General features: G+C 54.4%; 13 protein-coding genes and 2 long non-coding RNA genes across 60 annotated transcripts; 7 read left to right on the forward strand and 8 right to left on the reverse strand.

The window, feature by feature from the left end:
- Window positions 1-9365: 9365 nt before the first annotated feature.
- On the reverse strand, window positions 9366-29356 carry LOC138062337 (uncharacterized). Its single transcript, XR_011136389.1, has 3 exons — window positions 28982-29356; window positions 25800-25850; window positions 9366-9915 (listed from the first exon to the last, which is right to left on the reverse strand). It is a non-coding gene; the product is annotated as an uncharacterized lncRNA (long non-coding RNA).
- Window positions 29357-33459: 4103 nt separating this feature from the next.
- On the reverse strand, window positions 33460-45641 carry MEF2B (myocyte enhancer factor 2B). 6 transcript variants are annotated; one of them, XM_068919924.1, is made up of 9 exons: window positions 45430-45641; window positions 38147-38227; window positions 37642-37845; window positions 37444-37572; window positions 37153-37333; window positions 35855-35988; window positions 35320-35431; window positions 35136-35229; window positions 33460-34395 (listed from the first exon to the last, which is right to left on the reverse strand). In XM_068919924.1, exons 2-9 carry the CDS (start codon window positions 38198-38200, stop codon window positions 34083-34085), a joined length of 1221 nt encoding a protein of 406 aa, XP_068776025.1. In that variant the 5' UTR covers window positions 38201-38227; window positions 45430-45641; the 3' UTR covers window positions 33460-34082. The 6 variants fall into 6 exon arrangements, with proteins under 6 accessions (XP_068776025.1, XP_068776024.1, XP_068776023.1 ...); XM_068919923.1 differs by having other exon boundaries at window positions 35136-35232; XM_068919922.1 differs by having other exon boundaries at window positions 35843-35988.
- A 5531-nt stretch (window positions 45642-51172) lies between these two features.
- TMEM221 (transmembrane protein 221) lies at window positions 51173-57386 on the forward strand. The gene is made up of 3 exons (XM_068919617.1): window positions 51173-51572; window positions 55028-55113; window positions 55896-57386. The coding sequence occupies exons 1-3, from the start codon at window positions 51271-51273 to the stop codon at window positions 56411-56413; spliced, it is 906 nt and encodes a 301-aa protein (XP_068775718.1). The 5' UTR covers window positions 51173-51270; the 3' UTR covers window positions 56414-57386.
- Window positions 57387-57466: 80 nt separating this feature from the next.
- Window positions 57467-66869, reverse strand: BORCS8 (BLOC-1 related complex subunit 8). 4 transcript variants are annotated; one of them, XM_068919619.1, is made up of 6 exons: window positions 66748-66836; window positions 65716-65777; window positions 64324-64436; window positions 59599-59663; window positions 59062-59169; window positions 57467-58032 (listed from the first exon to the last, which is right to left on the reverse strand). In XM_068919619.1, exons 3-6 carry the CDS (start codon window positions 64411-64413, stop codon window positions 57990-57992), a joined length of 306 nt encoding a protein of 101 aa, XP_068775720.1. In that variant the 5' UTR covers window positions 64414-64436; window positions 65716-65777; window positions 66748-66836; the 3' UTR covers window positions 57467-57989. The 4 variants fall into 4 exon arrangements, with proteins under 4 accessions (XP_068775720.1, XP_068775721.1, XP_068775719.1 ...); XM_068919620.1 differs by having other exon boundaries at window positions 66705-66836; XM_068919618.1 differs by lacking the exon at window positions 65716-65777 and having other exon boundaries at window positions 66748-66869.
- A 147-nt stretch (window positions 66870-67016) lies between these two features.
- RFXANK (regulatory factor X associated ankyrin containing protein) lies at window positions 67017-72782 on the forward strand. Of its 2 annotated transcripts, none has more exons than XM_068919903.1 (9): window positions 67017-67403; window positions 67985-68056; window positions 68777-68857; window positions 69224-69289; window positions 69601-69701; window positions 70846-70971; window positions 71651-71717; window positions 71947-72027; window positions 72400-72782. In XM_068919903.1, exons 1-9 carry the CDS (start codon window positions 67250-67252, stop codon window positions 72456-72458), a joined length of 807 nt encoding a protein of 268 aa, XP_068776004.1. In that variant the 5' UTR covers window positions 67017-67249; the 3' UTR covers window positions 72459-72782. The 2 variants fall into 2 exon arrangements, with proteins under 2 accessions (XP_068776004.1, XP_068776005.1); XM_068919904.1 differs by having other exon boundaries at window positions 67018-67403; window positions 67988-68056.
- A 527-nt stretch (window positions 72783-73309) lies between these two features.
- Window positions 73310-75336, reverse strand: NR2C2AP (nuclear receptor 2C2 associated protein). The gene is made up of 6 exons (XM_068919906.1): window positions 75274-75336; window positions 75046-75107; window positions 74824-74914; window positions 74566-74671; window positions 73909-73977; window positions 73310-73739 (listed from the first exon to the last, which is right to left on the reverse strand). The coding sequence occupies exons 2-6, from the start codon at window positions 75084-75086 to the stop codon at window positions 73624-73626; spliced, it is 423 nt and encodes a 140-aa protein (XP_068776007.1). The 5' UTR covers window positions 75087-75107; window positions 75274-75336; the 3' UTR covers window positions 73310-73623.
- Window positions 75337-82811: 7475 nt separating this feature from the next.
- NCAN (neurocan) lies at window positions 82812-97726 on the forward strand. Its single transcript, XM_068919531.1, has 15 exons — window positions 82812-82968; window positions 88415-88491; window positions 89477-89878; window positions 90382-90556; window positions 90636-90763; window positions 91006-91299; window positions 91552-92214; window positions 92291-93211; window positions 93824-93940; window positions 94284-94397; window positions 94583-94741; window positions 95198-95280; window positions 95376-95520; window positions 96708-96890; window positions 97027-97726. Exons 2-15 carry the CDS (start codon window positions 88422-88424, stop codon window positions 97173-97175), a joined length of 3603 nt encoding a protein of 1200 aa, XP_068775632.1. The 5' UTR covers window positions 82812-82968; window positions 88415-88421; the 3' UTR covers window positions 97176-97726.
- Window positions 97727-98043: 317 nt separating this feature from the next.
- HAPLN4 (hyaluronan and proteoglycan link protein 4) lies at window positions 98044-103909 on the reverse strand. 2 transcript variants are annotated; one of them, XM_068919956.1, is made up of 5 exons: window positions 103831-103909; window positions 101915-102017; window positions 101178-101540; window positions 100192-100494; window positions 98044-99351 (listed from the first exon to the last, which is right to left on the reverse strand). In XM_068919956.1, the coding sequence occupies exons 2-5, from the start codon at window positions 102015-102017 to the stop codon at window positions 99014-99016; spliced, it is 1107 nt and encodes a 368-aa protein (XP_068776057.1). In that variant the 5' UTR covers window positions 103831-103909; the 3' UTR covers window positions 98044-99013. The 2 variants fall into 2 exon arrangements, with proteins under 2 accessions (XP_068776057.1, XP_068776058.1); XM_068919957.1 differs by lacking the exon at window positions 103831-103909 and adding an exon at window positions 102374-102502.
- A 974-nt stretch (window positions 103910-104883) lies between these two features.
- Window positions 104884-111569, reverse strand: TM6SF2 (transmembrane 6 superfamily member 2). 8 transcript variants are annotated; one of them, XR_011136391.1, is made up of 11 exons: window positions 111403-111568; window positions 108327-108430; window positions 108088-108185; window positions 107711-107814; window positions 107303-107385; window positions 106856-106980; window positions 106589-106690; window positions 106367-106459; window positions 105927-106046; window positions 105192-105507; window positions 104884-105061 (listed from the first exon to the last, which is right to left on the reverse strand). XR_011136391.1 is itself a non-coding variant. In XM_068919949.1 (11 exons), the coding sequence occupies exons 1-11, from the start codon at window positions 111492-111494 to the stop codon at window positions 105301-105303; spliced, it is 1293 nt and encodes a 430-aa protein (XP_068776050.1). In that variant the 5' UTR covers window positions 111495-111569; the 3' UTR covers window positions 104884-105300. The 8 variants fall into 8 exon arrangements, 6 of the variants coding, with proteins under 6 accessions (XP_068776050.1, XP_068776052.1, XP_068776051.1 ...); XR_011136390.1 differs by having other exon boundaries at window positions 108327-108433; window positions 111403-111567; XM_068919949.1 differs by adding an exon at window positions 110064-110225 and having other exon boundaries at window positions 104884-105507; window positions 108327-108433; window positions 111403-111569.
- A 2900-nt stretch (window positions 111570-114469) lies between these two features.
- On the reverse strand, window positions 114470-134313 carry SUGP1 (SURP and G-patch domain containing 1). 4 transcript variants are annotated; one of them, XM_068920345.1, is made up of 14 exons: window positions 134158-134313; window positions 133794-133965; window positions 133056-133159; window positions 132391-132618; window positions 130328-130439; window positions 129600-129703; window positions 127748-127859; window positions 124710-125128; window positions 119785-119891; window positions 118939-119116; window positions 118569-118675; window positions 117567-117712; window positions 115908-116037; window positions 114470-115390 (listed from the first exon to the last, which is right to left on the reverse strand). In XM_068920345.1, the coding sequence occupies exons 1-14, from the start codon at window positions 134180-134182 to the stop codon at window positions 115364-115366; spliced, it is 1971 nt and encodes a 656-aa protein (XP_068776446.1). In that variant the 5' UTR covers window positions 134183-134313; the 3' UTR covers window positions 114470-115363. The 4 variants fall into 4 exon arrangements, with proteins under 4 accessions (XP_068776446.1, XP_068776445.1, XP_068776444.1 ...); XM_068920344.1 differs by having other exon boundaries at window positions 127748-127871; XM_068920343.1 differs by having other exon boundaries at window positions 130328-130451.
- Window positions 134314-134741: 428 nt separating this feature from the next.
- Window positions 134742-153175, forward strand: MAU2 (MAU2 sister chromatid cohesion factor). Its single transcript, XM_009687622.2, has 19 exons — window positions 134742-135230; window positions 135338-135355; window positions 135611-135676; window positions 136400-136495; window positions 137540-137634; window positions 138173-138200; window positions 138700-138855; window positions 139417-139563; window positions 140036-140126; window positions 140702-140805; window positions 141829-141906; window positions 142469-142534; window positions 143356-143439; window positions 144343-144392; window positions 144651-144728; window positions 145201-145312; window positions 145912-146002; window positions 147937-148064; window positions 149612-153175. The coding sequence occupies exons 1-19, from the start codon at window positions 134742-134744 to the stop codon at window positions 149684-149686; spliced, it is 2052 nt and encodes a 683-aa protein (XP_009685917.2). The 3' UTR covers window positions 149687-153175.
- Window positions 145381-156630, reverse strand: LOC138062380 (uncharacterized). The gene is made up of 4 exons (XR_011136433.1): window positions 156496-156630; window positions 156053-156213; window positions 146104-146465; window positions 145381-145992 (listed from the first exon to the last, which is right to left on the reverse strand). It is a non-coding gene; the product is annotated as an uncharacterized lncRNA (long non-coding RNA).
- Window positions 156631-157039: 409 nt separating this feature from the next.
- On the forward strand, window positions 157040-227076 carry GATAD2A (GATA zinc finger domain containing 2A). 26 transcript variants are annotated; one of them, XM_068920346.1, is made up of 13 exons: window positions 157040-157215; window positions 193336-193410; window positions 198826-198969; window positions 204009-204280; window positions 215415-215544; window positions 216104-216235; window positions 217793-217882; window positions 220129-220260; window positions 221372-221560; window positions 222458-222737; window positions 223269-223558; window positions 224443-224629; window positions 225584-227076. In XM_068920346.1, the coding sequence occupies exons 3-13, from the start codon at window positions 198937-198939 to the stop codon at window positions 225712-225714; spliced, it is 1866 nt and encodes a 621-aa protein (XP_068776447.1). In that variant the 5' UTR covers window positions 157040-157215; window positions 193336-193410; window positions 198826-198936; the 3' UTR covers window positions 225715-227076. The 26 variants fall into 26 exon arrangements, with proteins under 26 accessions (XP_068776447.1, XP_068776452.1, XP_068776460.1 ...); XM_068920351.1 differs by having other exon boundaries at window positions 221393-221560; XM_068920359.1 differs by having other exon boundaries at window positions 224443-224560; window positions 225584-226281.
- An 11341-nt stretch (window positions 227077-238417) lies between these two features.
- NDUFA13 (NADH:ubiquinone oxidoreductase subunit A13) lies at window positions 238418-240520 on the forward strand. Its single transcript, XM_068920215.1, has 5 exons — window positions 238418-238596; window positions 238773-238851; window positions 238978-239049; window positions 239558-239627; window positions 240278-240520. The coding sequence occupies exons 1-5, from the start codon at window positions 238503-238505 to the stop codon at window positions 240395-240397; spliced, it is 435 nt and encodes a 144-aa protein (XP_068776316.1). The 5' UTR covers window positions 238418-238502; the 3' UTR covers window positions 240398-240520.
- A 4763-nt stretch (window positions 240521-245283) lies between these two features.
- Window positions 245284-253430, forward strand: CILP2 (cartilage intermediate layer protein 2). The gene is made up of 9 exons (XM_068920214.1): window positions 245284-245382; window positions 246570-246668; window positions 246795-247067; window positions 247336-247521; window positions 247811-247969; window positions 248060-248320; window positions 249793-249901; window positions 250091-250248; window positions 250474-253430. Exons 1-9 carry the CDS (start codon window positions 245322-245324, stop codon window positions 252855-252857), a joined length of 3690 nt encoding a protein of 1229 aa, XP_068776315.1. The 5' UTR covers window positions 245284-245321; the 3' UTR covers window positions 252858-253430.
- Window positions 253431-254451: the final 1021 nt, after the last annotated feature.

Raw genomic sequence — 254451 nt, forward strand, 5'->3', positions numbered from 1 at the left:
TGGGTGCTGCCAGCCGCCCCCTGCCTGGTCCAGCCCGGAGGCGTTGCCATGGATATCGCTCTCCCGGGTGACAGGATGCTTCCCGCTAGATGTCGCTTCTGCCTGTGCCCCGGTGGGCCGGGATGCCCGGGGCCGGGGGGCCACGGTGTCACCCCCAGGGTGCTGTGCCCCGCGAGCAAGCTCATCCACGGCCCGTCACCTCCTCTCGGGGGATCCCGCTGCCTCGTGCCCCCGGGCTTTAATTCGGTGCTGCCCGAGCTCCAGGTCCTGCCATCCGCCCAGGTGGAGGGTGACGTTTGAGCCTTGCTTCGCCCCAGCACGGAGCAAACCCTCACCCAGCACCAGAGCTTCTCATTCCTCTGGATGGGGCCCAAATCCACCCGACTCCTCCAAATTCCCCAGTCCCAAGTGCCTGCTGGCACCAGCCGCGAGAGCCTGGATCCCGGCAGAGCCCCAGCTCCACTGGCCCGGCACGGCCAAGCCGCGTGCTCCGAGGGCTGTGGGACGTGGGCGCTTTGGGCCATGCCACGGAGGGGACATCGCAGAATAGGGCTGCGGAGCCACGTGCCCCCGAGCTCAGGGGCTGCTTTGGGCCAGGCGCTGTCCCCGGCGCCGGTGGCTTTTGGGGAGCGAGCTGAGGTTTTGGCGAAGGCAGCAGGTTGCAGCGGGGACACCCTGACCCTATTCCTGCCTCCGCCGGGGCCTCGAGGGAGCCGGGTGCCTGGAGTGGGGCACGGCACGGCTCCGGGACGGCGGGGGCTCCGGGACCGCCAGCCCTCGGACGCAGCCTGGAGGTTCTGGCAAGGGGTTCCCCGGCGTCGGAGCAGCCCTAGGGGCTCCCTCAGGATGCTGGAGCCAGGGCCGGTGCCCCCAGCCCTTTTTCTGGGGCCGGCCCAAAAGGGTGGCTGAGCACCCGTGGAAGGAAGGCGAGGGCCTGGGGAGCCTCGCAGCTCCCGATGGGGTTGGGTTTCAGCTCCGCCGAGACAAAAAAAAAGAGGAAAAGAAGTAAGATGGATGCTCGGAGCATCCTCAACCTGGCTGCCCTCCCCTGGGACACAAAAGCCCCTTTGAGGATTGATTTTATACCGCCCCCCTCCTCCTCCTGCCACCCTTCCCAAATTAGCATCAGCAAAGGGAGCTGCCACAACGGGCTGCTGCCCTGGCAGCTCCCCAGGTACCCGGCAGCCCCGGACACCTTGGGCCCAGCAGCGCAGCGTGCCAAGGCCGTGCCGAGCTCGCCGCGGGCGGCGGAGGGCCGGCGAGCTTCGCCCTCGCCCCGCACATCCGCGCCGGCTGCAGCTGGCGGGCCGGGAGCCCGCCGCCCCCGGAGAAGTTTTTCCATGTTGCACAAAGGCGGCGGGGCTGCGCCTGGCATTGTCCGGGCTGCATTGCATTACCCAGGGCCGCCGGAGAAATCGCTCGTATTTCACACCCCATTGAGCAGCTGCCTGTATATATTTTCTGCGTTGCACTTTTAGCATGACAAAGGGAGAGGGCCTGTGAACTCCTTGCTCTTCAGACCTCTCCGACATGTCCCCTGAATGCAGCCCCCCTCGGTTAGCATAACAAACTGCCACGCTCCCTCCGGCGTGCTCCTGCTCCCTCCCGGCCCTGCGTCGCGGCGCTTTAACATGTAGCTCAATGTTTGGGCGTCTGGGCCGCGGTCGCCGCCGCCGGCCGTGGCTGGGACGGGCGAGCGCGGGGCGGGAGGGTTCGGGTGCCACGCACCCATCTCGGCCTCGGCGTCGGAGGGGCTGTTGCCCACGTGTGGTGCGGACAGGAGGGTTCAGCCCCCACCTGCAAAAGGGATCCCGAAAAACCCTCCCCGGGTCCCGCGGGGCGAGGACGCCTGGTGCACCTGGGGGAAGCGCCTGCTGCGGGAGACCTGGGAAACGCCAAATATGTTGGGAGACTTTAGGTTTCATCCGTGCCTGAGGGGTGCCCGGAGGCACCCTAAAGTCTCCTGACACATTTGGCTATTCCCGTTGGGAGTCAAAACCAGGGATGCAAACCCTGCTGGTGGGTGCCACCGTGGGGAGAGCAGCACCCAGCAGCAAAGCGACTGCGGGGAGAGCAGCACCCAGCAGCAAAGCTGCCGGGGAGAGCAGCACCCAGCAGCAAAGCCACAGGGAGAGCAGCACCCAGCAGGAAAGCCACAGGGAGAGCAGCACCCAGCAGCAAAGCCGCCGGGGCAGCAGGTGCTCAGAGAAGCCCGGGGCCAGGCGTGAGTGGGACAGACAGACGGACGGACCCGCAGAAGCCAGCACGGCAGAGCCAGCCTGGATGGGGGCACCGAGCTCGAGGGACTGGAGGAGAGGTTTGTCCCAACACCCAGAGCAGGCAGAAATACCCCCAGGAGGGACAGACGGCGAGACCCGCATCCATCGGGGCCCGGAGCACTTGCACGGGATTTAACTGCTCATCACAAAGTTTGGAGGCTGCAAGCTTGAAACTTTATTTAAAGGCAGAAAAATGGGGGCTGCGGTGGCACCAAGCCGAGCCACCGTCCCAGCTGGGGGGGGTCCCTCCCGGCAGGGGCGATCCCGCGGGCCGGCCAAGCGGGACTGACCTCGCCTCCGGGTCCGGGCCGGCCAAGGGAAGCGGAGAGCGAGGGAGCCACAGGCCGCCAGGCAAAGGAGACCAGGCTGCGACGCTGCCGGAGGCTTCGAACACCTTTAATACCTTTTGCTTTTCCCATTCGTCCCGTGGCGCCGCAGAGCTCGTCCCCGCCGCGGGGTGAGACCCCCCCTCCGCTTCGACTGTCCCGCGCTGGCTTCGGTGGGAAGGGGCCGAGCGAGCGCCTGCCGCCTGCCCGCGGCCGGCCGGGGCGTCCGCGCCTCCGCCCCCCGCCGCCAAAACCTGCCTGCTTAGTGGAGGCCGTTTATCTGCTACTTACCGCAAGTTTGGGCCTCCTTCGAACCCTTCTGTGCCCGTCGCGGTGCCGGTACCTCCGGAGGGACATTTTAATGGGATGTGGCTGCAGCCAGTGCTAGAAACGGCGCGTTGGCTGGGGCAGGCGGGAGTTTGGCGTGAGCGTGCCTGGCGCTTGCCCCGAAAACCTTGGGAAAACCTTGGGAGCAAGCGAGCGAGCGGCCACAGCGGAGCATGAAACCGCGTCGCTGCCAGCGCCTGAGGGCCGGGGGGGCGGCAGCAGAAGGGGACGCGCGGCCAAACGTGGGCAAAGTTTCCAAAAGCAGCGAGCGCTTTGCCGGCAGGATGCTTCTTTTTTCCCTTAAGCTGCTCCGGAAAATCCTCACCTGGAGCTGCGCCCCGCGGCGGAGCGCGTGCCGAGAGCCGCGCGGGGAGCGCGGGCGCGCTGGCGTGTCTTCGCTCGCGGCCACTTCGGGGGCTCCCTGCTGGCCGTCCGCCGGGCTCAGCCGGGAAAATCCCGCGGGACGCGGCCTCCTGCAGCGGGACGCACACCGCACGTCAGCGGGCTGCCAGCGCTCGCGTCCGCTTGCTGCCGGCGGAAACATCCCCTCTCCCAATCCCGCTTTTCCTGCTGGGCTCCCCCCCTCCTGCCCAGTGCCTGCTGCTGTGTCCCTCCTCCCCACGCTCGCTCCCTGCCTGGCCCGACGAGCAGGCATCTTGCTGCTCAGCCTCCGCTGTCACCTCCAGGGCTGCTAAACCCGCGCTGACGCCCCTGCACGGCACAAATCCCCCCAAAGTGCGAGTCCGGCAGCAGATTCTGGCTCATCCAGCCCCTGGGCACTTCAGCATGAACGTTGCGCCCGGAAAAGCTGCTCCCCGAGGCTTTTTTTGCTCCATTTTTGGTGGCAGAGCCCGGCTGGGCTCTCCGTCCGGATGCAGCAAAGCCGCCGGGGTGCGAGCGGGGCCGGGCCGTGCATCCCTGCAAGCCCAGGCTCTTTGCAAACCCAACCTTTTCCGCCACCATCGTGCTTAAGTCCGGGCGTCTTTCCGGGTCCCCGGGGCCCGCTGCCCGTGCTGGCAACACCTCTGCGCCCGATCTCGGCGGAGCCTTGTCCCGAGCAGACGGTGACGGAGGCAGAGGCTGGAGATGCTGGCCCCCTTTCCGGGGCGGCCGCACCGCCACCGCTCACGTACAGCATCGGGGCCCGGTGATCTCCCCGCGCGGAGAAAAAACCCCTCGCGTGGGGCGTCTATCAAGCAGGCCGTGCTGGGCTCTGCCTCCGCGCGGCCAAGCCGGACCGCCGAACGGGGGTCAAAGTCCGCCCCGGCGAGACGCCCCTTCCCTCGCCCCCTCCCTTCCCTGAGCCGGGGGTGCTCAGCGCCGCGGTCTGGCGGACAGGCGACCTCGGCGGCGGCTCGGACAGCTTCGAATACTAACGAAACCACAAACGCCAGCTCTGCCAGGCCCGCAGCAATGCAGACGTCGGGGTTTTCAGCCGGCTCCCGGGTGCAAAACCGGGACCCTGGGCAATTCCTCAGCACTCGGAGCAGAAGTGTCCCCCAAGATGCTCCAGCCCTGGGAACCTGCCGTCGCTCCAGAGTGACATGTTTTCCATCTAGCTTTGATGTATCGGAATTAAACCCTTTTCCTTCAAAATGCCGACATTGAAACAGGGTGTTGCTGGGATTTTTTGAGAATTAAAAAAATAGCCTTAAATTCAGGCTACCTGCAGGGATCTTGGTTTCAATTAAAACAGATTTCCCTTTGGGAATTAGCACGAGAAAGTTTTTGATCATTTGCAGCACAAACGTGCTGGAAGGATAGTTGTTGAGGGGCAAGGCAGTCCCTTCTTCCTCCCGCTTATTCCTGCTCTAAAGCACTTGGCCTCCTCGCTGTGTGTACAGCACCTGCCACCGCGGTGCTCAGTCACCGGCCGTTAGGTGCAACTTTAGTAGAAATCTTAATAAATGACTAACTCAAGTTGGTCTTGCTAGATGATATACTCAGAGAAAGTCCTCTTGCTTTTGGCACGGAGCATCTCTTGCCTCTCTTGGGCCGGGGGGGGGAGAGGGGAGGGTATTGCCAGCCTGAGTGCATTTGCTAACTGCAGCTCCTGGGCCAAATCCTGACCATGCCAATGTGCACCCCTGGCAGTCCTCCCTTGGTGCTCCTCAGGGCAAATTTGGATGCCTTGTGCTTTGCCTGGGATTCACCGCAGCTGGGGCACGGCCCTGCCTTTAAATCCCGAGAAACCCGGACTGCACCCTGCAGCTGAGCTTGGTGGAGGTGGAGAGCAGCTCCCTGGGGGTGCAAAACTGCCCCCCTGTGTGGGATGCAGCCTGCTGCTCACCTCCTGCCCCGGCGAGCGGCTTTGGCTTTGCAGGCCTGCTGCGAGCCAGCGTGTCTGCAGGCTGGTCTGGGCAGGGGCAGGCACCGTGGTGCCCCTTGGGCAGCGCTTGTGGGTGTCTGGGGCTGGCCCACGGGGCAGCGGCAGGAGCAAAAGCAGCAGAATTGCAGCTTAAAGCAAAGCTGCGCGGCAGCGCCGCGGCCCTCTGCTCTTTGCCATGGAAACGAGTGTTGCTAAGGGATTGCCTAATAGGTAGTAAAATATTCTAAAATACAAGTTTGCATGGCACCGGGGTTAAACCTGTGCTCCTGGGGGGTGGGAGTGCTCCCGCCTGAGCCCTTGTGTAGCACCCCGTGCCTCAGTTTCCCTGCAGCATGGGCACCCGCTTCCTGGCAGCTGGTGGGCATGTTTGCTGGGTGATACTGAGTTAACCCTCTTCTTACAGGCAAGAGGAAAGGGGCTGGGGGACTAATCCGTGCGGGGACCCCCCTCTCACCTTGGACCTGGTGCTCGGTCTGCACCCCAGCCCTGTGCACCGCTGCCGTGCGATATTTATGGAGGCTGCAGTCACCTTCTCCCCTCAAAGCTGCTGCGTCTCAGCCAGCCCCCGTCTCTGCTCCTGGCTTCAGATAAAAAGCCCGGCTTGCCCCATGCCGCTTGCCAGGCTGGGAGAAGTTGGGATTTATTGCCGGGAGAGCGGCCGAGTGGCGGGCATGTTCTTGCTTTTCCCAGCTCTCGCAACGGGGAATACGGCTGGTGCGAGTTAGACACAAGGCGATCAGGAGCACGGCACGGAGGCTCGCTCCCTTCGGGGCGAGGGCATCCACTAACCCCCCCAAAGGGATGCTCCAGCCCGGGACTGGCTTTAGCTGCTTCTCCAAAAGAAAAACGCATCTTCAGCTGCCCTAAATCGCTGCAGAAGCTACGTTTCGCAGCTGCTTCGCTGGACTTTGTGGAGCCTTTTGGGAAACGCCGTAGGGAGCGATTCTGCGCAGGACGTGGGATGGATGAGCCGGGCGGGTCCTTTTCCAGCTTTGAGATCTTCCACTAACTCGGCGAGCTTGGAGCCCGTTAGACACCAGCCGATCTCGTGCGGCGAGCAGAGGGACCCACCAGCACCAGGCGCTTCTGTGCTGCTTTGGCACTTCCAGTTAATCAAACTGGAAGACGACGGGTGGAAATGCACCTGGGATGCTGCATATGTGAGCAAAGCTGCATGGAAAAACCTCCTTTTGGGCCATTTAACCCCCATCTTGAGGTGGCCAGGTGGGAAAGCAGCGGATTTAGCTGCTCTCGCCGCCCCTCTTGCAACCCGCTGCCTTTCCTACGTCGTCAGCTGCGGCGCGCAGAGCGGTGCTATCCGCCTGCAGAAACCCTGGGTGCTTGGTTACAGTTACGGGGGGCTCATTTTGTCCGGCGCCTCGTAGGCGCGTGGGCCCCCGCCTGCGGCAGTGGGTTTGCTTCTCCCCGGCCCGTAGCCCCGGGCCAGGCGCGCGGTGCCTGCGCCCCGTTGCTCTCTCCAGGCGCGATGCTGATTTTAACTTGCAATTGCCCTAAATTACGTTCAAGGGGGAAAAAATATAAGGGTTTATCCCTGTTCTTTCCGCCTGGGGATGGGAAGAAAGCTGTGAACGGCGGGAGGAGGCCGCGGCAGGGAGAGGCACGTGCAGGCGGCCGAGACAAAAGAAAGCATCTCCGCTCGGTGCTTTGTGTTATCTTTCCCTAGTGCTGACTTATTCCCCCCCCCCCCGCCGCCTTCCCCTGCTCTTTCCCTCCCTCTCTATCACCTTTTCTCTCTTTTTCTCCTCCTCGCTTGTCCTTTCTGGCTTATTCCCTCTTTCTTCTGCCACGTCGGGGGGCTGCAGGGACGAGGACCGCCGCCGCGGGCAGGACGTCCCCGAGAGCCGGGTGCTCTGCGCCTCCGGCACGGGCAGCGCTCGCGGGCCGGCGAGGCCAGCGGCTCCGAGGGGACACCAGCGGCAGCCGGCCCGACTCTCGTCCTCGGTCGCCGCCCCGAAACGCCGCCCCGCTTCTCGTTAGGGGCCGCGTCCCCGCCGCGGGTGCCTGCAGCCGCCGCTCGGGTGGCCGTAGCGGGAGCCCGGCTATGTAGGTCACTCGGTGGCTCGGAGGGAGCGTGGGGGCCTCCGACCCCGCCAGCGCGCCGGCACGGCCCCCTCCCTCCCCTGGGCACGCGTGCCAGGTTGCATTAAATGGCCGATGCCTTTTCCAGGCGCGGGAGCCCTTGGGGCAGAGCGGGGCCTCGCGCCCATCCCCGCCTCGTCGGGGCCCGCAGAGCCGCTGGGCGGCCGCGGCGAAGAATTGAAAAAAATCCCAAAATATTGCATAAAATACCCAGCGCCTGGGAACGGATTGGGGGGGGGGGGGCAACCCGTGCTCGGCAGCGGGGGCCAGGATGCGCCGGCTGCAGCGCGGTCCCGCGGGGCCGGGCGGCCCCTGCCCGGGGAGTTGGGCAGCCCGGCTGCAAGCCCTGCCGGGCCGCTGGCTGGGAGCGCCCGTCTCCTGCAGCCTGAGCCAACGGCGCTGAGCAGCAGCGGCGCTGGGCGCCGGTCCAGGCTGTTCGCTTGTTATTCCCAGGGTGCAGCCGAAACCCGGCTCGAGGCAACGCCGGGGCACGCCGGCGGGCAGAGGTCTTCCCCGCGTCCAGCCCCAAAACTGCCCCCGTCGCTTCCCCTCCTCCTGCCCGACGTATATAGGTGTCTAGTAGATAAGTGTGTGTGTACACATGTGCACACACTATATATATTTATATTTATAAAATCTAGGGTTTTTTTCTTTTTTGAAATGGAAAGCAGCCTGCCTGTACAATTAAAAGCTCTACCCTAAAAACGGCCCTATCGCAAACGTGAGGCTCTTTAACAGAAACTCATCTGAGTTTTCATCAGCCCCTTCTGAAAGTCCCTGGGGACTTTTCTGATGGACCCTCCCGGGTATTTCATGTTTCTTTCTTTTGCTTTAACTGAAAAAAGGGAAATATTTTCGTAAGAAAAATATATATGTATGTGTGTATATATATATATATTCCAGGGAATATTTTTTCCAGCTCAGTTCCCAATTTACAGGAATTTTCCAGCCTCTACAGCCATAATCCGGCTAGTGTGAACAAAGACCGAGCAGTTACAGGTTGGGATGACGGCACTGCAAAGCGCCGGGAAGCGGTCGAAGGGGAAAGGGGGGGACCCCGTGCGCGCCGCGGGGCTCGGCGCCGCCGCCGGCATCGCCGGGCAGCGGGGAGCCGCCGGCATCGCCGCGCCGAGCGTTTCATTAGGATGCGGGAGCGGCGCGCGGGGCGCAGCGGCCGGCGGCGGAGCGGGGCGAGAAGAAAGCCCGAAGAAAAGAGCCAACCTAACAGCGGCGGGCGAGGGCTTCATTACCATATTCAAATCTAATTAATTCGCCTTTTGCATAAAAAGGCCAGGCCGGGCGTGGGACCGGCCTCGCAGCTGGCGTCTCATGCTCAGCACCATTTTGGGGCCGCCGGCCATCTTAGCGCGCGGCGCCGAGCCGGCTCCGCCAGCGGCGCCGAGCATCTGCCGGGGGCGCGGGGCAGCGCCGGGCGCCCGGCCCCCTCCGTAATTCATATTGCATCGGGCGGGGAAGGGGGGGGGACGAGGGGGCGTTGCAAAGAGCCGAGGCCAAAGGGAGCGATGCAGCCGCGCCGCGGCGAGGGGGGCAGAGCAACGGGGCCGAGGGGGCAACTCGGCGGCCCCCGGGGGGGGGCCCGCTGCCACCTCCGAGAGCGTCGGCTCGCGGGGGGAGCGGGGCTGGGAGAGGTGAAAGCTGTTTCCCTCGTGTTTTGGACAGCTCCGCCGCGGCGGGAAGAGCCCCTCGGCTCCCCTCGACCGACTGCCCGGCACGCGCCCTCGGGCACAGAGCATCTCCCGAGCCCGTCCCTCTTCCCTGCTGCAGCCGCCCGCTGCGATGAAAACGTTACCCCCTGCAAAATGGGCTGCCTGGAGCTGCTGACAGTCACCTGGGGCCTAAATCCCATGTTTCCCACCCGGAAAAATATACCTGGGGGCTGGGAAAGGCGGTGGGTCTCGGGGGAGAGCTGCAATCCCAGCTGGGCTGAGGAGCGAGGACGTGGCAGACGCGGTTTAGCCATAGAAAAGGAGGTTTTGACTCCTATAAGCAGGATTTCGACTTTGATTTCAAAGAAACCAGGGTAAATAAGTTAGCTAAACAAAAGCTGTTATCCAATACGCCAATCTTTCCCTTTTGGGCAGAAATCTAAACATTTTCAAAGAGAAATAATAAAATGGGGATAAAAGCTTCTTGGCCCGAAACAATTAAGGAGAAAAAAGGGGTAAACGGTATCGGCGCGCCGCAGCCTGGCCCTCGCGGCCCCGGAGCCGAGGGCGCCCAAACTTACCGCGGCGGAGCGAGGCGGCGGGGCGGCGAGCGTCCCGGCGGCGGCAAAGCTGCGGTCCCGTCCTCGGCGGGCAGGGCTGCCGCGGGGCCGGCCATCCCAGCGCGGCGGCACGGCTCTGCCCCGGCGGCTCTCACGTCCCCGCTCCTCCGCTTGCTGCCGGCGGGGGGGCGGCGGGTCTCATCCCCCTTGCACCCGGGGGCTGCGCGCCGGGGTCTTGCCGTGCCCCGTCCCGGGCCGTGGCGGCCGCCGAGCCCCACGATCGGAGCAGGGTCGGGGTGGGGAGGGGGGGTTGCCCTCTGCAAAAGACTGAAGAGAGACTAAAATAAGGAGGTTGCAGAGCAACATGCTGCAAAGGCGAAGATGAAGCGGTGCACGGGTGCCGGGCAGGACGGCTGCCCGCGTTCGCACAGGGACCCGAAGCCCCATTTTCCCCAAGTGCTTTCCGCACAAGCAAAAGGCGAGCGATCCTGGAAAGAGGGGCTGCATCGCCGCCGTGCCCACGGGCAGGCGGGAAACGAGGCGCTGCCCTCGGATCCGGGCGCGGGGCCGCCCACCGGCGAGCCGTGCCCACAGCCCCGGATGCACGACGTGCCCGCGGGGCCAAGGGCAGGACGGAGGCCGCCCGGCGCCGCGCTCGGGCCCCGCTGCCGCCCGGCTCGCCCTGCCGGTGCCGCGCTCTTCCCGCCGCGCGAAGCCGCCTCCTCTCCAGCTAGCGGGGAAATCGCTGCTAATCAGCCTCACGCTGGACCCTGGTTTTTGCCCATCAAAACGTTTCCCTTTGTGAGATTAGATCGGAGGGGCGGAGGGAACGGGAAGGCGGCTTCAAAGGCTCCCTCATTACCCGGCGAGATGCAAGAGGTCTGGCGGGTCCCCCGCTCCCGCGGGCGGCCGAACGCCAGCCCTGCCGTCTTCCTGCCGCCTCCGGCCCTCCTCTCCCGGCTGCACGGCGGCTGACGCGGAAACGCTGCGCCGGGGCGGGCTGCGGGGAAAAGCACGATGAACGGGGGGCACGGGGCGAGAATGGGCCTTTATTTCCCAGGACGGCACAGCTTAGACGAGGAAAAGCTATTTGGAAATAGCTGTTTTGGAAAGCCACTGGTCACACCGCTGCTATTCAGCCCGATGGTTTTCCCGAGTCCAAAATGCTCCGTCTCCCCGGAGCCCCGGGCAGGAGCAAGGCCCAAGGGGCGGCCGGCCGGCTCTGGGCTCGGCCCCGTCTGAAACCCGCCCGTGTCCCCGCTCGGGCACAGGTGCCCTTCGGCCCGCTGGCTGGCGCCTGGGGACAAGCGGGAACGAGTCTCGCCGCCCGTTTTGCAGGTGGGGACCCGGTGGCAAGAGCAGGGAAAGCGGGGCAAAGCTTCGCAGGAGCCAGGGACGCGGGGACCGGCTATTCGCCGTTCCTCGCAGGGCACCAACGCGCACTTGCAATCACCTTAAATCCCAGAAAGGAGGATTTTCTCCCTTGCACACAAGTAAACTCTGGCGCTCGTTCCCGCAGGATGCTGGGGCTGGCAAACGACAAGGGGCCAAACCGCTCCCGAATGGCCCCTTCGCTCAGCCCCCGCCTGCCCGCGGCCGGGGCCGGGATGCCGCCCGAGGAGAAGCCTTGTCCTCCCCCTTCAGCCGCCTTTACCCTCCTAAAACCTGGGGGGGGGGGGGCCAGTCCGGTTTGGGGGTCCGGCGAGGGCTTTGCAGCGCCGTGCCCAGCGGGACCCGCTGCCCGGGGCCGGCACAGGCTCCAGCTCCATCCTTCGCATCCCTTCACTCCCTAAAACCGAAACTCGGCGCCTGCAACCCGCCTTGGCCACGGCGGGCAGAGGTTGCAGGGGGGGCTCTGCAGGGAGGGCAGCGCGGCGGCGGCAGCCCGGGGCCGGCGAGGGCAGGTCGGGCACCGCCGCCGCAGACGGGCTGCGGGCGCGGGGAGCCGGCTGGGGGCGGGGGGGGGGGAGAGAGCCCGGACGCCCACGGAGCCGGGGGGCTCGGGCACAATGTGCCCATTCACGGGGCCGCGCCGAGGGTCCCGGCCCTTCCTGCCCAGACACAATAGGGGCGGCCCCGGGCGCCGCCGGCGCGCATTGTCGCCGGCAGCCAGCCCCCCGCCCCTCCTTTCTGTCCCCCATCGGATAATGGAGCCGCTTTGTGCGCTCGCCCGGACGGCGACTTTGTTTGGGAGAAAGAAACCGTGTTGCTCTGTCAGGAGAGATCGGCCGAGAAAGAAGCGGGGAGGAGCGGCGGCCGGGCCGGGGCCGGGGCCGCCGAGCGCCGCCGGGCACCTCTGCCGCGCGGGCTGCGCGTGCCCTGCGTGCAGGCCTCGGCGCCCCGCCGGCCACACCGCGTTGGACCGGCCGGCCAAACCGCACCCCCCCCTCCAAAACCCCGCTTCCCCCTCTCCAGCCTGGTGCAAATCTGGGCTCGAAGGGAGCAGCAGGCAGGAGCGGCCGGGTCCCCTGCCCAGCCCAGCCACCCCGCGCCATGCCGTGCCGCGCCGGGCCCCGGTGCGCGCAGCCCCACGAAGCATCCGCGCCCCGCGAGCACCCTGGCCCTGCCGTTTCCCCGCTGGAGGCCGCCGGCGGCTGCTTTTCCTGCAGATCCCAGCGGCAAAAAAACCACGGGGAGACGGATTTATCCCATCGCATCGCTCTCCCCGTACGCAGGAAGCGAGCGGCGGCCGGGCTGCTGCCAGAGCCGCGAGCAGCAGGATTAATGGGGACTAAGCTTCAATTTAGACATCCCTAAGTGGATCGCGGTTCAGCCCAATTCCAGCGCGTCAGGAGGAAGGGGAACCCCGCGGCCGCCGGCGGGGCGACCGTCACAGCAGCGCCAGCTTCAGCCCCCTCCGCCGCCGGCGACTTTGGCCCGTGCAGTAATTATCCCATTGGGCAAGTAATACCCGGCAGGAGGCTTTCTTTTTTTTTTTTTTTTTTTTTTGCCCTCCCAGCAGCATGATGCCAACCGCTTCCCAGCCGCCTCCGGGTGTCCCAGCCGCCCGCATCCAGCCGCGTCTCCCCACTCCCCCGGCTTTGGCTTTATTTTTGGCGGCGTTAATGCTAAATCAGGCGCGCGGCCGGCGGCAGCACCAGGTTAGCGACGGAGCCGGGGGCCGTCCCCACCTGGCCCTGGCGTCCGAGGGGTGATTAAACACGGGGCTCCCAGCTGCCATACATTTTTAAATAAATGAATAATACATAGCGGGGGTGATAAATAAATAACGGCCGCACATTTGAACTTCGCCTCTGAGAAAAATCCTTTTAGTTCAAAAGGAGCGGGGCGCGGGGAACGGGGAGCCCATGCATTTTGAATGGGCTGCCACCGAGCGCCAGGGCTGGAAAAGGAGACGGGGGGAGGATGAAACCGGCCCGGGGGGGGGACGGACGAGGGTCCTCGGCGGGAGCAGGTGGGTGACAGCCGCAGCCGGAGCTGGTGCGAAGTCACACAAATTGTGACATAACGGGATGGGATGGGACGGGACGGGACAGGACGGGTGCACCAAGGGCAGGCAGCAGCTTCGGCACAGCCCATCCCGGGCACAGAGCGCTCAGCACCCCCTTTTCCCAGCTCCCCGGCCCCGCTGGCAGCCCCGCTCCCGGGGCGAGGAGGAGGAGGAGGAGGACGGTGGGAGCCGTGCCCGGAGGCCAAGCGCAGCCCAGAGAGGAAGGTGAGCGGCCCATGGGGCAGCCCAGGGCCCGGCCTCGCGCGCGTCCCTGCCGTGTGCGGCCGTGCACACGCGTGTGCCGGGGCGCTGGCGGCCCCGCCGGGCGTTTCATCCCTTCGCCGGGCCCAAGCGCCGCGGAGGCAACTTGAATTCTTTGAGCAAACTGCTCCCGCTCGCTTGCATGGCTAAGTGGGTATTGATTTATTAGGCTGTTAATTTAAGGCCGAATGCTTTAAAATGAACTCGCACACTGAGCCCAGGCACCAGAATAAACACTGCCTGATTTATTTGTTGCCTGGCCCTCGGCGGATGCCCGTCCTGGCTGCCGGGCCAGCAGCACGCGAGGCAGCTCGGGCGGCCTCGGTGGCCACGGGGCAGGTTTTCCAGCCGGAAACCTTGGCTCCGAGAGCCCCCGGCTTGGGAAAGGCCAGGAGAGGAGCATCGTCCTCACCCCCTGCCCCAGCTCTCCCAGCACGTCAATGCAGGGCCACAAGCCTCGAACACCTCCCTGCTCCGTGCCTCAGTTTCCCCACTTGCAACTGTCCCGTTTGGGGGAGCCCGTTCGGCAGCTTGCAACGGTTTGAGCCACCTCGTCCCGCACCACATTCAGGCTCTGCAAACTGCAGGTTTGCACCGGGGCTTTAATTTGGCTCCATAACGAGCCGGGTTTAGCCCCCAACGACTGACTGAACCTCGGCGGCCCTGCAAACGCAGCCGGACCAGAGCTCTGCCGGTGTAAATCAGGACGGCTCATAGGCATGGAGGAGATCTGGGGTGGGGGGGGAACATTCCCACCTGCCGGAGCTGGGCATCACCCCACTCGAAGCCAGCCTGCCGTCGGGTGCCGGGGGGACCCCACGGCCGCCCCCGGGGTGCAGGGAGGGCTGGGGATGGCCGGGCCCATAATGGGGCCGGTGGGGCAGACGGGGTGGCGGGGGGGGGGTGAAGGCAAGGGGACATTAGTGTCAGTGTGCGCGCCTTAAGCAAACCTGCGCCGGGGTGACGTGAATGAGGGCACAGCCTGTGTATATATTAGTGATGGGATGTGACCTCGCTGGGAGGGCTCCTTCCCTCGCTCTGCTCCTCTGGGCGTGGGAAAAAGGCCCGGGCTCTTTTCACAGCTGTTCTCGCGGCTGCACTGAGCTAATGGAGGGGCTGCCGGCTCCCCTCCTCCCCCTCCTTTGCCCTTTCAGCTCGGCAGCAAAACCCCCCCTTTCACACTCCCTTAAAAACACACCTCATTGTTCCCGCCTGGTTTGCATTGAAATGCCGCTCGCCCCCGTCTCCCGGAGCAGCCGGCCCCGCTCCCGGCCGCGCCGCGCGGGCACCGAAGCCGCCGCCGGCCCCGCGCGGGGCGGGCCGGGTGCGGGCACGCGTGTGCACGCGTGTGCGTGTGCCCGTGCATGCCCGTCCACAGCTTTACGCATCGCGGCTGAGCAGGATTTCTTCCCCCAAGGCCCACGCCGAGGGAAGGGGGCTGGCGGCGATGGGACGCTTGCAGGGGCCGAGGGCCCTTTCTGCTCCGCTCCCCCCCGGGAAACCAAACCCAGGTTCAGGCCCCCCCCCACCCTCCCAGTCTCTCCCTTTACCTAACAGCAAACCTGTGGGTTTCCAGCAAACTGTCTTCTAACTCAGTGGAAATCTGAGATTTATAGACAGCAATAAACAGCCTCGCTAGGAGCAGCCCTTGCCTGGTTTCCCGGAGAATTAGGGCAGAGAAAGTCCATGCTCCAGCTCCGGACGGGGCGGCCGGGGGCCGTGGAGCTGCTCGAAACGCAGCCGCGGGGGGAGCAGGGCTCGGCCTCGAGCCCCCTCGCAGCCGCCCGCGCAGCCCCGGCCGGCCAGCTTTGCCGCGAGCCTCGCCAAGGCCCGGCCCCAGAACGGCGCCAGCAGCGTGCTTTGCCTTAAAAAAATATATAAATACATTTGTTATGGTTGTGGGGAGAGGTATAAAGATTGCCCCCTCCGCAAAGGCTCCAAAACCGGAAGGCAAATGGAGAGAAACCTGCAGGTAGTGTTTTTGGATTTGATTTTTTTTCAAGCTACTAGCCTGCTATTTCGGGGGGGGAGAGAGGCCTGGGCGGCCTGCGGGCCGGGAGAGGACGCGCTGCCCTCGCCCCGCCGGCCGCGCGCGTCTCCCGCTGACCTTTCCCCACCGCGCTGACAGATCCTTTCCGACAAACGCGGGGCTCCCGCGCACCTTCAGTCCGCCGCGCTGTGCCTAGCGCGGGGACACCGCCGCGAGCAAGAGCCTGTCGCTGGGCATTAGCGGGAGAAGGTCTCCGCTCCTTCCGCATGAGCGCCAGCGCCCGGCTCCTCCCGGGGCTCCCGCGGTCCCCGTGCCGCCCGGCCGCCGCTGTCCCGGGAACGCCGGGAAAAGGGCGATGGAGCCGCCGGTGCTCGATGCAAACCTGCTCAGCAGCCGCGCGCCCCTCCGTTATCCTCCGCCAGGATGAGCCGACGCGCTTCGAAGTCAACATACGCGCGTGGGCGCGTGACCTACAGTCGGGGCGCTGCGGCGGCGCTGCCAGCGGGCTGGGACTCGGCCTTCCCCACCACCGCCGTCTCCCGGGCGTCCGTCGCTAGCGCTCCGCGGGACGGTTTGCCACGCGGGGCTCCTGCGTCGGGGGGATCTGGGGGCGCGGGGAAGGGGGAAAGTTTTTGGCGAATGCTGCCCCGGTGGCTGGGGACCGGTGCCGGGGCCGGGCGCGCGCCCCGCTCTGCTCGCCGCCTCTCTCGCTTCCCGATATTGCCCTTTCCCCAGGTGGTTTCGGCTTCTCCGCCCAGCGCAGCCATGGAGTTTCCATAGAAACATGAAGATATTAAACTGTAAATAATAATTTCTCCATAAAAAAAAAAAAAAACCACACGCGGCTTCGGCGCGTCGCATCGGGCTGTCAGCCCGGCGCACCGTCAACCCGCTCCCCGGCGGCGAGTCCTCCCTCCGCCGGCTCGGCCTCCGGCGCCGCAGCGGGGACGGGTGGGAAGCCGCTGCCTTCGGCCGTTCCTCCAGGGCTGGGCGGCCGGCGGGGCTGGGCGACGGGCCCAGGCGTCCGGGTGCCCCGGTCCGGTCCCCCCCCCCCAACCACACCGAGGACGCAGCGGCTGAGTGATACTCGTATCGCTCCCGCCACCTCCAGCGCCCGGTTCCTCCAAGTTGGAGGCTTCAGCCTGACATCGATAGAGATGAGCAGCGGCAGAGCAGGCTGGGCCTCCTCGGCCGGCTCGGGTGAATAAACGGGAGCTCTGCAGCGGCAGCGACACGCACCTGATTGGAAGGAATTGTTATTTACTGTTGCCTGTTCAATGGTTATTTTTAAATGGCCGAAAGTTAAACACATCAGCGTTTTTCATTTTCTCTTGCTCGGGGATATGTTTTTGTCTGGAGCTTTTACCCTTTCTATCTGTTTAAGTGATACTTTTTATCATAAACGACTTCTCTTCCTCCCTGCTATCAAGTACAAAGCCGAGTTGGAAAATCATCTACTTTTGCTCTCCGGCTGGCGAGCGGGAGGAGGGAGCAGCGCCGGGATCCGAGCGGCGAGAGGCCGCCGCAGCAGGGACCCCCTTCTCCAGGGGACGGAGGAGCCGGGCGTAACAGCGAAGCAGCCCCTGCCCCGGCGCCGGGGACGCGGGGCCGACGGCCGTGGCCGGGACCAGCCCGCCGAGCCCTGCCGGGGCCGAGCGCCGTCCCGCTGCCCCCAAACTAGCCGGGACGGGCGCCCGGCGAGCCGGCAGGATTATCCTCAGCGTAACATCCCCAGGGAACGAGATTGCAGCTTAAGGCCTAATGGAAAAGAGGCAAGAGATGGGATTAAAAAGGAAAATAATGACTGTTTCTTTAGGCAGGCTGGGGAAATGAGACGGGGATTAATGTCCTCTTTACTCCCAGACCCCAATCCCGCTGGGCGGTCCCGGACACACGGACGTCCGGGGCAGCCGGAGACTCCCGCTCACGGCATCGCTTCTCACCGCCGGGACCTGAAGGCTTTTACCCCAGGATGGACCGGGCTGACCTGTCTCGAGTCTAAATTGCTCCCATCCTGCCGACCGCCAGCCGGGCAGAGGGGCTCCCGGGCGCCGCGCGGCCCCGGGCTCGCACCCCGGCGCAGGACGAGCCCGCGCGCCGCCGCGACCGTCTCCACCTGCCTCTGCCCCGACGCGGCAACGCGAGAAACGAAAGAGATTTTGAAAATATTTTCCATCGCCGTTATTTCCCTCGCCCTGCACATTTGCCAGGAGAAATGATAAAATATTCTGAATGGAATAAAACACTGGAAATTAAAACTTCACTTGCAGAGGCACAAGCCCGAGAATAAACCCGAAAGGCTCCTTTCTCTCGCCTTGGGTTGCACACAGCGCGCTTTCCGATTGGCTGATTTCCTGGAATAGATTCAGTTGCTATGATACCAAGTTTGCTTTTAACGAACCCCAGAAAATTAATGGCATTCAGAAGATAAGTCCTTAAAGTGGAACCTATTTTAAGAAATTCTTTCTGAATGGTTTACAAGCAGTCGGCGGGGAAGAGAAAGCTTCCCGAACGCGGCAGCCCCCGAGCTCTGCCCCGGCTCTTCCTCTCCTGAAAGCCGGGGCATCAGGGGCCGTGAGATTATTATTTTTTTTTAATTTCGGGACAGACTCCTCAGTCCGGGACCGCGAGCAAAGAGGGCAGGATCCGAGCTGGGGCATCGGCTACCTGCACCCGTGCTTTGTGCCGTGCCGCAACGCACGTCCATCGCGCAGGTTGTCGCCGGAGCAGATGGCGTGGACGCTGCCCGTGTTCCCCGTCTTTCCCCTCCTTCCCGTGGGCCGGCCTCACTCCGGGAGCGCCCGGTGCCGAAACGCTTCTTCCACGAAAGAGCAGCTTCCACAGCCAAAGCCACGGAAAGTCATGCCCCAGCCCTCGCCGAAGTCGCAGGCCTGCTTGCCCAGCACCCAGGGCTGCAGGATTTACAAAGGCTGAGACTTTCCAAGGGATGGGAAAGGGTTCGGCATGGAAATCCTATTAATATTGAGCCCTGCTGCCCCCTTGGAGAAGTTCAGGGCAGCTGAGGCGGCAAGGGAAGACTTTCTTCTACCAAAAGGCTCCAAGTCCAACCCGGGGAAACGGATAAAGAAACCGGGAGCTTTAGCGGAGGCGGGAAGGTTGTGCCTGCAGAGCGAAGCGCAGCACCGCTCTCCCGCGCGCCCGTCGGGCTCGCCCCGCCGGAGGCCCTCGCAGCCCCGTGTCCTCGGCAGGGGCTAATTCGGGCAGCCGCGGGGCAAAGGCCGTGCCGGGGTGGGGGGCCGAGTACCCGTGCATGAAAGGCCGGCTAACGACACAGCTGGCCGCTTCCACTCCAGCTCGCGCCCGACAAAGGGGTCCCGGCCGCAGCGGCAGCCCCGCGGCCGCCGCGCGAGGCTCCAGACGGAAGGCTTTCACCCCGTCTCGGCTGCTCGTTCCCGCTAAAGCACATCCTCTCCCGTCCCAATCGCCGCCAGCCCCCTCGTGAACGGGGGCGGCGCGCGGGGGCTGCGGGGGAAGCGGCCGCCGGACGCCCGCGCGACGCTGCGGTGCACCTACGGCACCGACGGAGCCGGCGGCCGTCCCTGACGCCCTCGTGCGTTTCAGGAGAAAGCATCAAAAAGTTGAAGCCCCCGGAGCACATCCAGAGACGCGTAGGTCAGGCTGCCAGCCGCCTCCAGCCCAGCGATCGGCCGAGCCGAGGGCTGAACGCCGCGCCGCGCTGCCGCTGCCGGCACCCCGCCATGCCTGGATCCTGCATGGATGCACCCGGTGCAAGTCCTGCCTGCCCAGCGGGAGGTCCAAACCGGGCAGGCCCAGGGGTGAAGGATCAGTGCCAGGGCTCACGGGCTCCTGGGACGAGGCATCTGCCAGTCTCGCTGCCCGAAGAAATCAGGGAGTCGTAGTGAGTGAGAAAGGTGCAGCCTTTCCTCTCCCACCCCAAAACATGCCTCGCTCCTCCAGCTCCGCGAGCTCCAGCAGCCAGTTGCAATAGGAGGAGCAGCCGCATGCAGAGCTAAACTCTGGCCAGGCTGCGCAGGGCAGGGGGGGCTCACGGGGTGCGAGATCGGGGCGGGCTGGTTATCTACCTCACGTTTGGAGCGGCTGCTTTTTGCCTTCTCTCCACTTGGCAACAAACCAGCTAGGAAATAGATGCATCAAATAACCGAGCAGCGAACGGGGAGAGTGAAAGTGCCTGAATGCAACCGCTCTGCAAGGGCGGCCGAGCACGAGGGAGGGTGCTGAGCCCCCTGCCTGCCTCCCCGGCGAGAGGGGTGGATATTTCTGCGCGGTTGGGGCCGACCTCAAACGCTTCAAGCACATGCAGGACCCGGCATGCCAACCAGCCTGACACTGGGGGCCGTGGGGCTCGGCAGAGCCTTCCCCCCTTCCCTGCTGCCAGCAGCCTCGCTCAAAGCCAGCCCCCTCACCGCTCCCAAGCGGAGCACGGGCCAAAACCACGCGCCTGAATATTCCTATACCCCTTCTCACCTCCCGCAAACTTGCCAGAAATAGCTAGCTAATGCTCAGCATTTGCTGTCACCGCTCGCAGCCTTCCCCTCACTTCCATCCTCGGTCCTCTGGGGCTGATGGAGCGCGGCCCTGCACGCCGAGCTGCCGCAGCGCCAAGGGCAGCGTGGCCCGGCCACGGCCCGGCCCCAGGAAACCCCCTCGCCGGGGCCGGGGCCGTCGCGCAGCAGGGCGAGAACAAGCTCGCCGCGCCGACGCGCGCCGTGCACAAAGCACCCCAGCCGGCGTGCAACGCCAGCAAGGGCGAAGCAGGACAAACCGCAACGTCCGTCGTGCGGGAGAGAGAGCGGGGAAGGAACGGCGCAGCTGGAGCTGGGCTCCCAAATCCACCTCTCCTAAGACCAACGCTGCAACGTCTCTGCAGATGCAGAATAACTGACTGGCCACAGTGATTTATTCCTCTTCCCTAGTAGATAAACCAGCCCCAGAAATGGGTTTGCGCTAAATTATAATTTGCATGTGGTAATATATTTAAGCAACTTTCCTTCTACTTTGTTATAAACAGTGTTTCTGGGGGTTATTTTTAAGCTGGCCCCGTTTCATTTATCCCTAGCACAGCCAGCAGAGCCACGCTTCATTGGCAATGTGAAAATTAAAACCACTGCAGAAAAATAAAAAATTAAGAAAATAAAAGGTGCTGGGTTTGTAGCTAGCCTGAGGAGCCCCGGGTTTGAATAGAAATAATCACCTAAGCACAGACACTAGCTCTGGGCCTCAATAAAAATGATTAAATACAAAACCCCACTGAAATTTCCACTCAACAGACACGGCGCGTTTCGCTTTCAATCGCTCTCCCTTTGTAAAGGTGCATGCACCTCTGCTAGAAAGCGGCCAGCAATTTTGGGGAGGCCAGTGGCTGCTGAGCCCCCTCTCCCCGCCGGGAGGGCAGAGCTCTCTGATGGTGGAAAGTCCCGGAGAATAGCGAGTCGGTTTTTACATTCGGTTCTCTAGCTTTATGATATCACATACACTCATACAGCTAGATAACCAAAGAGAAAAACCAACCCAGTTCTTTAAAAACGGGCCTTGGTCACCCCACGCACAGCACGCCCGGGGGGCATCGCTCTCTGTGTGTACCCAGCCCAGCGCAAACCAAGCACCGACCGCTCGAGCCCCGCCGAGGGACGGCCGCCTTTCGCCTCTCCTCGCCGCGTCACAGATAATAATTAAGAAGCCCCCAACATTTTCAGCGGGAGAGCAGGAATCGGCGCTTCCTGACCCGGCGCGTTGGGATGCCGGTAGCGCACCGGCCCGGCGCTCGCGCACCGAACGCACGCCGCACCCCAGCACCTAAGGCAACACCTTCGCAGCCCTGCGCCGGGGCAGGATGCTCCACCAGGAGCCGTCCCTGCGGCTGGTCCCTGCTTCCCAGCCACCTGCCTCCTTCCCAGCCCCAAATTCACCCCCAGACCCTCGCCAGGCCCTGCTCCCACTTTTGTAATTACTGTAAATTACTGGCACGGAAATGCTGACTCATGAGACTCGCTGATGAAGGGAAGAGCTCAGCGGAAAGGGCCCTGCGGGGTTTCCAAGGCGCCTCCGCTCTGCCCTCCTCTTCCTCCTCTTCCTCCCACAGCCCGGCTCTGCAGAGCCTGGAGAACCGGGCCCTGCTCGCTACCTCCAGCCCCACAACCCCGGTGGGTGGGGTGGGGGGGGAATCCCTAAACCCAGGGGGACCCTGACCCTGCATCATCTTGGGACCCGCTAGACCCAAGAGGGACCCGCACCCCCGGGGCGGGGGGGGAACCCCAATACCCAGGGAAACCTGCACCTCCAGCGGGGAACCCCATAGCCGGGGGGAACCTGCACCGCCGGGGGGGGCCAGGACCCCTCACCCAGGGCACCCCATCGCCTCCTGCACTCGCAGCAGCAGCCCGGCCAGGGGTGCCCCAAGCCTGGGCTGCGCCAGGGGGACAGTCCCGGGCTCGGGGGCAGCTCCCCAGGCCGGGGGGCGGGGGGGGAGTCTCCAGCCGTGCGGGGAGCATCGCGGCGCACCTGCCCCCGGTGGGGCAAAGCTCCCCCCGGGGCCCAAAAGGGGAGCAGGGAGAGGAAGGGGGGGGTACCGGGGAGAGGGGCCGGGCAGGGGTCCGGGCGGTACCTGCTCGCTCCGCTGCGGCCAGTAGCTGCCCGCAATCGCCGTCGGCTGCGGGTCGCCGCGTCCTTCCGAGCCTGGCCGGGTGGGGAAGGGGCTGGGCCGGGGCGGCGGGGGGAAGCCCCAGCCCCGCTCCCCGGCGCCGCCGGGACCCGCCGCTAAAGTTAAAGCAGAGGCGGCGGCGGAGGGCGGGCGGCGAAGGCGGGGGCAGGGCCGGGGCGGCCGGCGGGGACAAAGCCCGAGCCGCGACACTGGGACAGCCCGGGCCGGGCGGTGGGGCCGGGGCAGGGGTCACCCCCAACCCCCCCTCCGCCCCCCCTCGCCGAGGGCAGTGCCATTCGCCACGGCCGCCGCCGCCCCCGGGGGCCGGCCCGGCCAAGGCCCCTTTCCCAGGGTCGCAGCCTCCCGGCTGGCCAGCCCCGCCGGCCCCCCCGCCCCAGCCCGGCTACGGCCGGCCCGCCCCGTCGGGGAGGTGGCGGTGGCCCGGGGCTAACCCCGGCGGGCAGGGCTATGGCGGAACCATCCGCCCCCCCGCCCCCTCCCCCGGCCCCGGATCTGCCCCGGGGAGGCTGGAGCTTAAACCCGACGTGCTTGAAGCAGGGAAGGGCTGGGCCGAGGCGCTAGGCTCGGCGGGGTCGGGGGGAAAGGCCGGCCCGGCTGGGGCGGGGGGAATGGGGAGGCGGGGGCGGCCGGACCCTCCCGTCGAGGCTGCCCGGTTGCCGCCCCCGTTGGCGGGCTCCGTTTGCAAAAGGAAAAATTTGCACCAGATCATAAGTAAAAGCAGGCACGACCCTCACCTCCGGCAGAAGCAGGGCCGGGGCTGGAGGGCGCAGGACCCCCCCGACGGGTCCGGCCTCGTCTCTGCCCTCCGGCCGGGGAGAGACGCCTGGGGCTCGGCAGAGCCCGGGGTAGAGGGGGACCTGGGCTCGGGGGGTGCCGAGGGCCGCCCCGGGGCGCAGCGCCGAGGTGCCCGGCTCCACGTCCCCCCCGTGCGGCCGGCCCTGCCCGGCGCTCCGGGACCCGCTCCCCGCTCCCCGCTCCCGGCGCGGCGGGGCAGCCCCGGCCGCCCGCCCCGGTGGCACCGACCTGGGGCCGAAAAGGACTTGCAGGAGGGGAAGCGACCTTTCCCCGGCCCCCCGAAACGCCGTACGCTGGAAACGGTGCGGGATGGAAATGCAACGCGGAGCACAGCGGTGACCCGCCGTGTGCACACGCACTGTGGTGCACACACGCTCTGGTGCACAGGGGCCACGCAGGCACACACTCAGAGGTGTGCACGCTCTGGTGCGCTCCTGCTGGTGTGCACACACCCCCCGAGGCAGGCACAGGACCTGGTGTGCGCGTACGGGAGCCCGTACCCTGAGGCGTGCACGGCGGTGCACACACGCTCTGGTGTGCGCGCACTGGGGCGTGCAAACACACACACACACATCCTGGTACACGCACAGCGCCGCACAGGCACCAGTGCACACCCGCCCGTGTACACACACACACGCATGCACACACACACACACGGCAGGACAATTTGGCTCTCCCCAGCCTCCTGCATCCTCCCGGCTCCGCAGCTCTGCCCCCTCGCCGGCCCCACTAGGCCGGCGGGGGCCCCCCGGTGACCGCCGAGTCGCACCTCGCTCCAGAGAAACCACGGGAAACGAAACCAACAAGCGGTCCGGGCACCGCACCGGCCCCGGCCGCCCTCACGGTCACCGACAGCCGCCGGGGCCGGCTCCGACCTCCTCCTTCCCTGGGCTCGCCCCACTCCGGGGAGGAGGAGCCTCCTGCCCACGGCCCCCGGGCTCCCCCGGCCCCGGGACCCCGGGGCAGACCATCACCCTTGTACCCTGGCTGTGGGCACCCACTCAGTGTGCAAGCACCCACCCATCGCCCCAGACGGTCGGGCAGCGCTGGGAGCAGGTCGCAGCGGGCGGCGGGGCCCAGCTCCCGCTTAGAGCGCTCGGTATTTTGGGGAAGGACGGGAGAGCCAACGGCGCACGGCACCGTCCCAGCCACCTCTGCCCCCACTCGCCTTTATAAATACAAATATCATGTTTGGAGGGGGGAGCGGAAGCCATGCGGGGCCAACCCGTAAGTACCGGAGACCCCCGGGGGCAGCGGGGACCCCCGGGGGGGGAGGCGACGGGAAGAGCCGCCGCCCCGGCCGGGCCCGGCGCTCTCCGTGGTGCTGAACCGGGAGCGGCCGCCGCGCCCCGGCCCGGCCCGGCCCTGGCCCGGCCCCGACGGTCGCACCGGGCCGGGCCGACCGGGCTTGTGCCTCCTTGTCCCTTCCCTTTGCAAGCCGCCAGCCATTATTATTATTATTATCATTATCATCATTATTATTATTATTGCGATTCTTGTCGCCCAGGTGTAGGGCAAACAGTTCTGAACGTGGAGATTTTGGTGTCAAGGTAGCGGTTTATCTAATTAGCAGATTGTCCCCCCACGAACGCCTTCTCCTCCCCCCCCCCTCACCCCAGAGAGCCGCTGCCGCCGCGGGGTGCCCCGGGGGTCGAGGACGGCCTGTGCACACGGACACCCCGAGCCGCCACCGTTACCTCCGCAGTCAACGCCGGGCTCCGAAATGTCCCTGCTGAAAACGGCTGGGGACGTGGCCGTATGTGGCCCTGGGAGGCCGGGGGCGAATGAGAAGGGGCGGCGACAGGGACACCCCCTCGGCCGTGCCTCGCGGCCCCGGGCCGGGCGGGCCGGGCTCGGCCCCGCTCGTGTCCACACTGCCCGGCGGCGGCGAGGCCGGGCGGGCCCGGGGGGCCGCCGCCTCCCGCTGCCTTTCACCGTCCCGCCGAGTTTCGTTTGCGAAACGCTCCTTTCCACGGAGGGCTCGGCGCGGTCCTTCCCGAAATGCTAAAACCCCCAACAACGACCTTCGCCCCAGAGCTGCGCCGGAGCAACGAAAGGGACCCACGGAGCGGCTCTGCCACCCGGGAGTGCCCTGGGGACCCGCAGGAAGGGTCCCCGGAGCAGCGCTTGGGGGAGCCGGCGGGGACAGGGCGCAGCATCCGCGCTGGTCTCGCTCCTTCCCCGGGAGCCGGCCCGGGAGCCGCCGCGCAGGGCCCGGGCGGGCCGCTGCGGCCCGGTTCGGCCCCGCCGGGTCCCCCGCCACCTCGGCCCCGGCAGCCGGAGGGCAGCCCAGCCCCGCTGCCCTCGGCGAACGGCTCCTTGAGCCCGAGGAGCCCCGCGGTGGCCCCGAGGCCGGGAGGAGAAGCTCGGCAATGCTGGCACGGAGAGGGAGGCCGCCCCACGCGTGTCCGCGGCGGGGGCCTCACGGGGCCCGGCCGGCCCCGCTCTTCCCCGGCACTTACCCGAGTCGTCGCCCGCCTCCATCCCTCGCTCGGAGGCAGCGCTCCGGCCCCGGCGCCTCTCTCCCCAGCTCTTTCCCTCGCCTACACCCTCGTGTGAATCAAATACCTTCACTACAGCAGCCATGTTGGGCTCCGGTGCGAGCACGGCGCTCGCCGCAGGAGCCGCCGGCCGCCTCGGCGGGGGCGGCAGCGCCGGGAGCCGGCGCCTCGGGTCGGGGCTGCGGGTGCCCGGCGGGGGGAGCCGGGTCCCCGGGCCCCGCTCGGTGCCGCCGCAGTGGCCCCCGCCCAGCCTGCCCTCCCCGCAGCCCATCCCGGCACACTTGGCACGTCGCGCCGGGGCGATCTGAAGGCGCGGGGGGCTCCTGTGCTCCCGGTGCGAGCTGCCAGCCCGGCTCCCCGCCACCCCGGCAACTTCCCACCGTTCCCGCTAATGCCAGAAATTGCAGCTGCGGGCAGGTTTCGCAGCCCGGCACCTGCACCGCGGCCGGCGCAGCGTCCTTCCTCGCCGCTGTAAATAACACACACCGGGTAACCGGGACCGGGCACGTCTCAGGGCTGCATTGGACAAGAGCAATGAAATTCCGCAATTACCTTCTCGTCAGACCTGCAAATCCCTCGGAAGCGCTCCTCACCCGAGCTCACCTGCGGAGGAAAAGAGAGAGAGAAAAATCTCTGTAACGCGAAGCAGCCAACACGACGGCAATCGCTCCAACTTGGAGCAACTTTCACGGCGAGGCTGGCAGCGCTGTAAGGGGGCGGGCGGTGCCGGTGCCCCGGCCGCGGGCAGTGCCCGGGGAAGGGCTGCAGCCGCTTCCCGGCCATCCGCGGCCGTTACCGCCTGCCTGCACCGGGCAGGGCATCCGCTCCCCGGACCAGCCCCCACCCAGCCGAGCGGGCAGAGCCGGGCCTCGACCCTTCCCAGAGGGCAAACCGGGGACACGGCCGGAGAAATAGAGGCAGCCCCGGCAATCCTGGCGTAGGGGCAACCCCACATCCAGGGGTATTTTCGTATGTGTGTGTGTGTGTGCCGGGGCGGGGGGGATGCGAGCGGCGGCAGCGCGGGGCCTGCAGCCCCCGGGGTGACCGGACTCCCCGCTCTCGCCCGGCTCCGGGGCGGCGGGGAGCCGGGGCCCGGCACCGAGTCGCCCTCCCACCGCCGCTCCGGGCCACCCCGCTTCCGCCCTCCCCGGTGCCCCGGGAACCGGAGCTGCCCCGGCCGCGGCCCCGGAGCGAGCCGGCAGCCGCCGCCTCCCCGAGCCGCGGAGCTGCGCGCCCGCCGGGGCTCCCCGCCCGGCCACCTACCCCTCGGAAGCTGATTTTCAACATGCTTTTTTTCCAGGAGAGATTTATCTATTTTTTTCCTTTCTTTTTCTTTTTTCTATCTATCTTCTTCTTTTTTTTTTCCCGCCCCATTTTTGCGGTTTGATTCCAATGTTGTCGCCGGGAATTATTTGCATTTAAAATGCAACGACTCGTTCCTTGCACATCGCTTCGCAGATCAATTGAATCAGTACCAGCGGATTGAGAGAGCAGCGGGAAGGGGGGCTAGATCCCGAGGAAAAGGGGGTGCAAAGCCCGAGCAGAATTTGCCCAAACTGCTACCAGCTTGGAAATATCGATGTGTACGAAAACTAAAGGTTTAACAGACCTTCGAATTTGTTTTATTTCCGTAGTTGTTGTCACCCAAAGATGTTGTGGCAACAAAGACTGGGAGGGTATTTGACGTTCATATTTTTGGCCTGTTCCCGTGCAGAAATATTCTTCCTAAATCCTGCACACGCTTTGTAAAGATTGATCTCTCTAAAGGCAATAATAGCCTGCCTTGGAAAGTGCTTAGAAAGAAAATCTGATTTTATATTTATCCGCCTAGGATATCGCTCCTAAGCCCGTCGAAGGGCACGCACAGCACTTCCTGCAACTAATACCGAGGAGGGTGACTGGAAATCAGACAACAAAACCACTCCAACCCGAACTGGGGGCCAAATGCTTTCCTCGACGCACGGCAGATATTTTTCTGTGCGGTAAAACAACGGTGCGGAAATCCCCGCCGTGCTCGCTCGGGCAGAGGCAGGCGCTTTAGCACAAGAACAACCCGTGTTACTTTTTTAGAAAATTTTTTTTTTCCAGAGTAACCGAAATCAGCCCTTTTGTGACGGGGAAAATATCCTAGATTTCCGCGGCTAGGAACACAGCCTCGGAGCACGGATGGCATTTCCTCGAGGGTCAGAAGGGGCTAGAAAAGACGCGCACACAAAATAACGAACCGGCGACCCCCTCATCCCCGTGCAGCTTCAAATCCCCTCGCCTCCAGGTTCCTAAGCCCCTTTCCCCCCAAAATAAAAACATATCTGCACAACAGCAACTTCGCTCCAAAGCCGGCTCCGCGGTGGTGCGCCTCGGGAGCCCCTTACCTCCGGCAGCGGCACCGGGCAGGGCCGTCCGTCCCGGGAACCCCGGGCTATAAACCCCGGGTCGCTTTTGTAAGTTTGCCAGAGTTTCCCCCGGCTCTCCCCTTTTGTGTCCCATTGCCATCTAGAGGCCCTGATTAATTAATTTCACACTGTAGCCCCGGAGAAAATTTTCCCACAAACAAGTGGCCGGGAAGACATGTAGCCCCAAAGAAAAGGAGTCAACATCAAGTTCAACAGCATGCGGGAAGGCGATTTCCATAACAATCGCGTCTGAGCGAGCAGAAGTGCTCCCGGCGAGGGGGCCGGCGGCAGCCCCTGCGCACACAGCCGCCCGCGCTTTCCCAGGCTCCCTAACAATCACACACTGTTTGTCTTACAGATGCCAACGTTTGGGCATGGAGGTTGCCTTATGATAACAGAAATAATGAACAGGGCTGGGGAAGGGGGGCTAGGAAGAGCTGAGGAGAGGGGGGAAATGAAGCACTTGGGGCAGGAGCGGCGGGGGGTGGGGGAGAAACAGGGGGAAAAAGGGAGAGATACAAAGCGGCCCCGGCGCACCGGGACACGCCGGGCTGCGCGGCCCCGCCGCCGCCCCGGCACCGACCTGTTGAGCCCCAACGGGAGCCCCCGGGCCGGGCAGGGCCCGCGGCGGAGGCGGCCGGGACGCCGCAGCGCCCAGCCCGGCGGAGCTGCCCGGGCTCGGCTTTACCCCCGAAGCGGGGACTTTCTGCGGGGCAAGGCGCGGCGGGGAAGCAGGGGACGGAGCCGGGCTAGGGGGGGACGGAGCCGGGCTAGGGGGGGACTTTGCCCAAGTTTGGTGCGACACCCTCCCCCCCCGCCCCGGCGCCACGCGTTTTCCCACAGCCCCCGGGGAGCGGGGGGTCCCTGGGCCGGGCAGCGGGGGCCGGAGCCCGGGGTGGCCGAGGCGGTGGTGGACGTGTCCTGCAACCCAAGCAGCTGGGCTCCGCCGGGCATTGTCCCCACGGAGCCCGTGGCCATTGTTCCCGGCGCTGCGGGAGCCGGAGGAAGGGCAGCTTTCCACGCCTCGGGCCCCTCCTCGCCCCCACCCCGACACTCGCACCGGGCTGGCCGAACTGCAGCCTTTAATCCCGGAAAAAAATGAAATAAAATGACAAAATAACCACCACCCCCGAAAAGCCCAGGTGAGGGGAGGCTCGGCCTCCCCCCTTCCTCCCCCCCCGCGGACTTCCTCCAACTTGGGAGAACTGGCCGGGGGGAGCGGCCGGGCCGCCGGGGAGGGGGCGGCTGCCGGTGCCCGGCTCCCGGCGCCCCCGGCCGGGGAGTTCATTGCAGGGCAGGGAGAGGGAAGCGGAGACGAAAGGGGAGTTGGGGGGTATTTACCTCCCTCCGCACATCTGCATCCTTACTGATTTAGCGACAGCGTGCGCCGAGAGCCGCCGGGCACCGGCACCGGCACCCTCCCGGGGCGGGGGCTGGGGCAAGCGGCACCGGGCAGGAGGCGGAACCGAGAGAAATCCACCCGGGGAGCCGATGCGGAGCGGGAGAGCCGGGCTGCGGCTCCCGGAGAGCGCTGCCAGGAGCAGGGCTGTGGGAAGCGGAGCCCCCGCGATCACGTTGCCTTTACGTGGGGTTAAATAGATACGTCTGCTCGGGGCTTTAACGGGAGGCACCTCCGGCCCGGGGAGCCGGGCAGCCCCGACCCCCGCGGCGGCGGCGGCCGGGCCCCCTGGGGGCGGCGATACTGCCCAAACATCCATTTTGTCCCTTTTGGAAATGGAGATGGGAGAGAGGAGGGAAAACGCTCTTTTTTTTTTTTTTTTCCTTTCTCCATATTTTACTACGTAAGGCATGACGTCCTCGCGTCGGGAGCAGGATAGGTTAGCCCTGCGCTGGTGGTAATGCATGGGGTTTGGGGGGGGCGAGGGAGGCGGTGGCGACTCTGGGAGAAAACCTAAAAATAACGGGGATTTTATTAAAAAAAAATAACCGTGACCCCGCTGGGTGCAGTCCCGCAGGGGCAGCGGGAGGCAGGGCCGGGGGGGCCGGATCCGGATCCGCCAAGCGGCTCCGCCGGGCTCCGAGCGGTGCGGGACCGTCAGGGCTCGGGCACCCGCCGGGACCGGGGGGGCCAGATCCGGAGCGGGCTGGGGCTGGCGCAGCCGCTGCGGCAGGAGGACGCTGGCAGCGCTGCGACGAGGCTCCGCCGTGCCAGCTTCACCCCGGTGCACCGGGAGCGCCGTGCCGCAGGCGTGCCCGGGCCCAGAGCTGCTCCCGAGCCTGTGCCGGATTTTTCCTCTATCTGTGCAAATTCAGCAGAAATTGACTATTTTGCAACTAAAAAAAAGAGACATTTTAAGCGACCGCAAAATCCTGTGCTGCTAATACCTCTCAGCTCCGAAGTGGCCGGGAGCAGAGAGCGACCGCTCCCTTTGGCGCACCGGGATTTTCGTAGCGCTCTAAAAATTGGTGTCCGCAAATGCGACGTTGCCCCCACCCCGAGGAGGGGGTCTGCTCCCGAAATCCGGCCTGCGGGTCAACGGGACTAGAAAAACCTTGCCGCAAAACGAGCCGGGGAGCGGTGCTGGCGTCGGCCGCGCTCCGGAGCGAGGAAGCGCGGGGGGCTGCGCACCCACCTTCCGAGCCGGCACCGAGCCCGGGCCGCCGGGGCGCAGCTCCCCTCCCGGTGCAGGCGGAGCGGCGCCCCCAGCTCTGCCGCCCCAGGGCCCGGCGCTGCCGGAGAGCTTTGCCGGGCTCCGTGCTTTCCTCTAATGAGCTCCGCTTATGCATTTCCCCCTCAACGAATATTTCTCCCGGCGGGGCTGGGGGCCGGCGGGGTGCGCTACTCCGGTCTCCCGCCGCCCGCCCCGTCTAACCGGGTCTTCGCATGGAGCCGGCCGGGCGGCTCCCCGCACTGCCCCGTGTCTGACCGCCCAGCACCCCCGCGGCCGGATCCCGAACCCCACGCGTGTCCGCGGTCCCCTCCGCCGGGGCCTTGTCCTGAAACCGCCTCGCTCACCGGCTCCTCCAGCCCCGCGGTACCGAGCACACCTCGGGCCCGGTCCCTCCCGGCGAGGGAAGCAGCGTATTTTGGCTTCCTGATAACGTTTTGATCAAAAATTCATTAAGAGGAGCGCTCCACGCAGCGCTATGAATATTTTAGTGCTTTTGCAAAACAACAAAGTGGGTGTTCGTGGGGGGAGAGGGGCCCGGGAGCCGCCGGGGCCGGCACGGCCCCCTTTCTGTACCGGAGAGGCGGGAAGAAGAGCTGCGAGACGAGCCGGGTCGCCCAGGACACCCCTGTCCCCTGGGGGCCGGACTCGCACCCCGCCCCGAGCCTCGCCGCCAGCCCTAATCCCCCGTAATCCACCGCCAGCCCGAGGCTCATTTCCTTTTCGTTAGAGATCATTAAACAGCTCCACAAAACCCTGGGGCTGGGACCGGTTCCGGCATCAGGAGGGGGCCGGTCCACCCCGTCGGGTCAGGGCCGGGCAGTCCGGAGCCACCCCTCCGTGGAATCAGGCAGTGCCCGGTGCGGAGCACCCCTGTCGGGTCCCGGTCCCCTCCCGGCCCCGGCAGGACCGCCTGGCCCTGGATCCCATCCCATCCCCACCCAGGGCATTCCCCCAGTAGTGCCACGGCCCCCAGGGACAGGGGGCATCAGCCCAAAACAGCCTTTTCCAGCACCCGTCCAGCTGGGATCCGATGCTGCGGGGCTGCTCTCCCTTGGTTCCAGGGAGGGGATGGTCCCCCCCCAAACTAGATCCATCCCCATTTCCCCCAGCGAGGGAGCACTGAGATTGCAATGCCCACACAGAGCCCCAACGGCACGTTCTCTCCCCAGCAGCTGCTGCCAAAGCGCCCCGGAAAGGATCCGGCACCAAGGGGAGGATGAGACACCTCCAGCTCTGCAGCCCAGAGCACCGGAGCCCAGCATCCGGCCTTCCCTGCAGCGGCACAGCCCCTGCCATGCTGGGCCTGCAGGTAACGGGACTTTACTGGCGCAGCTCACGGGCCAGCTGGGAATGGGGCACTTCGGGCCGCAGAGCGGGAAGCGACAGAGGTGAGAAGATGCCCCGGCCACGCCACCGTGCAGCATGATGATGCTGGCAGGTGGGGGATATGGAGTGAGCTCAGGTGCCCATCTCTTCCCAGCATCATCCCGAGCCCTATCCCCCCAACCTGGGGCGATCTAGAGCTGCATGGAGCTGAGGGTCCCTCACTGCAGCTTTTGGGTCTTGCTCGATGGCGTGTCCCACCAGCAGGTCCATGCCGTGCCTGGGGGACACTCAACTGTGGGGAAAAGAGATGGGCAGGGGTGCGAGACCACCTCAGTGCAAGTCTGAAGGTGGCCTGGGGGCTCCCTCCACCCATCCCACTGGGATTTAGAGCCGGGACCTGTCGCAGCGGGGCATTACTGGACCTGCAGGCAGCCAGGGTGATGCGTGGCTCCAGTCCAACTCCGGGTCTCCCGTCGCTGCCCTCCGCGTCCCAACAGACGCTCCCGGGTCCCCGTGGCAGGATGTGGCGAGGCTCCCCGGCAGCCCCAGCCCCTCCCCGGGGCTCACCTCGCCCTGACATTTCCTGGCGTTCATTCCATGCCAGTGGGTTGCCATAGCAAATCTAAATCTTACAAACAAAATGAGGAGAAAAGCCTTATTAGCATATATTCAAATGAACCATGCAATAATGCAAACCATAAATCATGCAGTCATTGCTATTCAATCAGTGTCTAACCCCAGCCCCCACACTTTCCCTGGGTGTCTCTGTTCCTCTTTGCACTCAGAAACCCGTTCCCAGCTGGAAAGCCATCCTAGGGCAGCCCGCAGATCCCTCCGGCAGCCAAATAGCCCGGGGTTGGGAGCTGTTGGCCAGGTGAGACCCCATCCCCTTTCACTGCCCAGGAGGACCTGGGCCATAGTCACCCACCAGGCAGCCTGAGCCTCCACCGCCCTGGGCCTCCCTCTTCCGCCTGGGACATAGAGGCCTTGCAGCTGTGCCTGCAGGCTCCCAGGGCTGGGGGTGCCCTGATTCCCCCCTCCTGCCCTGCTGAGGGCAGAGCCCCAGAGCAGTGACTGCACAGGGTCCCCAGCAGAGGATTTCCTCAAGGCAGGCCCCAGAGCTGGGCTGTGGCAGGCTCCTCACAAGCAAGGAGACAGGCCCTAATCCGGGCTGGGTATTTATGTCCCCCTCCAGGCTCTGTTAAACCGGACAAACTCTTCCCAGGACTAATCTCCCTCCCGTGTTTTAATCTTGAAGCTCTGCTGCAGGTAATCTCCCTGGAGCTGCCTGGCTGCGAGGCAGCCACGTTCGCCACGGCAGAGGGGCTCCATCCCACCCGGGGGCTGCCACAGGGCCAGAGAGGGATCATGCCTGGGAGACAGCCCCCCGTGAAGCCAGCCCCAGCAGGCAATGCCAAACTCCAGTCTCCAGGAGCCCCCCCCCCGCCCCGCTCTCCTTCCCCTCCCTTACCTGCACCCACGAGGCCAGGAGCACAGGGGGCACATTGCAGGGGGCACATTGCAGGGCCCACAAGGCATTGCCCACCCTTGGGAGCACCAAAAAACCTGGCCCTGGCCCAGCCCTGGGCTATAAGAGAGGCAGCGCAGGTGGTGGGCAGGTACCTCCAGCCCCGTTAACCCCACGCCTGCCCCCACTGATGCAGATCTTAAGGGTACAGGAGAGAGTTTTCTTCCCACTCTTCTTCACCAGCTGGGAGCGCTCTGCCTTGCCAGCTCCCAGCCCTGCTCCTGCAGCAGGCTGCAAAGCTGAGACCTGACACATGTTTCCTGGGGTCTCCCAGGGAGCCGAACAGCCCAGGTCAAACCACAGGGACCTGAAAAGAGTTACTCAGCCCTGCAAGAAGCTCACACCACAAGCCTGGACACCCCCAGATCTTTATTGGTGAGAACGTAATAAATAGAAAAGAGTCCCTGGGCTGGCGGAGTGGCGTACACTGGCCTGGGCCGGCTCTGCGCAGACCCTCTGCCCTCCCGCGCTGGGCTGGGGGCCGCAGGGCAGCCCACTGCCGCCGCGTGCAAGGTTAGGCTGGCTGCTGTACGGTGCCGGCGCGCTCAGTCCTGCTGCCACCCCGTGGCATTTCGCAGCCATTCCCGCTCGGTGGGGACACACTCGTGCGGGGATGGCTGGACGGACGGGGTTACATGCTGCAGCCCGGCGCCATCCAGGCCGCGCGGACCCTGCAGCCGGGCACAGAGAACCACGGGGAAGCGCTGCAAAGAGGGGGACGGGCTGCTTGTGCGGGGACACTGGGGCAGGGGACAGGGTCTGCTGTGAGTTACGGCCCTGGCATCTGGGACAGAGCCCCGAGGGAAACCCTGCCGTGCCACGTGCCCCGCTGCAGCATTGCAAAGGGCGCGGGGGCTTCCCAGGGACTCGGCTGCTGGCCCAGGATGGGCTAAAAGCAGGGGGCTGCTCCCCCAGTATGTACACGTAGCCAGGCCCCTGCACCCCCGTAGCCTTGCTATCTCTGCCAAGTGTCCATGGCCTGCACGCGCCGCACGGGGACCGCAGCCCGCTGCTCCTCTGCCAGCGGCCGGGACAGGCCCAGGGGGTAGGGGTAGCCCTTTGTGTAGTCCTCCCGCGGCTGGAGGTCCCCAGGGCCTCGGGGGGCTTCACTCAGGGAGGACAGGCTGCCCAGGGGAGGTTGGGGGGGCCCCGAGGGGCAGCTGAGCCCCGGAGAAACCCGCTCCGACTTGATGCTGATGGCTTGGTGCTGCAGGGGGCTGCTGGGAGCCGGGGATGGCTCTTCGGTGGGGATGATCCTGCTACTGACCCTGGGGAAAGAAGGGAGACAGGGTGAGGCTGGGTATCCCTGTGCAGCATCCCTCGCAGAGGAGCACAAGGTGGGGACAGGCAGGATCTCGTGCCGCCTTTCCTCCCGAGCCGTGTTGAGACCCACCAAACTCACCACGCGTACCAGCTCCAGCCAATTGCTCGTTCCTGACCTGCTCTAGACCAAAGCCCGGGACCCAGCAGGGCTGCGACGTTGCCGACCCAGCCAAGCACCCGCTTCCCAGGCAGCCTCCCACCCACACGCCTGGCACGGCTGCTGGGAGCCTGGTACGTGCTGGTGGGGGGAGATGGGGGCCAGGTCCCCTGGGGCAAATCCAGTTTTAAATAGTCTCTGCCAGCAGCGGGCTGAGCTGGGACCCGGTGGGTGGGAGGGTTCCCAGGGGCAGCGGGGCCCCGGCGCTGGGACCGCAGTCCCACGCGTGGGGGGAAATGTGCTCCTCCTGAGCACCCCGGCTCCCTTTTTGGGGCAGAAACCGGGCAGAGGCCAGTGTGGGACTGCTCCGACTTCCCTGTGCCAGGGCTGGGCTTTGGGTGCTGGGGTCCCGGCGGTGCCCAGGAGCAGTGCTGGAAGGTGGCATCCACAGGGGCAGCAGCTCCCCAAGGACAGGCTCAGACCCTCACGCCGGTTCCCCCGTCCGCAGCCCCCACCCCAGGGCTGGACCCTGCACTGCGGGCGGCCGTTCCCTGTGCCCGCCGGCGCGCTGCCCGCAGCGGTCCTCACCCCAGCGCTGCCATGTCCCGCGGATGCTGCCAGGAAGCGGCGGTGCCGGGCTGCAGGAAGCCGGGGGGGGCCGGGGCCTCGCCAGCCCCATACTCTGCTGAGCGGGAGGCCGAGAGTGAGCAGGAGCCCCCGGCCAGGGCTGGGGGCCGGGGCTGGCCCGGAGCAGGGGGGGGTCAGGGCTTACCCGCTTGGGCCGAGGCGAGGAAGGGGAAGCCAGTGAGGCCGTGGTTCGCAACGCTGGCGCTGCCCGGGGCGAGCACGGGGCTCAGGGTCTGCAGGCTGGGGTAGAGTGGTCGCTGCGGGGACACGGCGGTGCCTTCTCGTCAGGTGGCATCTCCCTCCCAGGGGCCTTCCCACCCCTGCGCCCCCCCCAGCAGAGTCGTGGGATGGGGATGGAGACGGGGATGGGGACGGGGCTTTTCGGGCGGCAGGAGAGAAGCGCTGGAAATCCTCACCGGGGCACGGTGGGGAGGGGGGTGGAAATGCCCGCATGGCCCCCAGGGAGCCTGGGCAGGGACCTGGGGGGCTTTGGGATGCAACCCCTGGGGGACTGGGGTGCAAGCAGCCGGGGGGCTGGGTGAAACGGGGTGGGGGGAAGCGCTGCATCCACCAGCCCGGCTCCTGGGGCAGCGCGTCCCCCCTGTGTCGGCCAGGGCAGCGGGTACCGCAGGGACCGGGTGCCCTGCCGGGACCCCCGCGGCACTCACCGCCGCACTCACACCACTCCTGCCGCTCGCCAGGCTGCCGTGGGCTTCTCCGCGGCGCCCCTCGGCCCCCAGGTAAAGAGGGGGAGGCGTCTTGGTAGCCAGGGCTCGGCTGAGGTTGCCGGGAGAGAAGAGGGGGTAGCCGACACCTGGAAGGAGAGAGGGAGGGGGGATGCGCAGGGCGGCCCCGGAGAGCAGCCGCGGCAGAGGGACGGGGCTGCCGGGGGCTCCAGTCCTCGTGGCCGCCGTGCCCAGGCGTCACAGGGGCCGGATGCGAGGCCGCGGCCGGGGCCGCGCGGTGCTTGCACGGGGCCGTGCGTCGCCCTGCGCCGCTGCGCCTGCAAACCCACTTCCTGCACCGGGCCGGCCCGGGGGGGCCCCGGGCTGCCGCCTCGCACCTGGGCTGCGGCCACCGCCCCCGGCCGGCTGCGGCCGCGCTACGGCGGCGCTGCACCAGCAGCGGAAGCGACGCACCAAGGCGGCCGCCCGGCCTGGACCGCGCGGCGTGCACGCCACCCCGGGCGGGCTGTGGGGCGACCACCGCCAGCCCCGGCCCCGGCTCAGAGCCAGTGGCCGGGACCCATCGTCGCCGGCCGAGGGGGGTGGCAGCTGCAAAATCCGCACGCCGGCCCGGGAGCATCGCGGTGCAGGCGGGCACGGTGCAAGGCGAAACCGCTCCTTACCCGGCCGCCCCCGTGCCACCTCGGGGGTTTCCACTGGTCAAGCCCCAGCGTCACTTTTTCCAGCCGCTTTTGCACCGAGCGGCACCGGGGGTGGATGAGGGCCCCCCCCTGCGCCCCGGCCGCCCGGCCCCGAGGGCAGCGGATGCTCGGGGTGCCCTGGGGCCACCTGGGCGCGTGGCGGTGGCCGTGACTCAGCGCGGTGCAGGAAGCAGCTGGAGGGCGGCCGGGGCCGGCGATGCCGCAGCTGCCGCCCGGCGCTACCTGCCCTCGCCCACGTGCCGGCCCCGGCCCCGTTGCCGGCACGGCCCGGTAAGTCCCCAGGAGATGCTGCCGGAGGAGCTTTGCATGCAGCGGCCGGGGAAAACCCCCGCGGGACGCGGGATGCGCCACTGGGCCGGCGCGCGGTGCACGCAAGCAGGCGAGGCTGGGAAGCCGCGGCGGCCGGGGAGCCCCGCCGTGCACCTTGCCGGCCGTCCCCAGGGCTCGCGCGGCTTCTGCTGGCTGCAACGAGACCCGGAGCCCCAGCGCCGAAACCCTTCACCGCTCCGGGCTGCTCGCCGTGCGGAGGGGAAACTGAGGCACGAAGGGCAGCCAGCAGCCGAGGATGCCCGGCGGCGGCGCTGAGCCTACCTGGCGGCAGCGGCCCCGGCGAGCGTCCCGACGGCTGCCCGTGCTTTGGCGCGGCCGGCTTGAAGGCGGGCGGGCGGCCCTGGCTCTGCGGGGAGCCGCCGGCGCTGCCGAGGGTCCCGTCGGCGCCGGCCGGCGAGGAGCTGCCATAGGCTGCCTCGTGGCCGGGCAGCGGTGCCGGGGGCTGTGGGGCAAAGCGGGGGGGCCGGGGTCAGAGCCGAGGAGCTGCCGGCACAGCCGGGGTACGGGTGACCGGCCGGGGAGCCCCTCCACCCCGGCCTCGCCACCACTCACGTAAAAGCGGGGCCGCGCCACCGTCAGGTCCATGCCCTCGTTCGGCCGCCGCATCTTCTCCCCGGCGTCCAGCCCCTCGTCCAGCTCCAGCTCCTGGCTCTCCAGCCCCAGCCCCTTGCGCTTCAGCGTCTGCCAGGCGGCGGGGCGGTGAGCGGGGGTCCCGCCGGCCCCCGCCGCCGGCCCCGGCTCGCCGCCTACCTCGAGGATGTCGGAGTTGGTGCGGCTCTCGTGCGGCTCGCTGTACTCCGTGTACTTGAGCAGCACCTTGTCCATGTCGGTGCTGGCGTACTGGAAGAGGCGGTTGGTGCTGTTGAAGATGATGAGGGCGATCTCGCAGTCGCACAGCACGCTCAGCTCATAGGCCTTCTTCATCAGCCCGAACTTCCGCTTGGTGAAGGTCACCTGCAGAGCAGGGAGGGGGGACGCGGCGCTGCCCCCAGGCCCGCGGACCAGGCACCGGCACAGCCCCCCCCCCCCACTTTCCTCCCAAGCGGCGCCAACCTCCCCCCAAACCCCGAGCTGCCACCCAAGCGCCCTGCAGGCTCTGGAAGACCGAGCACCCGCAGGCTCAGGCGTGAGAAGAGCTGCTTTGCCTTTCTCACGGCCTTTTCGCAGCCCTAGCGGCACCCGCCAGGCTGCCGGCCGGGTCCCCGGCCTCCCCATCGCCGCCGTGCCCGCCTCGTCCCTCCGCGGTGGCTCTCACCTGCCGGTTCCGCTGATCCAGTATTCGACTGATCTGTATTTTTTTCCGGCCCATTTTGGCCTCCTATGCCCGCAGGGGAGGCTGGAAGAGAGCGAAATGCCGCTGAGCGCCTCCAGCCCGCGGCGGCGCGGAGCCGGCCCGAGGAGGCGTCCCCTCCGCCAGCCCGGCCGCGCAGCACGTGCTTCCTCACCCCTCCGCAGGCGGCAACTGGGAGCCAAAAATAAGTTTTGCCGAAAGATAAGTTTTCAGAGGAAGTTTCGTTTTCAGTGGCATTTCCCAGCTTTTCAGCAAAGGTTGGTTGAAAAGCAACAAAGCAAAAAAAAAAAAAAAAAAAAAGATTGGGAAATTCTGCTTGGGAGGGGCAGGAAAAAATCCCCTCGGCTCTGCTCAGCCAGTTGCATCGCCCCGGCCCCGCGCCGGCTCCGTCCCCACCGTGCCCCCCGGCAGCCCCCCGGCGAGGGAGCACCCCGGCCCCCGGCCCGGCTGCCTCGCTGCGAGCGCCGGCTCCGTCTTGGCACCTCGCAGCGCCGGCGCGGGGCCGCTCCGAGGCCGCCCCACGCGCTCGCGCCGGTCCCCTCGCCGCCGGCTCTCGCTGACCCGGGAGAGGCCGGGCTGGCAGCACGGAGAGTTCTCCGTAACATAAAGGGGCCGTTTTTAGGTTTGAGGGTATTTTTTTAATGCAATTTTTTCTTCCTTTCTTTCTTTTTTTTTCGCATCATGAATAGACTAAATTTGACCTCAGACATGCGCACGTCAGGAAGTGGCTCTCCGAGAAGACAGTAAAGCGAAACCGCCCACCTCTGCACGCTACGCGCGCCGGGGGTGGGACGGACGAGGGGGCCGGGGACCCCCGCGTCCTACCCCCCCGCCCGCCGCTGCTCCCCAAAACCTCCCCTCGCCCTCCCGGCCGGTGCCATCGGCCGCAGCCGGCGGGGATGGACGCCGGGCACCAGCACCGCTCCGCGGCCAGCTCTGCCCCGGTGGCCCGAGGTGCCACCTCGCAGGGGGACAACCCGCCGCTGGCATCTTCCCCTGGCCACGTCCTCGCTCCAGGAGCCGACCCGGGAAGCGCGCGGGGCCGGGACCTCGTGCTCCCCGGAGCCAGTGCTCCTCGCCGCGGCCCCCAGTCGGGCCGGCGGCCTCTGGGTGCGGGTCGGGCTCGCTGCGAACCGCTGGCCCTCCGGTCCCCCTGATGCCACAGCGTCTCCCGCTTCCTTCTCTCAAGCACGTTGCCATTTACCATCTTGCTCAGCTGCTATATTTAGCAGATCAAAACTAATTTTAATTTATGGAAGGAAATTGTGCTGCGGTTCCCACGGCCCCGCTGCCACCCTCTGTCCCGGGCCCACGCACGGCACCAAGGTACGGCGGGCTGCCGAGGCTCCCCGGGCCGCCCGAGCCCCGCTGCGAGGGCACTTTCCGGAAAAAACCAGCTATTCCCTGGTGAAAATGAAGAGGTTTTCCCAACTATTCCCTGTGCCTGTGCACAGGCAGGGCTGGGGGTGCCCCGCGGCGCGGGGGCAGGCGGCCGGGGCGCTTGCAGGCAGGTGGCCCCGGGCCGGAGGGGCTCAGGTCTCGCCTCCCCACCCCGATCCCACGGCCTTTCGTTCAGGGTGCGGAAATGTGAGTTTTTTTCCCCTGGTGGACGCTGGCTCTGAGCCCGGTTTGGCCCTCGCAGGCCAGATGCTGTTGCGCGGCGCAGTGGGGGGGGACGGTGCCTCCGGCTGCCCGAGGCCGCGGGGGGCCGCGGCGTGCCGAGCCCTCGCGCGCTCCCCCCGCGCAGGACACGCTCACCTCAAAAGGTTATTTTTAAAGGCTCGCAAACCTCAGGCGGGAGGGGAGCGCGCGCTCAGCGGGGTGCTGGGACCGGCAGCCCTCCCGCGAGCAGGGCCCCCTCGGCCGCCCCGGCGCCCCGCTCCAGCATCCCGGCTTGCAGCACGGAGCGGGACGGTCCTGGCCCCGCGCGATGCCGCCGCCCTGGAGCATCCCCGGTGGCCGCCAGCCCCGAGCCCTGCGCGGCTCTGCCCCTCGGCATGTCCCCATCCGTCCCCCGCGAAGCGCGGCAGGGTCCGGCGGGAGCTGGGTGCCGCGCGCCGAACCGGCTGGAGGGAGGAGAGGCCGCAGACGGGGAAGAGCCGAGCGGCCGCAACTCCTGGGACCCCCGCGGAGCCGAGGGACCGAGGGCGCCCAGGTGAGCTGCTCCCCGGAGGCAGCCGCCGGGCTCGGCCCCGCGCTCCCAGCCCAGAATAGCAGGCGGAGGAAGGAGGTGCGAAACGAGAGAAGGGGAAGTGGCAGACAGCGCCGGCAGGACGGGCCCCGCGGCTCCGCGGCACGGGCGCTGGGCTGGGAGCCGGCCGGCGAGGCCTCGTGCAACGCGCGGGGCGCTTTCATCATCTGCCTCCCCGAGCAGCTCATTACCAGAGCCGGCGAGCGGGGCCGCGCGTTGCACGCCGCTCTGCTCCCCCGGGGCCTCGCCGGGGTCCGGCCTCGGCTGCCAGCTCCCCAACGGGGCTGGCCTGCCCCCGCGCCGTGACCCCGTGCCTGGGGTATGTTGCCAGGGCTTTGCCCGGCCGCGGTGCTGCGGGGGCAGCCAGGGGCACCGCACGCAGGGACAGACGCTCTCGGGACCGTGGCGGAGGGCGTCGCAGCTCGGGGGCCGTGCGCCCCGAGTTTGCCGGGGCTCAGGCGCCGCAGTGCGGCAGGGGTGCCGAGGGACGCGGCTGGATCCCTGCTGGCTCCCCCGGCAGGTATTAAGGGTCTGGGAGGGGAGGGGAGGTTTTCACTCTGGATTTTAATTGCTTCGCCCGTGCAATAAGGCGATAAGCAGCATTACCACTGCAGGCGATTAGCGCAGCCTGCGGCGAAGGGCGCAACGGGGCGGCTCTGCCCGGCTCGGGGGACAGACCCCGGCCTGCCCGGGCAGGCGGCATCCCTGCAGCCTCGTCCCCACGGCCCGGGACGGTGCAAGGAGCTGGCCCCCAGCGAGGGCTCGCGGACCAAATCCCATCCTCTGCCAGGCAGGGATGTGACAGCACAGTCATTATGCACAAGCCCAGCAAAACCCCGTTCCAGCGCAAGCAGAGCCTTCAATTCCTCCGAAACAGCTTCGATGGCTCCTATCCCTTGTCAGGCCCAGGATAAAAGCCCGCTCGTCTCTCCCCTGCTTTGCCGGCTGGTTGAAGGGAGGAGATGCTTGGCTCTGCCTCGGCCGGCCAGAGGTGCCCGCGATGCCTGGCGTCCCGCTGGCCTCCGCGCCCTCCCACGCACGTGTATCTTTAGCCCGGGCTCGCTGCTCTTTCGCACGCACCGGGCTGGTTTCCACCCAGACGCGCAGCGGCTTTTACGAGCTGTCGCTTTGCCGGGACGTGCTTCCCCACCGGGCCCGCGAAGCGCGGCGAGGTGTCGCTCCAGACCCCCGGCTGCAGCCTGGGTTATAATTAACTGCACGGATCCTGCGTGTCTTTAGGGGTCATTTGCATCGCAGCAGCGTGTGTAAACTTCCTACCTAAACTCCTAATTAGCGCTCCGAGATGAAGCCACCCCCCCCGAGAGCAGCGTGTTTTTCTGTGTGCCACGGCACAGCCCCAGGGCAGCAGTGAGGTCGGACCACGAGGACCCGCGTTGCCCTGCGCCGTGCATGGTCCCGGACGGTGGTTTTGGTGTGCCGGGCCAGCAGCACGGGGGACCGGTCCCCAGCGCCGGCTTTTACAGCCATGCAACTTTCTCAGTCTCTGTAATGCAGCTGAAGTGGCCAAATTTGACAAATTCACCCTAAATCCATCCTGCAACCAGAGCGGGCAGTCACTAGGGGAGCGACGTGGCGATGGCAGCTGGAGCACGCGCAGGGTCCGAGCCGGGTCCGGTGCCCAGACCCCCGGCCGGCAGGACCCCGGGACGTGAGCGAAGGGGGCTCCCTCCTTCCCTTCGTCTCCTGGAGGAGGAAGAGGAAAGTTTTCCCCGGTCCCAGCAAGCACAGCCGAGGGCTCGGGAAGGCGCAGGGCTGGACTCGCCCGATCCTCACCCTCCCCACGTGCTCAGGGCTAAAACATTAAGAGCAGGCGTTGCTTCTCGCCGAGGCTGGGTACGGTCTCTCTTGGAGCTCGTTGCACCTTCCCACCTCCCGCTTCCCCTCCCCAACACGGCATTTTGGGGAAAAAAAAATGGGGAAAAAGTCCATTTTTGCCAAGCAATTGGGAATTTGGTTGCAAACCTGAAGCCAAACACACAAGAACGCCTGGGCAGAAACTGCGGGGAAGAGAGCGGCCAGCAAGTCCCTGCTGTCTGCGTTCGGTGCCTCCAGCGTTTTGTTGGAGCGAAACAGCAACCGAGTAGGGGCGCGCGGGGCCGGGCCCCTCCGGCTGCGGGCTGGGGACGCGGCCCCTGCCCTCGGCGCTCCCCGGGGAGCCCGACGCAAACGGCGTCCCGCGGCCAGCGCAGGGAAAAGGCCGAGTTTACCCGCACGGCTGCAGGGGCTCGACAGGCCCTTCTGCTTTTTCTAGCTTGTTTAGACAAGCGACCAGTATAAACCAGAGTCTGGCCGGCAGCGCAGTGCCGCGTGCGGGAGGGCGAGCGGGAAAGCCGGGAGGAGCCGCTGGGAAGCGGGGCAGCGAGGGCAGCCCTCGGCCGAGCCCGCGACCCGGCCTCGCGCCGGCTCCGGCCCCGCGCGATGTGACGCAGACCGAAAGTCCCTTCCCCTCCAGGCATCGCCGCTGCCCAGTGCGCTGCTGGCAAAACTGCTGCGATGGGTGGAGGCTTTTCGGTTCCAAAATGACTGTGCGGAAGGAGGAAGGATTGTCATGTCCCCACAAAACAAGGCGGCTATTTCCCCCCTCCCTTAGAAATACAGGCGCATGCACCAACCTCACCAGCCGTAGCGCTTCGGGGCTGGACTGCCGGTTTCGGCCGGTGCTTGCAGCCCTGCAGGGACCCACTTGCACTGCTAGCAGCGGCCCAGGTAGGAAACAGGCTGCTCCTGCCTGGGCTGGGCTGTCCCACGCTAGAGCAGGCTGTTAATTTGGAAAATGCAGCATGTTTGCTAACAGAGAGTTTGCCGGGGGCAGCCCTGAGTTGCTGCCCACTGGCCTGAGCCCACTGGCGGGGAGTTTGGGCTGCGTGAGCCCAGTTCCCGAGAATCCTGCCATAATTAGTCTTGTTAAGAGGAGGGAAATCCAAAGGTCTTAAATACTGTAATTTCCTGCGCCCCCCCCTCCCCCTTCCGGGTGTAAATCACACCCAAACACAATTCAGCATCTCAGCAGCGCTCCAGCTCACAGCCCCACGCATCTCCTCGCTGCTGCCCCGTCCTGCCGTGCACGGACGCTTCTCCTGGGCTCCCAGGAACGATCCCTGCTCCCCTTGCACCCTGGGACGGTTTCTAAACCCTGCTTTGCTTCCACGCTGCGGTGCCAGACCATCCTCAGCTCCCCAGCCGAGCACCGCGGCCTGCCCTCGGCCAACAGCATCAGTGCTCGGAGATGAGCAGGAACGTTTGAAAGCTTAAATCAAACCCGGGGCCTGCATCTCCACCCCGAATTCACTCCCCACGCTGCACGAGTCTCCCCCACGTGGGAGCCATGTGCGATTTGTCCTGCTGACAGCCAGGAAGATGGGAATCAGCCGGGATCCGGCTCCGTGGCTGGGTCACCCGGGCTCCGTTTCCAACAGCGACCGGTACCAGCTGCCCCGAAGGACGTTCACGGACCAAGGGGAGCACAGCCCATCACCTCCCCCATTTAAGCCCTGAAGCAGGTCCCCGTCTGCCAGGTAACCGCACAGAGCTCACCTGCCAGCTGCAAACTTAATTCATTACCCGTAAAACCCCATCTCCAAAGCCAGCAGCTCTGGGAAACTTTCTCTCATTAGAAGAGTAAAGCCCTGGGGACAGGGACTTGCTGGCAGTCGGTTGCAGTGGGCAGGAGGATCCGGCAGAGGATCCACCTCGCTCTCCCCGGAGGGACGTGCAACGCAGTGAGACTCGCATGCACTGGGACAGTTTGGAAATGTCACATGCTGGGAAGAAAGAGCCATGGACGGGTCAAATCCCCACTTGGGAGCATCAGGGTACCGAGCTGGGTCTCTCAGCAAGTCAGCGCGTGCTATAAACTACCGGACAAGTGCAACAGCCCAGCAAAGCTAACGTGAAATTAGGCCCTGGGGCTGCATCGGGTCCTACTGAATTCAGTGGGGCTGCAGAGGCGCTCGGGGCCCCGATGCGGGCCCAGGGCTGGGGACCTGCCCTCCCACCACCACTCTGGGCGGTCCCCAGGCTCCCCATCTTCCTCGCCTCGGGGAAGAGGTGGGGAGGGGATGTCTGGGAAAGACCGAGGACGGGACACGGTTGCACTGGGTGACGGTTTTTGTGTTCCCAGCAAGCACTTCAGCTTCTGCTGGAAGCGTCCTCTGCGGTGGATAGAAATCACATCAAAACCCAATCAATAAACAACATCCTGAATGTTTTCCAGGGCGCTGGGCCACAGTGTGGCCTGCCAGCCCAGGGGCACGGTGTCACACTGTGTTGTGACACTGGGGCACCGGAGGTGGACACGGACCAAGGAGCCGGCTGGCCCCGGCCACGCACGGCAGAGGCCCTCAGAGCAGGACGGCCGAGCCCGGGGCCGGGTGTGCGGCAGCCTTAGCGCTGCCGCTGAGCAAACAGCCCTGCTGCCCCGTGCCTCAGCTTCCCCTGACGTGCGGCGGGCCGGGCAGGTCTCAGCCCTGGCGCCCAAAGGCCTCGCTGGGGCCCAGGAGCCTGGGGGAGGCCGATGCCAGGGCCAGGCCTCGCGTCCACCCGGCAACCTGCACTTTTGGGTTAAACTCAGGCGTTCCTCCCTGCGCAGACACGAGTAAAAATAACCGCCCCGAGCACAGCGCAAACCACAGGCTTTTTATAGCGCGCCATCCCTAGACGGCGGGGCGCGGGGACAGGGCTTTGCTGTGCCCAGCGCAGCCGCAGGGCGCCAGCCCCGCCGCACCGGCACCCCCGACGGGCCGGGCCCGAACCGCTTCCCCAGCCCGTGCGCCCCGACGGGGCAGCCGGGCGGCGGCGTGCGGGGCCGCGGGTAGGGGGGCTCCGTCGGGCCGGGGGAGCCCGGACCCCGCCGGTATCGGCACCCCGCGGTGGAGCGCGGCCGCGCCTCGACGGCGCCCGCAGGACGCCGCCCCGGGGCAAGTCGCCGGCGCACGGGCAGGTCCTGCCGGCAGTGCCCTGTCCCTCCTCCCCGGGGCTGGGGCGGCTCCGCGTCCCGGTGCACCCGGGACCCCCCCCCCCGGTCTGGGACACACACCTGGACACCGGCTCTTCTTCCTTGGCAAGTCCCCGCCGGCACGGCCGTGGGTGTCCGGCGCTGCAGCAGAGCCGGCCCGGCCCCAGTCCGGCCCCGGTCGGGTCGGGTTCCCGTCCGGGTCCCCGTCCAGGTCCCGGTCCCGGTCCCGGTGCAAGTCCTGGGAGCAGCCCGCCGCCGCCGCCACCGCCGCCTGCCCGAGCCGCGCCGGCAGCATTTGCATAGCCCCGCCTCCCTCGGGGAGATATTTGCATAGCGCTGCCGGGCTAGCTCGCCATTGGCGGCCGCGCAGGGCTGGTTTGCATAGCTCCGCCCCTCCCGGGAAGAGAGGCGGGGTGGGGTGTTCGGAGGACTCGGGGGGATAGGGGAGCTGGGCTCTGGGCTAGAGGGAGGTTGGGGGGCTGGGGGAAGGTTGGAGCAGATTTGGGGGGTCTGGGCTAGAGGGAGGTTGGGGGGCTGGGGGAAGGTTGGAGCAGATTTGGGGGGTCTGGGCTAGAGGGAGGTTGGGGGGCTGGGGGAAGGTTGGGGCAGATTTGGGGGGTCTGGGCTAGAGGGAGGTTGGGGGGCTGGGGGAAGGTTGGGGGCAGATTTGGGGGGTCTGGGCTAGAGGGAGGTTGGGGGGCTGGGGGAAGGTTGGAGCAGATGTGGGGGGTCTGGGCTAGAGGGAGGTTGGGGGGCTGGGGGAAGGTTGGGGGCAGATTTGGGGGATCTGGGCTAGCGGGAGGTTGGGGGACTGGGGGGCAGATGTGGGGGGTCTAGACTAGGGGGAGGTTGGGGGCTAGCGGGCAGGTTTGGGGGGGCTCTGGCCTGGGGGGAGGTTGGGGGGCTGGGAGGGCTAGGGGGCAGGGCAGATTTGAGGGGAGTCTTGGCTAAGGGTGAGCTTTGAGGGGTCTAAGGGCATCTGGGCTGTGGGTGAGGTTTGGGGGTCTGGGGCGGTGGGTTGGGGAGGCTGCAGCCTGAAATGTGGGTGAGAACTGGGGGGTTGGAGGGGGCTGAGATGGGGGTGACATTTGGGGGGCTAGCATAAGAGGCTGCAGCCAGGGATGGGGGTGAGGGTTGGAGGATTTGGGGGGGGACTGGGATGGGGGGGACGGTTGGGGGATTTGGGAGGCTGGGAGTGAGATTTAGGGGGTGCCAGGGCCCAGGGCCTGTGCCCTCACCAGGGGGCTCAGGCCCAGGCTGTGGGGAGGGAGCCTGGGCACAGGTTCAGGCTCTGGATCTGGACCACACCACATCCCCTGGACCCATCCCTAGGCTTTTGGGGGGGGTTCCTACCCCCCGGCACTGCTAGCTCCCTGCGCACCCATCAGTGAGCCCAGCAGCAGCTTGGGGGTGCATGGACCCCCATATTGCAGGTTGTTTGGTGGGGGGGGGGCTCAGCTAGGCCATGGCGAAAGAGTACTGCCCATTTGCTCAAAATCCAGCCACGGACTTACACCTCAGGAAGGGAACGGTTATTTCACTCGCTCTTTTTTTTTTTTTTTTTAATCTTTTATTTTTACAAATGAAGTGATTTACCCTGTGAGGTCAGCTCTGGGCTCCTTCTCCAAGCCCAACCCTGCGCCGGGGGCCGACGTGCCCCGCGGCAGGCCTGGGGACACGGGTTTGCCTGCGGCAGCGTGGCCGCGCTCCTGGGTCCGGGCTGGGCCAGTGCACGCCGTGCTTGGCCTCGGGTCCCTAATGCACTTACAGCCCGAGCCCCGGCTTCTAGGTATTTCCCTAAAAACCAGCACTACCTTAGATCGATGGGGAGCCCATGAAGGAAAGCCAGCCACGGGGCTCTCAGCCGTGGAGAAAGGCACGACGGTCCCCGTGCAGGACAGCGCGTGCCGCCGGTCCTCCGCCCGGCTGGCCCCTTGCCGACGGCAAACGCACCCGCAGCAGCCGTGGGAGCAGCGAGCGGGCCCGGGAAACCTGAGCGGGGGCAAACGAACCACAATGACAGAATACGAGGGAGTCTGCGAGGAAGCGCTGAGGGTGCTGAGCGAAACCCTGCGAGGCACCTACCCTGCTACGGGGGATCCGTTTCAATAAAAGCAACCAGACTGGTGCTAACTGCAACCCCCAACACCCCCGTTGCCAGCGTAGAGCGGCACCGGGCCCTGGGGATGTGTGGGACAATCCAGCGCTGTGATTTCCTGGCACCGTCGCACCCTTCCAGGCTGGGGCCGTGGCAGAAACCCGCTGCTGCGCGGGCTCTGCGCGGCTCGAGGCCAAGCCCAGGGTGCCAGCTGCAGGCGCTGGCAAAAGCTGGACCCCCATTTAGCTGCTTGGGGCGAGGGCTGGGGGTCCCGGATGCCTGGGTTCGTTCCTGGGCCAGGGAGAGAGCGCAGCTCCCATGTGCATCTGCGGCTCGTCCAGCTCGAAACCAGTGCAGAAGAACCGGGGCAGCCTCTGCCTGGGCTGCCGGTGCAGAGCCGTGGCCACCACGGGTGGTTTAGGCTGGCAGGGGTGAAAACCGGGCTACTGGAAAGGTGCATTTCCTGCAGGAAAGCACAACCAGCGCTCCGAGGCCGCTGATGCACCACACTTTTTTTGTCCAGGACCAAACTGGGGTCCCAAATCAGCTGCAAGGCAGCCACTGGCCAGTTCGCACCTCCGTTGGCCTCCTGTCCTTGCGCGACCGCTGCCCCTGCTGGGCTCAGGGCACCGATGGGGGTGAGCCCGGCGGTGCCACCAGCCCACCCGGCCCCTGCAGAGGCTCTGGTCCCCCCCGGAGCAGCGCTGGGTGTCGAGGAAGGGCTGGGTGGGCTCGGGGGCTTTTGGCAGAGCAGGAGGGGGGACGCCGCGGGGCAGCCGCAGGGATGGCTGCGAGCCCCGCGAGCCCATGGGGCCGACGTGCCGGACGTGCGCCGTGCGCCCCCAGGCTGGCCGAGCCAGGGGGGCCTTTGCCCTGTGCTGGTGCAGGGAGGCGAAGGGCAGCCCCGGAGCCGCCGGGCGCCGGGAGAGCGCCGGCTCCCGCGGGGCACGCACGTGTTTACCGCCGCGAGGTGCAACTGATGCAACTCCTGGGCTCTCGTTACGTGAGAGGCGCTGCCGGGGCAGCAGCTGGGAAGGGCGATCGGAAAAGGCTTGCTCGGCTCCCCCCCGCCGGGACCCTCGGGGCAGCGGCGAAGCAGGAGGGTCCCTGTCCTGCCCCTGCCGAGGCTGCGGGGGGCTGAGCCCTGATCACTGCTGCCGCAGATGGGCCACCTGGCTGCACTGGGGCATGAAGCGCTCAGGATTCATTGCGGGGCCGCGTCCGTCCTTCCAGCCCGGCCGTGCCAAGGGACGCAGCTGGGCCTGGCCCCTGGGTGTTAGGACAGAGGGGGACGCCGTGGACGAGGCTTCCTTGCAGGCTACACTGGCAGAAAGGACACAACATCTTCCCTAGAGCTGCTTTTAAATCTCACGATTTATAGAGGGCTTCAGAGTGCAATTAGCAGGCTGTTAATTAGTCCTGCTCATAATCTTAATTGATCCTGAGGAGGAGGTAGGAGGGGGCTGCAGGAGCAGTGGGTGCTCTGGGATGCCCAGCCAGCCCCGCTCCAGGGTGCTGGACACGCTGGGTGGCCCCTCGCCAGCCCTGTCCCATGCTACCCGCAGGGCCACCCGCTGCCATGGCCACCAGCTACTGGCCACCGGCTTCATCTCTGGCCTGGCTAAGAGCTGCCTCCAGCTGTGCTGGACGGACCCGCTCTCGGGGGCTGCCGGCCCCTCGCCCCGGGACCAGGGGATGCTCCGGCTGCGGCTCAGCCCAGCTGCTCCCTGCAAGCTCCAGGCCGACAGCTCAAAAGCTTTGAGCTCCCTCTTGAGGCCCTTCCAGCCCCGAAATCCCCCAGGGTTTGGGGAGCGGGAGCTGTGCACAGGCCCCAGGCCTTGGGCTGACACCGGCTCTGGCCTCGCTCCCCCAGCTGGAGCAGGGCAGCCCCAGCAGCGCATGAAGCCCCTGCGCTCCCGGGCCGGACCGGTGCTGTCGGGCTCCCCGCTGGCCTCCCTGCCGGCCCGGTCCTGCTCAGCCGGCATCAACTGCTGGTGGCAGGGAGGGGACTGAGACACCAGTGCTGGGTCTGTCACCCTGGGCCAAATGCCAGCGACAGGGGGCTGAAAAATCCCCCACAACCAAAAAAATGTGAGCGAGGCTGGAAACGAGCGGGAGCCAAACCAGAGCCGCCTGCCAAGGCCAACACACCAGCTTTCAAAATAGCCCGTGGCCGGTTTTGCTCCGGCTGGAGCGGAGGGTGCCAGCGGGAACCACCCACGCGGGACGGGACAGGACGGGACGGGCAGGCAGACAGCGACGCAGCGCAGCTCCGCCAGACTCAAAGGTCACCCGGCCAGATCCCAGCCCGGCAGTTTGGCACGGCCCCAGCCCTGATGATCCCAGGCAGGAGGAGTTGGCGTTGCCCCCGGTCCCCGGCCGCCTGCCCCTGGCGCGCTGCCCGGGACGTGCGCGGAAAGGCCCAGCCCCGATGCCCCCTTTTCTCAAACCCGGGGGTGGAGGGGGGAAGGATTGCTGCTCTGGGGCTGGAGAGTTTGAGCTCTTCCCTGTACAAAGCTGGTGTTTGAGCAGGTCAGTCTGCTAGTATCTAGCCCCGGCTCTAACTCTGCCTCAGTTTCCCCACGGCTCCCAAGGTGCAGTGTCTTTCCCGAGACAGCAGGGGAGTCACAGGCTGCGTTTTCCCAAGTTAACAGCCAATGTTCCCAGCGGAGGGCACACGGGCTGGGTGGGGGCTGCGTGCCCCGCGTCTCGCCGCAGCGAGAGCCCTGCAAGGAAGAGCGCTGCGGAGGGTGACCCTCCGGCAGGGCCATTCCCAAGCGAAAAGGCATTTCTGCTTCCCAGTGGTATTTTTAAGATATGGCAAAGTTGTGTCGGCTCCATGGGCCTCCGGCTAAAAGCAAACCAGTGCCTCGCTGGTTGTTTCTCAGCTTCACAGGGGTGTATTTTGGGTGGTGATGCCAGCCCGGATGAGGATGTCCAGCAGCAGGTGGAGGCTGGAGGCGTCCGTCCCAGGGGAAGGAGATTAGGCCATTGCAGAGTCCCTGGCCTGGCCCCGAGGGTCCCCCTGTGCCCCGCTCACCCTGCTCGCGGCTGTCTGTCCCCAGGCAGAAACGTCATGCCCAGACCGGGGTTATGGTAACGGGGCCGATCCCAGCTCCCGGCCAACTCGGAGCATTTTCCCACCGAGCAGGAAGTCTGGGCTGGCGTGGGAAAAGGACAAGGACGAGGGGACAGCCCAGAGGGAAGCGGAGAGGGCCGGAAAGAGGCTCAGGCTGTGGCTGCGAGCGGAGGGGAGCTGGCGGGGTACGCTGCTCGGAGCGGCCGTCGCAGCGGCGATACCCACCTGTCTGTCCGTGCATCCACGCATCCATCCATGCATCCACGCATCCCTCCACCCACTCAGCCCCAGGAGGGTGCAGAGCCCCAGCCGGGGGCTCCTCGGAGCTCCCCCCAGCCCTGCCGCTTTGCTGTAGCCCCAGACCCCGAGCAGCGCCGCAGCCCCTGCAGCACAGCCGAGAGGCTCCCAGGGCCGGGGACCCCGTCGGGGCAGGCGCAACCCTTGCGTGGGGGGGTGGAAATTAGGCCGGGGGGGCCGCTCAGCTCTAGCTCCCCGCGGCCAGGGCCAGGACCGGGAGGCAGGACCGGCTCCGAGGGGGCAGGACGGGCTCCGAGGGGGCAGGACCGGCTCCGAGGGGGCAGGACGGGCTCCGAGGGGGGCAGGACCGGCCCGCCCCGGCCGGGCAGCGGGGCGCGGAGGGAGGCGCCCGCCGAGCGGGGCGCAACTTTCGCCGCTCGCAGCGGGTTTCCCGGTCTCGGTGCCACCCGGTAGCGGGGCGCCCGGTGCCCGCCGGGGCGGCCCCGCCATGCCCGCCGGCTACCCGCAGCGGACCCTGACGGTGCTCCTGCTCTTCGGCACGCTGGCCGCTGCCATGGCCCTGCTCGCCTCCAGCCTCATCTTCCAGCTGCCGGCGGGCCGGGCCGGCCCCGGGAGCGGCAGCGGCCCCGGGAGCGGGGCGCTGCCGCCGGCGGCGGCCGCCGTGCTGCTGCCGGTCTCGGCCGTGCTGGCCGCGCTCTGCCTGGTGCTCAACGTGAGCTGCCTCCTGCTCTGCCTCCTCCACGGCTACTTCAGCACCGAGCTGTGCCGGGGACAGCCCGGGCCCGAGCGGTGAGAGCCGGGGGGCACCGGGGGGCTGTGGTGATGCAGAGGGGCTGGGGGGGGCAGTGGGGCCCGAGGGTCAGAGGATATGGGGACACTGGGTCCATCTGGGGCACCGGGGGTGCTGAGGGTGCAGGAGAGGCAGGAGCTGGGGTGCAGGGGCCACCCGGGGCTCTGGGGCCGCTGGAGGGGAAGGTGCAGGGGAGGGAGGGTGTCGGGGGCCTGCAGGGGTGCAGAAGGGCTTGGGAAAACGAGGGGTGCAAGGAGGGCTTGGAGGGTGCAGGGGGACTGCAGGGCTTCAGAGGGCTGCAGCTCCTGCAGGGCCAGGCTGCCCTCGCAGGGTGCCATCCTCGCCCCGGGGGCTCACGCGCAGCCCTGCCGGCCCCGCACGCTCTCCTGCAAGGGGCCCCGAGCTCCAGCCTGTGCCACAGGCTCCCCCGCTCGCTGCGTCCCCCTGCAAAGGGGAGCAGCAGCTTGCGGGAGTTGCGAGGAACTTAACCACGACCGCGGCGGGGATCAGGGCGCTCTTGCTGCAGCGATCCAGGCCTCGAGGAGACATTCGCTGTGGGCATGGCCCCTTGCTAGTAAACTTTCTAGAAAGCATGAGAAAATCCCAGCAAGGTATCACAGTGCCCAGGAGCCACCCTGACACCTCGCTGTTAGCAGCGGGAGAGCCGGGCGCTTCGGGTCGCCGCTGGGGTGATTTCAAAGGCGACTCGCACAGCACGAGAATGACTCTAGGCCTGAAATCATTAACCGTAAGACATGTGTTGACTTAATCATTACTAGCACATTTACACTTGCAGAAATGTTTCTGAAACAGTCCCTCTCTCCCTCCTCTGTTGAGAGCTGGACTGGGTTGGTGGCTTCTCTGCCAGGGCTGGCCCGGGCCCAGCGCCAGCTCCTCACCTGCGTTGAAAGAGAAAAGCAACTTGCAAATGAACAGATTTAAATGTGGAAACCGCTCTGTACGTGGAGGCCCCTCGCTGTAACTCATGTGACGGCCCCCACAGGACTGTTTTGGGACCACTCTGACTTCAGCAAGTCAGAGCTCGTTTAGAGGAAATTACAGTGTTTCAACATTTGGTTTTGCCCCTAATCAGACAAAACCTTTAATGTATAATGCTCCGTATGGAGTACAACATCTGGAGGCACTCCAGCAAATGAGAAATGTCTCATCTCAGCATCTTCCAAGCAAAGATGATGCTTAGTGCGCTCATTAACAAAGGAGAGCAAAATATTTTTGCAAAACCAAAAATTCCCATACTAAATTTTGCTTTTTGTGGAAGCTCAGCTTCTGCTGGAAGACTAGGATAGCAGAAAATTCCCAATCAGCTGTAAACTTGTCCTAGATCTGGCATTGATTTGGGCTGTAAAAGGCTCGTTTTCAAAGTTGTGAGGTTCATCTTTGAAATCCCTAAGTGCGAAACAGGACGAGCAACTAATTAGGCAGCCGAATGCAAAGTCACATGCGTAGAGACCACGCGTGCCGGCCGCAGGACGGGGCCGCACTTCGGAGAGCGGCGACTCGCTCAAGGACTCGCAGGTCAGCGCAGCCCTCGCACAGCGACGAAGCCCCGCGAGCGCCTCTCGCCGAGCAGGAAAAGCGTTCCCAAGCAATCTGATTTTAGACGATACTTCTGTGCGCCCCTGCAAAGCGAGAGGCTGCTTGTGGGCTGGCTTTGGTAGGCGGGAGCCCTGGGTTCCCGACCCGGTGTAACGCTCTTGCTGGTCTCAGGCAGATCACCAAGTTTTGCCGTGCCTCAGTTTCCCCATCTGCGACCCAAGGGTTATACTCGTGTTTGGCCGGAAAAGGACAGGCTCTTGGAAGAGGAGAGATCTCGCTTGCACCCTGCACTCAGCACCTCGGACAGGAGGTGCCGGTAGGACATATAGCCCCACCGAGGGGGCTGCCCCAGCCCTTCTCCCCCCGCGGCTGAGCTGGCCCGGCCCCACCGGGCACCGGTTTCATTAGGGGACCCGCTCACGTCCCCGGGCCCTTTCCCACGTTGGCCTTGTCGCACTGAATTAGCGCTCCGCTTCTCAGCACCGCGCTCGATAGCGTGAGCCAGCTCCGAACAAAGTCCTCCCCCCTCCTCCCGCCCCAGCTCAGGTAATTAATGAAACAAAGTGGCTGCTCTTCACCGCGAGCCAGCGAGGAACGGGAGCGGGGCCAGGGTCTGTTAACGGCTCCCGGCCGCAGGCAGCCGCAACGAGCCTGGGAGGCAGGGGTGGAGGCCGGGGGAGACAGCATCGCTCAGCCGCTTGATCCATCCCACGGGATGGAGGGAGCCGGCCACTGCAGAGGAGCAAGGCAAGGGCCGGTCCTGCCGGGAGGACTGGCTGTGCGGCTGCCTGGGCCGTTGTTTCCAAACATTCCCCCCTTCCATGTTACTGTCTGGGGCCTTTGGAGGTGCCCGGCAGGATCAGCAAAGCTACGTGCATCCCCAGCCTCCCTGCGGGCAGTCGTTCCCAGGGACAGCTTGCAGCTTCCCAGCGTCACAGTCCCGCCAGCATCTCTCAGGGCGCTCGTTTGCAACCTGCGGTCCCCTGGCATCGCTCCTGCGACCTTCACCCCGTCCCCACTGCGTCGCATCCCCTAATGACCACATCCTGCTCTCCCAATTAGCAAAGGCAGCCTTCAGTGACAACAGCCTCCGAAGCCCAGCGAGGCGAGCACTGGGGTTTGCCAGGTCAATTTGGCTCTGAAGACAGGAATGCGCTCAAGCAGCTGGATGAGCGGAGCCATCGGGCGCTTTCCAGTCTCTGCGCAGAGACGGTGCCCGCAGAAAGAGCATGGCATCGCGAGCCAGGCCCAGGCGCTGCGGTGCTGCAAACAAGACAAAGGCCCTGCTGGAAAGGGACTGGTCTTTTGATGTGTTTTATGCACAATTCAAACACAAAAACACGTCTGAACAAAAGACTTGGAATCTGAGCTGAGCAAAGAAATCCAATCCCAAAGCTGAAAAGACAACCTGACCTTGCTTAATCCAGCGCACCAGCACTTTACTTTCCACTCTTTTCTTAAAAGGGGAGAGAGCCTGATTGCCTCTGATTTGTTCCTTGCTTGCTCTTCAGCCCCTGCAATAATCACCTGCAAAAAGCCCTAAGCCACTGCTCCCTCTCTCCAGCCCCTGCCCCCATCTGGTTTCCAAAACACAGCTAGAACCAGGCAGGAAAGGTTTCAAAATTCAAGTGATCTTAAAGCCTGCTCCTATTCCAGAGCGGGACAGAAAGTCAACTGCCCCAGAGGTGTGCAAACCAGCAGCTGGGGGGATCCCCCATTGAGCAGAGATCCTTGGGCTTGTGAACTCCCTAGCAATGCAGAGCTGAGGGGTTTTGGTTCCTCAGCAGGAACCAGGGCATCACACTTCTGAGCGCTGAGACCAGGGCCAGGAGGCCACCCCGAGCTGTCTCGCCCACCAGAGCCAGCCAGCAAAATATGTTTCTCACCTGTTTTGCAGAGCAGACTGGTTCCTCCTGGACAGCCGGATGGTTCGCCACACTGCCATCGGCTTGTTCTGCTGTGGGGTCTCGGTCTATCTAACAGGCAAGTGCCCATTTCCTGCCAGCCCAGCCCACGCTTGGCCCAACAGGGACTGTGCGTTGTCAGTCCGGGACACACATCCCACACTCATTGCCAAGTGTTTGGGAGCTGCTGAGTTTCTACTTGTGATCAGGTTTGTTTTGCAAAGGGTGTCACCAGCTCACTCCAGCTCTGCTAATGCCCCTCGCTTGGCTGGGCTGCAAGGTGCAAGTCTATCAGCCACGAGGCAGACAGAGCCCTGTCCCGCAAGGTCGAGCGAGGCACAGGGGCTCAGCAGCAGCCCCATAGGAGCCTGGCTTGGTTCTGGTCTCACCCCAGCTCCTGCTCACCTGTGGATAAATAATACCAATGCTAATGGCCCAATGGGCACTACTACTCAGGGCCCAAGCGCGAAGCGTGAGTGCCTGGCTGCTGACAGAGGTGGCTGGGCTGGAGAAAGGCCCGAGTCACTCAGCTTGACCATGGTATCGCTGTAAGGCTGAGGGCCCTGGCACCAGCTGGCATTCGCAAAGGTGAAGGTGGCAAGGGGGACAAAGCAAACCTGCGAGGTGGTTTGGGAGTTGCCTTTATTGACGTGAACGTCCTGTGGGCTGCGGGGAGGGAGTTTCAAGGCACAAGAGCTCCCCAGCACAAGCCTTCACACTGAGAACAGCCCACATCTTCTCTTTCTGTTCCTCATGACCAGCCCTTGCTAGGCAATTTCTCTGGCCTGAATTTTGCAGGACAGATGCGTCACTTTAGTCCTAGTTTCCCTAAGCTATATTACCCCTCTCCCTTCCTTCCAGCTCTTGCCATCTACATGCTGCTGCTGTTTGAACTCAAGGCTGGCATTGCCAGTGCCTGCATTCTCTCCTCTGGCATCATTGTCCTGTTGATCACAGTGACGCATGCACTGGTAAGGGCCTCCCAAGTTTCACGTCGCAGCCACTCTGAGGTCTCTCATACTCTCTATGAGAATGACTCTGCCCGATGTGGTGAAGCATGTGTCAATGACCCGAACAATAAGAATGTGGTTGCACCCCGGCCCCGGCCTGAGATCCACCGAGAATTTTCCTTCCCTCCTTTTCTGGAGCGCAAGTCCCAGATGGACTCTGCAGCCAGCAGCAACCTCACCTCCTCAGGGAGCCCAGGGCCCCACTCCGAGAAGGAGAGCTACAACCTGCCCCGAACACACAGGACGCTCTCAGCTGAGTCAGGCCTGCTGCAGGCACAGGGCAAGCCCTGGAACAGCGTCACCCAGGAGATGAGGAATATACTGTCACGGAAACCTGGAGCTGCGGGGAAGGATTCAACTCTGGTGTGAGTGGAAGCAGGACCATTTTGCCCCAGCTTATCACAGGGCAGCTGTAGGCAGCAGGGCCAAGATCTGCATTTCTATTTAGAGCTTAACATAGGTCATGCCAGAACCCACACGTTAAGGAGCATCATCAGACAGGGTGGATGACTGCTTTTCCATCCTCTGTCCTCCTGCATGGAGGAAGAGGCTTTGGTTCTCTCCCCAAAGTCTGGCTACATTAACCTGCCTGGTGAGCTCAGAGTGGGCAGAGCCACGGAGGACAAGTTTGTGCAGCTGCAGCCTGATGCTCTTCACTCCTTTTACTGAGAGGATACCATCTCCACTGAAACCCAAAAGTGCTCAGCCCTCTGCCCTGAGCCCCCAGTCCCTCCTGCCAGAAAGCACAAGTACTAAAGGCAGTGCTTGTTTTTGTGAAACACAAGCAGGTTTAACTCACTCTGTTACTGCAGGCCTGCTCTGAGGTGACACTGCTGGTGACTCACAATCCCAGTCTGGCAACAGTTCCTGGTCATTCAGCAATCTGTAAGCATTTCAGGGAGTGAAGGGAGGCCGCTGATCCAAACAGATCCCCTCTAACCTCCTAAGTTACTACATCTGTAACCCTGAACACAATCCATGGTTACAAAACAGTACTTTCGGGGGAACTGGGTCTAATACCGCTTTGTTTCATTTACTGAGCTTTGGAGAGCCCAGACTAAGCATCTTTCTATGATTTCAAGGTCTCTTCTGCACTTTCCTCCACAGCCCAAGGAAATCGCATCCTTAAATTCTTCAGCAGAGCAGAGTTGTTGGTTCCAAGGAAAGATTAACATTGAAGTTACATCCCTTTTAAAGTGATCTCCAAAGCTATGTGTAGAGCTTTGCTTCCACTGCTTGACAGGGGATGAAGAAAGTCCACCTTTTTTTTTTTCCCCCCCCTTCTCGGAAGAGCAGGACAGTTTCTTTTTCTCTTGAAAAGCTCTAATATGCATGTCTTTGTTTTGCTCCCTGCCCTTTGAAACATGCAGAATCCCCCCCACCCAGCCCAAGCGAGTAAGAGGGGAAAGCTTTAGACAGGACTTTGTTTTTTCTTTTTATTATTGTTCTCACTAAAACCAAACTCAGCAACTCTCTGGCAAACACATGAAAAACTCTTCTTGCAGAATGCCTCCTGAACAAGGCTGGAGTGTGCCTACTTCAAGTCTTTTTTTTTTTTCTTACATAGTCCTCTACAAAATACTGAAAGCAAGACCTAGTTTTTCTGAGATGTTTCTGTAACCAAGAGGTAGACAGAAAAATGCCTCATAACAGACCACCATCAAAAAAGAACAGGAAAGGACAAATGCAGAACAATCCCATCTCCCTTTTGCAAAGGGCTCCAGAGAAGGACGGAGCTGCTCCCTAAAGCATCCCCAAAGGCAGGCCTGATCCCAGCGGCAGGATTTGCCTGCTCAGGTACAGCACCTTGGTATTTGAAATGGAGAGGCAGGCAGAGGCATCTGTGCAGTTTCACAGATTGAGCAGGTTTCTCCCTCCTCCAAGTGGTCGGAGGACACACAGCTGGGCTGAGGACAAGGCAGAGGATGGCCAGTCTTGTCTGAAATCAGGAGCTGGCTGGAGGATTCTTGGCTTGCTGGGCAACAGTACTGTAAAGAGAAAGAGACAGTCACGTCCAGCAGGCAGCAAGGACACCAGCAGCCATGGGAACGTGAAGAACCAGGGGCTCCCTCAAATAAAATCTCACTGCTTGCAGCATGAGAGCAGCTTAGACAAGCATGGCTTATGGACAGCCATGGGTGTGCAGACGGCAAAGCAGCATATGCCAGCCTCCGTGGGTGTCAAGAGAGCAGTCTTCACAGCCACACCACATGCAAGCACAACTAGGAATTCTCTGCTGGGCTGAACTGAGCGTGACCCTGCCACATGGGGAGTTAGAAAAACATGGAACTTGTACCATGAGTGTCTAAAACAAAGTCATTCTGCAGAGAGAGAGAGAGAGAGAGAGACAGACAGACAGACACCCCATTTTCCATGGTGGTTTTTCAGGGATGGACATTCAAAACTGCTAGCGAGGAGCACGGGCATTTGGAATTTTCTCACTCCCACACAGTCAGACTCCAATACCAAGAAAGCTCTCAGGAGAGACAAATACACTAGACTCAGACCATCTGCTAGAAGATGTTTTAGTAGCTGTAGCTCCACTGCAAACATATGAAAATGCATCATCTTTCTGCTACATCTGTCAGCACCACTTCTCTCTCCAGATCTTTCTGGGACTCTTCCCACAAAGAGCCACATACATAACAGAACAGCACCAAATGCAGCCTCTGACCTGCTCCATCTCAGTGACATCATCACACTCCAAATGCCTTTGACATGACAAACATCTAACGTATTACAGGAAAAAAATCCCTTTTTAAATAAAGACATAAATTATTTTGCACTTATCTCTTTGTAAACAGTATTATTTGCTTCCCAAGGTAAACAAAACCAGAGAATCACTAAGGCAAACAGCATACTCTTTAAATAGCAGCGTGGAATCACATTACTGAGGTAACTGTTTGGCTTATTTGTACTGGGCTGCATTACATCACCAAAGCCTGTCAGCCAGAACGGTCATTCAGATAAACAGGTAGGGCAGTAACGGAAAGTCAGTGTCGCACATCCCTTGCTACCTGCGGCCCTGAGCAGAGTTCAGCTGATCCTTCATGGCTATGGCGTGTTTGAGCAGACTGTCAATGCTCTTGAAATACACGCTGCTGTCGGTCATGTTCTTTATGGCACTGAAACAGAGAGAGGGGGATGGAGGGAGAAGGAGGACTGGTTAATACTTTCCTGGGCATCGCTCTTTTAGTGCGCACACACACGCTGACAGGAGGGTACTGTTAATAAGAAGCCTCAGCTTTATACAGTGTTTTGCATCTTCAGACCCCAGCTAGTGGGTTGATTTATTGCAGGAGACTGGCAGCTCTGCACTGGACACAAAAGCAGGGAAGAGCTGGCTTGCTAATCAAAGCGAAGCAGCCAAGTTTCATGGTAACAGTTCAGAGAACTGCCTCACACTGAGGCACTTCCACCCTGACCACGCTCCCTGCTGCCTGCCTGGTGTTGGCCAGGGAGAGAAACAGAAGCACAGCAGAAGCTGTTCACATCACACTTGCAAAGCCTGTGCCCACAAGCACAACCCTCTTCCTTGGAAAGGTCTCCTGTACCTGCAGGCGTACTCCACAGTGTAGATCGCTCCTTGACTTTGCTCCTCCCAGCTCTGCATGTCGGACTGAAAGCAGATCACAGAACAGGGAATGAGAACAAGGCATTGTTAGGGGCACACTAGACAGATGCTGTCCTCAGCAGTGCAGCCCTTGAGATACGCTTTGCCAGGCCTGCCCAAACAAGGGCTGTGACTGCTTTTCACTCGAAATTGCATTTAGACTGTTTTGCACTTGACGGCTTTGACACACTCTGGGTCTGAGCACCATGCGCTAGTATTTAAAAGAAACATTCATTGTGCATATTTCTGAAAGCGCTACTGCTTCGGGCCAATGCTTTGGATGCTCTAGCAAAATTCCCCTTGGTTGTAGATGTGCCCATGAGCCAGCTGAGAGCCAAGGTACGACAGGCTCCTAGCAACCAGCAGCTAAACTGAGTGTAAGGAACCAGCTGGAAATTTCAAAGCTTTCAGCTCGCCTAGCATGCCTGGTCTGGCAAGGCAGCTAGGATCAGAACTAACGCAGCTGCTGGCAAGTCCAGTCCTCAGTCTCACGCAAAACCAGGCAGAACAGCTTCTTTTGCAGCGCTGAAAGTTCTTTCTCTTTCTCAAGCATTTTCACAGTCACAGGTTTCCCCGTCCTCCAGTCTGCTCTGAAACTCTGGCTGTCTGAACCCAAGTAATAGTCAGTATTCAATAATGAGAACATTCAGAATGCCTTTTCTTTCAAGGGATTAGAAGGAGCCCTGTAAACTTCACACAGACTCAAGCAGAACTACAAGCAGCTAATTCTGGCTTGGGAGATAATTGTACACAGCAGCTCCATGGAAAGGGAACACCAAACAAATGCACAAGTCGCAACGAAAATGTAGTTGAACTCAGAGGTGTAGCTCAATAGATGACTTTTTCAAAAGTCCTCAAGTAGCTCAGGCACTCTAAAATATGTTCTCATGGGAGCTAATTCTCAAGTCTATTCTGCTGACTCTAGTTACAGGCCAGAGGAAATCCAAGGGCCTCTTTTTATGACTGAAGGAGGTCGGGTAGGAGCTTGGGCTGCATCCAAAATCCTTTCTGCTGTTCAAAGCCTGTCCTACATCAGGACACTTGACCACATAGCTCTAAACTACAAAAAAAAAAAAAAAACCAAGTCTCTGCATGCAATGCTCTGGACAGTTCTCTGCAGGAGAGGGTCCTTTGACCCAGGACTCACAGCTCCACACACTGTCCTCCATGGTCCACACTCATCCCAGAGTCCAGTCACATTTTACAGCACTGTATCTGCTGCTGAAAACATACTTTGCTGGCAGAGGTAGCTGCAAAAGAAGTAAGGATCTTCCTGCAGCTACTCAGCCTGTTCTCTCCAAGAGGTGCTAGCAGATCTCTAGTGATGTTTAAGAGCCCAGCATCACACTGACTCAGTCATGTGCGTCACTAGTGCAGCACTCTCCTACCACTCTGGTGAAAGGAGAATCCGACCCACAAAGGGAAGGAGACCCCAGCTAATGGATTATCAGCACCATTTCCGCCAGCAGCAAGGCAGTCTCTGGACAATTCAAAGCATCAATTGTCAGCTTGCAAAGCCCAGTACAGGATGAGAGCACAGAGACAGAGCTGGAAAGCTGGAAACAGATGGCTGCAAAGTTCCTGTGAAAAAGTGGTGGAGATGATAAAGCCAGTCTGGTACAACAGTGTTTTTTCTTTGGTCCTGGAGTTTCTGAGCACCAGTAGATTTTAATCATCATCCTGTATCAGAGCCAGTGATGTCCATTCCCAGCATTTCCACCACTTCCTGGGATTTTCATGTCCTTAATTAGGAACAAGAGTCTTTCCCTAGAGCTCCTGACTTCTTAATCTCTTTGTGATGGCCTTTCTTTAAATTCCCAGGACGTGTCCTTGGATGTCATTTAATAGCTAAAGCCAGCTATTAATATACAATAGCATTAATGATGTATCACTGTTGCTTGCAGTAAATTAATGGGGAGGTATAAGTTCTCAAAAGAACAGGGGAAATACAAAAAGGCTGCTTTGTGCAGAGTGGGAGCAGGGCTTAGCAGCACCGCTAAGGCGCACGGAGGCAGCCAGGGCCTTGCATCACGCTGTATCTTATCAGTGATGTGGTAAATCTGCCTAGAGAGTTTGAGATGGCAAGGAAGGTATTAAGATTATTTTTAATCAAATGAAAGAAAGTTGCTTGTTGTAAAGGCATGGAGGTGACCTTCTCCTTGCATAAACTTTTTCTCCCTCTCCCTCCCAGTTTTTCCTAGGTTTAAGCCCTCTGGGAATTTCAAAGACTGCATCACAGTAGAACTCTGCCAGCCAGAGATGGAGTTGCTGCATGGGCCAAAGAAAGCTGGAAACCACCAATAAATCTTGTTTCCTTTTATACATCACCTTCATCTTGGGACTAAATTACATGAGGGGGAATCCACACAGAACATTCCTGTTTCTTCTTTTCCGTTCTGAAGAATTAAAGCCACCTCTGTTTAATGCCTTTGTTCTGATCTAGATAAAATCTGACAGCACTTTCACGGTGCACAGCCCCGCTGACACCCTCCTGTTCCAGTGTCTTGCCACAAAGCCGATGGGCTCTGGCAGAGCAACCCAAAATATCCATCCCCATCTAATTGAACACTCTGCAGCGACGATGGCTTTGGCAGGGCCCCAGGGAACATCCCTCTCTCCCAGGGGTTTGGCTGCCTGGGTGCAAGAGCTTGACAAGCCCAGCCTGTTCATCGCAAACAGCAATGCATGAAGCTGATAGAATGAGAGCGGAATCGAGGACAACAGAGATAACCCGACCACAAGCTCTCGTTATCAGCAGCCTGGCAGTGCAGTCAGGACGCTCACCTAGCTGAGTTATGTTTAAGTCTCACAATTACCACCAGGGCCCGGCAGGGAGGAGAGCATGCTCCCAAACACGATGCTGCAGCCTTGAAAGAGCCGAATCGAACTTTGGAGATGATGAAGCTGGGAGAAAAGTCACTAGCAGCAGCTCTGGATCCACTGTTTCAGCTGCAACTAATAGTTTTCTTTCCATTTTCTCCCAGCTCTTGCCATATCAGGGCACCGTTAAACAGACAGGAACCAAAAAACAGTTTAAGAAACTGAAAGTGCCAACGGTTTGGGCAAAAAGAAACAGACTTAAACAGCAGCAGGTACGGAAACTCAGAGCAAGCGTTGGGAAATGCTTCCTAACGCTAGAGGAGCGAACAGCCAGCGGAGCAGCGCTGGGGCAGTGCCCTGCTGGCTGCGGCCCTGGGGCAGAGAGCACCGCACAGCTAGTTCACCTTCACCTTGACACCTGCTGCCTCTGCAGGGAGAGCTCGCTCTTGTGTTTGAAGGCAATCACCGCCCCAGTGGGGGCTGGCTTGAACAGGAAGGCAATCTGATGCTCGTGATGGCTGCAGGCACACAGGGATGCCCAGGGCCCTTTCACTTGCTGCGGGAATCCACAGGAAGACATGACCTCCTTTCTCACAGGAGGAAAGCGAAAAGCAGCAGCAATTTTGGCTAAAAAAGAGGATTCTCTGGAATGGCAGCAGCCAGGAAATGAACTTAGCTGACTCAGAGAGGTCACAAAGCACTGCAAATAACTGAAAAGACAAGCCTGCCTAGCAGGAAAAAGGAGAAAAATCAGATTTTTTGAGAGCTCTTGCCCAGCACACACCTCACTGCCTAGCAACACGCTCTGTGTCCAGCGCATTCACTGCACTGTCGTTTCCATTAGCGCTTCTGTGCTGCCCCTCGCCCCCATCCCTGTTACAAATTGTTCCGTGATGGAAACGGATCTCTTCCCTCTGCATGACTTGTCATACAACTTGCTCAATTTCCTTTTGTTCTGGACACGTTCCCTGAAATTGGGACTATTCTGATTAAATCAAAGCAAGTGACAGCTCAGGAATAACTTTACAACCTCACTCCCGTATCCCAGTGATGCGATCGTATCGGCACGTGCTATACATACACATACTTCTCCATGTACCTACCATTGCACACAGACACATATATAAAATGTTAATAAATAATTGAATAATAAAGTGTCACGATCCAGGTTAATTTGGAAACTAGGGCTGTAAAGCAAAGGTGAAAAATGGGGCCTGACAGTGCATTAGCATAGACATGAAGCAGTAATCTATTCATGGGACATCACTCCTAATGAATCACGACTGGCAGGAAAGGGAGAAGGACAACAAGGCTGGCATTAAAGTGCCTGTGCTCCGAGCTCTGGAGGAAAGCAGGAACACAGCTGTGAGATGCGATTCATTATCCTGCTTTGCCTCTTGTGGGCTCTTTTCACTTGTTTCTTCACACTCCCCATCTCACCCTCCTCCTCATTTTATGTAGGAAATAAAAACCTTGCAGCATAACTAGGGGTAATAAGATTTAACATCTCCCTCCTTCCCTCCTCCCTCCATACGAGACAGACTACTCATTTCTCTTTGTCTCTATGCTCAAGTCCAGCGGCAAAAGCATGGAGGATCAGTCACACTCTCCAGTTCTTTGCAAATTCACCAGCTGATCTGAGAAAAGTTATCTCATTCCTCCAGCTCAGGTGGATCGTGGGACCCACAGCACACCTCGCTTCCCTGCCCACGGCGCCTGTGCCCTGATGGGCGATTTCCTCCCTCCCACCAGAGGCGGGCGAAACCAGCACGACCTGCCAGGTCAAGAAAGCAGCCCGTGCCCGACTCTCTCCCAGCTCCCGAGCCCAAACCAAAGCAGGACTCACCTTGTGCTGTGCAAGCTCTGGAAGGGATCTCCTCACGTGCTCCTGGAGCCGGTACAGCGCCACGGATGGCTCATTGGCCAGGACATACATGCTCTCTGTGAATTTGTCTGTAACTGCAACAAGAAGAACAACCAAGTTGTAGAAAGCGGGGAGAAACAGGGAGGAACACAGGATTGCAAAGGCTCCCTTCAAGCACTGGTGTCATCCCCCATGCAGTCTCTGAAACCTGCCATAAGCTGGAAAGGCTCAGAGACCACCCACTGCACACCGCTCATGCCACAACCGCCTCAGCGCCCTGCAGGGCCTTTGTGACAGAAGGCTCAAAGTTTCAAAGGCTACAACGTGCCAGAGAAAAAGAGAGATCAGAGCAAAACCTCAATTATTTTGGATAACTAGTCTGTTAACAGGGTTTTGCTTTCACATTAAACAGGCAGTTTGCATTCCAGCCTCCCCAAAATGGGATCTACAGCCAGCAATGAGCTCAGCACCAGCTGGAGACAAATCACACCGGGACATCACTGATTCCAGCAGGCCCATTGAAGCTCCGGCTGTGCTGGTAGCATGGACCACTTGACCTGGCCTGTCGCTGGGCCCCCCTTGACCCATCTAGAGGCTGTCAGCAGATGGAAAGAGCCTAACAGCACTCGGGGGGGGGGGGGGGCCCTCCATAAGAGGACAGCAGAGCTCTAGGTTTCAACTCAGTCTTCGCAGGCTGAGAGTTACACTGCAGCTCTGATGTCTCTTTCTCCACGAGTTTGCAAGGCATAAACTCAAGGCTCATAATACCTAATAATTACAAGACACACACAGATTGTTTCATTTTTTGTAGTGGGTGTGAGTTTCCTTCAATCACAACAAAAAATGAGGGGCATTTTCAACACACTGAAGTGGAATACCTTCTGGCTTCCGCATAATTGTCTATTTTAAGGAAAATGATTCTCTTCTCCTTCCACAGCTTTTGTTTCAGTGACAACTGTTCAGATATTTGCAGTTTTGTTATGATGGCAGACATGCCACACCTTTTGAATGCAAAAGGCAAGACTTTAAGAGAATAGTTATGTCCACCTGCCAAGCTCACATTCCTGATACAGCTGATATCCACCTCCCTTCTAGATACGGAGTGGTACCTACTGCAAGAATTCATACAGCTGGGCAGGTAAACAAGGGAGGAGTCGGGAGAGGAGGAAGCCACACACCTGGTTATCTGGCAGACAAGAACACTCTCCTGAACGTTCCTCTCTAGCATGTGAGACCACATGAGCAAGGAAAGCACCCACAACAGTAACATTTAGCATTAAACCACCTTCCCAAGAGTCCTGATGCTCAAGGACACAAAGCAGCCCCTGACTATTTGGGATCAGCATAAACTGAGCACAGGGGACAGCTATTTACCATCTGCTACTGCCGATTCTTTGTTTCTTTCTCAGTTCAACCAACACAGGACTCTGCGCAATCTGCAGCTTGGCACAAAAAAAAGCAGTTCTTAGAAGATCGTTTTACTTCCAAATCCACACCCTTGGAACGCTTTTCGCTTGGAATGTTTTTTGCTAGCAAAGTTATTACCCGTTTCTACTGGCCTTTAAAGTTCTCAAGCACCTCCCCGAGGCCAGCCGCCGCCGCAGCGGGCTGCTGAGCCCGTGATGGGGACGGGGATGGCCCCGGCCTTGGCCACACACGCAGCGCTGGTGCGTTTTTCCCAGTTTCCAGACACGCTGGTTTAACCCAAACTGCAGACCCTCACTTCTTCAGCACGATGCTGCAGATGACTGAGCGCAGCCCCGCAGGGAGAGGCGGGAACCGAGACGGCCAAAAAGGAGCAAAAGAAGGTAAAAACTGGGTGCGTCTGCCCCAGGCACGGGGCAAGGCCCGGGCAAGGGGGAGCCCCAAAACCCTGCCGAGAGCAGGGCACCGGGGAAGGGGAGCTCCAGGGATCCCAGCGTGGGGGCCCCGTCGGGACTAGCCGTATCGCAGCCTGCCATCCCTTATCGTGACCTGCAGTGCCCTGTCGCGACCACCCCCCCCCAGCGCTCGTTCATGCCCTACCTTGGGCCGGCACTGCAACACCCTGCCGTGCCTCAGCCTGTCGCGATCTGCAGGGCCGTGTCGTGCTGGGGCTGTCGCTGCAGTGCCCGGCCGTGTCACGACCCGCAGGGCCCTGTCGCGACTAGCCCTGCCGCTACAGCATCCTGCCCGGTGACGACTTGGCCTTGTCGGCGCGCAGAGCTCTGTCGCGACTCGCCCTGTCGCTGCAGCTCCCTGTCGCGACTAACCCGGCACGGCCCCTAGTGCCCTGTCGCGACTCGCCCTGCCCCGTCACGGCCCGCAGAGCTCTGTCGCGACTCATCCCACGGTGAGTCACTCCGGGAGTCACGGAGACTCACCCCGGCTGGCCCCGACCCCGGGCGGCGCCGGCTCCGCTCTCACCTTTCTTCACCTTCAGCTGCATCTCGGGCTCCTCCATCCCGCCGCCCGCCCGCCCCGCCGCTACTTCCGCTTCCGCCGGCGCCCGCTTCAAACCGCCCCGGCCGGAAACCGCGGCGAGGCCCCGCCCCGCCCCTCTCCTCCCCTGCCCTGCCCACCGCCCGGCGGCCCCCGCGGCGCCCTCTCCAAACCGCTCCGGCCGGAAACCGCCTCCCCCAGCCCCGCCGTTCCGCCGCCCGGCCCCGCCGCGGGGGCACCGGGGTTGGGGGGGGGGGGCGCCCCCAGCACCCCCCCCGCCGGGGCCCGGCCCGCACGGGCGGCCTCCCCCGCGGCGGAGGCTCGAGGGCCGGAGGAAGGGGAAGCGCTGAGGCCCGGCAGCTCCTGGTTGGGGAGCCCAGGCCCGTCGCCGGGGCGGCCCGCGGCCTGCCCCGAGTCCCGGCCCGGCCCGGGACGTGTCGCCGTTTCTGTCCCTTTCCTAAGGCCTCTGTCGTGCAGCCGCTGCCCCATGGAAGGCGGAGGAGCCGCCCCCGCCGTCCGCGGCGACGCCCGGCAGCTGCCGGCTCAGGGAGGGGACGGCGCGGAGGGAGAAGCGTCTCCCGAGGAGCCGGCGGGCACCGGGGGCGGCGGCGCCCCCCGGGGGGGCTCGGGCCGCGCGGAGGGTGAGTGCTGGGGGGGTCCGGGCAGCGAAGCGGGGTGGGGGGAGCACGGAGCTGGGCCTCTGCAAAGCCCCTGGAAGAAACCCCCCCGATAACAACCCCTCCTGGATAACAACCCCCCTTCCCCCCAAAACAATCCTCTCCTGGATAGCCCCCCCCCGAATAACAACCCCCTCCCTGGATAACAGCCCCTCCTGGATAACACCCTCCCCCCCCAGATAACAACCCCCTCCTGGATAACAGCCCCCTCCTTGGATAATACCCTCCCCCCCAATAACAGCCCCCCCCCGAATAACAACCCCCCCAGCTAACAACCCCTCCTAGATAACATCCCCCCAAAAATACAACCCCGTCCCTGGATAACAACCCCCTCCTGGATAATACCCTCCCCCCCAGATAACAACCCCCTCCTGGATAACAGCCCCCTCATAAATAACAGCCTCCCCCAGATAACAACCCCCAGTAACACACCCCCACCCCAGGTCGCCTCAGAGAGCAGGCCGGGGCAGGGCTCGCCGCACGTGAGCGGGTTCGGATCCCCTGGGGTTCGGCCCCTAACCGCTGGCCTTGTTTTGCACGTGAAGCAGGCGCCCCCCCGAAGCCCTCGGCCACCTCGACCGACAGGCAGCGGAGCACCGAGGTCTCGGCCCTCGACAGTGAGTATGGCGGAGCCCGGCGCTCGCAGACCCTCGCGTGCAGCCCTGGGGCAGGACAGGCATGGGAGAGCTCATCTGCCAGCCATGGGGGGTCTTTGGTCCCACAAAGGCAGCTGGAAGAAAAGCCTTTTACTGCCGCCAGTCTGTCCCATAACGTGGCAAGGCCGAGTCCAAAGCTAGACCTTGCTGATGACTCGTGTCAGCAGTGAGAGGTCGCTGCAGCTCCACGCAGTGGAATTGGAGATTACACACTCATGTGCTTTCCTAACTAAACTATAACATGCTTGTTGAAAACACATTAAGATTTTCAAGTGGAGTTCTTCAAGGGTAGGAAATACAAGGATGAACCTCAGCATGTCCCCTGCGGTATGATATCACGTGCAATTATGCCATTAATACAAGAGCTCTGCCTCCCACCGTGCCCTGATGGGCTGTGCCCCTCCATGGGTAGCCATCCAGGCTGTGTTTTATCCTCTCTGTTCAGCTGTTGGTCCCTGCCCACTGGTCAAACCTGGCTCTCCAGCCTCTTTGCTTGCAAGGGAATAATTCCATTTTTGCAGGACTCAGGTTTTACCAAGGATAGGAGGAAACAGTTCAGATAAGGCACATTAGGCTGACATGAGTGCTTGGCCACCTTTGAAGCTCTCAGCTTTAAGACAGTCTAGTTCCTACCCATGTACTGAGAAGATGTGCCCTGACTTTCCCCTCTCTCTGGAACAGGCTTCCCCCTGCGGCACTCGAACACGCTGACGAACAGGCAGCGGGGCAACGAGGTCTCGGCCCTTCCCGCCACACTGGACAGTGAGTTATCGCGGGCTTCACGTCTCCAACCACAGGCACATGGGGTGGAAGCAGTTGGGGAGAGTGGGACTGGAGCCTCCCCCCCATCTCCTGACACCCTGGCATTTCGCAGCTCCCACAGGACGGGACGGTCTCTTGCCATGGCTGGCTGGTTCCTCCAGTGAATGGTGGAGGGGTGCTAGTTACCCACTGGGCTTTTGGGGTCTCGGCCTGGGGCTCTGCATTTACCTCTGCCCCGGACTCGGAGAGACTTGCAGGTGCCCTGAGTCCTACCGGGTGCAGGGAAAGTCTGACCGTGGCGGGATGGAGCAGGGAGGCTGCCCACAGACGCTTTGTCCTGATGGTTTAATTCCTTCCATCCCCCAGCGTTGTCCATTCACCAATTAGCTGCCCAAGGTGAGCTCAGCCAGCTGAAGGAGCATCTTCGGAAAGGTACGTGTCTCCTTCGGCCTTGCCTAGGCTTTTTCCGGTGTTCAAGAAGTTTTGCTCTTGGGCTACCCTGAGTCTCCCCATGCAGGCAACCATGGTGCACATGTTGTCTCTGCTGCAGCAAAAGAGGATGTGGAAAAGCAGCAATGGGTTGGGTTTTCACCCCAGAACATGTAGAGTCCTGCCATAATGCAGTCTTTGATAAACCCTTGGTTTAGTCTTACAGCCTTTGCTGGGTTTCCCTGGGGGGGGGGATAAGGAGCAGAGGGGTCTTTGCTCTACCTATGTAAGATGCTTCGCCTGTGTTTGTGCAGGCGAGAACTTGGTAAATAAACCTGATGAGAGAGGCTTCACCCCCCTGATCTGGGCTGCTGCCTTTGGAGAGATTGAAACAGTCCGTCACCTGCTGGAATGGGTAAGGGCACGTGCTAGCGCAGCATTGGGTTAACAGGAGACTTCCCAGCCCCCAGCTCCTGCCCAAGAAGCCCAGTAATGTCCTGGCACCATCTCAGCTGACTTCTTCCCATGGCACTGAACAGGAGGATGCATTTGCAGAGCTAATGGCTCAGACAGTCGCTGTCAGATGCAACTCCCCTTTGGGCCTTGGACTAAGTCAGGAGCGTGAAGAGCTTTATCTCATAGCTAGCAATAACTGTTTGTAATTAAATATCTGCTTATTGGTAATTTGAGTTCAGGCTTATCACTTGGGCCCTGTAATCTGCCAGCAAATGTGTTTGCTGAGGTCTTGTTGCAGTTAACGAACTCACTGCTGCATCGTCCTCGAGTGCTAGGCTTGAAGCTGGAGGCTGTCCCAGGGCCAGGCAGGAACCAGATCCCCGCGCATCCTCGATCCAGCCGCTTCCCAAAGCTCAGTCCCATGTCCATCCACGTGTCTGCGGATCAGCGAGCGCTCAGGCCACATAAGCTCTGGCCAAACACTGACTCCACTGCTGCGTTAGCAGCAAGACTGCAATTCATCACCAAAGCGACAGATAGAAACCAAAATAAATGAGGTGATACATTGATAAAGGGTATAACAAAGTCCAGGAGAGGGCCGTGGCTAGCAGGGCTCAGAGAGCAGGGTGGGTTTTCTAAGTAAATCAGTAACAGAAAGACCTGGCCATTGCAGAAGCCTCTAATTAGACAGGGCTGCTAATGCTGTTACTGGTGAAGGGGAAAGGGGCTCCGTAACAGGAACCATCAGGCTTAATTCACTGACACTGGAGAAAGGCTCTTAAGTCTTCACCTGAGATGTCTGATGATTAAAACGTACCTTGTAAAGACAGTAGTAGGGAAGGTGCCTGCGCAGGAGAGGTCAGTGGGGCTGCGTGAGCTGTCTCCTCCCCACTGAGCTCTGTGGATGGGGTGAAGCTCACAACAGTGCTGGCAGTGGAAGAGCACTGCCTGGACATGGAGCATCACAGGCTGCAAGGCCGGCCAGGCCCAGCTCTGTGATCAGCGCTCCTGGGGCTACCAGGAAGACAGGTCCTGCGCTGAGCACCCCCTGTCTCAGCAGAGCTCCTTCACCCTTCGGGGGCTAACGCCTGTGCCATCCCCAGGGCGCTGACCCCAACGCGCTGGCGAAGGAGCGGGAGAGCGCCCTGTCCCTGGCCAGCATGGGTGGCTACACGGACATTGTCATCATGCTGCTGGAAAGGAACGTGGACATCAACATCTACGACTGGGTGAGTGCCACTGGGCCCAGGCTGCCACAGGGACCGTGCCAGTGCTGGGAGTGTCACCGAGCCCTGCATGGAGCTCTGCAGAGCTCATTTTAAAAAACAGCAATGAGTTCACATCGCTGCTACTCCGTCTCCCACTCTGGGACAAGTTAGTGCCAATGCCTCTCTCCTAGCTGCTGCCCAGGCTTGCAGTGCACATTTGCATGCTCACGTGGTTATTTAAAGAAATTAATCTGGATAATAATTTTAAATAGTTTCCTCAGTTGCTCCTGATGGTGATTTTACCAGGTGCAAGGAAACTGCTCAGAATTCAGGTTATCCTTAAAGTAATACAAAGTTATTGTATTACATACAGAGAACCAAGGAATAAAACGTGCACAGAGCCGCTCTGTGAGAAAACACCCGGCCTGGAGCTGAGAGAGGGGGGGAAAAGGGGAGCCAGCAGCTCTGGGACCTACCGCTCTGGGAGAAACAGGGCCAGCCTGGCTGAGGCTGCACAGCAGGGTCCTCAGTCCTGAGCAGCATGGCAGCACGACACAGCACGGGACAGGATAGCAGTGAGGGCTGGCTGAGCTGAGTTCAATGGATACGTGGCTCCTGCACACGTGCCCTGCAAATTCGAGGGCTGGGTGAGCATGGCCCCACGAGGCCAGCACTGACGGCACCTTCCCTTTCCCTGCAGAACGGCGGCACCCCTCTGCTCTATGCCGTGCGCGGCAACCACGTGAAGTGTGTCGAGGCCCTACTAGGTAATGGGGAAGATCCGTGCTTAGTCCTTCACCTTGAATCGCTGCTTGTCGGTAACCACCTTGGGGAGAGAGCGTGACCTGCCTGGGGGGAGAAATCAAGCAATCTGGGGATGTCACGGGGTGGGGTGCCCACCCAGGACAGGCACCAGCCCCCTTCGGGGGTCCTCTTGCCTTGCTGTGTGCCTACCACGTCGGCAGGGGAGCCCTGATCTCCACTGCCTGCTTGCAGCTCGCGGTGCCGACCTGACAACAGAGGCGGATTCTGGCTACACCCCCATGGATCTGGCCGTGGCCCTGGGACACAAGAAAGGCAAGTGTCTGCTGCATGCCTGGCAAGGAGCCTGGTTTTCCCTCCCTGGAAAAGGCTCCAGGCAATTCCCAGCTCCCAGCCCTGCCTGGGGCTTTCCCTGACCTTCCACCACAGCTCCCTGCTCTGCCACACAGAGAAACAGCAATCAGCGTGCATCCTGTTCCCCCTCCCAAACCAGAGGTACACTGCAGATGGGGCTGGGGTAGGGGAGCTGGGGACAGGCCCCTGGAGAAAGCAGTTCCCCTGCCTCCCACTGGAAAACAGGAGCAAAACAGTGACCAACCAGGGGATGTCCTGCCTGCAGTAGTACTGGCTTCTTTAAGGCTTGGCTTCCCTGGGTTTCATTTCTCTCCTTTCTCTTCCTTGCCATAGTCCAACAGGTTATCGAAAATCACATCCTCAAGCTATTTCAGAACAAGGAGCTGGAGTGACGCAGTTTGCGCTGCATCGCTGCAACGCCAGCACTTCTGTTGGCCTATGCAAAAGCTCTCCTCTATGACCAAAGGGGCCTGACCCACCACTCCCAAAAGGGACAGCCGAGTGATGCTTCTAGCAAGGAGCGTGTGGAGGAAGCAGGGAACCGCCTGCCTGGGCAGATTTACACCTCTCCTAGAGGGCAGCACGGCCTCAGCGCCTCGCACCCAGAGGCACGAGTTCCTCAGGGCAGCTGCGCTTCTGCTCCATCCAGGCTCAGCTGCTTTGTGCACGCAGGTATTCAGGTATTGCATTTTTGGAAGTAAACTCTAAAGCAGCCATGTGGAGCCCTGTCTATTGCCTTGGTGGCGTCACAGCAGCTGGTCCCTGATCCCAGCACCAGCTACCAGAGAACGAGTGAAACTGGGCCAACCAACCTCTTCAAGGGCTAGGCCCTCCTGGTGCCCAGTGTTCCTCTCCAGAGCTGTCTCTTTGAAGAGCAAAGCTCCATCTTTCGCCCACGAGCTTGCCAAGCTCTCCCTGCACGCAGCCCTGCTAGTGAGCTGCGGAAAAATCCATAGGCAAGAGCTAAACCAGGGAAGCATCGCCCTGCCAGCCACAAACAAAGCTGCAACCCAAGGCTGAGCCCTGTCAAGCTGGCAAACAGCTGCTCCAAGAAGGGATTTGGGGGTTATTAGAGTAGGCGAGAGACAGCCAGAGCCCTGCAGCACACGGCAGGAAGCAGTTTCTCCTCCTTTTCCCTGCTCCAGCCACACAATTGCATCGTGAAGCAGCAGAACCAAGCCAGGGCTGGGCATGGAGGGCACCAATCCACGGGTACCACTTGCCCAAGAAGCAGTCAGGAGGGCACGGGGGGCCACAACCGTTTATTCAGCCAGTTATATGGGCTCTATCCCACACGAGAGGCCCCAGGCTGGCTTGCAAGTCCAGGCACACGGGTTTCTGCACTAGTGTCCCTCTGCCACAGCTAGCTGGCCATCCTGCAGGGCAGCAGGGTCCCCCCTCTACCAGCACCTTGGGGCACACACAGGGCCAGCATGTTCCTGCTGGCAGGACTTGCTGTCCCACACCCCTTTCACATGGCAGAGCCCCCAGAAACAGCTGGCCATGGGGACCCCAGTCATCAGGGAGCGACCCACCCCGTGGTCCCTCACTGCTGCCCTAGAGCCTCTCCCCCAGCACCCTGAGGTGGTACACCACGATCCTCCCGAAGAAGTCGGTGCTGTTCTCAAAGGTGATCCTCAGCTTATCCAGAGCCGTCTCTTCCACCCGGAAGCTGTGCAGAGCGCGTCAAGGAGGAAACAGGCAGAGGGACGCAGTGACATGCGAGGCAGCTGCAGGACAAACTCCAAACCGCGACTCAGGTGCCAGACCCCCTCCCTCTGCGGGTGGCTTTGAGCCCCTCTGCCAAGCCATTCGACCCAGCTCGCAGTGAACCAAAGGATATCTGCAGGGCGTTGACATCCTCGGGGTATAAGTCAGATATTTTCACCAGTTCCTCGCCCGTTCTGCAGCCTGAGGAGGGCAAGGGTGGAAGGAGCCGTGCGGTGGGCTCACGTGCCGGGGGAGCCTCTGCTGGCTGCCACGGCCACGTTGGGGCTCAGCTGCTCTGTCTCAGCCACCCTGACGAGCCTCCCCACATGGGCTTTGCTGCAGGGAGCCGGGTGGGAGCAGCACCAGCACCCGCTCACTTGCCTCCTGTCTCCCTTCACCTGGCTCTTGGGTGCACCGTGGGAGCAAAATGACCTGTCCTAACACAAGGATCTGCTGGATCCAGCCTAGGACCTGATGCAGGCCCCGTTGTCTAGCCCAGCACCTGCATCCTGAATTTGGGGCTGCAGAAACCCACAGGTGTTGTAGGGGGTTTGTTATCTAATGGATTGGGATTAGCAGATGGCAAGGCATTTTCTAGCCTGCAAACGAGGGGTCCTGGAGGACCACAGGGCCTGCACTATTGACCCCTTTCTGCTCCAGCCTCAGCCCCCCCACCAGAGCTTCAGGAACAGTTCCCAAAGACCTCTGGGCTCTGCAGTAAAAAGTTGCGGGATCCCAGTGTGGGTGAAGAGAGGGAAAGGCACCGCACATCCCCAGGCAGCTCCTCACCTTCCAGCGTGCACAGCCGGCTGGAGAATCCCCCCTGGAACTGGATGTGGAGCCGCGAGACCTTGACGGTGCGGGGGAACTCCAGGGTGACCCACTGGGACGTGCCCTAAAGGCAGGAACGACACCGGGGCTCAGTCACCAGGTCCCCGCAGGGCTGGGAGCCCACAGCTCCCTTGGCACAGCCTGGCCTGGGGCGTAACGCCCGCACGGCCATGAGTGCGGGGCACCCTCCAGCTTGCCCCGTCCTCGTCGCCCAACCTGGTCCGAGTTCCAGCACGTCTCCTCGCTCGCGTCGAACATGTGCTTCTTCCCGAACTGCTTCACGTCCCGGTTGAGCACGGAGCTCACCCTGCAGGGACAGGCGCCGCCGGCCCGGGGACGCGACGGCGGACGGTGTCAGCCGGGCAGCGAGGCGGCGTCGGGGCGCACCGGGGGCAGGGAACCGGGGACAGCGTGGGGCGCCCCGTCCCCTCGACTCACCGCGCGGCAGTGTCAGCGCAGATCAAGGGCACCTCGGGCATCGCGGCGTGCGGCCCCGCTGCCTGCGGAGAGACGGGGCTCAGGGACGGGGCCACGGAGCGCGGCGGGGACACCCGGGCAGGGTGAGGGTACCCCGGCTGGGCTGAGGCACCCGGGAGTCGCGGTTCTGAGTCCCGCGCCCATCCCCGCGGCCTCGGACCGCAGCAGCCGCCACCGCCGCGTACTCACCGCCCGGCGCCGCGCAGGAAGAGGCGGAACTGCTTCCTCGGGGCCCAGGCGTTCGGGAACGCCCCCCCCTCGCACAGTGCTCCGCCTCTTCCCCCCCCTCACCCCCGCTCCGGGGACCCAGGCGTCCCGGAGCGCCCTGCCCCCCTCCCCCAGCCCGGGGTGGTGGCTCCGAGCTGCACAGTTGGGGCAGCACGGGGGGCAGCACCGGCCCGCCCCCCCCCCCCCCACTCGGTTCCCCCCCTCGGCCCGGCCCCCCCCCGCCCTCCCGCCGCGACGCTCCAGGTGGCGCTGCCGGAGCGCGGCTCGCCCGGCTCGGGGGCACCGTGCGGGGGGGGGGGGGGCACATCTGGGCCCCTCGGCACATCTGGGTGTCACCAGACACACGGGCGTCCCCGCACCTCTGGGCATCTCCAGACACACAGGGTCCCTGCACATCTGGGCATCCCTGCACCTCTGGGTGTCCCTAGACACACAGGGTCCCTGCACATCTGGGCATCCCCGCACCTCTGGGTGTCCCTAGACACACAGGGTCTCTGCACATCTGGGCATCCCCGCACCTCTGGGCATCCGCACACATCTGGGCATCCCCGCACCTCTGGGCATCCCGGCACACCTGCACCGGGGCGAGACACCGGCCTGAAGCGCGGGGTAGTCCAACAAATCGCCTCTTCCCCCTCCGAGGCGCAGGCAGCAGCGGGGAGCTGAACGGCTGCACGCGGAGGGACAGGCACACGGACACGCACACACGTGTGCGCACGCGGTGGCTGCTTACAATTAACCTTCCCGGGCAGGTGGTGCCTTTGCGCTTGCCTGCAGTCCCCACGTTTTTGGGGCCCTGGCCCCCCCCCCGGTGCTCGGCAGCTCAGTCCTACCCTGGGCCCGTGTCTCCGGACCCCCCCCCAGCGCAGCCTTCCTGGGGGAGGCAACAGCAGCGAACCCCGAAGGCACCGTCTGCAGCGTGCGCGAACCTCCCCGGGCGCTGCCTGGGCGCATGAGTCACGCCGAGCGCGCCGGGCTGCCTTCGCTCAGGCAACAGCAAAAATAAAACCAGCCGAGCGCCGCAAAGCCTTCACCTCCCCCTCGCAGTGCGGCCACCCGCAGCGGCGGCGGCTCGCGGGCCGCGGGGCTCGCGCCGGCACGGCCTCCGAGCCCCTTCGCTGGGGCTGCACCCACGCGTGCACGCAACGACCCGCGGCGCGTCCAGCGGCACGCACGCCGCTGCACACGTGTGGCCCGCGGGTCACGCTCGGCCCGGCGCCCCAGCGGCCTCGCCGCCCGCAGAGCAAGGGGGCAATTAGCAGCCCCAGCCCACCAAGGGCGCAGAGCCGCAGCTGCAGCCACGTTGCTAAAACACCCCCCCCCCCCAACCACCCCGGCTGCCCCACAACCATCACCTGGTGCGGGGGGACCCGGACACGGGCCTGCAGCCGCCGCGGGTGCCCGGGGCGTCGCGCCCCGTCGCCGCAGGCCAGCGCTTTGCAGCCGCACCGCTGCTCCTGCCTCGCTCCGCGCCGGTGCCGGGGGTCTTGGGGCCAGGCGTGCGCTGCCGCGGGCACCTCTCCTCCCAGCCATTTCTGCTGGCGGAGCCTCCCCCCGCGCGCCCCCGGCACCTCGCCGCCTTTCTCAGCCGCCTGAGCCTCGCTGGAGCTGCCGAGCGGTGGGTCAACACCCCTCCCCAGGCAAAACCCCCCTCCTCTCGCCTCCCACCACCCCGCTTTCCTCTCCGGAGCTGCAAGCCGGCGAGGGGGGGGCTGCAGCCATTCAGGGCCCCCTCGTTCCCCGGCGCTGCTTTGCCCGTGCAAAGGCTGCTCCAGGCGCCCGGCTCAGCGCTCTTCGGCCTCCGCGTCTTCCTCGGCCCGCGCGGGGCTCCTCTCCCCTCCGTGCTCTCGAGGAAAGACGTGGGCCGTAAATGCAGATGTTCAGCGTCGGCCCCCGCCAGGAGCTGCTCGGTCGCGGCAGCCGAGGCTCCAGGCTGCCTTCCAGCCCGGCACTTAGCAGCTCGCCGGGGGGGTAGTTTGCATGTTATCCAAGAGCTAATAGAAAGGCTGGTGCTTACCCAGGAGCCGGCGAGAGGCCAAGGCCCCCGCTCCGCTCCCGCGTTGCAGTGCCTGGGGCCGAGCTGCCGGCGGGGGCGCGCAGGGAGCAGGCGCCGGCGCCTTTTGTGCCCCGGGGTCCCGGCGCGGGAGCTTGGGCTGAGCAGCCCCGGCTGGCTCGGCGAGCCGTTTCCGACCCGGCAGCGGGTGTCGTGCCCCTCGCAGTTAATTCCTGGCAGCGACTGATTCCCGCCTCCGTGCGAGCGCTGGAGAGCGGCGGCGATGCCGCGCGGGTGCTGCTCAGCGCCGCGGCCCCGCTCCCGGCGCAGGACCCTGCCTGCTCTCCCAGCAGCCCGGCCAGAGGCAGCTGGGCCTCTTCGCCTGCCGCCGTGCAGGGGACCCAGGGGACCCAGCCCCGGCAGGGCGCGCGGGGAAGGGCCAGGGCGCTGGCACGGCCCCGCCACCTCCCCGGCTGGGGGGATGCTCCAGCCCGCCGGCCAGGCGCTGCCGGGGACCCGGCGCTGTAATTAATGCTCTTGGCTGAATGATAACGTGGCAGCACCTCGCGAGCAGCTCTCCGCCCTGGGAAGGAGCTGGGCAGCTCAGGGGCTAATTTCTCCCTCTGGAAAGAGATGGATTAAGGGATATAATTATTATTATCTTATCACGAGCACGCCGTTAAGGCCGATGCGGGTGGGAGAGGCCAGGCTGCGAGGGCAGCGTGCCCCGGGGCCGGCGGACGGGCTGGCTCCCCGGGCGGCGGGTGCCGAGCTCGGCGGCAGGGAACGGGGCTGCCGGCGGCGTTCCCGGCCGGGCCCCTCTCGCCCCAGCGCCAGGCCGGCCGCCAGGCGCCCAGCTCGGGCAGACCCAGTCCCAGCGCGGGCGGGCGGCAGGATTCGGGGCACTGCTGGAAAAGCGGCGCCTCCGCCGTGAGCAGGTGTCAGGGAACGACGTGCCGCTAATGAGCGCTTGCTCTGCTAACGGGCGATGCTGCTGGGCTTTCCCGCGCCGGCGGGGCAATTACGCAGCCGGCAATGGCTAATAAAGCAGCTCCGGCCCTGCAGCTAATTATCCCCGGTGTCAGCAGAGCCGCGTCCCGCCACGGCCGCAGCTGCGAGCCGGGCGGCTGCGCGGCATGGGGCTGGCACCCTGGGGACCCCGGGGCCACGGAGCTGCTCCGGCTGCGTCCCCTGCCCGCGCTCCAGCCTCCCGGCTGATGCTCGCTTTGACCTTCCCGGGGCCCGCGGGGGTAGGGATGCCGTGGGAAAGGGGCTGAGCCGGGGGCCGGCGTCGCCCTGGGCGCCCGGGTCCTGCCGCCGAGGGTGCCACCGAGCCCGTGGCCTCGCGCCCCGGTGACCTCCCTGCAGGAGGGGAGGGCGCTGGCGTGTCCCGCGTCCCCGCCAGGGCTGGGGCGCTGGCGGAGGGCGAGGGAGCCGGTCCGGGCTGCCGGGAAGCGGAAGGGGGAAGGGAGGGAGGCAGTTGCCATGGAAACAGAAAATAAAATCGATGCATCCTGCCGGCGGGTTTGCGCAGAAGTTGTGCCTGGCGAGGGCAGGGCACCGGCCGCCCCGGGGCTGCGCGAGCCGGCGCCCCGCGAGCTCCCCTCGGCCCTGTCCCCGCGGGCGCAGGCAGGACGGACGGACGGACGGACCCTGCAGATCCAGCAGGGCACGAAGGGGGAACAATACCAGCAGCAGCCGTCCGAGGGCCAGGCGGATCCTGCAGCGCTTCGGCGGCGGGATGCGCGGGGCGGCGTGCACGTGGCAATGCCCGGCCCCGGCCGCCCGCTCCCGTGGAGCCGTCCGTCCGTCCGTCTGTCCGTCCTGCCGCCCGGCTGCCTCTGCCCGCGCCGGCGCCCCGAGCGCTGGCCCCAGCTGTGCTGGCAGAGGCCTCATTAACGAGCCGGGCTCCGGATGAATGTGGCAGCTCTCCTGGAACGGGCTTCGTTAGCCGGCGGGAGACCTGAGCGGAATAACAAGCGCCGGCGCGGGACGGGGTCCCCACGCGCGCCGCGGCCGCCACCGGCCCACGCTCCTTGCCCTGGCACCGATGCTCCGGGCAGCCTCCCGGGCTCGGCACCCGGAAATCTCACCCGCTCGGAGCCGGGATCCCCGTGAGCCTGCGGTGTCCCCGCAGCTTTGCCCATTCACCGGTGTCCGGCCGCTTTCCTCGGCTCGGGCTCTTGTGGCCCTCTGCGGGAGGGAAGCCTGACGGAGACCTAGCAAACTCGTGTCACGTGTGGCTCCTGGCTGCAGGGCCCAGGACCCTCTGCCTTCCTCGCACCTGCCTGGGGTGCCACAAGCTCTGTCCCTGCACGGGACCCAGTGCCCCGCGGCCGGAGCCGGCCCCGTCGGGGCTCCCCGCGCCGCGGACGGTCCCGGCCCCTCCGCGGCAGGCGCCCTCAGCCGCTGCGAGCACCCCGAGGAGCCCAGCCACCGCCGGCCCCACTCGTCCCCGTCACAACAAAGGAAAACATCTTCGGAGGGAAACTGCGGGAGGGTCGTCACGGCAACACTGCAGCAGGATTTCGCCGGAAAGCCATCGCTCGGGCTCCAAAGGATGCACCGAGCGCCGTGCCGGGGGACACCCGGGGCGAAGCCACCGAGCTCCCAGCGCTGCTGCTGGCTCCGGGGGCCGGGGCAGGGCCGGGTCCTCCCGTGCCATCCTGGACGCGTGCCGCTTCCTGGGAGCATGCAGGGCAGAGCGGGGAGCACGTGGGATTTGGGATCCCGACAGGGCTCGGCGGTGTCCGGCCAGGGCTGTCCTACAGCCAGCGGTAAAACTGGCGGCCCGAGGGAGCCAGGGGTGCAGAAAGGACCCCGAGCCCAGCAGGACAAGGATGGGGAAGCGGGGGTGCCGGTCGGGGCTGGGCGCCGCGGGGCTGGCGTGGAGCCGGGGCCGGCGCGGGCTGCGGGCAGCTCCGGCAGCAGCCGTTTGCAGCCGAACCCACAAACGCAGCTCCGAGCCCGAGGGTCGCGGCTGCAGCCCCCCAGAGCTGGCCCCAACACCCGTCCCGCCGCGGCGGCTCCCGGCCGCCTCCTGGTCCCCGCCGCGGGAGCAGCTGCCAGCGCGGGGACGAGCGGCGGGGGGAGAGGTGTCTATTAAATCCTCATCCATAAGCCGCGCTGGCTGGTGTCTGTTATGACATTTATCTGCACTCGAGAGGAGAGCTCCGATAACTCACTGCCGGCACCTTCACTCAGCAAGACAAATGGCCGGGAGCAGCTTAGCCGCCACGCTGCCGCCGCGCTCCCCTCCCGTGGGGCCGGGGCTGCTGGGGAGGGGACAGCGGGTGACCCCCGAGCCGGGGCCGAGCCGCTGGAGCAGCGCGGTTGGATGTCCCCAGCACCAGCCGCCGTCTCCGCTCCCGCGGGGCCGGGGGGCTGGCTGGGAAGGGTCCTTGGAGCGGTGCAGGGAGCGGCGGGTGCAGCCCCCCGCACGGGCCCTGCTCCGCGCCGGGGCCCCGAGCGCCGCTCCGGCGCACGGCTGCAACCCCGGGGTGATGGCCGCATGGGCACAGACCCGCCGCGCCGAGCGCGCACGGACACGCGCGATGCCCAGGCAGCGGGAAGGAGCCGGGCTGGGACATCCACTAATCTAATCCTCCGCTCGTGTCCGATTCGTCGTGCGGATCAGAGCCTGGATCAGCGCCGCCAGCTTTTCAGCTTAGGAAAACGAAGAGAAGGGAAGAGGGGTTGAGCAGGGGCTGCGAGCAGGGAGCGCGGGACCTGGCGGCTGCCCGGCCTTGGGACCGCTGGGCTCGCCGCGGGCATCGGACTGTGCTGGCCGTGGGGTCGTGGGGCTCGCCGGGCCCCGCTGGTTCGCGCCTCCAGGAGCAGCCGTGCCCGGGGCCCGTCCCCACGCGGGGCGCCCCGTCCGGGAGCCACCGGACAGTCCAGCGCGGTGCTCAGCGCATGAGCCGGGTGGCTAGGGCTGGCGCGCCGTCGCGGCCTGGTCCGGTGGCTGAAGCGGGATGCTGAGCATTACAGGGGACCGGAGTCCCGCAGGGCAGCGACGCCAGACACCTGGGTGTGCTCGGGTGGGAAGCGGCTGGGGCAGGACGCCTGGGCCCCTCTCCCCGCTCTCGCTTGGCAGCGGGTGCTGGGCTGTTAACCCCTGCCGCTCTCCCCGGCGCCTGGGCACCTATGGGGGAGGCCAGCTGCAGGCGCACAAAGGAGGGGAACAGAAGGGCTCTGTGCGGGGACAGCGCAGGCCTGTGGCAGGCACTCACAAAAGGCAGGAAGCGGCGCCTGTATGGCAAAGTCCTATACAATAGAATAGGAAATGAGAACTTTTCTATCGGGTTTCCGTGGGCCCATCCTATAGAAGTGAAAGGGGCGACGTCTCCGCCGCGGCGCTCTGCCAGCCGGTGCCAAATCGCAGGAGACAGGCTGGCATTCTCCGTTCAGGCCGGCAGGTTCAGCGGGGTTCCCGCGCCCGGCTGGGGTACGAGCACCGCTTTCGCCCACGTTGGGTAACGCTCCCGGCATCGCCACTCCCTGCCATGTCTCAGCCCTTTTGTCGAGGTTGATCAGGCCTTGACTCATCCCCAGCATCTTCCTCCGCGCCTCCCTGCAGCCCCAGGGACTGGAAGATGCTGCTGCATGTGCTCTGCCCGCCTGAAAGCCCTGCTGGGGCAAGGGGCATCCTCGGGGCTGGCTTGTCACAGCCCCTCGCTAGCAAGCTGCATCCCCGGGGCAGCACGGCCCAGGGAGAGAGGCAGGAGCCAAGAGCAGCCTGGTGCCCCCTCTCTCTGGAGACTGATTCCTATTTTGGGAAATCTTTTGGGCACTGATTTGTGGGAGAGCAAGGGGGAAGCACTGGAAAATGTCCCACTTTTTGGACCCCCCCTAAAAGCGTAGGTGCCCCCAGGCGGGAGCCAGGGCAGGGATGCGGATGGGATGCTGTGTGTGTGTGTGTGTGTGTGTGCGCGTGAGCGCGTCCAGGCTCAGGGCTGATTTAGCAGGGCGCAGAGGGGCTGGAAGATGCTCTCTCTTTTGGTGACCCCCCCTAAAGCCCCGCTTGGCTGCGCTGGTGCCCGGGCAGGGCTGCGGGATGCGGTGCATGCGCGGGGGGAGGCGCGTGTGTGTGCTGCGCTCTGCACTGATGTACAGGAGTGCCGAGGGGCTGCAAATGCCCCCTTTTCTTGGAATCCCCCCCAAAAGCATACCGGGGGGGGGGAAGGAGGGCGGGCTGCCTGCTGGCTGGGAGGGCGCAGCAGGGACTGGAAGACGCCCCCCTTTTTGGAAACCCCCCGAAAAACCGTGCCGGGCCCCAACCGGTGCATGGTGGTGGTGGGGGGGAACGGGGCGGCCCCGGGGCCGGGGGGGGGGGGGGGGGGAGGCGGCGCATGCGCGGCCGCCCCTCGCCCTGCGCCGGGCAGCGCGGAGCGGCGCGGAGCGGAGCGGGCGCGGGTTCGCCGCCGGCTGCGGGCAGGTGGCACCGGCGGGGGGGCCGCGCCTGCCGCGATTGGCCCGGCCCGGCCCGGCTCGGCTCGGCCCCCTCCGGGGGGGGGGCCCGGCCAGCTGCCTTCCCCCCCTCCCCAACACTCTCCTTCCCCAGCCTCCGCGCCCCGCTTTTAAGCCCCCGGTGCTGGCGGGGCGCTCGGTGCGCGGCTCCATCGGCGGCGATGACCCCCTGCGCGCTCTGAGCCCGGCTCCAGGTACGTGCACCGGCACCGGCACCGGTACCGGCCCCGGCTGCGCCCGCGCCGCCCCGCCCGCGCCGCGCCCCCGCCGCGCCCCCGCTGCGGTGCCGGGGCCGGTACCGGGGCCGGGCCGGGCGGTGGGAGCGCGCGGGGAGGGGGCGGCACCGCTACGGCAGGTAGCGGGACGGATCGGGGCTGGGGGCGCGCGGGGGGACAGCGGGGCTGGGGCAGCCGGGGGGCCGCGGCTGTCGGATCGCGGGGGCGCTGGGACCGGGAGGGGACACTGGGGCTGGGGAACCGCCACTGGCGCTTGGTGCTACCAGGACTGCAGCTAGGGGACAGCGGGCCTTGGGGACACCGGGACGGGGCCTGGGGGACGCCGGGGGAACCGGTATCGCTAGGGCTGGGGGGACACCAGTGCGGGGGCCAGCTGCACAGGCAGGGGCTGGGGACACTGGGGACAGCAGGGTTAGGACAGCAGAGCTGGCAGAGCTGCTGCAATGCTGCCCAGGCAGCCGGGGCGGCGCAGGCGGAGGTGGCAGCGGCCGGCGGCCGTGTCCCCACCGCGGCTTTCCGGCTCGCCTCGGCCCCTTCGCTGGCGCTGCCGCCCGCTTCTCCGGCGGCGCCGACGGGATCGCTGTCACCCTGGCAGGGACGAAGCCAGAAAGTTTTTGCAGCCCGGAGCTGGGTCGCGGGCGGGCAGCCCACCCGACGGGCTGGCATCGCGGCGGGGGCTGCGAGGGCTCGCCCCCCCCGGGCAGGATGAGTCCTTGCCCATATCCTCGTGGTGAGGATGCTGAGCACGGCGAGGCCGGGACGGATGGACAGAGCGGTGCCGTGGGTCGGAGCTGCCTCCCGGCGCGGGTACCAGTGATGAGTTGGCTGGGGCTCAGCGAAGTTCCCCAGAGCGTTTCCCGGTGAGAAGCGTGCAGCAGGGCCCGGTGCTGCACGCGGCTCCGCGCCAGGCTGGCCAGCCGGAGGCCGCTCGCCCCGCCGGCCTCCTCCCGCGGTTTTGGGCGGGTGCTGGCGCGGCGCTGGGAGACGTTTGCCGGCGTGCCGGCAGCACGATCCGCCCGCCGAGGGGGCCGAGCAAGCCTCCAGCCTGGAGCAGGGCTCGCCGTGATGCTGCGATGGCTTTTGGGCTCCTGCAACGTGCTTTCAGCCTCCCTGGGAGAGACAGAAAGCAAAAAAAAAAAAAAAAAAGAAAAAAAGAAAAAAAAAGAGAGAATTCTAAAATAAAGGCTGCAGACTGTCTGCCTAATAAAAATCACACCCAGCAAAGGGCCCATATTGGCCAGGATCACAGTTTCCCGAGGTGCTAATTTATTCTCGCAGGCTGGGGGGGCGCGGGAAGCGTCACGTTGCCTGCGAGCTGTGACGGCAGCGAGGTTTGCAGAATTCCTTTGTTGTGGGCAGAGAGGAGGCGAAGCGGAGCCAGACCTGCAGCCGGGCTGCCGGCTCCCGCCGCGGCCGCCGCAGCCCCGCGGGGTGCCCGGGGTGGGGGGGGGCGCCGCCACCCCCGCCCCGCGCCGGCCCCGGGGGCGGCAGAGGTGCGGCCGCTCCGCCAGGGCAGGTGGGTGCCGCCGGGCGCGCGATGCTCGCCGGGCCCCGCTGGCGCGGCCGGCCGCGGCGCGTGGGTCCTGCCGAGGGTGGTGGTGGTGGTGGTGGGGGGGGGACTGTGCACCACCTGCCAGGGCAGGATCGGCCCCGTGGGGTGCCCCTGGTGGGGGCCAGGCTCCGAAACGCCCCTGCTTCTCCTCTCGCCTCCGCGCGTCCCGCCCTGGGGACTGCAGTGACCCATGGGGACCGCAGAGGTCACAGTCCTCCGCGCCGGGGCTGGGGGCACCCCAGGACACAGACCCCCCAGCCCGCCGTGGCCAGCCTGCCCGGGGGGAGCCGCAGGGACCCCCCCCCCGGTGCCTCCCGCAGCCCTGTGGCCAGCTCACGTCCCCCCGCGCCGCCTGTCCGTCCACCCTCCTCCCACCCCTCCCCGCTGCCCCCCAAAACTCCCCGGGTCGTCCCAGCACCCGATGGCCTGGGAGGAATTAAGCTATGTTTCATCTGAAGCTAATCACCAGCCCCGGCTTTACATATTCATGAGGCCGATGAATTATTCATGATGTGACAGCTAGTGACAGATGTGAAAATTTTCGCCCTGGCTTTTGGGGGGGGGGGGGCAGCTTTGCACCAGCGTTATTTTAAATTTCTCTCGCCTGCCATCGCTCTGCCTCTCCCTCGGCTCGCGGCTGGGGCCCGGGCCGGGCGCGCGCTCCTCGCCGCCGCCAGCAGCGGAGAGCGTCGCTTCCCGCGCCGCTGGGGTCCGGCCGGGCGGTCGAGGCCGGAGCGGAGCGAGAGGCCGCGTGCCCGGCTCTGGGCAGCACCCGCTGCCGCTCGAAGGGCGCTCGGCTCCGCGCACGGCCGGGCACCCACGGCCGGGCCCCGGCACGGCGCCTCCCCCAGCCCCAGCCGAGCCCCTCATCCGGCTCCGGGCCGAGCACCCGTCCCGCCGCCCCCGGGTTTGGGGACCCGTGCAGCCGGCGGCGGGAGCCTCGCCGGTGCTGCCCGAGCCGGATAGTGGGTTAGTGGATCAAGAGGAGGTGGGAGGGAGCCGGTCTCGATAATTAACGAGGCGCCGAGGCTCGGAGGATGCTGCCTGGCTCCTGACTGCTGCATCTTTGGTGGCCCCTTGCCGGGGGACCGCACCGATGGGGGGCGGGAAGAGGGGCCGCGGCCCCGGCGCTGCCCTGCCCTGCGGCACCGTGCGCGCCGCTTCCCCCTGACCTTGGGGTAAACTTTTGCGGGCTGCAGCCGGCCGGGCGCGGGGCCGGGCCGGCCGCCTTCGGTGGCGGCTGGCGGGGGCAGCGCGCCGCTCCGGCCCTTCTTTGTCTCCGGGGCTCGAAGCAGAGCCCCCCTGGTGCTTGCAGGTGAGGGGGGGGCCAGCAAAACAGCCCTCTCCCCGGGAGAGCCGCGGGATGGGGTGGGGGGTGCACACCGGGGCAGGGGAGCAGCTGGGGGTCCCTGGCACCGCAGCCCCTCCGCCGGCTGCGGGGCCCCCCCCCCCACCTCCCACCGCCGCTGCGCCTTCCTGCTGCGAAAGCAAAACCTGCAGAAACGCTGATGTCAGGGAAGGCGAGCGGCCGCGCAGCAGGAGCCGCGCTGCTCTGCAGCCCCTCGCTCCCCCTTCGCCCCCAGCCCGGCCCCCCCGGGCTGCCCCCGCACTGTCATCCCCAGCGGGGGCCACCCATCCGCCCGCCTGGCCCGGGCCCGGCGGCTGCTCCGCAGCCCGCTCAGATACCGGTTACTAATCCAAAGAGCAACTTTTGTGTTTAACATTTAAATAAAATATTGAATGTTTACCCAGCGGCGCTGGCCGGCGTTTGCTCAGCCAGGACCCGTCTGCAGCACGGCGGCTCTGGGCAAAGAGCGCAGAGCTGAGCGCGGGGTTCCCACGCTGGCACGTCAAAGCTGCTCTTCGGGGTCCCCGGCCGGCTCCCTTCGGCTCTGCTGCGCCCGGCCGCCCCAGCCGCGGCACAGGGCCGGGGTGGTTTGGGATGGGGCAGCCCTCGGCCGCTGCGAACGGGGAGCCTGGGAGGGTGTCGGAGCCGCGTGCCGGGAGAGGAGGAGGACGGAGAAGGGGAAGGTCTCGGCAGCGCGGGTGTCGGGGTGGGACCCGGCACCGCGTGGGAGCGGGAGCCGTCCGCGCTGCTCCGTCCGCCGCCTTCCCGCGCGGGCAAACGCCTCGTTTGCACTTCAGAAGCAAAAAAAGTCGCCTGAAAGCTGCAAGGGGGAAGTGTTGGAGAGATGCAAAAAGGGAAAACGTGGGTGAAAAGGGGAAAAAAAAAAAAAAAGGAAAAATAAAACAGGGAAACGTGGGTGATTTCAAGCTCTGCCCCAGGAGAGGCGCGAGCGTGGCGCTGAGCCCCACGCGGCGCCCGGGGCCCCCGTCTCCTCCGGCTGCTCACCCTGCGCACCCCGATCCTGCACCCGCCGCCCCGGTGCGGGCCGGAGGGTCCGGCGAAAGCCGCGGCGGGCGGGAGGGAGGGTGCGGGGGCCGCCCGGGAGATGCCCCTTCCCGCACCTGGGCGCTGGCGGTTCCTGCTGGAAGCGCTTTCTTCTCCCCTGGCGCCCTGGCAGAAAGTCAAAATTAGCATTTCAATGGGGAGGAGCTGGAAGCTCCAGCGCTCCAGAGCTCCATAACGTCAAGTGTTTTTTGCTGGTTTGTTTGTTGTACGGAGCGGGAAGGCAGGAAAAAGTTTAGCCTTGCTTTTCGTCTTGGCCGGAGAAGCGGCAGCCGGGGGCTCTGCGTCCTCGCCGCGAGCTGGGCACGAGGAGGGGGAAGGCGGCGCGGCGTCCGCGCAGGCGTCGAGCCGCAGCCCGGCCCCGTGCCCGGGAATCTCCCCCCGAGGTCGTACCTGGGGATCGAGTCGTCTCGGGATCTTCTCTTGGGGGCAGCAGGTGCCGCAGAGCTGATGAGAGCGCGAAGCGGGAGCCAGCAACGTCTCAAACGCTTTCTTCTTTAGAGAGAGAGAGAGAATAAAGTCCGTGTTTGCTCTCCTCCCAAAAAGGCCGTTTTCCAGCGCCGAGCTCCGGGGTCTCTCTTCTCCTCACCGTTTCCCTCTTTGTTCCTATTTTTGTTCCATAAAAGCACAAGAGACAAAGTGAGAAATCAAGGGCTGGAAATTGGAGCACCAGGGAGAGGGCAGCTCAGGGCGCGAGCCCATCGCGGGGCCTCAGGGCTGCCAGGACCTGGCTCCGGGCTCTCCTTCGAGCTCACAGCTGCGTGGTGCCAAGCCCCGGCACAGCCCCCACTGGGATTCGGGGGGCTGGGGGTGCTGGTCGGCACGGCCGGTCCCCTGCTCGGTGGGGCAGGGGGGTGCCAAGGGGGTCCCAGGCTCAGAGCGGGGAGGGGACGCGGGGCCGGTGCCCAGCTAAAATCACAGCGCTTTGAATCCCCAACGCAGCGCAACGGGGCCGTAAAGCCCAGCAGCTCTCGTGCTCGCGCCCCGAGGCCGGTTTGTGCCACTTCCCTCCTAGAGTGGAGCCCCCACGATGCAGAAAAAATAATAACTGGGGGCCGGCCGCAGCAAGACAGATGAATGGGAGGTTTCCGGCGAGCGGCGTTGCGCTCGCTCTGCACGCCCGTCTCCAGCGCCCGCTGCACGTTAGTGCCGGGGGGAGAGCGAGCGCTGCCGCTGGCCCGTGGAGGGATGCCCCGGGGGGCACGACGGGCTGCTCGTCCTTCCTCGCGCTGAGCCGGAGGCGGCTTCACCCCAGGAGCGATACCCAGCTCTCACCAGGCTAATGCCGTCGCGCTAAGTGGAGCTAATCCAGCTCTCCCCGCTGTCTCCTCCCTGCGGCTCCCAGGAGGCAGGGAGGCTGCGGAGGGTGATTTATGGGCCGCCGCCGAGCAAACAGGGATCAGGTGAGCGTTAGCCTTCAGCGCCCCGCTCTCTCGTTGCAGGTCAAGGATGGTCCATGTGATGGGGGATGCCGGCTGCTGGCTCCTGCTCGGGCTCTCGCTGCTCCCCGCCGTGCTGGGTAAGTGCCGCCCCCGGGCACGGCGGGAGCCCCGGCTCCTTTCCAGCCGCCCCTGCGCGGGGCGGAGGGTCGCTGCGGCCCCCGGCACCGCGGGGATGCTTGCTCGCAGCCGGCCGCCCCGCGGCTCCCAAGGGTGGGAGGCGGAGGGGAGCTGGGGCAGCAGCTCGTGGGCGACGAGCACAGAGTCATCGCAGCCGCCAGCGCTAAAGAGCTGGGGATAATTAGCCAATAACAGTGAGCAGCAGCAAATAACGAACTATCAGCCACAATAAATAGTGAGGGTGAATAAGAAGCAGCCTGAGCGGAGGGTTCAGCCTGCAAGCTGTGCTGTGCCGGGGAGAAGCTGCCGGGCTGGGCTGCCGTGCACGCGATGCCCCGGTGTCCCTGGGGCTCCCAGCCCTGCGGGGGGCAAAACGCAGCGGCCGGAGCTGGGGGGATGCGGAGGGCGCCGGGCGGGAGCAGGGGGGGCGGCTGGGATCGCGGCCTCGGCCTGCTGGGCAATTAGCAAGGGAGAAGCCCCCCGGCCGGCTGCGTGGCTGGGATCCGCCGCGGGCGAGACCTTAAATCCTTCACCGCCATCGTGGGATGCCTGCGAGCTCCGGCGCGGGGCCGTCCTGCGCCCTCGGCGAGACCAGCGCCGGGGCACGTGCGTTCGCCAGCGCCGCCCCGCGCGGAGGGCAGGCACCGGGGTTTGCTCCGCAGAGCCGGGAGCACGCTGGCTGGTGCCAGGATTAGTGGAGGAGGAGGAGGAGGAAGCCTTTATCGCTGCCAGGCGTTAGCCCAGGTTGAGGGTGCTTTTCCTGCCTGGTGCATTTGGTGCCACCAAATCACTGGTACGGCGTCCTGCTTCACACTCCTCCTCGGGGGAATTGGTGGCACCTGATGCAGAGCCGGCATCCTTCCCCTCCCCGCGGCGCCCCCCAAGAGCCCCGCAGCCTCTCGCTGCCTGCCCGTCCCCCCAGTATCTGGGCGCCTCTGCCCGCAGGCTCGCAGGACGGCGGGAAGGTGATCCGCATCCGCAAGGTGCAGCACGAGGCGGTGCGCGCGGGGCTGGGGGAGCCCGTGGCCCTGCCCTGCCTCTTCCTGCTCCAGCCCTCCGCCGCGCTGGGGCCCAACGAGCCCCCCGACCCGCCGCGCGTCAAATGGAGCAAGGTGCGCTCGGCCGCCGGCCGCCGGGAGGACGTGCCCATCCTGGTGGCCAAGGACAACGCGGTGAAGGTGGTGAAAGCCTACGAGGGCCGGGTGTCGCTGCCCGGCTACCCCCGCGACCGCTACAACGCCACGCTGCTGTTGAGCGCCGCGCGGGCCAGCGACGCCGGGCTCTACCGCTGCGAGGTGGTGGCTGGCATCGACGATGAGCAGGACCTGCTGCCCGTGGAGGTGACGGGTGAGAGGGCCGGGTGCTGCGCCACTGCGGGGTGGCATCGCTGCGCGAGTCCAGCGCGAGTCGCGGGTGCTGTGCAAGCTGCCCGTGCGAGCCAAGCCCCCGGTGCGAGCCAGGCTCCCCGTGCAAGCTGTGCAACCCGTGGACCCCTTGCACCCCCGCCCATGCAACCCGTTCATCCCATGCAACCAATGCACCCCATGCTGCCTACAGAAGCCACCTGTGCAACCCGTGCACCCCATGCAAACTGTGCACCCTGTGCACCCTCTGCCACCAATGCACCCCATGCACCCCCCATGCGCCCCATGCACCCCATGCTGCCTATGCAAGCCGCCCATGCAAGCCGTGCCACCCGTGCAAGCCACCTGCGCAACCCGTGCACCCCATGCAAACTGTGCACCCTGTGCACCCCATGCCACCAACGCAAGCCAAGCACCCCGTGCATGCCTTGCGCCCCATGCGAGCCGCCTGCCCCGTGCAAGCCGTGCCCTCCGCTCCCCCTCCAGGCGTTGTCTTCCACTACCGGCCCGCCGGCGAGCGCTACGCGCTGACCTTCGCCGCCGCCCGGCGCGCCTGCCTGGACAACTCGGCCGTCATCGCCTCGCCCCGGCACCTGCAAGCCGCCTTCGAGGACGGCTACGACAACTGCGACGCCGGCTGGCTGGCCGACCGGACCGTGCGGTGAGCGCGCAGCGCCGGTGCAGCCCGCCGCGGCGCATGGCCGCGGGAGCTGAGCGCCCGCCGGGCCCCTCTCCCGCAGGTACCCCATCACGCTGTCCCGGCCGGGCTGCTACGGAGACCGCGACAGCCTCCCCGGCGTGCGCAGCTACGGGCAGAGGGAGCCCGGCGAGGAGTACGACGTCTACTGCTACGCCAGCGAGCTGCAAGGCAGGCGGCGGCTGCGGTGGCGGGGGGGACTGCCGTGCCGGCAGCGTCGGGGTCTCCGTGCAGCCCTTACCCATCCCGGTCCCCCACTGCGGGGAAAGGCGCCGAGCCCCGGGCTCCGGCCGCGTGGCGGAGCGGTGGGAATGGTGGCTCGCTCGTCCCCGCGTCCTTGCGGGGGGGCCGCCGCCGGGCTCTGCCTCCCCGCTGCCCCCGGCGCCTCCGACGGGCTCCGCTCTGCCCCGCAGGGACGGTGTTTCACGCCACGGCGCCGGGGCGGTTCACGTGGCAGGGGGCCCGGCGGCACTGCCAGAGCCGCGGGGCTTCGCTGGCCACCTCGGGCCAGCTCTACCTGGCCTGGCGGGCCGGCCTGGACCGCTGCGACCCGGGCTGGCTGGCCGACGGCAGCGTCCGCTACCCCATCCGCGAGCCGCGGCGGAAGTGCGGCGGCGAGGCCGCCGGCGTGCGCACCGTCTACCAGTTCCCCAACCGCACCGGCTTCCCCCAGCCCGCCTCCAAGTTCGACGCCTACTGCTACAAAGGTAACGGGGACCCTAGCGGGGACCCCCCACCCTGCGCCCCCACCCCGGCCGCTGCGCTGGGAAACGGCCGGGGAAATGGCTGTGGATGGATATTCAGTCGGGGACCGAATCGGATAAACGCGGGGAGGGAGCGCGGCGCGGACGGCTCCGTGCAGAAGGCGCCGAGAGACCCGGGGGGGAGGGTGGGAGGGGGCGCCCCGGGGTGGCCGCCGGCCCCTCGGCGTCCCCGCGGTGCCACGGGTCTCGCCGCAGCGCGCCCGGCCGCGGGGCAGCCGACGTCGGAGGAGCCGCAGCGCCGGGTGCCCGACGGCGACAACCTGCTGCTGGAGCAAGCGGAGGAGCGCGAGGAGCTGGGCGCCTCGGGTGAGGCCCCCCGCCACCGCCCCGGCCCCCCGGCCCAGCCGGCGGCCCCGGGGCCCGGCGAGGACGAGCAGCTGCAGCCGGCGGCGCGGCCCCGCCAGCACCAAACCCTCAACGTGGTCGAGCAGGGGCCGGCGAGCAGCTCGCCGCCGGGCTCCCGCCGGGATGCACCCAGCCCGGCGCCCTCGGTGCAAGCAGGAGACCCCGCGGCCGCCGCGCCGCCGCGCCGCCTGCCCGACCTGCGGAGCCCGGAGCAGGTGAGCGGCGCCGCGGAGGACCCCGGCGTGCCACCGGCTGGACCCCGCGCCCCGCCGACGAGCAGCTCGGCCGGCCTGAACGGACGCTACTTCCAGCTGCGGCGCCCGGGCCGGGAGCCGGCGGGGGCCGGGGAGGCACCGGGGACGGTCACCCCGGCCCCCGCGCTGGCCCCGCAGGGGAAGGGGGCTGCGGACAACGCCGTGGAGGTGCGGAGCGTCCCGCCGGCCGGCGCCGAGAGCCTCCGCGGCGAAGGCACCTACCCGCTCTCCAACGAGGTGGAGGAAGAGATGGGCTACAGTGAGTGACGCCGGGATGCGCCGGGGGCGAGCGCACGCCGAGCCGGAGCCGACGGGCTCTGCCATCTCTCTTGCAGAGCCACTGGGACGCCAGGGCCCCGCGGGGACGGCGACGGCCCCAGCGCCCCCCTCATCGCCGCAGCTGCTCGCCCATGGGGGTTCGCCGCGGTGGAGCCCCCGGACGGCCCCGCGTGGCCCCGGGGCGCCGGCACCGTCCCCGGCACCGTCCCTGTCCCCAGCTGCCTCCGCCGGTGCCCGCGGAGACTCCCCCCCGCCGCCCGCCGCCGCCGAGGACTTCTCCGGGGACGCCGCGGCCAAGGAGGACGGTGGCTCCGTGCCGCCCCCGGCCCCGCTGCTGGCCGAGGACCCGGGGACCGACGGCACCGACGGCGCGCCCGAGAGGCAGAGGAAAGCGGTGCCCGTCCTGCACCCGCCCGTCCCCTCCGCGGGGCTCCCCACGGCGGCGGCCGCCCCGGCTGCCCAGGAGGCGCCGAGCCCGGGGCCCGAAGCAGCCGGCAGCTCCCCGGCGCGGGACGTCCCCTCGCCTGCACCTCCCCACCGGGACCCGCGCGGGGACGGGGCGACCGGCAGCACCCCGGCCCCGCGGCACGAGGCCGAGCGCCCGGCGGGTGACGCTGAGGACGGACCCGCCGGCTCGGTCCCCACCGCCCCACGGGCCACCGAGCGCAGCATCTGCGAGCCCGGGGCCGCGGCGGAGCCCACGGCCACGCAGCCCCCCGCCAGCCCCGGCCCCCCGGTGTCCCCGAGCTCCGCCGGCGGCCGCCCGCCCCTGGCCGCGGCACCCACCGCCCCGCAGCCCTGGGTGCCCGGGGAGGAGCCGCGGGCGCCGAGCGCGGCGCCGCTCTCGGAGCCCTCCACGGCCGCGGCGCCGCGGGGCTCCCCGCTGACGGAGGCCGGCAGCGGCAGCGGAGAGGAGCCCCCGCCGGAGGAGACGGGGCTGGTGGCCTGGACGGGCGAGAGCAACGGCAGCCTGCCCGGTGAGTGCAGCCGCCCCGGGAGGGACGGGGACGGGGACCCGGCCCGCTCGCAGCCCGCCCTCGTGCCCATCACCTTCCCTCCCGGCCGCCCTGGTCCAGCAGGTACATACAGACAGATGGATTCGATCGTAAGGCGGAGGTTTGGGGGCCTCTCTGTTTTATCCAAACCCGCGGGCTCGTGGCGGCGTTTGCCCAGCCCTCTGCTCCCGACCGCCATGGGCTCGGAGCGCATCCTGGGTTTGTCAAAGCGAGCCGTGCTGTTAAGGTGAACTGGGAAACCATCCCCTTAAATATTTAATATTTGCAGTTGCTAATAATAATAGCTAGAGAGGCAGCTGCTGGCAGCGGATGTTTAGCATACAGAGCCTGTAAGTGTCTGGGAAAAAGGCAACAAATACATTTAAAGTTTAGAGGCACCGAGAGGCAGAAAAGTCAACACGGTTAATACGCAGCGGCTTGAAGCGCCTGCCCGGCTGCGAGCGGAGCTGCCGAAACCTGGGAGCGGAGCCGGGGCCAGCCGCGTCCCCGCGGCGCCTGCGCCCTCTCCGGGAGCCGGTGGCGGCAGCGGGCACGGCCGCGCGGGCAGCTCACGGCGCCGCTCCTGCCTTGCAGCCCCGGCCGAGCCCTGCGAGAACAACCCCTGCCTGCACGGCGGGACCTGCCGGGCCAACGGCACCGTCTGCAGCTGCAGCTGCGCCCCGGGCTTCACCGGCGAGAACTGCGAGATCGGTGAGTGGCCGGAGCAGCCGTGCAGGCGGGGACGTCGGGGCCGCGCTTGCGAGACCTCCCCGAGCTTTTCCCTGCGGCACCGCGTCCAGGAGCAGGAGCTTTGGTCCAGCTTGCTGCCTCTCCCCGGCACGGCACAGAGGGTGGCCGCGCCGGCCGCGCTCACCGCTTGCGCATCGCCTTGGGAGCGGGAAGGGGAAAGCAGGTTGCAGCTGTAATTCCCGCTCAGTCGGCCTCGTCCTCGGGGCCGGCGCCGGAGCTCGCTCGCCGCGGCATCGCGTGCATCCCCGCGGGCGCGTGCTCGGGGCCGCCGCACGCCCGCAGCTCCCGGCGCCTCTCCCCGCAGACATCGACGACTGCCTGTCGAGCCCCTGCCAGAACGGGGGCACCTGCATCGACGAGATCAACTCCTTCATCTGCCTCTGCCTGCCCAGCTACGGCGGCAGCCGCTGCGAGAAAGGTGGGGACCGAGGAGGGGACCGGCTCGCCGTGGGGGTGCACGTGGCAAGAGGACCCAGGAGTCCTGCTCCTGCGCTGCACGCCGCGGCGCCCTCCCAAGCGGGACGGGGACCTCCTCCGCGCACCCGTTCCCAGGGCGTCCCGGGCACCCGGCACCCTCCCATCGGCATCGCCGTCTCCCGGCAGACACGGAGGGCTGCGACCACAACTGGCACAAGTTCCAGGGCCACTGCTACCGCTACTTCGCCCACCGGCGCTCCTGGGAGGACGCCGAGCGGGACTGCCGCCGCCGCGCCGGCCACTTGACCAGCATCCACTCCCGCGAGGAGCACGGCTTCATCAACAGTACGCAGGCGGCGGGGCAGGCGCGCGGGGACGCCGGCCCGGCGCTGCCAGGAGCAGCCCTTCCCTCTCCAGCCCCGGCTCTTCCAGCTTGGAAGCCGGGCGCCGGCTGCCAAGGCGCAGCGAGCAGCTCAAGGGCCGGTCCCGGGAGCCTGGGAAATGCCCCGTGCTGACTTGGGCCATTTCGTGACAGGGAGCTGCCAAGCCGGGAAATGCAGCCTGGCCTTGTTTCGCTCCTTTTGCATGTGCATGCAAGCTGGTGCAGAGGGCACATGCGCTCGCTGCACCCGCCGGCTTTGCAACAGCCCTGTCATCCCACTTGGAGGGAGCACAGGAGGGTTTGGCACCTTGTTCTGGTGCCTTTCGAGCATCCAGCACCTCTGGGTGCTCTTCGTATTCGCGCCGTGTGAGATGGAGGTGTCCTGGAGAGGGAGACAAGCCTCACGCGTTTCTCTGTAGGCTTCGGGCATGAAAACACCTGGATCGGGCTCAATGACCGGATCGTGGAGCAGGACTTCCAGTGGACAGACAACACCGGCTTGGTGAGGCCAGCCGTGCTGGGGGCGAAGGCGTGGGGTGTACGGGGTGCGTGGGGTGCCAGGCGCCGGGGCACTCATCCTCTCTCCTTTTCCCCCAGCAATATGAGAACTGGCGGGAGAACCAGCCTGACAACTTCTTTGCGGGCGGTGAGGACTGCGTGGTGCTGGTGTCCCACGAGATTGGCAAATGGAACGACGTGCCCTGCAATTACAATCTGCCCTACATCTGCAAGAAAGGCACAGGTACCGCCTGGCCCCAGCCCCAGCATCCCTCCGGGTACCATCCCTGTCCTACAGCTCTGGCATCCCTCCCCAGGCACCATCCCCATCCCACGGCCCCATCATCTCACCAGGCACCATCCACATCCTGTGGCCCCGGCATCCATCACAGGTACCATCCCCATCCCACAGCCCAGCATCCCTCCCCAGGCACCATCTCCATCCCATGGCCCCATCATCTCACCAGGTACCATCCCCATCCCATGGCCCTGGCATCCCTCCGGGTACCATCCCCATCACATGGTCCTGGCATCCCTCCTGGGTACCATCCCCATCCCACAGCCTCATCATCTCACCAGGTACCATCCCCATCCCGTGGCCCTGGCATCCCTCCAGGTACCATCCCCATCGCATGGCCCTGGCATCCCTCCCCGGGTACCACCCCCATCCCACAGCCCCATCATCTCACCAGGTACCATCCCCATCCCATGGCCCTGGCATCCCTCCCTGGGTACCATCCCCATCCCACAGCCTCGTCATCTCACCAGGTACCATCCCCATCCCATGGCCCCGGCATCCCTCCCCACATACCATCCCCATCCTGTGGTCCCAGCATTCATCACAGGTACCATCCCCATCCCGTGGCCCTGGCATCCCTCCGGGCATCTTCCCCCTCCCACAGCCCCGTCATGTCACCAGGTACCATCCCCATCCCATGGCCCCAGCATCCCTCCCCACCGCTCCTGGGCACCTCCTCGTCCTCAGAAAACCTCTCCCCTCTGCTGCCGTCACAGCCCTTCGACAAGGAAAACTCAAGCAGCTTCCCTTAATCTCCATTTTTTTCCCCCCACAGCTTAATTCTTCCCTCTCCACTTTAATTTGCTTAATTTGCCGCCATTAAAACTATTAAGTTCTCATTCCTTATCTTGAAAGTTATATTAACCTCCAGCTGTTCGTGCCGAGCCGGAGGAGTACGCCTCCCGCTCCCGCCGGCCACGTGTAATGATATATCTGTCCCGATAAGGCCATTAATTAAATATGTAAATCCTCGGCGAACACCTTGGTGCAAAACTGTCGGAGGAGCCTCTTGACGGACGGGATTTATAGCCAAGCCGTCCGCGGGCGTCGGAGCCGGCGGTGGGGCGTTAGGCAGGGCTGGGCCGGCCCCGCGGCCGGCGGGGGCGCGGGCTGAGCGCCGCTCGTCCCCGCAGTGCTGTGCGGGCCCCCGCCGGAGGTGGAGAACGCCTTCGCCGTGGGGAAGAAGAAGGAGAAGTACAGCATCCACGCCAGCGTGCGCTACCAGTGCGAGGAGGGCTTCACCCAGCGGCACGTGCCCACCATCAAGTGCCACAGCAACGGGAAGTGGGACCGACCCAAAATCCTCTGCACAAAACGTTAGTGGCGCCCGGGGAAGGGGGGGGGGACGCGGAGCCCGGCGGGACGGGGAGAGGGGGGTGCAGGGGCGGTCGGTGCCCCCCCAACCTCACCACCCCGCGTGTGTCCCCCCCCCCCCGCCCTTGCCTCCGTTAGCCAGGCGGTCCCACCGGGCCCGGCGCCACCACCGCCACCGCCACAGCCACCCCCACCACCAGCACCACCACCACAAACCCCGCAAGGAGCGCAGAAAACACCGCAAGCACCTCCGGCTGGACTGGATGGAGGAAGGCCACTACTTCTAGAGCCGGGCGGCGAGGAAGCACAAGGGCCCCCGCGGGCGCCCGCCCCCCTCCCCGCGCCTCCGCGCCGGGATGCCGTGACTTTTCCCGAGCCCCTTCCTCCCCCTTCGCTCCCATCCCTCTTTTATAAACCCCCCCTTTTGCTTTAGCTCCTAGGATGCCCGGCCCCGTAGGGATGAGGACTGGGAGGGGGGCGGCTGCCCGTGCATCCCCCCCCCCCAGGCTCCCCCCCCTGCCCCGCACGCCCCGCGCGCGGCCAGCGGCAGCCCCCGAGCCCCCGGCGTAACGCCCCTTGTCCCTGCCGCCGGCTCCGCGCGGCGCCCCGTGTTCGGGTGGGTTTCGCGGGGGGGAGAGGTTTTCCCCCTTCCCGTTGGTGGCCGGTTGCCCCTCGGAGCTGGCGTGTGCGTGTGCGTGTATGGCGCTTCCTGAGCTGTGCTGTCGGCGACGTGACGGCCGTGTCCCGCGTGCCCCCTCCCCGGCCCCCTCCTCCGTGCCGTTTCTGACTCTCTGCGTTTCTGTACTGCTGGACATTTTAATAAATTTTTTTAACAGTTGCTCGGCCCTGGCGGTGTGCTTTCCGCAGCGCGGGGAGCGCGGAGTCCCGGGGAGGGCGACGCGGGACGGGACCCCCGAGCCGTCCCCGCGGGGCGGCAAAGCGGTTCGTTCCCCGCTGCTAAATCGATGTCAAGCCACCGCAGCGCTCCTCGGAGCGCCCGTGCATCGCCGTCGCCGTCAGCCCGGCGGCAGCTCGGGCCCCGCCGCGCGGGAGGAGCAGCCGGTCCGGCAGCCCGGCCCGGCGCAGGGCTTTGCCCCCGGCCCCTCCAGCCGCGGCGGCCGGCAGCCCAAGGAGACGCACGAGCCCGGCTCGGTTCTCAAAAGCTGCCAAAGCTTTTATTTCATCCAGGAGCAGCTCGCTACCACCGCAAACGCCCCGGAGCCGGGGCTCGGCCTCGGCGGCTCGGGCGTCCGGCGGCCCCTGCGCCGAGCGAGGAGGCTGCCGGCGCTCGCGGGGTGTCCGAGCCTGCCCGTCCCCCCGGCTGGATTTTGGGGGCAGGTGAAAGCAGGCGGCGAGCGCGGGCTCCCCGCCGCGACGCCCCTCTCCGAGGCGGACGGGCCCTGCCCGGCCCGGGGCAGCGCGGAGCGGGGCAGCCGGCCCGAGCACGAGGACCGCGGAGGCTCGGACCTGCTTTGCGCCAGCAGAGCCTTTTGCACATGCAATACGCTGATTTAGAGAGCAATAACTGCAGCTGCAGCGGGCTGGGGAGCCAGCAGCCCGCACTGGGTCCCGGCGCAGGCTTTGTGGCTGGGCTACGGTGTTATTTCTCCTGCTCCATGCCTCAGTTTCCCCAAGCGTTACTTGTCTTGCTCCACGGCACGCGGTGGAGCAGGCGCCCCGGCACGGCGCAGCCCTTCCAGCTCAACGTCCCGGCCTCGAGGCCACGTCCTGGCGCCGCGCCGGGCAGCGCCGCCCTCCGCCAGCGCCTGGAGGCTCCAAGCAGCAACGCTGGGGAGGCGCTGCCCCCCCAGAGTAAAGGCGAAAAAGGAGGGGGGGGTCCTGTCTGCAACGGGGCAACCGGGGGCTGCTCGTGATGCAGGGCAGAGCAGCCCCCCCCCCGCAAGGACCCCCAACAGCCCCGCCGGGGAGCCCCAGCCCCGAACCGGAGCCCCCCGACGTCGCTCCGCCTCCGCGGCCACGGGGAAGCAGGGACGGGTGCCCCTCCATCCCCATCCAGAGCCCAGCGCCGGTCGGCCGGGCACGGGCAGGCTCGGGGGTCCCGGCAGAGCCCGGGGGATGCTCTGCAGCCGCTGCCGGACGGCGCCGGGGGAGCCCCGGGGCCGCGTCACACGCGGTTGGGGTGTCCCGGGCTCGGCGCCTTCTCGGCAGCAGCCTCGCCGGCTTTCTTGAAGCAGTAGACGCCGAAGAGCTTGTACTTCTTGTCCGGGAAGCCCAGGTTGCGCACGCCGGGCTCCCGGCCGCCGCAGCGGGCCCGCGGGTTGACGATGGGGTAGCGGATGCTGCCGTCCTCCAGCCAGCCGGCCTCGCAGCGGTCCAGCAGCTGGATCTTCCAGGCGGCGTAAAGCTGGCCCACCTTGGCCACGGCCGCCCCGTTGTCCTTGCAGGCCTGCACCGCCTCGGCGTAGCTCAGCTTGCGGTAGGTCTTGAGGAAGTAGACTTTGCCTGGGGGCAGAGCGGGGCCGTCAGCGCCCGGCTCCCGCGGCACCGTCCCGGCACCCCGCCGGGGAACCGTCTCCGTCCGACGGGGCCGGAGGATGGACAGGCGGCGGCACGGGCGCGCGCCGGGGCTCCCGGGAGCCGCCGCCTCGGCGCAGGCAGATTTATAGGGGCTTGCGAGCGGCGGCCGGCGGCGACGCCACTCGCTATTTATGCTGCCTGCCACCGTTAAACAAACATCCGCGGAGCCCCCCTGCGCCCCCGGCACGGCCCTGCCAGCCGCCAGGAATTTACAGGACGGCAGAACCCTCCTGGCTCCGATCCGTCTCGCCTGGCCCCGGCCTCATCCATCACCCGGGCCGTTTTCTGCTGCGATTACCTCCGTCTCCGGCTTCTGCCGGGCAAATGCAAGAGCCCCGCTAAGGCCGGGGTGCCGCAGCCCCTCCGGCGATGGGCTGGCGCGGACGGACCCCGCTGCCTGCCAGGGCTCCCGGCACCGAACCTGCCTCGAGGAGCCGGGGAGCCGAGGCAGCTACGGTCGGCCGCCTCCTGCTCTGGCCCTTGGCAGCCCCGGCCTCGCTCCGCAGGCCCCTGGCACCTCAGCCGAGGAAGGAAAGAGAGGAGCGGGCTGGAGATTTGGCCTCCCGCCCCTTCTCTCTGCAGGAAACCCTTGCTAAGGCGCTTGCAGGGCCGGCGCGGGAGAGGCTCCCCGAGCCCAGCCGCGAAAGGAGGAGCGACGCTCCGAGCTGCTGCTGGGCCTCGGTTGCCATCGCAAGGAGCTGCTCCAGCAGCATCCCCGCGGAGACCCCAGCCCGGCCCCCCCTCCCCGCCGCCCCCCGCCGTTACCGTCGAGGTTGGAGGTGAAGCAGAAGGCGTCGTAGTGCTCGCTGTCCTTGTGCCGGTAGCCGTAGTTGCGCACCCCCACGGGGGTGTCCTTGCGGCCGCACTCCTCCCGCGGCCGCGAGATGGGGTACTGCACGGAGCCGTCCTCCAGCCAGCCCGCGTTGCACCAGTCCATGCCCTCCAGCCAGGCCTGGTGCAGCTGGTCGTGGGAGGCCAGGATGCCGTCCTGCTGCAGGCACGCCTGCTGCGCCTCGTGGAAGTTGAGGGTGTAGCGGCCCAGGCGCGGGTGGTAGGGGAAGATCACCCCTGGGGGCCGGAGAGGAGCGCTGGGGCGGCAGCCGGGCTTTGCCCCCCTCGCCTCCCGCCTGCGCCCCGGCCGCTGGCTCGTCAGAGCAGCGCGAGGCGCCCGGCACCTCCTGGTGCTGAGCCGGGAAAGGCGGCGCTGGCTGCAAAGCGGCTTCGCTCTGCTCTCCTCGGGGAGCTGGAGGCCTTCGGGGCCGCGGCCGAGGCTTTGCTGCCCCGCGGCGGCCCCGGGCTGCGGCAGTGCCCGGCGGCCCCGGCGAGCGCGCCCCGGCCGCCCCGCGGGCCCTGCCTTGGGGCAGCTTGGAGGCGGTTGTCACCCTAAAAATGTGGTTTTTCCCCCCTTTTCCCCGCACCCCAGCCATCGCCACGGCAGGGGGGGATCTCGCCTCCCCGGGAGGCCAGGATTCGGCAGCGGCATCGCTGCCGACGCCTCCCCCCCGGCCCTTTACGAGGCCGTACCGCTATCCGTCTCTGGCGTTTATTAGCTGCCAGCCTGTAAACCTGCAGCAACCATAAAAGCCAATAACAGATGCAATAAAACACGGCACACACCAGGAAAACCAGCCAGCCGCAAAGCAGGGCGCAGGCGAGCTCCGGCCCGCGGCGCTGGCCAACGCGCGGAGCCTTCGCCCGGCCGTCCCGCGTGGGATGCGGGGACGCCCCCCGGCCCACCCCGGCGCCGCTACCTTCGAGGTCCAGCTTGACCATGCCGGTGTCGTCCTCGAGCTCGTTGGTGACCTCGCACTCGTAGCGGCCGTAGTCCTGCAGGGTGACGTTGCGGATGATGAGCGAGGCGTCGCCGAAGCCGTCCTCCTGCAGGGCCGTGCGCCCGCGGTAGCTGCCGAACGCCCGCCGCGCCTTGCCCAGGGCCACGAAGACGTCCACGAAGGCCATGGGCTCCGTCACTTTGGTCCACTTGAGGCGGATCTCGTCAGGGTCGTGGGCCGACACGTCGTAGTGGTAGCGGCAGGGCAGGATGATGGTGCCGCCGCGGTGCGTCACCACCTTGCCCGGGGCCGTCTGCACCACCACGGCCCCGCTGTCACCCTCTGCAAAGGGACGCCGAGGTCAGGGCCCCCCGTCCCCGACCCTGCCTCCCTCCCGCTTTTCCGAGCGGCTGCAAAACGCAAACGCCACGAGGCCGCCCGCGACCCTGGGAGCCGTCTAAACCGCAGCCGGGAAGGGGCGGGCTGGTGGCGCAGGGGCCGGTTGCCCTCCTTTGGGGGCTTTGCAAACCGCGAGGCAGCTCGGGCAGAGCTGATGGCAGCTCGGGGAGGGGATGGCAGTGCCGATGGCCCAGCAAGCCTGATTTTCGGTGCTTTAACGAACCGTACGCCTCGCAAGCGGCCGGAAGGGCTCCCGGCGCAGCCCCCGGGGTGGGCAACCAGCCCCGCGCTCCTGTCGGGCCGCCATCGCCACTCACCCAAGACATGGACCACCTTCTTGCGTCCCCTGCTGCTGGGCAGCGCGGCGGAGGAGAGGACGCCGGCGAGGACGAGCAGAGCGGCGGGGCCCCCGGGGTGCATCTGCAGAGGGGACGCAGAGCCCGTTAAACGCCCGCCGGCACGTCGCCCCGGAGGGCACGTCCCTGCCCGGGGACGGCACCGGGCTGAGCCGGAGCGAGGCGGCAGCGCGGAGCAGACGGCCCCGAGCTCGCCTCTCGCCCCGCGCTCGAGGATGAGCCCCGGCGACGGGGAGCTGCCGCGGAGGCCGCGTCTCTGCCCGGCGTCCCGCGGCGCGGCGAGGCCGCCCCAAGCCCGGCTCCCACCCGCACCCCGTTGCCTGCGCGGATGAGAGCAAACGGACCCAAGCGCAGGCGAGGGAACTGGCTGCAGCGCGGCCCTTGCTGGCCCTGCTGCGCGGGGGGCTCCTCCGCGCTCACCAAGGACGTTGTTTCCGGAGTTGGTGGCGCTTTTGCAGGCGAGGGAGGGCAGAGGCGGCGCGCCGAGCGGCCCCCAGCCGCCCCTCGGGGGGGAGCGGGGCCCCGTAACCCGGTCCGGCTCCGGGCTCCCGCGGGGACCCCTGCGGCGTCTGCCCTCCCGCCCTGGCCTGCGCGCCCCCCGGCAGGAAGACGGCGCTGAACTCCGATTCACCCGCTCAGTTACAGCCGGGATGAATATTTCATGGCACAAGCTCCAGGCAGGATCTGTTTAGTTATTTATGTCGGCGCTGGCACATCTGTAAACTGAACTGATGGCGCTGGAGGAGGCTGCGGCTGCCCGGAGCCCCGTGGTGCCCCGCGCCGGCCGCAGCCCCCCTTCCCCAGTGCCTCCTGCGCGCTGGACCCCCCGGACGCCCTGTCCGGCACCCCAGGGTGCCATCCGCCGCTGTGCGCTGCCCGGTGACCTCGGAGCTGCCCCAGATCCGGGCCAGGGGCTGCTCTGCAGGAACGAGCTGCCCCGAGCGCCGGGGGCTCAGGGAAGGAGTGGGGATGGGGGCTGGACTGCCCCCCCCGGGGGTCTCGGTGACCGGCTGCAGGGCTGGGGGACTGGGCTGCGCCCCCCCGGGGTCCCGATGCACGGCTGGGGAACAAGGGGACCAGGCTGCCCCCCCGGGGTCCTGGTGACCGGCTGGGGGACTGGGCTGCCTCCCCGGGGGTCCCGGTGACTGGCTGGGGGACAAGGGGCCCGGGCTGTGCCCCTCTGGGGGGTCTCGGTGCCCAGCTGAGGGACAAGGAGCCAGGCTGCCCCCCTGGGGGTCCCGGTGCCCAGTTGGGGACCTGGGGGACCGGGCTGCCCCTCCGCGGGTCCTGGTGCCCAACTGGGGACAAGGGGACCGGGCTGCTCCCCCCGGGGGCCCCGGTGACCGGCTGGGGGACTGGGGAGCCAGGCTGCCCCCCCCCCGGGGGTCCCGGTGCCCGGCTGGGGACAAGGGGACCGGGCTGCTCCCCCCGGGGGTCCTGGTGCGCGGTTGGGGACAAGATGACTGGGCTGCTCCCCCCGGGGGTCCCGATGCCCGGCTGGGGGGCTGGGGGACCGGGCTGCGCCCCCCCGGGGTGCCGGTGCCCGGCTGGGGGGCAGAGGGGCCGGGCTGCCCCCCACCCCGGGGTCCCGGTGCCGGTGGGGACAGGGGGCCCGCAGCTGCCCCCGCGGAGGTGCCGGTGCCGGTGCGGGGGGGCCGGGCCGGTGCAGTGTTGCAGTGCGGGGCACTGCGGCGGCAGCCCCGGGGCTGCGGGACGCCGGCGCCCGAGAGCGGACGGACGGGCTGGAGGGGGCTGGGGAGAGGGGTGGGGGGCCCGGTGCCAGCAGCAGCAGCCCCTGCCCGGGACCCCCGGGACCCCCGGCGCGACCCCCCGCGGGCTCCGCTGCAGCGAGCGGAGCCGCAGCGCCGCGCACTCACCGCGTCCGCTGCGCGGCCGGTGCCGCCGCCGCCGCCGCCGCCGGGAGGGGCCGCGGGCGCTGCCCGCAGGAGCCGCCGCTCCGCGCAGGGGGCGGCACCGGCACCGGCTCCGGCTCCGGCTCCGGCAGCGGCGCTGCGCAGAGCCGCCGGCTCGCCAAGGTCACCGGCCCCCGCCGCACCGGCAGCTCTGCGGGATAACGGCCAAGCACCACCCCCCCCACCCCCCAAAAAGGATGCTCCGGGCAGGGCAGGGGGGGGAAGGTGCGTGTGCACGGAGCGGCCCACCCGTGTGCACCCACCTGCTTGCACCCACCGCCACGCTGCACCCACCCGCCTGCGCCCACCGCCACGCTGCACCCACCACCCCGCTGCACCCACTGCCACACTGCACCCACCCGCCTGCACCCACCCTGTTGCACCCACCACCCCGCTGCACCCACCCGCTTGCGCCCACCCACCTGCGCCCACCGCCCCGCTGCACCCACCACCTCGCTGTACCTACCCGCCTGCACCCACGGCCAACCCTCTGCACCCACCGCCATGCTGCACCCACTGCCCCACTGCACCCACCCCGCTGCACCCACCGCCTCACTGCACCCACCACCACGCTGCAACCGCCACCCCGCTGCACCCACCACCACGCTGCAACCGCCACCCCGCTGCACCCACCCGCCTGTGCCCACTGCCATGCTGCACCCACCCGCCCGTGCCTGCCACGTGCCCTCGTGCACCGCTGCACCCGCTGGCAGCCCCGCGCCCAGCACCGAGGGCCCGGCCAGGGCAGCGCGCTGGCACAGGCGGGACGGGGGCAAAGTCCTGGCCCCGAGGTGGCGGAGCGCGGCCAGCTGCTCCCCGCCGCCGGCGCAGGTCACCGCGGCCTCCCTCGCCGCCCGTCGGCGCAGCCCGGCCGCCCCAGACGAGCCGGCCTGTCCCGCTTTGCCTGGGGGCCCGGCAGCCCCCGCAGAGGGTGGGAGCGGGCGGAGCGCGGGCGAACGACGTGGGCACCCGGCGCGGCGGGGGGCGGTCCCCAGCAGGAGTCGAGGGGCACACGGGTTAAAAAGCCATACCTTCCGTCGTTTATTTTGTAAACAGCAGTCCCTGGTCCCCACAGCGGAGCATCACAGGGCGCCGGGGGTACCGGGGCTGGCCGGGACGGCGTCCTCCGGGTGCCGCGGCGCCTCCGTCCTGCCACCGCGGCGGCCGGCTGGGCGTCCCGGGCACCGGCCGAGACCTCGGGTGCACAGAGCACCGGCACCTCGGTGCTGCAACACCCGGGACCAGCAGCGCCCGGGGCTGTTAGGGGACGCCGGGGGCAGCACGCGGTCCCCGGGGACGCCTGGGTGGGCTCGGCCGGCCGGGACGCCCTCCCTCCTCTCCCGGGCTCGGCCCGGCCCTGCAGCGGGGACGGGCCAGGACGGGCCAGCAGCACCTCTGCCCGCAGGCGCCGGGGTTCGGGGCGGCCGGCACTCGTCACTGGTGCTTTTTGCCCTTGTCGAGGCTGGCGGGAGCGGCGGGCAGGAAGAACTCGGGGCGGCGGAGGCAGCGGTAGGCCAGGAGCTGCGGGCCCAGCGCGTAGAGGACGTTGGCGAGGAGGAAGCTCCACCAGACGTCTTCGGGGGTCTGGTAGGGGAAGGGGGTGCGGGCGTGCAGCGAGGAGCCCAGGTGGGAGAACTGCGCCTGCAGAGCACAGGGCAGCTCGTGACGCGCGCGCCCCAAGGGGCAGAGGGCCAGGCCAGGCCAGCCGGGGCTCTAGCGGGTACGTCCGCATCTGCCAGCCTCGCGCACGTGTCCCGCGGACCCCGTGTGTCCTATCTACAGATCTGTGGGCCGCTCGCTCCAGTCTATTTCTGTCAAACTAATCCCGGGCTCCATTCAGATCCACTGAGAAAAAAGTAATTATCAGGCTCTGGCAGTTGCCATGGAAACTGCTCCGCAGGCAACCGCGGGGACCGGGGGGGGGGCAGATCGGCGCGGGCCGGCCCCACCGCCCGGGACACGCGCGTGAAGCCCGGAGCGGAGCAACGGGGGCTCCGTCCAGCCTCCCCTGGCCCGCGGCGCTCCGCCAGGGCGGCCCCTGCCTCCCCGGCACCCCTTACCTGGGCCACGGCTCCGGCAAACACCAGGCTCCAGTCCGGCATCCAGGTGCAACCGGGCCGCACCAGCCCGTAAATGCAGAGGCAGAAGAAGGGGAGGAGGTAGAACAGGTAGACCAGCATCTGGGGGCACACGGAGAGCGGTCACACCAGCCCCCGATGGGCCACGGCCACCGCCGGCAAGGGCGGTGGGATGAACGAGCGAGGGGGCAGCCAGTGAAGGACCCTGCACCCCGAGGGGCTGGGAAAGGGGGTCCTGCCCGGGACAGGTCCCAGCACCACCCGCCCCGGGCCCTGGGGACAAACGCCCCGAGCCTGCAGCGGGGCGCCCGGCGATGCTGCCGGCAGCTCCCTTGGGCAGTTGCCTGGGGCCGGGCTCCATCGCCGTGGGGTCCAGCGGGGTAACCCTCCCCTCCGCCGGGGGCAGCCCCGTCTGCGCTCACCTGCACTTTGGGGTAGGCAACGGGGTCACGCAGGTATGGCTCGTGCTGGTAGATGTACTCGAAGCACGAATCGGCGGGACAGTCCAAAACCACCTGGGGACACAGAGCACGACGATGGAGGTGGGACGGACGCACCCTCCCGAGCCCCGAGCACCCGCCCGGGATCCCAGCACCCCACCGTTGCCCGAGCATCCGGTGCTGGTGCCGGGCCCCAGCACTCACCAACCCTCTGAAGAAGGTGAAAGCTGCAGCTAGGATCAAGAACAGGACGAGGCCCAAGTCCTGGGGCCGCTGATGCAGACCCTTGTGCTGTTCCTCGGCAATCTGGGAGATGGAAAAGGCCACGTTTGCTGCTGCTTTCCCCGTGACCGAAGCTGCCAGGCCCAGCCCCACGAAGGGGACTGCTGAAGGCTCCCCGGTTGCTCCCCGCTCAGCTCCTGCTCGATGTTCCTGCCCCAACCAAGGCGCCCAGCCCACGGCCTTGCTCACCTTATCAGCAGTGAGGCCCGGCAGAGCCTTGGGCTGGTGGAAGAGCCTCACCCCAGCCCAGATGGGGATCAGGACATAGGGCATGTTGAGCAGGAAGGCCGGGCTGATATCGGAGCTGTACTTCCCTGGGGAGGAAGAGCACAGGGTTAGGTACCGCAGAGCAGCCAGTGCCCAACACTGGTACCTGCCGGTTGCCCCAAAATCAGGGTGCTCCCAGCGCCGCATCCGCTCCCCGTGCAGGGCCTGGGCAAAGACACGCTTGGCCTCATGCCCTCCACTGCCCACGAGGGCAACTGACTGGGATAAACTCGTTTGCTCAGGGAGCACCTCTGGACGGGCTGGGGGACACAGGCAGACTGGACGGATCAGCGAGGGCTGGGGGTCCCCTTCTGCTGAGGAGCAGAGCCCCCAGGCGCGCTGGCAGCTGGTCCCCTTGCATCCCCATACCTATCAGGTTCCCAAGCAGGAACACGACGATGCTCATCATCAGAGAGCCCAGCCAGAAGAGACCCAGGTTCCTGTAGCTCTTTCTGCAGAGACAGCGAAGGTCAGACACCTGCAAGGCTCAGAGCTTCCCTTCCCCTCCAAGCTCCCCTTGTGCTGCCCCCTCCTGCCCGCCCAGCTCCAAACACCGGCTCTGTGGAGATGCTGCGACCCTGGAGACGCTGGGACGGCGCAGCAGCCCAGCGTCACCGTGAAGTCTCCCAAGAGCTCGGTCTTGCAGGAGAGTCTGGTGGCTTTTAGCCCCAGCTCTGAAGATCGGGCACCTCGCGAGACTGCTGGAGCTCCCCGGCCTTAACACCAGGCCATCCTGGGGCCAGCTGCACCTCGCCACCCTGCCCCTGAGCCCCTCACCTTTGGCTCATGGCTGCGATCATGGCGAGGTAGAGACCGTAGTGGATGATGCCGTCCCAGTAACAGATCATGATGCCGTGTGCCGTGCGCAGGTACGGCTCGCCCTGCCCGTCAGAAAGGCTCAAATCATAGAGCTGCTGGGGGGTCGAGCACCTTCCCCCAGCCACCCCCGTGCCCCGCTGGGGACGGAGGGACGGAGCTGCTCTCCCGTTCGCCCCTGCGGGAGCCAGGACTGCTCCGTTCGGCTGCTCTGCCGAGGGGCACAAGTGGCTCCAGGGACTCCAGGGGCAGGAGGTGCATCTGCGCTTGACGGGTGCCCAGAGCTGCTCGCTGCAAGGCTGCGGCGTGCGAGATCCCGAGGTCGGAAAACACAGTACCTCCCTCACGTAGATCTCCATGAAGCCAGAAATGTAGCCATCCTCCTCCAGCGAGATGATCAGGTCGATGACGGAGGTGAAGGAGAACACCACAAACACTGCAGGCCGAGAGCGCCAGGGACCAGCTCAGCTCTGAGCCGGGTCCGATGTGCCCAGCGGGGAAAGGCCCAGAAATCCCCAACCTCCGCTCCCAGGGCCAACGGCGGATGGAGCACCCGGGGACCCCGTGGAGGACTCACCGCAGAAAAGAGGGTCCTGGAAGCGGCTCCCTTCGCTTACAAAGTAGACGATGGAGAAGAGGCCCGCAAGCACCAGCGCCCCTGTCAGCATCAGCGCCCCAGGGCTACTGCGGAAGAGGCAGGAGAGGTTCAAGCCCCCCGGGGAGAGGATAAAGCCCCGCACAGACATGTGCGCCCCATTTCGCCTGGTCCTGGGTGAAAGAGCAGGGAGACTGGCAGGATTGGACCTTGCATTCCCCTGCCCAGCTCTCCGGCTCCGGGACCTCCGGCCTCCGAGGAAGCTCTGGGCCCAGCAGCCCGTGATAAACCCCAGGTGAGCGGGAGCACAGGAGAAACGGCCACGAGCCGCCGCAGACGGGAAGGAACTGCTTTGCGGTGTCTCCTGTGCAGGAACAAGGGAGACGTCCCAAACCGAGGGAACCCAGCTCTCCCGGAGGGCCAGGCCATCGTTGCAGTGGGCAAAATGCCAAGGCGCTAATCCAGGCAGGCACTGCAAGCTGGGTTCCTTCTGAAATGTATTTTTAGTTGGAATCATTATGATTTTCATCTCCCTTCTGAGGAGCAGAGCTGCCAACCCCACTTGAATACATATGGCTGTTAACTGATGCACTATTATAAGAGACCATGTAAACCGATTATAAAGCGAATCTATAACGAGGAGATAGATACTGCAAATTCCTCCTAAGAGTGTGAATAAGTTGGGGGGAAATCTATCCCGAGCTAGCTTCTCTTCCAAGAAGAGCAATTGCATTAGTTGTAGGAGCTACAGGTCTGGTCTAGCTAATATTTTTGCTTCTCAGCCTGTAAAGCTGAAAATATTAAGGTATTTTTCACTCAAGCCTTTAACCCTGTTACCAAAAAAGTTAAAGTCACGGCTAACTCTCTAAAGACACTGGTGTTAACAGCTTATCCTGCAGAAGTACCTTATTATCAGCCCAAGAGGTCCTTTGTGCACCACAGACTAACGCGTAGACAGAGGAAGGAGGCTAGCCGCCCTTTTTGCTCCAGAATTACAAGTCTGAGAACAGTTCGTGCCTCACTTTAGGTGGCCGCAGAAATACCAGCCTTGTGTTTGCCTTGTGCACTCAGGCTGCTTTTCTGGGGACAGGGAGATTCGCCCATGCCGGGGCTGTGCAGGACCCAGCACACGGGTCACACCGGTGCTGAATGAGGCCGAGACCGGTCCTCACCCCCTGGCAGCTCTCGCTGAGAGCTCAAAACCGAAACAGATAATATTAGAAAAAAAAAACCAATCAAATTCTGAATTGCCACAGTAAAAGCGCATTATTACTACTGTATATTTAATTACCACATGACTAATTACTTCCAGAGAATGATTAATTCAAAAATCAAATATGGAGCTGGCTATTGAGTAGCTGGACACAACCCAGGGCTCCTCAGGTCATCGCAAGATACAACCGTACGTGCGATAGGGCTTAAAATACCCCAGGGCGCACTACCAGGCCAGGGGGGCACACGTGAAAGGTCGAACCCGTTCCAGCGTTTTGGGGTCTGCATTTGGGACCAACAGGTCATTCTGCGATCGGGGAGGGTGGCCGGCTTTGAGGACACCATCACTCGTTTCACAGCAAGGACCAGCCCCGCCAGGAGGGGGACGGGCTGAGAAACCGCATCCCTTCCTCCTCCTCCGTCCGCAGCGCGCGGGAAGGAGAACACCAGTGCCACGGGCCGCAGTCTGGGGGACGCGCTGGAGGCGTTAGCGCTTCCAACACTTACAGGTGATTTTCATCTGGTACCGCGTCGAGCGGAAGGGCTTTGGATTTCATTAGGATGGATAAAGAAAGGCACGTTGGTGGCTGGGCTGGAGCGATGCTGTGGCTGCGCAGGGACGGGGGAAGGCCGGGGACGCTCTGAGCAGACCGGACTGGAAGGAAAGGACTAGACCGGAAAACAGGAACAAAAAGCAGGAGGTCTTTAAGTTAATCAGGCGGTCAGAAAAGCGCTGATTCTACAGTCAAGGCGGAGAAAAAGTTTGTCTAAAATACATTCCTGCTCCAGTGGTAAAGCAAAGGCAGAAATTAGCTATAAAAAGAAATATATAACAACTGGGAAAAAGAGGATAAAGGGTGCCTGGCAGAAATTAAAGGATAGGAAGAACACAAGGGATGCTGAAAGAACATAAGGGAAAAACCCATAGCTGGCAGGTTTTGGAGAGTGAGACTAAGAAGATAGGAGTAACCAAACAGTGCGTGCTTTTACATATCTGAGAAATAAAAGAAGTAATTCAAGGTGGTGTTATGGCCTCGGTGAGCTAACCAGAAAGCTGATCACAACCACGTCCATCTAATGCACTCAAACACTAGCGGTGTGGCCAGCTGGGTACCAGCCTGCCGCACGCTGCTGAGAAATTGCCACGAGAGCACGGTAGGCGGCTAAGGGACGCGCTAAGCACCCAAAATACAGCTGTCCTCGGGGCACCGACAAAGTTTTACACAGCAATAAAACCGAAAGCAGCAGCGCTATCAGGCAGCGTGGCGAGGACAAGAGGCTGCGGCAGAGGGCCGGGCAGGCTCAGCACCGGCCGCGCTCCCGGCAGGAACGAGCGATCGCTCTGGGAAGAGAACTGGGAGCCCGGAGCCGGGTCCCAGAGCCGCAGCTCAGCGCCCACGGAGGTGCAGCTGCGGCCGGAGAGGACAGTGCCAGGGGCTCTCTGTCTCTGCCCCGGGAGCTGCGCTGGTGCCAGCCACCTGGAAAGGATGCTCGTAAATCGGGGGGTGCTGAGCACCCTAACCCCTGGAGAATCGGCACTGTCAGCAAGCCCCGTTAGGCTCCGCGTTGTGCAAGAAGCCCAAGTAACGCTGGCACGCGTTTACTTGCTGATAACAGGATTTAAAAGTCGCAAACGCAGCCATGATCCACATCTGCGCCATCCCAGCCTGGAGCAGCCCTTCTGCGGGCTCAGCTGGGACAGATGCCCCCCGGACCACCGCACGGCCCCGCTCCTCACCGCACCGGACCTGACCGCGTCCACCAGCGCCCTGCTGGACCCAGCGCCCTGCCCCGGAGCGAACCGCACCGAAGGCCGCGTCCGGTGCCAGCCCGGCCCCGCACTCACTCCGCCAGGGCAGGCACGCTGTTCACGCCGAAGGCCACGGGGAAGGCGAGCAGGGAGAGGGCGAGCGCGCCCGGCACGGCGGGGAGCTGCATGCCCGGAGCCGCCCGGGGCCCGCTGCCGCCACCGCCGCCGTCCGGAGTCGCCGCCGGAGCCCGTGGACTTCGGCCCTGAGCAAACAGGCAGCACCTTAAAGCGCCGGAGCCGCCCCAGTCCCCAGCACCGGGGGAAGGCTGGAGCCGGGGGGTCCAGCGGAGGCAGCAGGAGCAGAGGCTCCCCGGGGCTCCGGCCCGGCCCCCCCGGCGGGCTGCCTTCACACCTGCAGCCGTGCCGGTTACGTGCACAAGCGCACAGCTCACCGCTGTGCACAGCATCTCCGTTACCCGGGGCTGGGCCGGTTCGTACAGCCCAGAGAGCTGCCTTGAGAAGCAGCAGGAGCTGCTACGGGGGAAAGAATAAAACCACTCCAGAAGATCTGAATGCTTGAGGACTGGGTTTTTTTTTTGTCTCTTCCCAATTCATTCTAGAAACTGTAAGTACTTAAAAGAGCCAAGAGGACGCACCTCTTCAGATCTGTAAGAGGAAAAGAGAAGGGGAAAAGCTGATGAAAGCCAACACTTCATCTATGCCTTTAATAATGAATTGAACTGAGCAGAAAGCCGGAGTTTCAAGGTCTGCGAGTCCAGCAGGGAACCCAGCGTCAACCTGACCTCCTCCGCTTAAACTCTCTTCTCCAACAGAAACAGCTACCCCCATGCCAGCCCAGGGAGAGACCTGGCTTAGCAGTAAGCCACTGGGCACGCACTGGAAACATCTACAGAAATGAAGCTGTATTTAGCAGACCTCAAATGCTGCCGCTCAACCTTTCACCTTCCTCACAAAGCCTTCACAAATGAGCCACTGTGTCACTCTTTTGCCCCGTTGCTTCAGAGTCCGTGCACAGAAGTAGCAGCCCTGCACTTTGCCCTGGGCTAGTTCATCATTCCTTTGCAGGAGTAACTCTGAATGTGCCCCGTTTGCCTCGTCAGCACCGAGATCCTGAGCAGGCGGTCGCGAATGCATGCTAACGACGCTGAAAGTCTCACGTCTGCCCATGCCCAGCAAGGGAAGGCAGCTCGTGCCACAGCCCTACTGGCGCCCGTAGCTCTTCCATCACTTGGGCAAGGCTCCCGCAGCCTCCAGAGAAGGGAGCGCACCGGGGACCAAGGGAGGTCGGCCTCCGGGGCTCCATAGCGAGACCTGACGTTGGGGCTGCGGCTGGGAAAGCACCAGCCAGCCCTACTCATATAGGGAAACGTCTGGTATGAAACGCAGCATGAAACCCATGCAAGAAAAGGGATGAAACCAGGTAACGTGGGCTGATTTGAGGCAATAACCTTCAAATCTTCTGCCACCCAGCCCTCTAAAAATGTCACTTCAGAGTCTTCCTGTGGCTGCCTTTGTTCCGTTAATAAGCACTCCAGGTCAGGTACTCTCCACTTGTACAGCATCTGCAACAATGGGATTTCATTTCTGGCTGGAGCACTACTAAATTAAAGCAGAAGCATCTAGATTAGTCCTGCAGAAACATCCTGTATGGCTACCATTACATCTGAGTAGGGAACACTTCCTGCTCTTGCAACAGCCACTCAAAACAAACAAACCCCCACCCGTTTGCCTCCCCCCAGCGAGGTGGGTTCAGCGCTCTCTCCCCCGTGCCATATCGTCACGGCTGCAGCCAGCAAGGGCACTCATGCCCGATCACTCTTGCGTTCACGCAGACCAGGCAGCTGGCAAGGCGTTCTCATGGCACGCACCAGGGACCTGGAATTTACTCTTTGATCCAAAATAGTCCAAATTCGGTGATCTTCTGGGCATGCTGCAGCAGCCATCTGTTTGATATGGTTTCTAAAGACTAAATCCCTGCTTTGCAGATGAAGAAGAAAAACGATTGTTTTAAGTGGCTCGCTGAGTTTCTGCAGAGCTGACCCACAGGTCTCTCTCAGGTAGCGGCAGGGTATGTGGAACATTGCGTTATTTACAATAACATCATAAGAAAAACAGAGCACAGAAAAGCACATACCGATGCACATGGTCCGCAGGCGTTACCAAAACAGAAGGGGCTCAGGAACACCCAGGCCACTACGTTGAAACAAAGCAATAAAACAACTTTTGCCAACACGACACCAACCAAGCACACAGTAATCGCTGTATTATCAGATTACCTTTAAAGGCCCAATCAGTAATAACAGAAAACCTGTCCAGTAGCACTTACCCTGCCTTTTAAGACCATGCTGTGACCAGGTCATTGCCTGTGCTAATAGGATATATTACTACATATGTCCACAATAAAAAGTGATTCTGAAAATGCCGCCCACTCCCTCACCTGTAAGCCCCCACCTTTACAAAACCGAGTTGTGTGAAGTGAACAGCTCAGCTTCAGTCTCTGTAAGCTACGGAAAAGCAGCTAAGTAGCTCTGGTTTGTTTCAGCCAGATTACCTGCAAGGCAAACCGGGAACCAAGAACAAAGCAGCATTACCCAACACAGGCAGAAACTAAATGGATCAGTTTCCTAACTTACTAGGAAAACACCTTAAGTGACCTTAATAGTTTGGGAAGAAGCTTGACCATACTGAAGTCCTGCTAGATTTCCTGTCTTCATTTTCCAACATTTTATCATTATTCCCCAAGCGCTGATTAGCCACAGCGAGTGCAATACCCCTGTGTACAATGGGTGTTTGAGTGCATGCACTGTACTGGCACATCTCGCATTCCCCAAAGCCAGCTGAGCTCCACGGTTGCAAGGTGCTCACATATTGTGATTATTTCAAAATGACCCCCTACCGAATTTACTGTTTTGAATATTTTTATTGAAAGCCAAGCCTTTTACTCTATGTGGTTAAGAAAAGTTAACAAAAGAGAAACACATGCTAAGTGGCAAGATTTTGGTATGTAGACTGAGGAAAAACAAATGTAAAAAAAGACTTTGCTCTGGTTCTTTCCTTCCTACCACTTTGCAGAAAACAGTCTCCTGACCTATGAAATCCCATGGCAAGATCACTTTTTCCAATGATTCACTGATTAAAAAAATTAAGGAACAAATGAGTTTTATTTTATTTACAGACTGAATGAAGAAAAAATTATAGTTGCAGAGATGTTCAATATGACAAAGTCCAAATTGCCTTTGATAAACTATGTTTGAAGGCTTGGTTCTTCATCACCCGCATCCACACAAAGTATTAGCAAGTCTCTCGTTTTGCTGGGAAGCTGTGGGTGAACTTAGTGTTCAAGAAAGCAAGAGGCTGTTGCCTCTGAAGTTGAACAAACTTCCCCGTGCCCCTCAGTCCTCGCAGCCATGCTCCACACGCTGATCCACGCCTTAACTTCCATAGGGCAGAGGTATAACAACTAGGCACTATTTTTGCAATGTCAGCTGGAGGTCAGACTTGAGACTTCTGACTTCATGACAGCATCAAAACCCAGTTCTTCAAGGAATAAAGACTAAACAATGGCCCCAAAAGTCAGGCTGGAGACAGTCCCTTGTTATACTTGCAATAAAAAACAAAGACAGGGCAGCAGAAGCTGCTTATCTGAACAACAGATGGATCTGCCATTATGCAAAAAATGCATTCCTTGATAAGTAACATGGCACTGAACTATAAACGAATGGAGTCCCTGAACTATTCCTATTGGTATCTTTGGTGCTACCCTTCCACTCTGCAGGGCACCGAATAAAAACCTCTCTCCACTGTCACCTGCTGTTTTCTCTTTTCTGAATACCATCCAGGCCTTGTTATGACACAGTTGTCATGACACTCAAGTGTGCAGTGAGTGGGCTCGCAGGCCTTTCTTCTGGGTGAAAGATGGTATTGTGACTTCAATAAGTTGTACAATATTAGCAAAAAAGAGAATGATAATGCAATTTTATAACATTTCACAGTAAAATTACAATTGTTTTGAAAATATGTTGTCCCAAAAACACTATCAGTAGTAAGGTCGCCGTGGATTGTTCTGTGGGGGAATAACAAGAGAAATTTAACCAAAATTGCCATCTTCAGAGAACAATGAGCATTACAGCTTAATAACTATCTGAGAACACCACTGAAATGCAACATTTCTGACAGTGAAACCTGCGATTTCCCATTTTCCCCATCCTTTCTAGGCCTGTTGGCATGCTGAAGATAATATAAGCTCTTGCAAACTCGAAAGCCTTTTGCAATCAGAAAAATGATTATTCAAAATAAACCACGCTAGGATTCAAGGACAACCCATCAGCTTCCTTTAGGGGCAGCGTTTATACTTGGCAAGTACCAAATCAAACTGGTAGACCATAGAAAACAAAAGTGCATATCCAAAGATGTTTTGGTAATGAAGATTTGATTCAACATGAAAACAGAATTCAAGAGAAACTTTCAAAGCATTCGCTTTCTTGGCTAAGCATTAGAAACACTCCCACCCTTTATAAAATAAGCACAGAAGGTTCAATGAATTTGTCACTGTGTCTAGCCTGGTTTAGGGACCACCTTACCAATGGATTTGGCCGGAACCGGTAGGCCAGCATCATTCTTTTACGGAACGCCTCATACTCATCATCCTCCTTGGTTAACTCGGCTGGACGATCAATGCCAAAACCAGCTCCATCCACAGCAGTAGTTCCCCTGTTTGAAAAGGGGGAACAAAGCCTCTGCAGTAAATAGATGTGACGGATCAACTTCCTGTTCACCAGAAATACCTGCTGCCTCCTGTATTCAGAGCTCAGAGAACAAGAACCGGGGAGCACTGGACGTCATCACACAGAAAGCACTGCATCAGGAGAGACAGCTATTACGGAAGGGCTTATTGCAGTTGCCACGTTTCTACCTTGCCCTTCCAAATCAATGACACTCGCTATTGTTAGATAGAAGCAGTAGTGTCAACATATATTTGCTTAACCTTTTAGCTCTGGTACAGGAATATAGTCTATGTTTTGGATGCCTCCCTACCGAACCATGTTCTGACTGGCGGATTAACCTTTGGCAACTGAATGCACTGATTTGTACCTTGCTGATTGGAGGTAGACAGAACGTTAAACAAAGCACCTGCTCCCATGCCTTCACTCCAAAATAGCTCAGAAGTGAAAATGTTTCTTTTCTGTGCATGTTAGGCACCTTCCTAGCAACTCTTAGAGCATCAGAGATGGTAGAGCCATAGCAAATCACAACCCTTGCTCAATCCTGCGATGGCCAGGAACTGCCTTTTTTCTATTGTTTGCAAACCTCACTTTTTTGATCACAGCAATCTTATTACAGGTCTTACTTGAGCGAATAAGCGCATTATCAGAGAAATTTTCCTCAGAAAGAAGAACAGAAGTGCTTTGTAGGCATATTCTGTATTGTGCAGTAAACAAACAACTGTTACTTATAAAAGGATCTAATGTTAAAAACAATTTAGAGTATTTCCTATCACCAATATTTGATTTTTGAAGTTCAGCATATGCTACAGACAGATGATCCACCTAAAAAAATGCTAATCTATGTTTGGATGGAACTCTCATGTATGTAAGGTTTTATTACATACAAAACCTGATCACATCAGAAAACTTCTGTGCAACAGAGTGACATCAAGAGCTGCATGATCACACTCAGAGCTCTTGGACAGGGGATAAAACATCTTTCAAATACAGGTCTAGCAGTATTGTTTACTAGTAAACGCCTTTTCATACACAGTATACCAGGAACTAATAAGCAGGCATTAAGAGCACTCCAGCCGCAAAAGGCATGTTCTTTGATATTTAAACAGATCTATTACTTTAAAGACATGGCAACGCTGACATTCCCTACGCGAGCTGCGGACAAGTGAGCTGGAGACAAGTATCGCCTTCATTTTACAGATGGGGAAACCGAGGCACAGAGGGCACCTCTCAGAAGAATATACCATGCAAATTGAAAGTAGAACCAAAATACTCTTGGCTCAGATCATACCTGCCTGGAGTAAAGTAACAAACCGAGTCCTTTGGGGGAGGGGCAGGAGAGAGACACAGGGACACAAACAAACCAAAAAAAGAAACGATTTTTCTCCTTTGCTGAAAAGATTCTATATTCTGTTCAAGTGATGAATTGCAGTCATTCATTGCAGTTCCTTCCAAGGAAGCATCAGTTATTGGCCTAAGAGGAGAGGAACAGATCAATAGTGGAAGAACTCTGCTTACTTGCTGACTGGGTTTTTAATCCCCTGTCCATCCGAGCCAAGTCCCTCGCCTTCCTTCCAGCCCATCTTCATTAGCATTTGATAACCTATGTTTTCCACAGTCAGTTTGAACTCTTTATATTCAGAATAATCTGGCTCACGGCCTTCCTGCACAGAGACAAAAGGTAGCGTTGATTAATTTGTATACGTATATATGCACGTATCTCTGTGGGTTGAGGGGGAGAATCAACTTCAGCTACTGGAGGTGGCTGGACAGTTCTGGCAAAGATTTAATAACTAGCATGATTTCTTGGGATTCCATTTCTGCACTACCACAGAGAAGAAAACAGGTAAGTGATAAAGCACCGCACAGCCACACAAGCCCTATAACATAATCTGCAAGAAGCAGGGAATGCTACCATGAGATTAAGCTGAGAAATATTCAGCTCCTGAATTTAAAGTTGCTCACTGGATCAAGCTTCAGATACAGCTCTTATTTAAATCAACATCTCCAGGGAACCTCAGACCCCATGCTGGTTACAAGAAAACATTATCAGGGATGCCAGCACCAAGAAATTCTGCAGTTTAGGAAGAGTTGGCAGGTGTGAAGAGCTTTGCATAAGCTTTTTGTAGGCTTTATACTTTACTGCAACTGTCTGGATAAAAATTCAAATTTTCCTTGCTTGGCATCAACAATCACTTATCCTAAACCACAACAGCAAACACATGGCAGGTAGTCTAAGAGGTTTGTCTATACTTTCCGCGAACCCCCCCAAATCCTGTCCAAATAGTCTGTGCTCTGATTTGCTACAGCTGTTTCTCTGCAAAGAGCAGAAAACCAACCCCTTACTTCCTACAGGAGGGTAACAGAGCTCCCATTGTCAGGGCACCCAGAAGTAGCTCAAAGCTCCAAGGTGACCGACTACTGTGGAAGGGGCTGAACATGCTTGAAGCCTTTCTCTCATTTCTACTGGACAAGCCTGAAGCGTTGCTGCTGTGCCCCAAGAAATCTCCGCTATTTCACCTTTAACGCCTTAAATGTCTCCATGAATTTCTCCAGCTCATCAGGTGGAAGAAAGTCTCCAATGAAATGTTTCCCTCTGCCCATCTGGGTCAGCTGCTCGGCCCACTCTGCCCAAGACACAGAGGAGAAAAGATAGCAATAACGCGGTGTTCTTCAACTTGGAAATTCAGAGGGTTTTGTGAAGCATAAAGCCTCACAGGAACAGACAGATATTATCTCCACTTTACAAGCAGGGAAATCAAGGCACAGGCCAATGAAAAGCGACCCTGTAACTCTCGCTCTGACAACATGATCTCAGAGGCCTCCCTCTAGAAGCCTTTGTACAAACTGCAGAGCAAGCGAGACGCTTGCACGGCAGGCCCTCACACACCTCGCGTCTTGTCCATCTCCATGCGTCGAAGCTGATGCTCCCACGTCCCCAGCTCACTGTCCACCTCTTCATCGCTGTCATAGCCATGCTGGTGCTGCTGAATTGCCTTTTCCCACATCATCTGCATCTCCTGCATGGCTCGCTTGTGTTTCATGATCATATCATACATCTGCTGCATCTAAGGGAAGAGAAGCAATAGTCCACCCAGTAAGAAAGTCAGTCTATAGGCAGCAGGGCCTGCCACAGAGGCCTGAAGAGTTCTGCAGTACAACCCACAGCTGCTTTAACCTGCATTCTGTATTGCAGGTACAACAAATTTCTGCAGGCAGTGCTGTTGCTTGATCTGATCAGCTCTCTTCTCAGATCAAACAGGAGTATTTATGCGCTGGTGCCTCTGAGAGGGGCATCTCGAGATTAGCACTGAGGACAGCTGCCATCTGATCATTCCCGCATAGTTTAAAACTGCCCTCACATCCCAGCAAAAGCCAATTCTGCTCTCTTTCCACCAGAGCTTGCACCTATCCACCCACCTTCTCCCCACTGCTAAAGCAGCACATAACCGGCTGCAGATGTGACACAACAGACCTTATAGATTTTAGGTTTTAGTGTGATAGGACAGCAATTGGCTGGCTTAATTCATATCCCCCAAAGTCCTGTAAGATATTTCTGCTGACTGCAGCATCACATGATTCTTAGGCTTTCAGCACAAACCCTAGAGATTTATTTGTTGGGCCACTGGGAAAATTTCTTTGCTATCTCCACCTCCATTTCCCCATCTAACCCAGCCATGCTGCACTGTAATATGCTAGGACACAAATGAACTTGGAAATCACTTCAGGACATTACCTCCTGCTGCTCCTTCAGCTGCTTCTTCTGGGCTTCCGAGAGCTCTGTCACACCCACTAAACCAACTGGTTTCCCTTTTTCATAACCAAGACCCTTGAGGTCCTGAACTGAAATAAGCACATGTTAAAAGATTTTCAAAAATCTGAGACAGCTGTTGACATCAGTAAAACCATATCTCAAGATCCCCTCAGGAAGTTTCACACTCATTTCATAGTTCCAGCATTAAGACATCTAACTCCAAATAGCGACCTGGTAGAATTTAGGGACTCACAGGAGCAAGAAAGCCACCAGGGCTCACCATCCCTGCCCGCCAGCTCACAGCATTCCCTCATTCTGGTCCAATGCTCTGCCCATACGCTGTTAGTGGACTCACAACTTACGTCTCACCTCCTTGGAGGTCAGGCTGCCTGACAATCTGCTAAACCATCCAGGCTTTAAAAATTATTTTTCCTTTCATCTTAATTCTCCTCACAAGGCTTCCTTACGGACCCCGTTCATTGCAAAGAGTGATACTTAATTATTCACAATTGAGTCAGAAGCTTATTTGAGACTGTCAGCGTATTGTCTAATCTGTGCACGTAGGCGTATGCCGATTACTGTGTAAACAGTAACTTCATTCAAAATGGAAAGCAAATGACCACATTAAAGACACGAGCATTATCCTTCTTTGGAAGTCACCATTCCCCAAAGAGATTTTAGTTTCTAGTCTACAGGCTCAAGAATAACCTAGCCAGGGATGTTGATCCTCGCTTTCAAAGCAGGAGCATTTTAAGTCTCAGCTTGAGAATCCCACTGATGTATCCTCCTTTTTCTGCAGAGGCCCATTTGGAAGCTCCTGCTTTGGAATGATTTTTGCTGCTGCATCAGATAAGGCCTGACATTAGATATTAAGATTACCTGGGCAGGGAACCTGCTGGTTTAAAACGACAGCACTCTGTGTTCACGGGTCAAGTCAAAAAAAAAAAAAAAAGACTATTTTTAATTGGTGCATCATGAAAAAGAGCAATAGAAACATTGGTGGAGCTGCAAAAGAGAGATCTGCAAAGAAGAATGCCTTGCAAACCTGTTTCATATATATCTAGCAGGGATGGCAGCTCCCCTCTAAAGCACCTCAGCGTTTAGATCCCAACAGTTAAATATTTAAGGGATTAAAAGAAGACACACAACCACACTTGAAAATATGTTGCATTTTTCAATACAAAGAGAGGGATTTCTTTCTAATGACTGCAAAAGCCTCAGTTTGAATGCAAGTCCAGACTACATCTAAACGATGCTTCATTAATTATTCATTACCTATTAATTATGAAGCCCAATAATAATAGGATCATTGTTCATGACACCAAATCTCCATGCAGCATGCTAATTAGGCCCCAGGGGTTGTCTTCTCCCTTCCTCTTACTCTCCCTCAGGGCAATTTTTTCTGAGCACTCATATCTCCCCTCCTTTCCCACATGCTTTTGGCCAAGCATGTTATCATTGCAGAGTGGCTTCCTTACACTCCAGCCTCCCAAGGAGAACATAAAACAGTGCATCATCCCTCCCTCACACAGCTAGAGCCTAAGCACATTCACACCAGCGCCAGGAGCCTGCTCTGCAGGAAGAGTTATGTAAAACACCGCAAAAGGTTTTCTGAGAGAAGGGAAGCAAGAAGCAGCGTTACAGAAGGCCTGGTGCTAGGAAACACACTTTCAGCTCCAAGAAATAACAGCAAATAAAAAAAATAATCTATCCATTATTGGTTAAGAAAACTGATTTCTGTCTCACAGAGAACAGTGAAATTTAGAGACAGTTTTAATGAATAAGCTAGAGCTATTCCATGTAAAACTTGCAGCAAATAACGTTGCCCCGAAAGTTACGCGAGACTGGGGCACTTGAGCACCAGCCCTAGCCAGAGATTCACCTCCTGTCTCGGAGCACGGGAAAGCTTTCTCTGAATGCACAGAGGAAGACTCTTTGCCCTTCACAGAGGTCACCAACTCTTTGGCTTAGTTCTGAATTGCATAAACACTCAGGCTAAGAGCCAGGCAAGGCTCAGGAGGCCCTGCTAACTGGTGGCTTGCCAGCATATATAACAACCTTAGGAGAAAGGTAAGGCTGTGGCATCATCTTTTACATCCCAGAAAATACACAGCACAGCTCCTCCTTGTGCTAAAACTACATCTGGTTTGTCTGACTGGTACGGTGTCTGCAGACTTGATGATGAGATGATGCTGAAACAGTCGCTGTAGACATTTAGCTCTGGGGGGTATTTTGTAGTCTTGGCCAAACGTACAACAATACATGCAGGAAAAGTTGACAGAAAGAGCAAAGCTCCACCTCAAGCCACATCTGAAGTTAGAAAAGTCTGTTTGCAAACAAAACCAGTCAATATATTTACATAAAAACAGACAATAAGATTTAAGCTCATTACAACAGGGTAGCACCAGGCAAACATTAGGCAAAAAATAAGGATTTGCTTCTCAGTCTCGTGTTCAGCAGGCCTGGGAAAAAGAGCTGTTTTGCAATATATATTTCTTCTTGAATGACATCAGCTTTGCTTACAGGGTTAATGGTGCAGTCTATCTGCAGCATTGGCAGAAGAATATCTGAAGGTTTATCCTTTACCCACATGCCCAAAGAGGAGCTTCTTACAACAGGAGTGAATGTCCTTTAAGGACAACAGGAGAAATAACAGTACAGAAGTGCCTGATTTTTATAGTCTGAAGATCATATTCAATCAAAACGAATCAGACCCAACCCAATCCAGTTTTAGGTTTCAGAATATTCAAATGATATCCCTTAATTTTCTATTAGTCCCCAGAGTCCACTAATCACAATATCCCTGTTCTACTCAGCTTTTCAGACAACATCAATAAATTTAAGAGTCTTGTTTCTATCCAAAACAGCTACATTTTCTCCTCTATATGATACCGATTTATTACTATGAGTAGACAGGAAAAGAATGAGACCAACAGTCCTCCACTAAATCCAAAGAAATTGCTAAGAATACAAGGCTGAGATATGGATATTTAGGAACCAAAGCACAATGTGCAACTCTAGACTTCCACAGGACCATGGGTGCAATTTGGTATTCTGTTCACCTGTCAGGTTAAAGATGTTAATTCTAGAAAGGGATTAGTTTACCTGAACCATTAAAAGAAACCTTCTCCCTGTAGAAGATTAACAGCAAATTAATGGTTGATTTGTTAGGCCTGGCAAATTGTTTACTGTCCTTTTCTTCTACTCAACACAAAGCCCTGTAGAAAGGGAGCATGAATACAGCTAGCATGTCCCCGTCTAATTAAGGGGAGGCTAAAAGGAAGAGCCGGGGAGATTTCAGCAGGAAGCATGCTGAAAGGAGCACATGGATACCCTTGCAGCCCCCCACTGCAAAAGGAGGTATTAAGATGAAATTCTATACTTGTTTTGATAATACCTGCCCAGCTTCAGCATCTAAGCTTCATTACTGTCTGCAAGAAGAGAGGGAGGGAGGGAAGGAAGGGGGGGAAAAAAAAAAAGAGACTGTAGATGTACAAAATGAAGGAAGAGCTTTGCATCTGATTTCTGGTCTACTAGAAACAGCAGGTCAGGGTCAAATGAATGGGGCAGCCAGGCTGGCATCTTGTCTTATACATACAAGTGAGATGTACGGACAAGACTTCTGTGTAGGGGTGCGATCAGTAAACAGAGCTTCAAAATTACAAAGAAACTTAACTTCATCTACATTTGAGGTGCTGCGTGAGGAGCTAGAGTCCTTCCTTCCTGACCTCTGCCGCAATCAGATACCACAGTATATACAGACAACACTACATCTTATCCAAGCTTAACAAAACTATCAATATTTGAGCAATTATCTCCTCTAAAACCCAGCCAAAGCAGAAGACCCATTGACTTGGAGTAAAGAATTTTACAGGACGACCATGTGTTGAGAATTATCTGTGGTCTCAGCCTGTAGCTCAGAAAATTATACCTTGTTTTACATTACTCGTCCCACTTTGTCTGTTCTGCTATTGCTTTTTGAAATAAGTCCTTATTGAGACAGGTATTTATTACTTTTTCTGCGACTCTAGACTCATACCATTAATCTCCTCAGTTCGCCAACATCAACTACCTTATCTTGTGGCTTTTCTTTCTCTTTTTCATATCCTTTCCCCATACCACGCTAATTGGGCAAAGGATTCAGATACACCCCCTTCAATGTCTGCGCTCACCTGATGTCACTGGATGACTCAGTTTTTGTATGCATCTCTGTCTACCTAATTACCTATCTGCACATGCACTGATGGGCCAGAGTTCAACCTTTGAGAGCTCACTAGAAATGCCTAGAATGGAAGAATTATCTTCCAATACTCAGAGTGAGCTGCACCTCCCGGGTGAACTTGGCAGGTGAAGTAATAGGGGCATCAGCCTCAGCACTGGGAGAGGACTGTGAACCCTGACTGTAATCAAATGAACTGAAAGGGGTATGAATTTGAACTGGAAGTTATACTTCTGTCTCCCAGCACCTGAGGAACAGCTATTCTTATTTAGCCTTCTGATCAGTCAAAATAAGATGGAAGTGCTACCCAGGGATTTTAATCTACCATGGGGAATAAGCACAGTCAGCCTTTGATATTTGTTTTCTGACAGTCTCTCTTCCTGAAGTGAAATAGCCCTAAATAGCATACAAGCTGAGGCTGTAATGAGCTACAGCCCAGCAGGGTTTTAGAGATAGCTGAAGAATGATAAGATCCAGTCCCTGGTGTCAGCAAGATAAAGCTGTTTATCTGGGTTTCCACATAGGGAGAGTTAGCTGCTAGACCTGGCTTAAAGATATAGGGCTAGGGACCGAGAAGATTACAAGAGATAGACTTCTCAGGTTTCCTGTTTACACAGCCAACGAGGCCAAGGCAGAACATACTCCCAAAGAAAAATAGCTAATCAACCCAATATACAGACCCACTAACCTGAAAGCGGGGAGGGAGAAGAATCCAACTGATGCTGGACAAGCTGTGGGAGAGGCAATTCAACCTTGTCTTCCTCTGGCCCCCACCTGCTCTTCCGCTTCTTTTTAGTAGTGCCTGTGGCAGTAGCTGTCGCAGTAGCAGTAGCTGTGGTTGTTGCTGCTGCTATTGTTGTAGCAGTAGTTGTAGGTGTCTGATTAGATGGAGTCAAAGAGGATGACGGTGAGGGTGAGGGCAAGGGTGAGGGCGAGGGCAAGGACGATAAGCACGATGGTGACGGTGATGCCTCTGGAACGGTCTTCCTTTTCAGACTAGTTTCTAGATGCAAGGGGGCACACACGGAGCTGGTTTTGGCCTTACGGAACTCCTCCAGTTTCTGCCGGTAATACTTGTAGCCTTTGCTGTTTGGCTCATATAAAAACCTAATTAAAAAGAGAGAAAAAGCTTTTGTACGTTAACAGTCATATCCAGGGGTTGACCTATATCACAGATTGGTCACGGCTTCCCTTTTCTACAATTTGTGCTTGCAAAACCAGCCTTCCCACACAGTTCCTTACTCTCCAGCACCATCCTGTGTATATGTCTGTGCAATGCAGGGCTCTGCGTGCTTGTGCAAGGTAGACTGCAAGCTTTTGGGATTAGGAAGCGTATTTCCCATTCGTAAGTGAACTACAACTATTTACGGTGCCCAATAAACACACAGTACTAAAAAGGATCACATTACATCCGTAGAAAAGGAGGGTCCTCCCACAGAATACACTTGCCTTCCAGAACACGTTTGGAAAGATTGCGAGGGCTCTATAACACACCAGGTTCCAGTTCACAGAAGAAAAACAAAAATAAAACCCCTATTCAGGTCTTACCAATAGAAATGCCAAACCGCTGGCTAAAGAAACTGCTCCCACCCTCTACTCAACCTGGATGCCTAGACACTAGCAGCCTGTTTAATTTTACCATGACTCCTCCTGCTGCCTCATACATAAAAACATTGCTTCAGTTGCTACCCCTTCCAGAAATAAGCCTCTCTGATCTTTTGGTTGAAATAAAACTCCTTAATCTCTGTGGGAAGAACAGGAGTGGTCCTCAGTCTAGCAGCTACATAAAAATCAACACGCTAATGTTGGTTACAAATGTGTTATTTTGGGAAGCTTCTCCCCAGTTTAAATACTTTAAGCAGAAACTTTGTCTCTTTATAACTCCTCTACAACCTTCCCTTTTTAGAAGATCAGTTTAATACTCTCTTCTGAGAGAAGAGACACTCTCCTGCAGAAAATGGAAAAGGCCTGTTACCTGCTACATCTATTGCTGCTATGATCCCCCACAGAACACAGGCAAACACAAACCCAATCTCTGATGTATTTTAAAATTCACTAACTGTTGTCTTGTGCCCCTCAATTTGATTAACAGCACTAACTTCAAAGGGAATTGCTTCGGGACTGAACACAGGGCAGAACTGGACACTCTCTAAGGGAAGACTGATGAAATCCAAACAGAGGAGACAGGGTTTAACTTGACTGTGCTCAGATGGGATCATGAGTGGGGCTTTAAGAAAATAATTTTAAAGGAAAATAAATAATGAAGCAGCTCAGATATTAGCACATCTGTCTAATATTATTCACAATTATTCACAAGGGCACTGCTCCAGAGGGCCAGAAGGCAGCAAATAAAATGCCAAAATTTCAGCAACAAAATAAAGCTTGCTGAGTCTCACTTCGCTCCCAAGGAGCGCACCAAATTGTTTGTAAGGGCAGAAAAATGAAACACGCATGAGACCAAAGGGAGACATTAAACAGGTGCCAGTGAATGCTGAAGAGAACAATTCACATCTGATAGGCTGAGAAAGATTTTTCCGAAGGGGGACCTAACGGTGAAGGAGCGCTACCTGCAAGTTAGTGAAGATGCTGTGTAAAAAGCAACCCAGGGAATTAATCAGACAGCAGCAGTGAGAATGAGTGGTGGCTGGGGGCCCACAGCAAACAATCAGCTGCAGGGAATAGTATAAAGGTTAGAATTATACTAGTACATTGCAGCAGAAAGGCGATGGGGAGAGAATGAAGTTGTAAATTAATTTTAGGGAAAGCTGTCATTGGAGGAGAAGCACCAGACAGCCCGTTTAAAAAATCGCCACCCTTTCACAATGCTTTGGGCTTGACTAGCCAAAGGGAGTATCTTGCAGTACAGAGCAAATAGAATGGCAGTCCCACCGCTTTGTAAAGCCTTGCTCTGTGGAGCGAACAACACTTCTGGCACAAATCAGCGTCTGCTACGAACAACGAACACTAACCTATTTGGATGCTAAACAGATACATGGAAGAGAGCCCCTGAACCTGTTCTGAGCTCATACAGACTTCCAGGCAGGACTTGGGCTTAAAGACAGCAAAAAGAAATAGACAAAGACAGATTAAAAGAAGAGGTAACGCACAGGTAACAAATGGATCAGCTGATTGGAGGACAGGCCTCCAGTTTCATTATTTCTAGCACAAGTTTAGGAAAATATGTATTCATTCCTTGTAAATAAAAAGGAAGGCCTGTAGCAGGATAATGAAGAAAGGGTAACAAGATCAGGAAGAGCCTTTAATGTGACAAGCAGCCTAGAAACGTAGCATGGAAAGAGCTGTAGGAGAGAGGGACATCAAGATAGACAGAAGAAACAGGTAGAGCTGGACAAGCAAGGAATATAATCCAAAAGGACTTGGCTACAAACACACATTGCATATGTTTACAAGTTAGTTCGAGTAGGGTTAACGGCAGATTTCTTTGTTCTCTTCCCAGCTTTGACCCTGATTCTTTCTATGGCTCTGGGCAAATCGCTTCCTCTCCTCGCACCTTGGTTCAAACCGTGACGCTTAAATAACGTTTCCAAAGCTATTTCAGAAACAGCTTGGAAATGCAAGAGTATTACTGCTAAAATTGCACTGTCACTTGTAACTTCAGACTTACCGCAAGTTTGTCTATTATTTTCCTCAAAAAAGGCCCTGCCAAGCTCTCTGCCCTCCTTTCCTCCCTCCCCCAATACACTCAGCTGCAGGTTTCTTCCTTACCTGAAAGCATGGTTCTCTCGGTTGTTCTGCAAGGCAATAGCTTCCACCTCAGGACCCCCGTCTGCTATGAACCTGGCCAGTTTCTCAGCAAAGTTCTTTGTCTCTTCATCCTCTGGGGGTGAAACTTTAAGCAGGCTGTCAGTACTGGGCCCAACTCACACAAGCAACAGTCAAAGCCTATCTGTTCTAAGAACCCCAAGAGTAGAATAAGGGCAAAAGGTCGAGTTTATTTTTTTAGAAATATTACACATAAACAGTCAAAGAGTTTATAATCACAAAAATATGATATTGCATAAAGTGGTACAACAACTTTGTAATCAGAGGAGCGCCCCTTCACACATCAATTTCCTCTATGCCAGGAGCTAGATGAGAGCAGATTAACAAACAAACCAGCTTTTGGCTTCAAAGATGGATGTTTGTTTCTCTCTATTGCAGAGGAAGCCTGCTTCTTCCTCTTGTGTTAGGCCATTTTCCATAGCATTACACCTCAGTACTCTCAATCATCTCTAGTTTGAAGTATTGGCCACTGAAGTTGAGAGGCAAAATGAGAAGGCCCTAGAAAAAGCAGCAAAACTAATAAGGCACAGTAACCCCACTTGCACCTACTGTCACTATGCATCTCCTTGCCATTTTAGGGGAGGGTTGTAGGACAGAAGAAACTCTCCATGGGATAGTCCCAATCCTCACCTGGAAGAGGTGGTTACTGCAGCCTTAGTCCAAAGGCACAGAGAAGGCTCAACCCATTAATATCTCAAGCATATTTGATGTTTATAAGGAGCCGGGCAAATATGTTATTTAGCCAAGACAGCCTTATATGACATTTGCTACCTGCACAGTACCAGTGCCAGTACTCCAGCGTGCTGGCACAGGACCAGGAGGCAGAAGACATGATTATAAGCCATGGGCAAGTCATAACCTTTCCTTGCTTCAATATTCCACACCTGTAAAGTATGGATAATACTGCTTAGCTTCCAAACTGTTGTAACAGTTGATATCGGTAATAGACTGTAGGCTGAAAGGGCTTGTTAAGTCATGATTTGTTTGAGCTGTTAACTCATCAGCATGACAACTAAATTGCATTAATGCTCCTTTTCACAGGAAAGGAAACCGACACAGAGAAGCTGAGTCATTTGCTAGGGCCACTCAACAGGCCTATAGCAGAGGCTGGACGAGAAGGCCTAACGCCTGCCTCGCAGACCACATCTCACCCACTGAACGCCTTGCCTTCCGTCTCCTAACACGGTTAACCAGGTTCTGCGCCCGTTTTGCCAACAAATAGGTATCGTGGGCGCAGATCATCCACTTCTGCTGTTTTCCCACCTGAAACCACAGCCCCCCTATTTGCAAGGATTTATGTCCCAACAGAAGATAAAAGCTTCAGATAGGGAAACAGCAGCAGAGATGGGCATGTTCAACAAACAAACAAAACGTTTTCACTGATAACGATTCAAACAAGAACAACTGAGAAAAAGCATTTTACTCAATGTATTTTCAGGACTGAAAACATATTTCCCAGAACACAGACAAGAGAATCATTTTCCTTTTAGTTCACTTCGTTAAGGATTTTGGAGAACGCCAGGGAAGCCTCTTTCATGAGCCTGTATATCGAGCATGACACAGTTTGGGGCGGGCTTGGGAAATAATCATTTTGGCACAAGAGTTTGACGCCATAGTGTCACTATCTCCTTCCATTTGTGACTTTTTGAAATTTTATTTACAGGCAGCAGACTGACAGCCAAATATCCACCTCAACTGTTTCCAAAACAGATCTAACAAGCAGTTACAGAGAGTGGGAAAGGCACAGGTAGCTTCTTTAATCATAGACTATTCTCCAGATCCCAGTCTTAATTACCTTTCTCAGAAGAGGATGCCTGAGAACTTTGATTCTCTTTTCTTATCTCTGCCACTTTCTTTCTGTAGTAAAGGAATTCTCTGCTGTTCTTATCATGTAAAAACCTAAGGCAGGGGGTAGGGGAAGAAATGAAGGAAAAAGGGCAGAAAATATGCATCAGCAACAGCTATACACAAACACTGATACACTAGGATGTAAATAGCTCAAAAGACTAAATAGAAAGAGAAGAAAAATTACTCAGAATGCACTTATAATTTGAATTATAAGATCTTTAGCATCTATAAATGCATTTCGCTCTAAGGTCTCATATCCAAATGTTTTGTGCCACTTGACCAAGGGAAAAAAAATATATATAGATCAGTCTCTCCCTCTCATATAAGAGAGAATCGTATGTCTACAGCTACATAGCATATCGATGGCAGAGGAGATGGAACAGTCTGGAGATCCAGTCCAGTATCCCCAAATGCTAGATGATGCTGGATGCGCAGCCAGATCTCCAAGTTTTCTTCCTAATCCTGCTAACTGATCTGTATCCTCAGCAATGTCACAGTACCACTTTTGGTCTCAGCTTCCCCCATTTTAAGACAATTATTCAAACAGATCTCAAATCCACCAAAGGATAATTAAACCAAAAACATCCATAAGAGCTGCATATATAAGGCTGATATTTTTCTCCTACAAAGAGACAGTGTGCTGCTTTGGAAGACAAGAGTCATCACCACACTTACGAAAAAGCTGGGTTATCCTTGTAATCTTCCATAGCGACCTTCTCTAATTCTGGTCCCCCTTCAGCCACGAACCTAGCCAGCTTTTCCACCACTTGTCGGGTCTCCGCATCCTCTGGGGGTAAAACTTTAAGCAGGCTGTCAGTACTGGGGTTCAACTCACACACCAAACAGGCAACAGGTACATTACTTCTAAGAACCACAGAGGCAGACAAAAGTAGAACGGGGATGGGAAGAAAGAGGATGAAATGGGGGATCCAGTCTTACACAGCTGTACAAATCACAACTCCTAGGTTACCATCAGTCTCTGCACTCCCCTTCTAGAGACTAAGTGATCTGATTCGATGTTTTCCCCATGCAGAAAAGCTTAAGACTTGGATCACCAAAAATTAGGGTACAACTTTAATTTGCCACAGAATTTGGTTCTGACAATTCTACTCCACACAAAACACACGATGAGAAGGGAAGAGGAATTTGGATTGTTTTTTAATAGCCACATTACTCATGAAAGATTACAGCTTCCAGTTCCTAAGACATCAGTCTGTATCCAGACACCAGAAACAGCTTGTGTAGCTGCAGCATACAGTTCTTCCTCCTGACACATGCCCGCCCATGGCTCAACCCTCACTTGGAGCGAATCCCAGAGAGGAGAGCTCCATCTCCAAGAAACTGCACTTTGGTTTCTGTGCCAAGAAAGGAACCCGCTAACACTGATCGTGATCGAGGATCTGATGTAGGACACGTTCAGTGGGAACTAAACAGACATTTACCTAGACAGCAATGCTTCAGATAAGGTGCTGAACAAAGAGCACGCAGGAGCAGAGTTGTCCACACTGACCTAGACTAAGCTTGAACCCAGGACCTGTTAATTAAGGATCCACAGTCTGTCTTTATTCTCTGCAGCCAAAGGCTGTATCTCACATTCCTGCAGTGTGTTTCACACTTACGTTCAGACTTGTTAAGATTATGCTTTTAAAAATTCCCATCAGAAACAGCCTTTTTTAAAACTTAGTGAAATGAACTACGACACAGAGCTTAGCGTGACTTATTTAGCAACTCCAATCTAATTTTATACCTGATTTTTCTTGTATGTGTCTTGATTATTTAGATCATTAAGCAAACGTGCCTTCTGGCTTCCTAGTCTATCGTATTCAGAGAAACTTGGTTATTTAAACACTGCAATATTCTTCACTGCTTTTCTATCCCTTTTAAAGCAGTCAGGACCTCCAAGGTGAGATTTTCTAATAAAACTTTGAACATAGATGGCAACTTTGATTTTACCTGGTCATTATTTCATAACTTGTATTTTATATATATACATATATGCATGTGTATATATATGTATACACACACACACACATATACATATATACATATATAGAGATAGATTTTTCCCTCCACACATCCATTCTCAAATGCAGACATTTCATTTTCTATCATTTAGAAATTAAAATTCTGCTTCAAATATAGGATTTTATACATATATAGACAGACAGATAGCTTTTTAAAGACAACCATGCACTAGCCAGGACAGATTTCAACTGCAGGGGAAAAAAGGAAAAAAGAAGCAAGCAGAATTCTTACAATTAGCAAGAAATCAGGCTCCATTAATAGCAGAATATATTCCTTCTCTCTGCACTACTTTTAGAGATTATACACTGGTCAAGTGCTTGCCTTGATAGCTCAGAGGCATCCCCCCCTTGGAATCCCCTATGCACAAAACAGGCTTGGGTCACTTGCCATAGTTGGGCCATCTCCCACACTGAGCTCAGGCTGGATGAATAACACCCAACAGCTGGCAGGGAGTTCCCTCTTCATAGTCCATGCAGCCCTTAGCTTTTTTGCTGAAGCTGGCTATGGAGTCCACTAGCATTAACGGTGTCATTTGTACTTCAGGATGCATAAGTCTGCACACAGGATATGCAGGGAGGGGACAATTCCCCCTCCCTCTCCCCCAAATCCAACTGCTAATGGGAAAGCATTGAGGGAATCCCGTTCCCACACTCAACCCCTATCACCAGGGTAACTGAACCTGAATAAACAGCATAGCACAAGATGTCATTTACCTTTAATTTCCAACCACTGCTCATAATCCTCCTCCTCATCTTCATCTGGTGACTGAAACACACTGAGGCGGTTAACGACCGGGGTCTGTTTGGAATGGGAGTAGTTCTTCACTTGGTGCAACATGCTGCTCAGGACCTGACCAGGGCGCTTCCCAAACAGCATAGGTTTCTTCCCAACGTTTGATGCAGAAGTGTTTGCCGAGTTATTAGTAGAACCTGGAGGAGGTTCTTAGAAAAGAACGAGGGGAAAATAATTCCTGCGCGTCCTTACTGTTTTAATCTCAGAAGGTTACAGATAACAACTTAGGCAGTAATACAGCTGCAACAGGCAGTTATTTTAAGAGTAAACTGAAGACATTAACTGGTAAAAGCCAGGTAACTAAATGAAATTTATGATGGTTTCTACAAGGTAAAATTCAAGCTAGAAAAGCAATCCTTGTCTTTATAGCACGTACTGACGGCAAAAGTGCAAACGTCCCTATCGTATACCATCTTAAAGAAAGACTTCAATCCAAACTTAAAGGGGATTATCATTGTTTTAGAATTTACTCAGACTGGTGACAGCTTATAGCTAAGTTTCTAATGTGAACACACATGGAGGCAGCTCATACAAGGCCAGTATCATCAAGAGAAGAAGGCCTCCTGTTGCTCAGAAGTTGACCTACCAGTACTTGACTTTTCCTTCTGCAGCTTGAGAAACTGCTGGAGGAAACTGCCATCATTAACAAACTTGTTGGAAACAGAGGCTTCATTTTCAGTACCTTCATCTCTAAACAGAAAAAGAGAAGTAGGTGATGGTACTCAGCATCTTCCCCAGCCCCCTCATACGCATTTATTTTAGACAGAAAACAAGATAAACATCACTGATTACTAATCTCTCTCAGTTAACGTTGACAATGCATCTACCTTTTTGAAAGCACAAGAACCATTCAGCTTGCTGCTTACTGCCTTTACCCATGCTCTCCATTTGGCTTGTTTGCTATCACACTGAAACAGGATTTCTACTTGCACTGTTATGCTACTCTGCTTTTACAAACTCCAGGCAAGCATTTAGTCAGAGAACTGTGTTAACTCTTAGGAGTTTCTATGTTAACATGATTATAACACAGATAACAAACAGGAAGCAGAAGGGAAACAGTAAAAGAGTGCTAAAAATGTGATCCTTGTTAGGACACAGTTGTTCTCACTAGTATGTGAAAAATTGCAAGCCTGGGTAGATCAATTAAACTTCAAGTATCCCAGCATTGCAAATTCTGACACGCAATTATTCAGTTATCAATTTCAGCCTTCTTACTGCTTGCCTCCAAGCACGAGGCCTTCATAAGACTTGCCTATCCAATTTCGTTTGACACGTTTTCTGCCAGTTAAGCTCAAACCCTAAAGGCACCATTATTGACACGTACTCTCCAAACAGGGGCAGCTGTTGTATGCTCAGATAGTTCTGCCTTGCTTGCTGCTCCAGCCTAGCCTCAATCTCTCTTTTTTTCTGCGCTATCAGCTCTTCCTGATGAAGGATGTTCACGTTCGTCTTTGCCGACTTAGACTGCGCGACCCCAAACCACCTGCTGGCCTTCCCTGCAGAAAAAGGGGGGGGGGGGGGGGGGAAAGCAAAATGAGGGCCGGCGCAGGCCCCGAGCGGCCGCGCCTGAGCCGGCCCCGCTCTCGCAGGGGGGCCGTCGCCCGGCCTCGGGGCGCCCCCTCAGGCCGTCCACGGCGAAACCTGGGGCCGGGCCGAAGGGCGCCGCGGAGCCCCCGGGACGGCCGTACCTGGAGCATCCCTGGGGTTGTCCATTTTGGAGCTCCCGTCCCACACTGCACCGCGGCTCCGCGGGCGGGAAGGGAAGGGAGAGGCGGAAGCGCCGGGGCCGCAAAGGCTTCTGGGAGTTGTAGTCCGGCAGCTTTTTCCGCCTCCCCCGCAGCGTCTCTGAGGGCAACGAGGCCGGAGAGGGGGGTATAACCCGCTCCATGAGGGGCTGTCCCCCACCACCCGCCCCTCTCGACCCCCTGCAGGGCCCGAGGGGGGGAGGACTACAACTCCCATGAACCCCTGCGCGCGGAGTCTCACTCTCGCCGCCGCCTCTCGCGTTGCTCGAGGAGGGAGGAAGGAAGGAAGTGGGGGGGGGGAAAAGGACGCCGTTTCCCATCAGCCTCCGCGCGCGCGTCGCGCGGGACGCCCGCCCCCACCTCTGGCGGGAGGACTCCATCTCCCAGGCGCCCCCGCGCCGGGCGGCGGCCGCGGCGGACTCCATATCCCGGCCGCCTGTGCGCGCGGCGCCGCGCGGCGCCCCGCCCCCTTTCTCTCCCCCTCCCCCTCCCCCCCCCTCCGCCCGTGTTGTCGCGGCGGCCCTGAGATGGCGGCGGTGGCGGCGGGCGCCGCGGGCTCGGCGGCCGGCGCGGCCCCTCAGCAGCAGCCGCCGCCTCAGCAGCAGCAGCCGCAGCAGGCGGCGGGCGGCGCGGCGGGCTCCGGGGAAGGGGGTGGCGGCGGCGGCGGCGGAGGAGGAGGTGGCGGCGGCGGCGGTGGCGGCAGCGGAGGAGGAGGAGGAGGCAGCGGCGGCGGCAGCGGTGGCGGCGGCGGTGGGCCCGGCCCGGGGTCGGGGTCAGGGTCGGGCGGTGGCGGCGCGGCCGGGGGCGAGTCGTGGTACCTGGCGCTGCTGGGCCTGGCCGAGCACTTCCGTACGTCGAGCCCGCCCAAGGTGCGGCTCTGCGTGCACTGCCTGCAGGCCGTGCTGCCCCGCAAGCCCCCGGCCCGCATGGAGGCCCGCACCCACCTCCAGCTCGGCTCCGTCCTCTACCACCACACCCGCAACGGCGACCAGGCCCGCGGGCACCTGGAGAAGGCGGTGAGCGGCCGCGGGCCCGCGTGGGGCTGGCCCCGGGGGGCTGGGGGGCCCTGTCAGAGGGGCCGGACTGTGATACGCGTACACTAACCCGCTGTCTTCTCTTGCAGTGGTTGATATCGCAGCAAGTATCCTTTTCCCAGCTGCCTGGAAGGAGAGCGTTGCTGCCTGGCCGACTCGCTTTTGCAGCGTGGGCGCTGATACAAAACACCTCTGCAAATAAGAGCCTGGCCCTGGGGATGGGGATTTGGCCAGCATTTTTAACGTGCTTCCGCAGTTGTGGGTTGTTTTCTGAGTGCTCATCCTGTATTAAGGATTTTTGGGATGTTGGAGTGTTGCTGTGTTGCAGGCGATGCTTAATATTTACTTAACTCTGCTGCTAGATTCCCCAGTTTGAAGATGTTAAGTTTGAGGCAGCGAGCCTTCTGTCTGAACTGTATTGTCAGGAGGTGAGTGCGCTGAGGGCAGTTCAGAAAGTGTCAATCGTGGGCTGTCTGATCTTGGGGCTGAAGGGCTGCTTCTAATCTTACTGCTTTGATCTTAGAGTAATATGTAACTATTGATGGTAGGATTTACCAAATCTTTAGAGCTCGGGTGCAGTGTAACTATAGAGCGCTACAATGTAAATCTGAAAGACTTATTTTTTCATTCTTGCAGTTGCCTCTGCCCTTGCAACGTTCGTCTTCCATAGCAAAGGAAGTTTACTTCGCCAGAGTATTTCTTTAGCCCTTACTAGGCTAATTAGCCCGTGACAGGCTAATTTAGGAAGTGGGGGGGGGGGGGGGAGAAGGGAATAGAAAGTTTTCTGAGGCTTCTGTTGTGTTCCTTGATTATATCTATTCTTTTTCTCTAGGAAAGCTTTAATTGGTCTTTTCTTTCCATAAAACAAATCCTTGCCTTTTCTAATATGCATTTTTTCCTGTGTGTGAGAGAGTAGCAAACAAAGGAGTTGATCAGCTAATACTTCTAAGCAAACTTTGAGTCAGTTTTAGGTGTATGGTTCTGCATGTCGAATATTTGTTTATGTTGCTTTACTTGTTTTAAGGTTCTTTGTTTAGCAGACTTTAAATGGGGATCAGCGCAGAACGCATCTTGTTTAAGTGTTCTTAGTGATGAAAGTTCCTGGTAGCCTGTTTTTTTTATGTTGACTAGGATGTGTGTTTCCGTTTCAGAATTCAGTGGATACAGCAAAGCCTCTGTTACGCAAAGCCATTCAGATCTCGCAGCAGACTCCGTACTGGCACTGTAGACTACTTTTTCAACTTGCAGTAAGTGATTTATGCTGATACCCTGTGGCTGGGAAAACATCTGTATAGTTCTTAAAAAGCGATTGCTTTTGTACTTTTTGGAAGGAAAAAGAGCTTGAGTGTCTCTTGTTTGCAATCACTGGTATTAATGCAGAAACAAAAGAAGAAGAATTCGTGCTGTGAAATAGTGATACATTGCTAGACTGTTCTTAAAGTGCTACTTTTCCTGAGTGACCCAAATTGTTAAGATGGAGACCATATCCAGAAAACTGATGATCAGTAGGAGGAGCAGATTATTGCTGACAAACTATTCCCTGTTTTTTTCAGGTTATGCCATTTTTCTGCTGCTTTTGTAGAAGACAGGAAAGGTTCCTAAGGAGCCTTAAGCTGTTTGACACAAGAGCTGAGGGAGTTAATTGCTCTGTAGAGGTACTTTTCATCAGAGAGATAGTTAGCAAGTAATTTTATCTTTGAAGATTGTCTTAATGGTCTCCCGTACTTGTCTTCCTCTCCCTTCCTGATGAGCTTAAACAAGCAGGCTGACTTCCTTGAAGAGGAATTGCTGAGCTCCTTTGTATAGTTTAGGAACACTGAAACATGGAGAACCTTACTTTCCTATCGATTAAAGGACAAATGTTTACTCTGCAATGAGTTAATGCCTGAGTACTCGCAAGGAGCTTAAATGTTTTTTTCTCAGTGCCTTTGAATAGATCCTTCCTCAAAGCTTGACATTCTTTACTGATTTCTTTTCTGTGTGGTATTTCCTTTTTGGCTTTTGCTTGAGCAGAGGGGCCTATATGTCTCACAGCCTCACTGTATGGTCTACCGTTTTTTGGCTTTCTACCTGAGGTAGAAAGAAAAGAAAGACTTTTTTTTTCCTTTTTGAGAATGCCAAATGTTCCTGGCAAATGGGTCTAAGTTCAGGTGATACATTTTACATGTTCCAGTTGGATACTTTGTATCTCATGTAAAGCACAGGAGTAATTCAATTAAAAAAAATTGCTAAGCGAGTTCACTATGAGAATGCTGACCCATTATGGCTTTTTTTCCTCCCTTTTCTTTCAGCAACTACATACACTTGAAAAAGACTTAGTATCTGCATGTGACCTTCTAGGAGTTGGAGCAGAATATGCTCGGGTGGTGGGATCAGAGTATACCCGGTAGGTTCCTTACACTTTTTTTTTCCCCCCTCCTACAGAAAATATTTTGGTTTGCTCTGGTTTTATTTAGAGATGTGCCTTGTGATTGCTACATGGGCTTTGCAGGCAGACCACTATTTCGGGGTCTGCTCGTAGATCTGAGAATTTCTCTTATACATAGCTCTTCCATTTTTTCTGTTAAACTCAGTACTGTTCATTAAGACTCTCTGCTTTTTTTTTTTTTTTTTTTTTCAAACTGAACTTTTACTCTCTTCTCAACAAACATTTTCCTGGTAGCCTAGCTTTGGCCTCAGAAATTACAGTAATTGGAATTGTTCACATCTTAGCTACAAACCTGAGGCTCAGATTTTAATTCCTGGCACAATGATTGGACTGTTCCATCTACCTTTTAAATTTGCTTTCTGTGGCAGGTTCCTTAATCTGTTTTGACTAGTGCCCTTGAAATGGAGAATAGCACACGTTTTTCCTCAGGGGTTTTATGTACAGTCATGGTTTGGGTAACTTTGTGTGCTTGTATAACAGTTTTGTTTTATTTCAGAGCACTATTTCTGCTGAGCAAAGGGATGGTAAGTTGGATATACTTTTCTAATAAAATACTTACTTGCTTAACTAGTATAAAACAGGTTACAGAGCAATAGAATATGATCGGCCCAGCTGTAGGTTTTTTGTTTAAGGTATTTTGCATGCTTATCTATGCTTTATATACTCTGCTTTGTTCATGTAGGCAAGCACAGTATTGAAATACTTATGAAATAAGCCCTAAGACAGCAGGATTCCTTTGCTATGTGAAATTCTTGTGAATAGAGCTTTATTTCCTTTATTAATTATGACAAATATGTGTTTTCTGGAAGGAAAAAGGACAACTGCAAATTGTCATCTGAGAACTTTTAATTAAGGATGAAAAATCAGTCATGTAAAAAGCCTGGTGGTCTTTCAAATGGGTGCCTTTAAGTCCATTTTTACTTAAATAATAGATCAACTTACCTGAGGCTCTGCTGTGGTTCTCTGAGTGTTAAAATTGTTTCTTGAGCACAAAATATAATGAATTTTTATTTTAAATAATAGCTTCTTCTAATGGAACGGAAGCTGCAGGAAGTGCACCCTCTCCTTACCCTCTGTGGGCAGATAGTTGAAAATTGGCAAGGAAACCCCATCCAGAAAGAGTCGTTACGCGTATTCTTCTTAGTTCTGCAGGTGACGCATTACCTGGATGCTGGGCAGGTACGTGTGAGTTGTGCGGCTTCGTAGTTCCCATGTTATGAGAACTGGGGAAAGACTACTGCCTTGAAAGTAGCTAATTATTACACCGAGGTAATTTCTGGGGTTTTTCTTTTGCTGGGCCTTGCCTTTTGTTAATGAACTTAATTTCTGTGTGATTTTAATCACATACAAAATGGAGAGTGAGAAAAGAAAATATGCTACAATAGGACATTCATTTCTTCTTACCCGAGCAAAGGCTTAGTTTGGTACACGTATAATTATGGCAGCCACTCTTCCTTTGCACGTGATGCCTGTGGAGACAAGGGGCTCTCTGTATGGTTTTGAAAACTGTTTTGAGTGTTCATTGATCTTATATGCAAGTATTAAGGGTCGATTATTGTTAATCCTGTAACAGACCTAAAGTAATCACTGTTTTGTCGTGCTGGTATAGTGATTTATGTATTAACTAAGTTATTGAAAATGGGGATTGTGTGTTGCCTGGCATGTTTTCTGAGCTAAATAAATTTTCATCGGTTTGCTATCTGAGATACAGCAGTTATGTCTGTGAATCATCTTTCACAGGTGAAAAGTGTGAAGCCATGTCTAAAACAGCTTCAGCAGTGTATCCAGACCATATCTACTCTGCATGATGATGAAATTCTACCCAGCAACCCCGCTGATCTCTTTCACTGGCTGCCCAAGGAACACATGTGTGTGCTTGTATACCTGGTGAGCAGTTTTGTTTTACTTAATGTGTATTGCTAATCAATGAGGAATTGGTTAAAAATTGCTTATAATCAGCAGAGATGAAAATTCTGCAGACCATATGCTGCTTTATGTTACACTTAAGTAAGTAATGCTACCATGGCATCTGTGAGACCACTGCTTTCAGTGGTGTCGGTGTTTGAAGGAACTGTACAAGAAGCCCGGAAACTGGAATATTACCCTATTAGTATCTAAGCCAAATAGCATCAAATCAACTCTTATGATTTAGAGCCACGATGGCTTATTTTTACCAACACAGGAGCAATTCTGACTTTACATTTCTGAAACTAGCTGCTCTACGTCTTGAAGATGGTTGTAGTTCTAATTGATGTCAAAATTCAATTAAAAAAGCTGCAAATTAAGAAGGTATCTGGACCCCCAAAGCCTGCCTTTTTGCAAAGATAATTTTTTGTAATCTTTCCTCATCTTCCGGCAGGTGACAGTGATGCATTCCATGCAAGCAGGGTACCTGGAGAAGGCTCAGAAGTACACAGACAAAGCACTCATGCAGCTAGAGAAGCTAAAAAGTAAGGTTAAGGATTAGAGTTTAGCTGATGTTGCAAGACTCCATTAGTTGGTGCTAATTTAAAGGGGGGGGGAATCTTGTTTGTAGCCTATTTCTGCTGCATCTAAGAATTTTGCTCTGTTCTGAAACTGGATTGTTATTTTAATTTTGAATCCAGCAATGGAGATGGGGAGGATGTTTGTAATTTGGTAAATTAGGTAGTAAATGCATGCATTTTCTTGCTATATATCTGATTTTGCATGCCTTTGGTTATCCAAGTTTCCGCTCCTCCAAAATGAGCATATGTTTCCAAAGAGTTCTTCCTGAACTGGTGCTCAGACTCAACTCTTAATTCAGGAATCAGTTGTTATAAAACCTGTGCCATCCTTCCCGTGGTATATGGAGAAGGAGGTGGGCAGTTTGCTGACTGCTTTGACACTGGATGATTCAGCAAAAGACATCACTAGATTTCTACACAGGAGTTATTGTGCTAAACCACCTGCAGTTCAGGAGGCTAGCTAGGTACAGTAACAGCTATATGGTTAGGAGGTTAATGTTGTCTTAACTTCTTGAATTATCTTTGTTTCCCCTCTTCAGTGTTGGACTGCAGTCCTATCCTGTCATCTTTCCAAGTTATTTTGTTGGAACACATTATCATGTGTCGGCTTGTCACTGGACACAAAGCCACAGCATTGCAAGAGGTAAAGGGGTTTTGATCATCTCCCTGTTCATGAATATCTGTGAAAATAATTTTTAAAATATGGGAAATTCATGTATGACTGGGGCTCAGGTGGCAGTTCCAGCAGTGCTAAACTACTAACTGATACAGTCAGGCCTGACAGTGCTCAGGATGCTGCAGTCCTGAAGCTATGGAATTAGCTTCCTCCCATGTTTCATTTAAGAACAGCAGATCTGCTTATGGAGTCAGCAATAATTCGTCAGTGGCTGAAACTAACACGTTCTTCCTGATCCTTCTTCATGTTCTGACACTGGTATCTTCCTGTAGCTCAGATTCATGACTGGGGGTGGCCCTTAACTCTTCCCCTTTCTTTTACTTCCTCCTAGTGTTCCTATCTCATCCAATTACTTCTCCATTTTTGAGGTTCCCTTCTTTTATCTTCCCACTCCCAAAGCCTTCCAAGTCTGTGCAGCCGTATTTAACTTTGGGGAAGGAAGGAGGGGGATAGTGTTCTCTAACGTTCTGTCCTCCCAGTCATCTTTTAGTTCCTGTTTGTCTGCCTTTTATTTATAAGATGTACTATGGAATTGCTGTATTGTTTTAAACCTTCCCATCAATGTTCTCGAAGGAAAAATTAGCCTGTCATTGGTTATGGCTTGTAATACTCTTTACAAACAAATACCCAAAGTCCTTTGGAAGGTTTTGATTCCAGTTTTTCTCTTTCATGCCAACTTGAATTTGAGTGTTTTTAAAGAGATCTGTGACTTTACTTGCAGGTGGTGCCACCGTATGGTGGAGCTGCTACAAAGCAGATAGTAGAGCATGTGTGTCCGTTTGGGAAAGTATGTGTGGAGCAATGTGTGTACCTCAGCTTGAGGCAAGTATAGCCTCTGGTCTTAACTAAGAAGCATAGTTCAATGAATTCTTGAACCAATCATTGAGGAGATGTGTTGAATGTCTTGTATGATGCAAGTACATGGATATAGCTCATTAAATAAAATGAAGAATAAAGTTTTTTAAAAGAAATACTATTTTTTTCTAACAGATTTCACAAGTCTGTCAGCTCTGCCAGCAGTCTCCCAGACTGTTTTCTAATCATGCTGCCCAGCTGCATACTCTATTGGTAAGTGTATATGATTGATAGTAAAGTTTGACTCTTTGTAGAACTATACGTAAGATTCATACTGAGCAGTCACCAGTAACTAATGAGAATGTAAAGATGCAGATTTCCTGCTGAGCAATGAGGTCTAGTTCAATGACTGCTTATCCTGTGGGGGCTAGCACCTATCATTAACTGTTAAATACTTAAATCTGCTTTTAAAAAAAGCAGACTCTAGCATAGTAATAACTAATATGCAAGATAAATGCACATGATTTAGACAGTGCATGTTTGAGACAGTATAATATGGGACCTGGGTAAGGGGATGTTATAAAAAGTTAAGAGTGTGTTTTTTTTTTTTTTTTTTGAGAAACTAGCCTTTACAAACAGCTTCAAAATGGCATACTCATGTATAAAACTTTTATTTTGTTTGGTTCTGGGAAAAACAAGACCCGTCGGTTAAATTTTTTTTCCCCTACTAATGTTCTAAGATATCTATCTATGTGGATGCCTTTCTTCCTTGTGTTCTAGGCTTGCTATAGCTGTACTATAATATTTAACTTCAGAATTATCCTGTCTTCTACAGGGGCTCTACTGCATTTCTGTTAATTGCATGGACAATGCGGAAGCACAGTTTACGACAGCATTGAGGGTAAGATTTGATTCCTAAACTAATTACTCTGGCTGTTCAGTGTGGAAATGGACTTGCTGCAGTTGCTGTGTGAGCTACCTTAAAATTGTTTTTTGAGTCATAGAATCACACAATGGTTGAGGTTGGAAAGGACCCCCCCACTACACCTCCACTCAAAGGGGCAGCTAGAGCAGGTTGCTCAGGTCTCTGTCCAGTCGGGTTTTGAATATTTCCAAGGATGGAGATTCCACAACCTGCATGGCTAACCTGTTCCAGCATTTGATCACCCTTACATAAGGGCAATCATAAGTAAAGGATGAACATAAGTAAAAAAGCTTTCTCTTCTGTTTAAATGGAATTTCCCGTATTTCAATTTATGCTCCTTGCCTCTTGTCCTTTCATTGGGCACCGCTGAGAAGAGTCAGGATCCATTTTCTTTACACCCTCTCACCAGGTATTTACGCACACTGATAAGTCAGGATTGTTGTGTGATGTACTGAGCTCAATAGGTTGCCACAGAGTTTCTTTGGGAAGTGGAAATACAGATTCAGAAAGAGGGCTCTTATAAACTCTCCAACTGCCCTAATGTTGCCACTTTCTGTATGGGTTTGTGTAGCCCTCGATGTTAAGTGAAAGGAATTGGATTAAAGGGCTTGCATCATTTCAGTTTTCTCTATGCTGAAGATGGTTCAGGTCAGAGGACCTATTAATAGCTCATATCAGGCACCAAATCTGTGATTTTTTCCATTTGTTACATATTAGGAGGAAAAGATAGGGTGAACTAATTCAGGGTTAGATGCGAAAATATTTATACTGTGCTATTGGTGTATTGTTTATTTTAGCTCACTACACACCAAGAACTGTGGGCATTTATTGTGACAAACTTAGCCAGTGTATACATCAGGGAAGGCAACCGGCATCAAGAGGTAAGCTGCTTTCTGGTTTCTGTCTGTAGTTTTAAAAATCAGAACTGTCTTAGAAAGAAGCAGGCTACTGTGCTTGGATTATTCTTTTTTTGTGCGTTTTGCAATAATGGTGCCTTGTCTGGCCAGCCAGCTCGTTAATCAGGTTAGCGTCAAATAACACTGAAGATGCCAGTAGTATCACTTGGCTTAGCTGCAAAACACCAGAGTAGAGTATTCTGGATTATACAGAGAATTTTCTATGGCAATGGGAGTGAAAACCAAATTCTTAAAGCAGTGTGTTGTTAAGTTTGTCATCTTAACTTACTCAGTTAACCTGTTCACTTCAGTTACCATCTATTTAGAGTTTTATTAGATTACATTCAAATTTAGCAAGACGTAACTAAATGTTCATCCAGGAATAGATATATGCAATTGTGTGCTCTTTTTTTTTTTCAGTAGTGTATTTGATGCAAATGTTAATACAAAAATATAGTTGTATGCATTCTTTATATGACTTGTCTGATATCTCGATAGTAACTTTTCAGAGATGTACTTGCAGATCTCTTGTGAAGAGGCTGTAAGCTGATAACAAAGTTAACCATTTTTTGCTTAGTTGATTTCTGGTATGACATTTGGGTCCTGAACAGTTCAGCTAAACATGGCTATTAAAAAGCTTTCTGCAGAAATATTAACATTTTATAGTAACTTCTTAAAGATACTAACTCCTAATGTTGGAATGTTTGCTCTGGGATCTAACCAGTACAAGTAAACTTAGTGTTTACAGTAAGCTGCGCCACTTGGATTTTATATGCCTTTCCTGTAAAACACTTGCTGTCAGTAGTGTAAGCTTATATATGTGAGAAATACTGATTGCTTATATATGTGAGAAACACTAATTTTTTTTTTATTCCCTCCACTTCACAGCTTTACAGTTTATTGGAAAGGATAAATCCAGACCATAATTTTCCTGTGAGGTGAGAGTTCCAGAAGCTTTCTACATGCTGATGTTGCTTTGGTGATGGTAACACTGGATTTGTAGCATGCTTTTTTAAAAGAACAGAAAACAAAACAAATGATCAACTTATTTTCAAGGCAGAAGTTCTGACCATGCATTAAATAAAATGTTTTGTTTGGGGATTGGATTGTTAGGCAAATTCCTAGAAAGCTATCTGTAATCCATTATATCACTGTACAATGCATAAATTTAAATGCATTGCTTTGTCCGTCCGTAGCTCTCACTGTCTTCGAGCAGCAGCTTTCTACATCCGAGGTCTGTTCTCCTTCTTTCAAGGAAGATACAATGAGGCAAAGTGAGTATAAATCAGTGCACTTGGAAGGTGGGAGAAAAAAAGGAGAAAATAAATCAAGCTTTTTAAAATAAAAACGGAAACCCAGAGGCCTTGTTTTCAAACCTCCCAGATATTCTCCATATGGATTTAGTCAGTCTTCTGTTTTACTTAGAGCAAATACCATAAAACTGTTTGTTTTAAATCTCTTTACAGTTTTGAACATTAATAATGATACTTGTGCAGTGTTCTCCAGTGGTACATCTGAAACAAAAGCTTTTCAAAGGAGGGATCTGTATCATAGTGATTTTAGTTACAAGAAAGCTGAGGTATGGGAATGAAGTGTTTTGTTTAAGGTCACCTACAGGACACATTTATCCCTGAGTCCTAGTATTTGCTGACTGGATTGTTTCTGTTCTTAATGATGATTCTTACATGTTGAAAGGAGAGTAGATTTTCTTTTAAAGGACACTTTATTTTTGTTCTATTTTGGTAGACGATTTTTGCGAGAGACACTGAAAATGTCAAATGCAGAAGACTTGAATCGATTAACAGCATGTTCTCTTGTACTCCTGGGTCATATATTCTATGTATTAGGGAATCACAGGGTAAGCCTTTACTGTCTCTGGTATTACTACTGTAAATGTTTGATTTTTCATTTGCCAAAGAAAATGAAGAGGTTTTAAGTTAATTTTATTTAAGAATGCTTGTTTATTGGTATCCCATTGAAAGCTGGTAACTCATTGACTTGCATAATTCTCTTGTTACAGTTTCCACATTTAGTAACACTAACAAAGTGGTAGTATTTGAAGCCTATTCTAGAACTGTGTATTTCTATAATGCCTGAAATCACTTGAAAAAAGGAGCAGAATAAAGGAGAAATAACATCACTCAACTGGACTGTTTTGGAAGGAATTGTGTATACAACCTCTTTTTAATTCTCACCCTATGCCAGCACGCATGAAATATTTCTATGATCTTGCACAACATAGACACCGTAATTCCTAGGACATAGCAAAATCTTTAGATTATATGTTTGGGTTATTGTCCTTTTAAACACTTCCACTTGTTAGCTAGAACACGTCAGCAATACCGATTCAAGTAGACAAACTTCAGGTCACAAATATCACATCTCCTATATATAATATATAATCACAAGCAGAAAAAAGAAAATATCCATCTTATCTTGATATCTGCTCTTCACCAGGAAAGTAATAATATGGTAGTACCAGCCATGCAGCTTGCAAGCAAGATACCAGATATGTCTGTGCAGCTGTGGTCTTCAGCTCTGTTGAGAGGTAAGTTAGGAAAAGGTGTTGTATTTAAAACAAGCAGCAAAGAGCCTGTTAATAATAGGTGGGAACTGGGTGTGGGGATGTTTGTCAATGCTAGTACTCACCAGAAAACAAAACAAAAGAATCCATGGATTTACAAAATACCAATAGATGTGCAAGATGGTTCTTTGCGTTTATGGATCTTCAAGCCTGTCAACAACCCATTTTGGCTGCAGCTATAGCATCACTGTCAGCTACTCTAGTCACTTGTTCGAGTAGACTGTAAAGCACCTTGGGTGGGGAGCACCATGTAGCGCTCTAGCATCCCCATGTGGCTAATGCTGGGGTGGCAGACGGGTTCCTCTTGCCATGGCTGGAAGGCAGGTTGTGAAACAGGGCTCAATTGGTCGCTGTTTGGAAAGGTTTCCAGTTCACACCCGTGCAGCGTCTATTCTGCTACTGCTGTGCTTTGCTTTGACTGCAGTTCCTGTTGTAGTAAACATTTGATTAAGTTTCACTTAGGCTTTGCTTCTGTGTATGAGCTTTAATAAATAACAAGACAACTATTATATCACATCATACATAAATATTGTTTAATCTGACTTACATAGGCCCCTGGATGCTTTGTTCAAATATTGACTAGCTTCTTGGCAGACAGTCAACATTAATGCTGCAATTGATTTGCTTTCACTAGAAAATAAAGCTGTAACTCTACCCTTTTTCCAAGAACTTACCCCGCAGCTTCAATTTATATTAAATTGTCATGTTTACTATAAGCATTGTGCTATTCATTGAGCACTGTGGGCCAGGCTTATGTTCTCCTGCTTTGCTGCTGCCTTTGCAACAAAACTGCTTCCAGGCAACTGAAATACTTTTTTCATTCGTTTCAAAATGGTAGTTCACATACCAAATGTGTTGGTGGTAGGTGATGATAAATCTGTTGTAGATGAAATACCATCTTGTGTTCAGCTGCTGTTGCCTACTGTAGTATCCAGCACCTCACAAGCAGTGAGAGGTGCCAGTTTCCATTCTGCTCTGAATTCAAGCTTTTTGTATAGAACTATCTACTCTGGAAGACAAGATGCTTCATATGAAGTAACAGAATTGGTTGTGCATAAGATGGTGGGTATCTGAGGCAGAAGCTAGACCTTGCTCTTAAGGGAGGCAAACTTAGGATGATGCAAAAAGAAAGTGCATGTGATGGTTCTTTGGAATTAGCAGCCTCTTTCTGAAGTTTCTTGCGCGGAAAGCACAGAACTGGCAGGAGACAAGGCGCTGTGGATCTGCTGTGCAAACGTACATCCATCTATAGAAGGTGCAGTGTTTCAGCCCCTACCACACTGTGCTGCTTAAAACTTTTAGCTGAAATTGTGATGCTTAATTAGTTACCAGTCTTATCACCAATTGAGCTAATACATGTGAGTAAATCTCACAGAAAACATGACACGAGGACCAGCATTCACCTTATGTAAAGCATCAGGTTTCTTGAAGCCCTACAAAAGTGAGGACTTGCAACAAAAGTATTGCTTGACCTCTGCAAACCCATCCTTGTGACAAACTGCAGAGCTGCAGTGAGAAACCCGCGAGTCTTTCTCGTTCCCACTAGATGGTGCTGCAAACTAAAAAGACCAAACAAACTGCACAGGGGCTTTTACTGGAGTTAGGAGGTGGCCTCCTCCTTTTAGAACTACTGTTTTTAGTAGTTGGAAACTGAAATAACAGATCCTGCAGCATGCACTGCCAATGGTATTGGGCTAGGGTCTCCACATGCCCCTCGTTTTTTTTAAGGGGGTTTTGATTCTTCCAAAGTAAGATGACTTTGGCAGATTGGCTGTTTTAAGTGATTCAGTCACCAAATATACAGCAGAACTGTCTCTTCAGATAAACTAGCTGGTCAGTTAAAAACAAATATAAACAGTGTTTCTTTGTGAGCAGACGATGATGCTCTCGTCTTTCAGATCTGAACAAAGCCTGTGGAAATGCTATGGATGCACATGAAGCGGCACAGATGCATCAAAACTTCTCACAGCAGCTCCTTCAAGATCACATTGAAGCGTGCAGTCTTCCAGAACACAATCTAATCACGGTAAGCAGTCTTCATCTTGCAGTTATGCAGCATTTTTGAGGCAAAATAACGTGCTTTGCTTTCCTTTACTATACTTTCATCTGCCAAGCACACTTCTCAGTAAGTTGCCAAAATTCAGTGTACTTCCTAGTATTTAAACTGGACTGATAACAGGAAAAGGAAGTGTGACTCAATTAATTAGTTAACTCTTATAAAGGTTATTTGGTGAGTAAGGTCTTTGTCTCTTAAACATGTTTTCTTTTCTTGGTTCTCCAGAGTTTGTTTTTTTAATGGCTTTTGTAGCAAGTAGCCAGTTCATTTAGGTGACAACTATTACTTTTGAAAGTAAGAAACTTTCTAGGTACTTGGGTTTAATTTTCATGGTTAGGTCATCCAGTCCACCTTGTTCTGGGGAATGCTGTGTTGCACACTGCTGAAAATACAGCTTCAATTGATATTCTAACATTTCTAAGTTTTCTCTGTTTACATATAAATCTTGTTGTATACCTCTCTGAATTTCCAGTTAATATCCCATTTTATATCTATATAGCCAATGCCGTATGGTACAATTTTCTTAGGACCTCAGATGTCGATGTTGTTCCTATCAGAAACACTTCCGACATTCTAAAAGTACAGAATGCTCTCCAAAGCTGGAACTCAGAGCAAGGGCTTAAGATAATTTACTCTCTTAGACTGAAATAAGATCCAGATGTTATGATGTATGAATTTGCGATGTCAGGAACTCAAAGTCCTTTTCAAAACATTTTCCTTTTGGGAAAAGAAAGGCAGGGGATTGGTGGGAGGGTAGAGGGAAGGCCAAAAGGAAGAAGCTGTTAGATTGCATTGCTTGCAAAGGGATCTTGAGAGACTTGTGGGAATGAAAACGTTTGAGATGCGGCCCGTGTTGAGATGCCCACAGCCAGGCACCTCTCTCTCTAAATGAGTCCACAGGCAGGCATCGGTCGGAGACCTGAGCCGCTCTCTTACTTTCCATTGCTGGTTTATGCACACCAAGTTAAAAATGAGGGTGGGGGAAGAGGCTTAAGAAACAGATATAAAACCTGCCAATTTCAGAAGACTTTTGACCAATGTGAAAGGAAAATACTTCAGTACCAAAATGGTTGAGGACCAGAGACTTACTATGTGGAAATGCTATAGCTATAGTGCATAATAGGTTCAAAAAAGCACATCTAAATTTTGGCCCTGTCTTTCATAGCATCATTTGTGCAAGTCATCGTTTCCCTTGTTTGGACTGTCAAACTTTTACCTGTAAGAACAGGAAATGTTTTCATTTGGTTATTATTTATCCTGGATTCGGCAGAGTAGTCAGCTAGGTTTGAAATGATGGGCATGTGGAGTAGCTGCAGCTTGAGTGAAATGCTGTTCAAGGGATGTGAACTCCAGGCATGTAAAACAAAGTCGGACCTGATACTCAACTTCCCATGATGAAATCTTTAATTATCTCAATGTAGTAAATGTGTGGTGAGCTCCTTCCTCTGGCCTTGCTCTGATTCCTCCCTTCCCCAGGTAGTGGCTGTAGGATTTTCATGTTGTTTGTTATCTTTCAGTGGACAGATGGACCACCTCCTGTACAGTTCCAGGCACAGAATGGACCCACCACCAGCCTGGCCAGTCTCCTGTGAAACAGTATAACTATCAGGACAATGTGTTTAAAAAAAAAAAAAAAAAAGGAAAAAGAAAAAGCCAAAAAAGAAAAATTCATGCAAAATCTTTTCTTCAAAGAAAAGCCAGCATATTCCTCTTCTAGCGAGGGCCTTGTAGGAAACGGATTGCGTAAGGAAAACATACATTTCATAGACTTGCAAAGTGAGAAGGGCATTTTAAGCTGCTTTTACATAATGTGTGTGAATATACAGCTAGTGTATATATACCTTCTGGTTTTAACCTGCTTTCCTCTTATTGAGAATTAAGGTTTAGTCCAAAGGACACTTGTTCCTTAAATTGGTTAGATACCTGCTTTTTAGAAATTGTCACAGAAAATTGAGGGGACTTTGGCATACCAATTGTACTCTAATATTTAAACCTTCCCTGAAGTACGATGCATGCCCTTTTTAATTTTTTCTGTGCCCTTCCACTCCTGGGAACAATTGGATTAAATCATGATTGATTACAGGGTGCCCAACAATTCAAAATTTGTTTTCTGAGGTAATAGTCTTTCCTTCTCATTGTCTGTAAGTCATTGCCAGTGCTGTTTGTAGCCTTGCAATGAGGGAAACAATGAGATCAGTGAGATTTGAGTTCTGATGGGTGGGGTATTTGCAGACATGGGAATGTGTTGGGTTCTTCTGGGTTGCCTCCAGGCTGAGCGGAGCAGATTCCATGTCCTGGATTAACCCAGGCCCATGAATCTGATAGTATGTGCCACCACTTCACCCCTATGTGGGTCTTCCCTCTACCTCCCTGCTTTGATGCCCAGTCCCCCATAGGGTAAGGCAGAACCACAGCGCTCTCCATCCCTGCTACTTTGTGGTGATTTGTACCTGAGGAGGAAATTTCTTGTCCTCCTATCTAGTTCTAACATAGGCCAAGCAAGCGGGAAGCCGCTTTTTGCATCTTCACTGCAGCCTCACCAAGGCAAGGCAGCATCTGTGCCTTAATGATTTTTACAAATTATTAATGTGAGTGTTAAACTGTGTTGTTACAACCCAGATATGATATGAGTGAGAGGCTTAGGATAAAAATTAAACCATAGTCTTGCATTTGGCAAAATCTTAAGTTTCCAAACTTTTCTATGTTAGTTTTCTTGTTTTATCTCATTTGTTTTTGAACTCTGCAGCTGTGAAGTCTCACTGCATTTGCCTGTGCCTCCGCAGCTGTCTCAAAACAGGAGAGACATGTCCCAAGTTTATTCTACAGAAAACAGTATGGGAATTGCTAATTCCTTGAAGCATCAGCAGCTTTATAGCAAGGATTTGTGCCAGTCCGTTGTAGTGTGATGTAAAGCTTGGGAGGTTCATGGGGTCAAATAAAGCTGTTTTTCTCTGTTAGTAGCTCTGCATATTTATCTCCCATCTTAAAAGGGGGAGGGGAGAAGAATCTGCTAGACAAAGTAGGGCTTTCTGTAATTGCTTCTTTTCTTTGAGAGAGAAGAGGAGAATATTTAAGAGGAAATATTTGACCCCTCAAACTTTCAGAAATTATTCTAAAAGGAATACTGTGAAGCCCATCTTTAATGGCTATTCTTTCTCAAAAATCTTGTCCCTTGTCTAGCAATAGGTCACATAGACACTTGCTCTTTATAATCCAAACCCCTCAGTCTGAACCATTGAATGATATTAAAGGGACAAGTACTTGTCCAAGTATCAAAATAGGATTTTACGCTTCCTCTACTGAACATGCAATGCTTATTTAGCTCTTGTTCTCAGAAATTTACTCTTGCAAAAGCCATGTGAATTTTAGGCCTTGTTAAATCCCCAACAGGGAAAATGTGGCCTCCGCATCAGTGTAAAGAGAGTCTTATTATTGGGTTTGCAAGAACAAAACACCAATGCAGTTTAAGGTCCTGTGTGTTCCTTAAGAACTCCAAGAATAGGAAAGAAATCTGTGAGGTCTGTTAGCTGGCAGAGTATTTTGATATATCAAATATAGGGAGAATCCATGCTTCTGTTAGACTTGTGCAGATGGAAATTGTTCCATATCACTTGCCAGTCTCATTCTTTGAGATGGAGTATTTCTTGTCTGCCACCTGGCTCTTGCAGTCTGTCCCAAATACAGCTCTATCCTAGATGGCTTGTTTCTTTGAATTGCAGAACTGATGGTCAGCATGCTACGGCCTTCCCATGGAAGCTGCCGGGCTCACAGCACTGGGGCAGAAGCCTGTCTCCACACCAGCAGCCTCGGTGGCAGCACACTGCTTGCGTGGCCCCAACTGCAGCCAAGAGAGGGTTGCTTCATGCTCGTTCCACTGCTGGTCTCCAAGACCGCTGGACCGCTGGTGCTGCAGGCATCTGTCCATTAGAGACGGAACAATTTCATAGGCTAAACAGCTGTTGTATGCTTGGTTTTGATCAGGAATGATTTAGGTAAATCCCACCTTAGGAACGAACGTTGGTACCCCATGGACTATTTTTAAGTTCTTCCTTTTCTTTTTAAACATCCACCAACCTCCCTTTGGTATGGGAAACTGTTTCTTTTTGGCCCTTCCCTTCCCTTGAAGACCCTCAGTAAGTCACTGAGCAGTTGCAAGAATTCAGCTCCTTTGTAAGCATCTAAGTACAATGGCCATTTTCTTGATGGTGCTCTTAAGTTTGAAGTGAGAGCAGCTGGAGAATGTCTAGTAACTGAAAAAGATAGTACCAATGTAGTTCAGAATGGCACTCTAGCAGATTTTGATAATCCATCCCTTTTGTTGTCTTTGTCTAATCTGAGTCTATTTATGTCCACGGTAACTATAATAAATTCATTTAAATGTTAGCCAAAAAGTGCTGCTTCTATAAGGCGAAGTTTAAACAAACAAAAAAATTTAGAGTGCTGTGATTTGGGCTTAGTTTAAGAAAAACATTTTGCAGCAAGCAAGATGTCTACTAGTGCTCCTTCAGGTAGATGCATCTCCTTGACCTTATCTTTCAGCTCAGGGACTTGCAGAGCTAAGATTGTGTGTTACGGGGAAATGGTTTGCAGTGGCAATTTTCTGGCTTCTCACTGTCAATACTTCTGCGCGAACTAGGCTGCTTTGTAGTTCAAATCCCTTGCCAGTCTGTTCTCAGGAGGGAAGGAAGTACTTAAGGGAAAGGCTGCCTGCTTGCTTCTGATTTAAGTGCTCTCAGGTTCTTAATAGGAACCACTCACTAAATACGGTGGCTGAACTTGAAAAGTCAGGAAGAACAACCTGGGGATTCCCAGTTTCTGTGACAAGATAGCTTCACCTGGATTTTTTTTTTTTCCTTTGGCACTTGGTTGCAGTTGTTGAGTTGAGGCATTAACTATCCCACAGCCCTGTGGAGTTCAGAACTCTACTGTTGTTTCCCATGTCCTCTTGCCATTACAAGATTTCACAGATCATGTAAATTTGAAAATAACTTGGTGATTTTCTATCTCTAAAATTCAATGTACATTTGTTACAATGTACAGTGCTTTTTAACTACACTTGTATATTAAATTATTTAATAGTTCTTGCTTTTCAGTATCTTTTGTATGTAGCAGAGACTAAAACAAGGACCTCATAACTGAAGTTCTTCCTAATTTTTGAATGCGTATGTAAAGTTGAAAAGAAAACTAGAAGTTTACCGTTTACAAATAATGTTCTGTTAAGTGCTTGGTCTGTCTAACTTGATTTGAACAACATATTTCTAATCTTCCTTATCCTATCATTTAATTCTCTATAGAAACAAACATGAAGTCTTTTATGAACTTCTAAAAAAAAAATTATTCTTCTAAAGATGTAATTTAGAAAACTGTACAGTTTTTTCCTCTAGTATTTTTAAATGAGTAGCAAGAACTTAAACAGAAGCATCTAATCACTGTTTTGTAGATAGTGTAAAAACTTATATATGTATAGAGAACACAGTCTGAAGAACAGTGTTTGCCTGTTGTATTTCATTTCCTACAGTATGAACATCAGGAAGGCCCACATACCCAGGAAATCTAGCTCAATTTTGGGGCAGGGGAATTAAAACAAAACCTTCATCCCCTGTCATTCCATACGTGCACTCACTGTGAAGCCATGAGCAAAAAATTAACACTGACAAAACATGAGGGCCTTAAGTTGTTATGCTGCCTATGGACACATGAGTTCAGCACAATTTATTCCATGTTGTTTCACCACTTTGATTTTATTCAGTTTTTCCAAATTCTTCAGAAAGTAAAGTTATAATAGAAAAGGTTCAGTAATGTCACATTTTATCTTACAGATTGCCGACATCTCCAAATCATGCTAAATGAACCTGTTATCGTAATGTATGGCAATTCTTGCCGCAGCTGAGAACTCTTGAGTGAGAAGGAAATCAAATCGGTAGTTTAGGCTGTACAGAACACTTGGTGAAGTCAGGATAAATTAACACCTGTCTGTGCTCTTCTGCTGTCTGTCTTAGCAAGTGTATTTAATTGTTTCCTGCAATGACCCTTAAATGTTATGTCAGGTTTGTACAATGTATTGTTGTTTGTAGTTCTCCATAATTAGCAGGACGTGTACCTTCTGTCAGTGCTCCTTTCTGAGGCTGTAAATACAGTAACTCATGTAATGAGATGGAACTGTGGGCATTAGTTTGTTGCCTTTGTTTCCTCTCGTTTTCTATATTAGAAGAATTTTTAAATAAAGTTTAATTTTACTTCTAGCAGTTTGTAGAATACTAATTCCTTTAGTTAACCTGCAGGTAATTCTGCCTACTTAGAGATATATTTTATGTGGCAACAGGGACTTGCCGCATCGCCCAGACCTGTGTTAAAAAGTTGTTTAAGGCACTCCTGGCTTTGGGGCAGAAGGGCGGGAAGCCACAGACTACACATGCAAGTCGATGCATGACGAGCATTGAGGCTACCTGCAGGGGGTGGTGAGGGGACATGCATGGAGCTGGATTAGGTCACTGATGTGCCTGGAGTTGGCATTCTTGTGCTGTGGTTGAGGGCTCCTGCCTGGGAACAAGAACCAGAATTTCCTGATTGAAACGTCCACCTGATTTTTCACCTTAACGCACACTTTGTATCTGACTGCATAGAGGTTTGTGACATGACATAGCTAACTTTGTAAGATACCAGCCAGCTGCATGCACAGGCTACAGTAAGTTTTCTGTATCAGTAAAGTATTTTTGCCATAGCTTAGCTTATTACATTTAACTTCTTAGCATGCTTGCAAAGTAAAATGAACAAAAGATCTCCCACTGCTTGCTAGAGCTATTGGAACTGCTACCTCTTACTGTCACTTCAGTAAAATTCTGATAAATCGGAACAAGAAAAAGTTCTTCACAAAGTTCTGGAAATAAGTTTACCCAACTGCTAGGTAATAAAATGCATCTTGTGCTAAATCTGCTTTGAAACTCTTCTGACCAACACAGTACGTGAAGTAAGTTGAAAACCAAAATGCACATATTTGTGTGTGCTGCTGTGTGGATTAAAGCATCACTTCAGAAGGATCTCTCCTCCTTAGTAGTTAACTATAAAGGTTTGAATGGCCTGAGGTGAAGCCAGTGGCTTTTAGTGTTTAGTGCATTAACCAGAATAACAAGTAGTTATAAGTGAATTATGCTATTAACCCTTGATCAGCTCTAGCTAAAATTGGTTTGTACAGAGGTTGGGGGAAGGTACTTTAAAACTATATTGGGAAAAAAATTGTGTTTAATCTTTAATCTAGAGTGGAAAACGCCTAGAAAAAGTTGAATGCACTGGACTTTTCCTGATCGTAGGCAGAACACACTCCAGGGGCACTGTTCTGTCCTGGAGCAAGTTCTCTCTGGATGGGAAACGATGAGACCTCGATTCCAGCTCTAGTTCTGCTACTCATCTTGCAAAAGCTTTTGTTAGATGTCTTCGGCTTTCACTTCCCTGGCTCAGTAAAATGGGAAGGATACCGATTTATGCTTATTAAACATGAAGATTATGAATGAAAATAATTTAAAAAGTATTATCTCATTTCTACTCATTTGAAACGAACACCCAAACAACCTGATATAAAGACGCATCTAATCCTGTAATGAGCCATGTCAGTTTTATGTGTAAATTAACTGACGAAAGACTGGTATTAGCATTAAAAATAAAGCGCTGTTCTTGTCACTTTACTTCTATAAAGTTGTCCTCACCTAAGTAATTTTTTTAAAAAAGAACAAGCTCAATGACAGGCGTCTACAAATACTGAAAAAGCAGTCCTGAGCCTTGTGTGTCACAGACCGAAGGTAGGTCGCAAGCCGCTTGCTGGAAAGTTTTATTTTTTTGTATGAACGCAAGTTGTTCCAGCTGCCACAGGGACTGAGGGAAGGTAGTTTATTAATTCGCTTGTTCCTTTTTTTCTTTTTCCCCCACCTGCTGGCCGGCCCAGGCGGACGGTGGGGTCATCTTACCTGTGACAAGACCGTGCACCGGCTCCAGCGAGGGCGGCGGCGGCGGGGCTGGAGCCGAAGGGTTAACGCGCCTGTGCGCAGCCTCGCAGCGAGATGGTATCGCGGCCCTGTCAGAGGTGTGGCCGGTGGCACGAGAACGTCTGAGCACCCCTGGCCTAGATCTGAGGAGGAAGCGGGGATGAGTCACGGACGCCGCGGCCCCCGCCGGCTTGCCGGGACCTGCCGCGACCGCCCGCCGCTGCGCCCACCCCGCGGCCGCCCGCTCCCGCCTCGCCCCGCCGCCTGCGGGGGGGCAGCTCGGGGCCTTCCCCTCACGGCCGGGGGAAGCGACCCCGCCGCCGGCCCCTATCGGAGGCCCCCAGGCCGGCCTGCGCGGGCGGATAAGGGCCGGGGCCCCCTCCGCGCCGCTCCGGCTCCGGCCCCTCCCCGCGGTCGCTCATCACCTCAGGCGGCCTCGGCGCCGGGCGGCGGCCGCCCCCTCCCGGCCGCGGTGCCCGGGCAGGGGGGCGGGGAGCGCGGCCGAGTCCCGCTCAGCCCGGCCGCAGCCCGCCGGCCCCGCCTCCTTCCTGTGTGCCCGCAGCGCGCATTGGCTTCCGTTCCCCCACCCACCGAGCGCTCCCCGAGTTTTATTGGCCTGCTCGCCCGTCGGTCAAAGCGAAGCACCGCCCCTTTCTCCTTACCGCTTAGTACGGGGGCGGGTCAAAGGCTGGCTTCGGCTCCGATTGGCTGACCAGCTTAGTAACCCCAGGTTTTCATTGGGTGCCGTCGGTGTCAGTATTGTCTCTCACAAAAAAAAAAAAAAAAAGGAGGCTGCCCAGGAGGCGGGTGGAGACGCAAGTTTGTCAAAATCTGCCTAGCAACCGGGGTGGGCGGGAAAAGCGTCCCGAGGAGGTGACGGTTGGTGGCGCGCGCGCCACCCTGGGAGTCCCGCGCCGCCGGCGGCGCGCGGCGCGGGGCGGCGCGAGGGGGCGGGGGGGAGCCCGGCGCGAGGCGGGTCTCCCTGCGCGCGCAGCCCCCTCCTCCCTCCCTCCCTCCCCTCCCCTCCCTCCCTCCCTCCTCCTGTCAGTGGCCACCTGAGGGAGCCGCCTCCCCTCCCCCCACGGCCCCAGTCCGGCCCGGGCCCCGCTGAGGAGGAGGAGGCGGCTCTGAGGGGGCTGAGGAGAGTGAGTGACATCGCCACCCCCAGCAGCCCGTGGGGAGCGGGGCGGGGGTCGCCCGGGCACGGGGCGGGGGGAGAGCGCCCCGAAGGGGGGAGGGGGCGAGGGTAAGGGGGCTCCGGGGCTGAGGAAACGGGGTGAGTGAGGAGCCGAGGAAAGAGGTCGGGGGAGGGGGTTGGGGAAGGGAGGAGCCGGGGGGGGAGGAGGAGGAGGAGGAGGGGGGGGGAACCCGGCGGGACGCGGAGGGGGGCGGCGAGGCGGGGGCGCCCTCGGGGGCCGGGGCTGGGGGCGCCCCGAGGGCGGCGGGCCGGGGGGGTGGGGGGGGAGCCGGGCCGCAGGCATGGCGGGGGAAGGGAGGGCCCGGAGGGAATCGGCCTGAGGAAGAGCGGGCCTGGGAGGGGCGCTCCAAAAAATAAATAAATAAATAAAATAAAATAAAAGGGAAGGAGGTTGGGGGGGGGGGGGAAGAAGGGGGAGGGCTGGGGAAGTACCAGGAGAGGGTGGGCAAGGCTGAGGGGGTGCCAGGGAGGAGCGAAGAGTGCATCCTGGGAGTTGCCCGATAGGCACAGCTACCAGAGCATGTCAGCAAAGCCAGATTATTAGTCCCAGAGACTTGGGAAGGCGGGGGAGGGGCAGTGGGGGAGGGGAGGGAGCCACAGATGCGGGAGATGGGGCATCCGGGGTGGTGGGGGGGGAAACTTGGGTCCCCCCCTACCCCCCACCCCGGGTTGGCCCAGCCGGGTGCAAGCCAGCTGCGGAGCGGGCGGTCGAGGGGGCCTGCCTGCCCGAGGAGAGGTCGGAGGCGCGGGGCCGGGGGTGGCGGGGGGGGGGGGAGGAAGGGGCCTGCTAAAAGCAGAGGGCAGTTTTATGGTGAAGGAAGGTACCAGGACTCCTGACAGAAGCTGCGGTGGTGCGTGCTGCAGGGGGAAGGAGACGTCCACTGCGCGAGAAAGTGGCACTTCAGAAATGGACAAAGTTCTGTCGTGGGGCGCCAAAAGCCAGGGTCTGCTGTGGAGGAGGCACCCCGGGAAGAAAGGGTGAATGCAGGCAGGGTGAGGCCACCTTCAGAGGGGACCTGCTAAGCAGGAACAAAAAACTGGTTGCTTGCTGGAGAGTGCCAGATGGGTTGAATTCACGACAGGACTTAAGATGGAGGTGGTTCGTGGGGCTGATGCCAAAGATGAGTACTTATACCCCACGTTTGTAGAGATGCGTAGAGGTTATGTGTGCAAAGATTGAGGGCTAGGCTCATTTTCTCTAATTTGAAAACATCGCCCTTGTGTTTGCCCCTATAACTCAATTACTTTCTTTTTCTGGCAGTGTTTATCTCTGTACTACTTTGGGGGGGGATTTAGTTTGTACGCAAGACAAGCTCTATTCAAAATAAAGTTATATCCTGTCTGTGGTCTACCACCTTCTCCTCACCCCCAGCTATCTGCCATGTTTCACAGAATGTATATAGATGGCTTTTTAAAAATCTAATTCATTATTAATTTTCTATCTTTTTCCCACTTTTTCTTTTTTCTCTGTCTTTGTGATAAGTGTGGTCAAAAGCTAGAGAGAAAAAAGGAGTTATATGTGTGAGCCACGTATGCTGTGGTAGTTGCTATAGGTAAAAGAATATTGTCCGTTTAAGTGTTGAGAAGTAACAAACTTTAGAAATTTTGACTCTTCACAGCATTTTAGCAGCACATTCCAAACAAGAAAAAAGTATAGGCAAGGAAAAAGGTGAGGACTTCTCAATTTGCCTTAAATTGAAAAAGTTCCTTAAAAATAATTACAAAACAACTTAGAAATTGATGATACAAATATTTAGTTGAACTAGCTGCATACTATTAAATACAGGGGAAATTGTGTAAAATACTTGAATATTTTTCATGACTGCATACTGAGCACAAAGTTTTAAGAAAGAAAACATGTTTTTTCTACTGGGCAGTCCTCTTTTAAACTTCAGATAAACTTTAGCTTTTCTTCTAATCTCAGTATGAATTCTACAGCTGACTTGTTTTTTTCAGACTTTGTCAAGAGTTTAAGGACACTTCTTAACCAAACTGAATACACATGCTGTTCAAACAGTAAATAAGTAAATCTTCCAAAAGGTAAAACAGATGATGGTATCACACAAATATAACTGAAATTACTTCGGTGTACCAGTGGTCCCTAAATTCTGCTGTCCAGTGGGCTACTATATGAAGCAAGCAAAATGCTGCAAGCTGTTTCATGTCTCCCAGTTGGCTTCATTTGGAATATCTTAATTTCCTGTTGCCATGAGCAATTTTAGAGGGTCTTGCATGAAGAAGCTTGTCTGTAAGCAATGAGTTGGGGAAAAACAAAATTTTGTTTTAAATCGGTACACAAACCTGCTTCCCTTGCTTTTGAAAGCTACTTGAAGAATGTGAATTAGCTTTCATCCAAAGTTAATAACCCAGTTCCCAACATAACAGACGAATGTTTCAAGGTTCCTACATAAGAGGCAGACCCACAGGATGATAACTGCCATATTGCAGCAAAAATTAAGAAGTCTCTGCCAGATTTAGCTGTAACTGAACGTGTCTTATCTCAGTTGAGTTCAGCTGTTTGGCCAAAAGGGCGATAGACCTCTTTCCACTCTGATATCTTCAGCTTGAATTTAGGGAGTCCATCAAGCGTATCGGAAGAAACTGGCTTGTGCATTGCCATGGTTTCCTAAAGACAGGCAGAAAATTTAAGAGTAATAATGGACATTTACTCCATGGGTCACAGGCATGTTTTAAGCAGCAACTGAGGGAATAGGGGATCCAATCCTAAAACATTTCTAGTACTGGCACAATGCCAGTACTTTTGCTGCTAGAGACAGTATGGACCTGACTAGTGAATTAAAATTGCCCTGTTTTCAAAACGTGGGACCACTTGCATCTTTTGACATATGCATTTCTATTTGAGGAACTGAGCAGTATCAATGGGCTCCTACCACAGCATGAAATATCTCTGCGTGGCATTGTTGGGTAGTATGAGAAAAGAGAGAGAAAATTTGAGAAAAAATAATCTTCGAGATGTATGAAAAATATTTACCTAGCCTGTCTTGCTGATAGTGTTCTCCATTTCTTACAGAATGCTAGGATTCAATCTCATCTACGTTTCTGGGCTGACTCAGAGTATCTAGTTTCACAGTTTTGGTGTGCAACCAAAAATATCAATGGATGTTGCAGCCAAAGAACAATGAGAGAGGACACGTTATAAGCATACCCCTTTGCTGACTAATTCCCCGTTCTTCAGAGCAAGATAGCATGTACTTTTTTGCAAACCTTAACAGTGCTGTTTCTTGCCCAGATTTGAAAACTGAAAGCATTTGAGCTGTTGTCCTATGTAGGTAAAGGTAGGCTGACTGTAGAAGAGCAGCTGAGAGTACCTTCAGATGCCAAAGGTCTTACCTGTTTGTTGGCTGTATATAATGGTGCCATATGCTTACTTTCAGAATTGAATAATGAATGTTTTATTTTGACCCAAGTAAAATGAATAACATCAACCAAATCCATCAACCCATCATAATCAGAGGAGAAAGTACTATTCTTGGGTTCTTCAGTAAGGTCAGCATGGAAAGACAAAAATTACTGTTGTTTGACTGAATGCTTCCTGCCTTTTCCCCTTGATTCATTGCTTCAGTCAAATAGGTTCCAGATTAGCAAAATAAGCAAATTAATATTACTTGTGAAACATATTCTTGTGGAACACACCATTTCCCTAGAAATAGATAGATGGAAGTACTACTGCCATGTGTGATCTAGTCTGTGTTTATTATTGTTTCATTTTAAACAGGTATGTTATGTCAACCGTGGCATCAATTCATCCTTTAGAATTCTGTTGCTTAGAGCAGATCTATTCCTTGCTATAAGCAAATAACTGGGGTGTTAGTGACAAGCCGAAATATCTACAATATTTGATTTTTTGGTTACCTGACACAGTAAAGCAGTGGCTTTATGCTAATGGAGCTACCAGGTGTATTTTCAGGAATTTTCCATTTTTTTATTGTTCTTTTTACAGCACACAGCAGTTTTCTCTTTGCCAGAAAACTCCCATCTTCTATTTCATGAGTCCTTATTTATAATCTCTTATAAATTCTATAATTTATATGCAACTGAACCCACTTATCCAACTGATATGACATTCAAGTAGGTTGGAGAAAGTGAAAGGATAGTAGGCATTTGGTAATTGTGTTTTAGGCTTTGGGTCCAAAGGACCCAATGACATAGCTTCATGGTTAGATTACATTTTCTTGGTTTAGCCTGTTATTACTAGTACATAACAGACTTGGCATCATGAGTTCCAGTATAAAATCAAGTTGTTTTTTTTCCTAGCTCATAGATTTCACGATTCTGTTGAAAGTACATGCATATAATTACTGATAAATTATAAACCATTGTATTTTTAATTTATAAATAAGCATCTCCAAATACCATCTGAGCCCAGATGGAGTTGTCCTGGTTCCTATACGCAGACCAGTTAAACTATCCTTCAACAATTGATTTATATAACTGAAATAGCTAAGGAAGTGAGAAATTTCCTTCCTTTTAGGATACAATGCCAAGGATGTTAAATCTCTAGAGACTCTGATGATAAGAATTGGGCTGTCCTTTTTTGGAGTTATTAAAGAAGTATATGATTATTCATTTGAGCACTGAAACTGTGGAATATGATTCTGTTGTTATCTCTCTTCTCCTACTTGGTCATATGTACTTCTGCACCGTGCAGATTCAGAACAAGGCTTGGTAAGCATGTGGTGGAGGACAAGCTTCCTCTTCAGAGGAAAACAAAGGGTACTTCAGGTTTTGGTGAAATAGTAGACGCGATGTTTTTTTTCTGAGAGCCATCTCTTGGCAATGCACTGGGAATTGCATGTAACCAGTAGTATTATCTGATGGATGTGAGTGATTCCCCCCCCCCCCCACTATCTTTCTTCAGTAGAAGCATTTGGCTTCATTGTTGACAAATTTAAGATTATTTTAGAAGATGAAAAAAACAAATCTAGTTCTTCCAATATAAGCTGTATATTAATTTCTTTGAAGGTAATCACAGCAACTAAAGCAACCAAGTGCACTGGGGTTTCGAGTTTAGAACTTCTATAAACTTAAAGCAAGCACTGGAAGTGGTAGTGGCTTTATGAATACCTTTCCTTTGAAATCTGCCTAAAAAAATAAGTTCAGTAATGACTGATCCCATCAATCCTAAATTTAGAAATGAATCTAATTTATAATCCTTGCTTTTCAGAAGGAAGGAAAACAGGTTATGGAACTGACCTAATACAATTCTATTGGGGGGTGGGGGGGAAGCGACTTCTTAGAACGTAAGCTAGAATTGGTAGTGTGTTAAGGGAAAAGACTGGCATTTTTTATATGCTGATAGTAAATGTCCTATTACCAGATGGAATGATGTTAGTAAATGCCTATAGTAAACAGAGTATAAGACTTACATAATCCTCCTAAAAATACAGAGGTTGTCAATATGCAACATACTTCAGTAACAGTCTTACCTAGTCAACTTTGTTTAGATCAATAAAACCTAGTTAAGCTGTCTTAGACCTTTACATCAGTCTGTCCATCATTGCCTGTAATATAATTGTATTATAAGGCTCTACTAACATCTCAACAATGCACTGAAAATACTTTTCCAGTCAACTATTTGAGAGTTACAGGTAGCAAAGGACTCAGAGTATTCATCTTTAAAAAATTAACAATGCAAGTTATAGCAAACTGAAACCATGCTGAACTATCAAACTCCTATTCATCTATGACAGGTTACAAGAAAATGGTTTGAGACATACAGATAACTTGCATGTTTGGCTTTGACATGATACAAATTTTAATAAAGTCAATCAGGGAGAGGATTTTGTAACAAAAAGATCACAACTGCCTTTGGATAAAGTTGCAATGCAGTGTTGATCTCTGGATGGATACTTTGAGAAACCAATAACAGTTGAAATACTGAGCGCTCCCTTTCACAACATTAATGAAAATACTCAGCTTTATTAAAGGGACAGCATTCTGAATATTTTTTCCTCCAAATTCCTACTTCTTGCTCTTTATCTAACTTGTATTGTAGTCACTTTTAAGCCAAAATTGTACTAGGTTTATTTCTTATCTATTGCTAGATTCCTAGATTTGATTTCAGTTCTCTGCCTAGCTCACTCCAAGACTATCTTGATATTGGTTCTGGAGATTATCAGTATGCTATGGTTAATCACAATGTGAACCTTAACCTCTAATGATGACCACTTCGCTTAATACTTTTCTCTGTAGCCAACCAGTATGTCCCCTCTTTGTGGTAAGGGCTTTTTTTTTTTTTTTTTAATAGAAAGTAAAGTTGTTAAGACTGGAGCTAATTCAGTTAAGATATGATTTCATATACATCCAGCTTTACTGTTCATACACAGTATGGGTTTTAGCAACAAGGGAGAGCATGAATCATTTGCCTGTCTGAATATTTAAAGAAATCTAAATAAGAGTAATCTGTTCTTAAGACTCTCATATCCATTTTCATCAAATCTACTGTATCACTGGTCTTGCATAGGCAAAACTTTTAATAAATTCATAATACTTTCCATCAACTCTATTTCTCAGTACCTCTTCCTTAAGGCTCTTTAGAGAGAACCTGTCTGATAAAACACAAATAGCTGTAGATGTCCTGGCATCCACGCGGGCAAACATCTGACTGTGCTAGTATTAATCTCTATTAGGAATCTAGTCTGATGCTTGACTGAGAGAATGAATTACTGAGAATTACTCAAATATGTTTTGTGGAATTTAGGTGGAGTTCTTTATGCTGTAACTACAAGCCCATTTACCTTGTGAAAAAGAGATTCCCTGGACATTCTAAAATTCTTAGTTTGTAGGATATGAATTGTAAAAAAAAAAAACTTCCCAGAACAGGCTTTTCTGTGTCCAGCTTGCTGATTGATAAACCCTGACTGGGGGGTTTGTTTCAATCTGACTACTAATGCAGTATTATTAACAATGGCAACCTGGAGTCAGTGACAAATGTGTCCTGCAATTTCCAAGGCACTGTGATGACAAACACTCATCCTACTTGAAAATACTTCTGAACCATTTCAGTTTTAAGTTTGATATCCTGAAACTTCACAACTCAACTGAGTAGCACAATCTGGCTTTCATAATCTATCAAGTCAGGAATATCTTTGGTACAGTTCCTTGAAAACACCACCATAGCCCTGTGCGGGAACATCTCCTATGTGTCAGAGGAATGGAGAGAAAAGTTCTAATTATGATATCTACAATACTGTAAAATTTTCAGCTCTACTGCTTCACCTTCTTGAAAAATGAACCATTTCAGCCAAAAATATACCAATCAGCCTAGCTGATCCTTCAAGGATAAGAGTTGTTTTTTCTAGAAAATGGGGTGACCGTGACCAGAGCTTTGAGAATACAAAGTTTGGTCAGTTCTGTTCTGGAACTAGTGAAAACTGAGTCCTTGATGTCATATTTATATCTCCCCCATTACGTCTAAGTTGGAGGGCAGTAAAGACCAAAACCCAAGGAGGGTGCCAGGCCCAGGGGAGGAAGGACCAGGTGCTATCCAAGCTGGAGGAAATGTCATATATGTTTTAATTCTAAGACTACTCCTATTAACAGTGGGTTCCTCAATTCTCTTTTCTTCTGCCTTCACTATCTAGGGTTTCAGAGTATATGTACAAGGATGCTAGTGTGAATTATTAATTTAAATATTTTTGAATAAGGAGTGAACAAATTATATGCAACTGAAAGTATTCATTATTGTGCTCAGAATGGAAGCAATTCGTACTTAAATTTACTTGCAGTTTAATAGCACAGAGGTCCTGCTGCATTCAGAAACTGCTCTCTACCCTGAAGAACTTACCAGTTAGATGAGACAAAATGCAACGTGTGTGTAAGATGAGAGGAAATTAGCAGATAAAAATAACAAAATCATCTGATTGTATATATTGACTGTGGCAGAACTTCTGAGTTTTCATTTTAAAAAAAAGTCTTAAATGATTAGCAGTCTAGCTGACGCACAGCAAGCAGTTGCTGGTTGGAAGATTTCTTGTAAGTAGATTCCTTCAAATTCAGGGTATTCCATATTCTATTCTGAAAAAGGCTTCCATGCTAAAGAGCCTCATGGACACTCAGCAAGCCATATCACTCCTGTGCAAAAAATGATAAAATAATAAGGGTGGTCTTGGGGGCTCATGGTTTTCTTTTCATGTATAGCACGTACGGGCTGCAGGTGAAACAGTTAAAAATAGGCTGGCAGGTCTAGATGAAAAAGATGCTTGTGAATATTCAATGACTGATACAATTAGCAGGAAGTGAGGCTAAGATCTGTTTCAGCCCTCACTATTACGGGTTTGCAGCCACTGATTTGGGGGTCCTGCTTCTCTTAGGACTCTGTAGTAGTTAGAATTTACAGAAAGTCAAATTATATGAGAACTCTTTAGAGCTTTCTGCCACTAGCTCATTCTTCTTTTAATCAGGGTCAAGTACTGATGAGCCACGTGACGGTGATCAGTAAACAGGCAAGAGGTGCTTGTGTACAGCCATTCCCTCAAAGTAATGGCTCTGTGGGTCTGACTCACTGCTTGCCAGCAAAACATTTGTGTCCAAAGTCACAAATCACAAGGCTAACTTAAGCGATCTGAGAATGTCTGTGGTGGACCAGTTTTCAGGAGGTTGAGATGTTCTTTGTCAGATCTTTAAATATAAAAGCAATGCTATATGAACTTTGTTCTCTCCCACTTCAGAGCAAAATCAATAGTCCATGAAGCACTTGCTGAATTGGAGCAAAGCTCTTACTGTATCCTCTTCCACTCATAAAAGCACTTATTAGAGAGAAGGTTAGATAATATCACACTGAAGACACCATCTTGGGCCAGGCAACATTTGCATATATAGCTACTGTTTTCCTCTTTTCTTCAAAAGCTATACGTTACTGGTCTTTAAATTTCTTCAGTTCCAGAAAGATTAATTTTAATTTCTGTTTAGGGTCATTCACCTCACTGCTTAGATTACAGAATTTTGACTGTTTCCACTCTCACGTCCTGCTTTGCTGCAGAAAACATTTCACATTTAAGTGTTACTCCCTTTGGATAGGAGAAAGGCAAATAGATGCAGTGGTGCAGATGATATATAGACTTTGAAGTGTCTCAGATTCTTCTTGTCCAAATGCTCCTGTTTACTATCTCATCATATTCCTGAACTACTTATCAGAAATTATGTCTTGAGCAGCTTGTGGAAGTTGCAACTTGCACTGCAGTTTACAGTCTGAAAGAGTTTCACGAGAAAATAAGTAATGGAAGGTCTCTTGATCTCAAGTCTATGGAATTCCTTTCATACTTAGCATAAGCCATCTTAAAGTTGTATTGTTGTGATTTCTGACACTGTTGCAGCATGCTTACAGTTTTATCCTTTTTTTTCTTTAACCATTTAAAGACACAGTCTGTTAATGTCAGAATTCTAGCCAGCAATTGTAAAAGATTAAAAAACAAAGCAAAACAAAAGACTTTTATGTTCTTTACAAGGTGTTCTGGTTCGCTCAAAAAAAAAAAAAAAGAAAGAAAGAATTGCAGTCTCTTGCTCTAGTGTCAGACTCCCAGTCAACAAACACTAAGCAGTAGTGCTTAGTTTATCTTCTGAATGGTGGAAGTCAGGTGAACATAACAGATACTGAAAAAAATCTCAAGCAACATTAAGAAGTAACTATACTGATTTCTTGATCCTCTAGACCATCAAACATCTTTAGAACAGGGTTCTCTACCTTTGCTAAAATATATATTGGCTATTGTGTTTAAAGAACTTGTTTAGCCTGTTCTGTATGCCAATATTAGCATGTTCCCATGCTTCTTACATATGTTACTAGTTGTAGGAAGCTGACCAAGTCCAAGAAAGGTGTATTCATCTAGCTTGAGTTTTACTTTGTGTTTTTCTTTGAACTACATTCTGATATGCAGCAACGCCTTGAAGTTGAGAAGAGGCTTAGTCTCAGTTTTCATTCTTCCTTTATTGACATTTGTGAATTTTGTCTGAATTGGGCATCTTTTTTTTCCTCACATCCCAATACCAAATTCTACTATTGTTACAACAAGATTAGCTACCTGGTGTATATTATATTTTGAGATACGATGAATGTAAATAATGTACTATTAAAATATACAGGAAGTATTTGATCAGTGATATCATCTATGGACTTCACATTTAGAATGAGGGATATACCTCTGGAGGAATAACTTAATAGTAGAACTTTGTGACTCCAGCAAGATTTTGCCTTCTTGATTAGGTGTTCAGCTCTGAGGTAGAATGAAGTTATATAACATTAGTTTTGATTATCAGAACTAATGCTATTTTCTGGTTTATGCCACATTCATAAATGAAAATCATACTCAAGTAAGTATTCAAAGCAATTTACTATGTTGGATTCCTATCAACGTCTTTATAAGAACTGAACAGACCAATATAAACAAACAAGCTCTGTAGCTGCTCTGTCCCTGGCCTGGCTGGAAGGGCTGGCAGATAAAGCTTCCCTCTGGATCCACCCACCTATTGCCAATCCATGCACCAACGCACAAGGGAGTGTCATTAACGTAGTGCAGCTGATGCCTTCCTCAAAGCATTGTCACCTTAGTGACACACCCAAGACGTGCCAACCTAAACTGAAACTGAGTCTGAATTTCAGATTTCCTTCTCCCGCTTGACCACACGCTCGGTTTTACACTTAATTGAGTGCATTTAATCATGGCCCAGGTGAGAAATGGTGAGGTAATATTTTTCTGGTATTGCTTTACTCTACATCATCTGATTCATAACAAGGACAAGATTTGCAGAAGTATAGCTGTTTGCTTACATAAATTGCTTCTCTAATTTTGAACTATTGGGTTTTAATTAAAATGTATTATTTACTTTAGATGGCAAACTATACATATATTTGAATATGCAAAATAGTATGTAGCAAAGGTTTACTGAAAATCAATAAGATTTTGAGATAGAAGCTGATGTTTTGCTTACTCTGAAATACCTTGTTCCTGAAACCGTCAAGAGTGTGATCTATAAAGCTTGATATAAAAAGATATTTCTTAGGTTCTTGATTTTATTGACAGGTGATGCTGAACATACTGTATAAGAGTTTAGCACACAAATTAGACACTAGTGCTATTCCTGCTTTACTGTTTTTCACACAGTTTGTGGTGTGTAGGCCCATGCCAGATATCTCTAAATTGCTAGTGACTATAAAAAAGAAAATCTGTTTTATTTCACTACTTAAAGGTGGCTGTTTCATGTAATTGGATAATATGTAGCTCGAGAACTTCTAGAATATGTGATAGTAAATAGAACCAAAACTGCTTCAATAGCATCACTCCTCTCAAAGAATGCTCTATTTTGATACTTTATCAGCAAAGAGCAATGACTTTAAATTAAAGTGATATTTCTCTGCAAGAAGCTGTAACATTTAGAGTAAGGTAGAACATGCACGTGAGGCTGAAGCCTGACTAGAATGTGAGCTTCATATTATACATTTCAGCTTCAAATCCTTTAGAAGTAAGCTAGTAATTTATGTTGATTCTTGGTTCAGTACTGACACAGATAAATACCATTGACTGAAACACGTAAGTGATTTAAGAGGTGGTCTCTCCTCATACCGACTGAGATCACAACTACTTACTGTTTTAAGAGCAAGGCAGCAGGGCTTCCAGCATGAAAATTTAATACATGTATTTTTAAAATGTCCTTATAAACAGCTTTGATAGAGGCAAAGACTGGTGTTATTGAAGGAATTCTTGCAATTTTTAGAGAAGTCCCATTTCTGGCAGTTCATCCAAATAGATAATTAGGCACAAAACCAAAATATAATGTTGCCTATTATTTTAATAGAATTGTAAAATAATATTGCCCAAGTAGTTAGAAGGCATAGAGCCCCCAAAAGGAATACATTCAAATTACAGTTGCACTGCCACTTGACTGAAGATTTTAGGTGTTGTTTTAAATAGGAGAAGGGACTGTTTTAATAACTGCTTCATTAACACTCTTTATCTGGAAAAGACATATATACAATCTATTTAAAATAGGAATAAGATACCCTTTTAAACTACTGTTTCAGATGTCTAGTTTGCATTGTTTGGAGCTAAGTAGTTCCAGCTTTATTTTTTTCTGAAAACAAGATACATATCTGTTGAATTCCTCCTAAAATCTTAACAACTTTCGAAGTCTGATTGATACAGGTAGATTAATTTAATTAGCTTTTTTGTTGTTTTTTTCTTAATCTATTGTGGTTCCATAGAACTTTCCTCCTGAAAGCAGCTTAGGACTAGTTTCATTTCATTTACATAAACGTGTTGCAAACAAGTTACTTCACCTTACGTATATATTTCTAGGAATACACAGCTCTGTGGTATCAGTGGCTGTCTTGCTGATAGAGCCACCAATTTGCCACACTTGATTTGTCATTGAAATAACATCAGCCTGTGACTTTGTTAAGCAGTTATAGTACTAATACATCTTCAAAGTGACTTCCTAATTAACAATCCCTTTGGATGCTAGACCCTTACCTTCCCCCTGCAACATCTCATAGCTAAAATTTGAACTTTGCCCCAAAGAGAAGCCAGTCTTTATAATCTCTTCACTCCAGTTCAGCAGCCCATCTTAAACCACACTCACCTCTTCCAAGTTATTTACTTAATAATCACTTACTTTGCTGTTTTGAGTGTGCTGGTGAAAGAAAATGATAAGAATTCTCTTCAGCCTGTAGTAATATTTCTATGCATCATGTTTGAAGGACCGTTCCAGCAAAAGCTCTCTAACTTTCTGATAGATTATTGGTTTGGTTTTCTAAGTTTACTTTTAATAACAGCTACAGACTAAGGAAAGCGAGCTATGAATTAGGGCTCTACTGTTTGAATTGAAAATAAATTTTTGCTCCAAGTAAAATACAACATCTCTCATAAAATAGAACATGGGGCATCTTGGTTTGCAATGGAAAAAAATTTCCTTGTTAGTCTTGTGAAAAGCGTGAGGGTATAGCTGTACCAGGATCCCCAACAAAACAGATTCCAAAGAGGTTTTCCGTTTGGTCCCACTGCTGCGTTCCAGCTGTGGCGGCGGAGCACAAGATAGCTCTGTTTCTGATGATGCGGCTTTCCTTTCTCATGCCATCCATCTCATCTCTCTGCGTTTCTTTGAGAGGGCACCACACAGCCTTTTGAAAAAGGATTGTCCATCATTTTTATGTTAAAAACTGGGGAGAGAGGGAGAAAAAAAGGCAAGATGTTGTGCTAACTGGGGGACAACAAAATACTGAGGACAAGTGAGATGCTGTTGTCAGAAATCCTTTGTGATGGAAAACTGGATAGAAAATAAGTGGATATAACCCACAGAGGCAGAATAGGGTCCCCATCTTTTCACAGGACCTGTAAATTAACTTCCATCCTCAAAATGAATTCATCACAATTCTGAAAGACGCTCCTAATCATTCTACTTCTGAATCACTTTCAATAAATAGCACATTTGGAAATGTGTTGGCAAGGAACATCCATACACTAAGTCTGGCAGAATATTGCTTTTGGGGTAACTTTCTTTCCTAACTTCCTATGACATCCCTCCCATTTTTAAATTCATGGCTCAGCCAGATTTTGGAAAATGTCTCAGCAATATGACTGCAAAGCCAGAAGCTTCATCCTTTTAGGGGGAAAGGAGGACCCTAAAGCCTGGTTTATAAGCCTAGTGAAAATTACTCAGCTTGAGACTAAGTTACTGGATCTAGTGAATAAGATGTAATTAGACTGCTGTCTTAGGAGACAATGTTTCTCTAGAAGCGTTGAAAACTGGAGCTCTTAAGGGCTACAGAAGACATGCACGCTCATTGGCATTTGCCTGTTACAGAAAAAATGTTTATGGAAAAGGTAGATGAACCAATGTCACTTTGATAATTTGGTGACTCTGAAAAGGTTGACCTGCTCATTGAGACACCACAGCCCAAAGGGCTGCCAGGGAGAGAAATGTCCTTCCGTGAGCTGTCTCTGATAAAGGACACAAGAAAAATGGTACTTAGTTGGAGAACCAAACCAAAGCTATGTTAGTGTGTTAAAGGGACCGGTAATAAAAAACAGTTTGGAATTTCCTCTGTTATTAACTTGGTCTACGTTAATTCACCTGTTAGACTTAAGATCTGATGAGCACAGTTTCAGAAAGCCCTTCTAAAGAATTTCTGTTAAAAAAGATAAGGAGAGGATAGGAGTAATCCATAAATACTACTTTTCTTTCATGTGCTACGGAAATATCTATAGCTATACCTTTAGTGCAGGGACATTAGTGGGAATCCCAGTATTCCCATGCGTTGCTTAGTGCACTTTGCATGTGATCTGTGTATCAACAGTCATGCTCATCCTGTATGCCATGACTAAGATTTGTTCCTGAATATTCGAAGACGCTTCCAGGCTGCTTTCTGCTACTTACTAACCCACTGTGAATTACTAGCAGTAGTATAAGCTATCTTGAGCTTCTTAGGTAGAAGAAAATAGTTATTTCTAGTGTTGGCTGCTTACAGTATAATCATATACCTCTTCTAAATCTTCTATCCATATGCCAATATGTATAAAACTTTATATATAAAATGTAAATATGTATGTAGGCATTTGGAGATGCCTACAAGTGTATTTCCCAGTGATGATAACTTTCAGGAAACAGTCTGCAAGAAACATAGTTCTTTTTGTCCAGAACTGGCAGTTAGATTCTGTGTGGTGGGATTACACAGTGCATATACAGTTAGTGCAGTATCTCAGCCCCGTATCTGCTAGACCTGTTTCTGAACTCTGTCTGTAGGACCCCGCGCTGTGCGGCTGTACAAAGCTCTGATCGGCTCTATCAGACTGCTTACTGCCTTCAGGATAGATGTGAGAAGTAAGCTGCGTTTGTGTCCTTCTCCCGCCGTCATCGACTCAGTCAGGCCTCTGAGTCTTAGCAGCACGGGATGCTTGTGCAAAGCCTGAGACCCGTCTCTGGGCTTGCTTCCACAACCGTAACGCGACTCTGCCCGGTATCCTTCAGCATCCTCTAGCAGCAGAGCCGTGGAAACAGTTGGGGAAAGCACGCTGCTATCCATTTCCTTCCTCGGTGCCTGCAGGCGCTCGGGAAGGAAAAAGATAAGGCGACCTGAGAACAATTCGTGTCAGCGGCGCTCCTTGGCGGCGCTGGACCGCAGCACGGCCGAAGGGCCCCGCGCGGAGCCCCTCTCCCCGCACCGGGGACAATGCCGGGGCGCGGAGGCTGCCGGGCCCCGCGGCGGCGGCGGCGGCGGCGGCCGCGCCTCCACGTGGCCCCGGGCGGCGCGGCGGGGCCCGCGGCGCCCCCCGCCCGCGCCGCAGACCAATCGCCGCCCGCCCGCCCGCCCGCCCCGTGCCGCGACCCCTGCGGCCAATGGTGCCCCGCGCCGCCGCGCTGCTCCGCCGGTGCCCGGAAGCGGCGGCGGCCCCCGCGGTGCTGCCACCGCCACCGCCGCCTGTGTCCCCCGCGGCGCCGCGCCAGCCCCGGCGCTGCGGCGCAGGACGGGCCGCCCTGTGCCTGGGCGGCCGCGGCGCGCATGCTCCGCCGAGTGACGCCGCGACTCCATGTGTGAGAAGCGCATTATTTGGCAAGGGGAGCCGCGGCGGAGAGGATTAAGCCGGGGATCCCGGGCGGCGGGCAAAAAGGGGCGAAGCGGCGCGGGCGAAGCGAGGCGGCGGCTAGCGAGCGGGGTCGGCGGCGCCCGGGTGCGCGGGGGCCGGCGGGGAGGTGCCCCGGCGTGTAAGTTCACCGCTTAAAAGTTCTCGTTGGGCTTATTGTCGGGGGGGGGGGGGGGGGGGGGAAGGAGGAGGAGGTGCGAGTTATTTGTAAAAGGAAGCTGCTGGGGATGTGTGTTTGCTCCTCGGGAAGTTCCGGGAATGCCCCCAAACGTGCGGGGATTAAGGACAGCCCTTGTTAACCTGGGAAAAGTGCAAAGTCCTGTTGTCCGGCCGCTGGAATCGTGCTGGGTTTCAGCCTTGAGGCCGATTTATTTATTAATCCCCGGGAGGGAAGTAGTTTTGTACCGTTGCGTGTGGCGGGGACAGGAGAGGGGCAGCGGGGAGCTGGGTTTCCCGGCTGCATCCTCCCCCGTAAATGAAAAGTTTTCGCGCTACGCCCCGTCCCCGAAATCCAGGTAGGAAGCGGGTCTGAAAACGCGTCCGGCTGGGGGAAGGCAGACTTGGTTTGCAACGTGAATTATCGCCGCCGGCTTTTGTTTAGCTTTAGAAAAGGAGCCTCCGACGCGTCTGTTTCGGAAAGTTGTTACGGGCTTTCCGCCGTGCCTCCTTCCTCTTCCTCCTCCTCCTCCTCCTCCTCCTCCACCATCGCTCCCGGTGCCGGCTCGGGGTGGGAGCGCCCCGGCTCGGCGGTGTCCCGGCGCCGCCGAGCGCAGCGGCGCCGCCGAGCGGAGCGCGGCGGGACCGGGGCCGCGGGCCCCCGCGCCGGGGGGCGAGCGGCCGCCCCGGGCAGCCCCCGCCGTGGCACTGGGCCGGCTGGCGGCCAGGCTGCGGCCCGTGTCACAATAAGAGTCCCCGCTCGCCTGCCCTTCCTGCGGCTCAAGGTGCACCGGGGCTGCGCCCCCCGCCCGGCCAAAACCCGCCAGCCCCCGCTCCTGCAGTGCAGCGAGTGGATGCCCAGCTGCCGCCTTCCCGATGTTGTGCGTGTGATGGGATTATTGTCTGGGAGGCTGCCTCGGCCAGGGCGGTAGGTGAGGGCTCGGCTCTGCGCCCTGCGCTCGTGCCCCGAGTTCTCCATGTTTGCGCGTTCCTTAGGCGCGCAAGCAGTGCGGGAAGGGCTTTGGGGTTGGGCAAAATATAGCTATGTTTGTGATAGTCTGCAAGAAGTTGTGCTGTCCAAGTGCATGCATGTGTTAAGCCCCTGAGTATCCAAGGATTATTACGCCTATGTCATTTGTGGAGAAACTGAGGCAGTGACTTAAAACTGCTTGGCATTGGTTATGTGTTTTGGGCAAGCACGTAAGTTAGAACGCGCACACTTACTTCTCTAGAACATCTGCTTACTTTTTTTTTATTTCAGACTCTTTGTATCTTAGGTTTTGCTTTCACTTGTCTTTTTCTAGCCACCCCACGCTCTTCCTTTTTTGTACTTTGTGCAGTAAACTCCTGTTCCCCAAGACAGGTTCCTAAGGTGATGAGTGCAGTATTTACTGTCACAGAGGACTGATTTGCAGACATGGTACTAATTCTTATTTCCAGCTTCTTTTACAGGTGTCCAGCTTTCACGTTTCTCTCTTACTTGTCTGTCTGTAAACGCGGCTGGAAGTAAGCAGAGGTAGCAGAGCTGCCTGTTAGAGACTGTTATACAGGAAGTGAAAGAAAGAAGAGGGGCCTTTGGGAATAAGTGACATGCCAGGAGGTTGGAAGCTGCCATACCCTTAGCAAGAGAAGAGAGTGAGACCCTCTTTCTTTCTAGACAAACTTTTGACCAGAGTTTCAAGTGAAAGGAAACATGGGTAGGAAGAAGCAGGAACATGAGACATGCAGTTAGAGAAGAAGACCAGGTGGTAGAGGGCCAGAAGCAGGAGATTAAGGAAGAAAGTAAGAAATAAAAGAACACATAGAAGTGATGAAAGGTATTGTTTTTCTGTGTAAGTAAATCATGTAGTGGCCTCCCGAACGTTGTGTTGTCATGCATGCGAGGTCCATGGACCTAGCTCTGTTAAGGAGTGGTCTGTCCCACAAAATCTTGGGAACCTACCTGCTGGGATCCTGTGGCGGTGATATCGCAGTGACACCTGCTGGTGTGGGACCGCACGGATACAGATAAGCCCTCGAGCTCTATAAGCGGGGATTGCACTGAGAGCTTTGTGGAGAAAACTGCTTGTTGGAGAGAAGGCAGCATTTAAAGCTGAATGCCTCCTCGCAGCTATTACAGACTATGACACTTACGGAACTAAGTATTCCTGCACATCACGCTTCATTACTTGCTGTTTGCATAGTGTTCTGTGTGTCTGGACTGTGAAGCGTAAAACAAAAAGAGGGTATTATATCCTGAAGGCATTAAGGCTCTAAGGTTAAGTGTCTCAAATAGGATCACAGAATAAGTTTCGGGATTGGGAATTGCTTTTTCTTTTTTCCAACTATCAGATTTTGAAAGCTGGGAGGACTACGTAGCTTGGCATGCAATATTCGAGTTCTAAACGCTAACCCCAATATATGTTGTCTCTGGGTAAGCAATAGGCTGATCTCTTTCTCGCTCTTAATTGGGAAAAGAATGAATGTATTGCAGTTAGTGTGCTCTGATGGAATTTTGTGTCAGTGTCAAGGACCAAGTTCTGTGTTTGAAGTAAAAACTTAACCACCTTACTGAGTTTCATTGGCAAGAAAGAGTTGAGTCTCTGTCACCACCTGGTAACTACTGGGGAAGGAGGATGGAGATGGCTGAAAATATTTCTCCTTCCTCAGAGGTGGAAGCGCAGAAGAGCAGCTAATACGGTTCCTAGCAATGTTACGTAGTCCTCTCATGAGGTTACATCAATAGGTGATGATGCAACAGTGTCGGCACACCATGCTGGGCCAGTATGCTAATATTGTAACTTAATGTAGCTGTATTATGACCTTTTTGTAGTAATTACAGGCCAGCAGTCATGTATGAAGCTGTTTAAAATTGTTAGTTTAAATTCAGACAGTCCTAATATGTCATGTAATGTTTCCGAGACTTATATAAGGCATGATGGTGGATTTGGACTACTTTTTCCATGCAGACAGCTACACGTGTGTACAAGTATAACATCTGGTCCTTCTAGAGTCCTCTCTGTATGGACTAAGATTTGAACTGGAATTATCCCTTTGCTATCAAATGAACTATGATGGAGGAAGGAACTCCTGGCTTACTGTCTTATGGTCTTACACTTCTATTTCTGGGTGTGCTCTTCGTTAGCGCTACCGATCTGTATAGGCTATAAGCATTCTTAATTTCTGACTGCGTTAATGGTACTCTGCCCCTTTTTAGGAGGAGAAGGGGAAGATGGCAAAGATGCTTGGGATAAAATTAAAGAAAGTCAACTCCCAACATCTTTTGGATAGTGCTGGAAGCATTTTAAAAATAAAGCTTAAAATTCGTTCAGCTGTGATGAGACCATATTTGAGATCATCTTAGGTTTTCAGTTGTACCTCTTGACATGGTATCCATGTTGTGAAGTCCCTGGCCAGTTGCCAAGCAACCAAAAGTCGTGGTATCCCATATAAGAAATTCGGAAGGACGCAATTGACGAGGTGGCTATAACGGTCAGCTACGTCCAGGTTTTCTGCTTGGATAGCAGAGCACTCACGTTAGGTATAACTTCTGGGTGGAAAATGCTGTTTTGTGGAATACAAATTCAGAATGTTTTCACTCCTGTTTTGAGCCACAGACTTCTAGATGCAATATATAGCACCTACTATCAGTGATAATATCTAAGGGTTATTATGGATTTTAAAATTCAAATCTTTGGGCATCAGAGCTTTTTGTTTGTTTTTATCAATTCTTATGCACAGACGAAGTATAAGCCCTTTCTCAGGCTTAAGTTATCTTTAATGTTTGCTGTTTCTTACTGCAGTGCTTTGAGGAGAAAAGAGTTATGTGCTTATTTTGATCATGTTTCACAAAATACTGTGTCTCGGGTTCATGTAACTTGGAGGTAGAAAGTTGTGTGTTCTTACAGAGTTCATGTGTGCACTAATCTACCCGCACAGGTAGCGGATTTTGTTCTTGAGTATAGGTACTGGCCATGTAATTCACTGAACAAAAAAGTTAGAAGGAAAGCGTTTAGTCTGTGCGTTCCACTTTTGCACTAAAGTATGCTGGGCTTTCGTTACAGAGTAAAAGAAAAATGAACAGCACTCATGAGCTGTTTCTTTAACTTGCTGCTATGGGGTTTTATTCCTCTGTGTAGAATGACCAGCAGTTACAGAGCCCAGTTATAGACGCTTGCTGACTTCTAATTTATATCCTTTTCAATAATCATCTAAGTAATGTAGAATAATCAACTGTGTTTTGTTTTTTTTCTCACTCCAAACATTCCCGGAGACTGTGGTATCTGAAAATACAGTAGACTTATTTTTAGACTTGGGAAAGTAACGTTTGCTTTTGTGTAACGCTATTCACGTTTGAGGTATCACAGAATACTGTCTATAGACCAATATGTGAAGTATAATGTAGTTAGCACATCTTCCTGATTGAAAGAAATGATACATGAGCACTCCTTCCTCCTTGCCCATCACTACAAAAAATACGCACTGGGAGAAGAATATACCATTGATGGACCAAAAAATACCAGGACTGCTATTCAAGCATATTCTTCTTTGAAAGTCTGTTCTTGATTGTTCTATCAGACTATCCCTGCTCTCTCTGTACTACAAATGTTGCTTGTTTTAGATTCGTGCCTTGAAAACCTACAAGCTAAGGTTTGTCATTTTATATATAGATGATCTTAATTCTGCTTATTTATGCATTCATATTATGATTGATTGGTTTAAAGACTCACTTGGGATCCTTTGTATGAGGGTTTTATTTTTTTCTTTAAGGCTCTTCTCCTCTTCTCCCCTTGCTTCTGTATTTCTTGGCATCCCTTTACATGGGGATAGGACAGCTGTTGAATATTTTGACACTCATTCAGTTAGTAATTCCTGCTTTATCTCTAATGCACAACCCAGCACCTGGAATTTATGAACTTACTAATTTCTTTGTGATATTTTCTATCCACTTAGCACCACTTAGTCTGGATGCCCTGTATGCAGCAGTGAACTTTGCTGTGAGATGAATCATATGTCCATTTTCAGGTGGGGAAACTGAGAGTGAATTGCCCGAAGGAAGCATTATAGGACATTGAAGAGCAAAGGTTAAAGTTTTTTAATACGCAGTTTCCTATGTTGGCTTTTTGTTGTTCAGTGCTTCTCCTCTTCCTTCCCCCCACCCTTTTCCAGACCGCATAGACTGCTAAAGGTGCCGGCGTTTCTAGCTTTCATTGCCTTTAATTGCATTTTTTGGTATTTGACTTCTTGGTGTGTCAGGTCTTGGAAGCCTTCAGCAGGGCACCCAATAAACAGCTGCTGTTTACTCACAAACATCCGTGCGTGTGCGTGCGCCTGCGTGACTTGTTCAGCATCACCTCGGGAGACTGTGGCTAAGACAGGGGCAGAAAGGAATTCTCCCACGTAGCTTTTGTACGTCTTAATTACCGACTGCCTCTTTGCGTTGGGGTTTTTTTAACCTGTTGTCCGCTATGCTTCTAACGCTTCTTCCTCTCTTGATTTCTAGAGCAGATGAGGCAGGAGAGCAGCATCACGACTCTCTCTCCATGGGCACAGCTTATTCTCTTCACAGGTGATGAAGAGGTCCCTTGGCAAAAAGAAATAGGATTAGTCCACTTGTGATACAAATGCGTAATATATATATGTGGGACAAAATCAAGGTTTAGCAAGAAAACTATGTCCACCTCTAACTTCTGATGCATTGACTCTTCAGCATATTGAAATAAGGCAGAAAATGGAAAACCTTACTATATGTAACTCTACCAATGCCCTTTTTTTTGCTCTTTGTCTTTATTATTGGTAGCATTTGAATGCAAACACTTAAACATTGCACCCTGAGCTCAGGAATAGTGCTCGTTGGCAGTGTATCTGTGTAAAACTGGTGCTTTTAGACCCAGTGCAGCTTGGAAATATGGTAGACTGGATTCCAGGCTATTCCTTCCTGTTACTGCATCCTGAAAAGCATGCTGTTCAGGACTGGCTGATGTCCTATGTGCTGAGGCAACTTGTTCTCGCTTTTTTGCTTTGCCTTTCCTGAAGGACAAGTTTATATTGTCTTGGATAGGATAAGTCACTGAAACGCCTCCATGCATTGGTTACCCCATCTGCAAAATGGGTATAATCATGTGTTACAAAGGAAGTACACAAAACATGGCTTATAACAATTCCCTTTAGTCTTGCTTTAATTATGGTCTTCCTTAGCTTATAACTCTGAAATGACTTAACCTGACATCATGTCACTTTTCAAATGAGAATTACTGGTAGAAGAGAAGATCAGTGGATTTACCTCACTAACTGTAACGGTCAGTTGGTTATATTAGGAAATACAAACGCTTAAAAGATCCGGCAGAGTAAAATTTAACAGCCAGTCGCACACACTGAGGGCCAGACAAATATGGGTTAGGAGTGTCACATGTTTAACATTGGTCTAGGGATCTGTCAAACTCAAGGGAAGTAATTAGTTTGTCTCTATCTCTTATATTCATTAATTCAAAACTTCATGTCTCGGTAGTTGATGTACTTTAGTCAGATGAATTTTTTGAGCTCCACAGAATTACATTCTTCTGTATATCCTGTCTAATTGGTTAGTTGGGATAGATGGTCCCTTCTAGCCAGAAGGTTGAGTGTATGAATCTGTAGTATGTTTTTAACCAAGACTTCCGTAAGCTTGTGATCAAGCATGTTTATTTTGTGTTTTATTTTTAAAAAGGCTCAGTTTCAGGAGGCTGTTTCTCCTCCCACCAATGTCCTTTCTGAAAAAAAGATCCAGAGAGGCCTTCGGAAGCATGACGCAACTTCCTGGCAGGCTAGTGGATTTCTTAGGTTTCTGTGCTGGCTCTTTAATGCAAGGTTGCTTGTCAGCCACTCCCTTTGACTTCTGTTTTGTATACAAAACAAACAGATATACTGCTCTAGACCGGACAGGTGTTGTTCTCTGAGTTAGAGTTCTTTTGAAGCTTGGTCAGGTGATGCTAGCATTAAGCAAAATATATTAAGTAAGTCTGTGTCTAAAAAGTGTTGAGGGTCTTGAAATACTCAGTGGGATTCAAGTAAGCCAATCTCATTTTGCTATCAACTATTTAAAACACACATCTTTGAGTTCATCTCAGTCTGTTGTGTTCGTGCTCCTTCTTACTGAAGTATGTTTCTGACTTTTTTTTTTTTTTTTAAATCCTTATGGATGAGTTAAGCATTTCAGACTATATTCATTCTACCACCTCTCTATTTCCTTTCCCTCTCTCTTCCTTCCCTTCCCCCCCTCCCCTTTTTATTGTCCAAAAGAACAAACAAAAATATCTGCCTTTTGCAGAAGTGAAGGAGTTCTTGACACTGTTTCTGGGTAACCTTCCAGGCAAGGTAGTTTGGCTGCAGGATTTTGAGACTTGCCTCTTTAGAGAATCTGCAAGTTTGACATTCCAGATAATTTTGCATTAAAATAAAGCTCTACCTGAAAGGCTTTACTTCTGCCATGTTTGGAAGAGGAATTAGTCACTTCATAACTGTTAAAGGAATTGGAGACCAATAACTTCAATGCAGTTCCCCTGCTAATTTACTGTGCTCTGTTGTGAACTCTGCTGTAGAATGAAAGGGATCAGTGTGTAACTACTCCATCTCTTGGTTTTGGTGCCTTATGCATCACCTTCTGATTTGGGTTTATTCCTTTGTAAACTTGAACCAAAATAAATTCAGACTTGTACCGGGGTCTCATTCTGCTTGGTCCTGGTAGCTGCACGCTTGTGGATTCAGTGTCGCCAAGGCCTGTATCAGGAAGCAGTCTATGGCACTTCCAGTCATCCATGACAATATGTGCTTTTTGTTGCTCTGGCCCCAACAGTGTGAATGGGAGCTGGAGGAATAGAAACAAAAAAATGAGGCCTATAAAAGAGCACTCCCACAAGGCAGGAGATAAGCCCTGACATGAGGTAAACACTATTCTTCCCTCTCCCCTCCCCACTTCCAGTATTTTCAGCTGAATATAAATGGATATTTAAAAAGTCAAATCAGATACTTGAAGGAATGTTTAAATACCCTGTAACAAGTAAGGCTGTATGATTTTTTTTTTTTTCTTTTTGGAGCCCCTCAAGTGAAAATATTCATCAGTGTTTAACTGTATAAATAATGTGGATAACTCTAGCAAGGAGTACAGAAATACATATTCTACCTTGCCTCCTAGAAAAAGGTTCAGCTGTCTCTTATCACATGTACTAATTCTTTAACAGTAAACTTTGTTACTCAGTTAGCCATGAAAGTGGGAAATGACAGCTTCTCAGAATGGTAGGTGGCACCGCAAATGAAAAGATTCTGATTTTTGTTTTGTTTTTAAATTATGTCCGAGTGGGAGACCACATGAAGAATACAGTGGTAGGTTATGTAAGTCAGAATAAGCTGATCTCTAGGCGGTCTACTTTCCCTCCTCCTCTGTTAACTATCCAAAATAAACAAGAGATTTAAGGTGAGGGCTTTGTATGTGAGAAAGTCAGTTGCAGGAGTGGAAAGAATAAAGGCTTATTTTGTAGCTTTCAGTGGGAAAAAGGAAGCTTTGATTATGTTTTCAGTTAGTATTGAAATTGACTTGGATGTGATCTCTCCTGTTCACTTTGGGGTACAGATGGGTGGCTGTAGTACCTATTAGACTATAAGAGTTGGCATTCAAGAAGAAAAAATGTTTTAATCCCGGAACATACTTTTAATTGAGTGATGTTTGGTTAACCTGTTTATCCTTTCCTAACTCGGGTCTAGATACAGAGATTCTTGTGACTGTTAGCTGCTTCAACTACATCTCAAGTGCACTAGACGGTTACCCTGTGGCTGAAAACACTCATTAGCAGTAGATTTCCTTAAAGCAATATTGGAAATGCCCAGAATGTTGCTGGAACCAAACATGCCCAGCAACATTGCGGAATGCCATTGAAAACAGGGAGTCCTAATTGCAGCAGCAGTGAAGTCACTTTCCTGACTGCTTCAGAGGGGAAGTATTGCTGAAGATCATCAGTAGTGAGTTTTTCTTAGTTTGGTTTACGCTACAAATATTGAAGGCTTTCCAGAATGTTAAAATTAGTCAGAAAATTGCATCGCTAGGTTTCATGCTAACGCTTATTTACCTATTGCTGCAAGTAGGAACAACTTCCTTGCTGTAGTCTGTTAATAATGACCAGTGTGTTCATTTGCTGAACTAGCCATGTGATTGCTAGCTTTGAGGTACTTGCAAGAATTAGAGGAAGTAAACTGAAAGCGTTCATATTGAATAGGATCTTAGAAAGTCCTGTCTTCACAAGAATTAGGTACTGCAGTTGTGCCTGTGCCTCTGATGTTGCAGTATGTACAAACATGTGATATAAATTTACAATTTTCTGTTTTTCATTGTGTAATAATCATATATTTGCCTATGACAGACACGGTATTAAGTGTGACACTCTATAGGATTCTGTTGAGTATGGACTTTCAATTTTGCTTACTGCTTAAAAAAAAAACTTAGAGATATAGACTGAGATAGAAGTACTCTTTAAAAGCAAGTGTCTAATTGTTTCAGATGACAAAATCTCATAAGTACTGGAAGAGCTAGGTGTATTAGGTGCTTGAGTGTAAAATCTTTTGCCTTTGTTTGGTATCCTCTATATGTAGAGGGTGTACAGCAAAGGTTCCCTCAGTCTGTTGCTTGCATATGGGTTGTACTTGTGAACAGTTGAGGATGTTCTGTGGGCCATGCATGCAATAGGAAAAAGTGCACCTTTAGTGCCTTAATTAACTCTATAAATGTGGCATTGATTTATGTCTTAAGCCTTTTTTTAAATTCAGCTTTAATTCTGTAGATGTGGAGAAAAAGATGACATTCGTAACAGCTTTTCTGTACTTATTCTTGAAAGTAGATGATATGAGCCAATGAAGTCTCTTTGCCATAAGGTGTAGTCTCTTCTGAAAGAGAAGGTAGGTGATGTTCTGAATAAAACTTGAAGAATAATCCTAGTGTAGCTTTAAGAAGCTCCACTCTAGAATAATCCAGGTTCTTATTTTCATTAAATTTACGCTCTAAGATAGTAGGTAGCACTTACAGTTAAGGATAACGCTACATTCCTGTGTCTTGCAGTTCATGAAAGATTTCTTATGCACGAGCTATTACTAATCTGTGTGTTATAATGGCAGGTGTGCTTTAGAAAGGTCGGAGGGGAAGATCACCAAGAGAAGCTTCTTGATTGTTGTATCAACAGGTCATAATGTGTTTTGCAAATACCCTTTGTGGAAAAGTTGATGAATAGTCAAGAAAGAAACCGTATTAATCAGCAACTTAGAATAACAGGCAGAAAAAACAATGTCTTTGGGGATGGTCTGGTATATAGTACACATGAACATGTAAAGTGTTTTGTGGCTGGAAAAGCTGTAAGACTTTGGCAGATTCTGAAGGAGGTAAACTTTTTGCTTGACGTCTCCAAATGAATATTTCAAGACTGATCATGTGTTTCTCTAAGCTATGGGAAAGCTGGCATCCAGGAGGCACAATTTACTTTCAGACTTGTTACATGTAACATTTATTCCGTGGGTAAGTGCTGAAGGCATTTAAGGTTCTCCTGTTTTTTCTCCTTCCTTTAGCAAAGCTATCTGTGGAAGGACATATTAGTTCCTTTTGTTGGACCAAAAATTGTTTTTTAAACCTGAAAATACTGGCTTAACAAGTGGCCAGGACTTTAGTTGATAGAAGAGAACGAAAGTGTATTAATCTTGTCAGTTAAAGTACCGACTCGTAAACTTGCAAAAGCACGTATTTCTGTGGGGTGCCTGAGAACTATGATGGTGAAGACAATAGAAATAGTTAAATAAGACTCAGTGTAATAGTGCACGTGTTAATGATGCCTTAGGACTTTTAACTACACAAATTTCATAAGAATATCTCCGTCCCAAAATGTTATACATTATAATTGTGACACCTCTGATTGCTTTCTACCCAGGATACTCTTATGTCTTCATAGAAGTTAGATGTTGTTTTACATAAAAATTTAAGTAATTGAGAGCCTGAATTTCGTCATGCTCATTTTCTAAATCTATTTACTTCCTACTTGTTCTGGATCAAGGGACCCTTACAGATTTGTCACTAGTGGTTAGGCTTGCTCAAGATAAAATCTGCACCCTCCACCCCACCCCACCCCCATCCCATGGGTGACAATGACACCTTTGTTTCCTTTTGCCTTCTATCTGCAGGACCAAGGGCTAAACATCTTGACCTGCAACCTCCCTTGTTTTTAATATAGAAATGGTTAGGTGTAAGTGTGGCTGGTGATGTTCAGTGTGTAGTGCTCCCTTTTGATCTCAGGTGGGGGGATGCAGTCTGCATCTAGATCAACTTTTGTGTTCTGAGGCCTCTGAATTAATGAGGGTGGCTGTGCTCGGCTTCCCCTGTAAATAGGTGTGGCCCCTGGGTTCGTGCCAAACTGCCATTTCATTCCCTTATTTGGATTTCTGAATAGTGTCAGTCTCCAGACACACCCTCAGTTATGTTTTAAAATAATATAGTTGGGGAAACTAAAATTGCTACTGCAGAATTATTAGCTTATGGGTTATTAATGTATTTCTACTGCTGAGATTAAGAACATGTATCATTAGTGCAAGATGGTATCTTGCACTAAAGTGTGTGTGTTTTTTTTTTTTTTTTTTTTATTACTATGTTTGGAGTAGCTGACGGTGTAGGCAGGTGGGCATAAACCAAATTTCAGAGGACTCGAACACTTCCTTCTGTTAAGTGGAGAAAGAAGGCAAAACGTTACATATTTTAGTCCATGCCAGGTTGCCCAACTAGAGTCACTGGCACTTCGTAAGCCGGGACGCAGGCAAAGTCTCACCGCAGCAGCGTGCCTTGGTGGAGTAGAAGAAAGGAAGCCCTCAAACACAGCATTCCTGAACAAACATGACAAATACAAAGGCACATCATATTGGATGAAAGTAAAACAGATTTTTTCCTCCAGAGGTAGAAATAACAATTTACCACCTGCTTTTCTTCCCCCAACCCCGGCTTTGGATGCTGCCACTTGTTTTAGCCTGCATCTCTCCTAACGGGAGATACAGAGCTTTCGGTTTCTTTGCCTTAGAGTTGCTGGGTGCTCTGTGAAAGAGGTGATGAATTCACTTAGGCCCTATTCCCATGTTTAGTACTCGGCCAAATGCAAATGCATTTCCTAATGCTGCCTCTTACCTCTTCTGTCAAAATTATTTAATACTTCTGAAAATAGAAGAAATTAATTCAAGTTCTTGAAAAACATGTTAATGCAATTATCCATAGAGACCCGCACCATTAGGCTGATGAGATTATTCTTTCGTTAACACCAGTTTGTTGCAACTACTGAATGTAGAGAATAGCTGGACAGGTCCTGTCATCTTAAATGAAATGTAGAACTTGTCTATTTTATAGTGTCGGAAGTCACAAAAGTAGTGTCGTTGGCCTACATAACGAATATTTCGTTGATAGGACCCATTCGTACGCGCCTGGTAGTACGTGGCCCTGGGTGAGAATCAATATAGTTGTCAGTGAATGTAGAATAACTGAAGAGGAGTTCAAACTGTGCTATGTGCAAAAAAAAAAAAACCCTCCCCAAACCAAAATCTTAAATCTATTTTTAGTTCTTGGTGTTCTCTCCTTTCGCTTAACAGTAGATACTATAGTTCCTCTTCTTAAAATAGACGCTATTTTGTTCACGCCTGCTGCTTAGCTATTGTCTCTAACATGCAGGGTGGTGGTGGTGTTACTGCAAGTCAGCCTCTTGCTACGATTTTGACTTAATGAGTCAGGTCTACCCATACAGTAATTATGAGGATTCATTTAGATAAATGTGAGACAGATGTATAAAATTGTTTGGACTTAGACCTGGCTCTTTTGAAGATCCAGTGCAGCTTACTCAATGGTTTCTTCATTTTTTTGACTTAATTCCCGTTCTCTTATTTGCCTAAAATAACAAGGAAAAAAGATACTTCTGTAACTATATCACAGTTTAAAATACTAATTGTAAAATTAATGATGGAAATATTTTCTTGCTGTTACACAAGTCAGTACTTCCTTTAGTCAAGGACTTTGCTAATTCCTCATCCCAGCTCTTGGCTTCTTTGAGTGAGAACATAAAATTGCTTAGCTGCTTCTATACAAGGAAATACACCTGTCAAACCAGTGCAAATTAGCCAAATAGTTCAAACATAATTGGTTTACCCAAAGAGAGCTGTGTTAAGGTTAACTTTATCTAAAAATATCAGCTTTTGGTACTCATTTTATAGCATTTTTCTTAATTTTATGAAACTTAGGTGTCTTAAAGCAGTGTCCTGTGGACTTTTGGGGGAATTGCTTTTTCATAGGTTTGTTGGGGAAGCTACATGTCCCCTGTTCCTTTCCCTTCCCCCCCCCCAATTTCAAGACATAAATTGTATTATGAGTGAAAAGGCAAGCTGCATGCTTGTCTCTGCTAGAGCCCGTAGTGGTGCAACCCTAGACAATCATGGATGTTTCTATTCATGAGTAGCCAACCAGATCGTGATCTGGGTATTTTGAGCCTGCCTGATCTTCTCAATCAACCTGCAAAGAAATGCACTCCATTTTGTGCTGAGTTAGGACTCCGCACAGTGTTAGTCAGTGTTGCATTTTTCCATGTGGCATCTGTAAACTCTGTTGCATTTGCTGCGTATGCTTCAGCTTTGTAAACCGCTGACCAGGACAGTAGTAGTCGGGTATTCCAGGCTCTGGTTACAGAAAGCCAGATTTGCAAGGTCTTGAGCAGTAAGCTTCCTTCAAGAAAAAAATTCCAGTTAGTATTATGTGTGATTTTTTTTTTCTTTCTTTCTTTCCTTCTTTCTTTCTCAACTGCACTATTGGAACCTCTTTATCTTTGAATCTTCCAGGTATCCATGCTTGATTGAATTCTGGTTAATCTCAGTAAAAGCTAGGTAGATTGATTAAAACGGTTGCTTGTTTGGAGAGGGAGGAAGGAGTTTGATAATGTAATTACCACTGAGATATTCCAGACTACAAATGAGAGAAATCAGAATGCATTTGCGCTTTGGTCTCGAATCAACAGTGTTTTGATTCCAACAGATTAGATTATACCAGTGATTTTAAAAGGCTCAGCTTGGATTTTCTGGAGAAAACATATTCTGTGACTTTGTATTTTGCTGTACTGGAGTATGCGAGTAGTAGGATTTGAGAGGACATGGCAGAGCTGAACTCTACTTCTAGTAAGTTAAAGGTCTGCATGGAGGGCTTTGCAGATACTGTAATTAGTAGGCCGTACTCTCTCCCAGATCCAAAGTAAAGACAAGGCTTCTCCTTGAAGGCCTATGTGCATTTCCACATGATTTGGCAGCCCTTGACACTTGGCATCCAATAGAGAGTAAATGCTGGAAAATAAGCGTTCTCCAAAGAATGAACATGCTGAGGTGACATGCTTGAAGAACAGCTGTCGCCAGAAAGTAATCTTTCTATATCTGAATTTCTGCTGTTGTCTCGAACGATTCCCTAGCCTGCTGGCAAAGCAAATGATCTCCCTGCTATGGGTTGGTTTAAATAAAGGGTTACTATTGGTTTTTCTGCCCCTCAAATGCAGCCATTGAGCTGGAGGTTGTAAGTCTGAATGCTATTGATGACTTGGAGGGGGAGGCGTGTGTTATCTCTGGTGCAGGAACTCTGGAGTCAGTGGTGAGACTCTTAATTTGTAAAAGGTTTTATTTGGAATCCGACTTGTATACGATAAACTGGTAGCAGTAGTATTAATGTGTATCTGAAAGGAGCTTTTTTCCTTCGGAAAGCTGGAAGGTGGGGCACTTTGCTGTGGCGTGGCTAAAACTGAACCCTGCGTATGCAGGATGTTTCGAACGCTTTGAGCCTGAATCTTTAGGCACGTGGGAGAAGTTAGAAAGCAATTTTTGAATGTTTGGTGTACTACCAACATATGTCAGGTACAGAACGGATCAGGGCATTCGTAAAAAGCTAGAGGGGTGCCCTTCCATGCCGTGATGATCACTTACACTGTGTTAATGCATGCACCGTACCTATCACTTCCCTCTGAGTCTTCCTTGTATTCTGTTAACATGTGTGTGGGGAGGAATCTGTATTTTTGGAGCATAGAAAAACGTTTTCAAGTGATACGATATATTGCGTGTGCTTGAAAAGCCAATTTGATACTCCTGTAAGAGCCCCGAGTTCTCTTTTGAGGCCTGTACTTTGCACCTTTTCCTCCTGTATTCAAAAATGTTTATGGAAGTAATGCCTGAACAAATGTGTCAGAAGCTAGCCCCCCGGTGTGTCAATATTTAAATTGAAATGTAACTCCTTTTTCTGCTGACCAGTTCACTCAGCCTTCCAAAAAGTACAGAAGTTTTCTTATCTCAGTTGTTTGAGGAGGTATGTACAGCAGTAGTCCTGAACTATGGTACCTGTGTCATAGTTTCCGTGACAGGAAACTTGTAGAGTCCATAGCCTGTTGTGTTCTGAAAATATTATATTTGTAAAAACTTTGTTTTGCATGTAAAATCTTTTTTTGACTTTTCCTAGATCATAGTATTTTCTAGATAGTGCTGATAGGTTTCAGTAATGTTCCTAAAAATGCAGTCCCTAGTGTTCTGATCTATGATTTTTTTTTTCTCTATATAATGATTATGAAACTTCATTAAGTGTCAAAGTAGGCTCTGAAAAAAAAAAAAAAAAATCTGATTTCTGTTCCGTCAGTGAGATCTGGTGAGTTAGAAAAAGATCATATCCTGTGCAATGCCTGTTTAATTTCTTGACTCTTCTGTTTACTATACTTCTAAAAATTTGATTTATCAGCATGAGAACCAAGATTCCTCTAAATGAAATGTTAAACCTTTGAAAGCAATTCTAAAGTAATAAGTTGTTTTTTCCTAACTGAATAGCAAATACTGTTGTACTGCCACCTTCCCCCTCTTTGCTATTAGGTTTAGCATAGAAATGTTTATGGGGTTGAAGAAGTGCAATTTACTTGCCTTCTTTCAGAGGGTTTGGGAGAGGTGGTCAGGGGATTACTGTCTGAAACTGAAAAAGTATTGAATTATTTGAACTGGAAGGCTAACTTTAGCAACTAAAGACTTAATTTTCTTAAACTGTTGAGGAGCTGATATGGGACCTACAGTCGAAGTGGTGTATGGCACCGCACAGACAGCCTGCTCAGCACTCTTGGATAGCAGCAGCATTTAACCAAAGCATACTGACAATGCAACTCGCTTGTCAAACCCTACACTAATGTTCTTCTGTAGTGACTCTTTTTTCTAATAGAAGTAGTGTTAAAACCTACTAGCTGCTGTTTAGAGTTTCACTTCTGAGTATTAACTATTTAATTGCCTGCCTCTTCATATGAGATTCCCTGAATAGATGCGAAAAAATAACCCTTTCAGAATCCTCTTGCAAACCTTTTAACCTTTTTTCCTTAGTGATGTTTGCTGTGAAAATGAACTTCCCATCCCACAGATGTGGGAACAGGAGAAAGCTGAGCTGCAGAGTAAGCCTAGCGTTTCGCTCACGACTACAGAGGGAACCTGTGTGAGAGCCAGAGCTGGATCTCGCCCCGTGGCGCGTGTTGCCTCCCCAGACAATTCATTGCCAACAGTCTGTTGGATTTCAGTGGAAACTTCCACACGCTGAATGTGGGTCAGCGCTATAGACATGGCCCTAGTCCCTCGCGGTGAACATTTTGCAGCAGTGAAGCGGTTAAACTGCTGTTCTAGTGTCCTCGCAAGATGAAAACTATTTTAGTCCCATGACACTAGCACTATGGGAGTTTAATGCTACAGTTCATTAAAAATGGAGGCTGGCTAGAACCTCAGCAATATGATTCAGTAACTTAGACTTTCCATGTTCGCAGCAGATTGGAAGGAATGATTTTTACTTGCGTTGAGCTTGTTTGAAATCCTGAAAAATTCTGATGTGAAGTTGCTGCTGAGCCAATTCAAGTAACTGTATTCCTGTCTATCGGGGAAGATTTTGAAAAATGCAGGCGCTCTCAGTGCCAGAGAGATACCTTGTGTTTCCTCCTCAAGAGAGAACTGAATGGGTGTCACGTGGAGACCGAGGGGAGGCTGCCCACCGGGCAGTGGGGATCCAGCGCGGGGCCAATGCCTGCACGATCCTCCCCCTCTGGCTGGTACTTTTACTAGGGCAATTCAGCAGTATCTTTGCACGAGGCAGAATAATTCCTGTTTTCCTGCTATGTAACAACTTGTGGCTTCCTGCTCATTGCAATAGTGTCATAACTACCGATTAATAAGGTTGCGCTGTAGTTCTTGTTCACAATCTGGTATGTAGCGTGTTATGTGTATTACTTTGCATAGTCTTTTAATGGTAAAGAAATGTATGTTTGTGTTTGAGCCGGATGCTCGAGAAGCAGCACAGAAACGGTACAGTATCTTTAGGTGTGTTGTTTTCCGTCACTTTTACAGCTCTGTTGAATCCTTGTGAAGGCCTTGAAGTAGCAGTAGCAATGGTTTACAACTGGCTACTAATTAGAAAAGCATTGGACTAATAGGATGAGCTATAATTAGTAAGGCCTACCCTCTAGATGGCTAATCAGGGCCCAGAGCACAGTTGTGTATCCATTTATCAAGTTTCTATATCTGCACTTTTGTAGCAATTTGTTTAACCTATTGGAACCTTTTAGATTACTTAAAATAATCAAACAGACGGGATGTACCGGGCACAATCTTACGGCTTTTGGGACAAGATGACCTCTGAGCTTGCTGGAGTTTGTTTGGTCAATAGGCTAACGGTTTGATCTGCAGATGGGACGCGTTAGGAGAAGCGCGATACTTTCACAGTCTTTTTCCTGCATTCAGAGAGGAGCACTAGACATTGTTGAGCAGTTGTCCTGCCTTCTGGACAAAAGAAAATAATTCTGAAACTTTTTGAGGAGGGAAATGACTCAGAATTCTTGGTGGCTTAGCAGAAATAAGAGGCCAAGCTTCCAAGGAGCTGTCTTGGCAGCCAATGTGCATCAATTACTGTGCTCCACCTACATACAGTCCAGCGTTGGTGAGTCTGCCCCAAAGGCTGATACCAGTTTCATGTCCCCATAGGCACAGTGCTGGGGAATACTTGCAGCTAAACTTGTGGTTATCTTAGTACTCACTTTGTGCTATATAAAAGCAGGCTATGTGATAAGCGGGGGGAGGGGTTGGACTGAGTTAGTGCTGCTGACGCAGGTAACTGCCGATTCAGTAGTATGGCCAAAGTAGTTGGTTTTCACTGTTTTCTCTAACTGAGCAGTGAACGCTCCCTGGCAGGTTCTTCCCTCAGTGTTTTCATAGAGAGGAAAAAGGAAGGTTTGAATCTCAGATGTTGTATGTGCAGGATTACAAAATAATTTTTGTGAAGCAGAAGCAAGTGTGGGCAAACAGAACTGGTCCTGGAATCCATGCTCTTTATTACGGGCTTTTCTTCTGCATCCTGCCCTTACCCACCTCCTCCTTTCCCTTCAAAATAACAAGCAAAAGGGAATGAGATTCTGTGACAGAACAGTAATATCAAAGAATCTTCCTGTTTTTGTTAGAAATAACTGATATTGTCTTCACGTCCATGTATTTTCTTCTAGCTTGAGTCGAGCCCTGCTAACGTCAGCCCTTCTGCAGTGGAAGTGAGCCATTCTCAAAGAGCATGCTCATGTGCTTATCCGCATTTTATGCGGGCTCCTATAGGAAAAAGCTTCCCTAAGAAGTCATTCCCCCTCCCCTCACCTCTGCTTATGTGTGACTTCATGGAAACTTCCACTGAGAACTGTGGTGTGTTCTCAAATGTGACCAGTGACAGGGGGACAGTTCATTTCATCCGTGTTATGGAGCGTGGATGGTGGTGGTACCCCACCAAAGCCTGCTACTGTTTTTAGCCAGTATTTTCAGGTTGGCTTTAAGACTTGCTCTCATCTCCTTTAAGTAAAAACACAAGCTTGTCACTAAATAGCTGAACTGAGCATGTGTATGAGCATGCACATGGTTGCGGTGTCAGTTCCAAAGCCCACTCTCATCATTTCCATCTCAGAATGTTATTGTTACTGATGAAATAGATACAAGATCTAAGTTAGTTTCATATAGTAGCTTCTCAATGTAAGGCTGTCAGCTATGTCATACTACACAGTGAAAACTAAGATTTGCTGGAGTGCATGTGTTGGACAGAAGAGGTAGAGAGGAAAGCAGCCTAAGAACAGGCTATCTCATCAGGCAACAGGGAAGACCTTGAGCTGTATAGTTAAGCACAAAGACTTCTCAATTTGATTCTTGTCCTCAAGAAATTGTTCAAGCTACAAGGCTTTTCTGCTGTTAACAGTTTCCTGTCATTAGGCCCTAGTAGACTAAACTGCCCAAGTCTAACTTTCCGGACAAACACTGGCTTGTTTGCTGCCTCTCACTAGCTTGTCTCACATATTAAAATGCTACTGCAGTGGGTCTGCTGGTTTGCTGGACACAATAAAAGCTGAAAGCAGCTGAAAACCTTTATGAAGCAAGACATTTATTTTTGTTAGCGTTTGTCTTTAAAATGGCATGCTTTTTTGGCTAGTGTCATGATCAGTTTGGGGAGGAGTGACCAAGTTTCTTTTTAAAGATGCATCTTCAGCTAGTGTTCTCCTAAATGCACATATGACCCTATACTGCTTTTGTCCAGCTAAGTAAAATGGGGAGGCTGGACAGTGACTGTTTCAAGACTTGCCTAGAGTGAGCACCTGTGGTACTAGCCATTATACTGATAAATGCAGGCGTTGGGTCTCTTCCGCCTTAAGGGAAACGATCAGTTAGAAATTGGAATATCGGTTCCCGCGGGTGTTTGGATGAAACTGTGGTTAATCAAAAAGCAGTTGGTTTCTTCCTAGAATGTTGATATCAGATGCAAAAAATAAAGCAACGTGGAGTAAGAAAAACAGTAACTTTCAAATATTTTTGTGTGTGCTTTTGTTTTTTAATCTAAAAGCATTTGAACACAGGCCTAACTGCAATTCCTTTCCAAATAATAGGATGTGGTCTTGTGATCTTTCAAACAGGTAGCTAAGTTTAAGGTTTACTGTCCCATGAGCGAGCATTTTTCCGATGAAGATGTCAAGAACTCCCTTATCGGAACAATTAGTGTGGATTTTTTTTCCCCAAGGTTAACATTCTTACAGTGTTTGATTGTATCTCCACTTGGATACAAGTTGGCAATGGGTAACACTACAACTTTTCTTGCAAGCTTGCAAAAGTGAAACTTGAATGATTACTTGAATAATGTTTTTCAGAAAGAAAAATAAATCCAATGCATTTCGTCTCATTTTCTATTTTTGGTGGGGCTGTCATCGATCTCGCTTGTAGTCCAACGAAAGCATACTAAACTACTTGTCTTTCCCCCTCAGGATATTTGTTGCAGTTACTTTCAGCCACTGGGACTGGACAGGATTCCACTTGGAACCCATGAACTTCATTGACAGGTAGGAGCTCTTAATAGGTAAGAGTGCCTGACATTAGAGATTACTACGTGGCATAGACATTTTTGGCCTCATCACAGATTTGTTAATTGAAAAATGGAGAAGCGAGATAGGAGGGGTGGAATTGTCTTACTGTTTTTGTACCTCTGCTCCTATCTTGCGCAGGATGAGGAGAGAGGTCTGTAGTAGAGCTCAGAAATTGAACTCGGATCTGGATTCAGATCCCGTGTCTTAATCAAAAGTCACCTTTCACTTAGCAGTTAATCAACACCCCAAAGTAGGTAAATCTCTCTAGCTTACAAATGGACAAACAGAGAAGTTTCACTTCCTTTTAACCAGGCATTTGCAACAGCTGCACAGTATTTTCAGTCTTGAATAAGATAAGAAGTACAAAGCAAGTGCCCAAAAATTCTTCCCTTGAGAATTCTATCTAGTTTGATCACTTGCACAACCCCCAAAAGAAAAATTGTGAATGAAAATGAAATTTCTGCATATACCTTTTTAGCTCTGACAATGATATAAGGGTGAGGCAACAAGTAATGTGGTGGAAATCTCTTGATCAGCTATCCTGTGTGTAGTGATACTCATCTACCTCGCTGTAGTATCAAATTAAGCATGTTATAAACAGAAGTTTAAGGGTTTATCCAGTGATTGTTCTCCCAAACATGTGTTGCCAAGGCTCAGGTGATCTACTTTAAGGATTTCTGGTCTTCGCTTTTCTTCCAGTCTCCATTTTTCTGGTGTAAACGTTGGTGTCTCTGCTCATAAATTTACAGATTTGATTTATCCGTCAACTTCAGACCTAATGTTGTGGTGCAAGCCTTAAGCACCACTGCTTTTTTGGTATGACTATTTGTTATGTAAGTTCCCAAATCTGTGCGAAGTAGGGCTTTGGAGTTTGGAGGTGAACCTTCCAAAGTTTAAGCATGCAATGATTGTTGCCATCTTTCATGAGACCAAAACATTAAATGGAATTGTGAAAACAGCCTCGTTAGTGAAATTGGTCAGAGTTGAAGGAACGGGAATAACAGGGAGAGAATCGTTGTATCACTTCACGCTTAGACATCGTGAACACACTCACGGAAGCTTCTTGATCTGCTTTCTTGTTCAGTGAGTTATCACCATCAAATACTTGAAAAATATAGCTCTGTGAAGTTGTAGGGAAGTGTATAAATATCTTATTTTTCAGATTCAACTTTTTATCCAAATACTGCTGTTATAGAACATAATTGAAACTGGTATTTAACTGATATTTTACACTGAGGAATCTCTCTCTTTTTTTTTTGTTGTTAATACAAAGCCCAGACATAAGTCATTAGTAGACTTCCTGCCCAGTAGTTTCTAGACAAAAATAGATCCATAAAACTTGGGAGAGAATTCAGGTCAAACAAATTCCTCATTTAGTGGCCATAAGTAGTACCCTCTACATACACCTCTTTAAACCCAAAGAAGCGGACCTTAAAATTAATACGATGTTAAAGTTTTTACAAGAATTAGAATATTAGTTGGTGAATAAGAAAATTGCTGGGTTTCTTTCTTCGAGTGCCCTGTACTTTGAATCTACTTACTGAGGCTGTAAAGAACATGTATGTGCATGAGTGTGAGTCCTAAGCATGTTACTTCTTGTAGGGAAGCGATGCTAAACCCAGTGTGCACAGAGTGCCTGCCTTCTCTTAGGCTTTCTAGAATACGGAAAAACAAGGAATTGCCTGTATCATAATATACACGCATGTGGGGCTAGAAAAGCTGATTGTTGTTGTGACTGAGTATCTAAAGATGCTAATTTTGCTGTTCTTGCATTAAAATAAATGAACCAACCTAGATCCCTTTTCTAATAAGAAGCATACATTCAATGGGAGGTGAGGGGGAAGGATTTGATTGCAGTCTGCAATGCTGTTATTTAATATTTAAATCTGTCCACATCAAATAACAGTTTAAATAAAAGTATAGTGATTTATGAGTGGAAAGCTTTATTTTTGAGTCAAAATAAAAACTGGATAAATAGATTTTAATCGCTAGTTAATGTCTATGAGGGTCGATGTGACTAGCAAATCCATGCCTGAGGAAAGGTTGCATCTTTATTGCTAAGCGAAGTCAGGCCGTGTGCTTCTGGTAATAACTGGTCTCTTTTTCTCACTTCTCTCAAAAGTCTCTCCCTGTGAGCTACTAAATGGTGAAGAGTTTAGCTTAAATAAGTGTAAAGATGGTGACCTTATTAAAAGGTTACCCTTTTTTTTTTTTTTTTTAAATAAAATGATTTTGGCGTTGTTATTCTTCTTTAGCTGCCTCATATGTGAGGTTGGTAGAATTCCCCTGGCAAGCTCAGAGATGACAAAGAACTAACTCTGTACCGAACTGCCTAGTTCATGCCTGAAAACTGTGGTTATGAATCACTATCACAGAACACGAAAAAACTGGTGTCACTTTGCAGGGCAAACCGAGGAATCTGTGTCATCGTGGCAGAACTGGGAAGTGTTTTTTGTTTTGTTTTTTGAAATGTCAGGCTGGATATGCTGATTAGAGAATAGCAACACTAGTAAAAGATATTTAGGAGAGAAAACAGTTATTTTTATGCAAGCTTTTTACAAAATAAATTCTTTTTAATGATTCTTACTCTAAGATCACCTTGACATTGAACACTTCTGAAGTTATTACAAAATTTTAGAAAATTTTTAGATTTTTTGGGGGTGATTAATAGCTATTTTACATTTACACAGCTACATGTTAAATATAATCCGTATGGCACGCTGAGTTTTCTGCTAAGAACTGTGAATTTTTTTTTTTTTTTTTTTTTTTTGGTATAAAGACTGCTTATATAGTGATTGATTTGGCTGTAGGTTTCTAATAAATGGAGCTGAACTGTCTTTGTCATAGTAGTGATTTTTGGGACGAGTTCATAGCAGTATCGCGGAGAGCAGAACGGCGACCCTCTTAATGCAGGGGGAGTTCAGCAACCGAACTCTCATTTCTGTCCAAATACAGAACTTAACGTTGGTGGTGTTCTGAGCTTGACTTGAAGATGTTCCTACAAATGTTTATCTGTTAATTTTAGTAAATATTTAGGCGAACTGAGGCTGAATTGCTTCCTATTGCACTAAGGACTGCGAGCAGTTGCATTGTGGGCACAGTGTTTATATTAAGGCTGCCTCATGTTGCCTGGTCACTCGGATGAAAATAAAAGCAGCTTCTACAAGACGCATAGCAAGGTATAGAATGAATTGCTGCAGGTACTTGCATCAAAAGCTAAGCAATAGGAGTAGTAGTGGGGCTATTGCAGCTGTTTTTAGGGCAGACTGGTATTCTGAGACCCCCAGTTTTCAGTGTTTTCCTTTAGAAAGTCATTGGGCTGGTATCCCTGTAATGTTTTTCTGCTGAAACGTGCTGGTGGATCATTCATGTGCTGCCTGCAAGTGTGCTCACTGCTGTCACCTCTCTAGCAGAGAACTTTCTTCTCTCCTGTCCTTAAATAAGTATCATAGATGACAGAGATGAAACTTTTGTGGGCTCTTTTCTGCTCTTAATGGCAAGCATTTAGCAATCCTAAACAAGATCCCTTATTCCTCCCCCCAAGCTTTAGGGGGAAAAGAAAAAAAAAAAAAAACAAAAAATCCCCAGCCCAAAAGGCGCAGTGGTTTCCTGGCGGGGCTGGTGTGAGCACATCCAGCTCAGCACCGTGGGAGTGCGGCACGGGAAGGGTTAAGGTCTGCCATTTTGTTATGTAACACCCTTAATGGACATATCAGTGAATGGCACCAAAATGGCAGGGCTTAACCCTTCGTGGGCTGCGGTGCCTCTCAGGCACCCAGGGGCTGGGCAGTGCCTGCTGCCTGGTGGGGCCTGCTTTCCCTGGGGTTTTGGGGGAAAGCAGCAGATGGGCTGCTCAGCAATTATTCTGTTCTTGTCATTTCAACTGAAGGAGAACTTGAGCATTTTAATTCTTCTTATTTAAGTCTTCTGATATGGAAGTAATGGCTAACGTAGAAAACTGATCGACCCATCTCTGGCTGCTGTCCTTCTTTTTATTGCATTAATAGAAAAAGGAATGGATTTTTGGTTGTCCAGTTGAATTCAGTTGTGGGATTTTTTTCAACCCACAAAATAACCAGTGTTCTTATCCTACCATGGTTGAGTTAATGTATTCTTTAAAAAACAGCCAGTTCTTACTTTCTCTTTCTAAAGTTTCTCTTAAAAATCTACATGGCAAGGACAGGAATTCCTCTGTGTGTGTGTGTATGCGCATGTTAATATGTACACACACACGTTTTGTATACAACTTTTAATATGACCTTTTCCAGCGCATCTCGCTTCAGGCTTGGATAACAATGAGCGTATAAAAAGAAAAAAATACTTAAGGCAGAGCAAACAATTAGGCTTGGCTGAAACAGTGCCTTGTCATTGCAACTTCTTACATCCTGCTAAGAGAAATGACTTTCTGAGCATCGCGGGGAGGGCGTGCGGGGAGGATCCAAGGTAAGCGCGCGTGCGGCCGGCTGCTTAGGCTGCCCTTGACGGAGGCCTGTCCGGTTTGTGCATCCGAGTCTAGCGCGCTGAATGGGAGCGACTGGTCAAAGTCAGTAAGTTAATTTTGGTCAATTACACTTAGAAAATATCTGGGGGGGGGATGTCTCTCAACGTTTGGCACTGCGAGGCATTGACTGGAACATATCTCAACCTCCCCACCTCCTCCTCCTCCTCCTCCCCCCCCCTTTTTTCCCCCCCTCCCCTTTCACTGTAAAAGTTCCCAGATTAGGCTGGGGAAGAGGGTTGTTGATCTTTGTTTTTGGCTACCAGAAAGAGCAAATACCATATAACTGGACTGTTTAGTGTGCTGCTGTAAGTCAGATTCAAAACCTTCTGTAGATGGTCTCTATTGAACCAGTATCTGCTGCTAGTGCTCACCCGAAATGTTCATTGATTCTAGCAGAGGCGGAATATAATTTTAAACTCCCATCCATTTTCTAGAGCAACTTAGTAGCCTGAAATAAAAGTATGCCTAACTACTACTATGTGATGAAATTACTTGCAGCTTGTATGAAGAAGTCATAATTCATGGATGGGGGAGGAGAGAGGAGGTGAGAGGCACTAATTTGTGTGATGTAAGGAAGAGTGGAAGTGTTTATTACAAATTGCAAGCAAAATGTACTCTTTTTAATTGTATTTTTGCCTTTGTGAACTGTGTCATGTTTTCTGTGTTTCTTTAATGGTATTCAGAAAACTATTTTGGGAGCTGCCTCAGTTACCTGTTTGTGAGCTCTAAACAGATAGTAGTAGGTAAGCCAGATGTGACTTCTGCAGTTGTTCTTCTGGTTTATTCCAGGTTGGACTACACATCTGGAAAATCACCACAAAGTAATTAATTTCCCGAGTCTTAAACTGGAACTTACTGAATTTTTCCTGTTCTGTAACTTTTCCCTACAGTGGCAAAAGAAAGCAAGCAGATAATTGTTCCAGGATCTCCCAATCCTTTGCCATCTTTGCAAGTGGGAGGCGTTCTGGGCAGTATGTGACAGGAGTCTGTCATACACGTCCATGTCGGAAAAGACACTGGCTGAATCAAACCAGGTTTGTCTTTCTGTTCTTGCTGCTCGGGAGGAGGGGTTTGGAAAGGAAAACTTGGAGGACAGCAAGAGATTTCTTTTGACGTTTTTCCAAATGGAAAGCTTATAGATAAAATCATAGGTGTACATAATATTTAACAGGCCAGCATAGACAGGTTATGAACTCACAGCAGATTTGGGGTTTTCTTTTGTTGTCCATATGCTTAAAGGGCAGTGAATCAGTCTGTGTGATTTTTTTTTTTTTTTTTTCCAAAACGAGACTTTTAAAGTAGCTGAGTGTGAGAGTATAACCCTGTGGCCTGCAGTCCAAGAAGTTTACTGCATTTTATAACATATACTAAACTCCCTTTTGAACTGATTGTAGTAGTTAATCTGTTACAGTGATAACACTTAAGACAGGGTATTTGCTGTTGAGATCCCAGGCACTCCACTCTGAGCTATGTCATTCTTCATAATAAAAAGCAGAACCTTCCGTAAAACTTAAAATTTACTGTGTAATCCTTACTTTCTCTTCCATCTGTAATATAAAGGTATAGTCCAGCATGTGTTGAACCAAACCTATTTGCTGTTCATGTTGATCAGTTTCTGCTGTCACTAATGTTTGTCAGAAGCCTACACTTTGGGTTAGAAATGTTTGGTGAGAAGAGGTGAGGGTTTGGGGAATAACTTCAAAAGTGTTGCTATCCTTATGTTATCTGATGAATACGTAACCTAGGTATTTGGAAACATCCAGATGATTTATTCCTCTTCTAGTGGAATCAAATGGTAAGGATGTATGATCTCAATAATTCATCAGGCATTCAAACATGGTAGAGGATGCAGGCTTTGAGCATATGGATATGTTGCTCTTTACCTGTGAAATCCAAGCGTAAGCAATGTTCTGCCTCAGGAATTATTAGTCTGGTTGCTTGTGGGAGGTGGGAAAGAGTTTGCATCTTCCTGCTCCCCTCTCCAAAAGGTAATTTCCTGCTGCAAGTGGAAGGAGGAATTTTTGTCAGCACTAAGGGTGGGTCACGGAGCATACTGGTTAAGGTGCTATTTAACAATGGTGGTGAAGTCTCATGTGATTGACTGGCACGTTCTCCTCACATGCTGGGGATTAAGCAAATTGCCAGATTGGCCATTGGGAGGGAATTTTCTTCCCAGGTCAGTTTGGGGTTCTTTTTTCCCCGCTTTGGTTGTGTAAATAGCAGCTCACTTCCAAAAGTAAAGACGCTCTCACTGCTGGTGCTAGACTATGCAGGTACCCTCTTTCTCCTCCTGTCTTCCTGTGGCACACTTATGAAGCTTTTGGTTTTAATCTTTTCCTACAGGTCTTGAGTTTAAGCTGTTTTGGGATGTGCTCTGTAGTCCGCTGTGGGTAATGCTAAGTGAAGTAGATCCTGCAGGGACTTGTCTGAACTGTATACCTACCTCATGATGCACTCTGGCTTGCAGCAGATAAGGCCCAGTAACTCACAATTTCCATAAAAATTTATGGTGTTACCAATTTCCATCTCCTTTCCTGAAAAGAAGAGGCAGAATAGTTTGTGTTTGTTTTTTATGAAATCCTCCTCGTTATTTTGTCTATCTCTTCCTCCTTTTCCCTCCATACTACATTCAGCTTTCTTTTAGGCTTCTCTGTATATGCAGGCATGTTAAATTATTTTCAGTACTACTTCCTGAAAGGGTTAAAACAACTATTCTAGGGGGCATCATTTAAGGTTCATCTATAATAAATATGACTTAACATTGTGGTGGCAGGGGAACTGTGCAACCAGATCTCTATATTAGTGTATATATAAACCTTGAGCCTGCACTTGCAATAATCTTCAGGTTTAGTTGTAAAATCTTAGTGCAATCTAGTCCCAAGGTCTTTCTGCTACCGTAGAGCTTGAACGTACTGTTTCATTTGTGCTGCAAATAGCAGTTGCTGTCCCCACACACTTCCCAGACTACGTTGTTGTGGCAAAATACTGCAAATTGTTAACAAAAACTTGGATTGAATTTTAGTCTGCAAAAAGTTGTCATAGCAGCAGCACCGTTGCTAGAAAGAAAGCTGACCTTGTGAGGTGTCACCTTTTGGCTGTGCGAGTATTGAATGCACAAGGAAGGTGAAGCTGTTTCCAAGTAAAAGTTTAAGTTGTCAGTATCTGATAAGGGAGTGACTGTGACGTTACAAGAACAAATGGCTGCTTCTACTTTGTGAAGGAATTGCAGGATGCAAGATAATGCTGTAAAAATAAAAGGATTTGAAGTTTATTAACTGCTCGTAGGTGATGCAGAATTTCAAATTTCTGGCCTTGTGTCGGTCGACTCAGTGGCCTAAACCTGGTGTTGGAGCAACCTAAACAGGTTCCTTTCCAGGCAAGTAGAAGCTGCAAGGTTTGATTATCAAAAAAACTATTTGCCATTCGGCTGTTGATGTCCAACAGAATGCATAATAGTGAAGGGTTTTGTTGGGAGGTACATCTTGCGTTTTCGTAAGGGTTGTTAATCTCTTTAGTCTAACGTTTGTAAGGAGATGCACAAGAAGTGTTTGCCACTGGAAATAGTCTGAATGTAGTGCTTAACATCTGCCCCTCTCTATTTTTTAGATTGGCTGTCTTGGTTAGTTAGAGAACAGAGATGCCTGTTAAAGCGTTCAGATCTTTATGCATTAATTGTTTTTACATTCCTGATAGGATTTGGACTCTGTATTAATTTTTTTAATAAAACTTAGAGCTGATACAAGACATAGATTGTCCCTGCTGCTTATGGTAAAGATTCAGCCGTAGGCACGCGCAGTTCCAGAACCTCCTGGCTGCTCTGTATGACGCATTGCAAAGTAACACAGGTATAGTGCAGAATACAGCTTTTTCCCTCTCCCAAACAAAACTGGGGGATGGAGTAAGCATCTAGTAAATGTTCTCAGAACTTGGAGCCTCAGTTTTTGAAGTGCTGTGGCCACAGGCCACTGTTCCATGCGGTCAGCGCTGACTCTGGGAGTTGTTGCTTCTCATCCATGCTAGATTGCAGAATATGAAGACCCTGAGAAGAAACCCAGATCAGGTGGGGATTTTTTGTTTGTTTGTTTTTTATGCAAGTTGCCTACCAAATAAGCTGGCTTCCTTCACAGCACTGATCAAGAAAGCCACTGTGATTAATGGCAAATCTGAGCATAAATAAGCTGAGCAATAGCGTGCAGAGCAGCCCTTTGTTTTAGTCCTGGATTCAGACTGATTTGCCTTGAGTTACTAGTAATAAGGCTTGTGATTCCTGGCCAGATTGCCTGCTCGCTTATTTGGAGAGAGAAACAATTGTTGTGTTGCCTCATTGTCAACAGACATGCTTACATTGAGGTACGTTTTGTAGTTAAAAGCTGTATGTTTTCAGAGCAGTTTATCTGAGGCTGAGCGGGGTTTTGGAGAGGCTGCTGCATGTCAACCAACGTGGACTGCCTGAGCCGTGTGAAAAAATCTCGCTGCTCCTGGCTCTCTGCCTGGATTGTGTGCTGTTTACTCACTTTCATAAATACCAAAATTAATTAAGCCATTCTGTAGAGCACACCTTTTCTTCCTTATTTTAAGTTCAGGCATGGTCACACTGTAAACGCACATCCGCTGAGTGGAGGCACTTGTGTGTGTTGACTATGACTTTTCCCAAAATATTTCCTCCAGCACCCGTGCAAAGAAATAGCTCTCGCTTGCTCTAGGCTTGTACTATCAAAATTGCAATTTCACGTACTGTATATGTGACATTGTTGAATAACAGGGGGTGGGGGAGGGAGAAGCAGAGGTTAATGATGTTGCGTAATTATGTTAGTCTTGCGCTGCTAAAAACGTTTCAAAGACTTCATCCAACTGTTGTGTTGGCCTTGCTCTCGAAATCCATTTATTCGAAAAGATGGAGGCGGGGGGGAAAATCTAGGATGGGAGAAACTTTTTTCTCTTTTTGTGTTGTTTTTTTTCTTTTTGTTTTTGAGGGGGGTGATTTTGCACCCCCCCGCTGGAAGCCCGTGGTCTGGGCGCCCCAGGGCACGATGCAGCAGGGGGACCCCGGGAGCACCCCTGCGATGCTCTCGGGGGGCTGCACCGATGCTCGCCCGCCGGCCCGGGCTGGGCTGCGGCGGCCTGGCGGCGGCTCGGCCGGGCTGCAGGGTTAACCCCGCGCCGGGTTGCCGGCAGCCGGCTCAGACTGGTTTCTGGAAAGTGCTTTGTCTCGCAGGCTGCATCCTGGGAAGGGTCATGTGGAGCCCAGTGATGTCATGGGATCAAAGCCTGACTCAGCTCCTGGTCCGATGCGTGTCCGCAGGTAGAGGAGGGCAGGCGAGATGGCAAAGCTCGCCAGCAGCCAAACTTTCTGCGCCTCTGGCATGCAGGGAGTTAACCGTGATCCCACAGGAGTTGAGCACTTCCTGTGCAGCCCTGGAAAAGCCTGGCTCATTCATTAGGAGGGAAGAAAGTATCAACTTGGATATTACAATGGCAGTGCCTTAATGTCTAGTGGCAGGCTGTAAAGAAATATGGAAGACTCTCTTCACGCAGGGTGTGGTGGTCCTTTTCCCCGTAACATCTGATTTCTGAAACTTGCAATCAGGCATAGTCCTAAGAAATACATGGCAGAACTCCCAGAGAGATTCTAATCTAGGATTCTGTAATTACTTTTATTTGCATATGAGACAAATACATACATTCTTCCTGCTTTTTGGTAAAGATCCAAACTTTTTAATCGTGTGGGTTTGTATATTCTCCTGTACTCTAATACAGGTTTTCTTTCTCCTTCATGCTTCTAGTTTATACTTAGTGGGGTTTGTGTGCATGTATGGCTTTTTTCTTCTGCTTTTCTGTTTGGTTTTTTTGCTTAACATAAAAAGTGTTGGTACAGTGGATGCTGGGTGCTTAATCTCTTCAGACTGAGATATATTTTGAAGCTAGGGTAAGTGAGCATACTGGCGAAACTATTACTGCTCTTTCTGAGCTTCTTTTGCAGTAACCATTGTACTTTGCCCTGTTTTGAAGCTAAGCTTTGTCCAACTTACCTTTTTTGATGCTCTTCACTCATTTGTGTCTCCTCTTTCTCCAGAGTCTCACAATGACAGAGGAAGCATGCAGGACACGAAGTCAGAAACGAGCGTTAGAACGTGAGATAACGCATAACGATGTGGACAGTAAAAAAATAAAAATGGAGAAAGGACTATTAGGAACAGATATAAATGCTGAAGGTGACATGAAAATAAAAACAGATCCTGGAGCTGGAAAAGTGCAAGGATTATTAAAAGGTGGAGAGGTGAAAGCAACCATTAAAGTGGAGGTTCAGACAGGCGATGAACCTGTGGACATGAGTACCTCAAAAAGGTGAGTTAGAACCTAGATACTGCCGTTGCACTATAACGTTTGGCATACCTGCACAGTAAATGTGGTGAAATGGCACTAGAAACAAGTTCCCTGCCTCTTAAAAGTAGAGAAAATTAAAAGTTCAGGTATGTTGCTGCTTTGGCTCTTTTGTTTTGACATTTGACAACTTAACTTTGCTACTCGTTTTTCTTCTCACAAGCCTTGACAGCAGTGGCAGCTGTGATGAGCAGCTGAGTAAAGAAACGTGGTCTTGAATAGAAAAACATTAAAGTTATAAAGTGGATGCACTTTGAGCTACTGATTTAGATTTCTATGAGGAAGACTTTAAAAAAAAAAAAAAAAAATTGAGATGTCCTATAAGAAAAACAAATAGGTTATGATCACCTATCACATGACAGAGCAGCAGGTATAAATAAGTGCAGCTTTTATAAGACAAGTTCTTCATGCTCATTTGAAACTCGAGCCTCTTTAAGATGTCTGAATTTTGACATCTGAAAGCATGAATGTTCAAAATTAGTGAACAATTGGGAAAATTGTATTTCTACAAAAATGCAAGGCTTTTCCTTTGACTTGTATTTGAAATACACAAGTAAATCGGGTCCTTCTGGCTTACAGATTTAAGGGCATCGCTTAAAAGCCAGATTCCAGATCTTCCACCATATTTCTAACCCAGATTCTATTTGTACCAAGATTAAAAAGAATTACCAACATGATGTTGACTCTCAAAGATCTATGGTGTGCTAAGATCTTATGATCACAGTACTGAACAAAGTCTAGAAGCCTAGTTTATTCCCGGTGTTGACACCAACTGATGTTAGATTAATACATAAGATCTGAGAGACTTGCCTGTCTGTCTGAAATGGGTTAAATAATTTGAGTTAAAGTTTTCAAAGTAATAAATCTGTATTTGCCTGAATGCAAAGAACTCACGTTTTCAGTTTTACATCTCAAATCTGCACTTTTGTAGTATTCTTATCAACTCTGCAGGGATTATTGGGAGGATTATTGCTGTTTAACGGCAATTAATCTGTAAACTTGTCCTATTATTTACTTTTGATGCTCCTTTAAAAATAATTTAGGACTGCAAGAGCCATATTACTTTATCCAGCTTTATTGCTTCAGTACATGTAAAACAAGATCTTTTCCATTCAATTTGATTGAGGGAAGGTGACAGTTTTCGGCTTTCTTCATAAAGCTTCTGCCAAAGGGGCAGTTGAAGTTGCTCAAAAGAGATATTTAGGATGTACTTACCTGTCTTATACAGAATTAGTTAATTGGGATAACAGGAGGTTGACTTCCATGTCAGTGTTGCATGGTGCTGACTAGGAGTAAATTAGTGTCTTAGTGTCTTGGCATAATCGCTGCTTGCTAATTAACACAGGTACGCATACTCCTTTTCTTTTCTTTTTTTTTTTTTTTTGAAGAATATCTTAAAAGATCAATCATACCAAAGATCTAATAAATTAGACTGCTGTATTCTAACGTTTTTGTTACAGTACCTGCCCCTGCATGTATATGCTCTTCGTGAATTCCTAAGGGTACCTTTATAATATTCTTGCAATGTGTGCGAGTGTTTCTACTCTATTGTATTGTAAGATACACAAACGGAATGATGAACAAAAGGATATATGCTCAACTTCCCAGAAAGCATCTGGAGCAAAAATGCCTATATAGATTAGAAGAGAGAACGTCCGTTCTCTGTACAGTGTTCTTACGTCAGGTAGTAATAGGATGTTGTTGTATTTAGTCTCTTACAAGAGGGCAGAAGAACGCTTCCCTACACAAAAAATATTCTTGTGTAAGAGGCAATCTGATCCCATGTCCACTGAAGTTAACCAAACTAAATTTAATTAAGAATTTCAGGAGGCTTTGGATCTGCTCTCTAGTTACTGTTTATAAATTAGAACATCTTTAAAAGTATATATGTATATAAAGCTCTTAAAATAGAGGAATTGAATTTATGGTTCTTCTCAAGTGACAAAGAATGAACTTGAGTAATTCTGCATGTTTCTGAAAGCAACACAGCTGATTCCCAGGCTCTGGGGCTCTACTCCTGCTTGGTGGTGATGCCAGTGGTTTTTCAGTGTGTAGTTCCACTCCTGGAGCCTAAATGTGGTACTGAGCAGCCTACCGACCTTAAGATGCAAATATCTCCAAGTGAATGAAATCTGACTCTTAAGATGCCTGTGATACAGAAGAAACTTGTATCTGAATTAATCTGATCCCTTGCATATATAAGAATAATATTGGCCTTGTAGGGAAGGGGAATCTTAATTTCATAAGGTTTTTTTTTTTTTCTTTTAAGTGTGGGACTTCTCTTTCCAGACCTTTAGAGGAGCTTAGCTTGCAGCTTTCATGAGACTTTGTTTTTAAAGCTGTTGAACTGATTTTTTTCTGAGGAGATGAAAAAGATCTGTTGCTTAAAATGACTGAGTTGCTACGAACTTTTTGGTTGGATAAATTCATGCTTAGTGATGTATGGTGTTTTGGCTTTTAAACTTCCTTAATGCTTTTGGAACTGGAAACATAATATTTTCCTTGGAAAACGGAGACCAGCAATAATCACAGTTTAGCTGACATAAAGCTGGTTGAATGGATAATCTCTCTGAAATCAGTTGATTTTTCAAGATTTGAAATATGAACTTGGCAATATCTCTGTATTAAACTTACCAAAAAAAAAAAAGTTGCTTTTAATTCTTTTTTTAGACCTTGAAATTAAAGTTAAAAATAGTATTTGGTTTGTGCACATTTTCTGATGCCAGAAGAAACAGAAGAAAGTCTGTAGTGGTAGAAGTCTTTAGGAGGTCACACAAGGCCAAACCAAAGTCTTGCTCCTCTGCATGGCATTTTTGCAACACTCAGAACTGAGCTACACTGATGTGTAATTATACTAGAGCTACTGCAGGAAGGGGCAGGAGGAAGGAGGGAGTCCTCCTCTCTCGATAAGAACATGCATCACTTGCAGTGGAATGGTAGAAAAACATAATGTAAATCACTTTGCTTGTGAATATATTGGCTTACATCAATATGGGTGCTAAAGGGAAAGAGCGTTTGGCAAAGCTTGGTAGAATCCCGCCATCATCTAACTCTCTGAAGCTCTTTTTTCTCTTTCTTCTGTTCTTTATCTTACCTTTTCTCTTTCCTTGCCCTTAAATATATGGGTTTCTTGCTCAATCAATGCAGGGCAAATGTAATATCAGTTTGAGGCTGATGCTTTCTGATGAAGCCTTTCTTGGATTGTACTGCCTTCTCCATCGCGTTGCATTTATTGCAGTTCAGATTCAGCGCTCTTTGTCTAATGTAGGCGTATAATACGCGATCTGACAACTTTTAAAGATTTTTTTTTTAATAGTATTTTCTGAATCAGACAAAATTAATTGTGTATGTGGTACTGCTAAGCTCGTGACTTCTGGTGTGCTCATAGTAAGTTTTGATGGAGGCCACAAATGATCTCTGGGCACAATGGTATAAATGGTTATCTGAAAAGGAGCTGCTGTCTCCTAACTTGTCTGTGAGGATAAACTGTCCTCTGTTCTGGAGCTCAAGTGTCAGGATCCTCCAGGAGCTGTGTAAGGTTATCCCAATTCTAGAAAAACCTTGTTTATAAATTAGTGGGGGGTGGAAGGGGTTGTAGACAAGGATGCTAGCTGTGTTGCGCTGAGCTGTCTTAAACCAACTTTCAAGTTTGTTTGTTGTTTTCGAAATTGCAGTAACTCTCCCAAATACGTCACCTTCAAATATATTTCATTTTGTGGTATTAAAAGCCGAGACTTCTCAGTGATATAAGAAAAGGGAGTGAGAATAAGAAAATGGCTTTATTGCAGCACACAAGCCTGGTGACAATAGCAACGGTGATATTTTTAGTAGAATGTAGATATAAAAGTTGCCTATTTGTTGCCTGACAGCTGTGAGCAGTGCTTGTATTAAGGTGGTTGTGAGGCTATTTGGATTGTTAGCTTCTGTAACTGGAGTATCCAAAAGTTGCACAGTGCTGTTACACAGCTATCCCTTGCTTTTGCTTTATATTGTTGACAGTCTTGAGCTGAACGTGTCCCCCATAAAGCAAACTGAAAAACTTGTTAAGCAGTTGAACATCTTGCTATTATTGCTGTATTTTCTCTATTTGTCAAGAGAATTTATAGATAAGATTGGTAAATTATCATATATTAATTGTAGCTTGATCTAAAACAATTTAAAGTTGGTTGGTTAACAGAAATGATTCCTAAGATTTTGTATCAGGTGAGATCTTATTTAAAAATAATAATAACAATAACTCATTGCAGGCCAGCGTATGGATTATGTGTTCTTCTCGCATTAAACTTTGGATTTTCTTATAGGATATTTTTTCTTCCGATTAAAAATAGGAGTATGATAAGCCAGAAAGTCTGCATTTGATAGATTTGGTTTGTTTTCCACAAAGAATGCTTGCACCAGGCTGTTGTCTCCTGTCTGTTACATGCACATATCAAATATACCCACTGCTTTAAGCTCCTGCTTCTTGCAATTATATGTGAACTGATTTGACTTAAGCCACTGCTTGTTTGCTTAAATGAAAACTGCCAGGAAAGATGAGTGGAGAATTTGTAGACATCCCTACAGTCAGGGCTTTCAGACAAATAATCTGTCTGAACTCTTTTTTCCCTTTAATTTAAGGTCTTGCTGGTTATGATTTGTGTGTTGGGAATGTTGTATTGCTCTGGAAGCTCAGAATGATCATATTGTCCTTTTGTTGTACAATGCAATTAAAAATAACTTTATTACAGTTTCAAAGCAATTTGTATTAAAAGTTGGCCTAGTGGCTGTGCTCTGAATTTACTTGTTAGGTTCTGGATGCTAAATTTTGGTAATTTGAGGGATTTTGGGTGTGGGTGTGTGTTTGTTTTATCTGGACAAATCATATTTAATTTTCTAAGTGGATGGATGTGAACTCTGGAGTTCTAACATGTTCTTAAACACATCATGGTGCAGTCTCTGGCTAACCGAACTCTCCAGTTACAGGAATTAACTGTGATCGGTATTTACCTCGGTGCCAATGAAGAATAACAGGATCCTCTTTATCCGTTGATGAAGCTGGGAATATGGTACAGCCCCATGTTTTAGATCGCCTTTTCAGCTTGTGTACATTGTATCTCATAGCTCATGGTGTGTGTTCTGTTAAGGGGTGTTATAACAAACTTGATGCCAAAGTTTCTTGGGGAGTTCTGATGTTTTATTTTAAATGCAGATATAGTTTAATAAAACCTCATTCTGGTAGGTGCAGAGGAAGGACAGGAAAGGAATTAAGTCTATTTTGCTTCAGTGTCATACCACAGTCCCTAGATCATCACAACTTCTTTGATTTGTGTAGATCAAGCATCCCCAGAAAATCCACCCCCACTTTGTTTTTTCTTCCCTTGTTTGTCCTCCTTCCTTGTCAGATATTTTTGGATGACAGTATACAAGAGACTGTTGAATGGACTGAAGTAAAATTGTTCCTTACTTGCTAACGTAGATTAAGCTTTAGTCTGAATGACAGTTCTGACGCTTCCTTCAGTTGCCTGAGGATGGACAGGATACGCTGGGGTACCACAAGATTAGGCTCTGTGGGTCTCTTGCACCGAAAGGTGGAATTGCATTTTTCAGGTCAGTAGTTGGTAACTTTCATCAGGTGAGCATCACTGATTTTATTTTCCTCATCTTTTTGAAAAAGTAATCAAAAAGGCATTTTAGAGCATGGATAAGATCTAGTCTGTAAAAGGAAGCTTATTTTGGGGTTACGTTTCTGGATTGGCATGAAGGAATGGAAGGGCTCGTTGCTGAAATACTTGCGTTCTTCTGTTAACGTCACTAAGTGTCTCTGATGCTGTCTGTCAGCTAGGCAGTATGGGGTGTCCTCTGGAGTTAATCTTTCTACCAGAGCCAGTAGTTCCTGGGTTTTCTCACCTTTTTTCTTTTTAGTGCAAGTCTGTAACTTTTTCTTTCTTATTCATACTTGATCTAGACTTCCGCTTCCTGTGAATGTTACAACAGTTGAGTCCATCCCGAGATACTTTAGGCCTCAGATGCATCATCTTCAAGACAAAAGTTTCATTAGTCTTCCTCTGTCCCAGGTAAATGGATGCAAACCTCCAAGGATGGCTTCAGCCACTTGAGGTCTCTTGAATTGGATGACCCTCTTTCCTTCAAATCAAAAATAAATGTACAGTGCCCCTATAGGAGAATGGGAGCACTTTTTTTTTTTTAATAGTTGTTCTGCTCTCAATTGCTAGAGGAGTGAGGATGCTCCAAGATACCAAGGAAGACTATCGAATAGCATGATGCGTCTGCTCTGTGCGCTAAGGTTTTAAACAGAGTATTAGAGGAAGCATGAACTTTTTCTGAGGGTCCTTAGTGACTTAGGAGGTCTGTATTGGATTCTTTCTTCGAGGTCTCTGTTAAGTTGTATTTTCTTGTCGGAAATGCTTAAATAAATGTATGTAGCTAGGCAGCAACTCTGCTTTCATCTTCTAGCATCGACTCCAAGTAATTGAGACAGCAACACTTAGAAAAGCTGAAGGGCGCATAATAAAACTATGTCTTTATTTAGCTAAAGGATATGCCTGATGGCTTCAGAGGATAAAGGTCATAGTATCAGGGCAGCTGTCCCAAATTATTAACTGCTGGTGGCAGTATTTTTCTGGAAGTGCCGATACTTCCGTTGTCAATCTTATTTGGAAACATCTGTTTTAAATTTCTTGCTTTACACACAAGGTAGCAAAAGGCTATAGCAAACTTATTTTTGAAGGAAGACTCTTTTGCAGAGATGTAATCAGTGTTTCTGTAGTTCAGTCTGGCGCCACCTCAGCCACTGTGCAGTTGGCCATGCTGGTATTGAAGGTGAATTGACTTTGCTGTGGTCAATATGTGTTACTTTAAAAAAAAAAAAAAAAAAAAAAAAAAAAAAGCAAAACAAAACACCCTACAGGAAGGATTTTTCTCTGTTGACACGAGACCTCACAGACTCAAATCACTCTTTGGTGTAGGTGGTAGATGGTCCTAAATAACAGATCTGACTGCTTAATGCTTTTATGGAAAATTTATTAGGCTGCCTGATAAGTTGTAAAGCACGAGCAGCTTGTCTGTGTTTCTGTCAGGGTGCGGGTAAATAGTGCTGGTTTCATAGACTCAGTAGGAGAACTTGGAGCATCAAAGCAAACGTGCTCCATTCTTAGCTGCGTTTTGTGCTCTGTAGAGAAATTTGAGAGCCATAGTCATATATGTACTTAATATATATGTGTGTGTGTATATATGTATGTGTACACACACACACAAACTCTGAATGTAGCGGTTTCTAATGCAACTTCTAGTACACCAGCATCTTACAATGTAACTGTCAGGAATATTGTAATGTATCTTGAAAAACAGAGAAATCACATGGGTTCTGGAAAGCCTCTGAGCGCAGTAGTGCCCGACCGCTTGTCTGGGCCGGGATGACTGATTCCCATCCCAGTTTTGGGCTCTTTCAGCCTCGTCTGGGCGCTTACAGGAGGCGCTGGAAGCAGCTCCTGGCGTTGGGAAGTGCGGGGAGAGCGGGAGCGGCGACTTCTGTTGTGTCTGCCTGTTGGCTCCGTTTCCTTCCCGGTGAAGCGCCGGTTTCCCGGCAGCGCGGAGGCTCTGCTGCGCGCTCCTCGTGCTCTCCCGGTCTCCTCGTCAGGTCCCCCGCCCCGAGATGCGGTACTGAAATCGCTGATGAATACAAACTTCTGCTGGTTACGTTTTGCTTCAGGTGCTTCGTACGTTGTTTAACTAGTTCATGATTAAGCTGTATGGATTTGGGGTTTTTTTTCCCTCCCTCCCTGTAGTATCTTGAAAAATCAGGAGGCCGAGACAGTTGTCAAGTGTCTTCTTTCAAGGTCGCCTTCCTTTTTTAGCTTTTTAAAAAAAAAAAAACGGGGGGGGGGGAAGAATCCACACACAAAACCCAGCGACTCTCATGGCTTTTACTGCTATTTCTCCGTGTTTTTGGAAAAACGCCTGGCGGCCCCTTGGCGTGAGCGGCGCCTGCCCGGGCCCGGGGCGCTCGAGGCGGGCGGCCGCCCCCGGGGCAGCGGCAGCCCCCCGGGCCCGGCCCGCTCCATTTTCTCGCGGCACCTGAGCCCTGACCTCACCTCACAAAATGAAGGCCCGGCACCACCGGCTGGGACTGGCCGTTGCCATGGTTTTCGCCGTGGCGGGTCACGTGGCACGCCGGTCACGTGACCCGGCGCTGGGTAGCCTAGAGGAAGCGAGCCGTGGTGCTGGGGGACACCCGGCACCCACCTCCCCGGCCTCCGCCACCTCCCTTCCCCGGGGGGAAGCCGCTTCGCGGCGAAGCCGGAGAGTTGGCGTGTTCCTCGTGCCCTCCGCCCGCGGTTTGGCAGGCCGTGGTTCTCCCAGGTGGCAGCTGTCTTTCGCTCCTGCAAAGTTTGGGTCGGGCCCTCTCGGCGAGGGACGGGAAAGCATCGTCCCATCGCCGCGGGGCAGAGGGCGACCAACCCCCGGGGCGGTTCCTGGGGGCTCGGGGGGTCCCGGCGCGGAGGGCTTTTTTTCCAAAAGCTGGCTGACGTGTTCCCGCAGCGAATTCGGAGTGGCCCAGTTAGCAACTCCGAAGTTTCTCCAGTCTCTCTTACGCAGCTGCAGAAACTGAGGAGGTAGCGACTGCTGGTGTTTTACAAGACCGCGTGGCTGTAGCTTGTGGCTTTGTGGAGCAGGCACAAAGAGTTTCCAAATTGCATCGTTCAGACTCGTGGTCTGTAGCTGAATAAAATCTTCATAGTACCAGCTAGCGTTATATCTACAGTCATGATGTATTGACTCCATAGCTCTTAGCAGTTTTACTCCCAGCAGAAGTAGAAACTATTTAAAGGGTGGAGCGGATGAAAAGATCCTTTGTATTTCAAAAATGTGTTGGTTTAGGTTCCAAAGCGCTTTCTGCTCAAATCCCCACACTTACATGAATCTCGGGTTTTTTAGCTAATGTAACTTTTCATGCTTTTCATTGGGGGGGGTGGGGGGTGTAACCTAAACAAAAGTGGGAGGAAGAAAGGCAAGTGAAGTTGCTGCAGTTATATCTTAGTCCTTCATGCCATCCTTCAGCTTCCAGCTGTTGTCTGAAAGGGATTCAGAACTGACTAGCTTGATACCTGAATGCTTTTCCTAAACACCTACTGCTGACTGCTGTCAGGAAAGGAGTATTGAGTTAGTTGGAACTTGGTCTGACCCAATTAGTCGTCTGTTAAGAACTACTTGGGCTGGTTTGGTGCATTAAGATGGAGTAAAAGCTTGATGTGTTTCACCTGTGCCACTGTTAATTTTGAAGCCTCCTTAGAGTTTAAATGACTGGAGTTTACTGGCTCGTTGTGCCCTCTAGAGGACACTTCTCTACCTTTTCCTTAATTTTCAACTAGCAGGGGAATTATGCTAAAAAAGCTAATTGCTGCAATATCTAACGCTGTTTTTGCAGTATCCAGAATACTGATTGATCTGCATGGGTTTTTGCTGAAAGTGTATTTTGCAAGGTTTATCAGGATATGCAACTTCTCAATCATATTACTCAGCATGACTATCGTTTGCATCAGTAAAAAAGATGATCTTTCTCTAATTTCTGTTAATTATTGGATTCTTAATAAATGCAGGGTATTAGTTAACTCTAGAATGTATTTTTTTAATCTAAGAAGTAATTGCTTGATATTTAAAAATAAAACACTTTCATGTCACATCTCCCCTTCATGAATAATATAAGACACCCTTAGGTATGCATTAGTTCACTTCATCCTTTTCTATATGAGTTCTAATATATGGTTACATATCATCTTGCTTGATAGGATTTTTTTTAATAATTTTATTTAACGCATAACCTGCTGGAAGTTTTTCATTTAAAAGTTTCTCCCTCTTAACTTTATTATTATTACTTCTGGTTTTGGGTTGCAAGAAAAAATAATTATATGCGATATAATTCCTAAAATTCTTGGATGCCAAATCTTTAACAGGCCCTTTCATTGTTTCCCGGGCAATGCAGAAGGCTATGCTGACCTGTTTTTATAAAACACCTGTTAAGTCTCTGACATGTCACCAACCCTGTTCTAAAATACTTAAGCTTTATAGTTTGAAATCCCAAGGGATTCAAAGGGTTTCAGTCAAAGAGTCAAAGATGATCTGCTCTTCAATTCAGCTTCCATTCATAACTTTCTCAGAAAATGACCTCTGCTGTACTTCTCAAGCCAGAAGGACAGTTACCAAATGTCCAGTAAAACTCCAGCTGAAAGAATGGTGCTCTAGTCTGTTGTCAGATCACCTTGTCTTTGGCCCTTTTGGTTCATGCAGTTAAAAATACTGCTCTGATATGATAATCACACATGATAAGGATGAGAGGTGATTCGCTATCCAGAAATCATGTGCACGATTCAGCCATCTCTCAAGGCACTAAAGCGTTAAAGCCAAAACAAAAGGTCAAAATCAATATCCATCCGGAAGCGTTTCAGCGGTTCTCAGTAAAGTTTCATAGATATGTTTATCTGTGTGTTGAGACTGTAATGGATTTCTCCTGGTAAATAACAGAAGAGGAGAGAATCTGTTGGTGTAGAAATATGATTGTCATTAGGTGCTTAAACCTAGGTAAGTGTAGCACATATGAATTGTTTGTGTTTCCTTAAGGTTCTGATAAATAACTCATGTGGGAGAAGGTCACAACTTACAAACATTTGCATTAGGAAAGGAAAAAGAGAAGGGGAGTAGCTTTTTGGCTTTCTGCACATAAAGAGAAGCAACAGGTGAACTGGTTGGCTGTGGAATACAGATGGGTAGGTGGGCTTCCCCTGGTACCAGTGCGGCGGCTGCTGCTGCTGGAAGACCGTGCCTTCTGATGTGAAGTGGAATGGCTGATTCAAACACCTCTAATTTGAGAGAATCACCATTCCGATTTATCGTAGCTTCGTCTTGATTAATGACATGCTTTTGTAATTATAAGCTTAATATTCACAGTGAAAGTTGGTCAACCTCATTCGTGTCAAACATGCAGAATTTGAGAAATTTGAGATTAATCTGTCAGGAGTTTGTAAAGGACGTTACTTTCAATGCAATGTGAAGTAGTTGGTTTGCTTATTAACTCATTCTCTGTGCTTTTTCTTCTGATTTACAGTGAAATAAAGAGAGAAAAGAGAGTACCTTCCCCGGATGTTATAGTGTTATCAGACAATGAACCTTCTAGCCCTAGAATGAATGGTTTAACAAAAATAGCATTAAAAGAGACCAACACAGAGGCACTCATGGTGAGTCTGCGTGGCTTGACACAACTTCAGATTGTACCATCTAGAAATACAAAAACATACACTCGTTCCTGCAGGTATATCTGCAATCACAGTGTCAGGTGGATACATGGCTTTGTAAAGACTGACTTGCAAGCAGAGAATCTTGAAGCTGAACTGAAGACCGATGCACTTTTTTTTTTTTTAAGCTCCTATCTCCTTAATTTTTGTATGTTTCTAAAGTGTACCTTTCCCAGAATTGGCATTTTAGTGAAGTTTATATTTGTGGATGCAGTATTCCTTATGCAGCATGGCCCAATGCAGATTTGTTGTCTGACACTTCATTTTACTTTGTTTCTTCATGTTACTAGTGAGGAAATCTTGAAAGTCTTTTTTACCTTTAAGAGTTCTTTCTCTGTACTTAGTTTTTATGTCCACATATTGCAGGCATATCAGTGATATTAAGACATACGTGACAATTACACTGCTGTAAGTTCTTGTCATAACTTGAATGGTATCTATTTTTTTTGCCTCTCCCCCCTCCCTTTTTTCCCATCCTGTATTGCCTTAACTGGCCCTGCAGAAAAGCAGTCCAGAGGAGCGTGAGAGAATGATTAAACAACTAAAAGAAGAGTTACGGTTAGAAGAAGCAAAGCTTGTTTTATTGAAAAAGTTACGGCAAAGTCAAATCCAGAAGGAGACCACTACTCAGAAGGTATTTATTTTCCTACAGATATTTATCATCTTATCTTTTGGAATGGGAAAAAAAGAAGAGCATCTATGGCAGTTGCCATAACCAACCTACAGAGTATATCACAGCTTTCAGATAAAACACATCTCGCTTTTCATAAAATCTTCATGAGGTTTATGGGGTCTTATCCTGTTAATGATTTATTTTTGTGGGATTCTTCTTTTTTTTGGTTTTGTTTTGTCAGGACCAAGTGACAAGACAGTTCTGTCACCCAAGGACATTCTGTCAACCATGTCCAAAAGCCAAAGGCCTTTTTATTGAAACTTAGATGCATTTATGAATGTAATTTACTTGAAATTATTAAACACTCCATGCAATCCTTAATGCAGCATAGAGAATACTAAAATGCATTTGGAGGAGATTCTTGCACATAACTTTACCTGTCAGCACATTTACGAAGGCATTTGAATCACAACCATTGGGAACTGGCAGTTGAGTGCTGTATTCCTTGTAGTGCGTGGCAGAGCTCCAGATCTGGATTTCATGTCTTCCCAGGTGAAGTAAGTCTGTGGTTAGTTGTATGCTGTAATCAGTCAGAAATCCAGGCAGCCCCTGGAAGGAACGGTTCAGCCCTCCCACCCTGAATTCCCTTCCCCATCGCACGCAAAGTGCTGGGGAGAGAACTGATCTATCGGAAACTAACCCAGCAAAAAAGATGACCTTTCTGTCAGATTAGTTGCCTGATCTGGCTCTCTACTTATACTGTTTATGCTGGCACAAAGGGTTGAGGTGGAGGGTGGTAGGAAAAGAGCAGAGGTGGTTGGGAGGAGAAGGGGTGTGTGAATACCCCACGCACTGCTGTCAGGACTTAAATGACAAATTTCAAGTGTCTGTAACAATGGCAGCTAACTGTTTTATTTTACAGTGTGTGTTGCTGACTTGATGGATTTTGTGATGGGGGCGAAGTATAGATTTAAGTGTGCTTCACTCTACAGATGGATATTAGTACATCTTGGTTGGTTGGTTCTGGTTGTTTTACTGGTGTCTTTCTTCTGGACTTGCACTGGTTTAATTCCGTCTACTGAAACATGTGAAAGTACTTGTGTCACACAGTTCATTGCTGAATGCTGAGCGAGCGAACTTTGGATGTTTGAATTAACTAGGGTGAAATGGCATATTCTAACCTTCTTAATATCTGAAGTCTTTTCCTTAAACACTGTCCACTTTATGTTATGCTTGCATTTAGTTAGTTGCGACCAGTAGTAACGATGGATAAGACGGCAGTAGGCTATAAGCTGAGGCTGTTAAAATCAATTTCTACTTTGCTGTCCTTTTGGTGTATAGGTGCTTCTATTTATTTTTTAGTATAATCTTATCTATACTTGCCTAATAACTTCTTCATTTAAATACGCATGTTTAGCTGCTTGGAGGAAGAAAGGGATGGGGGTGGGGGAAAACCAGAGTCTTTGAAGAATCTCTTACTAAGGCACAAGGAGGTAAACGCTTTTATTCCCTTAGCTTCTGTAATTCTGCTTACACCCTTACACTCGTCTGCTTTCTTTCTGGTTTTTCCTCTTCCAGCCTGCTGGTTCCTCTGGGAGTGCTGTGGCCACCCCTCCGCCCTTGGTGCGGGGAACGCAGAGTGTTCCTGCGGGCAAGCCGTCCCTCCAGGTCAGTGGGGTGGGCTAGGCTGCCAGGCTTAGGCTGTGCACTAGAGAAGAAGGCAGAGTAACAGGAAAGGCAGTCCTTCCACATAAATAGCTTGGATCCAGATTGAAACCTTTTTTCTTTCTTTTTTTTTTTTTAACTTAATTTTTTTTCATTTTTATTTCTAGCAGCTCCAATGCTAACTCCCACAAACCCCACTATAAGGTTTTAACAGCTGATGGGGTGGGAGATAAAAGTAGGATGTCTCTGACAGGTAACTCTCATAAGCTTATCTTTCAGTGACTGATCATCCTGAAGCGCCTAATCCACTCTACTGATAAATACATGTAGGATACTAGTACTAAGGACCTTGGCCAAAAAGGATGCCATGGAGTTCTGACATAGAGATACTGTGGCAACCTATTGTTGTTCTCTCAAGATGCTTAACTGTACCCTCAGCATGATTAACTGTAAGAGCTGAGTGAATCATAGGTGGGGTTTTTTTCCCCTTGACTTGATGGCTAACTTGCAATTGATAATTTAGTCTAGACCAATATCTTTCCTATTAAATGAAATATTGGAAAGCTTTTGGGGTGGGTGAGAGGGACAGGAAATGCAGAGAAAGTTGACACCTGTCCACCGAATCTTCCTTTTGAGCTTTTTTTTTTTTTTTTTTCCACTTTGGGATTTAAAACTTTTTTGATTATTTATCTTGGACTCACTTCAAACAAATTTCAAAGCTGATTCAGCACAAAAATTTTTAACTTGAGAAATGCCAACGATACATGTGAAAATGTTGGTCTTTCAGCAACAGAAAGAAATCAAAGTTGCAAGTGTACGTTCTAAATTTATTTTAGTTCCCTTAAAATACAGTACTTGAGGGAAGGGGTTAACCTTTCTATCACTTTAAGAATATTCACAAAACTTAGAGCAATTTGTCAGTTTTTGAGTAATCTCTTCCCTGAGGCAAGTTGCCTTTGCTAAAGACAGCACTTTCAGAGGAACTGGACCACAAGTTAAATCTTCAGCAAACAGACAATGAAACTTTGGTTGTATGTGGCAGTGGTCAGGGCAGAGAGCTGGGAGCTAAGAATCCAGAAGTCTGGTTATTCTGTCTAATTTGCAGTGTTTGGGCAAATTAACCTAATTTCCATCTGCTTTTGCTTGACTGTAAAAACTCTTAATTCCTGTGTGTAGGAGTTGGGCTAACATTTGGTCTTTAGTTAAAAGGCATTACAGAAATGGATAAAACTTTTCCCTTGACTGAAATGTGCACATGTGTGTATACACATGATAAGTAGTGAAAGTAGGAGCTTTGATATTTTTAGAAGTCTCAATTCATGGATGATGGGCAGTTTGGGGCCTGAGTGAGGGAAGTGGCAAGATGTGCAAAGCTGGGCTAATAGGACGTTAAACGGGGGGTTAGCGCTCTTGAGCAGCGCTTCTCAAACTAGATTGAATAGCGTTAGTGGTCAGCTGGAATGTAAGTGATGCATGAAACTATAGCACCTTTCATAACATTGTGAGAAACTGAGGATTTGATAGTCTGCAGCCCAGAAAGCAAGGACAGCAGTTTCTGAAATGTCTTTAGCCTGACTCCTTTTCTTTCTTTTTTTTTTAAGCTTGTCCCCTTTCCACTCTCCTCTTTTCTTCCCACATACATGTGTGTGTCCAATCCTCTCACCTTCCCAGGTTCCTGCATCTCCAGCTTTTGTCTTGCCCATGGTTCTCCTTGAAGACAGCATTTTGTAATTCCTTGTTCTCTTACTTCCAGAAAAAATAAACTTGTCTTTGAACCTAAGCTCTATTGAAGCCAGCCTGGCCCAGTCTTGTCCTACAGTTTTTCTGATCCTGATTTCCACTGGCTTGAGACAGATAATGCATTCATCACATCAGCCAGAGAGGAGAGACAAAAGGCAGATAAATATTCCTTGGGGGCTGCTTTCGTGTACCCCAGTCTCTCTCGCTCAAGTTATGGCTCACCTCTTCGGTGCTTTCAGTACAGCCGTTCTGGAGCTATTGAATTTCATGTGTGTTTTTTGGTTGAAAATGTTATTCAGAACTGCTTTTTTACCTTTTGAATTCCATGCAGGATGTGAGAGAACAATCTCTGAGCATGTAGCCAGACTACTATCCCATCCTTACATATGTCTGTATTGCTGTGTAAGGTTTCAGACACTGCTTTAGCAGCACGCTAACTGACAGAAGAAAGCATGTATATAAATATGCTGGCATAAAAAAGAACAAGTGAATTATCTTCTGTTTTGCAGACCTCTTCTACACGTATACCAGGCACTGTTATTCCTCCTCCATTGGTGCGTGGTGGGCAGCAGACTTCTTCAAAGTTAGGAACTCAGCAAAACACACAGATAGTAATGCCACCTCTTGTCAGAGGAGCACAGGTAAGTATTTGCCTTGTGGTAGATCTACTCTGTTTTTTCTGAATGCATCTTAACTATATTTTTAGTCATCCTTCTTCTTGTCCGGAAGGATTCTATGTAGTTCTTGCAGGATTTTAATAGGGCTGGATGTATCGATACTGAAGGTTCCCACATCATTCCAGTTCATGCTTATACATTCTGCTGCTCCATAACACTTCCAGTGAACCATGAGAAAACTTTGTGGTGATGTGGGATATGATTCTTCCTTTTGCTGCACCAAAAAATTTTGTCTTTATTATGAAAGCTACTTTACAGGCTTCCAGCTTTACCTGCTGTTTAGGAGAGCAGCAGCAGAGGAACTAAAACTCATTGTTCTCTCACTTTTTTCCTTGTTATTCTTCCTGCCTTATCAAGTTCACCTGTTTAAGTGCTAAAACTCACTTCTTTCCTCAATGTATCTGTCTTCAGATTGAAAAAGAGCTGCTGAAATGAGATAGTGAGTTGGAAATCTGAAGGTGCTGGTTTGTGAGGTCTTTATCATCTATAAGAGAAAACAGTGGTGTCACTAAAGGAGTAGCGAGGCAGGCAGTGTTCAATTTGACATGCTCTTCTAGAGTTATGACTTCTGAGGGATACTGGGAGGAAAAAAATTTCTTGTTAAAAGTAGATCTTTTACTGAAAAAAAAAAAAAATCTCTTAACTGTTGCGTAGCCAGCACTAAGGAAGAAGGTATAGCATGTTTCCCCTCCCCCCCCCCCCCCGTTATGATGATGGAGAAAACATGCTCATTCTGTGAAATAGCTTTTCTAATGCCTTTAAAATGAAACAGGCTTAACTGCTGTGCGTTCTGAAAGAAATTTGACTTAAACTTTAGATTTTTTGGTGCAACTGTTTTGGCCTTAATATGATGGCCTCGGACACAAGCATCTCTCTTGATTTTACATTCTACTTCTTTCCTTTTGACAGAGGGAAAGGGAAAAATACCATGTTTTGACAAGGATGTTAATCATCACGCTTTTTTTGCGTTCCCTGCCTTGCCTCATTTCCATTGTATCATGTCATCCCATTTGGCTTCCACCACTTATTTCCCACTATCTAATCCTCCCCATCCTTCATGGAACCATCACATCAGCCCATTTCTGTGTCTTCCCAGCAAATCCACAACATCCGACAGCACTCCAGCACAGGGCCGCCTCCGCTGCTGCTGGCACCACGAGCATCGGTCCCCAGTGTACAAATTCAGGGGCAGAGAATTATACAACAGGGTCTGATCCGTGTCGCCAATGTCCCCAATACCAGCCTGCTTGTCAATATCCCACAGGTGAGTTCCAGAACTTTGCACCAAACATAACATTAACCTCAAGAATACAGGTGTGTAGACGTAATTACCTATTGTCTGGATACTGTATCTAATTGGTATTGCCTGCTGTCATCTAAGTGATGTGGTTGCTTATTACTGCAGGTACCCTGCTCTTTGTTCTTCCTGTGCAGGTCATTTCTGTTTCACCTACCGTGTACAGAAATGAAGAAAAACATTACAGATAATTGGGAAAGAGTATACGTTTCAGTGATCTGAATGTTGGGCCTGAGATAGTTCCCATTTGATGTTTCAATATGAAACTGTCCTTCAGAATATTCTCTCTTCTTCCTGAAGAAGCACAAATAAAATGAGTGCTCTAGGAAACGGAACTCAAAGTGGATTAGCGCTCCTGTTCTGAAACACCAAAAGATACTGAAGCCACAATTTAACATCTAACACTGATATTGGCATGCAAGTAGTGTAGGTAAAAGAAGCATAGGGTTTTGTTTTATAATTAAAAGTCATAACTCTGACAAAGTCATAAGGAAAAATACTACTTTTTTTTTTCTTTTCCAAATTTCTAAATGTGCCTTGTATAAATGATCAATAAAGGAAAATGAAGTTGTTTAGAAAAAGAATAAAAGGATTAGATGACATACTATTTGCGATAGGAGATGCAATGTTGCAGTATCTACGGCTAGGTATGTATTGTGATCTGTTTGGTAGCCTGCGTAAAATAAGATTTAGCGAGAGATGGTCTTCACTGCACACACAAAAAAAAAAAAAAAACCACGCTTACAGCAAACACTGTGGTTGCCCTCCCTTTTGACTATCTCAGCAGAAAGGAGCATGTATTTCAAAAAGACTGAACAATCTTGTCACTTGTCACTAACCAAGATGTGTCAAATTTCCTTCAAGGCTTCACCGACTTCAATAAAAGGTACAACTGTGACGTCAGCTCAGGCTAATGCTACTACTACCAGTGCTGCTTCTATTGTGAACTCCAATGACTCGCCAGCCAGCCGGCAAGCTGCTGCCAAGCTTGCCTTGCGGAAGCAGCTGGAGAAAACGCTGCTGGAGATCCCGCCTCCAAAGCCACCTGCACCAGAGATGAACTTCCTGCCAAGTGCAGCTAATAACGAATTTATTTACTTAGTTGGATTGGAAGAAGTTGTGCAGAACTTGCTGGAAACTCAAGGTGAGATTGCATTAAAAAATATTCCTCGTAGATGGAAGTCCCACTTAGACTCTGACAGACAGGAAGGAGTTTCGGACCTTGCACGTTTAAATTTTCATGGTCTGTCTAATCTTGGATTCACTTTCTCTGACTATTTTCAGGTTGCTTTATTTAGCTGCATAATTCCAGAATTTCACAATGATCTGATTTTTTTATACGCTAGACATGAATTATAAAGATTTCTCTAAAATGCCTCTTGTTCTCCTTAGAGCTGTTGACCTGCTGTCATCCACTTGTTTGTCCATCAACCCAGAATTCTCTAAGTTATATGGTTTCAGTGGACTGCCTGCCAAGATATTTGCAGGCAGAAACGCTATAGCTATCCTAAAGAAATTGCCTCCGAGCAAAGGAAAATTCTGGTTCTAGCCTAGTTTATGTAGATGGAGCAAAGGTGTAAAACTTCCTGTTTCCACATGTTAGGAGGATATAGCTTGAACTTTTATTTCATAGAAGCTGCAGGTGGAGCTGAGCTAACCTGATTGTGTTCCTCAGGTAAAGTTTCAGTTGCCGCATCATCTCGCGAGCCCTATATGTGTGCACAGTGTAAGACTGACTTCACCTGCCGTTGGAGGGAGGAGAAGAATGGAACCATTATGTGTGAAACCTGTATGACATCAAATCAGAAAAAGGCCTTGAAAGCTGAGCACACTAACCGACTGAAGGCTGCCTTTGTAAAAGCACTGCAGCAAGAACAGGAGATTGAGCAAAGGATACTGCAACAGACTGCGTCTCCTGTACAGACCAAATCGGAGCCTATTGTGCAGCACCACTCACTCAAGCAGGTAAGGATCTGTCTGTAGGAAACCACATCTCGGCGATGATGGGGTAAAGGTTCCATAATGCGTGGTCTTCCAGGCGTACGGCATGGGCACTGTGGTGGTTGGTGTGCAGATGGGAAGCCGATGCATGAATTTCATGTTCTGTTTGAGCTCCACAGTGTGTGCTTGAGTTTGAGTTTAAACCTGGGCTGTTTAAAGTGTTATTCTGTCATATCGTGGCTATATATAAACTATCTTCTCTGTACCTGAAGGCCAGAAGTCGGTGATGTCCTTCCTGCACAGTCACTGTAATTATTCTGGGGTTTTTAGCTTGCATCCCACAAGGTGTGTTCCTGAATTTTTTAGGATGTACTAAATGGAAAATTTTGCTCCAGTGCAAATACCCAAGAATAAATTTACCCAAGACAAAAAAGTCTGACTTGAGCCAGGAACAACTAACGTTGTTTGTGAAGTTTCAAGGTAAACGGGTAATAGCATCCGTGGCAGAGACTGGATCTTCTGCACTTTGTAAAACCACCTTTGAATTGGGCAAAGATAGAAGCTGCGTAAGTGCTGCTTTGAGTTGAAATAAGGTAGTGATGATTTAGGACAGGGAGAACAGTGTTGTCTGTGTATAGAGAGCTTATGTAGTACTCTTTTTTTTTTTTTTCCCTTCTGCTTTGCAGTTGATTAATTTGCCGTTCTTAAAGATACTTTCAGACGTACAAAGCTGATTCTTATTTAGATGCAGAGATGACTGGAAGTTGTCAGCCCTGAGACTGATAGTCCTTTCCAGATCTAGAGAGAGAGAGGAGAGAAAGAAATGCAAAAAAGATTGGTCAGGGCTATTGTACTTGAAAGAGGGGGAAAAACTGCTGTACCTGTCTTACTCTTTGCTCTCTTGCCAGACTGCTAGCCAGATGTCTAGAGGTCCTCCTGGAGCTCCACGAGGAGTGTTGCATGCATTTAGCCAGTCACCCAAGTTGCAGAATGCATCGTCTGCAGCAGCACTTGGGAGTAGGCCAGGTAAGCATGCTGAGAGACCTGTCAGCAAGGGCAGCGCTGCCACCTGGAAGAAGACTCCCATCAATACAGGTAGATTTTTCTCTAAAGTTTCTTTTCTTTGTAGTTACTAGCTGCACTCTGTCCAACAATCATAGTTCTTTGGGTAAGAATGCTCTCTCTTTGACACTTCCTGCATGAAGGCCTGACGATACCAAGGCTTTGCTTTTAGTATTCTTGTTTGCACTTGCTCTTGGTGTAGTTTACGCTCATCAAAAGCGATCAAAAGCTGCCATATAAAAACAGTGCTGCTTTACACTGTTACATATAGACTTAATGTAGTATGGAACTGTTCAGCACTGAGTCTGTATGCACAGTCAGTACCGCGCTGCAGGAGTTGAATTCAGTCATTTAATTCTGGGAGTTTAATTCAGTTTAATTTTGACTGGGGTTTTCTCTTTGCTGAAAGCAACATACAGTGGATCTTGTTGCTTTAGGTAAAGCTACAGTACGTACTCCCAGAATTCCTCAGGATTTGAACTGCTAACTAAAGCTGTTGCTCTGATGCAAACTGGAATTTTAACTTCTAATTTTACTTTGTGTGTTTTCTTGTTTGTTTGTTTTCTTGGTATAAAGATTTGACTTGAGAAGAGTAGCTTGTTTCCTTAAGTGATAATCAGAATCCCTAGGAAGGAAGCATTGTAGCAGCTAGCTCTCTGGAGATCTACTTTCTTGCCCTGTGTTGAGTGGATAATTTTTTCCTGACAGGTTAATCTAACATTTAAACATAATTTTATAGCAGAGAGTTGCTCAAATCTAATTCCTCATACAAAGCCTTGCCACTATTTTTTCAGATGACTTGGGAAGCTTTCTGTTTCTGAAGGTGTCTGACCTTCTGTGACCAACAGGGGCTAATGTTTACTTAGATTTCACAAGTCTCTGTTTTTATGTGGGTAAAAGGGGAATGTAGCAGGGTTTTTCCACTCCTTCCCCATGCTTTTACCGTATTCTGATGCTTGTTCTCGTCTCTCTTTTATATCTTATCAGGTGGGGCTTTGCCTTTTGTTAATCCTAGCTTAGCTGTGCACAAGTCTTCTTCAGCAGTAGACCGCCAGCGTGAATATCTCCTGGATATGATTCCCCCACGGTCCATCCCACAGTCTGCCACGTGGAAATAATGCAGAGGAATGCCCAAGAGGAAGACTTAACCTGTTTCTGCCATCCTTTTTATACCACATTAAGTGGAATCTGCTTTAATCCCAGCTGGATATGCCCCAGGCTTCATAGGATGCAAGAAGACCACTCCTCATCCCATCGAGTGCTGCTGTCCCTGCTATGAGAAAATGACACCATGTGGGTGGGAAAGACTTAAGCTCATTTGGTTATCAGATTCTTATGATTGACTGATGATGAAGGCTGTCAGGGAAGGGGAAGAATTCTTATTTTTTTGGCTTTATGTATTTAGTTTGGATTTTTTTGTCACCAGCACAAAAGGAGGACTAACGACTCTCTGCCTTCAGTTTCTTTTATTAATAACTACCCATTTACCAAGAATATGGTGTTCATTCACATCAAGCATGGATGTCAGTTCAAGGAAAGAGGAATTTCAACCTGATATCGCAGATGCATTTAGTGAGCCGAATTCATGTTTGCTTTTCTTCCCTGCCCCTCCTCAAACCAGGAAGGCAGTCTACAGATTATAATGTTTCCAAATCGTCTGATGATGAGCTAATGATAAATAAGTGCAAACTCAAATTCCAGTTGAGTATGTGTTTCCAAGGGACTGGCTGCCACCAAAACTTGTCTGGTAGGTGGGAACCAGTGCAGGAGTCTCTCACTTTTGTTGGATTCTGTCTTGAATAGACTTTGAACTCTTGGTAGTCTAAAATCTAATTTACTCAATAGACAAAACACCTTTGTTCAGTCTTTCTAATTCAGCAAAGAGCAGTTGGGCCTTTCATATATTCCCAGAGACTTGAAAGTGAAACTGTTTTTTTTTTTTTTTGAGTTTTTTTTGGTCGTTTTGAGAAATTTTACTCAAAAACTAGGAATTCCAGAAGCTGCACGCAATCAGAAAGGGTGAGTGGAGGGAGCAGAGGACTGGGAGGCTGCAGTCAGGTAACAGGTTCTTTCCTCTGCTGTTACCCGCCGAGGAGCAGTCTTTCACGATCCATGCTTTGGTGGTGTGATGGCCGTACCAGCACGTGTTGGGCAGGACTGCCTACCTTGATCCCTCTAGAATTCCGTTCTTCCAAGCGTACCGAGCATGCTCCTCTGTCCCATCACTTCAGTATTTCATTTTTGATAGAGCTTTAGGTAACCCTGCTTTAAGGACAGGTTTCTACGTGGTTTTAATATATTTGGGGGGATTCCACAGATTAAATCCAAATTCATCAGGTCTAGTTTTTCTTCTCATCATTTTCTCTCCTTCTTCCCTGTGCTTTTCCCAAATTAAAGTTGAATTCAAGTGGCAGAAATACATGCCTTACTCCTTAGGTTGCGTATCAGTACTAGAAGTAGTGCTGATAAGAATTATTTGCAAAAAAAAAAAAAATTATATATATATCTATATATCTATATATAAAAGAAAAGGGGGGGAGGGGTTACTATTCAGTCTCTATGCTGAATCTATTTTCTTAGCAGTTGCAGTTAGATCTCACTTTAAACCAATTACTGTATAGGGTTGTCCCTCTTAAGATCTAACTATCGCATAGTGAAAAAGAAAACTCGCATTCATTTTAGCCCCCTATTCTGTTGTGTGAATTTCAGTATTTAGATACTCTTGAAAACTGTTTGGTAGTATAGAAAACCTAGTTTTGCAAAATGGTATTTGTTCCTGTATAAAGCCCTAGAATTTCAATTTGACTGTTTTTTGTTTGTTTTACAAATGTATATTAAGAGCTAAATGGGGATGAGAGGAAATGGTTTGAATTTTTAATTTTTCTTTTCATTCCAAGATATTTTGGACTGGGAGATGTGGAGAGAGAAATTGAGTGCATTTTATTTTTGCACTTTGAAATATTATGAAAATGTTTCAGTTCCTTAAATGTGTGGAGTTTTTTTTCTCTCTTCTGACAAATGCCTGCATTATCGCATCACTGATACAAATGTCTAGTGCTATTAAATGACTTGGGAAAAGTACATTTGTTTAAAAAAAAAAAAATTAACTTCTCAATTAAAATTCAAACTCATTTTTCGGGAACCTGGACAATTTAATAGTTTCTTTCCAGTATTGGAGTAGCTTTGGCTTCAGCTGATGCTGGAAAGAGGGGAATGGAAGAAGGGGCAGAAGTATTGAAATCACCTGTTTTAAAAGCTATGTCAAAACCTTTTTGGAAACTGCCAATTCAGTACAGCAGCATGTAAATTTGAATTTCAGCACAATGGATAGGGGAGACTTATTTTTAAATCCAGAAGCGTAAATAAAAATGAATCTGCACATACCCTCTTACAAAGTTTTCTCCCTCAGCCACTCTAGACTGGAATTGTTTTCATTTAATATATAAGGCCTCACAAATATAATCCTAATATTTTGGGGGCAGAATTGTTTCGGAGGCTTTATAAATGAACATAAAATGTTGTGAGGCTATTGTGCCATCAGGGTCCAAAACAGTTTTGACATTTGTTTTTAATCTATGGTTCTTGGAGTGCTGCAGGTAAATTAGAGTATATATTTATTGCATATATGTTTTTTGCAAAGTTTTAGATAAATGCACCCGGAAAAGACTTAAGTGGTATACATGTGTTAAATGCCAGAAGAATTGCTTCTCCCTTTATAGTCAAAACCGCGTATTCAGTTGAGTAGTGTTTTACTGGGCTAGTTAAGGTATCATATGTTAGGTTTAGAGTAGTTGTTAAAACACTTGCTACAGTCTTTCCAAGTCTTCTCCTCATTCTTATGTTCCCCTTCTTGCAAAAAAACAAAACAAAACAAAAAAACCCAAAAAACCCCACCACCAACAACAGACAGCAGAAGAGCTTAATTAGATTGAGTATTCAAATAAGTGATATTATGACCTAAAGGTTAAATTGTTTGGGAATTGTGGAGGAGGGGAGTTCTAGACATACTTTCAAGAACAAATCTTTGGTTTATTTGTACTACTGTCATGTTTGGGATTCCTGCCACCTTAAGGGCTATTAGTTCCTGCTACAGAGCTGTCCAGGACAGTGTAGATTGTGGACTTACTCGTTTGGCCTTGAAGGAAGTAACATCATCAGCCCTCTCCTGGAAAAGACCGTTTTACTTAAAGCTCCCTCAGAGCAAGAGACTGAACGTGCTGCTCGACAGTGTAACATGTAAATGGGTATCATTCAGGTGGAATATACTGCAACATGTCCCATGTCCTGTTTCCCCAACCCTCCACTGCTTTGCTGCAAACTGCTGCATGAGCTGGTTTGACGTTGCTCAGAGGCTGCTTGCTTCCCCCCTCTCCTGGGGAGAGGGTTAGAGCAGCGTTGGTTCTTGCAAGCCATATAACCTTTCTTGGAGACGTTGCAACTACAAGATTTTATAATACAATAATAATGAAAATGACTATTGTACTTAGATTTTAGCAACTTGTGAAATAAACCCCTGATTTTCATTTGAACCAGTGTTGCAATTTGGGAGCTGTGTGGTTTTTTAATTTTATTTTTTTATAACCTAATTTATTATCTGTTTGATTTTTGAGCATGGACCGGATTACAGTTCTTTGCTCAGAAACATGAAAAGTGGCCTGGTTGAACCTTTTATTTTTATAGTGCAGTCAACTTTGACAGCTTTTCCAGTTCATGTAAAGTGTGACTTTGCTAATTTTTGTATTCGAGGGATTCCTGTAAATGGCATTCCAGCTGTAATATTGAGGAAGACTTTTGGTTAATCTTAAATTCAAGATAGTTTGGTTTTTTTTTCTATAGATATTTTTATTGTTGTTTTAGGAACCATTCATTTACCTCTGACTTATCAGACCTAGTTATCACGTTTTTGCTTACTAAGAAAAAAATTTTACCAAAGTACAGTTAAGAATTGAAACTGGGGACTTAGGTTGTAGAACTCAGTAGAACAGAGAAGGCTTAGACAGGTCTCATCAGAAACCATATTCGGCTCATTTGTCACTTTTTTCCTTTTGGAAGGAGGGGGCACAGAAGGCATTTTTTAATAGTAAAATATATATATATATATATATAAGTGTATATATATATAAAAGTATATATATATATATATAAATATATATATATATAAAATGCAAAAAGACCTCAAGGAACCGCAGTAGTGTTTGTCTGCTTAAGGCAGAGTTATGCTGTACATTGCATTTAGCGAAATAACTTGCATTGTGCTTTTTTTAAAAAAAAAAAAAGAGAAAAAATTTATAATCATCTAACAGAAGTGTAACAGAGTAACGTTACGCCAGCGCAGGGTATGTTTTTGTCACTCGTATTTATTGTGACTCTAAATCTTTGATAATAAAACAAAAATTAAAAAAAAAAAAATCCCACTAAAACCTGATAGTCAGTTTCAATGGAGGAAGAATCTGAAATCAATAACTGTATATTGTATTGTGAGGGATTTTTAGTATTTGAATGACAATAAACAAATGGACAAACTGTTGTGTCTGTCTTATTTCAAGTATATGGATATTTCAGGTATCTTGAAAGATTTCCTTCTGCCATGCAGCAGAAATTCCTGCAGTGTCTTTTTCCCGAAGGGCTTTTCGTGTCGAAGCGGCTGTGCGTTTTTCCTGGCGACTATGGTAAAAGCTGTGCGTACGTAAGTGGGTGCGGGCTTCAGACCTAAACCTTTTGGATGTTAGGCAGCCCGGCTGGTTACAACAGCCAGCATCTTATGGCAAATTCAGCATATGGAATAGGCTCCTGGTTTGAAATATTTCTTATTTTGTAGAAATCTTTGTTAGTCAGTGATGCTTTCTTACCCAAAAGCAGTCTGGGTGTGACCAACGAGGTTGTGATTTGTTCCTTTACTTTGCGGGGGGTGGGAGCGTGTGCACCATTTCTCCCCCTGAATCAAGAGATGACGGGAGGAGAATGGGAAAGGAAGGAAAGGGAGGAGAAGGTGAAATCTGTGTGGAATTTTGAGTTTAATCAGTTTGTGGTTTTACTTCAAACTTCCTTGCAGATAAAATCTCTGGATGTAGAAGGGGCACCTATGCTTTCCTGAGAGCCTGTTTGCAATTCTAGAAATGAGACACAAATGTGTCTCCAGTCCCTCTTGTTTACCCTGGAATTGCTGTTTTGTGTAAGCAAACTGGAGAAGATTAAAAAAGCCGCCTTTGTCCATTTTTGTCTGCTGGCCGGGCTCTCCTTGCCAGTTGCCAGTGCCCTTTTCACTTCCTTTCCGGTTTTGAGAAATGAGAGCGAGCTAGGAGCTAGAGAACAGGAACTGTGGTTGCTTTCCTCTGTAATTCTAAGGCTAGGAATTTTAACCCGGTGTTACTCCTGAAATACTTCAACAGATTAATGTGTTTGTTTAAATACTCCAGGAAAAATGGGCCAACCTATGGAAGAATCCAGTGGATTGCCAGCCTCTCGGGGAGCAGGGGGAGCACTGGCGTTGCAAGCTTGAACGAGAACGTTGCCAAGAGAGTTTTGGCCCAGGTTCTGGATAACCTGAGCTGGGAAGCAGGTTGTGAGAAGGAGAGGAGTGGTTTTACAGGATTTCTATTCCACCTGAGTTCTTAAAGGAGCACAGGGTATGGGAATGGCCTGTTATGATCGGGGACGGTCTCACCAGTTCATAGCACAGGGTAGAGCCTTGTCAAGCTTTGCAAGTCCTGCAGCTTCCCGGAGTAACGCCGGGAAGGTGTTGGAGCCTCCCTCGGTGGCGTGGGAGGCCCGTGGCACCTGGGTCCCCGCTGATACCGGGAGTGTTCCCTGCAGGCCGGGCCAGTTGCCTTTCAGCTCACTGCAGTTTGCAGCAGGGCTAAGAACTGTGGCTTTCCCAAAAAAGCATGGGCGCTGGAGTTGCTTGTTTGGAACTGGAGAGGTGACTGGAAAGAAGGAAGAAGAGACAGAGCTCCTGCTCTATAATTAAGTCCAAATTGAGAGAGAGAAATTTTTTTTTCAGCTCAGACTGGACAGTTGAGGTTGCTGTATGCAGCATGTGTGTTTATATTGACAAGGGCAAGACCAAAATGGACAACTTGGGATTCATTCAGTGGATTGACTCTGGGATATCTTTTATTTACAATACTGACTGCTGGTCACGGTGGCCTTTTGGGTGCGTGTTGGATTTACACTGAGCCAATAAGCTCTTCTCTGGAGTCTCCAAGCTTAGCTTTGCTGCTTCTACCCCCTTTGCAATTCACTGTGTGCACACGTGTCCTAGGCAGCATCAAACCCCTTCCCGGACAGTATAGTCTAGGCAAAGTTAGTGCTGGAAAGCCTCTGCGTCTCATCAGACATCCCAGTCTCATCCTGCCAGAAATATTTTGGTCACAGTTTCCTTTGCGGATGTCTTGGAGCCCGGTAAGAGCCGTACATTTGTGCAGAATATCAACAGAGGAGTTTCGCTGAAGCGTCAAAGGGTTGCGGAAACTTAGCAATCGCCTTAATGTAAGTAGGAAGATGTTGCTTCAAGGAAGAGTTGATGTTTGGTGGTTGGCTAAGCTCTTGCTAGCCTTCGTGATGGAGACGCCTGAAATCGCTGAAGAATGAAAGCATTTTGTTCTCGGTAAAAGCAGGAATAACTTGTTTTGGCGTCATAACACCAGGTTTTGGAACTACAGGAGCTGACAAGATGGGAGTATCATGCAAGTCATGCTGAAAGCTTGTGGTGGCAAGGTGCTAGCAAGGAAGAGGTCGCCGCTTCAGAAATAGGCGCTCTGTAGCCACCGCGATATGCGTGTGTCTCTGCCTAGGAAGATCTTATTTAGAGAAGACATCCGCGCTGGCAGCAGAGAACCTCGTGGTGGCAGTGCTTGGGGACAGGCGCTGTAGATACCTGTTCAGCCCGCACCGTCTTTCCAGGCTCTGCTGGACTGTGCCTGGGCCACGTTTGACCTGAACCCTTCTTTGTGTTCGCAGATGGCCGCGACGACGTTCAGCTCTGTGGGTGGGTGGGTGCTTGTTTTGGGTCTGGGCTTTTGGCTCTTTCACAAGCTGCTTCTGACCTTCTAGAGCAGGGAAATCTCTTAGATTTCTGAATATGCAAGTTAAAAGGAATCAGTTTCATTCAAGCTACTTTGTTTTCTTCAAAGCTGTTTAATTGCTGTGCTAGGAAAGGTTCTTACTGAGGAAGTCTCTGTATGCAAAACTGCTGAAGTGCAAGCTGTAGGCTATTTTGGTGCAAGAAACATCAAGCTAATGTGGATTAAAGCGGCAGAAGGTGGTAACATCAAAAACTGGTATGCTCAGGTGGGCAGCTGAACCAGTTTACCAACAGAGGTTATTTGTAAAGGTCCTGTACCCGTGCGGGTTAACAATTGGAAAGCTGGAGAGGTAATTAAATTGTGCTGACTGTAAACTCTAATTCAGAAACTGCCGGCACCTAAAGGGTTAAGTCCGCTACAATCCACCCTGGAAAAACTCCGAATTCGCGGGCCCGGGATGTGGCTCCCTTGAGTGACGAAATTCAGCCAATGGAAATTATAGGTCTGCTGCCACCACCACCACCCGGAGCAGCTGAAAGGGCGGCTGAGCCGCTCCGGAGCGAGCGGCAGGGGAGGGAGGACGCGGCTCATGCGTCTCGCGTGCCGCGGCAGAGCAGGCGCAGGCTGGGTGATGGCTCTATAATTTATGACCGGAGCGGAGCCCCTGGATGGAGTCCTGGTTCTCCATTTCAGTTGTGTCGGTCCGGCTTGGGGACGGAGCTGAAGGCTGGGGCGGGTTTCCGAAAGGCTCCCCCTTCCCTGGGGGAAGGCTGTGCCGGAGGCTCCCTCGCAGGGCTGGCCTGATGCACTTCCGAGCACTATGTGAGAGCCGTGAAGATTTGAATCATTTGTCCTGATAGCTCTTCTGAAATACCGTCTGCAACTGACTTTATTTTTAGCCTGTAAACTTTTTAAAGGGTTTGCTCAGTCGCTAATTGGGTTGCTATTTCAGGATAACCTGTGTGTGGCAAACTAAATTCTCACCAGGGCCCAAATTGTTATACCCTCCTTGCCCTTCAGGGGGACTTGTTTCTTCCCCATTAGATGCAAAAGAGACTTCCCTCTGCTCCCTGAATCCGACGGTTAGATTGCTTGAGCAACTGGTCTGGACTCGCGGCCCCGTCTCTCCGCCTGGCCTAGGTTGCGATCTAGGAGGAGGGGAAGTACTTCCAGCCACCGGCTCCCGAAACGCTTGCGGCAGATCTCTTCCTCCCCGACGGCCCTTCCCCTCCGGAGCGAGGGCTGGCACCGGCATCTCTTTGCATACAAAGAGACTTCAGCGTTTGTTTCAATCTCACATAATGCTTGGCTCGGTCCCAAAAGTTGTAGCGTGATGCGGCCGCCTCGTAACACTGGGGCGGGATTGCATCAGCTGCCTCCGAGCTCCCCGCGTAGGCGCTCGCTGGAGGAGCTCACCTTGTTTACGGGGCTCGGGAAGTGCAAGCATCTTGCAGGGGGTTGCAGCCGGTTGGATTCCCCCACTGCCGTTTCATCAGCCTTTCTCTGGTACTGAGCAAGTGGAAGCTGCTCTGTCGTGTTCTGCATCTTACTGTGTTGTCCTCAGCCCAGAGAGGGGGGAAAAAACCCCAAAACCTTAAACTGTGATCGATACAGTAGAAGACAGTAAAATTTGGCTCTTTAAATACATTCTGGGAGCCCCTCTTCATCATGACAGCAGCAGTATGTCTTAAGCTGTACCAAGAAAGAAATATAAGCACCCTTTTAAATATAAGCAGAATCTTAAAAAGCTGTTTTTCATGTTATTTCCCCAGTCTCCTTTCCAGGCTTTGGATGTGATGCGGAAAAGAGGCGGCTAATTTTTTTTAAGCCGTCCAAGATTTTGAGCAGGCTGTAAACTCCGCCGGGCAGAGACAAGGTGCACGAAGAGGCGGCCGCTCTCCTTTCGCGGCGACGTAAAGCTAACCGAGCTTGCAAACTCTTATCTGCAGCCCTTACTGCAGCCAGCTCCTGCTTCTGAAAAGCAAACCAGCTTTTCTTTCTGTTCCCTTTTTGCAGTAATACAGCCTTGCTTTTAAGTTGCACTTAAAAGTAGGAAAGCACTCAACGCGTTTGCTGTCAGATGTTCTTCCCGCTGGCAATCATCCTGGAGGGAAAAGAGCAACTCCTTGAAGTCTGGTCCTTGAAGGCTTTCGGAGGAGGGAGGGGCTGAGCCCCGCCGAAAGGGCCCAGGAGCTGCTCGAGCCCCGTCCGCATCCCCAGACCCTCCCTTGACCTCTTTCACCGGGAAGGATTTAAGTGAAGGTAGGAAAAAATAAATCCAAAGTAACAACTTACCCTTAAATATTTATACAAAAGTGTTATGTTTGACCCTTCTGTTTTGCTAACTAATGAAGTCTGTTTGGTAAGCACGCGGCATGCTATGCAAACACATCTCGCTCGTTCTCGCTTCAGGCTGCATGGGGCTGTTCAATAGGACTTCTAAAGTTCCTAGGGAAAAACAAAAGATTTGGTAGGCCTAGAAGACGGTAAATCACGGCTTAGGGGCTCAGGTAGTAGATGGGAACCTCATTGAATACGCTCATTGTTGCTGCAGTGCAGAAATGAAGTTATTTCTGTAAACCCCAGCCCTGGCGTTCGGCAGCGTGTTTGTCACCTGAGCTCGAGGCAGCCAGTGCTCGGAGTTGCCCTGCGCTCGGTGGGGAAGGGGCTGCGAGGACGGCGCAGTCCTGGTCCTGCGAGCGCCGCCTGCGCTAGCACCTCCGCGGGCCTCCGGGCCGCGTCCTGCAGGTTTGGCTGTCCGCGCGCCGAGGCAGCGGGGCACCTGGTGCTTGGATGGGCTCGTGGGCTCCTGTAAGCTGGGGAAGTGGAAGGAAAAACCGATGCATAGACTTGCACCTTTTGGCAATTAGCACGGTGCTGTATGAGGTGCGAAACATCCAGGGGTGCATTTACACGGCGGAGGCCTGGCCTAGATTCTCCCTGCTGCTGAGTCTGGCTCAACATTTAGCTCCCTTTTAAAAGCTCAACTTGTAGTAGAGTTCTGGCCAGAGTTAATGCTCTAACACACAGAAACCTTGCTTTCTGCCGGCAACTGGGGGCTTTGGTTTGAGAAAGGAAGGTGTGTTTTTTCTCATTTTAAATGAGTTGACGGATCTCTCTATTTTTCCCTTCCCCTCCTGCCCACTCTTGGGAGGGGTTCACCCTCCTACCTGCGAGGGTCAGTCCCTGCCCAAAAAACTGTGGTCTAATTACATGTAGAAAACCTGAATAACCGTCCCTCCCCGAATGCATGTGAGGGGACAGTCCTGCCAGCTTTTGTTAGGGTAATTTTTCAGTAGAAAAAGCTCCAGGTCGGTGTTAAAGACCCTGAACTCAGACCCTTCCCGCTGCCGTCTGCTGCAGAGTCGGGCACCGCCTTTCAGCAAGTTTTGCGATTTGGCTAGCACAGGAAACACATCTCTTGTTTGTCCGGGTTTTTTTTCCTCCTCCAAACTGCACCCGGGACGGCCGACGTGCAAGAGGAATCCCCTTCCCGGAGCGTGTCGTGGTCTCGCTATCGGCGCTGTCCCCGTTAGGCTGCGTCCTCGCACCAGCTCGAAAGCCCTGCTCTGTCCTCTCGTCCCCTCCACACCTTCCTGTCTTAGCTCATGAGCTCTGTGAGCTTAATCATGAGCTAGTGACGGTTTTGCATCTCCTCTGGTGCTCAGCCTGAGTGGGGGAAACAAAGGGAGGGGGAGATCCGTATCGGTCCGAGATTGCGGCGGAGCAGCAGGCCGATGCCGCGGCTGCCCGGGGCAGGAGTTTCCTCAAAGGGGAAAAAAAAAAACATCAGAGTCCCGGCGCGAGGGGATGTTCAGAGCCTGATCCGGCAGCACCCGGCACCCTTGGAAGTTATTAAGGGACCACACAGGAAGGGGAGAAAAGGAGCCGGAGCGTGGGAACGTGGCCGGGGCCGGGGCCTTGCTGCCGCGGAGGCTGCTCCAGGGAGAGTCGCTCCTCCGCGTTTGCTGGGTGCTGCCGGAGGGCTGGCACCAGTTCAGCTTGGCCGTGGTTTCGTCGCTGGGAGCAGGGACGAGGCTGGGGTTTGGTGCCCGGCGGGAGGGAGCTGGGGCTGCGCAGGAGGCTGGATACGGGGTGCCAGCCCCAGCCGCGCGCCCCGTGCATCCCATGCAGCCGTGCTTCTGCCCGTCCTTTGTCCTCTTTACGGTTACTTCTGGGGTCTGATGTGCAGCAGCGACGAAATCCGAGCCAGCAGAGGGAGATGAGGAGTGAGCTGCCCGGCTCACACGGGCCCTGCCGAGCTAGGGCAGCTCAGCGGCGCTAGCAGCCAGGGAAGGAGGGAGCTCGCGGCGGGAGCCGGGCGCAGGCTCTGCGGAGGGAGCTGAGGCTGCAGCAAAAGGAGCAGGAGGAGCTCCAGCCGGCGGCTCTGCCCTGGCTGCTGCCCGGCGATGCGGGCGAGGGCTCAGGTGCCCCGGGGCTGCTCGCAGGACCCCGCGCGGGGAGCTCCTGCCCCACCACCAGCATTTTGGGGCAAATCGGAGGCGCTTGGGACAGCAGGGACCTGCTGCCGGCAGGGACGGCTCTTGCTGCTGGCTTTTCCCAGGGCCAATGCAACCGTGTCCCCACGCTCCCGCGTGCCGTTTCCGCCGTCTGCCCGCGCGGCCTTGGCCATCTGCAGCGCTCGGCGCGAGGGAGCCGAGGGATTACAGCTCTAATCGGGGTCTAAGACAGCAGTGACCTCGATCTGCCGCGTTCAACGGCTTAGTGAGCTGCGGGATGCTTGGGGAAGCGGCGGGGAGTAAAAACGAATGGGGAGCGGGTAATTGCTTTAATGAGTGCTGGGGCAGGCGCTCAGCACTGGCTGGGGGCTCGCAGCGCCCCGGCTTCGGTGCAAGCGCGCTGCGGGTGCCCGCTTGCCTGCAGGTGTGTGCCGGTGGGTGCCAGGCTCGCCGCTCGCCTCCCTCGGGCACGCGGCTCGGCCCGAGTGCCCGGGCTCTGGGATGCGCCGGGCCCCTCCGCCAAGGCCCTGGCAGCTGCTGGCGCTGGGCCAGGCCCCGCAGAGGCGTCGAGCCTGCCGGGGCGAGGCGGGAAAGCCCCTGCTCTGCGCGCTTTCATGTCGACCTCTCTGGGGGTTTTCTTACGTGCTTCTTGCCCACGCCGACGCTGCCCTGCAGCACCGGGCCTGGCAGCGGACCCAGGTGTCCGGGCGCCCCTGTGCAGAGCGTGTACGGAGGGTGGGGGGGATGTGGAGCATGCAGTGGTGTGCAGGATCTGCGTGCTGGTGCTGGGGGGTGCACGGGAGGGTGCCGGGTGCATGCACTGGTGCTGGGGGTCCACAGGAGGGTGTGGGGTGCATGCGTGGGTGCCAGGGGTGCATGGGAGGGTGCAGGGTCCATGCATTGATGCTGGGGGTGCACAGGAGGGTGCGGGGTGCTTGCGTTGGTGCTGGGGGTGCACAGGAGGGTGCGGGGTGCATGCACTGGTACTGGCAGTCCATGGGAGAGTGTGAGGTGCACGCGTTGGTGCCGGGGGTGCACGGGAGGGTGCATTCACCTGTATGGAGGGTGCCCCAGGACTGGACACACACACCAGTACGGTGCATGCACGGGCGGTGTGCAGGATCGGTGCCCGGTGTGCACAGGTACTGGGGGTGCACGGTGCGTGCACCAGGACCGGGCACGCATGCACGGGGATCTCTGTGCAGGATCGGTGCCCGGTCCCGGCGGTGCCCGGTGGGGTTGGGGGGGGGGTGCAGGGTCCGCGCCCAGGCTCGCGGCGACCCCTCGCGGCGGCACCGGCGGGTGGGTCCCATCACCTGGCGTTGCCGCTTTAAGGCGGGCCGGGTGTGTGTGTGTGTGGGGGGGGGTAGTCACGTGAGCGCGCCGGCGGACGTGACGCAGGGCGGCGCGGCGGCCGCCAAGATGGCGGCGCCGAAGGTGAAGCAGGACATGCCGCCGCCGGGCGGCTACGGGCCCGTCGACTACAAACGGCACCTGCCGCGTCGCGGCCTCTCAGGTACCGGGGCCGGAGGGGGCGGCCTGGGCGCTGGGGAGTCGGGTCCCGCCGGCCGGGAAGGGCTCGGGAGCCGCGTTCGGGTTGGGGGGGGGGGAGAGGGCTCGGACGCCTGGGCCCCTCGGACGCCTGGGCCCCTCGGGCGGCGCCGCCGCTGCTGCAGCCGCCGCTCTCCGCAGGTTACAGCCTCTTCGCGCTGGGCATCGGCAGCCTCCTGCTGGGCTACTACACCATCGTCAAGTGGAACCGGGAGCGCAGGTGGTTCAGACCCCTCCCCACCCCCTCAACCCGGGACTCCTGGGCCCCCCCCGGGGGTGCTTCGCCCCCCCCCCCATACCGCAATGGGGGAGGCGGCAGCTCTGACCCGGCCCCATCCTGCTGCAGGCGGCTGCTCATCGAGGACCTGGAGGCGCGGATCGCCCTGATGCCGCTGCTGCAGGCGGAGTCGGACCGCAGGTGCCGGGGACGGGGGGGGACGCTGGCTGGCAGCGGGGCGATGCCCTGGGTCGTCCCCAAGGTGCCCATGGAGGGGGGGGGGCGGGCTGGGGTCTCCCGCCGCTGTCGGAGCACGAGCGGGGCCGGGGCCGGCCCCGAGGGCTGCGCTGCCCTGCCGGAGCGGGTGGGGGGGGGGCGCGGGAGGGGTCCCAAGCCCTTCCCCAGGTCTCTACGGCCTCAGGTGGGCTGTTCACCCGCCGTGGGTCTGCGTTCGCCGCTTGCGCGAAGCCCGGCGTCCGCCCTGGAGAGCGAGCGGGGTTTGCTGACGGTCTCCCAGCGCAGCTCTTGCCCTCTGTGGCTTTCTCAGTCTAGGTGGAAAGCAGCGCTGGCTTCTTGCTTAGCCAGGGACCGTCGCGTGGTCTCTGGAGAATAGACGTGGGGGCTGCGGCTTGGTTGAGGTTTAACTCCCCGCACAGCGTGCTGCACACGCGGTTTCGCGATCGGGGGACAACCTTTCCCGCTGTTACAGGACCCTTCGTCTGCTACGGCAGAACCTGGACGAGGAGGCCAAAATCATGAAGGACGTTCCTGGGTGGCAGGTTTGTAACTCGCAGACGCCACAAGAAAGGGGCCAGAGCAGGCAGCAAAGGGGCAGTGAATGGAGGAGCGCTGGGATCTGCCCTGCGCTGTCCCTCAAAGCAGCGTCTCTTACCGGGCGAGGAACTGGCCCCTCGGGTGGGTTTTGGTCTGTCTTGTGTTTGCTCTGCAAGCTCAGATCATCTGTGCTTGAAGAAATCTCCCAGGACCCAGGTGTCCTGCCAGGTTTATCAGGTGGTAACGAGAGCAAAAGAGGCCAAACTGAGTGGTGGAGCTGAGCCGTGCCGGCGTGGGGTGCGAGGCGCGGGGAGACGGCCTTCCCGCTGCTCACGGCGGGGGCTGGGGGTCTCAGCAGCCTGCACAAGAAATCAAGGCTTGTGGGGTGCAGCACGTGGATGTTGGGGCTCCTGTTGTGGCCTTGTGCCCTGATGGGTCCGTTGGACACCTGCGAGGGCTCCCTTGGGAGCGGCTCATATTTGACATCATCAACGTAGACCTGACCGGGAAGTTAACTTGCCCGGAGGTAGCTGTTTCTGGAGCTCGTGGACCGGCACAGCCGCTCGCCCGCGTGCGGTCGGAGCGCGGGCTCTCCCTGGCGAAGGCCGAGCACTCGCGTTGGCGCGGCCTGTTCACCGGCTCTCTCGCTCTCCAGGTTGGAGAGTCCGTGTTTCACACCGACCGCTGGGTCCCCCCGACGTTAGACGAGCTCTACTACCTGCGGCCGGCCAGCGAGATGGACAACGAGAAGTTCGGCTTGCAGTATTATGTCTGAAGCTTGGCAGAGCCCTGCCTCGCTCTGGATTTCGGTTTCCCCCGATGCGGTGCTGTCTGTCAGCTGCATTTGTTGTTGACCGTGTGTTTGAGCTTCTGCTATTAAAACCACACCGATACGAGATGTCTTGCATGTTCCCGAAGAAGCTCTCTCCGTGTCCCTCTGGGAGAAGCGTCAGCGCTCTTGGGGAGCGCTTGCTACTCTCTTCCCTGTTTGTGCTGTCCCAAGCACGTGTCTGGGGCAGGGAGAGGTCCTGGTATGGAGCAGGCTTGCAGGGCCTTGGTGCCCGTCCCTCTGCGAGGGGCAGGCGCTCGCTTCACTGTGGCCCTTGCTGTTGGCAGCTGGCTCGGGGCTGAGCTGGGCCAAGCTCCGTGTGCTGAAAGCACCCTAGTGCTTTTGGGCGCCTGCCCGGAGCTCGGCTCTCCCAGCCCTGCCCGTCCCTGGCTCACGGCTCTGCCGCCCGAGGCACGTGCGGGGCCTTGTCCCTTGGTGCTGCAGCCTGCTTTGGGGAGCAGGGCAGCCAGGCGGTGAGGGCAAGGCAAGGGCGCTGAGAGCCTTCACGGCCCTGCTGCTGTCACCGGTGCTGTAGGAGAAGCTTCAAAGGTGAGAGTGGGGTTAAAAACGGAGGTTTCAAACTGCGGGTGCATCGTCCCCAGCCCTTGACGCAGGAGAGAGGGAAGGAGCTTCCCAAACTCCCGGCCCTGCTTGCTGCAGCTGCCTAGTGCCTGCAGCCCCTGCTCCCCGGGACAGGTTTCTGCTGGGGTGAGCTGGGCTTGGGGGCAGCCGGAGCCCCCGTACGGCCATGAGCTCTGCACCCAGCTCCGGCCCCTGCTACCTCGGGCTGAGTCTGGCCCGCCCCAGCCCCCTGGGGCACTGGGAGCAGCGGGGTAGGGGGCTGCTGCCCCACGCCCGTCACCGTGCCCCTGCACTGGGGCTGCTCGAGGGGCCCAGTGCAGGTTTGGCTCCCCCCCCAATCCTGCAGCAGGGATGTCCGGTCCCAGTGGGATGCAGCGGGGATGCTGGGGAGGGACCTGCTGTCCCCCTCCAGGGATGATGCATGGACGTTAGGCCAAGCCAGGGCCTGGGGCCTCCCCCATGTGCATTTCCTTGCCAGCAGCAATTAAGGGAGACGCTCTTCCTTGGATTAGAAGTTGGAAATTTTTGTCAGAGTGGAAACGTGCATTTTGTTTGGCGACTGACAACACAGCTGTGGTGGGGGACAGCGGGGCCCGGCACAGCCGCCTTCGGTGCTCGGCCGCTACCCCTGCGCAGGAGGGAAAATCCCCCCGGGCTCCCACCCTCCCTGCTGCCTTTGCCTGCAGCTCCTGGCCGTGGGGCTGGGCTGGGACTCACTAGAGGGCACCAAAGGATTGGGGACGGGGACGGGATGGGATGGGGCTGGTCTGGGGGGGCTGCTGGGACAGCTAAGGGATGGGGGGGGAGGTCTATAGGGTCTGCTGGGACAGCTGGGGATTTGGGAGGGGGGTCTATAGGGTCTGCCAGGACAGCCGGGGGATGGGGTGTCTCTAGGGTCTATGGGGGCCGAGGGGTGCTCACCCGTGTGAGTTGGCTTTAGCATCTCACCAGGAGCGGGGCCGGGGAGCCCCGGCTGCCCCGAGGGGCTGGAGGGCTCCTCACCTGCTCCGGGGAGCCCGGCGCGGCGGCTTCTCCCGGCGGTTGGGTTTCACCGTCCCTCCAATAACAAACGAAGCGGCAGCGTGTCGGAGACGGCACATGTTGTTCCCATCGGCGGCGCAGGTGAGCCAACAGATGTGAGCAATTATTGTCCAATTTTGAAGCTCCCCCGTCTCCGCCAACTTCTGGACGCGGCAGCGGACGAACAACCGCGGCATTGTTCGGCTTTACGTAACGCCCCGATCCCTCCGAGCTCGGCTCTCCCGCCGGCGCTGTGCCTTGCGCGACCCGCGAACCCCCCGCCGGCTGGCCCTGAGCGTCCCCTGCCCGCGGTGCTCCGGCCGTGGCCAGCCCGAGCCCCCGAGCTGCCAGCCCCGCCTGCCCCTGGCGCCGGGGAGCCACCGCGGCGGTGGCCCCATCCTCGCTGCCCTTTTCTCCCCGGTAGCAAAGCGGAGGCCGCCGCGAAGGAGCCGCTGGGGGATGACCGGTTCGGGCGGCAGCGGCTGGTGGAGCCCGAGCGTCCCCCCCCTCGCCTCCGTGCGCGGCTTTTGCTGGCGGTCCCGCGCCCGGCCACGGTCCCCTCCTGCCCGGGGTAAGCGCGCAGCAGGGCTGGGAGCCGGCAGCCCCCGGGGCAGCTGAGCCCCTTTCGGCCAGGCGCCGGGAAGGCGATGCCGGGGCTGCGCCAGCCTTTCCCAGGGCCCGTTCTTCTCTTTGGGTTTTATTTATTTATTTTATTCCTAAAGCACCTTGAATTCTGGCCCCGGGTTGGACGGGGCGCAGCTGGGGCCCGAGGCCGCGTCCCCGCGGTGCTGTCCGGGGGCTCCCGCGGAGGAGCGGGCATCGAGGGCGGCTTTGTGCCTCGGCGAGCGCCGCGCCGCCCCGGCCTGGCTCAGCTTTTCCATTCGAGGCGTCTGGGCCACTTTCTGCCCTCCCCTTGCTGAGGGCACAGAAACATTCGGGCGCTGGAGCCCCTGCGCATCCCGCGGACGGCGCCGGACGGGGCCGTCGGGCTGCTGCGCGCCCGGCGCTGCGCACCTTCATAGATGTCTTCCTCCCCGTCCTCCTCCTCCTCCTGCTCCTCGTGCCGCCGGGCAGGCGCCGGGTGCAGTGCCTGTCCCCGCTCTCCGCCGCACAGGGGTACGAGCCCACCGTCCCGCACCCCCAGCGCCACTCCCCGGACCCCCGGTGCCGGCACGTCCCGACGCAGCGCGAGAAGATGGACCTGGACGTCCCCTTCCTCTGCCCCCTGCCCACCGGGGAGACCCCCGGCCGGGGCCGTGCCAGCAGCCGCCTCCGGCCTCCGCTCTGCCGGCCGGGCAGGTTACGGCAGTTTTTTTTTTTCCCCTTTCCGGGCTCTGCTGGGAGCCCGGGGATGCCATGAAATCCTGACGGCGGCTGAAACCGCCCGGCCCTGCCTCCCCGCGCCACCGCCGCCGGCTCTGTTGTTGTTGGAAACCTTGGCCTCCCTCGGAGGAATGTGACCTCAAATCGCTGTCCTGGCCGGCGCCCCGCGCCCCGTGCCTGCAAACCTCCCCACGCGCTGGCCCTGCAAACCCGCTGGCTTGGACGCCTGCATCCCCCCCCTCGCCCCCCCCCCCCCCCCCGGCCTTGGCTCAGGGCTTTTTATTTGCATTTTTTGCAAGATCTGCTGCAGGGTTGCACCCGGTTGCTCCCGATTCGTAGGGGTCAGGTCGACGCTGCCTTCCCGGGGGGGCTCAGCGGCAGCGGCAGGCGGCCGCTCAGCACCCCCCCCCACGCAGGTGCAGCTCATCCGCGACGCCGGGGGCCGACACGGAGCCGGGGCAGCCCCACGCCGGCGTCCTCGCCGCCCTGGAGCACATCCGCGTGCCCGTGGTCACCCTGGACGGGCCCGCAGGTGATGGGCAGGATGTGGCCCCGGGGACCCCCCCCCCCCCCCCCCCCAGTGGCAGCTCTCTGAGGATGCATTCAGGGCATTTACAATAAATAACAAACTCCCCGAACTGAGACATGATGTAATTTGAAAACACCCGGGTGTCTGGTGGCCAGGCCTGGAATTGCCATCACCTCCCCCCCCCCGCCGCCCCGTCCACGCGTCCGCCGGGGAGAGCAAACCGGAGCAAACCTGGGCGCCGCCGCCGCCGCAGGTTTCCCACCCGGCAAAGCGCCACGGGGGGCTGTGGCGGCGGGGTTTGGGGCTCGGCCGGCCCCGAGCATCCTCGTCGCCCCCCGGACCCCTCCAGCATCGCTCTCGCCGCCGCAGGCAGCGGCAGGACCAGCCCCGACGCCCTGGTGCCGCTGACGGCACCCAGCAGCGCGCCCACCGCGTCCGGGGCCGGCCGCTTCGTGCCCTGCGACGTGCAGAGAACGGGCGAGCTCAGCCCGCCCGCGCACCCCAGCGCCGAGCGCATGGTGGCCCCGGCAGCCCGCCGCCGTGCCCCCAGCTCCCGTGCCTCGGTTTCCCCCGGCGGGCGCCGCGCCAGCCCGGGCCGAGGCCGCGAGAGCCCTCGGCGCGCGCGGGAACCGGGCGGCCCCCGCGCCGGCCCCCTCTGTGCTGCCCCCCGAGGGTTTAATTTCCCTGGTATCCCAGCAATGGTCGGCGGCTGCGCTGAGCCCCGGGGCCGGCCCGGCTCGCTGCGGGGGGGTCGGGCCGGCCGGGCGGCGGGAGGGGGCCGCCTGCCCCCATCCCCGGATCCCGGGTGCCCCTGCCCCGTCTCCCCGCCTTGCTGTCACCTACAGCAGCACCCCGTGCAAGCAGGAAAAGTTCCCCTGGGGGGGGGGGGAGGGTTGGCTGGCCCATGGGTGCAACAAGCTCTGCACGGCCTCAGCTCCCACCCGGGTCACGGCCCCGGCGCCCACCGGCCCTGCGAGGCGTCCGCCGCCCCAGCCTGGCCCAGCAGCGCCCGGTGCCAGGGCAGCGCTGGCGCCCCGGCCCCGCTGGCACCCGAGCTGCCGGCACCGACCGCATGAGCTCAGAGGAAGGGCTTTTTCCCTTCCCTCCCCGCCGCATTCCCCAGCGCATCCAATTTTAGCAGCTTTGCAAAACAAACCCTCCAGTTTCCCGGGCTGGAGCGGCGAGCGGCAGCGTGTGGCCGGCCTCGCCGGGGAGGGCTCCTTCCCTCTTCCCTCTTGACACGGCGCCAGCCCCGGCGGAGCCCCGAGTGCCAGGATCCGATTTCTGCCGTCTCCTGGCGCGAGCGGGAAAGGCCTCCTATATAGGCGCGCGGTGCCGCCGGGCTCGCAGTCGCGCATGGAGCTGCGGCGGGCGCGCACGGCGGCCGCGGCGCGGGCGCCCGCCCCGACGGCAGGCATGCTCCAGCGGGCGCTGGCCCTCCTGGCTCTCGCCGCCTTGCACGGCGCCGCCGCTCGAGGTAAGGCTGATTTACGAGGGTTGGCGACGGCTCGGGGATCCCGCCAGCGAGCCGCCTTCCCCGCCGGCCCCCTCCAGCCCCGCTCCCCGGCCGCCCGCGGACGCGCCGGCAGGCGCTCGCCAGATGCTCGCCGGGACCGCGCCGACGGCTGGAGCCCGGCCCCTCCGCCGGCGGCTTTTGGGAGCACGCGTTTGGGAGGCGGGGGGGCTGCTCGGCGGCCCCCCACCGGGCCCCAGCGCCCTGCCGGGGTGAGCGCCGCGACGCGCCTGCCGCTGCTGCGGCACCGGGAGCAGGCGGCTCCTTCCCGCGGTGCCCGGCTGGCAGCCCCGCTCCGGGGCGGCCGGCAGCGGCTGCTCGCGAGCCGCCCCGGGGGATGCCCGGGGGCTGCCCGCGGTGCCTCCCGGCGCTCTTCGTTTTCCGAGGAGCCGCTGCCCGCTCCGTCGGCTGCCGTGAGTGCTCCTTGCCTGGCCGCGCACCCCAGCGTGCCCGAGAGCACCCGGGCAAGGGCAGGATGCGCAGGGCTCCCCTTGGAAAACACCCATCTGCTCCCGGTGGCCGCAGAGGTGGCACTGCGGCCGGCTGCATCCCGCGCCCCCAGCCCAGCCCCGGCTCTGGCCCCGGCGCCGGGCGTCCTCCGGGCACGCAGCAAGCCCCCCGCAGCGCCTCGCCTTCGCGGCTCCGTCCATCCCCCGGGGCTGCCAATTTCCAGCCCAGTTTCCTGCTGCTTCCCGGCTCGGGAGCCGGGGTCGGCGGGAGCCCAGGGGCGCTGACAGCGGCGGGGTGCCGACGGGGACCCAGCTGCGCTCCCGTGGTGAGCCGGGGCTCTTTGCCCTTTCCCGTGCACCCGCAGGCGGCGTTTTCCAGGCGCGCAGCCTGCAAACGTGGCGCCGGCCCCGGGGCGGTGCGCCTGGCGCTGGCACCGCAGCACCCGCCTTTGCTGCCCCTCGGTCTGCCCCGTCCGCCCGGGGAGCCGGACCCGCTGCTGCGCCCAGGCTCGCCGTCCTCTGCTCCCCTCCGCCCAGCCTGGCCCCGCGCAGCCGCTAGGCACCGGCCGTTTGCAGCGCGCAGGCTGGTTTCTGCGGCTCAGCAAGGCGCCGGCCGGGCGCCGCTGGCCCCTTCGCCCCGGCGGCGCCCCGGGCACCGTGGGAGCCGGCGGCCGATGCTCTCGCCCTCCGCTTCCCCGCCAGAGTCCCTGGAGAATGACTCGGAGCCGGCCAAGGGCAGCGCCCCGGGCAAGCCCTGGAAAGTGGCGCCCGACATAGGTGACCTCGACCTGGACACGGCAGGTACGGGCGCCCTGGGAGCGCGGGCCGGACGCCGGGGCCCCGGGGCCGCGCGGAGCGGAGCCAGGGCTGCAGCCGCGGGGGCCCCGAGGGGTCCCAGCCCGGCGCCCACGGCTCGCTCCGTCCCAGGCGGCGGCGCCGAGTGGACGTCCTGGTTCAACATCGACCACCCCGGCGGGGACGGGGACTACGAGAGCCTGGATGCCATTCGCTTCTACTACCGCGGGCGCGTGTGCGAGCGGCCCGTGGCCATCCAGGCCCGCACCACCGAGTGGGAGCTGCCGGAGGAGGTGGGCGAGATCGTGCACTTGAGCCCCAAAAAGGGTTTCCGCTGCGTCAACAAGGAGCAGCCGCAGGGCAAGACCTGCTCCAACTACCACATCCGCTTCCTCTGCCCGCTGGGTGAGTGCGAGGCCCCGCCAGCGCCGGCACCGGCTCGGGGGGCTGCAAACCCGCCAGCCCGGGCCCCCGCCTGGCCGCCGCGTCCTGGCCACGCACCACCGAGCACCCTGCAGCCTCCCGGCGCAGCCGCGGTTGTGCCACCGATCTGCACCTCTCCGGCAAACACCCCTGGGTGCACGGCGCCGGGGGGGGGGGTGGTGTCACCAGGGTGGGGGCGGCGGTGGGTCCGAGCCTCCCCGCAGTGACCCCCCCCCGGCACCCTCCCCAGAGCACATCTACTGGTCCCACTGGTCCTCCTGGAGCCCCTGCTCGCGGAGCGCCTGCGGTGACGGCGGTGGCACCCAGAGCCGCCGGCGCCGCTGCGTCAGCGCCCGGCTCGCCGTCGCGCTCAAGGAGCTCAAGTGCAAGGGCAAAGCCGTGGAGCGGCGGGCGTGCAGCGCCGGCCCCTGCCCAGGTACGAGCCGGCCCCGGGCGCCCGGCGGCACCCACGGGGCCCGCCACGGCCGCGGGAACGTCGGGTGCTGGCAGCGGGCTGCTCCACCGTCCTAATTGCCATAGCAGAGGCCGCGCTCGTAAAAATAGCTTGGCCGGGGCGTGCAGAGGCTGCGCTGGGGAGCCGGCCCCGGGCACGGCATCGCCGCGGAGCAGCCCGCGTCCCGGGGACCCCCCAGTGCCGGGGGGTGCGGGGGGCTCCCGCACGGAGCGCGACCCCCCCCATGCCCACCCGGCGCCTCTGCCCGCAGAGGCCGGGTGGGCAGCGTGGGGTGCCTGGGGCCCCTGCTCCCGCAGCTGCGGCAGCGCCGGGAAGCGCGTCCGCCGCCGCAGCTGCAAGAAAGGCAAGAAGTCGTCCTGCGTCGGCCGGGCCGCCGAGGTGCAGAAATGCCGCCCCTCGCCCTGCCCAGGTACCTGCCACCCCGCGGGGACACGCTCCGCCGTCCCGCGTCGCCCGCCCGGCCCCGCTGCCGGCGTCTCACCGCTCTGCCCCCTCGCAGCCTGCCCGCAGCACACGCTGCGGGGCACCGTGCTCTCCGCCGCCGGAGCGGCGCTGCCCGGAGCCCGCGTCTTCCTCGAGGGCCGGCCGCCGGTGCTGCTGGCCCGGAGCGACGCGCGGGGCCGCTTCCGCGTGGCCGGGCTGTGCCTGGGCGGCGCGGCCAACGTCAGTGCCCACCTGGAGAAGTTCGCCCCGGGACTGGCGCCCGTCGTCTCCAACGGCTCCGGGCTGTTGGTGGCGCGCCTGGTGCTGCAGCGGCTGGGTGAGAGCTGTGGTGCGGGGACGGGGGGCCCTCGGGGGATGGCAGGAGCTGGGTTGAGCCATGCCACCTTCCCCGGAGCGTGCACCAAGGGTCATGCACCGGGTCGAGCTGTGCCACCTTCCCCGGAGCGTGCACCAAGGGTCATGCACCGGGTCGAGCTGTGCCACCTTCCCCGGAGCGTGCACCAAGGGTCATGCACCGGGTCGAGCTGTGCCACCTTCCCCGGAGCGTGCACCAAGGGTCATGCACCGGGTCGAGCTGTGCCACCTTCCCCGGAGCGTGCACCAAGGGTCATGCACCGGGTCGAGCTGTGCCACCTTCCCTAGAGCGTGCACCAAGGGTCATGCACCGGGTCGAGCTGTGCCACCTTCCCCGGAGTGTGCACCAAGGATCATGCACCGGGTCGAGCTGTGCCACCTTCCCTAGAGCGTGCACCAAGGGTCATGCACCGGGTCGAGCTGTGCCACCTTCCCCGGAGCATGCACCAAGGGTCATGCACCGGGTCGAGCTGTGCCACCTTCCCCGGAGCGTGCACCAAGGGTCATGCACCGGGTCGAGCTGTGCCACCTTCCCCGGAGCATGCACCAAGGGTCATGCACCGGGTCGAGCTGTGCCACCTTCCCCGGAGCGTGCACCAAGGGTCATGCACCGGGTCGAGCTGTGCCACCTTCCCTAGAGCGTGCACCAAGGGTCATGCACCGGGTCGAGCTGTGCCACCTTCCCCGGAGCGTGCACCAAGGGTCATGCACCGGGTCGAGCCGTGCCACCTTCCCCGGAGCGTGCACCAAGGGTCATGCACCGGGTCGAGCTGTGCCACCTTCCCCGGAGCGTGCACCAAGGGTCATGCACCGGGTCGAGCTGTGCCACCTTCCCCGGAGTGTGCACCAAGGGTCATGCACCGGGTCGAGCTGTGCCACCTTCCCTAGAGCGTGCACCAAGGGTCATGCACCGGGTCGAGCTGTGCCACCTTCCCCGGAGTGTGCACCAAGGATCATGCACCGGGTCGAGCTGTGCCACCTTCCCCGGAGCGTGCACCAAGGGTCATGCACCGGGTCGAGCTGTGCCACCTTCCCCGGAGCATGCACCAAGGGTCATGCACCGGGTCGAGCTGTGCCACCTTCCCCCGAGCATGCATCAAGGGTCATGCACCGAGTTGAGCTGTGCCACCTTCCCTAGAGCGTGCACCAAGGGTCATGCACCGGGTTGAGCTGTGCCACCTTCCCCGGAGCGTGCACCAAGGATCATGCACCGGGTCGAGCTGTGCCACCTTCCCTAGAGCGTGCACCAAGGGTCATGCACCGGGTTGAGCTGTGCCACCTTCCCCGGGGCATGCACCAAGGGTCACGCTCCGGGTCGAGCTGTGCCACCTTCCCCGGGGCATGCACCAAGGGTCATGCGCCGGGTCTCGGTGCAGGGAGTGGCGGGGGGGACGCCGCCTCTCGCTGCACCTCTGCTCCCTTGCTCCCCTGCAGAGAAGCCCTACATGGTGACGCACCCCGTGACGAAGGTCCGGCTGGCCGGGCAGCAGGCAACCCTCTGCTGCAAAGCCTCCGGCACCCCCGTGCCCACGAAATACTACTGGTGAGTGCGGGGCTGGTGCCTGGGCCCCTGCTGGTTCGTCCTCGCGTCTTGCCAGGGGCTGCGGGCGGCCTCGGAGAGGGGCTGGGGCTGGGAACCGGGGCGGAGGGGAGGCGGCGGCGGGGCAGGAGGAGGCTGCGCGGACGCCCCCGATGCAGCGGCCCGCTGAGCCCCGGCACCCCGTCCCCGCAGGTACCACAACGGGACGCTGCTGGACAGGAAGGTCTACAAGTACGGCAGCCGCCTGGCGCTGCGGGGGCTGACGCCGGCGCAGGCCGGCACCTACCACTGCAAGGCCAGCACCGAGGCGGGCGCCATCCGATCGGCCCCGGCGCAGCTCGCCGTGCTGGGTGAGCGGGGGCCGGCGGGCGCGAACCGGGCGCGCTGCAAGGCGACGGGCAGGCAGGGGTGGGCGGCTGTGCCTTGATGGGGTCGTTGCTCGGGGAGGGCTCATCGCACCTCGCCTTGGGGCGAGGAGCAGGCGCGTGCAAGGCGGCGGCGGGTCGGATGGCCGTGGGGCGCACGGCGAGGAGCCTTCTCCTCCCTGACACCGCGTCTCCTGCTGTCATCCCCAGCCCCAGGGCAGCAGAGCTGCAAGCCCGAGCCCCAGTCGAACCTCATCAAGCTGCCCAGCGAGTGCCACCGGGACGCAGCGGGCTCCCAGTACTACGACGTGGGTCACTGCCCGCCGAGGCAGTGCGCCGGCAGCCCGGCCGATGAGCCGCGGTGCGGGGAGGGCACCCGGCACTGCTGCGGGGTCCGGCGCATGGAGGTGCGGGAGATCCAGTGCTCTGGCTCCCTCCTGCCCATCAAGGTGGTGGCCGAGTGCGGCTGCGGGCCCTGCACCCAGCCCCGCATCCTGGTGCAAGGACGCGTGACGGCCGCCGACACCGGGGAGCCTCTGCGCTTCGGCCAGATCTTCCTGGGCAAGAAGAAGATCGGCTTCACCGGCTACAAGGGCTCCTTCACCATCGAGGTGCCGCCGGACACGCAGCGGCTGGTGGCCCGTTTCGTGGACCGGCAGCAGAGGTTCGTGGACACCGTCAAAGTCCTGCCCTTCAACAGCCGGGGCGGTGCCGTCTACCAGGACATCAAGATGATGCGGAAGAAGGAGCCGGTGGACTTGGACGCCAGCCAGACCAACGCCATCCCACTGGGGGAGGTGAGAGGCCAGGAGCCCATTGGAGAACTCATCATTCCTGCCGGCGCCTTCCTCCGCTCCTCCGGGGAGGTCTTCAAGGGCACTGTCAAAGCCAGTGTCACCTTCCTGGACCCGAGGGACATTGCGACAGTCGGTGCTGCCTCCAGTGACCTCAGTTTTGTCAACGCCGAGGGGGAAATTGTCCCCCTGCGGACCTACGGCATGTTTGCGGTGGACTTTCGGGAAGGGGAGTCCAACGAGGCGCTGCAGACGGGCCCGGTGGAAGTGCGGATGGACGCAGGGCAGATCAGGATGCCAGAGCACCTGCAGAAGATGAAGCTGTGGTCCTTGAACCCTGAGACTGGCTTATGGGAGGAGGAAGGCGTCTTCCGCCAGGTCAAGGAGAGGAGGGGAAAGAGGGAGGACAGGACCTTCCTCATTGGGAACATGGAGATCCGGGAGCGGCGTCTCTTCAACCTAGACGTGCCGGAGAACCGCCGCTGCTTTGTCAAGGTCAGGGCTTACAGCAATGAGAAGTTCAACTCCTATGAGCAGCTGGAAGGGGTGGTCATCAACCTCATCAACCTGGAGCCCCAGCCCGGCTACCCTACCAATCCCCGGGCTTGGGGACGCTTCGACAGCGTCGTCACAGGGCCCAACGGCGCCTGCCTGCCGGCCTTCTGCGACGGCGAGCGCCCCGACGCCTACTCGGCATACCTCACCGCCACGCTGGGCGGGGAGGAGCTGGAGGCCGTGGCCTCCAGCCCCATCCTCAACCCCAACACCGTGGGGGTGTCCCAGCCCTACTTGAACAAGCTGGGCTACCGCCGGCTGGACCATGATGACCCCACCTTCAAGAAGACAACCTTCCAGATCAACGTGGCCAAGCCTGACCCCAACAACATCGACGAGACCAATGGGCCCATCTACCCCTACCGCAGCCTCAAGGAGTGTGAGCAGGCACCAGTCAGTGCCAACCACTTCCGCTTCTATCGCGCGGAGGTGGACAAGTACGAGTACAACGTGGTGCCTTTCAAGGAGAGCGACTTGACATCCTGGACGGGTGACTACCTGTCGTGGTGGCCCAACCCGCAGGAGTTCAGGGCATGCTTCATCAAGGTGCAGATCGAGGGGCCGCAGGAGTACATGGTGCGGTCCCGCAACGTGGGGGGCAGCCACCCACGCACCCGTGGGCAGCTCTACGGCTTGCGTGACACCCGTAGCGTGCAGGACATGCTGCTGGAGAACAGCTCGGGTGCCTGCGTGGAGTTCAAGTGCAGCGGGATGCTCTTCGACCAGAGCATCGTGGACCGCACCTTGGTCTCCGTCATCCCCCAGGGCAACTGCCACCGCACGGCTGTCAACAGCCTCCTCCGTGAGTACCTGGTCCGTCACCCGCCGGTGGCGGAGAACAACAACACGGGCGCCTTCACCATGCTGGCGCCCGTCGACCCGCTGGGGCACAACTACGGCATCTACACGGTCACGGACCAGAACCCGCGGCTGGCCAAGGAGATCGCCATCGGCCGCTGCTTCGACGGCACCTCGGACGGCTTCTCGCGGGAGATGAAGTCCGACGTGGGCACGGCCGTGACCTTCGTGTGCCAGGAGCGGCCGGTGACGCAGGAGAGCTTCTTCCAGCGCTTGCTGACGGCGCCGGCCGACGCGCTGACCGCGATCCGGCGCGAGATGGGCGCCAACGAGCAGCGCCGGGCCCCCCCCGAGGTGATGGACTTCTCCTCCGGCTGGCGAGCCCCGGCGCCCGCCCCGACCCGGCGGACCCCCAGCAGCCGGCGGAGGATCCGGGCGCAGCTCTGAGCGCCGCGACTCCCTCCGGGTTGGCCCCGCGCCGTCCTCCCCGCCGCCCCCTCCGGCTCAGCCCTGCCCCTTCGTTTACTCACCGCTTTTACCTGCGCTCGTTTATTATGACCGAAGGGGGCCGGGGAGGGGGGTGGGGGCTGCAGAGGGACGTGTCTAGCGGGGAGCATCCCACCGAAGGGCCCCTCTTCGCGGAGGGAGCGGAGCGGGGAGCCCGCCGGGCGGCGGGAAGGCGGTGACCCCCCGGCAGCCGAGCCCGGCCCCGGCCCCGCCGGCGCGTCCCGCATCCCGGTGCTCTCCTCGGCCCTGGCCCGCCGCCCCGCCGCGGGGCCGGCTCTCGCTGCTCGTCCCCCGGGACCGCGGCTCCCGCGTGCCGAGACCCGGCTCCTGGCGGGTTACTTAAAAAAAAAAAAAAAAAAAGAGGGGAAATCCAGCAGGTGCTTTCCCTGCCAGCTGGGGAGGGATCGGGTGGCCGGTGCTTGGCGGTGGCTGCCACCCTGCTGCGCCGAGCAGCGGGGCCGGGGGCGCCGGCGGGGACGCAGCCTCGCCGCTGCGCTGGGACCACGCCGCGGACACGGCCAGCAGCATCCCCGGCCGGCGGCCCCGGCGGCGCGGCTCCGGCACGGCCGGCGGCCCGCGGCAAGGCGGCACGGGCAGGGATGGGCGCCGTTCCTCGCTGCGGGGGGGGGGCCTTGCCCGGGGGTTGGCTGCAGGAGATGGCAGGATGGGGGGGCTTCCCCGCCGCAAGGTAGTATGCGGTGTCTTTGGAAAACAAAAAACAAAAAAACAAAACCCCAAGGATTTGGATTAAAAAGCCCTTTTTTTTGTGTTTTCTCGCCCAAGCGGTGCCAGCTCTCCGGCCAAGGCAAGGGGAGCTCGGGCGCAGTCGGTGCGTCGGGACGCCAGGCTCGGCCCCCGCGGTGCTAACACGAGCTGGGGTGCCGCCGGTAATCCCCGACATCCTGCCCCCAGCAAAGGGCATTTTGCCCCAAATACCCTTTTCCCAGGCCAAAAAAAAAAAAAAAAAAAAAAAAAAAACCAAACCAGCAGGTCGTACACCACCTTTCCAGCAGGGCAGAGCCTCCTGCCGAGCCGCTGCTCGCCCGGCGCGGGAGGACGCGCGGGCGCCGGTGCTGCCCGCCGCGCCGAGGCCGCGGCCGGGCCGGGCGCGGGGACGGGGACGGGGCTGGCCGGCGCGCACCCACCACTCGTGCGGATTTGTACATTATTTATTACGAAATATACGGTTGTCTTACACCCGCGTGGCCGGTGGGTCTCTCTGCATGCACGATGCTGCCCGGACCTCAGCTGGGGACGGAGCCGGGACACGGGTACCTCCCCGCCCGCCACCCCGAAAGCAGCCGGGCGCCGGTCCTGCAAGCGCCCGGACCCCCGGCGAGCCCAGCTCCCTGCTCCCCGCCGGCACGGTAGCGGCGTCCCGGCCGCTCCTGTTTGCCTTGGCCCCGTGCAGCAGCCTGGCCTCGTTAAACGGCCGCGGCCGGGAAAGCGCTCCAGCTCGCCGGAGCCTCGCCGCCCGGGGGGACGTGGCAGCCCGGGGAGGGGGAGGCTGAGCCGGCTCGGGGGCGCCCTTCGT

This window comes from Struthio camelus, chromosome 26 (assembly GCF_040807025.1).
Source record: "Struthio camelus isolate bStrCam1 chromosome 26, bStrCam1.hap1, whole genome shotgun sequence".
Lineage (NCBI taxonomy): Eukaryota > Metazoa > Chordata > Aves > Struthioniformes > Struthionidae > Struthio > Struthio camelus.

Coding starts and splice junctions, on each gene's coding strand:
- CILP2 (XM_068920214.1), top strand. CDS start 245,322: ATGCTCCAGCGGGCGCTGGCCCTCCTGGCTCTCGCCGCCTTGCACGGC. Junction 246,669..246,794: donor CCTCGACCTGGACACGGCAG/GTACGGGCGCCC, acceptor GCTCCGTCCCAG/GCGGCGGCGCCGAGTGGACG. Junction 249,902..250,090: donor GTGCCCACGAAATACTACTG/GTGAGTGCGGGG, acceptor CCGTCCCCGCAG/GTACCACAACGGGACGCTGC.
- GATAD2A (XM_068920346.1), top strand. CDS start 198,937: ATGTCGGAAAAGACACTGGCTGAATCAAACCAG. Junction 204,281..215,414: donor GACATGAGTACCTCAAAAAG/GTGAGTTAGAAC, acceptor TCTGATTTACAG/TGAAATAAAGAGAGAAAAGA. Junction 220,261..221,371: donor CTCTTGTCAGAGGAGCACAG/GTAAGTATTTGC, acceptor CCATCACATCAG/CCCATTTCTGTGTCTTCCCA.
- RFXANK (XM_068919903.1), top strand. CDS start 67,250: ATGGAAGGCGGAGGAGCCGCCCCCGCCGTCCGCGGCGACGCCCGGCAG. Junction 68,858..69,223: donor CCTTCCCGCCACACTGGACA/GTGAGTTATCGC, acceptor TCCATCCCCCAG/CGTTGTCCATTCACCAATTA. Junction 69,290..69,600: donor GAAGGAGCATCTTCGGAAAG/GTACGTGTCTCC, acceptor GTGTTTGTGCAG/GCGAGAACTTGGTAAATAAA.
- MAU2 (XM_009687622.2), top strand. CDS start 134,742: ATGGCGGCGGTGGCGGCGGGCGCCGCGGGCTCGGCGGCCGGCGCGGCC. Junction 142,535..143,355: donor AGTTTACGACAGCATTGAGG/GTAAGATTTGAT, acceptor TGTTTATTTTAG/CTCACTACACACCAAGAACT. Junction 144,729..145,200: donor GGAAGATACAATGAGGCAAA/GTGAGTATAAAT, acceptor CTATTTTGGTAG/ACGATTTTTGCGAGAGACAC.
- MEF2B (XM_068919918.1), bottom strand. CDS start 38,200: ATGGGCCGGAAAAAAATACAGATCAGTCGAATACTGGATCAGCGGAAC. Junction 37,334..37,443: donor TGGCGCGGCCCCGCTTTTAC/GTGAGTGGTGGC, acceptor TTTGCCCCACAG/CCCCCGGCACCGCTGCCCGG. Junction 35,989..37,152: donor GCCGGGGCCGCTGCCGCCAG/GTAGGCTCAGCG, acceptor CTCTCCTTCCAG/GTGTCGGCTACCCCCTCTTC.
- NCAN (XM_068919531.1), top strand. CDS start 88,422: ATGGTCCATGTGATGGGGGATGCCGGCTGCTGGCTCCTGCTCGGGCTC. Junction 93,212..93,823: donor GAGCAACGGCAGCCTGCCCG/GTGAGTGCAGCC, acceptor CCTGCCTTGCAG/CCCCGGCCGAGCCCTGCGAG. Junction 94,398..94,582: donor CGGCAGCCGCTGCGAGAAAG/GTGGGGACCGAG, acceptor GTCTCCCGGCAG/ACACGGAGGGCTGCGACCAC.
- NDUFA13 (XM_068920215.1), top strand. CDS start 238,503: ATGGCGGCGCCGAAGGTGAAGCAGGACATGCCGCCGCCGGGCGGCTAC. Junction 238,597..238,772: donor GCCGCGTCGCGGCCTCTCAG/GTACCGGGGCCG, acceptor CGCTCTCCGCAG/GTTACAGCCTCTTCGCGCTG. Junction 239,050..239,557: donor CAGGCGGAGTCGGACCGCAG/GTGCCGGGGACG, acceptor CCGCTGTTACAG/GACCCTTCGTCTGCTACGGC.
- TMEM221 (XM_068919617.1), top strand. CDS start 51,271: ATGCCCGCCGGCTACCCGCAGCGGACCCTGACGGTGCTCCTGCTCTTC. Junction 51,573..55,027: donor GGACAGCCCGGGCCCGAGCG/GTGAGAGCCGGG, acceptor CCTGTTTTGCAG/AGCAGACTGGTTCCTCCTGG. Junction 55,114..55,895: donor GGTCTCGGTCTATCTAACAG/GCAAGTGCCCAT, acceptor CCTTCCTTCCAG/CTCTTGCCATCTACATGCTG.
- BORCS8 (XM_068919618.1), bottom strand. CDS start 66,784: ATGGAGGAGCCCGAGATGCAGCTGAAGGTGAAGAAAG. Junction 59,664..64,323: donor CAGAGCTTGCACAGCACAAG/GTGAGTCCTGCT, acceptor ATCTGCTTTCAG/TCCGACATGCAGAGCTGGGA. Junction 59,170..59,598: donor ACTGTGGAGTACGCCTGCAG/GTACAGGAGACC, acceptor TCTCTGTTTCAG/TGCCATAAAGAACATGACCG.
- TM6SF2 (XM_068919949.1), bottom strand. CDS start 111,494: ATGCAGCTCCCCGCCGTGCCGGGCGCGCTCGCCCTCTCCCTGCTCGCC. Junction 108,434..110,063: donor GTACCAGATGAAAATCACCT/GTAAGTGTTGGA, acceptor CCTCTTCCGCAG/TAGCCCTGGGGCGCTGATGC. Junction 108,186..108,326: donor CCAGGACCCTCTTTTCTGCG/GTGAGTCCTCCA, acceptor CTCGGCCTGCAG/TGTTTGTGGTGTTCTCCTTC.
- SUGP1 (XM_068920342.1), bottom strand. CDS start 134,182: ATGGACAACCCCAGGGATGCTCCAG. Junction 133,966..134,157: donor CAACCCCAGGGATGCTCCAG/GTACGGCCGTCC, acceptor CTTTTTCTGCAG/GGAAGGCCAGCAGGTGGTTT. Junction 133,160..133,793: donor CAGCTGCCCCTGTTTGGAGA/GTACGTGTCAAT, acceptor TTTTCTGTTTAG/AGATGAAGGTACTGAAAATG.
- NR2C2AP (XM_068919906.1), bottom strand. CDS start 75,086: ATGCCCGAGGTGCCCTTGATCTGCGCTGACACTGCCGCGCG. Junction 74,915..75,045: donor TGCGCTGACACTGCCGCGCG/GTGAGTCGAGGG, acceptor CTGTCCCTGCAG/GGTGAGCTCCGTGCTCAACC. Junction 73,978..74,565: donor CCGGCTGTGCACGCTGGAAG/GTGAGGAGCTGC, acceptor TGCCCTCCTCAG/GCTGCAGAACGGGCGAGGAA.
- HAPLN4 (XM_068919956.1), bottom strand. CDS start 102,017: ATGCACCCCGGGGGCCCCGCCGCTCTGCTCGTCCTCGCCGGCGTCCTC. Junction 101,541..101,914: donor GAAGGTGGTCCATGTCTTGG/GTGAGTGGCGAT, acceptor GTCCCTTTGCAG/AGGGTGACAGCGGGGCCGTG. Junction 100,495..101,177: donor GGTCAAGCTGGACCTCGAAG/GTAGCGGCGCCG, acceptor TCCGGCCCCCAG/GGGTGATCTTCCCCTACCAC.